This window comes from Dendrobates tinctorius, unplaced genomic scaffold, assembly GCF_039654945.1.
Source record: "Dendrobates tinctorius isolate UK_male_01 unplaced genomic scaffold, ASM3965494v1 ptg000120l, whole genome shotgun sequence".
Classification (NCBI taxonomy): Eukaryota; Metazoa; Chordata; class Amphibia; order Anura; family Dendrobatidae; genus Dendrobates; species Dendrobates tinctorius.
The window spans coordinates 27,794,124-28,037,916 of record NW_027361788.1 but is presented as its reverse complement, the minus strand read 5'-3'; the positions used below and the strand labels follow the sequence as shown (position 1 = coordinate 28,037,916).

Below are 243,793 nucleotides of genomic sequence, written 5' to 3'. Positions count from 1 at the left end.
AATGAGCACTCAGACTCCTGGGAAGAAGAGATATTTTCTCACATTTATTGATGATCATTTAAGATATACAGTTGTCCATCTGCTTCACAGCAAGAAAGAAGTTCCAGAGAAACTTGAAGTATATATAGCTGAGGTATATAATAAATTTGGGAGAATGCCAAAGATTCTACGTGCAGATAATGGGACTGAATACACAAGTAATAAGACACAGAGCATTTTAAAGAAAAATGGAATCCTATTTCAGACCACTGTACCGTACAATCCTGAGCAAAATGGTGTCGCGGAAAGAAGGAACCGAACGTGGAAGTGGAAGTGGAAGAAGTATGTTGTTTGATACAAATCTGCCCACAGCATATTGGGGTGAAGCAATCATGACAGCTTGCTATCTTCTGAACAGACTACCAGGTAAAGCTACAGAGAAAACTCCGTTTGAGCAATGGAACAGCAGAAAGCCAAAACTACATCATATAAGAATATTCGGAAGTAAAGCGCTTGTACATATTCCCAAAGAAAGGCGAACTAAGTGGGAATCTCATGCTAAGGAAGGGATCCTGGTAGGCTACAGTGAAACCCAGAAAGGTTATAGGATTCTACACCCAGAAACAAACAAGGTCACAATAAGTAGAGATGTAGTGATTGATGAGAACTTTGTGTCCCCCAAGTTTTGTGACATCACGCCAGTAGTCCAGCTGAAGTCACAATTACAAGACAATAACAAGGAGGATGTAGAGGTCTGGCTGGATTCTTCAACCACTGAAGGAACAACAGAAAAATCAGGTGAATCTAAAATCAGGAGATCTTCAAGATCAAACAGAGGCGTACCAGCTAAACGTCTATCCTACATAATCAAGACACTACCTGAATCAGAGCCGCAGTCATGGGATGAAATGCAAGAACTACCTGTCCATGAAAGAACAGTGGATCAATGGTGCTAATGAAATCAAATCGCTTCATCAACTTCAAACTTGGAAACTCACCAAGCTGCCACAGGGCAAAAAGGCAATCAAGTGCAAGTGGGTCTTCAAAACCAAATATGACTCTGAAGGTAAAGTCCACAGATTTAATGCAAGGTTGGTGGCAAAAGGATATTCTCAAAAGTATGGCGAAGATTACGATGCTACGTTTGCTCCAGTCGCTAAACAGACCACGTTCAGAGCTTTGTTAGCTGTAGCTGCTGTACAAAAGATGAATGTCAGACATTTGGATATAAAAACTGCCTTTTTAAATGGTGACATTGAGGAGGACTAAGGCCGGTTTCACACTAGCGCTTTTTCAGCGCGCGCACGGCCGGGGGTAGCTCCGCCCCCGATCCGGCTCTCTGCCCGGCGTGCCCGCCCCTTCCTTGTAGCGCCGCCTCCTAGCGGACAGCGGCGCCTGCGATCGGCGCACCCTATCTTTAGCATAGGGTGCGCCGATCGTGCGCAGGCCGTGCGCTAGTTGCGCTTTGACCTGCGCTGCGCACTTTTGACGGTGCGCCGTGCGCGCCAAAATCAAACTTTTCGGATTTTGGCGCGCACGGCGCACCGTCAAAAGTGCGCAGCGCAGGTCAAAGCGCAACTAGCGCACGGCCTGCGCACGATCGGCGCACCCTATGCTAAAGATAGGGTGCGCCGATCGCAGGCGCCGCTGTCCGCTAGGAGGCGGCGCTACAAGGAAGGGGCGGGCACGCCGGGCAGAGAGCCGGCTCGGGGGCGGAGCTACCCCCGGCCGTGCGCGCGCTGAAAAAGCGCTAGTGTGAAACCGGCCTTATACATGACTCAACCTGAAGGTTATGTAAAAGGGGGTGAAGAGAATCTTGTTTGCAAACTACAAAAATCCCTTTATGGTCTTAAGCAATCAGCAAGAGCATGAAATACCAAGATGAATAAGGTCTTGTTGGAAGAAGGTTTTAAAAGAGGTCAAGCGGATCCATGCTTATACACAAAATATACAGATGGAAAGTGGATGTATATTCTCTTATATGTGGACGATGTGATTGTAGTTCATCAGGAAGACGCAGAAATTGGAAAAATGGCTGAAATTCTGAACCAGCATTTTGAAACGAAAGACCTTGGAAATGTGACATTATGACAAAGCCATTGCCACGAGCCAGGTTCCAAGAATTGAGGACCACACTGGGACTAAGAGGATAAGTAATTGTTGAGTGGGGGGTGTTGGAATAATGCATATTGATCTGTATGTATTGCAACAACTACTACTGTACTGTTTTATATATTGTGCATATTGTGAGATTGTTAACAAAGTTCAGTGACAAAAAAAACCAAAAAAAAACCAGACAGGATTCCCCCTCCTTTTCCCTTCTTGTTGTTGTAATGCTCCCATGCTGCAAGCCACAGCAGATACCAGACTGATCACATTTCATGCTGTAAGCTGTTCAACCTGGATATGAATAAATCTACATTCTGTGTTGCTGACTCTGGATGTTACGCTGATTAATCTGCTGCTAACAATACAATATAATATGTATACAAAATTGAATGTATGTGTGTATCACCAACCAATCGCGAAGCATCTTTCATTTCTCCAGAGCTGTTTAAAAGAAGCTGATCTGTGATTGGTTGCGATGAGCAACAGTTTTCCCACTTGACAACACCTCAGCAGACACTGACATGGTTGGAGAAATCTAGCATCACCGGGAACATAAGCTCCCAGCCATTGTCTGTCCCCAGAAAGGAGCACAGAGCACATGACAGAAATAAGTCACCCCCTCACATACCCATATACACATCACACGTCTTCCATCCTATAGGCACATCTTCCCTCTTAAAGGGATATCCGGTATAGAAGTTAGGACCGTTCCACTCAGCTCTGTGGTTCTGACACCAGGCCTCTATTAAAGGCATCCCCTGTATGGAAGTTAGGATGTTCCACTCAGCTCTGTGGTTCTGACCACAGGGTCTCTTAAAGGGATCATTGGTATGGAAGTTAGGGCAATTCCACTAAGCGCTCTGGTTATGACCACAGGCCCCTCTTAAAGGGATCCCCGGTACGGAAGTGAGGGCAAATCCCTCAGCGCTCTGATTCTGACCCCAGGCTTCTATTAAAGGGATCTCTGGTATGGAAGTGAGGGCAAATCCATCCAGTGCTTTGGTTCTAACCCCAGGCCTCTCTTAAAGGGATCCCAAGTATGGAAGTTAGGGCAATTCCACTCAGTGTTCTGGTTATGACCCCCAGGCTCTCTTAAAGGGATCCCCAGTATAGAAGTCGGGGCAATTGCCTTCAAATGCTCTGGTACTGACCCCAGGCTCTCTTAAAGGGATCTCCTGTATGGAAGTTAGGGCAAATCCCTCAGCGCTCTGAATCTGACCCCAGGATTCTATTAAAAGGATCATTGGTATGAAAGTCAGGGCAAATCCATTCAGCGGCTCTGGTTCTGATCCCAGGCTCTCTTAAAGGGATCCCCAGTATGTAAGTTAGGGCTATTCCACTCAGCGCCCTGGTTCTGAGCCCAGGCCCCTCTTAAAGGGATCCCCGGTATGGAAGTGAGGGCAAATCCACTCTGCGCTTTGGTTCTGAGCCCAGGCCCCTCTTAAAGGGATCTCCGGTATGGAAGTTAGGGCCATTCCACTCAGCGCTCTGGTTCTGACCCCAGGCTGACGGGATGATGTGGGATATTAGGGGGAGTAGTCCGGTAGCTCTGGCTAACGGGATGATGTGGGATATTAGGGATAGTAGTCTGGCGGCTGTGACGGGATGATGTGGGATATTAGTGGTAGTTGTCTGATGGCTATGGCTGACGGGATGATGTGGGATATTAGGGGTAGTAGTCCGGTGGCTTTGATGGGATGATGTAGGATACTAGTAGTCCGGTGGCTCTGGCTGATGGGGCGATGTGGGATATTAGGGGTAGTAGTCCGGTAGCGCTGGCTGACAGGATGATTTAGGATATTATAGTGAATGTGGCTATGAGGGGTTGGGGGGGGCTCTACACTCAGCTTTATATATATATATATAATATATATATATATATATATATATAATCTTTATAATTTGTTGTATCTAACCGCAGTTAGTTACTATGCTCGGGCAGCGATATTAAAATGACCGCGACGTCATCAAAGGTCATTGCCACAATGCATCACTGGGAATGGGACCTGCCGTAGCATCGCGGAGGCCTGGGGATGCTGCAAGGGACGTTGAAAGGTGAGACGGGAATGTGAGTGGATGTTCAGACTACAGTCCCTTTTTCCGGATGGGATGAATGAATACATGTCATATGCCTGTTTTATATGATCAATTTCCTGGTTGGCGGAACGTGCTCTCTGGTGGGTGGGGGGTTCTATATGTCTGGTATATTGGAGTATGCCTGTATGGCATAGTCCACATTGTTTGGTGGAATTGATTTATTGTACAGTAATTTTATTACTGATTTATTCTTTTAGTTTCATTTGTGCCCAAAGTGCATGTTTGAAGCTGTGCCATAATATGATTCATTTCTCTCCAGGATGTGGGGGGGGTTTTAATATTTGGCCCGGTACCTATCCTGGAATTGGGGTACTTTTGCGGGACGTTATCATTAATACTAAGTGTGTTTGTCCTGCTAGCTTTTTTAATATCTTTGGGCAATCATAGTGGTAACAGATAGGTTGTTCATGTCATCAGAATGCGCCTGGTTTTGGCGCTTATATTGAGGACTTTTTAAGCGTCTTTATGCTCCTTGGTTACAGCTTAATGTGGATATGATGTCATGCGGCCAGGAGTGGTAGTTTATGCTATCCGAACGCGCCGTGTTTGGTGCGCGCATGGGTTACCCGGTAAGCGTCTTTATGCTCCATGGCTACAGCCTGATGCGGATGTGACATCACGCGACCGGAAGTTCCGGCGCCATTTTGGATGCACTCCATTGTGGAGCGCATGTTAATGGCTCCCCACTGCTTTGTCTATCTAATACAGTTCCGGATGATCGGGTACATGTCTACAGCCCGAGGCGGATGTGATATTACGCAACCGGATGTTCCGGCGCCATCTTGGATGCGCTCCATTGTGGAGTGCACGCTAACAACTCCTCGCCGCTTTATATATCTAACACAGCGGTGGAACTTCGGATGATCAGGTACACGTTTGTTTTGGATTGCACACCTGGGCTCTAATCGCCTATGCCTTTCCATTGATAGGGCCACCAGATAGTGGGTGGCGTTCGGTTCAATTAAGGTGGTTATTTAAATCCTCTCTCCTTGACCCCCTGGTGCCACCATCATCGTGGTATCAGGCATGAAGCACCAACAATATCAGTGAAAGCATCGGTTATACCTCCTGATGAACCGCCACAGCGGGGAAACGCGTTGAGGGTTCTCCATAGACACGATAAGTGACCATTCATTATCTATTCAGTGTATCTGACTGCTTCTATCCCCTCGAGTGGGATTAGCTGTTGATCTTGCCTTTTGAGGATATTTTAGGTTACACGATATCATGATATGGTTAATATGTATTTTTATCGTTATATTTTTGGTATTTGTGTCTGGTCTGCACTAGTCCTAGAGCATTCTGATTTTTTTCATCTCTGTACTATTTGAAAATTGTTTTCCCTTCTGTGATATCAGGGATTACTAGGAAAGCGAGGGATAGTCCTCGTTGAGTGGGGGCGCCAATATCGTACTATTAGGGTGCCAACCTCCACGGTCAGGAAGGTATCAGCTAGGCCTTAGCATAGAGCTGTGCAGCACTTTAGACTAGGTCTCTTTCTATTTTTGGCATTTGCCACTTTTTCACTGGGATGGTGTTTTTTAACAATTATTGTAATAAATTATATGTTTTTTTAAGGGGATTTGCATGTTCACACACACGAAAGGTGAGTATAACCCGATTTTTTTTTTATTTTTAACATTAGATCTTTTTACTGCTGATGCTGCATAGGCAGCCTCAATAGTAAAAAGTTGGTCACACTAGTTAAACACTATGTTTGACGAGTGTGACCAACCTGTCAATCAGTTCTCCAAGCGATGCTAGAGATCGCTTGGAAAACGCTAGCATTCTGCAAGCTAATTACTCTTGCAAATCGCTAGTTTTTCCGCGGGAAAATCGTGGGAATTTAAAATGCGATTTTCCCGCAAAATGGAATTACAGAATTCCCAAGTTAACTTCCGTGGGAATTCCGCAACGTGTGAACTTAGCCTCAATGTAATACAGTGATCACTGGTGACATTGTACACATTAGATGAAGGAATTGAGGGTAAACTGATTAAATTTGCTGATGACACAAAGCTAGGAGGGATAGCTAATACTAGAGAAGAGAGAGGATTCAAAAAGATTTAAATAAACTGGAGAAGTGGGCAGCAACTAACAGAATGGTTTTTAACAGGGAGAAATGCAAAGTACTACATCTGGGCAATAAAAATGAAAAAAGCATATACAGAATGGGAGGAATAGGGCTAAGCAACAGCACATGTGAAAAAGACGGGTATACTAATAGATCACAGACTGAATATGAGTCAACAGTGTGCTGCAGCAGTAAAAAAGGCAAATGCAATTCTAGGATGTATTAACAGAAGCATACAGTCTAGATCACGTGAAGTCATTATTTCCCTCTACTCCTCTTTGGTCAGACCTCATCTGGAATATTGTGTCCAGTTTTGGGCACCACATTTTAAAAAAGACATCAACCAACTGGAGCAAGTTCAGAAAAGAGCGACCAGAATGGTGACCGGTCTGCAAACCCTGTCTTATGAGGAAAGGTTGCAGGATTTGGGAATGTTTAGTTTGCAAAAGAGAAGACTGAGAGGAGACTTAATAGCTGTCTACAAATATCTAAAGGGCTGTCACATTGTAGAAGGATCAACTTTATTCTCATTTGCACAAGGAAAGACTAGAAGCAATGGGATGAAACTGAATGGGAGGAGACACAGATTAGATATTAGAAAAAACTTGTTGACAGTTAGAGTGATCAATGAGTGGAACAGGCTGCCACGAGAAGTGGTGAGTTCTCCTTCAATGGAAGTCTTCAAACAGAGGCTGGACAGACATCTGACTGGGATGATTTAGCGAATCCTGCTTTGAGCAGGGGGTTGGACCAGATGGCCCAGGAGGTCCCTTCCAACTCTACGATTCTATGATTCTATATAGTATACAGTGTATAGTATCAATGTATAGGTAACACACTAACTCACCAGTGATGTCTCTAGGTGAAGTCCTTCATCCTTGCTTTTCATCTTCATCCAGCACAGAACGCCATCACGTCTTCCAGCCAGGGCTCGTCTCTGCAGGAAATAACACAGTTATCTAGAGCTCCGCTTGCAGAACACATGACTTATTTTTTTCCTAACTTCTACACTACACCAAATGAAGAAAAAAAGGCAACATAGTATCACTCTACACAGTAACAGGACCGACCTCCCATTTAAGACAGCATACTCAAAAAATAAAATAAATACATCACTGCAGTAATAATATCCCTTAATTAGCCCCTATGGTAATAATATCCCCCATCCTGGCCCCCGTGTGTCTCATTCCTGGCTCCAGCCATATGTTCTCCCATCCTGCCCTCATGAGTATCCATTCTGCCCCATATGATCTCCCCATCCTCCCCAACATCCTGCCACAACTGTCCCATTATCCTGTCCCATCAGTCCCATGATCCTACCCCTTCTGTCCCATGATCCTGTCCCATGAACCTACCCCATCTGTCTCCATCCTGCCCCATCTGTCTCCATCCTGTCCCATATTCCTGCTCCATCTGTCTACATCCCGCACCATGTCTCCAATCATGCCCCCATATCTTTCATTCTGCCCCGTGTCTCCAATCCTGCCCCCATATCTTTCGTCCTGCCACCATGTCTCCAATCCTGCCCCCATATATTTCATTCTGCCACCCACCATGTCTCAAATCCTGCCCCCATATCTTTCATCCGACCCCCTGTGTCTCCAATCATGCCCACTGTGTATCCATTCATGCCCCTATATCTTTCGTCATGCCTCCTGTGTCTCCAATCATGCCCCCTGTCTCCATCCTGCCCCGTCTCTATTCTGCCCCTGGCAGGATGGACACTTGTCTCCATCCTGCCGGCTTGCCGCTTTCAATAAAAAAATTAAAACAAAAACCTTTCCTCTTACCTTGCTGCGCTACTGCGGCGAGTGATGTTCCCTCCATGCTGAAAGTGCGCAGTCGCCGGTGAATGACAATGACGTCAGACGCCGGCGACGTGCGCGCTGATGTCAGCTGCCAGCCTCCGATTGGCTGATGGCTTTAACTGTTGCCATGCTGCCCCTGAGGCCCGATCAGCAGAAGAGACAGGGCACGATGCAGGCCACCGGGGACAAGGGGGCATCCTCTACGTCTGGAGGAAAGAAGGTTTAAGCATACTCACAGACGCGGATTCTTTACTGTAAGAGCAGTGAGACTATGGAACTCTCTGCCATATGGTGTTGTAATGAGTGATTCACTACAAAAATTTAAGAAGGGACTGGATGCCTTTCTTGAAAAGTATAATATTACAGGGTATATACACCAGTTTCCTTAATATTGCGTTGATCCAGGGAGCTAGTCTAATTGCCGTATGTGGAGTCGGGAAGGAATTGTTTTCCCCAATGTGAAGCTTAATGTTGCCACATGGGTTTTTTTTGCCTTTTGACCACCCTTGGGGAGTTTTTTTTTTCTAATTAAGTACATGAATTTTGTTTAAAAAATCAGTTTGGTCATTCAGTTCAATTGAAAATGTATTGTTTGGCTTTTACAGTCTCTTTGTTTCACTGCACATTCAACTTTGATGTGATCATAAATCAGCTGAGAGGAGCGCACAAAAAAAAAGGATGATGAAAGAGTTATAAACTCTCCTGTCCAGCTGCCAGATTGAGCTCACTGGTGGATTTTCAGTGAACTCATACTGCAAAACGAGCAACATTTTGAATGAAACTCAATTGCCAAAAAAAAAAAAGATTTTTTTATTGTAAAAGTATTAAGAAATATTTACATGGAGCTGAGAAATAAATATTCAGGTATTCAGAAGTTTGCTATGGAGCCTTTATTTTTCTAGCTATCCTCAGGTCGTGCCTCAACATCTAACAAAAAGTTCTCAAAGTAAATTTTCGAGGTTATCAAAAAAGATTTAGACCATCTAAAATTTTAACCAATGTAGGCTAAAGAGAAATTGCAGCAAATTTACAATGTGTGAACAAGGCCATTTATTTAAAAGCGCTGCTCTAAAACTACATCTCCCGAGAGCACTTGCGGCAGCGTCACGTACGTGCGCGATAACTGGTCCTAACCCTCGCTCTGCAGCTAGGAGCGCGAAGGAGGCGAGTCGTGAGCGCGCCTGAAGCTGAGAGCGACCTCACTGGTACGCGCCTCACAGCCGCTCGGCTACAGAGATCTTCTCATTGTCTGTCCTATGACTGGGGGGGCCTCGGCGGGCGGAGGGAAAAAAAAGAAAATCCCAAACAAACCAAACAGTGAGGCAGCCCCGTGTGAGGCGCGGTGAGGAGCCGGGGCTGAGCGCTGCTCGTGCGCTCCATTGTGCGGGGCTCATTGTGCCGTGCTCTCCTCGCACACTGCTTTCCATCACGTAGTATTGTCGTTACTCCCCCTCCGAATTTTTTTTTTTCCTTGAGGTAAATGACGGGGGCGCGCAGGTGAGGGAGGCGCGCTCCGGCTCTGTCCGTGCTCGGTGTGTGATGAGCGTCGGTGGCGGCGGGGAGTCCCTCATGTAACCGGCGCCCCCCTCTCCACACCCCGTCCTGTATAACGCGGCCCCGTCAGGATCCTCCTCCCTCACAGAACAGCAGCCGCTGCCCAGGAGAGGGGGGCGGCCGGGAACCGTTATCAGCAGCCGGTGAGCCGGGAGGAGGGGGCGGGGGTCCGAGAGACATCTGTATACCTGGCCTCTATCTATGTGTGTGTACCTGGGCTATATGTATAATGTAGACCGGTGTGTGCTGTGCGTATATCATATGTTTCTATGCTGTTATAGGTGTGTGATATGTGTGCATACCTGCTCTAGCTGTGTATACCTGTGCTGTGTGTGTGTATAGAGCTGTCATGTCTACCTGTGGCATAGGTCTGTACTGTATATATGTGTAGTGTGTGATATGTATATATTAGGTGTGTAATGTGCAGAGCAGATTTGTATTGTATGTGTAAGTATTATAGGTGTGTAATGTATTAACAGGGTATATGTGTAATAACACGAGTGAAATAGTGTGCATTGCTTATACGTAGTGTGTGGAATGTATTCTATAAGTGTGACAGGTATACATGTGTATATTGTGTATATACTTGTGTGACGGGTATTATAGATGTGTGTAATTTATAAATGTGTGTTCTGAATACAGGTACTCTGGATGTATGTGTGCCCATAATGGCCTGCAGGTATTTGTATTAGATAAGTGGTTCACAGGTGTACATGTGTTTAATGTATATGGATGTGTGCTGAATACAGTTATTATAGTTGTAATATAAAATAATAGTAAAGACCTGGATCACACAAGTTGTGCCTATGTATATATATGTGTGTCTCTCTCTCTCGCGCTATATATATATATATATAATTCTCTATCAGTGTACGCTTATTATGTAGGTGTGTATTGTATGCATGCGGTGTGATGGGTACGTACACCGATAATACAGATGTATCATGTCTCTGGAGGAGTTGGGGCTCCTCAGTGATGGATGTAGTGATGATGATGATGGTACATATCCTGCCATTGGATACCAGTGGATTTACTGGTTGTATGATTTTGGTTGTGTCTAGTAAGGAGCTTGTAGTAGATAATGCATCTAGATGTATACACTACTGCCCATCATGTGTTTATCAACAAATATTTCCATCCATGTGTGTATATGTGCACATGTTCAATATAGTGTAATATTTCCACTCCCCTACATCTGTATATACATGTATAGATTTGCCGTGTGCATCTGTCTGATGCATGTATCAATTTTTGTCTTATTTATTGTCACAAGATATCCAGACATAAGCAACACACAGCCAAGGTAGCAAATATTGACATCTATTCATTTTAGCGCCCCCCCCCCCACAAAAAAAAGACACGTTATTCCCTATGCACAGAATAGGGATAATATGCTGTTTGTTGGGGGGCCAGCATCCTGGGAATTGGTTCTGCAGAGCTTTTGCTCTCATTGGGGTGGACGTACACATTGCTCGCTCTGTTCATTGTCAGTCATACTTTTTCTTTCCCCTGATATCCCTGAGGTCAGACTCTATAGCCAATTGGGGATAATAAAATCTTGGAAAACCGCCTTTTTAATGGATTTTTAAAATTTAGCAGGCAATGTGAGAAAAAAAAAATTAGTTAACTGTTCAATTCCTTGACATTGCCTCTGGTTACTTGCTTTGCACTGATGATGCCCTGTACATCCATGTGACCGCTGGAGCCAGTCACTGGCCTCACATGTTTTGTGTCAGACTTCTGAGGCCAGTGATTGGCTTCCGAGGTCACACGGATGTACAGGGCATCATCTCTGCGTGACTAATAAACAAAGATTGGACTGGACCAACAAAGTATCGGAGGATAGCAGTTAGTGATCACATTCCTTATGATTTTTGCAAGTTCCTTACAATCCCTTTTAATGTACAAGTGAAAAGATTCTGACCTTAGTGGTCTATACATGTATGAATACAGAATGCCAGAGAAGTCTCTATAGTAATCCATACAGGCACACAGCCAGCTGTAGAAATCTATGCATTGATCCTCGCACACTCGTCTGTAAACACAGACATATAATATGATTCCCAGGGGTCGGTTATAAGTGTTGTGCTGGGAACACATCCAGTACAGACGGTGACTTAGGAAACTTTTCATCCCTCCTTCTTTTGATATAGCTCTTATTACAGACTCTTATTTTTACACGTACAATGCCAGCACCACAAGTGTTAAGATCCCCCTGTCAGTGCTGCCCGCTGGTGAGTACCCTGTCAGTCTTGCTCCCCATTCTTTAGACAGCGTTGCATTGCAGGCGGGCCAGCTGGTTGGAGCGGCTTTGTTCTTTTGCTCCTTCGGCCGTGTTTTTTAATGCGTCCACCTTTTTAGTGGTGTATCAGCCTTGTAATGAATAAGTGATGTCATTTGCATTGATTGAGCTTGCCAGGTTTACGGTGTGATTAAATGTCATTGGAGTTTAGATGATAACTGGTTTCCGCCTTCTGCCTCTCTAATTCGCTTTGTGAACTGTTCTCTGGGTGCAGATAAGTGTTTTGCTTGTATGCCAGCTGACAAGCCCTGCCGCCACTGCTCTGAGCTGGAACAAAATTTTATTTTTTCTTTATTTTTCCTATACACGATCAATGAATGTTCGTTTTTTTTTTTTTTTTGGTCCTTGTCTAGTTTGTGTACAGGAGACGCTGATTACTGTGCTCATGTGATGTGCCAGCTGCTGTGCCTCCCCCACCTGGCAAACTTTTATTCTGGTTGGTAATTTCCTCGTGGCATTCTCTTGGGAAACATCCTGCTTTAGTTTTAATGAACACGTGTGCACTGCATCTGTAGCTTAAAGGATTTTTGTTTATTTTTTTCTCTTAAGAGATTCAGTAAGTTTTAAGGAAACACTAACCATAAAAGATATCATAAAATGATCTATATGCCCCCATTCGCTGGGCACAGGCCAATTTGTCTTTCTTTTGGTGGTATGTTAAAAGGGTTGTCCATCCATCCAAAATTGGGGCAAAGGGAGGTAATTGTGTTTGTTTTTTTTCGTATGTGTATGCAGGACTGCAGCAGTGACATTACAACTGACAATACATGACTGCTGAAGTCAGTCACTAGCCTCGGCGGTCTAGTGCTGTCTTAACTCCGCATAAGGCCATATTCAAACATTCGTGAGTTGCTGTCAGAGTATGGAATGGCTACGGTTGTCCTGACCCAAACTCTGTATGCTTTTGAGACCCGATTCCGGTCCGTGCATCACGTGGATGTGTGAATGTGGCCTTAATGCCGATGATGATCGGTGACCTCACAGCTGCAGCTGTGTCCTAGAGCAGTCCAGGGGCTTTAGCAGATAAGTAATGCTTATGTTGTCATTTATATACCATTGCCTGCTTTTGCCACAATTTTGTCTCATCTTGAACAACTCATTTTAACTACTTTTTATACCTATTGCTACACCCGGCATTTATTGTCGGGAGCTTGTTTTGGAGGCTGTTCTCAGCAGTATCATGATCTGGTGGCTTAGTAGCTGAAATCCTAAGGGAACCTGTTCTCTGATTCATGCTGCCCAAACTGCAGACAGCATGAATCAGAGCCTGGGTTCACAATTGCAGCCAGGTATATTGTTCTCTGAATCACCCTGGGGTTTGACAGAAAATATACTTTGAAGATTTGACTGCGGACAATAGCTTGACCAAAGACTAAACTAGTGCCATTCTTGATGACTCTTCCCAGCACCGCTGCAGGTGATTGATGGGTTTCTTCCTTGTGTGTGTATAGGGAGAAACCTGTCAATCACTTAGATCTCTGCTCTTCTCTGTGTTTAAGTAACATTCACATTTTTTTTTTTTTTTCACGGATTGAATTCGTACCCACCATAGTCTATGAGGGTGTTCTAATGTCCGTGTTTTTCTTTTTTTTGCAGGCCGACTGGGTGTTTGGGCGGCATCAATACTTGAGATATGACCGATTTTTATTCTGAGTTACAGATCAAGTTCTCCAATGTCAGTTTATGGGACCTAGTTGCGTCCAAGTGCTGTGTGATTTTCATGTTTGCTTCGTAGGAAATCCTTGAAAAAACATTCTCGTACGCTAAAGAAAAAAAATGGCGACACAGTGATGGAAATCTGATCCAAAATACTGATTTAAATCAGCTTGTTTCCTTTTTTTTTTTTTTTCTCTTTAGGCTATGTGCACACGTAGCGTTTTAAAACGCTTACTAAAAACCGGACTCCTTCCCAGAAATCGCGCAGTTTTTTCCGCGCGATTTCACCGCGATTTTACCGCGATTATGATCGCGATTTTGCCGCGATTTTCGCGTGCGATATTCAAGCACTTTCCAAGCGATTTGAAGCATCGCTTGGAAAGTGATTGACAGGTTGGTCACACTCGTCAAACATAGTGTTTGACGAGTGTGACCAGGTTTTTACTATTGAGGCCGCCTATGCGGCCTCAATAGTAAAAGATAGGATGTTAAAATGCTAATAAAAAAATCGGGGTATATTTACCTTCCGGCGTCCCGCGCTGCATTCCCGGGCCTCAGCGTTCCCAGTAATGCCTTGCGAGACCTGTGATGAGGTAGTCTCGCGTTGCTATAGCGATCTCGCGAGACCACGTCATCACAGGACCTTGCCGCAAGGCATTACTGGGAACGCTTAGGCCGGGAATGCATCGCGGGACGCCGGAAGGTAAATATACACCGATTTTTATTCTTTTTTTTTACAGGGGTATGGTACCCCAGGGCCTGGAGGACAGTCTCCTCTCCTCCACTCCGTGGGTACCAACCGCACATGAGATGCTTAACTTCCCGCATGGTGGGCATAGCCACATGCGGGAAGTAAGCGATTCTCATGCATTCCTATGGGTGCGGAATCGCGGCAATTCTTTGCGATTCCGCACAAAGAATGAGCATGCTGCGATTTTTTCCGCGATGCGATTCCGCCGCGGAAAAAAGCGCAGCATTAGCACAGCATGTGCGGAATGCCATAGGAATGCATGGGGGGCGTTCTGTACCCGATTTTTAAGCGTTTTCGCGCCGAAAATCGCGGCAAAAACGCTTAAAAATCGCTACGTGTGCACACAGCCTTAATTGTTGCATCAGAGATAAATCACTGACATTGGTATGAGGTATAGTCAGGTTACAGATAAAAAGAAAAGTACATGTAGAGGAAATAACTCCTGGTAAATTAGCTAGTGAAAACAGCAGCACTTTAGATACAAACAGACTTCATATCCAGCCTGTATTACTGGGAGAGAAACTCCCACAATAGAAACATTTTAAAACTTTGATCAGGCTGCAAACTGCATGATAGGAGGTCTGAACAAGAATGAAGGTCTGAAGATTGCAGGCCGAGGTTCAGTTCAATGTTTAGGATGTTTCACTACTTAAAGGAGTGTTCCCATCTCTTAGATTTGTCGTATCCTGACAACACGGGATCTGTCTCTATCTAGAAAGCGTTCCACATATACAAGGCTGCTTCCAATTTTTTCAATAAGAATGTTAAAAATTGCCTAGTGTGCACTTAGCAGACTTTTGTAGTATCTGTATGACAAATGTATCATAAAGTGTCTCTCTGCCAGACCCTTGTGATTACCTGTGGGGAAACCAGGTCGTACTTGTTTAGTTTTCATGCAGCGCCACAACAGGGGGGTTTACGTACCACACAGTGCTCATTACTTCAGTGTGTTTGTATAATGGAGGTCATAACTTTAGCAAAGAGATGATGAAGGGGAAACCACCCCTATATTCAGAATTTTCATAAAGGGTTTAATAAAATGGGGTTTTTACACAAAACAATCCCTTTTAAAAGGGAATTCCCTGCTGTCATGGCTTAGCAGGAGGTGATGTTGGTGCTGTTGATCAATGAGCTTGCCATCACTATGTTTGGATCCTCTATTGTAGATTGTGACTAGCTGTGATCTTGTCTGTAAAGGACACTTCCATAGGTCTCTGTGAATACATTTCGTCCATAGTGCACCATGTGAATACACAATCCTCTCTCTGAGATCAGCTGTCCAGGGTGCAAAGTTTAGCACATTGCATGGTGTGATCAGCCATGTGCTCCTTTATGCGAGCCCTATTTTTATCTGCACTAGTTGTTTTGTCACCTCTATATAATATCAATGGCACAGCCCTTAGAAATGCCATCCCTACTAAAATGGGACGGCATGGAGTGGCTCTTACTGATTGAGATCTTGTGAATGGCACGTCTGCTGCTACATTGTGCGAGTGTGCAGGGGAAATGCGGCTTCTGGTTTTCTATATTGTTTCTCTCACAATTGGTAATCGTTTCCTGACAGAATATGCATGCTTTCACAATTGTTTTATCTCTTCCTATTTGCATGAGCCATAACCTGTAGCTGAACTACATTTTTTTTTTTTTTTTTTTCCTCTTTTGGTCTGGAGGGCATCAGATGAGCTCATGCAGAATGAGAGAGAACTGGTCTAACTAGTATGTGAACCTCATTGCTTCCTGCGGGCTAGCTGCCTGAATAGTTGTGCTTTGCCTTCCGTGCTGATGTCCTCTCTCTTGCTGTAAAGATCTGTGCGTTTGTGTGATATGCCTAGGAGAGGGCTCAAAAGACTGTAGACATCCCCTTGAAGGTTAAATCCATCGTGGTATTTTTTCATGTCTGCAGCTGGCTTCTTCTGTAGTTTCGGGGCTTCCACATGAGGTTAAGTATTGGCGTTTTTCTTTCTGCTTTTATTTTTTAGTGATTGACGTGGTTAGAGAATCCATCTCTTTGGTTGTGTCCGATTTCTTTGTGTTCTTGTGTTGTACAGCAGTGGTCTGCAGCTTTGAAACTGCAATGACCAGCAAGCCCTGACAGCTGTAGTGTCAGAGCAGCTGCAAAGCCGCATTTCCTGGCATGCCCTAACAGCTGCACACTTGCAGGGAGTTGTGGCTCGCTGGCAGGGGGCACATGTTGCAGACCACTGTCCTATATTGTATGCTCTCTTCTATAAGATGGGTAGTGCCATGAGCCCCAGATTTAGAGAGGACGTTAGGTGATTCATAAAAATAGATTTGCGGTTGAATGAGCGGCGGTATCTTTAGTATCTGATGTTGTATTATTCTTATCACTGTTGGTTTTGGAACAGGATCGCAGTATCTTTGGGAACCTGCCCGCTAAGTCCAGCGTTAACTAATTAACTTAGCCCCATGCTTTATGCGTGTACAAGCCAATTTGCTGTTGATGTGGTTCTGGTTTCTGTGGATCATACTCAGGGAAAACTTATATTTTACGTAAATGTATACATTCATTTATGAGCAAAAATCTATTTTTTTTTAAACTGGGTTTCATTAAACATTTTTGGATCATTGAGTTCTACAGGCTCTATAGATTACAATACATAGCAGACTGTGTCTGGGATTTAAAGAGTGTCATCTTATTAAAGGGGTGTCCCTTGCTTTGGGAATAGAGCCCCCACTCCAATTCTGGTGTCTTCATAGTTTTAGTACTATGAAAGCCATTCATTGCGGTTTGTGCCTTACCTTACCAATATGGGCCGTTTGCCAGGAGCCAGTGGTTATCACATCCTCATTTAAAGTGTTGTCTCACTAATATGTAAGCCTCTCCTGGCAATTAGTTAGTTTTGCCTGTTGAAGTTGGCTGCTCATTTCTTCTACAGCACCCCTACTGGAGAAATGTAGTATTACACACACGTGTCCAAAGCGGGAGATGCTACAGCTCTGGCTCATGGAAAGGAACAGTGCTTCCTCTGAGCATTTTACTTGCCCCATGTACTAAATTGGCAAATCTTCAATGTCTTGAAATCCAGATTCAATATTCACAAAGTATTGTGTTTTAAGAATATATTTACCTCCAGGTTTTAATTGGTTTTACGCTTTTACTCTTACAGGTCTTGATTCTGGATTATTTACTGTATATTCTGTGAAAACTTGAACTGTAATCTGAGGAAAATGGCGACTGACTCTGGAGAATCGGCAAGCACGGATGAATCTGACAAACCAGCTGGGTTTTCTGCAGAAAAGAACCTGGTGCCGCAGGGCTCTTCGCTGGTCCGACATGTCAGCACAGAGGAGAACGACAAACCTCTGTCTGCTTCAGGAACCAGTGAAAGAAAGCGATTCTTCAGAAAGAGCGTAGACATCACTGAAGATGACAGAATACTGGAGCAACCCCTCAAAGAGGAGAAGGCTGCCGAGCACGAGGGCAAGCAGCAACTGGACAGCCATATGGCACATGCCACCGGTGTAGGCCAGGATGACAAAAATGAACCTAAAATAGTATCTGTTGCCGGTAAGGACTCCCTGAGGGAGAAAACGGAGAAGGAAATGGAGGAGGAGGCAGAAATGAAAGCCGTGGGAACGTCCCCCAGCGGCCGATTTTTAAAGTTTGACATTGAGTTGGGCCGTGGTGCTTTTAAGACGGTCTTTAAAGGACTGGATACTGAGACGTGGGTAGAAGTCGCTTGGTGTGAACTGCAGGTTAGTACACTTTTGCGAAATATCCCCTCTGGTTGCTGGACTGTGGCAACCGAAAAGTTCGATTTTGGCGCGCACGGCGCACCGTCAAAAGTGCGCAGCGCAGGTCAAAGCGCAACTAGCGCACGGCCTGCGCACGATCTGCGCACCCTATGCTAAAGATAGGGTGCGCCGATCGCAGGCGCCGCTGTCCGCTAGGAGGCGGCGCTACAAGCAAGGGGCGGGCACGCCGGGCAGAGAGCCGGCTCGGGGGCGGAGCTACCCCCGGCCGTGCGTGCGCTTAAAAAGCGCTAATGTGAAACCAGCCTTAATAATGTGAAAATCTGTGTACACTAAAGACTGATTATGTGTGAATTGAGAATTTTTATAAATGAAAAGTTAGTCTGGGGGAAAAGGAAGCTGATTTCTCTAATATATACATTACAAAGTTTCTTTCCCGTATACTGTATTTAGGTTGGAAAATTAAAAAAAAAAAAACGACGATTACTCAGTAAAGCTGTGTGAGTATGTAGTATTTTGGACTGGAACTGCTCCAAAGATGCCTGAAAAAATTGCTAAAAAAATGCTTGACAGTCTACCATTCATGTCTATTTAAAACCAACTTGCTGTTCATAAATCTTTTTGAGCATTTATTAGATGCTAAAAGAAGTGACTTGACTATTCTACAGGCATTTTTCAAAAGTGGTTTTTTTTCACCTCATAAAATGCTAGTATAACATTCAATTCTTTTAAGATTTAAAGAAAAACTCACAGAAAAACGTGTGAATCTCCCACGAAAGCAATTAAAAACTATTAAGTTACAAATCATTTAGAGAAAATGCTTCAGGGGAATGTTAAAACGTTTCAGGACAGAAAAACACCACATAGACAAAGCACTTCCTGAAGCACTTTCACCTTGGAAGACTTGTATTTAACAATTTGTTTTATTTGATTATTTTTATTAAATATTTTTCAAATAATTACAACCACAGGAAAGACTTGGTTTTCACTGCCTCCAAACAAAAAAAAAAATGGTGACCCAACATGTTAAGGGGGTTCCTCCCACATACATTCATTCGGAAAGGCTGGAAATGAATGGGACCAAAATGTCCACTCCATCCAATGAGAATTACCGAAGATTGCAAAAACTACAAAAGGCAGCAAATGCCATAAATAGGAAAATAATCATTATTTACCTGATAATTGCCCAGCTCCAGTGCTGCTGCTTCCTGATTATTTTTTTTTTCTTCAGTGGCCAACAATATGTTTACCTGTCACATGAACACTGCAGCCAATCTTTGACCTTAGCAGTCAGGTTACTGGTGGATTTAACATAATTGCTTTCGGTCCAGCAAAGATTAGAGGAATGGCAGTGCCAGAGGTGGAATATATATTATTTAATAAATTATTAATATAGTAAATATATATTCTTCCTAATGATCATTTTAAAATTATAGCAGAAAATCCCCTAGAATTTCCTTCAAAAGTTATCCTGCTTAGGATGGTTTACACTGAATCCGAGTAATGGGTGTCTGACAACTAGCTTCAGTTGGATCCACTGTAATCGCCTGGGTATAGCGTACACAGCTGTGGCATTATGGATCTGTATACTATATCCATCTGCCATTGGAGGTGAGAATAGCTGATCGGTGGGGACCTCACAAATCTGATGATGATGACCTATTGAAAGGATAACAGTAGTGTAATCTTACCCTTTTTATGAAGCATTCATTTTATTAGAGCAGATGGAAATCAACTTTCATTCAATATCTGCAAATTTATTACGTATACTAACCTATAGAAATGGATTATTAAGAAACTTTCCACAGGAATATATAATGTAATGAGTTAATGAAACGTAAACTTTTTTTTTTTATGTTCATTAATTACTCTGGACGAATTACTTCAGAGCAGCGTTGATTAGAAATGACACAATACGCTGCATTATTCACATTTGGCAGCATTTGTGTTGCCCTCAGGAAAGTTATTATATTTTATTAAATTATAACAGACGTCTTGGTGTAATATTGAGGTGGAGTTATTTTATTAGCGGATGTTATATGGCTTGCACTTACATAATCAAATGCCATTAATAAGGAAATCTGGCATGTATCTGGCAACCCAAGTCATTTCAAGTCAAGTGCATGTATGTTTGACCACTTGTGCTTCGGATTAGTCGGGTTGATTTATCAGGGGTCTGTCCGTCTTTGGGGGGCGTTAACAGCTGACTTAAAAGATAAAATCATCCATCAAGTGGTTTTGTTTGCGGAGATCGATTGGTCAGGATTGCCCACAGCCATGGGAACTCCACCCGAAACTGCAGCGGCTGATCACTGGATTGGGCTTTTAAACTGGAATGCCTTCCTTTTAATGCAGCTATTTCTATTTTCTTTATCTTAATAGTGGGCTGAGCCTTGGTTTTCTGCTTCATTGCTTCAGATCCTCAGTTTAAGGCGTCATTCCCTCGGACCGATTATTTTGAACAGACTTTCAGAAAGAGGGTGGTAGAAACATTTTTTTTCCCGCATACTAGGAAAACTGATGTTCAGATATCACTGTGATATCATCAGTGTGGTCCAGTTTTTTTTTTTTTTTTCTTCTTTCTTCATGGCCCAGTAGACTTGCATTGCCGATATCAATTCGATGCTCAGATTAAAATCTTACCTATGTTTTCTGCTTATCACTCTGAGGAAAAAATCAAGACGTGCACAGCCCCATAGAATATAATGGGTAAAAGTGATATCCGTGAAAACCACAGCTGGGACTCGTACGAGAAAATCGAACATGTAAATTAGGCCTAAGGAAACATGTCAGGAGTTCTACAGTCCCAAAGCTAATTCCAGTGGGTTGGCTAATAAAATATGAACTCACATTTTAACTTTCCCAGCTGCAAATTTTTGCATCACTGAGAACATAAACTTAAGAGTTATTTGCATCATTTAACGTTCTCAACTATCCTATGTGAAACCCCCGCTCCATTCCAGAGCACCGTTCTTAGTATCTGTTGATGTCCCAGCAGTTGGACTTCCACTAATCCTCAAGTTATTTAATATCCTTAGTAAATGTGATAACTTTAATTAATGGGAATAACCCTTGAAAGCTTAGGGTGCAAGTGCACCATGGACTGAGTACATCCATTCTTCCTTTTTATTCCCACCTAGCTGCGCAACGGATATCTGTTCAGCTGTAGCACATTGATGTCTGTTCAGCACTGATGATAAACAGTAATCAAAAAGATGAGTGAAGAAGTTAATAAGCCGTGTGGATGATGTGGAGCAGACAAGGACCTAAATTTGCAGACTGTAGTTTCTTCTTGAAAGAGAGAAGTGACCTCCTATATGAGACTTCTCCTATAGAAGATTTGGAAAGACATTCCCTGCAAGTAAAGTGCCCCATTATTGCACACAAATGGTTGTGGCAGCTGCAGTTTGGTGGATTGTGAAAGCGGAATTTCCAAGTGCTGACCTTAGTAGCAACTGGTGGACTAAAATAAGACAGAGCTGCTATAAGTGAGACATATGTATGGTTGCATTTCCTTGATGTCCCCTTAGCTTGTATATATTAATATGCTTACAAGAGCTACCCCCCCCCCCCGTGTGCTCTTATTATCCAAGGATCTGTTCTTTTCTATATATTGTTCATGTTTTTATCATTTCTATAATTTTTTTTTTTTCCCACTCCTGTGTGTTAGCATAGGAGCTAATGATAGATACCTTACTGTAGCAGTATGCAGAGGTGTATCTCGGTTTTCTGGCTTCCGGAGCAAGAATTAAATTTGGAGCCCCCCACCCCAAGCACATATGTGATTTACACTCTAAAGGGGGTTTTACACTAAGCGATATCGCTAGCAATATCGCTAAAACGTCACTGGTTTTGTGACATTATATCGATATTGCTAGCGATATCGCTATGTGTGATACTTACCAGCGACCGGCTCCCCCGCTGTCCATCGCTGATCGCGCGAGAATGTCCGGCTCCATTTCTCGTCGTCAGCCTCCTGCTGAGACTTCCTGCTGTGACGACGAGCGACGCGTGGAGGCGGGCGGGAGGACGTCTGGATCGCTGTGTGTGAATGGTAAGTATCGTGCGCTGCGTCGCTGCTGCATCGCTGTGAGATCTTTCTGTATGAAAGCTCACTAGCGATCATTTAGCGATGCACCAGCGATCCTGACCGGATCGGATCGCTGGTCGGATCGCTGGTGCATCGCTAAATGTAAAAGGGCCTTTAGTCATGTGCCGACCAGCTGCTCTCCCTAATTCTCTCAATGTTCAGTGAAAAACTGAGAGAAGCAGGAAAAGAATCTTGTTGTGACGTGACAGTAAGTATGAAAATCGCATATGAGTAAAGTGGCCATGTGATGACTGCTGGAAACAGCAAGCAGAGCTGAATCGTGACAGTGAGGATATTAATCCTGTTAGGATTGGCATGCTACAGGGCTTAATTTTATTAAAGGGCTTGTCCACGTTTGAGATGAAAGTCTGCAGTCACTCTGTGTCACTGCAGGCTTCTGAATTTTCACAAAGCATGCACTGCATAGTTTTAGGATTCTCCCTTGCCTGTGGCTGGAGTGGAAGGTCATGACAGCACTAGTATGCAATATACTTCTGGCCACATTCCAACTAGACTTGTTTGGCCTTGCTCAATTCATTTTCATTGAGGCTTTGCATGTCTAGTCGGCATGTGACCACATGTATGTAAATTTCCAGTACAAGAGAATTCTGACAGCATGTAGTGCGCACTGTGAGAACTTAGAAGTCTGCAGTCGCATAGACATATCACTAACTTGGGCAACTTTAGTGCTTCTTACGTAAAAACACGAGCATTAGTATCACAAATAAGAAATTTACAACCAGGTACCTTTATAGATGACATTGTCTCTGTAGTCGTTCTTTTTCCAGACGCCATGATGACTCTTCACAGCCACAGCCATCTCTGCAGACTTGCGTGTTCTCCTGTATTCTGCAGAAATTCCCCTCATGATGCCCTTTAAAAATAAGTGTCATTATAATGCTCTTGTATACAAATATCTGACCTATGCTGAGCCCCTGAATAAATAATTGCCCTTCACTATATTCTTTGCTCAAAGTATGACCCTCACACCACACTCTTATGGTACATGCCCTGCAATCTGTCCTCTCCATTCCATACTGGGCCCCATCTTAATACTGTCCTTTCAGACTGTGTCCCACCTATAGGATCCAGTCTCTAAACTGGGCTCTCTTTTCACAAACCCCCTCCTTAGCATACTGTCCCCTCCTGTCTGTGCCCTTACATTGTCCCCCCCATGCTACCCCCCAGATTACTCAGTCTTTTTGTGCCCACTCACACTTTTCTCCCCCTATACTGTCTCCTCGCACTATTCCCCTCCATAGTCTCCTCACACATTTCCCCCTCATACTATCTCCTCTCATGTCCCACCTTCTAACCGTACTGTCTCCTCACAAAGATTAAATGTCTCCCTCCACACACACACAGAATAAATCCCCCCACGCTGAATCTTTGGTGTATTCATAGCTCCACTAATGTGGAGCACTTGCCACCGAAGCTTTTCACTCTTTCTGCGCCGGTGAGTGACATCAGATGCGTGACCACATGACCTGATTGCGCTCCTGATGTAGTTGTGAACTGGCTGTTAGAGCTTCAGTTGTACTCGCGTATGAAGGCGCGAGTCCAATTGTTCACCATCATGTGACTGCATTTTGTGCCTATCGGTTTTGGGCATATTATAAAAGCCCCGACGTTAAAGTATAAATAATGGGCTTTAAAGGTAAAACAAAGATACTCCTCCTAATTAAACTTCCCTAAAATACAGTTACTAAATAGGGTCGATAGAGATGGAAAATACTGTTTGGACACTTCCTCTACTCTCAGCAATTTGGCATTACACTGATGGTTGGAGTAATCTGAGCCAGGCTGGTTGCTGGGTTTGTGCATCCCTAGTAACCAGACTGTCAGAAATGATTTCATGCTGGAAATTTGCTTTGCTGACAGCAAAAAAAATAGAATTAGACTTACCGGTAATTCGGTTTCTAGAAACCTTCCACGACAGCATAGGAGGATGTCTCCACGCCCTAATGGGGGGACAGGAAGCACGAGAGGTTAAAAGGTCCCTCCCACCTCCCTCTCACCAGTGACTTATAACTGATTACCATAGCACCGGTTACCTTAAGATTCTCAGAATTTGTCCAAGAATGCAGGGTGGGAAATAGTGGTGTCGTGGAAGGTTTCTAGAAACCGAATTACCGGTAAGTCTAATTCTATTTTCTCTAGCAACCTTCCACGACAGCATAGGAGGCATAACAACCTATACTGCACTAGGGGGGGGGGGGACAACGGCCTGAAGAACTTTTCGGCCAAAGACTAAATCCCTGTTGGACACAAGGTCTAATCTATAGTGTTTAGTGAAAGTATGTAAGGAGGACCAGGTTGCTGCCTTACAAATCTGCTCTGAAGATGCGCCTGCCCTCTCAGCCCATGAAGTAGAGGTAGATCGTGTTGAATGCGCTTTGATCCCTGTAGGGGGAGTGATGTTTTGCGCCAGGTATGCTTCAGAGATAGCCTTTTTAATCCAATTGGCAATGGTGTTTTTTGCCACCTTCTTTCCTCTGTTCGGACCAGAGGTATGGATAAATAGGGTCGATTCTATATGGTTTGGTGTACTCCAAGTAGTGGAGAATTATACGTCTTACGTCCAGCGTGTAAAACACCTCCTCTTTGGGGTTTGCTGGGTTTTGACAGAATGAAGGAAGAATTATATTCTGAGACCTAGGAAAGTCGGACACAACCTTTGGTAGAAAAGATGGATCAAGGGAGAGAACTATGGAATCGTCTCTAACTGTTAAGTAGGGTTCCTTGATTGAGAGAGCCTGGAGCTCTCCTACTCGCCTTGCTGAGGTTATTGCTATAAGGAAGGCTAATTTGTAGGTGAGGAGCTGAGAAGTACAGGATGACAGAGGCTCAAAGGGTGATTGAGTGAGTCCCGTAAGCACCACATTCAAGTCCCATGGTGGGACAGAGACTAGTTTTTTTGGATGTAGCCTAGCAGCCGATGTCATGAATCTTTTTATCCACCTGTGGTTAGGCAAGTCACAGTCAAACATAGAGCTTAATGCTGATACTTGTACTTTTAGTGTGCTAGGTTTTAGACCTAGTTCCAGCCCCCTCTGTAAGAAATCTAGGATCCAGGAAATGTTAGGGTTGTCTGGGTCTGGCAGACAGCATGAGAAGAATCTCTTCCATATTTTATTATATATGGCAATGGTGACCGGCTTCCGAGATTTCTGGAGGGTTTTAATTACCGCCTCTGATAGCCCCCTGGCCCTCAAGATCTGGGCTTCAGAAACCAGGCCGCTAACTTCATTCCCCTGAGGTTCGGGTGATGCAGAGGGCCCTGTAAGAGAAGGTCGTCTTTTATGGGTAAGATGAATGGCCTGTCTACCTGTAGTTCTGTTATTAAAGAGTACCAGCTCCGCATATTTCATAGCAGCTCAATTGCAGCATATTAGAGGGTGGAATGATCCGGGAGGTGGGGGGATACAAAAATTATTATTGCAGCAATTCCTGGAATTAGGGGACCTATATGGAGCTCTGGAGGCACGATTATTTGCATTAAGGGGGGAGAAAACACCAACACTATTGCTGTTGCATAAATTGTGGGGGAAGGTAAGACTTCTGCAGAATATACAAGGTATTTTGTGGTTTACTTTGATTTGGACTACTCCATGGCTCCCAAATTTACCTAGATTACAAGGATTCAGTATGTGGGAGAGAAGGGGAATTCGATGATTTGCTCAGAGAGGAGAACGGGGAGCTGAAGGAATTTGTACAGCTACAGAGTTCGATCTACCGAAGCAGGAGTTTTATAGATATTTACAACTACGACACGCATGGCGAGCAGAGGGTGGGCAGCTGGAGCAGGGGATCCCACAAAATAGGGTTATAGATAGAATATCCGGGGTTGAAGGGTCAGGGGGTCTGATTTCAATAATCTATTGTATGGTACTGGATTTTCTTGCTTTCAGAGTTTCCGTCGAAGTCCAAGGGAAAATGGGAGGGGGCAATAGGTCCTATTGAAGACGATCAGTGGTCGGAAATTTTGGAGAGGGTACCGGACTTGTCCCTGAGTGAATCCCATCGTTATTCACAGATAGTACTGTTACACCAAAAATACAGAACTCCAAAATTCTTGCATGATATTGGACTCAGAGACAACCCTATGTGCAATAGATGTAAGACTCAGTCGGCGGATCTTATTCCTATGATGTGGTCTTGCCCCAAGTTGGATCGTCTATGGGAAGAAGTAGTTGATATCATCAACAAAGTTTATTCGGGGGGGCTGGGCTGCTCACCTATGGTATGTGTATTGGGGTATGTTGAAGATCTAACGACAGATGAGTATGGCAAAATAGCGGTGGCTAGAATGCTATGTATGTTTAGAAAGTTGATAGCACAGCACTGGTTGGATGATCAGACACCCTCCATTCCGGAATATATTAGTAAGGTGAACTGGGTGATTAACATGGAAAAAGCAATTTACTTGAAGAGAGGCTGTATCGGAAAATTTGAAAAGATTTGGGCATCATGGATAGACAGCTCGGGCTTTGCATCCAGAGAGTTAGAGATTCCGATTAGGTCTCATTTGAGTGTACCTTTACTGAATTAAAGAGAAGTCTTGTCTATATGTAGCACATTTGGAGCCTCTTTTGTATCTCTACTTATTGTTATTCAAGGAGACGTGACATTGACGCTATATAATGTTTATTTTTGTTAAGATGGGGGACAATTCAGGGGGGAGGGGGGTGGGGTAAGGGGACTGCATTCCCCTGGGTTGTTATATCTGTTTTGTTGGAAAATGTTCAAATTAAAAATATCTGATTTAAAAAAAAAAAGAGTACCAGCTCCTCTTTGGCCATAGCGGAGCTACTAAAATTGTTGGGGTCTGATCCTCCCGGATTTTCCTCAGGGTTGCAGCAAGGATTGGAACTGGCAGGAAGGCATATGCCAGATGGAAACTCCACCTGTGGGCGAAGGCGTCCACTCCCAGGGATCTGTCCCTGGGGTTCAGGGAGAAGTAGTTTCTCACTTGAGCATTCTCTCCTGAGGTTAGTAGGTCCACCTCCGGGAGGCCCCACCTGCTGACTAGTGTTCGAAAGACTCTTCCATTCAGGGCCCACTCGCCGGGCTGGATGCTTTTTCTGCTCAGGAAATCTGCCTGAAGATTGTCCGTACCCCTCAGGTGGACTGCTGTCAGGGAATGAAGGTGTCTTTTGGCCCAGCAAAATATTCGGCCTGAGAGGCCCTCCAGGTTGCTGGATCTTGTGCCACCCTGGTGCCTGAGATGTGTCACTGTTATGTTGTCCGAGTAGACTATGATATGTTGGTCTTGGACCAGGTGTCTTGCTGCCAGGAGAGCTTCCTCCACTGCTTTCAGCTCCCTGAAGTTTGAGGATCTTGCACTCATTTTCTGGCTCCATAACCCTTGGAATGGCTGACGAGACACTACAGCTCCTCAGCCTTTTTTGCTGGCGTCTGTTACCGTAACCAGGGGGATCTGGGACCAGTTGATTCCCCTGCAGTTTTTTGCGGTCCATCCACCATGCTAGTGAAGCTTTCACTGTTCCCGGAGTCTGGACCCTTTTGTTCAGGCAGGTGTGATCCCTGTTCCAGTTTAAGATATGAGACTGGAGTGTTCTGGAGTGGGCCTGCACCCAAGGCACCGATTGGATACAGGAGGTCATTAACCCTAGTATGGACATGGCTGCCCTGAGGGTCTGGGATCTCTGTCCTCTGAAATCTGAGACTCTTGACATTATGGATGTCTGATGTTCCTCCGGGAGGAAGGACATTTGATTCTTTGAATCTAGTAGGATTCCTAAAAATTTTATCTCCTGAGAGGGTTGGATTTGCGACTTCTTTATATTCGGGATCCACCCCAATGATTGGAGAATGTCTAGAGTCTGGGCTACCTGGTCTTCCAGGGCCTGGTAGGAGGACCCTATTACCAGTAGGTCGTCCAGGTAAGGTACAATACATATTCCCCGGCTTCTGATGTAGGACACGGCCTCTGTCATAATTTTGGAAAACACTCGAGGGGCAAAGGATATTCCAAAGGGAAGCACATTGTATTGAAAGTGCTTGACTTCCGGACCCTGACGAATCGCAAACCTTAGATACTTCCTGTGGGAAGGATGTATGGGGATGTGGAAACTTTAAGCATCCTTCAGATCTATAGTTGCCATGAAGTAAGATGGCCCTATCAGAGGGATGGCGGTCTTTACTGACTCCATCTTGAATTTACGGTATGCAATGTGTCGGTTGAGGCCCTTCAGACTTATTATTATCCTTGCCTCCCCTGTGGGCTTTTTTACTAGGAACAATCTGGAATAATGCCCCCTTCCTTGCTCCTCCACAGGGACCCGAGAGATGGCATTTGAGTGTAGAAGAAGCCGAATGCCAGATTTTAGTGCTGGGGACTCCCGAGGTGGTAGGGAGGTAACTCTTCTACCCCGCGGGGGGGAGGATTCGCGCTCTAGCAGTAGGCCCTCTCTGATCACACTGAGGACCCAGGGGCTGTTGGAGATCAACTGCCAGGCAGGAAAAAACCTCGAAAGCCTTCCCCCGACCGGGGTCAAGTCATTGTTTTTCTTGTGGTTGCTGCTGCTGGACCAGGATATTCCTGCCTCTCCCTTTAGCGTAGCTCCATCTTCCCGTCTTTCCCTTTCCTCGCGGTTGGCATGACTGACTCTGGGGGGTTCGAAAAAGACGCTTTTCTGTGGTCCTCTGCTCTGGAAGCACCTTCTTTTTACCTGTGGCCTTTTCTAGAATTTCGTCTAAGGCAGGGCCGAAGACACATTCGCCTTTGAAGGGTAAAGAACAGAGTTTAACCTTGGATGTAACATCCCCGCTCCATGTTTTAAGCCAGAGGGCTCGCCTGACGGAATTTGACTGGACCATAGGCCTGGCAGAGGCACGGATCATCTCCATTGATGCATCTGCCAGGAAACCCGTAGCTCTCTGCAAGATAGGGAGGGAGTTAAGGAGGTCACTTCTTGAGGTACCACGAGAGATATGGCTCTCTAGCTCCTCAATCCATTGGAAGAGGGACCTAGAGACACAAGTGGACGTGATTCCTGACTTTAAAGTAAAGGCAGAGGTTTCCCAGGCCTTCCTTAGGAGGCTTTCTGCTTTACGGTCCATCGGATCTCTAAGCTGGGATGCATCATCAAACGGCAGAGCCGTGTTTTTTACCACTCTTGCCACCTGGCCGTCAACTTTCGGGATGTCCCATTTAAATTTCTCTTCCTCCAGGGGAAATCTGTCGGATTTTTGAGTGGTCCGAGTAGCGTTTTTCTGGATACTCCCATTCCTGGGAAATCATATCTGCTATACTCCTGTGGACTGGAAAGCCTGTTCGTTTAGGCCCCTCGTATCCACCAAACATGCGATCCTGTGCTGTCTGCGTGACGGGTTCGTCCTCTAGGCCCATAGTGGCACGTACTGCACTGACCAGCTCCTCCACATATTCTGTGGAGAGGAGGTACCTTCTAGTGTCGGCTGACCCAGAGGTTCCCGGTTGTTCCCAATTCTCGGATCCCGATTTGTATGATCCTTCTGATTCAGACTCCGAATCCTCTATTTGAATTTTCCGCTTTTTTGGGGGTGGTGAGCCCACAATCGGGGTGAGTGGAGGTGGTGGAGGGGGGGGGCAGGGCATCTAAAGAGGTTTGAACCTGATGGGTAACCAAGCTGCGGATCTCATCGATTAATGACGGGTGCTCAGCCCTTACCACCTTATCCGTGCAAGCTTGACATAGCTTTTTCTCCCAATCAGAGGGAAGTTTCGTGCTGCATATGGCACATTTAGCCGACTTGCTGGATGTATTGGTGCTCTTATGGGTAGACTTTTCTCCCTATGAAACAAGGGGGAGAAGTATTTTGAGGACCTATACCCAGAGACCGCACCACTAGGACCCATCCCCGGACACTTACTGTGGCTGGGGCAGCGCTGGGCTCTGCAGACGTAGGGCAGGAAGACCCGTCCATGCTAACAGGGGATTCTCCTCTTACCTGTTGGCGTCTTCCGGCGGTTTAATAGCAGATTAACCCCGCCCTCAGCGCAGTATTCGATTTTCCCCCTCCTCCTCCCTGGGTCCCGGAGCAGGCACAGCAAGCGCTGGCAAGCTCCACGCGCCGGCAACAGGATGGGGGCCGCCATGACAGCGCGTCCTCCACATACCCCGGAAGTGACCCGCGCGTGACGGCACTTCCGGGTATCGCACTGCACGCAGGGGGAGGAGGAGAGACCGGAGAGCTACAGGAGGCCTCCGGACAGGGATCACTGGCCGGCTTTAGTCCCCATGAGGGAGGGCCAGGAACGGTCCCGAATCCAGGAGGAGACGGGAGCAGATCGGAAGAGGGGAGGCAGCGCCACCGACCACCACTGCCCGGCTTTTTCTTTGGATCCTCAGGTATGCTGCAGCAGCCGGCCACACAGCACACCAGACCTCTCCATGCCCCATGGGGACAGGAAAGTCACTGGTGAGAGGGAGGTGGGAGGGACCTTTTAACCTCTCGTGCTTCCTGTCCCCCATTAGGGCGTGGAGACATCCTCCTATGCTGTCGTGGAAGGTTGCTAGAGAAAAGATAAAAGCAGATTTGGCAGCAGTCATTCCATTCTGTCATCTTCATCTTAGGCTGTAATGCAAGTCAGATTTTGTGAAAAAGGGGAAAGTGAGGAGTATCATTACTTTTAGATTCATATTCCTGATCATTAAAATATTTGGGGCATTTCCATCCGGGGTCATGGGCTCACTAGTGTGTATGGAGGACTTTGCTGGATTTAGATAGTCTTGTTACAGAATGTACTGTGTGAACACCTGCATACAATTTATTGTCAACTTTTTGCTTTGTGAAACGCTATCCACATTGTAAGAAGTGCTGCTCCTGAGCTGTCTGGGCTTTGGTAGGCTCTGTTTCATTGGAGAGGATTGGATTCTCACCTTATGTGTTCGTTAGTATATCTCAATTGTAACGCTGTTTTGTAAAAACAACCCTTATCCATAGCTGAGGTTTTCTAATATCAACTATTTTCCCATTAACTGGCATTATGAATGGTTTTCATGCATTGAGCAGTAAGTATGCCTGTCATCATGCCCCTAAGGTATTTGCTTAAACAGCAGTTTCCCAAAACAGACTAGAAGTAGCAGTTGGTAAGATACAGAATACCATTTGCAATACACTAAAGTTGTAAGGAGGCAATATAAAGTCCACACATCTCTGTTAAAATGCCTGGCTTTTGTCATGTACAAAAAAAATCATACCAAGAATGCTTTTAGAACTTTTTCCACCTTTTTAATGTAGTAATTTGTACAAATCCATTAAAAAACAAACTAAAATCATTCTTGAGGGGAGAAATAAGAATAACAATACTTAGTGTGGTTGCATGAGTGTGAACACCCTCATATAACCGGGGATATGGTTGTGTTCAGAATTAACTAATCACATTTTACACTCCTGGTAAATAGTAGTCCGTATACGGCTGCCATCATTTACAAGGATTTTGAATGACCCCACATTTTCTGTCCTTTTAGCATTTTACAACAAAAGCCATGTTCCATAAACGGCTGACAACACAACAAAGGGATCTTATTGTTGAAAGTAATCAGGCAGGAGAAAGGTACAACCTTTTTTTTTCTAAGGCGTTTAGATATACCATAAAACAAGTGTGAAGACGGTCATCATGAAGTGTCTTAAATTGGCAAACAGTGATATTGTCTAAAACCTAGATGTCCCTCAAAAATGTAACATAAATCAGAGCCCAGCTACACGATTGCTTCTAGGTTTAGTAATTTTTGAAATGTTCTGGACATTAGATTCAGGCATATGCCTTGAAGATATGGGAAAAGTGTTGAAATCTCCACAATCTGATCTTTGTGCCTGACACTGACCTCCAGCTAACTTTTTTAGCATTGTCTAAGTCTGTAGCTGTCCGTTCTGCCTTTATTGTTACATCATTGGCAGCTCACAAGCTGCTGAAGCCAAAGTAACCCTTCTGTTTCTTTAAAAAAAAAAAAAAAAAAAAAATTTGTACAGGATGTTGGCACCAATATGTGCCAGCTCGACATCAGCAAAGCTTCTGGTTGACAGCAGAGGTCTACAGTATAATACAGCAGTGTACCCAAGGTTATATAACCAGGACCAGCCATGCGAGGCATGAAAGTTTTCAATGAATCCTGAGATGATTAAACAAATGCCTGAAAGTATATGCTGACAAAATCATTCAGTCAGAAGACACTGCTATTAACCCTTTTAATGAGAGCACGAAGCCTGGAGTGCCACTAGCTACACGTTTATACCTCAGTAATGCAAATATCTAATCCGCCAATCACGTGCCGGCGACTCGCTGCATAAACACAGATGTGGTCGGCAGCTCGAGTTGTTGTTCAGACCTTGCAGCAGAAAAAAAGTGAAATTTGAACTGATTGTTGGTGCCTGAAGGGTTGGTATAAAGGCCCTGTCACACATAGCGATGTACCAGCGATCCCGACCAGCGATATGACGCGGTCAGGATCGCTGGTACATCGCTAAGTGGTCGCTAGTGAGCTGCCACATAGGCAGATCTCACTAGCGACATCGCTGGGGACGGGGGTCGCTACTTACCTGTCACACCAGACGATCCTGCGTCCTCCCGCCTGGCTCCACGCGTCGCTCGTCCTCACAGCAGGAAGCGCCACAGGAAGCTGACGACGAGAAACAGTCCTGAACGTTCTCGCGCGATCAGCGATAACCAGCGGGGGAGCCGGTCGTAGGTAAGTATCAGACACAGAGATATCGCTAGCAATATCGCTATAACGTCACTAGTTATAGCGATATTGCTAGCGATATCTCTTAGTGTGACATGCCCTTTAGAATCTCCAAAACTGCTGATCTCCTGGGATTTTCATGCCCAACGGTCTGGAAAGTTTACAGAGCACGGTGCACAAAAGGGTAGACATCCAAGTGGAGTAAAATAGCTTGTTAACTTGTGTTTTTTTTTTTTTTTTTTGTCACTTGCATTCTGTCATTGCTCTCACCCCTGGAGGTACAGTAGCATGAGGAGGTGTCTAGAACCCACAGAATTTGCTCAGGTAGTGCAGCTCATCCAGGATGGCACATCAATGCGAGTTGTGGCAAGGAGGTTAGCTGTGTATGTCAGTACAGTGTTCAGAGCAGGCAGCAAATACCAGAAGACGTGGAGGGGGTCGTAGGAGAGCAATAACCCAGCAGCTGGGCTGCTACCTCCTCCTTTGTGCAAGGAGGAACTGGAGGAGCAGTGCCAGAGCCCTGCAAAATGACCTCCAGCAGGCCACTAACATCCATGTGTATGATCAAACTGTCAGAAATTGACTCCATGTGTATGATCAAACTCTCAGAAATTGACTCCATGAGGGCCCGATGTCCACAAGTGAGTGATGTGCTCACAACCCAATACCGTGCAGGGCGATTGGCATTTGCCAGAAAACACCAAGATTGACAGAGACCTTGGCGCTCGGTGCTCTTCACGGATGAGAGCAGGCTCACACTTAGCACATATGACAGAGTCTGGAGACGACATGGAGAATGTTCTGCTGCCTCCAACGTCCTCCAGCATGACTGGTTTGGTAGTGGGTCAGTAATGGTGTGGACAGGGCATTTCTTTGGAGGGCTGCACAGCCCTCCATGTACTAGCCAGAGGTACCCTGACTGCTATTAGGTACTGGGATGAGATCCTCATACCGATTGTGAGACCATATGCAGGTGCACTGGGTTCCTTCTGATGAATGACAGTGTTAGGCCTCTTGTGGTTGAAGTGTGTCAGCAGTTCTTGCATGTTGAAGTCATGATGCTATGGACAGGCCTGCCCATTCTCCAGACCCTGAATCCAATCGAGCACATCTTGGACATCATGTCTCATTACATCCACCAACGCCACGTTGCACCACAGACTGTCCAGGAGTAGATTGATGATTTAATCCATTTCTGTGAGATTATTATTTATTTATATAGCACCATTGTTTCCATGGTGCTGTACATGAGAAGGGGTTACATACAAATTACAGATATCACTAACAGTAAACAAGCTAACAATGACAGACTGATACAAAGGGAAGAGGACCCTCCCCTTTCGGGCTTACATTCTACAGGATGGTGGGGAAGGAGACAGTAGGATGGTGGGTTGCAGCAGTTCTGGTGTTGAAGCGATAACTCCGGTAGTGGTGAGGAGGTAAGCGGGGTCATTGCAGGCTGTAAGCTTTCCCGAAGAGTTGGGTTTTCAGGTTCTGTCTGAAGGATCCGAATGTGGTTGATATTCGGCAGGGCTGTGGAGTTGGAGTCGTGGAGTCGGTGCTCATTTTGGTGGAGTTGGAGTCGGTATAAAATGGACAGACTCCTAAAATATATAATAAATTGGGTACAGTAGTTCAATGCAGAATATGCTCAATATTTTTTCATAGGAATTTGTGAAAGTTATGAAATGTCCTATAAATGACTGTTCTATTCCTGATCTAAGGCTACATTCACACACAGCGTTTTTCCTGCGTTTTTTGAGGATACGTTTTTCAATTGCAAAAGCAGATCAGCTTTTTAAAAAACCGCATCACCTGAAAGGTTTTTGAGCTCATAGATAATGTTTTCAATAGCAAAAGCAGATTAGAAATCTGCTCTATCCATTTATCCATATCTGTCTATCCATATGTTATCTGTACCAAAAAGTATGAAAGCCGGGTAGTACACAGACTAACACTCCTTTTTTTTTTTTTTTTTTTTTTAGCACCAGTCAGGTACACCTCATAGCTGCCCAAAAGGACGCCCAGGACAGGCATTGCTCGTCTTCAGTAACATCAACTGATAGTTTGAATAAATAGACTGCATTCATCACCACATCTTCTTAAGGTGCAGCAGGCTTTAGTTTCAAGTGTAGAGGTGTGAAGTATGAGGTTCTGCAGCAGCTGAGGTGTGCAGTATGAAATTCTGCGGAACAGTATGAGATTCTGCCCCCCCCCCCAGGTTTGATCCTGGCTACTCCCATAGTGTGAATGTAGCCTTCACACTATGTATGTATGTATGTATGTATGTATGTATACACACACACACACACACACACACACACACACACACACACACACACACACACACACACACACACACACACACACACACTACAGACCAAAAGTTTGGACACACCTTCTCAATCAAAGCGTTTTCTTTATTTTCATGACTATGAAAATTGTAGATTCACTCTGAAGGTATCAAAACTATGAATTAACACATGTGGAATTTTATAATTAACAAAAAAGTGTGAAACAACTGAAAATACTGTGTGTCTTATATTCTAGGTTCTTCAAAGTAGCCACCTTTTGCTTTGATTTCTGCTTTGCACACTCTTGGCATTCTCTTGATGAGCTTCAAGAGGTAGTCACCGGAAATGGTTTTCACTTCACAGGTGTTCCCTGTCAGGTTTAATAAGTGGGATTTCTTGCCTTATAAATGAGGTTGGGACCATCAGTTGTTTTGTGCAGAAGTCTGGTGGATACACAGGTGATAGTCCTACTGAATAGACTGTTAGAATTTGTATTATGGCAAGAAAAAATCAGCTGAGTAAAGAAAAACGAGTGGCCATCATTACTTTAAGAAATGAAGGTTAGTCAGTCTGAAAAATTGGGAAAACTTTGAAAGTGTCCCCAAGTGCATTGGCAAAAACCATCAAGAGCTACAAAGAAACTGGCTCACATGAGGACCGGCCCAGGAAAGGAAGACCTAGAGTCACCTCTGCTGCGGAGGATAAGTTCATCCGAGTCACCAGCCTCAGAAATCGCAGGTTAACAGCAACTCAGATTAGAGACCAGGTCAGTGCCACACAGAGTTCTAGCAGCAGACACATCTCTACAACAACTGTTAAGAGGAGACTTTGTGCAGCAGGCCTTCATGGTAAAATAGCTGCTAGGAAACCACTGCTAAGGACAGGCAACAAGCAGAAGAGACTTGTTTGGGCTAGAGAACACAAGGAATGGACATTAAACCAGTGGAAATCTGTGCTTTGGTCTGATGAGTCCAAATTTGAGATCTTTGGTTCCAACCACCATGTCTTTGTGCGACGCAGAAAAGGTGAACGGATGGACTCTACATGCCTGGTTCCCACCGTGAAGCATGGAGGAGGAGGTGTGATGGTGTGGGGGCGCTTTGCTGGTGACACTGTTGGGGATTTATTCAAAATTGAAGGCATACTGAACCAGCATGGCTACCACAGCATCTTGCAGCGGCATGCTATTCCATCCGGTTTGTGTTTAGTTGGACCATCATTTATTTTTCAACAGGACAATGGCCTCAAACACTCCAGGCTGTGTAAGGGCTATTTGACCAAGGAGGAGAGTGATGGGGTGCTACGCCAGATGACCTGGCCTCCACAGTCACCAGACCTGAACCCAATCGAGATGGTTTGGGGTGAGCTGGACCGCAGAGTGAAGACAAAAGGGCCAACAAGTGCTAAGCATCTCTGGGAACTCCTTCAAGACTGTTGGAAGACCATTTCTGGTGACTACCACTTGAAGCTCATCAAGAGAATGCCAAGAGTGTGCAAAGCAGTAATCAAAGCAAAAGGTGGCTACTTTGAAGAATCTAGAATATAAGACATATTTTCAGTTGTTTCACACTTTAATTATATAATTCCACGTGTGTTAATTCATTGTTTTGATGCCTTCAGAATGAATCTACAATTTTCATAGTCATGAAAATAAAGAAAACTCTTTGAATGAGAAGGTGTGTCCAAACTTTGGTCTGTACTGGATACATGTACATGTATACAGTGTATTACATATTTACAATTTATTACAGTTTTTTGTGTTCTAAAGTTGTATTCCAATAAATAGAGATTATGTTCTATCTAAATATCTTGATTATTGGATCATAGAAATGATTAAATGTCTGATGTTCACATTGTACTACAATAAATTTTTCACTTAAATATAAGCAATATATGTGGGAGTCGGAGTCGGAGTCGCAGGTTTGGCTTACCGTCTCCACAGCCCTGATATTCGGACATGTTGGGGCAAAGAATTCCAGGGAAGATCCCCAGGAGAACATTTGTTGCCTAATGAGGAGCATGCCCAGGCATTGTAGGAAGGTCATACAGGCACATGGAGGCCGCACACACTCCGGAGCATCATTTCCTTTTGTGGAAGCATTTCTGCTTAAGTTGGATCAGCCTGTAATTTGATTTTCCACTTTAATTTTGAGTATCATTCTAAATCCAGACCTCCATGGGAGCTTAATTTTGATTTATCTTGATCATTTTTACGTTTTATTGTTCTCAATGCATTCCATTATGTACTGAATAAAGATTTGCAACTGGAATATCTCGTTCAGTGATATCTACTGTAGGATGTGGGATTTTGGTGTTCCCTTTTATTTTTTTAATTATAGAAGGATAGGGAAAATGAAGGGAGGTCAGCTCACCAGTCTCGGTTGCGATCCATAATCCTCCTGCGCACGGAGTCACCTTGATCAGGGGTGTTGACTGAAGCAAAATAAAGGATAGAATCTCCAGCGCTGGACTTCAGTTAAAAATACATCATTTATTGTAAATTTTTAAAATCGAACAGAAAAAAATGTGGATAAGGACATACAGGCAGATGGGGTCTCTGGTGGTCTCCAACCAACGCGTTTCGACCTAGAGGGTCTTACTCATGGTTCACACTAGACCAATACTGACGACTACAAATAGTACAAAAACTAGTAAATCACAGGTGTTGGACAAAAGAATTAATGAAAATAGGGAGTATCCCTACCAGTTAACTCTTGCAAACACTCAGCCTAATGTGGAGCTGAAACAAAAACTAGTCGGAAAAACAGAAGAAGAAAAAAAAAAAAAAAAAACACTAATAGAAAAATATCATAAGAATATAATAACAATCACAAAAATTATCAGAATAACCAGAATTGAATAGGACTAAGTAGAATGTAAATATACAGAAGAAAATATCAATCTAATTGCAATATTAAATCAAGTCGTTTGTTCAGACCTGATGGTACTCTTGTATTTAATTTAAAAATCCAAAAGGATTCACGATTTAATAATTTTCTCCTGAAATCACCTCCCCTAGTAGATCTATAGACTTTCTCTATTGCTATAATTGAGACCATCAGTTTTACCTCCATGAACAGTTTTACAATGATAAGAAACTGCTGAAATATAATTACTACTAGTAGCTTCTGACAAGTGTTTCCTAATTCTCTTTTTAAGAGGTCCTATTGTACAGCCTACATATTGTAGGTTACAAAAAACGCATTCAATAACATATACTACTCCTTCTGAATTACAATTGATGTGAGACTGAATAGGGTATGATATGCCAGTAACACTGGAAGTGAATCTGCTGGTTTTGATCTGATCAGCTGACATGTTCTCCTAACAGCTGCGGTTGAAATCGCGATTCACCTGCAGCTGTAAACATGTTTAACATGTTAAATGCCGCTGTCAAACTCTGATAGCGGCATTTAACATGGACGTGCAGGAAGCGTGTTGCTTCCTGCTCCCATCGGCGCCCATATAACGTGACCGCGGGTCACCGTCGGGTTGGCATGACAACCCGGGGTCAGGAGAAGACCCCTGTGGTTGTCATTGCTGCATGGCTATGAGTGCCACATAGTGGTCGGCACTCATAACAAGTGAGCATTTCTGATACATAGAGCAGGGCTGTATGTAGCAGAGGCGGTTGGACAAATTCAGCTTCAAGTCTCCCATGGAGACTATTCAAGTAAGTAAAAAATTCAAAATAACACAATAAAAATCAAATATACACATATTTGGCTTCGCCGGGTTCAGAATCACCTAAACTATTAAAATATATAAAAAGAATTAATCAAATCGATAGACTGCATAGCGAGAAAAAAATCGAAACGCCTGAATTGTTTTTTTGGTTGCTGCAGCATTGTAATAAAATGCAATAACGGGCGATGAAAAGATCGTAACTGCACCAAAATGGTATCATTAAAACATCAGTTTGGCACACACAAAATCCTCACCCGGTCCCAAATCCTGAAAAATGGAGACGCTAGAGGTCTCGGAAAGGGGCAACTTTTTTTTTTTTTTTTTTTTGAATTTTGGAATTTTTTTTCACCACTTAGATAAAAAATAGAACCTAGGCATGTTTGATGTCTATGAACTTGTAATGACCTGGAGAATCATAATGGCAGGTCAGTTTTTTTGCATTTAGTGAACCTAGCAAAAAAGCCAAACCAAAAACAAGTGTGGGATTGCAATTTCACCGCACTTGGATTTTTTTCCCCGTTTTCTGTTGCACGACATGGTAAAACCAATGCTGTCGTTTCAATGTGCTGCCGAGAACGAGGATCATTTTTGTTCAAACAAAATCAGGAAAACCGATAATTATTCTGTCATCTGTTGCATCTTGCAATAAAGGTGCAGTGCTTTCACTAGAGTACGGTAGTTTTTTTTTTTTTTTTTTTTCTCTTCATATCTTGTTTTTTTTTTTTTTATCTACTATATATAGGAGTAGACATTTTTCTTTTAGAAAATATTTGATTTTCCTTAGTGAGTCCTCAAGTTTGATGCATTCTCTGTAACTACTTGTCTTTCAGACGACAGGTCTTTTTATTTGTGGTCTATACATTTACGCATAGACTTAAGTGTTCCAGGTCCGTCTTGGTCTGCATCTGCGGTTGTGAATGCAGACGGTCCAGACTCTAATCTCTGGAGATTACTCTGCAACCTGAGTAATCGACCTGTTTCCTAAACAAGTCCCACAGGCCCTTTCCTTATCGATCACTGGTGTGTGCGCCTCCTCTGCATGTACACTGTGCTTACAAGTAAATTACGATACATACTTTTTGTTCAGGATCTGTGGGGAATGGCTGAGAGTGGATGCTCATGACTACCTGGTTGTGGTTAACTCCTAGTGTAGAAGCACACAGGGCTGTGGAGTCGGAGTTAGTTTTGTTTGGAGTCGGTAGAAATGTACCGACTCCGACTCCAGCTTTAAAAAAAAATGTATTAATATTTATTCGGTCGTCCATGACAGCACCACCTGAGAGAGGGGATCCGCCCTTTAGGAACAGGAAACCTACAGATGCAAAAAGGGTGGCACCTCTCCCACGCATCAGTTGGTTTCCTGTTCCTAGAGGACAGGACTCTCTACAGATCGTCCGTCATGGAATCGTCATTGAATGCCCAGGCCGGCTGACCGACCCAGGTAGCGAGGGGGTCTCCTACCTCGGTCAGTGCGGGCTCCCTGGAAGCGCCACGGTGGGGCCGGGTAGGTCACCACGGCAGTGGTCGAAGCAGGTGGAGCAGGGGTCCGGTGGATGCCGTCTCCGAAGCGCCAGCACCTGGTATGTATGCCCTGGGTTTCCTGCGGCGCTCCCCCAAGCCCGGTCCTCCCGGTCGATACTGGCCCCTGGCAGCGGTCATGGCGGCGTGCGCGTGGGGCTAGGAGGCATTCCGTGCAGGGGCGCTGCGCGGCTCCTTCGCGCGCGCTCCCGCAGGGCTCTGGTGAGCGGCGGAAGGGGCGGAGCGAAAGCGCCGATACCGGGGGCCCAGTCTTCCATCCTCAGGTGGCTGGCCTATATCTGACGGCGTGGAGTTTGAACGGTCATTATTAGAAGAGAAGGGCTTCTCCTCAGACCTAATTAACACCCTACTCAAGAGTAGGAAAATCATTACCACAAAAATTTGTTAGAATTTGGAAAAAATTCCTCCAAAACTCAGGAGTAGTCGCTGGGGATTCAGCACCTATATTTCAGATATTAGAGTTCCTACAAAACGGTCTGGACATGGGGCTCTCTACCAGTACCCTTAAAGTACAAGTGTCATCCTTGGGGGCCCTTTTTAGCTGTAACATCGCTGGTAATTATTGGGTAAGCAGGTTCATTAAGGCGGCAGGTAGATCCAGGCCAATAATGAAGGATAGATTCATGCCGTGGGACTTGAACCTAGTCCTCACTGCTATGACAGAAACCCCATTCGAACCTATCTCGTCGGCTTCCCTAAAAAACCTGTCCCTCATAGTAGCCTTCCTGGTAGCTCTAACATCAGACCGCAGAATAAGCGATATCCAGGCTTTATCTAGGTGTCCTCCTTATTTACAGTTCAAAGAGGATAGGGTGATACTTAGACCTGATCCAGCGTACTTGCCGAAGGTAGTTTCTAGTTTCCATAGGACACAGGAAATAGTTTTCCCATCCTTCCTCCCTAATCCAACTAACGAGAAGGAAAAGAAACTACACACCCTGGATGTCAGGAGAGGCCTCATAGAATATCTGACAGTCACCGATCCCTGGAAGAAAGATAATGCCCTATTTATCTCTCACCAAGGCCCGAGGAAAGGTTGTAGGGCATCAAAAAATACACTAGCCAGATGGATTAGAGAGGCGATTTCAATAGCATACACCTCAAAGGGCAGGTCGCCACCCGGGAAGCTGAGGGCGCATTCCACCAGGGCCATGGCGGCCTCATGGGCTGAAAGATCAGAAGTCTCCATTGACCAGATATGTAAGGCGGCTACTTGGTCCTCTCCGAGCACCTTTTATAGGCTAGACCTGGGTGCTTCTACAGACCTCTCTTTTGGTATAAGGGTGCTGCAGGCTGTAGTCCCTCCCTAAAGCTGATATTACTCTCTGTAAATCTCTCAGGTGGTGCTGTCATGGACGACCGAATAAAGTCTTAGTTACTCACCGGTTAACGGTATTTTTCGGAGTCCATGACAGCACCCGTATATTCCCTCCCTTTAGTTTAATTTGGGTGTGCACGTCTCCTCTTGTATATGCTCACTGGTGATAAAAGTTTATAATTGTAAAGAATACTGTACATAAATCATGCATTAACCTTGGAAGTCCTCTTGTGCTCTGTAATCCAACTGATGCGTGGGAGAGGTGCCACCCTTTTTGTATCTGTAGGTTTCCTGTTCCTAAAGGGGGGATCCCCTCTCTCAGGTGGTGCTGTCATGGACTCCGAAAAATACCGTTAACCGGTGAGTAACTAAGACTTTCATAATTGAACTTTCATATGAATTTTATAAATGTTACTCAAATATATACACTCACTGGCCACTTTATTAGGTACACCTGTCCAACTGTGTGTTAAGACTTAATTTCTAATCAGCCAATCACATGGCGGCAACTCAGTGCATTTAGGCATGTAGACATGGTCAAGACAATCTCCTGCAGTTCAAACCGAGCATCAGTATGGGGAAGAAAGGTGATTTGAGTGCCTTTGAACGTGGCATGATTGTTGGTGCCAGAAGGGCTGGTCTGAGTATTTCAGAAACTGCTGATCTACTGGGATTTTCACGCACAACCATCTCTAGGGTTTACAGAGAATGGTCCGAAAAAGAAAAAAAATCCAGTGAGCGGCAGTTCTGTGGCCGGAAATGCCTTGTTGATGCCAGAGGTCAGAGGAGAATGGGCATACTGGTTCGAGCTGATAGAAAGGCAACAGTGACTCAAATTGCCACCCGTTACAACCAAGGTAGGCAGAAGAGCATCTCTGAACGCACAGTGCGTCGAACTTTGAGGCAGATGGGCTACAGCAGCAGAAGACCACACTGGGTACCACTCCTCTCAGCTAAGAACAGGCATCTGATGGCTACTTTCAGCAGGATAATGCGCCATGTCATAAAGCTCGAATCATCTCAGATTGGTTTCTTGAACATGACAATGAGTTCACTGTACTCAAATGGCCTCCTCAGTCACCAGATCTCAATCCAATAGAGCATCTTTGGGATGTGGTGGAACGGGAGATTCGCATCAGGGATGTGCAGCCGACAAATCTGCGCCAACTGTGTGATGCCATCATGTCAATATGGTCCAAAATCTCTGAGGAATGCTTCCAGCACCTTGTTGAATCTCTGCCACAAAGAATTGAGGCAGTTCTGAAGGCAAAAGGGGGTCCAACCTGTTACTAGCATGGTGTACCTAATAAAGTGGCCAGTGAGTGTATGTTCTATCAAACTATGAACAACAGTGATAAGCAGTTCTGCTGGAGATAGAGACATTTCTTACTTCTTGTGTGTTACTGTTCTCCACTGCCCTTATCTAATCTTATACTTGGTTAACCTCATGCTGCCCCAACCCCCCTACTTACAATGTATGAAACTGAAAGTGAAAATGTGTTGCAAATTCTTAGTAGTAAAGCTCCTCCTCTAGACTATATCATACTAGGTGTGTGTCTTCCAAGCATCTCACAGCTGCCTGCTACTCAGAAGAGGAAGACTGTAAGAAGTATTATCCTTTCAACAAACTTTGCATCAGTTAACTGTGAGTACATGAGGAATAATAACAGTATTACTGACCACTATATCAGTTGTACGACCTGGCAATAATTTTGTACAATTGTTTTTAGGAAAAACAATTGTCATTTGGATTGTGAATGCAGAATTAAAAACCTGAGAATGTCAAAGAAGCATCACATTAAATCAGCTGTATTTGAACATTTCACCATCACTCAAGATAGAAAACATTATGTCTGTCAGTGTATGACAAATGATCCAGACGAAAACAAATGCTGTGAAGCCAAGATGAGTGAATATTCAGGCAAAGATAAAAATGCTCCTACCAGAGTTCTAATGTAAAGAGACATTTACAGTGCTTTCATCCAGAAGTACTGAAAGCAGTGGATGAGAGACTGCATCCAAACCAATGAACCAGTGCCCAGCTCTTCCAGCCAAACAAAGGAGCAGAGAACTTTGCAGCCATCAGTTGCAAGATATTTTGTCAGTGACAAAGTTACTGTGACAATGACAGTAGATACATTTAAAATACAGATCATAGAGCTTGTTGTAAAGGATAGTGTGCCTATTTCATTATTTTCACGACCAGCTTTTATGTGTCTGAATGGGGAAATGGCCCGCAAGCTTGGTGTTTCTGGAGAGAGAGAGTATTATAAAATTAGTAATCGAAGAAGCTTTTAAACAAAAGGAAGAACTTAAAAAAAAAAAACTCTCAAGGGACGCTTTCTGTTTCTTAAAATGGATGCCTGCACACGTCACAGAGTGAACTATTTTGCCATCAATGTCTGATTTGTTTGTGACAAAAATGAAATAGTTACCAAGACATTGGCAGTAAAAGACACCAAAGCTCATCATACCAGTGAGATTCTCCAGGTCTTGGTGGAAAAGGTTCTGCAAGACTATGAACTTAAAAAAGAGCAAGTTCTTTCTGTCGTAACTGACAATGCTTCAAATATGATAAGTACTATTAAGCTAATGAATCAGAGTAATGATGGTGACCAGCAGCTAGAAGAACATTCTGGGTCCACAGACATAGAAATGTTTGAAATAGAGGAACACAGTATTGTAACTGAGGAGAAAACTGAAGTTGCTTCAGATGAACAGCAACATGATAGTTTAGATGATCTTGTTGAAACTGTGTCAATATGTTCTTTCATTCATCACATGCGCTGTGTTGTGCATACGCTACAGCTGGCTATAAGAGACAGTCTGCAAGAAGGACATGCTGCTGCACTGATTGGCAAGGTGAGAAAATTGGCTACTGTTGCCAGAACCCCTAAAGTTGGCTCAATTTTGAAGAGACGTGCTGGAAAAGGGGCAATTGTTGATCAAGCCACACGATGGGGCAGTACTTACTTAATGATTCAGCGCTTGGTTGAACTGAAAACCTTTCTTGTAGACATGGCTAACCCTCAACTGACGCTAAATGAAAGTCAGTGGAATCAGGTGACTGAGCTGGAAAAATTGCTAGAGCACCCATTTACAGTGACTAAAAAATTACAAGCAGAGGACTTAACTCCAGGTATTTTCTTAAAGGAGTGGAAGAACCTGATGTTTCGCCTGTCCCAAAGAGGAGGGTTAATTGCAAGTGGCATTGCTACATCAATGAAACGGAGAGATGAGCTACTATTACAAAATAACATTCTTTTGGCAGCTGTTTATGTAGACCCAATGCATCGGATTCTTCTAGATGATCAATAGCTAAGTAAAGGAAAAGAAGCTCTGTTTGAAATAGCAGTAAGGATGAAAGGGTTGCAGAACAGTCAGGAGGAACAAGAAGAATTTGGTCGTCCTGCCACATCTTCACCCTCATCATCAACTGATGAAGAATTTAATTTCGAAAAATATTTGGATCACAAGGACCGTGCAAAGCGTTCCCGCATAGAAGAAGAGTCATCCCCATCAAGGAACACAGCCAGTACATTTCAGCAGAATTTTTCATGTGCACTAAAAGAAATTGAGAAATTTGACCGTTCATCAAAAATAACAGTGCAACAAGCGATTCCTCTGTATCCTGACATTGTCAGAGATGTTCCCCGAGTGGTTACTGCTTTGCCACCAACACAAGTTAGTGTAGAGACTCTGCTCTCAAAATAATTAGATCAGATTTGAGGGCATCCATGAAGGAGGATCTGACAGAGGCAATACTTTTTCTGATGACAAATTTATAGATTTCTTCTTATTAACTGCATAAAAGTGTTTATTGCATATTTACTTACAGTTTATAAAAGTTTATAAAAGTTATTTGCTATATTCTAATTGTATTCTAATAAATGTAGTTTTTGCTCTAAGTGGTCTGATTACTTATATGATGGTGAGAAACTGAATAAGCACGATGTTTAATATTTTACAACAGTAAATTTGTTGTTATGAATTGGCCATTTATGAAGGAGTCGGAGCCTGATAAAATCCAGGAGTCTGAGTCGTAGTCGCAACTGTGGCTTACCGACTCCACAGCCCTGGAAGCACATCTACCGTGCAAAACATTATCTTTATATTTCCAATAACATACAGCTGACCTCATATATTAGAGAAAAATAACTGATAAAACTTCCACAATACCACCATACTTAATAATGTTTGTGGCCTCTGTTCCATTTCTACCCCGAGGCCGAGTGTTGCAGCAGATAATTTTAGGTCTGTTAGATTTATCTGTCAGCAGTGTACAGAGCGCTTCACTGTGGTTGCTCTTAATGGCTAATTTATTAATGCTCACATACCTCTCAGGCTGACTTTATCTGGATCCAGTCCCATAGGCCGACTAGCGTAATTCTGAAAGCATTCTTATTTCAGTAGGATTAAATATTGTTTTATGACTTGGTAATTGAAGAATTCTTTATTTAGTAGTATTAAATGTGGTTTTACGACTTGGTAATGTCTCCACATTCACAAAGATTTTCTTCCGTGGAACAGTCTTGTGCTTTTATAGGAATCAAATTTTCCTAATACATTAACACATAGATACTTGACCATTCACACTTTTTTGCTTCTTTAGTTTTTAAAGGTGGTGTTACATATTAGAATACGGTAATTGAGGCAGCTTTTGCTCTCATGGACTCGCTTGCTTGTTTACTCGCTGAGACTCTTTCTCACTTACTTGATCTCTTGGATTCTCCTTCTCTTGCTCGCTCTCCTGGACGCGCTCTGTCTTGATCGTTTGCTCTCTTGAACTCTCTTGTTCGTTTGCTCTCTTGGACTCTTGCTCTCGCGCTTGCTCTCTTAGGCTACATTCACACAGTCAGTAACTGCCAGCGCTTTGAACGCAGCACATGTCCGCTGCGTCCAAAGCGCTGCTGGCTTTTGAATGCAGGTGATTTCGCATGGGTTCATTGAACCATGTGGAATCACCGTGTCCTATACATTGCACTGGTGATATTTATCTTGCGGAGACTCGCATCTCCACAAGATAAATAGACATGCTGTTGTCTGGAAAGATGTGCCGCATGTGTGTCTGCAGGGAAGCCGGAGGCGGCCGTGCACGCATAGTTGTGCATGGGATTTCTTGAAATCCCATCCACTATGCTGTAGCATCTGGCCGCTGCGGGTTGGACGCTGTGGATGTACGCAGTATCCAGCCCGCACCATTTACTGACCTTGGGAACATACCCTTGGACTCTTGCTCTCGCGCTTGCTCTCTTGGACTCTTGCTCTCGCGCTTGCTCTCTTGGACTCTTGCTCTTGCGCTTGCTCTCTTGGACTCTTGCTCTTGCGCTTGCTCTCTTGGACTCTTGCTCTTGCGCTTGCTCTCTTGGACTCTTGCTCTCGCGCTTGCTCTCTTGGACTCTTGCTCTCGCGCTTGCTCTCTTGGACTCTTGCTCTCGCGCTTGCTCGCTTGGACTCTTGCTCTCGCGCTTGCTCGCTTGGACTCTTGCTCTCGCGCTTGGACTCTTGCTCTCGCGCTTGGACTCTTGCTCTCGCGCTTGGACTCTTGCTCTCGCGCTTGGACTCTTGCTCTCGCGCTTGGACTCTTGCTCTCGCGCTTGGACTCTTGCTCTCGCGCTTGGACTCTTGCTCTCGCGCTTGGACTCTTGCTCTCGCGCTTGGACTCTTGCTCTCGCGCTTGGACTCTTGCTCTCGCGCTTGGACTCTTGCTCTCGCGCTTGGACTCTTGCTCGCATTCTTTCCCGAAGATTGACAGTTCAGTCCAGTGGTCTGATCCCTCTAATGGCCAAACTGCTCTTTCCCATGCTGCTAGCAAAGGCAGCTGTGCTTCTGCAGCATTTGAGAAGCACAGTGAGATGAAAGCTGGTCAGATCCTGCGATTCAGTCAGCTTACAAGTTTAGCTTGTAGTGGGTAACGCATGGAGAATGTAAGCAGCGTTCTCCTTTCCTGTGTAGTCGGCCACTCTAAGGGTATGTGCACACTATCACGAATGATTCAGTATTTGCCTCAGGTGAAATCTGCACCAAATCTGCATCTAACGTCACTGGCAGGTCACCTGCATTTTTGATGCATTTTTTACATGCATTTTTGATGCGTTTTTTTCATTGCATGGTTTTTTTTTGTCACTTGAAATAAACCTAATTAAGGCTGTGTGCCCATGTTGCGTTTTTTAAGCGTTTCGGCAGCGCTTTTAGACGTGCGTTTCTGCCGCGGAAATGCTTAAGAAAAGCATCCCATGTTATAATTGAATCCGCACATGTTGTGCTAATGGTGCGTTTTTTTTCCGCTGCGGAAAAAACGCAGCATGTTCATAAATTTTGCGGAAACACGTGCGTTTCCACATACATACAGTTGTATTGCAAAAACGGATAGGAAAACAAAAGCATCAAAAGCGCTTCATAAAGCGCATGCGTTTTCCCAGGAAGAGGGTGTGCGTTTCCGCTCAGGAATATTCTGCTTCAAAAAAGCAACGTGGGCGCACAACCTGAAAGTTGGCTTCTTGGAAGGAAAAAGCGATTTCCTGTTTGCAGATATATTGGGATACGTTCCCACGGTCCGTAAACGCTGGACTGTTAGGCGCTGCGTACAGCTGTTATAGCACATTGGATGGGATTTCAAGAAATCCCATGCCCCCTTTGCGTGCACCGTTGCCTGCGGCTCACCCGCAGAGACAGACATGCGGTGCGTCTTTCCAGACCGCAGCATGTCAATTTACGTAAATTACCCATATACTTTCATTAAATGCAGTAAAACCGCATTAACTTTATAGTCACATGTGTATTAAGTGTGGGATCGCAGTTTACTACGCATTTGTACTAATTTAAATAATGGTGAATCTTGTGACACAGCCAAAAGTACAAGACTCAGAAAGTGGAGGAAAGCAGAGAGACAGTTCCCCTCCTTTTTAATAAATAAAAAAAATTGCCTGGGGGTCCCCCTATATTTGTTAGCCAGGCAGAGTAAAGCAGACTACTGGGACTGGTATTTTAGGCTGGTAAGGATCCAATATCCATTACCAGCCTGATCCAGGCTGCAGCAGTCTGCTTTCCTTGGATGGTTAGCAAAAATAGTGGGATCCCCTCAAAAAAAAAAGTGTGGGGTCCCCCTATTTTTGTTAACCAGCCAAGGAAAAAGACAGCTGCGGTCTGGTATTCTCAGGCTGGCAAGGCCCATGGATTTTGGCCCTCACCAGCCTAAAAATAGCAGCCCGCAGCCGCCCCCATATTGGCACATCCAAAGATGCGTCAATTGTGGCACTTTACCCGTCTCTTCCCACTTGCCCTGTATAGGTGGCAAGTGGGGTATTGTTTGTGGGGTTGATGTCACCTTTGTATTGTCCGTTTACATCAAGCCCACGGCTTAGTAAAGAAGCGTTTATAAGGTACCTCTCCATTACTAATCCTATAGTTGTATGGTAAATAAAGACAGTCAGAATAAAGTACATTATTTGAAATAATGACAGACTCCTTTTAATAGATCTTAATTAAACCAAGCTTACTGCATCGCCTATTTCCCTGATGCCCTTGTCTCCTGGAAGAGAATTAAAATAAAAAAGCAACCATATCCTTACCTGTCCACTTAGACGATATACATACTGTCCCACGACAAGTCCAGCTCTGCTACATCTGGATGCCTTTGGTGGAACAGTTGCATTATGCCACCATCCAGCCTAAGGCTTCTTTTACACTTCCCTTTTTTTTTGCGGGCCGTATCGCTACAATTTTCACAGTCTGCCGCAATAACGGGCTGCAAAAAGCTTACTGATCGCCGGTTTTCATTTTTCCAATACTATGGAAGAAGTATTGGGAAAAAAACGGCTTTCTGCAAAACCGGAAGTGACGGATCCCACTTTTCAAGGGGGCCGTGTCCGTAAGCCATGAAAAAGATCGAGCAGGCTCAATCTTTTTTTCATGGCCGCAAATACGGCCCTCACGACCATTCGGCGCACCATGGAATTTTTGCTAGCCGATTTTGCGGGACGCAAAAGCGGCCAGCAAAATCACGGTAAATGTAAAAGAACCCTAACAGCCACAATGCAGCGGAGCTTGAAGATCATGACTGAAGATGTCCCCGGCGGTCATGTGAGCTGCAGTTCTCATGGTTAGCTGATCGTGAGAACTTGGCTAGTGACCGGAGATAACTCCGTCCCCGGCGGTCACGTGCACGGCATTTCTTGCGATCAGCTCATCGCGAGAATTGCAGGGTATGCGAACTTCCTGCTGAAACAGGGTATACCTTTATTTAAATTAGTACACATGCGTAGTAAGCTGCATTCTCGCACTTAATATGCATGTGATTAGGAAGATAATGTGGTTTTTACCGCACCTAATGATAGTGAATGGGTAATTTACGCATCGGAGACGGAGTGTTTCCTCTACATAAATAGACATACTGCGGTCTGGAAAGATGCTGCGGTCTGGTAGTCTGGTTTACGTTGGCTGGTTAACAAATTTATAGTGGGACCACACACCATTTTTTTTTTTTTTTTTTTTTTTTTTTTTTTTTTATTTGCCCCTTTCTGATATTGGACATACTATCCTGTCCATGTGCCCTGGGACTTAATGCCCATGGACGAGATAGTACGTCATAGCGATCAGCGCCGCTAACGGGGGGAGCGCCGCTTATCGCGGACGGGTGTCAGCTGATTATCACAGATGACATCCGACACTGTGTCGGGCGGTCAAGGACCGCCCCCGGCACGTTAACCCCTGGCACACTGCGATCAAACACGATCACAGTGTACCGGAGGTTTAGAGAAGCATAGTCAGGGAGGGGGCTCCCTCCGTGCTTCCCTGCGACCTCGAGCGCAGCGTGATGTGCTGCGGTGCTTTGGGGGCCTCCTTCCCTGCAGGTCCCGGATCCAATATGGCCTTTGGGGGCCTGTAGGGAGGCGGCATCCTCAGTGCCTGCAGAGCGCAGGCATGAGGAAGCCTTGTGCAGCACCTGTCAGATCGCTGATCTTTCACAGCGCTGTGTGACGTGTCAGTTCAGCGATCTGACACATGACAGTGATGTTCCCCCTTGGGACAATGTAAAAAAAAAAAGTAAAAATTTCTAAAAAATCGCTAAAAATCCCTAATTCATTTTTTGGAAATAAAAAAACAAGCAATAAAAGTACACATTTAGTATCGCCGCGTCCATAACGACCCGCCTTATAAAACTGTCCCATTAGTTAACAAAGCAAAAAACAACGCTTTATTACCATAACACGCGATCAAAAAGATGGATGTAGATAACCAAAACGAGCCGCCGTACAGCGTCATCAGTGAAAAAATAAGTTATAGCTCGCAGAATAAAGCGACGTAAGAATAATTACCGTATATACTCGAATATAAGTCAAGATTTTCAGCCCAAAAAATTGGGCTGAAAGTCCCCCACTCGTCTTATATTCGAGTCATATACAAAGGGGGTCGGAGGGGGAGGATGTGTCAGGTCATACTTACCTGTCCTGACGCTGTGTCTTGAGCCCCCAGCTTCTCCCCGTGCGCTCTCTTCCTGCCTTCAGCGGTCACGTGGTGCCGCTCATTAAAACTCATGAATATGTGCATATTCATGAGTTTTAATGAGCGGCACCACGTGACCGCTGCAGGCAGGAAGAGAGAGCGCGGAGAAGCTGGGGGCTCAAGACACAGCGTCAGGACGGGTAAGTATAGCGATACTCACCTGTCCTGCGTCCATGGCTGCTTGCTGCTGTCTGTCATCGGTCAGTGACTTCAGACAGCAGAGGGTGCGGTGACGTGGTTAGTGCGCGCCGCGCCCCCTGCAGTCTGAACGTCACTGACTGATGACGTGGCAGATAGCGGTGAGCAGCCATGGACGCAGGACACGTGAGAATCTGACACCCAGCGACGGAGAGGTGAGTATGTCATTTTTTTTATTTTTACATGCAGCAGCAGCATGGGGGCAGCATATGGGGGAACAATCTATGGAGCTTCTTATGGGGGCAGCATATGGGGGAACAATCTATGGAGCTTCTTGTGGGGGCAGCATATGGGGGAATAATCTATGGAGCTTCTTCTGAGGACACCATATGGGGGAATAATCTATGGAGCATTTCCCACCCTAGACTTATACTCGAGTCAATAAGTTCTCCCAGTTTTTTGTGGCAAAATTAGGGGGGTCGACTTATACTCGGGTCGACTTATACTCGAGTATATACGGTATTTTTTATATAAAATTGTTTTCATTGCATAAAAGCTCCAAAACATAAAAAAATGACATATGAGTTATCGTTGTAAAAGTACTGACCCGAAGAATAAAACCGTTTTATCAATTTTACCACACGCGGAACGGTATAAACGCACCCCCCAAAAGAAATTCATGAAATGCTGTTTTTTGTTCATTCTGCGTCCCAAAACTTGGAATAAAAAGCGATCAGAAAATGTCACGTGCCTGAAAATGGTACCAATAAAAACGTCAACTCGTCCCGCAAAAAATAAGATCTCACATGACAGTGGGTCAAAATATGGAAAAATTATAGCTCTCAAAATGCGGTGATGCATAAAGTATTTTTACAATAAAAAGCGTCTTTTAGCGTATGACAGCTGCCAAACATAAAAACCCGCTATAAATAGTAAATCAAACCCCCCTTTATCACCCCCTTAGTTAGTGAAAAATAATAAAATTAAAAAAATCTATTTACCGTGTATATACTCAAGTATAAGCCGATCCCCCTGCCACCCCCCCCTAATTTTGCCACAAAAAACTGGGAAAACTTATTGACTCGAGTATAAGCCTAGGGTGGAAAATGCAGCAGCTACTGGTAAATTTAAAAAATAAAAATAGATACGAATAAAAGTAAAATTAATTGACATTCTTAGGTTAAATGTTTTTGAATATCCATATTGAATCAGGAGCCCCATATAATGCTCCATACAGTTCATGATGGCCCCATAAGATGCTCCATACAAAATACACCCCATATAATGCTGCGCAAAGGTTAATAATGGCCCCATAAGATGCTCCCTAGAATAATATGCCCCATATGCTGCTCCATAAAGGTTATGGCCCCATAAGATGCTCCATAGAATAGGCCCCATATGCTGCCCCCATAAGGTGCTCCATAGATTATGCCCCCATAAGATGATCCATAGACTATGCCCCAATATGCTGCCCCCATAAGATTCTCCATAGATTATGCCCCTATATGCTGCCTCTATAAGATGCTCCATATATTATTCTCCCATATGCTGCCCCCATAAGATGCTCCATAGATTATTCCCCCATATGCTGCCCCCATAAGATGCTCCATAGATTATGCCCCAATATGCTGCCCCTTTAAGATGCTCCATAGATTATGCCCCTCTATGCTGCCCCCATAAGATGCTCCATGCATTATGCCCCCATATGCTGCCCCCATAAGATGCTCCATGCATTATGCCCCCACGTGCTGCTGCTGCATTTAAAAATAAAAGACATACTCACCTCTCCGTTGCTGGGGCCTGGTGCCGCTGCTTGCTGCTGTCTGGCACGTCATCTGTGAGTGACGTTCAGACTGCAGGGGGCGCGGCGCGCACTAACGTCACTGCGCCCTCTGCTGTCTGAACGTCACTGACAGATGACATGCCAGACAGCAGCAAGCAGCGATGGACCCAGACAGGTGAGTATCGCTATACTTACGGTCCTGACACGGTCTCTGCAGCCCCCAGCTTCTCCGCGATCTCCCTTCCTGCCTTCAGCGGTCACGTGGTACCGCTCATTACACCTCATGAATATGCGCATATTCATGAGTGTAATGAGCGGTACCATGTGACCGCTGAAGGAAGGAAGGGAGATCGTGGTGAAGCTGGGGCTGCAGAGACCGTGCCAGGACCAGTAAGTATGACCTGACACCCCCGCCCCCTCCCCCTCTGACCCCCTGGTGTATATGACTCGAATATAAGCCGAGAGGGGGGACTTTCAGCCGAAAAAAATGGGCTGAAAATCTCAGCTTATATTCGAGTATATATGGTATTTCCATTTTCCCATTAGGGTTAGGGTTAGAATTGTTTTTTTTTTCACTGTTTAGGCACATAAGGTGCTCTACAAACGCGACATGGCGTCTGATCTCAATTCCAGCCAATTCTGCGTTGAAAAAGTCAAACGTGCTCCTTCCCTTCCAAGCTCTGCCATGCGCCCAAACAGTGTTTTACCCCCACATATCAGCCTACTCAGGACAAATTGCAAAACAACTTTTGGGGTCCAATTTCTCCTGTTACCCTTTGGAAAATAAGAAATTAGGGGCAAAAGTATAATTTTTGTGGAAAAAAAATGATTTTCTCTAGTCACCTTCCACGATGGTATACGGAGGTTGCCTCTTTGCCCTGATGGGGGACAGGGAACACAGAGGTTAAAAGGCCCTCCCACATCCCAGTGTCTTTCCTGTTCCCCATGGGAGAGGGAGAGGTCCGCATACTGTGGTGGCCGGCGGCTGCAGTAGCATAGTACAGGGGTTACCGGTCAAAATGCCGGGCAGCGGTGGTCGCTTCATGCCTCCTCCTAAGCTGCTCCCGTCGTCCCCGCTCGTGGTGACCTCGGGACCTGCTCTGGCCTTCCCGTGCCCCCGTGAGGGCAAAGCAGGCCAGGCATCCCCGGCCGGGGGCCTCCCGGAGCTCCCTGGTCCTCTCCCCCCTCCAGTACGGCGCCCGGGCTTCCCGGAAGTGACGTCGGGGGACCGCTCGCGTCACTTCCGTTATTGGCGCTCCATTTGGACGTTGACTTCCGTCTAATGGCCGCCCCCATACCGCACATGGTGCCGGCTCCCAACGACCCAGGAGGGGGGGAAAACCTCAACGCTGGAGGGCAGGTGCTGGCTCCGAGCATAAAAACCCTGCCGAAGGCTGCACGAGGTAAGACAGATTCCCTCAGTATGGATAGCACTTCATGCCCTGCATCTGCAGAGCCCAGCGCTGCCCCTGCAACGGTCATGTACCGACAAAGTAGTTAGAGCGGAGCAGCCGTCCCTGCTGGACGAGATTCGCTCCCTGTTCAAACAGGAGGTGCAGTCTTCCCTAGCGACTTTATCTCCTCCTCCGCCACCACCATCCCATTCTCCAGCAAAGAAGAGGAAAATACAGGTCGAAGACTCTGATTCTGAGTCCGACCTGTCTCATACATCGTCCTCTGTGAGATGGGAGGAGCCCGTATCACCCAGGGCTGCTGAGATTAGAAAATACCTCTTCTCCTCTGACTATATGGCGGAGCTGGTATCCGTAGTACACAGCACCATGGGGTTAGAAGACGAACCAGAGTCTCAGTCCATTCAAGATCAAATGTTTGGTGAGCTTAAAACAGAAAAACGCATAGGGTTCCCAGTGCATGCCAACATATTTGACATGATTTTGCAGGAGTGGGAACTGCCGGAAAAACGCCTCAGCACTCCCTCAGAAAAGAAACATAGGTTTTCCTTCGAAGGCGATTCTATAAAATGGGACATCCCCAAAGTCGACTTCCAGGTGGCGAGAGTCGCAAAAAGAACCGCGCTCCCATTTGAGGATTCTTCACAATTGAAGGACCCAATGGACAGAAAAATAGAGAGTCTCCTAAAGAAATCTTGGGAGACATCTGCATCCACGTTAAAGGCTAACATCGCCTCCACCTGCGTGGCTAGGGCTTTGTTTCGTTGGCTTGAGGAACTGGAAACCCACATGTCATAAGGTACCTCCAGGGGCGAGTTATTAGACTCCCTACCCATTCTGCATAAAGCTATGGGGTTTTTAGCAGATGCTTCCATGGAATCTGTTGGGGTGGCCGCTAGATCTATGGTACAGTCCAATTCAGCCAGGAGAGTGCTCTGGCTCAAGATGTGGAGCGGTGACATCACCTCCAAAGCCAAATTATGTGGCTTACCCTTTAAAGGTGAATACGTCTTTGGGCCAGCCCTAGACGAAATACTGGAGAAAGCCACCGACAAGAAAAAAGCCCTCCCGAAACAAAAACCTTTCAAAAAACGGCCCTTTCGTGCCCCTCATGCTCAAACCTCCCAAGCAAAAGGCAAAACAGGGAGATGGAGCTACGAGAAGGGTAGGGGGAAAAAACCATTCTCGTCCCACAGCAGCAGCAGGCCCAACCGGAGAAGCAATGACGACCCGGTTGGGGGGAGACTCTCAAAATACATATATCAGTGGGAAAACATCACCAGTTCTCGCTGGGTCCTCAACGTCATCAGGGAGGGCCTATTGATAGAGTTCATCTCCTCCCCGCCACAGGGCCTAAAAGTCACTTGCCTTCCGACCCCAAAAGACCAGACAACACTGCGACTAGGTCTCAGAGACCTTATGGCATCAAATGCAATCTCCCCGGTCCCAGAATCAGATTGGGGTCAGGGCCATTACTCTCGATTATTTCTGGTAACCAAACCATCAGGTGAGGCCCGTATTATCATAAATTTGAAGTGACTGAACCGGCATGTAAAATACCGAAAGTTCAAGATGGAATCCGTAAAGTCAGCCATCCCCCTGATAGGGCCGCACTTCCTTATGTCATCCATCGACTTAAAGGATACCTATTTTCATATTCCAATCCACCCGAGACACAAGAAGTGTCTGAGGTTTGCGATACAGGGGCTTCGTCAGGTGGAGCACTATCAGTTCAACGTCCTTCCATTTGGCATCTCCTCAGCGCCAAGAGTTTTCTCCAAGGTAATGACAGAAGCAGTGTCATTTATCAGGAGTCAGGGCGTCTGTATAGTGCCTTACCTGGACAACCTACTGATAGTAGCTTCCACCAAGGCAACTCTGGAAGCCCAAGTGTCAAAAACCCTGGATACGTTAAGGTCTCTGGGATGGATCCCCAATTTGAAAAAATCTCAGCTGCAGCCCTCCAAGACCAGGAAGTTCCTGGGGGTTCTGTTGGACTCCGCAAAACAAATGTCCTTCCTTCCGGACGACCACTGTCTAACTTTAATATCAAAGGTCAGGAAATTCAGGGACATGAGGTCTCCTACACTCCGGAAAGGCATGTCAGTCTTGGGCTCTATGACAGCGTCTATACAGTCAGTAGCCTGGGCTCAAGCTCACTCCAGAACCCTTCAGACTCATATCTTGGAAAACTGGAACGGTCATCCCGGTACTCTGAACAAGAAAGTGTACACGCCGGGTCGAGTAAGAGCCTCCCTAGCATGGTGGATGAACACCGGAAACCTCGGCAGAGGCGTAAAGTGGAACCAGATCCCGTTGACTACAGTCATGGCGGATGCCAGCAGAAGGGGCTGGGGGGCGATGGTAAATCATACTCTGTTTCAAGGACTCTGGGATCAGACAACGAGCGGGAAATCGTCCAATTTCAGGGAACTGAAAGCTGTGGAAGAAGCACTCCTGGCGGCTGGTCACCAGATTTCGGGACATCAAAATCGAATATATTCAGATAACATGACCACAGTTGCTCACATCAAGCACCAGGGCAGTACAAAATTCAGCAACCTAAAAAGGATTTCCACTCGAATATTTTGTTGGGCTGAAAAACACCTGTTATCCTTGACGGCGGTCCATCTAAAAGGTACCTCCAATATACAGGCAGATTTTTTAAGTTGCCAGGACATCCATCCGGGAAAATGGAGTCTAAACAGCAAAAGCTTCAGATTGCGGTGGGGCATACCGGAAATCGACCTTTTCGCCTCTCACCAGAACTCGCAGGTGGAAGCCTTTTTTTCCCTAGACCCCAGGGACAATTCCAGGGGAGTGGATGCCCTTGCCCAGGATTGGGACTTCCACCTGGCCTATGCCTTCCCACCAATTCCAATCCTGGCGAAAGTTCTGAGGAAGATACGAGAACACTGGACCCCGACTATTTTGGTAGCTCCATTCTGGCCAAAGGGAAGTTGGTTCAACTTGATCACCGAGATGCAGGTGGACTGGCCTTTTCTCTTACCACTAGAACACGACCTACTCTCGCAGGGGCCGATTCTTCATGCAAATCCTCAGAAGTGGAATCTAGCGGCATGGTTACTGAGGCCCAGGTACTGAGATCAAAGGGTTTGTCAGACCCGGTAATTGCCACCCTACAAAAATCCAGGAAGCCAGTAACAAACACCATCTACAATAAAATCTGGAAAAAGTTTTCATCTTTTTGTTTACCTGACTTACCGTATCCGCTCAGGCCAAATATGTCACAAATTTTGGGGGCTTAGAGATCGGCCTTAGATCTAGCACCCTGAAGGTCCAGGTCTCGGCTCTCAGCTCTGTTTTTGACCAGGATCTGGCAGGTCATCGCTGGATCAGAAGATTCATGGTTTCGGCCACCAGAATGAATCCCAAAAAACAAACAATAGTCCCTCCATGGGATCTGAACTTGGTGTTCCAGGGGCTCACAGGTTCACCCTTTGAACCTTTATCTTCCTGCTCTCCTCAAAACCTGGCATACAAAGCAGTGTTCTTGGTAGCCATAACCACAGCCAGGAGAGTAAGCGAATTACAAGCCCTATCGATAAGGGAGCCTTATTTGCTTGTTAGAGACGACTCAATAGTCCTTCGTCTCGGCCCTTCCTTCCTTCCGAAGGTAGTCTGAGTTCCACCAGTCCCAAGAAATTGTCCTACCATCATTTTTCCAAAACCCAGCAAATGTTAAAGAGGAAACGTTTCATACCCTGGACGTCAAACGCATTGTTCTGCATTACTTGGAACAAACCTGTCTTTACAGAGTCGACCAGAATCTGTTTGTCCATTCCTCAGGCCAAAACAAGGGGAAAAAAGTGGCAAAGAGCGCTATAGCCAGTTGGATAAAAAAAGCTATAACGGAAGCATATATCACTCAAAATATGCCTCCCCCAGTGGGGATCAAGGCCCATTCAACCAGATCCACTTCAGTATCCTGGGCAGAAAAAGCAGGTGCATCCCCAGAGCAGATCTGCAGGGCAGCAACATGGTCTTCACTCCATACCTTCTCTAAACATTATAGATTGGACGTAACATCCAGTAGGGATCTAGTCTTCGGCCGAAAAGTTCTCCAGGCCGTTGTCCCTCCCTAGTGCCAAATTAGTTGGTGTTCCTCCGTGTACCGTCGTGGAAGGTGAATAGAGAAAATAGAATTAGACTTACGGGTAATTTCGTTTCTAGGAACCTTCCATGACGGCACTAATTCCCACCCTATACTCCTGGATAAAAATCTGGGAATTGAAAGGTAAAACCAGTGCTATGATCTCAGTTGTAAGTAACTGGCAGGTGGGAGGGCTTTTTAACCTCTGTGTTTCCTGTCCCCCATCAGGGCAAAGAGGCAACCTCTGTATACCGTTGTGGAAGATTCCTAGAAACTGAATTACCGGTAAGTCTAATTCTATTTTTTTATTTTCACGCCCGGGCGTTAAACATTCTGTGAAGCACTTTGGGGTTCAAAGTGCTCACCACACATCTAGATAAGTTCCTTGGGGGGGTCTAGTTTCCAAAATGGGGTCACTTGTGGGGAGTTTTAACAGTTTAGGCACATCAGAGGCTCTCCAAACGCGACATGACACCCGCAGACCATTCCATCAAAATCTGCATTCCAAAACCTCACTACTTCTCTACCGAGCCCTGACGTGTGCTCATACAGTAGTTTTCTCCCACATATGGGGTATCAGCGTACTCAGGACAAATTGGACAAAAACTTTTGGGGTCCAATTTCTCCTGTTACCCTTTGCAAAATAAAAAAATTGGGGACTAAAAGATCATGTTTGTGGAAAAAATATGATTTTTTTAATTTTACGGCTGTACGTTATAAACTTCTGTGAAGCCCTGTGAGGTTCTCATCACACATCCAGATAAGTTCCTTGGGGGGTCTAGTTTCCAAAATTGTCATTTGTGGGTGGTTTCCACTGTTTTGGTACATCAGGGGCTTTCCAAGCGCGACATGGCATCCGATCTCAATTCCAGCCATAAAATTCAAATGGCGCTACTTCCCTTCCGAGCTCTGCCATGCGTGCAAATAGTGGTTTACCCCCACATATGGGGTATCAGCGTACTCAGGACAAATTGCGGGTGAAAAGATCTTTTTTGTGGAAAAAAAATATTCTTTAATTGTACGTCTGTATGTGATAAACTTCTGTGAAGCCCTTGGGGGTTAAAAGTTCTCAAAACATATCTAGATAAGTTCCTTGGGGGGTTTAGTTTCCAAACTGGGGTCACTTGTGGGGGTTTCCACTGTTTAGGCACGTCAGGGGCTCTCCAAACGTGACATGGCGTCCAATCTCCATTCCAGCCAATTTTGCATTGAAAAAGTCAAACAGCGTTCCTTCCCTTTTGAGCTCTGCCATGCGCCGAAACAGTGGTTCCCCCCCCCCCCCCCCCACATATCAGGTATCGGCGTACTCAGGACAATTTGCACAATAACTTTTGCAGTCCAATTTCTCCTGTTACCCTTGGTAAAATTGAACCTGAAGTAATTTTTTTGTGAAATAAACTTAAATGTTCATTTTTTTTTTTTTTTAAATATTCAAAAAATTCCTGTGAGGCACCTGAAGGGTTAATAAACTTCTTGAATGTGGTTTTGAGCACCTTGAGGGGTGCAGTTTTTAGAAAATACCCAAACGTGATACCATTCTATCATATAGACCCCTCAAAGTGACTTCAAATGTGATGTGGTCCATAAAAAATAAAATGGTGATGCAAAAATGAGAAATCGCTGGTCAACTTTTAACCCTTTAACTTCCTAACAAAAAAAATATTTTTTCCAAAATTGTGCTGATGTAAACATATGGGAAATGTTATTTATTAAGTTTTTTGTGTGCCGTATCTCTGTGATTTAAGGGCATAAAAATTCAAAGTTGTAAAATTTTTGCCAAATTCCATTTTTTTCACAAACGCAAGTTATATGAATAAAATTTTACCACTAACATGAAGTACAATATGTCATGAGAAAACAATGTCAGAATCACTGGGATCCATGGAAGCATTCCAGAGGTATTGCCTCATAAAGGGACAGTGGTCAGAATTGTAGAAATTGGCCCGGTCGTGAACGTGCAAACCACCCCTGGGGGTAAAGGGTTAAAAAGGAGTGGACCTCTCTGCTTTCCTCCACTTTCTGTGTTGTGTACTTCTGGCTGTGTCACAAGATTTACCATTATTTAAATTAGTACACATGCATAGTGAGCTACGTTCCCGCACTTAATACCAGGGCTGTGTAGTCGGAGTCGTGGAGTCGGAGTCGGTGCTCATTTTGGTGGAGTCGGAGTTGGAGTCGGTATAAAATGGACCGACTCCGACTCCTAAAATATATAATAAATTGGGTACAGTAATTCAATGCAGGATGTGCTGAATATTTTTTCATAGGAATTTGGGAAAGTTATGAAATGTCCTATAAATGGCTGTTCTATTCCTGATCTAAGGCTACATTCACACACAGCGTTTTTCCTGTGTTTTTTGAGGATACGTTTTTCAGCTGCAAAAGCTGATCATCTTTTTAAAAAACCGCATCACCTGAAAGGCTTTTGAGCTCATAGATAATGTTTTCAATAGCAAAAGCAGATTAGAAATCTGCTCTATCTATCCATTTATCCATATCTGTCTATCCATATCGTATCTGTACCAAAAAGAATGAAAACCGGGTAGTACACCAATATATATTCTGTTCTATCTAAATATCTTGATTATGGGATCATAAAAATGATTAAATGTCTGAGGTTCACATTGTACTACAATAAATTTTTCACTTAAATATAAGCAATATGTGTGGGAGTCGGAGTCGGAGTTTGAGTCGGAGTCGGTGTAAGAGAAATTGAGGAGTCGGAGTTGCAGGTTTGGCTTACCGACTCCACAGCCCTGCTTAATACGCATGTGACTAGGAAGATATTGCGGTTTTACCGCATCTAATGAAAGTTTATGGGTAATTTACTCAGTGGAGACTGTCTCCGCTACATAAATTGACATGCTGCGGTCTGGAAAGACACACCGCATGTCCGTCTCCGGGGGTGAGCCACGGGCATCGGTGCATGCATAGTGGGCATGGGATTTCTTGAAATCACATCCACTATGCTGTAACATCTGGCCACTGCGGGTTTGATGCTGTGTAGGTATGCAGCGTCCAACCCATAGCGTTTACTGACTGTGGGAACATACCCTAAGGCCGGGGTCACACTTGCGAGTGTGATACGAGAAATTTGAGCATCAATACCCAGCACTGCTGCCGGCACTTTGGACCGGAGTCTGCAGCTGCATGTATTTCTATACAGCCACACACTCTGGTCCGAGTGCCGGGTATTGATGCGAGAGACTCGAGCTAGTTTCTCGCATCACACTTGCAAGTGTGACCCTGGAGACTGCAATGTGGTTGCTAACCTAGGCAATGAGCTGTAAACTATAAAATTAAAAGTCCCTCCCTTTTTGAGAGAGGATTTTTACTAGGCAGTAAATTGTAAAAATTTTTTTTATTTTTACATGTACTTTGCAATTTTAACCATTTTAACCTCTTCGCGACCGCCCACAGTAGATAAACGTTGGCGCTTGCTGGGCTTTGTGCAGCGCCGACGTTTATCTACTGTCGGCGGTTTTGTGCCCCCCGGGACCCCCTCATACCTTATAACGCGGGGATCCCGGTGCACAATGCATGCTGGGACCCCCGACGTGATCGAGACCTGATTGGTTCAGGTCCTGATGACGTCGCGTCACAGCAGCCAATGAGAGAGCTCGCTGGGAAAGCTGCTTGTTTCCCGGCGATCTCCCTCATTATAACACGACTTCTCCTCTGAGCTCATGCTGACAGATGAGCAGAGGTGAAGCAGCGTTACAGTGTGACTAGATCGCTGCCTGGCACAGCTGATCGCTGCCTGGCACAGCTGTGTCAGGCAGCGATCTTGTCACACAGTAACGCTGCTTCACCTCTGCTCATCTGTCAGTGTGAGATCAGAGGAGAAGTGGCGTTACTATGTGCCGGGCAGCGATCTTGTCACATAGTAACGCTGCTTCTCTTCTGATCATCTGCCAGTGTGAGATCAGAGGAGAAGTGGCGTTACTATGAGTCAAAAATACAAAAAATAAAAAACACAAAAATAAAAAAAAAGTAAAGAAAAAAAAAAGCAGGTAGGCAGGCTTAGGGTTAGGTCTAGGGTTAGGTCTAGGGTTAGGTCTAGGGTTAGGGTTAGGGTTAGGGCTAGGGCTAGGGCTAGGGCTAGGGCTAGGGCTAGGGTTAGGGCTAGGGTTAGGGCTAGGGTTAGGGTTAGGGTTGGAATTCGAATTGGGGGTTTCCACTGTTTAGGTACATCAGGGGCTCTGTAAATGCAATATGACGCCCGCAGACCATTCCATCAAAGTCTGCATTCCAGAACGTCACTACTTCCCTTCCGAGCCCCACCGTGTGCCCAAACAGTGGTCCCCCCCCACATGTGGGGTACCAGCGTACTCAGGACAAATTGGAAAACAACTCTTAGGGTCCAATTTCTCCTGTTACCCTTGTGAAAATAAAAATTGGGAGCTAAAAGATCATTTTTGTGGAAAAAAAATGATTTTTTTATTTTCACGGCTCTACATTATAAACTTTAGTGAAACACTTGGGGGTTCAAAGTGCTCACCACACATCTAGATAAGTTCCTTGGGGGGGGTCTAGTTTCCAAAAAGGGGTCACTTGTGGAGGATTTCCACTGTTTAGGCACATCAGGGGCTCTGCAAACGCGACATGACACCCGCAGACCATTCCATCAAAGTCTGCATTCCAAAACGTCACTACTTCCCTTCCGATCCCCACCGTGTGCCCAAACAGTAGTTTTCTTCCACATATGGGGTACCAGTGTACTCAGGACAAATTGGACAATAACTTTTGGGGTCCAATTTCTCCTGTTACCCTTGTGAAAATAAAAAATTGGGGGCTAAAAGATCATGTTTGTGGAACAAAAATGATTTTTTATTTTCATGGCTCTACGTTATAAACTTCTGTGAAGCACTTGGGGGTTCAAAGTGCTCACGACACATCTAGATAAGTTCTTTAAGGGATCTAGTTTCCAAAATGGGGTCACTTGTGGGGGTTTCCACTGTTTAGGCACATTAGGGGCTCTCCAAATGCGACATGGCGTCCTATCTCAATTCCAGCCAATTCTGCATTGAAAAAGTCAAACGGCACTCCTTCCTTTCTGAGCTCTGCCGTGTGCTCAAACAGTGGTTTAGCCCCACATACGGGGTATCGGCGTATTTGGAAGAAATTGCACAAAAAATTTTGTGGTTCATTTTCTGTTTTTACTCTTGTGAAAATAAAAAAAATGGTTCTGAAGTAAAATGTTTGTGAAAAAAAGTTAAATGTTTATTTTTTCCTTCCACATTCCATTCATTCATGTGAAGCACCTGAAGGGTTAATAAACTTCTTGAATGTGGTTTTGAGTACATTGAGAGGTGCAGTTTTTAGAATGGTGTCACTTTTGGGTATTTTCTGTCATATTGACCCCCCAAACTCACTTCAAATGTGAGGTGGTCCCTAAAAAAAATGGTGTTGTAAATTTTGTTGTAAAAATGAGAAATCGCTGGTCAACTTTTAACCCTTATAACTTCCTAAAAAAAAAAAAATTATGTTTCCAAAATTGTGCAGATGTAAAGTAGACATGTGGGAAATGTTATTTATTAACTATTTTGTGCGATATCACTCTCTGATTTAAGGGCATAAAAATTAAAAGTTTGAAAATTGCAAAATTTTCAAAATTTTTGCCAAATTTCGATTTTTTTTTTTTTTTTTTTTTTTTTTTTTTTTTTTTTAAAACATATAAGCGCAGTTCATATCTAAGAAATTTTACCACTATTCTGAAGTACAATATGTCATGAGAAAACAATGTCAGAATCAGCAGGATCCGTTGAAGCGTTCTAGAGTTATGGCCTCATAAAGTGACACTGGTCAGAATTGAAAAAATTGGCCTGGTCACGAAGGCAAAAACAGGCTCAGGCGCGAAAGGGTTAAGAAAGAGACAGTAAATATCATTTTATTTTACTGGGAAGACTTTGCTTCTCTTTGCCTTTTTAATGTGGTAACCTATAGCTTCTGGCTAATGATTAAGCTGTTCCAGGAAGGTGTCTGAAGACTCTGACCATAATTTTTTCAGTATGCTGAAGACTGTCATTCCTCTGCTATCATTAACACCCTCTCTCCATTTCTGAAAGGAATTCTATAGTAGAGTTCTTAGAGAAGGCGTCGTCTGTACTATGGACTTGAAATTTGTACATATTTTACTGAAGCTGATTTTTTTTTTTTCCCTTCAGTAATTTCAGAATATATATCTATTAATTGAATGTTTGTTTGTTTTTTTCTTGTTACAAATGGGGCACTTCTGATAATAAAGGAGAGCAGCGGAAGGAAATCGGATTCCTTGCAGCTGCCAACATTCATTATTCTATTTGCGCCTTTTTAAGTTAATTCTGTATGCACTTGCATTAGCAGTCATTGTATAGTCAGTAATGGGGCATAATCTTTCAGGCAATTGCGAAACCTCCAGCAGACAGCTTAAAAAAATGAAAGCAGCACTCTAAGGCTATGTGCACACGGTGCGTATTCTGCTTTGGAGTTTTCAGCACAGAATTTACTAAATCTGCAGGTCAAATGACCTACATTTTTCCTGCGGATTAATGCATTTTTTGTGCGGTTTTATTTCATGTTTTGTGCGGATTTCTAGAATGGAGCAGGTGGAAAACTGCAGCAAAACCGCACAAAAGTGACATTTTTCATTCCGCACCAAATCTGCGCGGAAAAAACGCAGCATGTGCACAGCGGATTTTGTTTTACATAACCTTTAATGCTACTGTACATCACATGCAGTTCTGCTGCATATCCGCAGGGCCAAATCCGCTGCGGATCCGCAGCAGAATCCGCACCGTGTGCACATAGCCTAAGAGAGTTTTTGAAAAACTGTGATTTAAAAGCTCATTGGGTCTCGGCAACATTTTAGTTCTGTTGCGAACCTTTTTCTATATATAATTTGTGGTGTGTGTATATATAAAATATATATTTATATTTTTGTGGCAGAGTTTATCGATTCCAGATGTTTTAGCGGGATTCATCAATTGTGACTTTCTCCCCAATTTTTTTTTTTTAACGCAAATTGCATGCCATTTTTGCACAACGCGTGACAAAAGGCGCAAAATTCATGACAGAAAAAGACCAGTTTTTATTTCGAGCATGCCTTATTTTAGAGAGTTAGATGCAATTTTTTTTGCACCAAATACCACAAGACAAAAAAGGAAAGTGACGTAAAAATAAAAAATCCAAAACACAAACGTTGAGTCGGGCCTAAATTGTCATTGATTTAAATCAATATCCTCCGTTATAACCGCAGGATGGATCCGTAGGCTTCACCTCTTATTTCTCTAGGTGTAGAGGAGCTGTACCAATGACACATTGTTTGCACATACACTTGCTGATCGCATCCGCTTGTAGGCTGGTATGAGTAGTTGTGAAGTGAGGAAATTGGTGTCACTGGACAAACCATTTATGGCTATGTAGTGGCATTTGGTCACCCACCAATTGCTGTAACATTGCAAAATTACCACAAAGCCAGTTCCGTATGTCTGATGGCACTTGTTGTCATGGGGGTCCCCAACTTTATTTTCCGTGGGTAAAAAGCTTAGTTCCACGTTACATATCTGATACTGTTGAAAAAAGATAAAGGTCTATAAAGTCCAACTTCTAATGCTACATGGCTTGTCCTATTGAGAGGCCCCGTATGTGATTCTTTAGGATACGTGTACATTGAGCAGGTACATTGCAGATTTTCAGGATGGAAAGCTTTCTGTGGCCACCTACACTCGCGGTTAGGGAAGGAGCCCGTGTGCCACATTTTTGTAGTCTGTTTAGCTGAACATTTTTGGCCTTAATTACATCTCCAGAAGAGTAAACTTAATGCATATCAGTCTGTGCGGCATCAGCACAGCGGTCCCCTAAAGAAGCGTATTAATAAATTATGACTTAATAAGTATGTTCAGCGCTCAGATCCAGAACTAAAAATGTGTCCGACTCCTGTGGTAATAAAGGTTATTCATTAGCCGGCTCTCTGCGTTTTATAGCCTTTCCCTGCTTCCTCATTCAGTAGATCAGAAAGACTTTATGATAATGTTACCCGTGTCGGGATATGGGGGGGCAGGCGCACTGGGTGTGAATGCAGATTTTTATTTTTATTGCCAGCCTGGGGGCATTGTTTGTTCTTGAGATTGTCACATTGAGCACTGAAACCAGTAACCTGACCTAATGGGCACATTAGTATGAAGCTTGTTGATTATCCCTGACTTTTTTTTATACCCTCACTAATTGAATTTGTCAAGTTGCTATCACTAGTTCTGTGTTTTTTTTTTTTTTTTGTTTTTTTTACTTTGTTATGAATTAATTAATTGTGACAATAAAAATACTTTGCACAAAAAGGCTATTCCAAAATTAAGTCATCCCCTATCAATACGATAGGAATTAACTTATTGATCACTGCGGCGGGGTGTCAATCACTGAACATACTGCAGCTCCACTCATTTCATTGCCTATGTGACTGCCAATAATGGTAGATCATTGTACTCTGCCTTCTCCTACAGTCCCATAGACAAAGGATAGAGTGGAGGTCACGTACGCACACGACCAGTGCTGTGGAATCAGTGTCCATTCGGAGTTTGAGTTGGTATAAACTCCTAAAATATATAATAATGTGGAGTTGAAAGTCATGGAAATTGAGGAGTCTGTGGTTTGGCTTACCGACTCAGACTCCTCAATTTCCCTGACTTCCAACTCCACAGCACTGCCTCGGGTCCTGAGCATGTACATAAAGTGCAGAACAGATTATCTCAACTAAAAGCCGAGATCTTTAGATCAGGAAAAGACATTTATAGGACAGTTCATAACTTTCCCAAATTCTTATCAAAACATTTACAGCACATCCTGCACTGAACTACTGAACCCAATTTATTATATATTTTAGGAGTCTGAGTCGGTGGTTTGGCTTACCGACTGCACAGTCCTATTATTTCTGCTGCATTCAAGGCAGGGCTGCAGAACGTGGTTCATAGGATCGGCGACCCTTTTTTAGGGACCATTGGGAGAAGGACCCAGTCCGTGGTCATCAATCAGTAAGCCCATCCCCAATCTAACGAAGAGTAGAAAGTTTTTGGAAGCAATTCTTTTATAATGTAGTGTATTTTACCCTCAATTACAGTGGGTGAAATATACAGTGAAAATCCATTACGGAAAGTAAAATGTTGCAGATTTTAAGACCCACACGGCAGGTAAATTTTCATTTTACATTGCCGTTGGCATACATACAAAACAGCTGTACAGGTATAAACTGAATAAAAGGGAAAAATATCAATATTTACCTGGTAACCAGTCAGGTTCTCCATGACCCAGTGCCTTTCTTCTCCCTGGCATTACAGCTTAAGGGCAGTTTCACACGTCAGTGGCTCTGGTACGTGTAGTGACGGTTTTCTCACGTACCGGAGACACTGACACCTGTCAGCGTGTTTTCACGGACCATGTGTTCGTGTGCAAAACACGTTGACATGTCCGTTTTTGTGCAACAGCACGGATCACACGGACCCATACAAGTCAGTGGGTCCGTGTAAACACGTACCGCACACGGATGCTGTCCGTGTGCGTTTTGAAGTCAAAGGGTTAACATTAAAAATAATTTTTCAAAAACACGGACAGCACACGGACGGCACACACGGATGTCACACGGATGACCTCCGTATGCACACGGGCACGGATAGCTCCGGTATCGGGTTTTCCGGTACCGGAATTATCTGGACGTGTGAAACTGCCCTAAGAAAGTCTGAAGATGGTGGTGAACTACTTCACTGCTTGTTGCTCCGTAGAGGAGATTGCTAAGCTCTATTTCCCCTCCCACCTTCTCCATGCACATTATAAATATCAGCCGAATGTGCAGATATCATCAGGTTCAGTCCACAGTTTAATTTGTATGGGTCCCTCGACAGATCATTGTCAGAGGAGATAAGGATCCGGCATGTCAAATTTCACATATCCTATTCAAATTCAGTTAGGCTTTATTAGCGGGACCAAAATACAATTAGTGTTGCAAAAGCAAGAAAAAAATAAGGTTGACCAGGTAGAGGATTAGGGTTATGGGGATGGGATGTTGGGGGGAGGGGGGGGCACAGTTTGGGTAGTAATAGTCCAGTCAGAGGTTCTATGCTCCTCTCAGCTTATGACATTTGGTGACATATCGGGCAGCGATCTCCACCGTTGAGCCTCTTCCACCAGTAGAAAGTGGTGTGTTCCCTTTCCCCCCCCCCTTCCTCTAAGAGATAAGCCTCCAGTGATGCTCACCTATAGAACACAGAAGTGCTCTGCCCAGCAAGTGCTCTAGTGTAGGTAGAGCTGTCCAACGGACATCTAAGGTATAGAGGGAGAGTGGAGCTGAAAGGTGGGGGTCTCTCATAGTGTTTGTCACATTTCCAAGGTCTGACTTGTAAGAAGCCATTCCTTAAAAGTGTCAAGCCCTTTTGGCGTATCATTAGAAGTTAATTGTAATTTCTTTATTTGCTTGTTGTAAATGGCTGCTTGGTTTCTGCAAAACCGTGCAGTCTTTTACAATAGACCTCTTAGCAGTCGCACCTCGGTCTTGTGCTATCCATGTGCCTAATGCTGCCCTTAAATATGGTGACTGCGCAGTCTGTATAGCAGATTTCAGACTATTGCTCCCTCCTGTCCCCTAGGATGTAGCCATAATGGGTGCTGCTACCATATTTACAGAAAAGCCACTTCTTTGCTTCAGCCCTGATAAAAAGCCTAAAAATGTCTCTGCTCATTTACAAACTTTCCTTTAGATCATGTTCACATTCTTTGGATTGGCATACTGCAGATTCGACAGGTATATCCTGTAGTAAATGTCTCCGATGTCTGAAAAAAATCATTGCAGAAATTCAGCGGCATTTCACATATTTCCCCAATTTGTTTTTTAGTTGTGTTTGTTATCTTAGAGTTTTGGCTTCACAACGTGAGTCGGGAATGTGTACAAATAAAGAAGGAAAGAATTAATGAATCGGAAATTATGTATTTTAAACACGCTCATGGATATTTTTCCCTCCTTGAAAAGTTTGTGAAAATTATCATCTACCTATGGCCTTAAAGGGGTTGATTCTTAAAAATGTATCGATTTTCTATGATAAGATGTGTATGCTAATGAAGCTCCCAGAAACTTCTGTTTACCTCTAAGAATTTCCTACAGCGGCCATGGACACAGATTAGTCCTGCTGATACAAATACTACAACAGTCACCTGGGCGAAATGGTCTTTCAGTCCTCTCCATTTGATTAGCTGCTGCTTGCACTATAAAGTTGGAGGGACAATCTACAGATTTTCAGAGCCTGTAAAGTAATAGGATCTCACTTAAAGAATATGTAAACTAGAGCAAGGGGAGAGTGGACAGAGACATTTTTCAGCTGTGATGTAAGATCCAGATATTCTACAATGCTGAGAAATGTACCGTTACAAGGAAGATTATGTGAGTCAGAGAAGTGATGTAGTAAGCGAGAAGGAATGTGAGCGATGTCTGCTAGGATCATCAAGAGAATGCCAAGAGTGTGCAAAGCAGTAATCAAAGCAAAAGGTGGCTACTTTGAAGAACCTAGAATATAAGGCTATATGCACACGCTGCGGATCCGCAGCGGATTTGGCCTCTGCGGATCCGCAGCAGTTCTGCAGACAGTGTACAGTACCATGTAAGTCTATGGGATTTACAATCCACAGTGCACATGCTGCGGTTTTTACATTGCGGACAAGCAGGGCTGTGGAGTCGGAGCTCATTTTGGTTGAGTCGGTATAAAATGGTCTGACTCCGACTCCTAAAATATATACTAAATTGGGTACAGTAGTTCACTGCAGAATGTGCTGAATATTTTTTCATAGGAATTTGGGAAAGTTATGAAATGTCCTATAAATGGCTGTTCTATTCCTGATCTAAGGCTACATTCACACACAGTGTTTTTGCTGCGTTTTTTGAGGATATGTTTTTCAGCTGCAAAAGCAGAACAGCTTTTTAAAAAACCGCATCACCTGAAAGGTTTTTGAGCTCATAGATAATGTTTTCAATAGCAAAAGCAGATTAGAAATCTGCTCTCTTCATTTATCCATATCTGTCTATCCATATCTTATCTGTACCAAAAAGAATGAAAGCCGGGTAGCACACAGACTAACACTCCTCCCTTTTTTTTTTTTTTTTTTTTTTTTCTTAACCACCAGTCAGGTACACCTCATAGCTGCCCAAAAGGACGCCCAGGACAGGCATTGCTCGTCTTGAGTAACACATCAACATCAATTAATAGTTGGAATAAATAGACTGCATTCACCACATCTTAAGGTGCAGGCTTTATTTTCAAGTGTAGGGGTAGTATAAGGTTCTGTAGCAGCTGAGGTGTGCAGTATGAGATTCTGCGGAACAGTATGAGGTTCTGCCCCCCCCTAGTTTTGATCCTGGCTAAAACCGTTTATTATAGATATGGCAAACCCTCGGGTAACCCTAAATGAAGGTCAATGGACACAGGTGGCCGAATTGAAGGAATTGCTTAATCACCTATTTACCGTGACTAAAAAATTACAAGCTGAGGATTTAACTCCTGGCATTTTCATAAGGGAGTGGAAGAACTTGCTATTTTGCCTGTCCCAAAGAGGAGATTTAATCGAAGATGGCATTTCTGCTTCAATGAAATGGAGACACAGCTATTAGAAAATAAAATTTTTCTGGCAGCTGTTTATGTGGACTCAAGTCATCGTATATTGCTTGATGATCAACAGCTTACTAAAGGAAAAGAAGCTCTGACTGAGGTAGCAGTTAGAGTGGCCTACAGGACGACTGCCAGGCACAAGAGGACTTGGGTCCTGACAGTGCTACTGCTGCCATATCTTCATCCTTATCAGATGAGGAGTTTGGCTTTGACAAGTATTTGGATGACATGGAGCATGCAAAGCGTTGCCGCAAGGAAAAAGATTTCACTCCGTATCCTATAGCAAGCAGATTGACCATATTTCAGCAAAATGTTTCACTTGCTCTCAAAGAAAAAAAAGTCAACCGTTCACCAAAACTGACTGTGCATGAGGCAATTCCTTTATACTTGGAAATTGTTAGAGATGTTGCCCATGTGGTTACGGCTTTGCCTCCAACCCAAGTTAGTGTAGAGAGGTTGTTCTCTGGCCTTAAAATTATTAGGTCAGATTTTAGGTCATCTATGAAGGAGGATCTGATGGAGGCAATTCTATTTCTTAGAACAAATTCATAGACTGCACAAATGTTATTTAGTAGTTTTTGTTGAAAACTGTTTTTTGCCACTTGCATAGTTTATTATATATATATATATATATATATATATATATATATATATATATATATATATATATATGTGTAATCGATATTACATGGTGTATTACATATTTACAATTTATTAGTTTTTTGTGTTCTAGTATTCCATTACATAGATATTATGTTCTATCTAAATGTCTTGCTTATTGTATCATAAAAATGATTAAATGTCTGATGTTCACATTGTACTACAATAAATTTTTCACTTAAATATAAGCAATATTTGTTGGAGTCGGTGGAAGGGAAATTGAGGAGTCGGAGTCGCAGGTTTGGCTTACTGACTCCACAGCCCTGCGGAAAAGCTGCAGTTTTGAATCCGCAGAATTAAATGACATGTCAATTCTTTCTGCGGATTCCGCTGTGGTTTGCCATCTCCTCCATTGTAGAGGTGATAAACCGCAGGGGAAAACCGCAGGTCACTTTACCTGCGGATCCACACGGAAAAATCCGCTGGTGAATCCGCAGCGTGTGCACGCAGCCTAAGACCTGTTTTCAGTTGTTTCACACTTTTTTGTTAATTATATAATTCCACGTGTTAATTAATAGTTTTGATGCCTTCAGAGTGAATCTACAATTTTCATAGTCATGAAAATAAAGAAAACTCTTTGAATGAGATGTGTGTCCAAACTTTTGGTCTGTACTGTGTGTGTGTGTGCGTGCGTGTGTGTGTGTGTCTATATTGTAGGGATTCGACTCGCTCAGGAGCCACGGGAGTCAATCAGGAGGCATGTTCCTTTAAAAGTTCATAGGGTTTATTGCTCCATAACCCATAAACCAGCACATAACATAATGAATATCCTTTAGCTCAGGCAAAAGCAAGCATAAGTGTCCATGATTTCAGGCTCAGTCCTGGAGCCTCAGCAAACACAGGAGGCTTATCCCTCCTCACATACAGCTGATATACATAGGCCTCACCGGGTCAGCAGCCTCAGCACGTGGTCTTTAGGAAGGTAGCAAGCCTTCCTCCACATAGGCCTGCCTGGACCTTCCACACGGCCCAATCAGATCCATGCGCTCTCTCTCATGTGACCAGACCTCAGGTACCTTATATGGTCCATAACCACACCCACAGGTGATCACATGGCTATGACCTCACTAAAGGTCCTATTACACACAGCCACACATATACTTTATTATGACACTCTTAAACACACCCCTGGGTGGGTTTGTAGGTAACCAGGCTCACCCATCTCTCTAGTTACCTGGAGACTTCTCCCTTATACATTGAAGCAACACCTCAGCAATATCATTGCTGAACAACACATAAGTCTCCATCCCAAAGCCACCCACTCTGGGATACATAACGGCCATTCCGTATTCTACCATTCATCCTTTCTCCTGGGACATCCACACAGCGCACCCTAGCGGACTCAGTGGTTACTACACCACAATAAAAAGTGAGAGCAATTTGAGTATTGGGTTGACCTCTGGTCTTTAGACGTATATCACCAGCACTGCCGGGACCAGTCTGATCACAAGGCATAGCAAATTCCCCCCCCCCCCCCCGCTGGTAAAATGGGGAACAGTCGTTCATATGGTACATTCGGTAATTGTAGCCTAATCCAATGTTGCCGTACTGGGATCAATGAGTTGTTTGGTTTATTTTTTGCCAGTCCACAGTTTCAGTTTAATTAAAATAAAGATGCCAAGCTTCTATGTGAAATACTGCTGACTTATACAGTGTTTCTCCTAATTAGGTTCCCGCACCCCTACAGTGGGTGCAATGGGAACATTACAGAGGCTTTTTATTTTTCTTTAAGTTAGTGTCATCATTTTGAGTGTCAGAAAATATTCTGATACAATCTCAATTTTTTTTTTTTTTGCAAGATCACATCTTGCTATTAATGAATGGAAGCATTTTTGGTTACATTCAGAGACTGAATCCTGCCATGTTCTGCTCTAGGGCAAGAGTTTCGCGCCCACCAGAGTAAGGGCTTGCTCATAATAGCGTATAACATGGTCGTGTGCTATCCGATGTTTTTTCGTCTAGCACTTAGCCCAATGTTATACTATGGGGTAGTGCGATCTGCGCTTTGGTTTTCATGATAATTCACAGCAACATTATCGAATGCATCCAAATCTGATCACATGCACCCAATCAAGTCTAATGGGTGCATGGGAAACATCGGACTGTACGTGGATGTCACCTGTGATGCAGTTCTCTCATGCGAGAGACTCTGATCACACTAAGGTAACACACCAACCTCTGAGAGAGTTTGATCTGAGTGACATTAGCTTCATCGGCCTGATTCTTTCACATGAGAAAATATACGCCAGTGTGAACAAGCCCTAATAGTGACATCGCTAGGATGGGTGAAAGATTCATATCCATAAAGTTCTCCTGAGTCTACATGAAAGTTTCATAGAACAAAATACTAAAGAGAGACCGTAAAATGAAATCTAATGAATCACAAGGCTGTAACTAGCTGTGAATTGATGGTTGAGCTAATTAAAGGCACTGACAACAAGCAGACATTTTGAAAACTGTTGAACTTGAGCCACATCATATGTTCGTCATGGTTTTCTGTGATTCTAAAGTGTGAAATGGGTACAGAATGTTCTAAAAGGATATAACCATTATTTGCTCCTTGAATCCCTCACCGGTCTTGTTGTCCGTGCTGGTTAAGCAATGATGACGTCAAGTAAATCTTTTAATGGTGGTGATTGCATGTTATGTGACTGATGGGCAAGATGTCATTACTTCCAGTGCCAATGGGGGCAATTGTAACTAGATTAAAAGGGGGGGAAGTAATGGTTGTATATAATTTTATAAGCACTAAATAATCTTTTAAACTGTTATTCCCAAAATTAAAGACTAACTTACTGATCACTGGGGTGGTCTGCTGTGATATCTCGAGAACAGAACTCTGGAACCTGGCTCTGCAGAGTGCCATTATACATGTAGTGGACCTCCACCTCTGTTCATTTGCCTATGGGACTACCGGAGAAATCGGAGTGCAGCGCTGTGTCAATCATGCACACATCGCTTCATTTAAGGCCATGTTCACACTTGCGTTTGGCTGGTCTAGGGCTGCGTACCTCTTCCCTTAAGCTCCGCCTATTTCTGCATGTGTACCTATCTTTAACATTCTGTACTCAGGGACATGCGTTTTATGCGGATGCGTCCGCATGTGTCGTTTTGGCGTGCCCGCTGAACGCAAAAAAATCCAACAAAGATGGGGCTTTGTAGAGTTCTTTCTCCAGGTTCCAAAGCATCGTTCTTGAGATCACTGGATATCGCAGCAATCAGTAAGTCCTATGTATGGGGAGTTACCTAATTATTTGGGGAAAACCCATTAACTGTTTATGGACCACCCATAGACTGTAATTGTCTAGGCAGTCTGCGTTCTATTCTGCAGTGACAGTCTAATTCCGCAGGCTAATCTGCAACGTGTGCACATGCCCTTAAACATCACTATTCAGTAGAATAGCTGCTTGCGATTGTGCGGAAGCTCCTCATATAGAAGGCAGGGACAGTTTGTTACTGTCTCTGCGTTCCCAATTCTATATATAGCGCTGAATATTTCTATAGCACTGTGTGAATAGTGATAGAAAGCGCTAAAGGCGTTTCCTGCTTCTAACCCAGCAGTCATGTGATTGTGGTGTATAGGGAGGGAGCTGGAACTGCGGAGTCCCAGATGACCCAATCAGCTCTGCTGTACAACCAAGGGGGCATAAAAAGAAAAAATAGTATTAAAGTGCATCTGTGAAATCCCCCAGAAAACGTCCTAGGTAACGAAGGTGGGGATGGGAGGGGGCGGTTGTAGCCTAGTTGAGAATAAATGTTACAATCTCGAGTAATATAGTAATATAACATCCTATACGGTTACCCTTTAATACAGAAAAAGATAAAGTACCGTAAGTGAGTTGCTCATAATAACTGGTTTCCTGCTCAATCTTATCACCTGTGGGGACGTTTTTTCATGTACTCTACTTTTCAATACACTCTCCCCACATTATACCTCATTATAAGTATATTAGGCCATGCACTGAATGTTCTACATTTAACCGTTTCAGTATTGATCACCGATCTGATTACTTTCTGTCCCTCTCCGGCCGCCGTCCTTCTAGTCCTCAGAGTTCGTGCTTCTCTGCTCCTTTCTGAGCGCTGCACGGTTTCTTCCTTGACGAGCCGCTCTTTTTCATCAGTGGTTTCTCTTGTTTTTCACATCCTATATATCAAACTAAATCTTACCGCTAATCATTCATTTTGGCATTGCCAAGTCAAGGTGTTTGTTGTTCTTGCCTAGGCAGGATCTCAACATTGCTGGGCCTTTGCCTCAATGAGCTTGGCATTTTTCACCTCCAAAATCCAGGCAAATACATTTGCATCCATCCTTGTGTAGTGGAATTTGGCATTTTCCCGTTTCCATATTTTTATTTATTTTTTTGTGAATACAATCGTGTTTGCGTGAAAATTGCTCACTAGCTGCTTTCCTATTGACATAAGTTGGACCGATATTGGGGCACGAGAAGCCAATGCACCTTAATTGGGAATTATTCTCTGATCATATGCACTGGTCTAACTGGCTTCAGAAGTCCACTATGGTTTTTCTATTCCTGCTGTATGACACGGTAAGTGTGAAGACTGTTGAACCTAAAAGCAGGTTTTACACGACTTTTGGCATTAAATGATTGCCTATTTGTAGTCATATAGTTTAGTAGTACCCTGTTTAGATAGGTCAATCGCACTTTCACTGTGCATGGAATGATTAGTCTGTCATTTTTCTCAATAGCACCTGCCTATGCGGGATGTTTTGCTGCCAAACATGATGGTTTTTAAGGCCTCTTAAAAATTATTTCACCCTCTGAACAAGCGTTTTGCTCATTTGTCGGGTGATGGCGTTCCTAGCCATGCTCATTGCTGTAATTGGCCAGTTTAAGTACTTCCTTGCATCCTGCCAATTTTGTCATGATGCGATGTAATCTGGTATAATCTCTTTGCATTGAAGAGCTTCTTACTCTGGGTGATAATTTGCTGAAATGTTCATTCCTGACCATTGCCCAGTGTAAACCTGTCCAATCAGGAACAGTAAAGGCCCTCTTACATTTAGCGATGCACCAGCGATCCCGACAACGATACGACCCGGTCAGGATCGCTGGTGCATCGCTAAATGGTCGCTAGTGAGCTGCCACACAGGCAGATCTCACAGTCTCACAGCGATGCAGCAGCGATACAGCGGTCGTTACTTACCTTTCAGACGTGGCAATGAAGTCGTCCACGCGTTGCTCGTCCTTTTAGTCATTGATTGCACCTTTTAAGATGACCTAAAAATTATGGCTCCTTGCCAGCACATCCCCTCTTGTGAATGTTCTGCCAGCTATGATTTAAACTGTACGAGTGGGGAAATACAGAACCAGGGAACTCCTTGTGCTCTGCGCACCACATGGCCCATAAAAGATACAGGATGGATGAAAGACATTCTCCTGCAGCCAGGATTCACTGCAATGCATGGGCCAAATCTACTCGTCTCAGATTATCTCTAGGACACAAATTTTTATGGGTCGCTTCACTCCACAATCCAAATGTTACAGTAAAGATTTATCCGACAGATATGGGTCGATGCTGACACTTGAGCAGAGCGCTGTGTGACAGGAATATTGTGTAGCGTGATGATACAAATGTGGCTTAATCAGATAATACCAGGTTGTTATTCCTGCACTAAATGATATGTCCATCCTGTGACTGACCCAGCATACTTAGAGTTGTGGTCCCCCAAAAAATCTGTAAAGTCAAGAGGTTGCAGAGCTCAGCTAGAAAAAATAAAAGGCAGAAGCAGTTTTCATTAGCTTTTACATTAGATAATCTTTTTGATTTTTGCTTTTTTAGGACCGAAAACTAACCAAAGCAGAGCAGCAACGATTCAAAGAAGAAGCCGAGATGTTAAAGGGTCTCCAGCATCCGAACATCGTGCGTTTTTACGATTCCTGGGAATCTTCACTGAAGGGAAAGAAGTGCATTGTCCTAGTGACAGAACTAATGACGTCTGGCACATTAAAAACGTAAATGATACACTTCACCGTCCACAGATGTTTTCATAGTGATTTATAGAGTTTGACACGCCGTCTACATCTGAACCGCAGAGTTGTGATTGTGCTGCTGCATCACCACCAGGCTTCTCTAAAGATGGCAGCAGCTTTCTGACCATTTGAAGACACCTGAATGCTCGGAGTCTGAAGAGAACTATCAGCTAAACCAAGCGTTCATCTGACAATTGGCTCGCGTGTGTTGCCAGATTTAGCGTAGCCTGACTACATCTATGTTCACACAATGCGTTTTTGCTGCATTTTTATGCAAATTTTCAGCTGTGCTTCACAGTGCCAGCGTTTTTCAACCATGGAAAACAAAAATGCAAGTATGAGGTTGTGTTTTTGGTGCCTAAACCTAATTACGGTACGTTGAGTGAGATTTTTTTCTATTTTTTTTAAACACTGAACTTTATCAGCATGCACAGGTGACTAATGTACTCTGACAAAAAAGCAGCAAAACCTAAACCAAAAACACACCAAAAAGCGAAGCAAAATCTTCTTTTGGCTGCTTACAAAAAGCAGGTGTTGCTTAGTTTTTGGTGTGTTTTTTTTGTTTAGGCTTTGGTGCGGGTTTTTTTTTTTTTTTTTTTTTTACTGCATTTTGTCAGGGTACATTGGTCTGTTGTGCATTCTGATAGTCAAGTGCTTTTTTTTTTTAAAACAAAGCAAAAAATCTCATTCAGCTTCATTAGGTTTTGGTACTAAAAACGCAGAAAAACCTGATACCTGTGGTTTTGCAGCCTTTTTCTGCACTACCCATTGCTTTCAAAGGCTGCAAAAACGCTGAAATAAGTGACATGCTGCATTTTGCAAAGACCAAGTCAGGAAAAAAAAACAAGCTATGTGCATGAGATTTCTGAAATCTCATAGACTTTGCTGGTACTGTGAAACGCAGCATAAAATTTGCATAAAAAATGCATTGTTTGAACATATCATTTTGTAAGCAGCTTAAACACTACTTAAACATGGCATAAAAAAGCGCAATGTGTGAATATAGCCTTATGGTGTCTCTTCCTTTATATTTAACTGATCATTGGTTTTCATTTCAATAATTGACAGCGCTGTTAGGGGAGCCCCGTGCTTTTTCGTTTCTTCATTTGCTGCTTTTCACTGACAAGGAAGATGCAGAGTCGAGTTTCCTGATTAAGGAAAGCTGTTCCATATACTTCATGCTTCCACTCTAGGTTTTCAGTTTAGTTCACAGACCAAAACCTGACAAAAAGGGAAGTGCGGTGTGCAATAATTTCCAGCAACTTATTCCTTACCCCTGGTGCCATAAATGTGCAGAAATCCATTTCATAACTCCAATGTACATAGCCAGGAATTGTTTCATCCTTCTTAATGAGCAGATCCGGCACTGGACAATGTTCTTTTTGGGCTACTTACTGTTTGGCTGGAAAAAGCAACATATTGCTTCACACGTACAGGCAAAATATGTGTATACGTTACAGTACAAGCAGTTCCCTCTAATATCATTGTTAATGGAAATGCATCCTTAGCCTGCCCATGCATTACAGAACTACAGCTATCCTAGCTTGTTCTGTAAGCTGCAGGTTCTTGGTGTATGGTTGGAGAATTCGGCTCTACCTTCTCTTGACACCAGCCCACCAAGAGGACGAGTCTTAGAGTAATGTATAGGGGTAATAGCCAATAATTCCATTCCCTAATATATGTAGTATATATTATATGATCTTTTTTCCCACAATCTGCAGTTGCCCTTTAAAAAGTAACTGCACTTTCAGAAAACTTTTTATAATTCTTTTATAGCTGGTAGCTGAGACCACCCCCCCATCGCGAAGATAAAAGGGGCCTGAGCTCTGCTCTACAATGAGTCTGCAGATGAACTTAGCCATCATCTTTTTGTTTTGTTTTCAGCGGTGGTATACCTGAAAATTAGAAACATTGTAATGTATCTTATTAGATTCAGATATATTTTTCTCCTTCTGGAATGATCCTCCATGCTCAAAATTCTCAAATAAAATCGGTCTTCTGTGAATCCCACAGATTTTCCCATTAATTAGATTATATTCTTTAGAGGATTGTAACTGATCTTCCCCTCCTGCATAGAATTTTAGAAGTACCAAATGTCATCTCCTATTTTAGTAACGAGAAAAGTTGTCTTCACTGTGTACAGATTTTACCCCTGATTTGAGAGTGAAAGATCAGTCCAGGAGGAGAAAAAAGTGGATTTTTCTAATAAGAAATATTACAAAGTTGTTTATTTTCATGTGTACAATTTGATGTCAGAAATTAAAATTAAAATGATAGTTACGATTTACAGAGTTTCGGTCCGTCTTCAGCTTTGGAGGAGAGCAGTACTTAGCTGAGTGCATTTGCACCTTCGTTTTTGTGACCTGTATGTGTCTCAGCACCTTGATCGGTACTTACCCAGAACTTCTTTCCTTTTAAACGTTTTCTAAAAGTGCAGTTACATATTAAGGAGCACCTTTAAGTGTTGGGATCAATAGTATCTAATATTTCTCTTTTGTAGCATTTGGTAACATGTAGAGAAAGCTGTATTATGTATTATAAGGGTACTAGACACTATAAAAGCTCTATATACCTGCACCTTTCCTGGGCTCTGACTGCTGAAATTAAGTGTTTTTGCTTTTTTATATTCAGTTACTTGAAACGATTTAAAGTAATGAAGCCCAAAGTGTTAAGAAGTTGGTGCAGACAGATCTTGAAAGGCCTGCAATTCCTCCACACCCGGACTCCTCCTATAATCCACCGCGATCTTAAATGTGACAACATCTTTATTACGGGGCCCACCGGATCTGTGAAGATCGGAGACCTCGGGCTGGCCACATTGATGCGGACGTCCTTCGCAAAGAGTGTGATTGGTGAGCTAGTGTCATGTATGACCCAGATAGATGTGATCATGTCGTGCCAAGGAGGACCCCCGACCATGGCTACAAGCTCTGAGCTGCTGTCTCCCTCCTTTCCCTTGAAAAATGATTTAATGCTGACTAATCTGTAAATGTCTAGCAGTCTCTTTGATCTGGCATACTGCACTGCAGAGCTATAGGCCCTGGATGCCTTCTCAGGAAAGCGGGTGCTTTTCTGCATTATTTAGGGAAAACTATTTAATATTTCTCGTTCGCCTTATTGGGGGACACAGAGACCATGGGTGTATGCTGCTGCCACTAGGAGGCTGACACTATGCACAAAAAAAGTTAGCTCCTCCTCCGCAGTGTACACCCCACCGACCGGCAGGAAGTTCCTCAGTTTAGCTTAGTGTCAGTAGGAGGTGGACACGGGTCTTTCATTAGACCCATATCTACCTCGATGTGCGTCGTTCCTTTTCAGGTTCCAGGAGGGATACAGTGTGAAGAGTCACAACTGTACTCCCACAAAGAGGCTATGAGTACGGCGTGTACTGCCACCCCGTATCCTCTTAGTTCTCCGGGCGGACCACAGGCTGAGCACAGGTGTCGTGCCAGCGAAAACAGATGGTCCTTGCCCCCCGCCTCCCACCCACTCGCCCACCAGAGCCTGTCGGTTGGACGAGGCGCGAATATGTAGAAGATGAGCAGACAACGTGGGATACAGAAGGTACCTTTATTGGAGCACCGGAACATAAAGCCACAAGATGACCCGGGAGCGGCGCCAAAGTAGCGCCGCAGATTCTCGCACTGCTCGCGCCGTCCGACGGTCGTCGCATCCCTTTTTGGCCCCGGCGGCGGTGCGGGCCTTCTTCACCCCACCGCCGGTATTCTTGTGAGGGTTGCGTCTGGGAGCAGGGCTATGGCGGCGTCTCCTTTAGGGGCGGACGCGGCTGCGTCGCAATTCTTCCGCGCCGCCCTGTGCTGACAGGCGGCCGCCGTTTCAAATTTAGTCCCCGGCTTCAGTTTGGGCCTTTGCGCCCGTCGCGGCCACGCCCCCCGTTCATTATCATAGGCCGGCTGCGCTCCCGCCCGTTCCTAAGCCCTCCCACCGCCTCTCTAGTCTTGTGGCTGGGAAGGGGGAGGAGGCGGTTCTTCCCTCTGGTGCAGGCGGCTAGCTCCGCCTTTCTTCTTACACAGAGACCGCGCTTTTTGATTCCTCACATCAGGCTGCCGCCATCTTTGCAGCCTGACAGCCGGAGACTACAGCAGATGCCATCTTTCGGGGACACCGGACCGTGAGTAGTTCTGCAACTGCAGACTGACACCCTACCCTGCCTTGCTGTCCCCCAACCCTCCAGCACTTCCGCAGATTTTTTTCGCATGCTCCTCTTGCAATCGCAAATTCCCCTCTGCCGGGACTGCAGCAATCCCGTTCAGCAGGATGCTGTCCAGGAGCCATCTACTGCGCCACGTGAAATCGAACCCCCCATTCCTGGCTGGGCCTGTCCCTTTCACAATCTGTGGCAGACCTCACCAGGGTGTCTCAGTCCCTAGTTGGCCGTTCTTGATAAGTTGCCCCTGGACACTTCTGCAGGGTCCAGCAGGTCGCAAGACGTTCCATCTGAGCCAGCTAGCAGATGCCGCGAAAGGCCCAGGCAGGATCCACGGCTGGAATCCTCTCCTGGTCTCTCATCGGCACCTAGTCCTTCCCAGCAGTCGCCCTCCCGTGCCTCCTCACCCGAGTCAGGTGAAGCGTTCTCGGATATGTCCTCTGAAGGGATTTTAGAGCTGGATTCTGACCAGGACGCGGACATGAAGGTTACGGTACAGAACCTCATTGCTGCGATTAACCACACCTTCGAAATATCTGACTCCCCTGCGAAATCCTCAGATCAGGAGGTTTCGTTCAGACGGGCACAAACACCATCCAGGGTATTCGCCTTCCACTCTGAGTTTGGCAAGATCCTTGCCAGGGAAAGAGAAAATCCGTCCAGGCGATTTCAAAGAGGGAAGCGTCTCGGCGTGCTGTATCCGTTGGCTAAAGAGCTCTCTGACAACTGGTCTGCTTCCCTGTCGGTGGACGCACCCGTGTCCAGACTCTCTAATAACACGGTTCTCCCGCTTTCAGGTGTAGCGTCACTAAAGGATTCTAATGATAGAATTATAGAATCCTTGGCAAAGGCAGCATTCGCGGCGGCTGCAGCGGCGCTATGTCCAGTCTTTGCCTCATCTTGGGTGGCAAAGGCCATAGCCACTTGGGCAGAGGATCTCCGTAAGGGCATCCTAGATAAGGCCCAACCAGAGCAATTGACCGATCTGGCCAACCAGATTTCCCATGCAGGGGATTATCTGCTTTCTGCTTCCTTGGATGCCGCGTCTCGCGCTGTTCAGGCGTCAAGCAACGTTGTGGCAATCCGACTTAAAATTTTGCTCAAGGCTTGGCAGGCGGACTTGTCTTCTAAAAAGTCTCTTACCAATCTGCCTATTCATGGAGCGCGTCTCTTTGGGTCCCAGCTGGACCAGATTATTAAGGACGCCACTGGAGGCACGAGTTCTCTCCTCCCTCAGTCCAAACCTCGCAGACCCCCGCCAAGGCATCAGTTTCGGCCCTTTCGGGCTTACCGCCGCTTCAATACGGCAGAGAACTTCTCTAACCAACAAAGACCACAGGTACGCCAGGATAGAAAGACTGTGTCCTTCAGACCCACTCCCTCCTGGCGATCTCACTCCTCCCAGGGCAGACCCTCCAGGTCCAGATCTGGACGGTCCACGTCAGCATGACTGTCAACGAACTCCCGAGGGTCCCTCCCAATTGGGAGGTCGACTCCGTTTCTTCAGGGATACCTGGCTGGCCTCAGTAGAGGACGCTTGGGTCAGGGAGCTTGTATCTTCAGGGTACAAGATAGAGTTCATTTCTCGTCCACGGGATCGCTTCTTCGAGTCCCGTCCTCCAAAAGATCCAGCCTTAGTTCCGGGGTTCTTGCATCCATCGCCTCTCTCCTCAGTTCCGGGGTGATTGTGCCCGTTCCCGAATCAGAACGTTTCACAGGGTTTTCTTCAAACCTGTTCGTGGTGCTGAACAAAGGCGGGACAGTTCGCCCCATCTTGGACCTCAAATTACTCAACAGGAGAGCCCGACTGCGTCATTTCCGAATGGAGTTTCTTCGGTTAATCGCTTCCATGGAGACGCAGGAGTTCATGTGTTCAATAGACATTCAAGATGCCTATCTACATGTTCCCATTTTCTCCGGGCATCAGAAATTCCTGCGATTCGCCAGGAACATTATCAATTTTGTGCACTGCCGTTCGGTCTTGCCACCGCACCCAGAGCATTTACAGAGATCATGGCGGCGTTGATGGCCTGGTGGAGAATCAGAGGTCTCGTTCTTTTTCCGTACCTCGACGACATTCTGATCAAAGCTCCATCCTTTCGTCAAGCTCGCCAAAGTCTTACCTGACCAATTTCGGGTGGCTCATCAACGAAAAGAAGTCCTGTCTTGTCCCGACACAACGTCTTGTGTTTCTGGGTCTATTGTTCGACACTCGTCGATCGAGGGTTTTTCTCCCTCAAGAGAAAATTGGCTCCCTGCAACGGGATGTACAATCGCGGCCGCTCATGAGACTTCCATCTCTCCGGACGACCATCAAAGTCCTGGGAAAGATGGTGGCGGCAACAGAGGCGGTCCCCTTTGCCCAATTTCACTCCAGACCTCTCCAACTTGCCATCCTATCCCGGTGGAACAGGTCTGTCCTTTCCCTGGATCGCCCATTTCGTCTTTCAAACCATGTCAAGCAGTCCCTCAATTGGTGGCTGACGTCTCCTCTCATCTCCCTAGGACGGTCATTCCTCCCCTTTCACTGGCAGATTGTGACAACGGATGCCACCCTCCTCGGCTGGGGGGCAGTGTTCCGCAATCACACTGTTCAGGGTCGTTGGTCAACTCAGGAGTCAGCCCTGCCATTCAACGTCCTCGAGATACAAGCGATTTATCGGTCTCTCGTTCACTGGGAGAGACTTCTCAGGGGACTGCCTATCCGGATTCAGACAGACAATGCCATGGTGGTGGCATATGTCACACGCCAGGGAGGGACGCGGAGTGTCTCAGCCCTGGCAGAAATGTCCAAGATTCTTCATTGGGCGGAGGCTTCAGTCCCGGCAATATCCGCGGTACACATTCCCGGCGTGGACAATTGGGCCGCCGATTTCTCAGCCGCAAGGATCTCGCGACGGGAGAGTGGTCCCTACATCCGGAAGTATTTCTTCAACTTGCCGTCGTGGGGAACCCCGGACGTAGATCTGCTAGCTTCTCGCCTCAACAGAAAAGTTCCACAGTTTGTATCCAGGGCTCGAGATCCTCTCGCGGTGGGCGCCAATGCTCTGGCCATTCCTTGGTCACAGTTCGAGCTCCCCTACCGGTTTCCTCCCCTGCCTCTTCTTCCCAGGCGGCTGAAGAAAATCAAGGCGGAAGGAATTTCAGTCCTCCTCTTCGTCCCGAATTGGCCCAGTAGGGATTGGTTCGCGGACATCGCCAACCTTCTCGCGGACGCCCTCTGGAAGCTTCCAGACTGAGCAGATCTGCTGTCTCAAGGTCCGATTTGCCACCCCAATTCTCGGCCGCTCAGTTTAACGGCGTGGCTGTTGAGGCCGAGGTTTTGCAACGATCAGGATTTTCCGATCGAGTTATTCATACCATGATCTGAGCCAGGAAGCCATCGTCTTCCAAGATTTATTGCCGTTCTTGGAAGAACTATTTCACTTGGTGCGAGATCAATGACATTCCGCCCATGTGTTTTTTCGCTCCCTTCTGTCCTGGCGTTCCTTCAAGCGGGGCTGGATACGGGTCTTGCCCTCAGCTCTTTAAAGGGTCAAGTGTCGGCGCTGTCCATTTTATTTCGGAAGACTGCTCCCGTCCTCAGGTAAAACCTTCCGTCAAGGTGTGGCTCACATGGTTCCTCCGTACCGAGCGCCCGTAGATCCATGGGATCTTAATCTGGTTCTCGAGGTTCTGCAAGGTCCTTCCTTTAAACCTCTCTGGGATGTTTCCCTTTCTCTCCTTTCGTGGAAAGTAGGCTTTCTGGCAGCCATCACCTCCATCCGGCGCGTGTCGGAATTGGCGGCCCTCTCTTGCCGCTCTCTTGGTACTCTACCAGGACAAGGTAGTTCTGCGGCCTCCGCCCTCTTTTCTTCCTAAGATTGTGTCCACTTTCCACCTGAATGAGGACATTGTTCTCCCGTCCTTTTGTCCGGGTCCAGCTCACCCTCGGGAGCGGTCCTTGAACAAGCTGGACTTGGTCAGGGCGAGGAATGTCTACCTAACTAGGATGACTTCTTGCGGAAGACAGATTCATTCTTCATCATTCCAGATGGGGCGCGGAAAGGTCACCCGGCCTCCAAAGCTACTATTGCTCGCTGGATCAGATCGGCAATTTTGGAGGCCTACCGGGTCAAACAACGAGTGGTCCCTCCGGGAATTAGAGCGCACTCTACCCGGGCAGTGGGTGCCTCCTAGGTGGTACGTCACAGAGCTTCCGCGCTGCAGCTTTACGAAGCTGCAACCTGGTCATCGGTTCACACGTTTGTAAAATTCTACAAGGTCCATACCTACGCTTCAGCAGATGCCAGCCTAGGTAGAAGGATCCTGCAGGCTGCGGTAGTGAGTCCGCTGGCCTGATGGAAGTTTGTTTTTCCCACCCCAGGGACTGCTTTGGGACGTCCCATGGTCTCTGTGTCCCCCAATAAGGCGAACGAGAAAACAGGATTTTTGGGTTGCTTACCGTAAAATCTGTTTCTCGGAGCCTTCATTGGGGGACACAGCACCCTCCCATGTTCTACAACTCTTGTTATTATGTTGGTTGGTTTGAGTTGTCTGTTCTGTTTTCAATCTATTCTGTTACTTCTCCTACTGCTTTCTCACTAACTGAGGAACTTCCTGCCGGTCGGTGGGGTGTACACTGCGGAGGAGGAGCTAACCTTTTTTTGTGCATAGTGTCAGCCTCCTAGTGGCAGCAGCATACACCCATGGTCTCTGTGTCCCCCAATGAAGGCTCCGAGAAACAGATTTTACGGTAAGCAACCCAAAAATCCTGTTTTCACATACCCTCATTGCCTAAATATTATCCCCTCTCTTATTAGTGTATTTAAATAGGTATATATTTGTCATCTGCTGCTCTTTAGATACCTAAATTTTAGAAATATTTATTTTTTTGTAATGTTTTTTCACCTATTTTGCCTCCTGAAGCGTTGACTCACTTTTCTGTCTTCTGCATGAAATATCGCAAAGTGTTTTTTTTTTTTTTTCTAAATTTCTTTTCAAAAGGTCTTTGATCATTTTCTCTTCAGGAACCCCAGAATTCATGGCCCCAGAAATGTATGAGGAGCATTATGACGAATCTGTGGATGTCTATGCATTTGGCATGTGCATGCTGGAAATGGCTACCTCAGAATATCCGTACTCTGAATGCCAGAACGCAGCTCAGATCTACCGCAAAGTAACCAGTGTACGTCCGCCTCTTAACTCAGTTGTGCTAGATTATTCCTTTTATAAATCAGTAGGATCCTATCTGCTACCCTTACCTCTTCTTTTGGCTGTAGCATATTATAACGTGAAATGTGCTGCTTTTCGCTTGTAACTTATTCTGTTTTGCTTTCTAAGCCCCCAGTTCCACATTTATTTCCTTTCCCATCTTTTGCAATTTGGGTATACCGACCCACCCGTGCAGTAATTCTCTTCTTAATCTCATCATCTTTTTATGCTCCTGTTTTTTAGTTGTTTTTTTTTCTCTTTTCGTCGATTACTCTATAAAGCTGCAGATAATGGGTAAGTTGTTAAATACGTCTGCACTGCTAATTATCTTTTCTGACACCACACAGGGTATTAAACCTGCCAGCTTTAATAAAGTGTCTGACCCCGAAGTAAAGGAGATCATAGAGAGCTGCATACGGCAGAACAAGACTGAAAGGTAAGAAAATATGGGGGATGGTCCATATTTTTCAGCTCCCAGACCACAATACTGCTAAAATAAGAAAAGATGCACTCGCCCATTATTCCAGTGATGTACCCACAGCCCGTATAATCTCCATGTGACTACTGCAGCCAATCGGGGACCTCAGCAGTCCTGTCCTGTAGTGATCACATGGGTTATACCAACGGTGATGTCTGCAGCCAATGTAAATAACGACCAGCGGTGAGAATCAGGAATGCAGCACTGGAAAGCTGATGACGAAATGGGTGAGTATATATTATTTTAGCAGTATTGTTGCCCGCAGCTGACTTTTAATTCACTTTCAGGCAATCCCTTTAAATAGCCAGCATTTAATGTATCATTCATGCTCACTGCAAGGATGTTTTCTCAATTTTTACAGATGTAGCCCTGTATAATACAAATATGAATTCAGCCTAACATGCAGCAGTATACTAACAGTCAGCTGTATACTATAGCTGATTCCCTGTTGCATTAACCATGATTGCCGCCGGCTCCAATCCTTGCCGTTTAACCCCAAAATGCTTCTGGCAATAGCAACAGCAGCATCTAGGTTGTTAATGAGGGGGAAACTTTATTTTTTTTTAATTCCCATCAGCGCCCTCAGATCATGATTGTTTCCCCAATAGTTGCCTTGGAAATCCAAGGTCTTCCAGCTATAGTGTCCTATTAAGATATTAGCATCATTTTAATGGAAAATAATTTAATTTTTTTCTTTTGATTTATTCCTCTTTTTTAACCCTTTCTGCCATATGACATACTATCCCATCCATGTGCCCTGGGAATTAATTCCCAGTGACAGTGTAGTACGTCATAGCGATCAGCGGCGCTCACAGCTGACCCCCGACACATTAACCCCTGGCACACTGCGATCAAACACGATCGCAGTGTACCGGGGGTTTAGGGAAGCATCGGCAGAGAGGGGGCTCCCTCCGTGCTTCCCTGAGCCCCCCGGAGCAGCGCGATGTGCTGCGCTGCTCCAGGGGCCTCCTTCCCCGCATGTCCCCGGATTCAATATGGTGGCGGGGACCTTCAGGGGCCTGCAAAGGAGGAAGCCTGTGAAGTGCCTGTGTCAGATCGCTGATCTGTCACAGCGATCTGTGATGTCTCAGATCAGCGATCTCACACATGACAGTAATGTCCCCCCCTGGGACAATGTAATAAAGTTAAAAAAGAAAGTGTAAAAATAATTTATAAAAAATCGCTACATTAAAAAAAAAAAAAAAAAAATTCCCTAATTCATTTTTTGGAAAAAAAATAAACAATAAAAGTATACATATTTGGTATCGCCGCGTCCGTAACGACCCGCCCTATAAAACTGTCCCATTAGTTAACCCCTTTAGTGAACCCCTTAAAAAAACAAATGTAAAAAACAAAGAAAAAAATAATGCTTTATTATCATGCCGCCGAACAAAAAGTGCAATAACGCGCGATAAAAAAAAAAGATATAAATAACCATGGTACCGCTAAAAACGTCATCTTATCCCGCAAAAAACGAGCTGCCACACAGCATCATCAGCGGAAAAATAAAAGTTATAGCTCGCAGAATAAAGCGATGCAAAAATAATTTATTTATATAATTGTTTTCACTGCATAAAACCGCCAAAACATAAAAAAAACTACATAAATGAGGTATCGCTGTAATCGTACTGACCCGAAGAATAAAACCGGTTTATCAATTTTACCGCACGTAGAACGGTGTAAACTCACCCCCCCCAAAAGAAATTCATGAATTGCTGGTTTTTGTTCATTCTGCGTCCCAAAAATCGGAATAAAAAAGCGATAAAATGTCACGTGCCTGAAAATGGTACCAATAACAATTCGTCCTGCAAAAAATAAGACATGACTTTGTCGGTTCAAAATATGGATAAATTATAGCTCTCAAAATGTGGTGATGCAAAAACAATTTTTACAATAAAAAACGTCTTTTAGCGTATGACAGCTGCCAAAAATAAAAACCCGCTATAAATAGTAAATCAAACCCCCCGTTATCACCCCCTTAGTTAGGGAAAAATAATAAAGTTAAAAAAAAAAATGTATTTATTTCCATTTTCCCATTAGGGTTAGGGGTGTGTTGGGGTTAGGGTTGGAGTTAGAATTGGGGGGTTTCCACTGTTTGGGCACATCAGGTGCTCTCCAAATGCAACATGGCGTCTGATCTCAATTCCTGCCAATTCTGCATTGAAAAAGTCAAATGGTGCGCCTTCCCTTCCAAGCTCTGCCATGCGCCCAGTGTTTTACCCCCACATATGGGGTATCCGCCTACTCAGGACAAATTGCAAAACAACTTTTGGGGTCCAATTTCTCATGTTACCCTTGTGAAAATAAAAAAATTGGGGACTAAAAGATCATGTTTGTGGGAAAAAAATATGATTTTTTTTATTTTCACGCCCAGGCGTTATAAACCACTGTGAAGCACTGGGGGGTTCAAAGTGCTCACCACACATCTAGATAAGTTCCTTGGGGGGGTCTAGTTTCCAAAATGGTGTCATTTGTGGGAGGTTTCCACTGTTTGGGCACATCAGGGGCGTCCAATCCCTATTCCAGCCAAAAAAGTCGAATGGCGCTGCTTCCCTTCCAAGCTCTGCCATGCGCCCAAATAGTTGTTTACACCCACATATGGGGTATCGGCGTACTCGGGACAAATTGCACAATAACTTTTGCAGTCCAATTTCTCCTGTTACCCTTGGTAAAATAAAGAGAATTAAACCTGAAGTAATTTTTTTGTGGAAAAAAAGTTAAATGTTCATTTTTTTTTTTTATTTTTTTTTTAACATTCAAAAAATTCCTGTGAAGCACCTGAAGGGTTAATTAACTTCTTGAATCTGGTTTTGAGCACCTTGAGGGGTGCAGTTTTTAGAATGGTGTCACTTTTGGGTATTTTCTATCATATAGACCCCTCAAAGTGACTTCAAATGTGATGTGAGCCCTAAAAATAAAATGGTGATGCAAAAATTGAGAAATTGCTGGTCAACTTTTAACCCTTAACTTCCTAACAAAAAAAAATTTTGGTTCCAAAATTGTGCTGATGTAAAGTAAACATGTGGGAAATGTTATTAAGTTTTTTGTGTGCCATATCTCTGTGATTTAAGGGCATAAAAATTCAAAGTTGAAAAATTGCGAAATTTTCACCAAACTTCCATTTTTTCACAAATAAACGCAAGTTATATTAATGAAATTTTACCACTAACATGAAGTACAATATGTCATGAGAAAACAATGTCAGAATCACCGGGATCCATGGAAGCATTCCAGATTTATTACCTCATAAAGGGACAGTGGTCAGAATTGTAAAAATTGGCCCGGTCATGAACGTGCAAACCACCCTTGGGGGGATAAGGGGTTAAGCTGAAGACTTAGCAAACTTCCCGACCAGCATATTTCGAGGGGTGGTATTTTTAAAGTTGTATCCATTTTGAGAGTCGTCCATTGAATATATACCTCCAAAGTTACTTTAAAACCGAGTAGGTCTCTTAAAAACAATATTTATAGCAGAATTTTTTCTAATCTATCATTTTAATAAAATATCAGGATATTTGAAAAATGATGCTTGACATTAAGTACACACATGAGAAATGTTTGTTCCCTTTTTTTTAAGTAGTAGAACTGCAAGGGGATTCTTGGTACCCCAAATCCTCACTGACCTACTTTGCGTCAAAGTGGGTGCAAAATTCTAGTTTAGGCCTGTTTCACACTTCAGTTTTCTGGCGTCAGTCAAAATCCATCGTTAGCAGAAAAAAACTGATCCGACGGATCTCTCACGTTTGCGCCCTCTGTCGCGCGCGCCCTCTCTCGCTCTTTTTCTCCTTTCCAGAGTTCTGGTCCTATAAATTTCATACACTGGCTGCTGCAACGGATCCTTCAAAAAAACTGATACAGTGCATCAGTTTTTTGCAATCTGCACTGGATCTGATTTTTCACACTTTGACTGATTGTGACGGGAGCAAAAAGACTGAAGTGTGAAACAGGCCTAAAGCCCCCGTTACACACTGCGATATCGCTAGCAATATCACTGTAAAGTCACCAATTTTGTGACGTTGCAGCGATATTGCTAGCGATATCGCTACATGTGATACTTGCCTCCGACCGGCTTCCCCGCTGGTTATCGCTGATCGCGCGAGAAGGTCCTGGATCATTTCTCGTCGGCCACTTCCTGCGGCGCTTCCTGCTGTGACGACGAGCGACGCGTGGAGCCGGGCGGGAGGACGCAGGATCGCCTGGTGTGACAGGTAAGTAGCGACCCCCGACCCCAGCTATGTCGCTGGTGAGATCTGCCTGTGTGACAGCTCACTAACGACCACCTAGCGATGCACCAGCGATCCTGACCGCGTCATATCGCTGGTCGGGATCGCTGGTGCATCGCTAGGTGTAACGGTACCCTTAGTTCCACTTTAATTATGTTTGATTGTCGAGACCTGTGTAGGTTTCCTTATCTGAAAAATGTAGACTTTAGTACTTACTAGAGTAAATGTGCAGGGAAACTTGCCGGTCAGTATAGTACTTTGCACAGTAATGTAAATACAGCTCAGAGTTCATCACCTAGTAACCTATCTGCAGCAAAGGAAAGCCGTAGGTTACTGTAATGCCTGGTGTTAAATCAGTCGTAATTGCTTCATCCAGAAACATGACAGCGATGTCCATTATAAAAACAACTATTAGTGGCAAAAGGAGATCTTCAATAATTTAATTGTCTGTGTATTCCTATTGCTCAGTAACGTGCCATAGTAAACCACTGGGAGTAGGGATGTGCGGTATTACATAGCCACCTTTCTCTGTGACAGGGGGCCTTTCAATTTGTGAGTTCTGGAACTCATCACTTAGAGGGAAACTTATGCGCCCTCTGGTTTGTAAACCCTGCAGTGTAAATTTACGTTATAAAAATATAGATGAATATAAATTGTTTCTTTTTATTCCCCAGGTTATCCATTAAGGACCTTTTGAATCATGCATTCTTTGCTGAAGATACTGGGCTACGAGTCGAATTAGCAGAGGATGATGATGGTGTTAACGCCTCTCTAGCTTTAAGACTTTGGGTAGAAGATCCCAAAAAGCTCAAAGGAAAACACAAAGACAATGAAGCTATAGAATTCAGCTTTAACTTGGATTTGGACAATCCTGAAGAAGTTGCTTATGAAATGGTGACTGTTTTATCTATCCTCATCTATGCTGCCATCTGTGTGTCTGACTTTGTGTGTTTCTCTTTCTGTCTTTCTCTGTCTGTGTCTCTCTCTCGCGCGCTCTCTCTCTTGCGCGCTCTCTGCCTGTGTGTCTTTGCATGTGTTTTTGTGCCTGCATCAGTTAATTCTCACTAAATAATACAATCTTTGCTAGCAGTTGTTAACTTTTTTTGTACAGGTAAAATCCGGGTTTTTCCATGAAAGTGACAGCAAGGCGGTGGCGAAGTCTATACGTGATAGAGTGTGCCTAATCAAAAAGACGAGAGAACGTAAGATGCAGACCGATCACATAGAGGAGCGGCGGGATTCCCACAGCAGAGCTGTTGGGGCTCCAGTACAACAGACTAGCGCCCCTGTTCCTATGGGGGCTTCACAGGCAGGAGTGAACGAGAGCGAGGAGACTGAGGTGGATCAGCATGTGCGCCAGCAACTCCAGCAGCAGCAGTATCAGCAGTGCTCATCTGTTACAGGTCTGTACACCACACAGAATGTTTCCTTGCAGTTGCTACATTTAGTCACAGTTTAACCCAATTATCTTTTCACTGAACATTTATATGCACATCTCTGGTGATATACGGACCACAACCCAAGCGCACCTCTCTAAAACACCCCGTATGAGCTTTGTATTATTGATCACTATTGCTTTTAAGTTTATTTTGCTTACGTAGTGTAATGTGAATGTCTTGTGGCAGTCAGCAGTTTTCGTGCATCCTCTAGAACAAATAAGTGATTGCAGTTCCCCAACCAGAGATCCGTCAAATGCTGTGGTCCCTTTGAACCAGTTTAGTGCCCCCAAAAAACTAACAGCATGAGATATTTCCAATACACTAAGGATGGGGTAATTGTCGGGAATTCTCCCCTGGTATAACACCTTGGGAATTGCTGTATATATTCATGTCAGTTTAATACTACTGCAACCATATACATTTGTATTCTACAATGTTTTTTCTCTCCCTAATTTAGTTTATTATTTCTTCTCTAGCTGATGGCTTGTCTGATCTAGGAGGAGGCTCCATTACGCTGTCAGATGCTTCGAGTCAGCACAGCGCCGTGTATGCTACATCCCATGATGCAGTCACTGTACATCACATCCCGGGCATGCCTCAGCAGACGGAACCCAGTCACATGGGGCAGTTCTACCCTCAGCAGCACGTCATGGGACACTATCAGCCGACGCACGCCGTGAGTGCATGCTCCTGCTATAAAAGGAATAGTCTTCTTCAAACCACCAGCGATGTTGTCGTAGAGAGCTGGGAAATATGCAGCGGTGCTGCTCTTGTAATCTAACACTTGTCTAATGGAAATGCTTGTCATGGAGGCCCGTCTCTTTAAATAATGCTTCACATATGCCACAGCTACCCAAATTAGAATCTGTAGGCAGACCCCTTTACAGACCGGCTGGAAACTTTTCACATGATGCTTCTAGTTATGAACATTCAGCTGTTGTAAATATATTTGTTTCTTAAGGGATTGTCCCTTCACAGGCAATTCTGGCTTATATCCACAGGATATGGCGTAAATATCTGATAGGTGCAGGTACTACCTCTGGGATCCTCACTAATCTCAACAGCTGAGAGGGAATATGTCCTGAAAGTATGTCCAGCTCTTAAAGTGGTTTATTTTACGAAGATTGTTTTTCCACGTGACTTTCATGGAAGACGGGTCAATCAGTACTTTTTCTATTAGCCACAATGGAGGATAGTGGTCCGCTCTGTCATAACAGCGGATTGGTGGGTTGCTGGGTGTTGAGGCGAGCACAAATCTGATACTGCTGACCTTAAGAACAGGTCTTCAAAATCTGGATAGTGTAAAACCACTTAGAAGAAGAAGAAAAAAAAGTGATGTCCCCGACTTGTCAACATAAATGCCTTATTTTCCCAGCATGGGTTCGTTGATATCAGTGACTGTCTTCTTAAAACATCGACCTAGTTCCTCTCTTACCCAACTCCACACTTCCAGTTCTTAAAGGGGCTTGATTGACTAAGAAAACCCCTTCCATAGGTTTTATTTAGGCGCATAAACATAATGAGGAGGGGGGTCTGCTTTCCATTAGTGAAATGCATCTGGTGTAATTGGGTACAAGCTAAACTAATTTTACCAACATGTCTTATTAACATTCATCTTTTTCTTTCATTCAGATGCCCATCCCGCAGATGTTATCCATGCAGTGCATGGCTCAGCCTGGCTCCCCATATCAACAGCTGCCAATGATGGACGGACAACTCAATGTTCAGGTAATAGAGAACGTTTGGGTTAGTAACTGTATTGTTAACATTTTTTGTTCATAAATTAAACTTTTTTTTCCTCCTTTATTTTCAGTCTATGGACGCCCAAATGGCATTTTCAACAGAAGGGAAAGCTCCTCCTCAATCGAACACCTTAGACACATCAATGATACCAGTATTGCAGCCCACAGTGTCTGCATTGTCCCCCCAAATAATGTCCTCGTCAATGACAATGCAGCAAACCAAGGCTGGCGCTCATATAGATGCTTGCGGCCTGACAGGTGTACAAGTTCTTGGTGCGACAGCCGCCGATAATCACGTTCCAGCGCTCCTTCCCGTATGTCATCCGAGCAGGTTAAATCAGTATGGCATGCAGACTGTGGTGCACCAGACCCAAAATGTAATGACGGGCCAGGGTAACGTTCAGCAACAAGTGACTGCAATTCCTTTCCAGGACCATATGGTGTATTCTTCAAACTTGCAAGGACAGAACTTCCAAATGCAGCCTCAATTGGAGCAGCTACAGAGCTCAAACCCTCAGACGTCGTCTTACCAAAGTCCATTGATGCAACAGACTATTGAACATGCCCCTAAAGTCATGCATTCTGCTGCCGCTGCACAGGAGACAGTTTTGCAGCAAGTGCGTACCGATCATCCCCATGAGATGGAACATTTGCCGTTCACTGCTCCTGTTTCCGCTGTCCCTGAAGGTTCCGGACTCGCACAGCAAGTTTTGACATCTGCGCACGAGCAGCTTGCAAACACGCAGCACTCATTGTCACAAATCTCTGTCCAGCAGGCACTGCACATGGCCAGACCTGCAGCGGAGCAGCTCATGATTTCTCAGCACGCTGGAGTGGCTTCAGAGCATTTTTCTAATGCCGTGCAAAATCCTGCGGAGCAGCCTCTTTACATCCAGATTCCTCCAATGGAAGTGTATGGACAGCAACATGTTGTTCCCACCGATCAGACGCAAAAAACAGTTGCACAATCTGATCAGACTTCGTTTGTGCATCAAACAGGAGTCTTGCCTGAACAACTGATTTACAACCAGCAAATTCTGCAATCTGCTGATCCGATGCATTATATACAGCAAAATCTGCCTTTACCAGACCAGTACACTCATGCCCAACCGCCAGTTAATCCACCACAGTCTTTGGTACCTGAAAAAGCTGCATATTACCAGCAAGCTACATCCACTGAACAGATTATGTATGTACAGCAAACCACATCTGGGGACAATCCAATATATTTTCAGCAGATGTCAGCAGAGCAGCCGGCATACTCTCAGCCATCGGTGCAGTCATCTGACCTGAATATGTACACCCAGCAGACTCTACTTGCAGCTGAAAAGCTTGGGTATGTCCATCAAGTGGTTCATTCAGCTGACCAACCTGTGCGCACACAGCAAAATGTACCTCCGCCAGAGTTCAACATGTATTCTCAGAAAATCATCTTGCCGACTGAGAAACCATTGTATGCCCAACAGACTGTGCCCTCAGCTATGCAGCAACCTTTATATGCCCAGCAAAGCTTGCCACGAAATGTTGAACATAAGTCAGTTTGTTCCCAGCAAAGTGTGCCCCAACCTGAATTGCAAACTGCATTTACCCAGCAAGGTGTAGCCTCGACCCTGGAGCATCAGCAGCCTGTATATCCCCAGCAAACCATACCACCAGCTGAAAAACAGCCGGTTTATGTGCAGCATGCTGCACCACCAACTGAACAACCAGTGTTTGCACAGCATTTAATGCCGACAGCTGACCAACCTGTCTATGCTCAGCCTGCGTGTACACAACACATGGCACCACCAATAGAGCAGCCCCTACATGGTCAGCATCCAGGACCACCACCTGAGCACTCTATTCACGCCCAGCATGTGGTCCCATCATCAGAGCAGTCTGTTCCTGTCAGGCATGTGATACCACAACCTGAGCAGCCTGTATATATTCAGCATGCTGTGGCACCTTCTGAGCAGCCTGTGTATGTGCAGCATGCGGCGGCACCATCGGAGAAGCCTGTGTATGTGCAGCATGCGGCCGTACCGTCTGAGCAACCAGTGTATGTCCAACATGTGGTGGCACCGTCTGAGCAGCCTGTATATGTGCAGCATGCGGCGGCACCACCGACTGAGCAACCTGTGTATGTGCAGCATGCGGCACCGTCTGAGCAGCCTGTGTATGTCCAGCATGCAGCGCAGCCGTCTGAGCAGCCTGTGTATGTGCAGCATGCGGCGGTGCTGCCGTGTGAGCAGCCTGTGTATGTGCAGCATGCTCCACAAGATTTATATGTGGACCAATCACTCCTCGCACAGCAACCTCCCAAGGATCAGCTGCTATATAAATCGGAAACTCCTTTAATTAATCAGCAGGGCTATGCTCAGCCGCCTCTTCAACCTACACATAATAAACACACAATCCCAGCCACAGACCAGCTTGCGTATACCCAACATGCAGCATCCGGGGTCGAGCAGCATATGCATAGACCAGTGTCTCCAGCTGCCCCAGTCTATGCTTCCCAACAAGTCACGTTGGTCGACCCGTTATATGTACAGCAGACGGCTACTGCCGATCAGCAGCAGTATACCCAGCAGACAGTGGGTCAGTCTAATCCAGTCATGTACAGCTCTCAGCCCATGCAGCCCTCTCACCAGCCGGTGTATACAATGCAGCACGCCCCTCCTGTTTCCGAAAATGCAGTTTTCTACAGCCACACAACCCCTCCAGTGCATGGACATTTGCCGCCTTCTGATCTTCCAACAAACCTTCAGCTGCAGAAAACTCTGACCCCACCACAAGACCACAGACCTGAAGGGCAGGCCGAAAATGCTTTGTATTCACAGCAGTTTGTACTGTCTCCAGATAGCGGTCAACCCTTAATGGTCCAACCTCAGCAGAACAGCCATCAAAATAACATGCATGTAAATGCTTCCTTGCCCACCCAAGAGTCTTATCTGCAGTCCCAACATCCACCTGCACATGCCTATGAGCCACAGGCGATGGAGAATCTGCAGGTGATGCCTGGATTGCTCACTGCATCTCACAAGGATGCTGTGAAACAGGTCTCTGTACATAATCAAGTTCATTCTGCTTCAGAGCAGCCAGCACCACTTCTACATCAGCAGCTTCCTCTCATCCAGCCTGACAACCATGAATCATCACAGCAGCCTGGATACCTTAATCCGATTTCTCAGCCATCCTCCTCAACTCCTGCCGCAACGGACAGTGTTGCTCCTCAGGATGCGTACCAGTTTCCCGCTCAGCCCCATCAGCCAGATCCAAAATTCCAGCAGGTACGACCTTGTCCCCATCCCGTGGCACATCGCAAAGTTTTCTTTGTGTGTCTCAATAAATGTTGCCCATCTATGACTGTTGCTCATGGTTTTGGGTTATCGGCACCACAGTGTACGTTAGATGCATATATCAGGAGAGTTTCCCTGGGTATACGTCCGAAAGGACGCTACCGTATAGGCAGCCATGTTCCGTGGTCAGCGAAAGAAAGTCTGCAGTGTGTGAGCTCAGTCTATTTATGTGATCATCATCTTGTCAGTCGGTAAATTGTTAGTAAAAGATCTCCTTAGAAATATCCATTCATTGCCAGAAAAGTATGGAAATGTTTCTGGAATTTTTCCTTACTTAGGCATCTGAGACTTTTAAATAGATTTCTTGCTTTCTTATAATGTGGAGGAACTGTTTCACACTCTGTATGATAACAGAGAGCAATAGGTTATCCCCACCTTCATCGCATATGTGGATGTTGGGAATAACCATGGCACGTTCCGATCATCACTCCGATAGTTAATGATACTTTTGCATTTTCAGGCGCATCCGGCAGAACTGTCTGGTGTTCAGAAAGTTGACCCGTTTCAAAGGTAAATTATTAAGCGTTATTCCCCACTACTGTGTTTGTGTGTGTGTTACACGTGTGTTCATCTATAAAAGTGTTACAGTCCACTGGTCGGCTGTGCTCTGTATATTTTCATGTATAAGAAAATCGCCCTATAGTAAATTTACTGAGCTGCTGTAAATCCACTTGCATGAATGACAGCGCAGCATCGTGCGTATGTGTTGCTGTCAGATCCAGACGCCCCAGAGATTTCTCTATTTCTGATCTTTGTAAAAATAGATCTTGGTGAAGATTGAAGATACTCTTTTACCTTTTATGTAAGGAAGCGGTAGTCTAACGTCCAATGTTTTAGTGTTTTAATCCCTGAACCCAGTCATGAAACACGTTACGCTTACATGAAAGCCATGTGTGTACAGTATGGTGATGCTGTATCTGTGCAATCGACGTGAGAGATCGGGCTGATTCTGCTCTTTTACCCCTTAAAATAGCCCTGTACTAACAGAGTAAATATGCCTATCTGTATTGTTTCCTAAATTTTTGGCAATTAAATATTGCATTACAGCACGCAGACTGAGTGCGCCAGAGACGGCAGCAGCATGTCTGATGGGCCCCTTGGAAATGGAAAGCATGAAAAGATGAAGCAACGTAGAGCGTCTTGCCCCAGACCAGATAAAATGACTCGATTCAACCTGTCCTTCCTCGGGGTAGGTGTCTCTGTATAGAGTTTGTATCCTAGCACACGGTAATATAAGTAAAAACTCCTGACCTGTTCAACCTTCCCGTCCCTGCAGGTTTCAAGCTTTGGCGATAACATGGTGGAGTGCCAACTGGAGACCCATAACAATAAGATGGTCACCTTTAAGTTTGATGCAGATGGCGACGCTCCAGAGGACATTGCCCTTTATATGGTTAGTTTAAGTTTCATCTTTTCAGGTGATTTTGTTTGCCTTCTCAGAGCTGCAGTGATTGCACCAATAACACTGTGCAACAAATTTCAGGGAAGTTCTTGTCCCCTGAGAAAATTTTATTGTATCTTTTATAGATTTTTATATGCTAAACACAAAAGTGTGCTCCTAAAGTCTGTATCACTTCAGGTTTTTAACTCCTTCATGACCGGAGTTTTTTTTTTGATCTTTCGTTTTCCGCTCCCCTTCTTTCCAGATCCATAACTTTTTATTTTTCCATCAGTATGGCCGTGTGAAGGCTTATTTTTTTGTGGGCCGAATTGTACTTTTGAACGACACCATTGGTTTTACCATGTCGTGTACTCGAAAGCGGGAATAAAATACCTAGTGCGATGAAATAGCAAAAAAAAGTGCAATCCCACACTTGTTTTTTGTTTGGCTTCTTTTGCTAGGTTCACTAAATGCTAAAACTGACCTGCCATTATGATTCTCCAGGTCATTACGAGTTCATAGACACCAAACATGTCTAGGTTCTCTTTTATCTTTTAGTGGTGAAAAAAAAATTCCAAAATTTGCTAAAAACAAAAAAAATTGAGCAATTTTCCGAGACCCGTAGCGTCTCCATTTTTCGTGGTCTCGGGTTGGGTGCGAGCTAATTTTTTGCGTGCAGAGCTGACGTTTTTAGGCTATGTACCCACGTTGCTTTTTTGAAGCAGAATATTCCTGAGCGGAAACGCATACCCTCTTCCCGGGAAAACGCATGCGTTTTATGAAGCTCTTTTGTAAGCGTTTTTGACACTTTTGTTAAGCCTTTTAGCATGCGCTATCCTATGCGTTTTTGCAATACAGTTGTATATATGCGGAAACACACGCGTTTTCGCAAAATTAACGAACATGCTGTGTTTTCCGCTAAGCGTTTCCGCAGCGGAAAAAAATGCACCATTAGCACAACATGTGCGGATTAAATTATGATCACATGGGATGCTTTTCTTAAGCGTTTCCGCGGCAGAAACGCGCTTCTAAAAGCGCCGCGGATACTCTTAAAAAACGCAACGTGGGCACACAGCCTAAATGATAACACTTTTGTACATAGTAACAGTTATTAAGGTTGAAGGGAGACTTTAAGTCCATCTAGTTCAACTCGTATCCTATGCTAACTTGCCCTAACATGTTGATCCAGAGGAAGGCAAAAAAAAACCCATGGGGAAAAAAATTCCTTCCCGACTCCACATTCGGCAATCAGACTAGCTCCCTGGATTAACGCAATATTAAGGAAACTAGTGTATATACCCTGTAATATTATACTTTTCAAGAAAGGCATCCAGTCCCTTCTTAAATTTTAGTAGGGAATCACTCATTACAATATCATATGGCAGAGAGTTCCATAGTCTCACTGCTCTTACAGTAAAGAATCCGCGTCTGTGAGTATGCTTAAACCTTCTTACTCTGTCGCCTTATTGGGGGACACAGAACCGTGGGTGTTATGCTGCTGTCCACTAGGAGGCGACACTATGCATAATCTGAAAAAGATTAACTTTGGCTCCTCCTCTGCAGTATACACCCCTGGACGGCGTCAGCCTTCTCCAGTTTTTGCTTAGTGTCGCAAGGAGGCACACCTAAGATTTCTCTCTTCCGTTTTTTTCCTTAATTTTTTTTTCAACGGATTACAGATGAAGAAAAGTGGGTCTCCAGTGAGACTCCCGGCATGGCTCCCTCCTCGGTTCCCTATTAAGGGGTACCCGGTGGAGGTCGAGATGGCTTTTCCCCATGTCGCTCCTTCCCCAGTCCCTCGGGTACTGGTTCGAAGTCGAAGCCCCCCCCCTCCTTCCCCAGTTCCTTGGGCTCTGGGTTGAGGTCGAGGGTAGGACGAAGCCCCCTGACGGTGACAGCAGCACCCTCCCTAATCCCCCTCTGGGGGTATTAGGTCGAGACACCGCAGTTAGGGCCTGTACCAGGCACCATTCGGCCACTTACATGTCCAGGGACCCCAGCCCATCTGCGGGCTCCTGTTTGGACCGGGGGAGGTGCAGGCAGGCATGGCACTTATAATGTGGAGGAACTGTTTCACACTCTGTATGATAACAGAGAGCAGTAGGTTATCCCCACCTTCATCGCATATGTGGATGTTGGGAATAACCATGGCACGTTCCGATCATCACTCCGATAGTTAATGATACTTTTGCATTTTCAGGCACCCCTGTCTCTGTGGCAGCACCAGCTGCATAGCGCCTCAAAGGGACTCCCCACAGGGCCCAGGTGGCGCTCCTGTCCCCACCGCTAGCCTACCGTTCAATCCGGGGGGTCTGGTTGGAATCCGACCCTCCCCCGGACAACCGCGCCGTCCTGGAGCCCTTCTGGGCATCAGCTATCAAATTTAGGCCGCGGCTTCGGCCTAGCCGAAGTCGCCGCCTTATTCCCGCCCCCCGGATGACGAAAAATGACACTACAGTGTCATAGAAGGGGCGGATCGAGACAGGAAGGGCGCGCTTTTACATAGCTCCGCGCGCCCTTTTCAGCTCTCCGCCCCCTTCCCCCTCCACCTCAGAATCCGGTGGCCATCTTGCTGCACCTAAAGAAACTGAAGGCAGCACAGCAGTCTCTGGGGGGGTACAAGACGTGGGATTTATCAGCGCTGGACCTAGGGGGAGCACCGGTGGGGTAAGATCACAGCTGGGTTCTTTGTACTCAGCTGTGAGTTCCTGTAACCTATAACGCTCCCCTACTCCTCCTTTCCTCTGTGTAGATACCCCTGTAGGCCCTCTGCGAATAGGTACTATGTCGGGCTCAAAAAAGGATCAGGCAAGACTGCTTTTACGCAGTCTGCACAGCCTGCAAGGCCACTCTCCCCAGCGGCAGCACGTACCCGCACTGCCGGGACTGTACCCAAAGAACAGCAACGCTTCTGCGGCCGCTACTTTGCCGGAATGGGCGACTCAGATGTCGCAGTCTATGACAAAGTCTATAGATAACCTGACCATCCACACTACTGCAGGCTCTGCAGGGTCATGTCTCGGCTATGAACGTTACCCAGCAAAGGGACGTCCGGTATCAGCAACAGGCCGCTTACGACAGTTCGAGACGTAAGCGGACCCACAGGTCGCGTTCATCTGCGTCCTCACATAGCACTACGTCGTCCCCCTCCAGGGAGAGGCACAGTGGCTACAGGTCACCGAGACCGTCCCCTGATAGAGAGAGACAATGTTGATCTCCACAACAATCCCAGACCACAGAACAGCCCTAGTTCGCCCGCTAGGGAGCTCCTTAGGCTGGTTTCACATTAGCGCTTTTTAAGCGCACGCACGGCCAGGGGTAGCTCCGCCCCCGAGCCGGCTCTCTGCCCGGCGTGCCCGCCCCTTGCTTGTAGCGCCGCCTCCTAGCGCACAGCGGCGCCTGTGATCGGCGCACCCTATCTTTAGCATAGGGTGCGCAGATCGTGCGCAGGCCGTGCGCTAGTTGCGCTTTGACCTGCGCTGCGCACTTTTGACGGTGCGCTGAGCACGCCGAAATCCGAAAAGTTTGATTTTGGCGCGCACGGCGCACCGTCAAAAGTGCGCAGCGCAGGTCAAAGCGCAACTAGCGCACGGCCTGCGCACCCTATGCTAAAGATGGGGTGCGCCGATCGCAGGCGCCGCTGTGCGCTAGGAGGCGGCGCTACAAGCAAGGGGCGGGCACGCCAGGCAGAGAGCCGGCTCGGGGGTGGAGCTACCCCCGGCCGTGCGTGCGCTTAAAAAGCGCTAATGTGAAACCAGCCTTAGCGATGCGCAAGACTCAGAGGGCATATGTGACTCCAACTCATAACGAAACAAGGAACGCTCTGCTCCCTTGTCCTCCTAGCAATACTGCGCTAGTTGAGCATATAGTCTCTTCCATCCTTCGGGTGCTAGACTTTTCTGATCCAACCCCTGAAGTACCAGAACACAAGATTTCCTTTGAAAGTGTTCAGAAACCATCTGAGGTCTTTCCTGATCACCCGGAATTTCAAAAAAAAAAAAAAAACTTTCTAAGCATTTTTCGCAGCCTGAGAAAAAATTCGCCAATCGCAAATACTTGAAAGCAAGGTACCCCTTCCCACAGAAGGACACTAAGGATTGGACAGATCCGCCTAAAGTGGATCCTCCAGTCTCTAGGCTGGCAGCACAAACGCTTCTCTCGCTGCCGGACAGCTCAACCCTCAAGGACGCAGCAGACAGGTAGAACGCATGGCTCGTTCAATCTTTGAGGCGACAGGTGCCTCTTTGGCTCCTGCATTTGTTCAGTTTGGGCAGCCAAGGCCATTATGGCCTGGGCTGATCTATTACAACAGGGCCTCCAAGCTTCAAATCCTCAGCTGGCGGACCAGGTGGTGCAAATTGCAGTAGTGGCAGATTACATGGTCCATGCAGCCTTGGATTCTGCAAGAGGGGTAGCGGAAATAGCATCAAACGCCATCACAATCCGGCGTATTCTCTGGCTAAGAGAATGGAAGGCGGATGCGGCCTTAAAGTCCCTAACAAATCTCCCGTACTTCAGGGGCCGTCCTTTCGGTGAAAAGCTGGATACAATGATATCCAATGCTACCGGGGGTAAAAGTACTTCCCTCCCTCAGCTAAAACCAAAACGCACGTTTAAAAGACGTAATCAATCTCGTTTTCGATCCTTTCAGAATTCTTCAGGCTAGTCCGTCTCGCGCCCGGCACAAAATCATAAAAGTTCCCCTCGCAGGGACAACACACGGGCGGCACAGAGGCCAGACAGAAACTGGCAGTCAAAGGCAAGCCAGGCAAAATCCAAGGGAGGGAAAGCTCAGATTTTTCATTCATCATTACTCATCCCCTCCGGAAAACACCCCACTTGTAGGCGGATGACTGCTACTCTTTCAGCAGGTCTGGCTGCCTATTACAGAAGACAGGTGGGTCAAGGAAATAGTGTCTTCAGGATACAAGATCGAGTTACTACCAGCCCACCGCAAAGGTTTTTTGTCTCTGTCCCTCCAAAACCTCCACTCAAAGCTCGAGCCTTCCATCAAGCGGTTTCATGCCTCCTGCAAGCAGGAGTCATAATACCGGTTCCAGCAGACGAGCGCTTACGAGGGTTCTACTCCAACCTGTTCGTGGTGCCCAAAAAGGGAGGCAGCGTCCGACCCATACTAGACCTCAAACAACTCAATAAGTATGTCCGAGTTCGTCATCTTCGCATGGAATCCCTCCGGTCAATCATGGGCGTCCATGGAGGAAGGAGATTATCTCGCCTCCATAGACATACAGAACGCATACCTGCATATACCGATTGCTCCGCCCATCAGAGATTTCTCAAACTCGCAATCAACCAAGACCATTACCAGTTTGTGGCCCTCCCGTTTTGGTCTCGCCACGGCTCCCAGAACATTTACAAAGGACATGGCAGCTACCATGGACGTTCTGCACTCCAGAGGCATAGTAGTCGTTCAATACCTGGATGACCTTCTCATCAAGGCCCCCACCTTCAAGGTCTGCGAGGTCAACGTCTCAATCACGATCGACACTCTGAGTCGCCTGGGATGGTTAGTCAATTTACAGAAGTCCTCGACTACCCTGAGTCAGTCTCTGACCTTCCTGAGGATGCTATTCGACACCTCCAGGGGTCTGGTGATCCTCCCCAGGGATAAGGCACTGGCCCTCCGTTTGGGAGTTCACACTCTCCTCCGCGGCTTTCCCCGATCTCTCCGGTATGCCACGAGCGGACTGGGCAGGATGGCAGCGGCAATGGAGGCGGTACCATTTGCCCAGTTTCACCTCAGACCCCATCCTCAAGTCCTGGGACAGGAATCTGTTCTCCCTCAGCAGAGAGTTCCTGTTATCAGCGAAAACCAGGAGGTCCCTGCACTGGTGGCTCCAGCCAACCTCGCTTGCAATGGGAAAATCCTTTCTCTCCGGTCACTGAAAGGTTTTTGACCAACGGTGCAAGCCTTACGGGTTGGGGCGCAGTACACCTACATCACAGAGCGCAAGGCAAGTGGTCACCAATGGAAGTGACCATGCCCATCAACATCCTGGAAATTCGGGCCATCTTCCTGGCATTGAAAGCCTTCCATCACTTGCTAGCAGACTCTCATATCAGAGTGCAGTCGGACAATGCCACGGCGGTGGCATACGTGAACCATCAAGGCGGCACCCGCAGCATCCAGGCGATGAACGAAGTAACACGTATCCTACACTGGGCGGAGGATGCGAGGTCGGTACTCTTTGCGGTCCACATTCCGGGTGTGGACAACTGGGAAGCCGACTATCTCAGCCGTCAAGGAATGGACTCGGGGGGAGTGGTCTCTCCATCCCGAAGTTTTCCATCAGATCTGCCATCGTTGGGGGACCCCGGACGTGGTTCTGATGGCATTCCATCTCAATGCCAAAGTTCCCAATTTCATGGCCAGGACGCGTGATCCGCAGTCGCTCGGAGCAGATGCCCTGGTTCAGGACTGGACCCAGTTCCAGCTTCTGTACATTTTCCACCCCTTCCCCTGATTTCCAGAGTCCTGAGGAAGATCAAACAAGAGGGTGTTCCCACCATCCTATTCGCTCCAGACTGGCCCAGGTGTACACGGTACGCCGACGTAGTGCAACTCACAGCAGACGCTCCCTGGCGTCTCCCCACACGTCCCGACCTTCTGTCACAAGGCCCGTTCTTCCACCAGAAATCAGGGGCTCTCAATTTGACGGCGTGGCCATTGAAACCTGGTTTTTGACCCAAGCAGGTTTTTCATCGGACGTTGTTAAAACCATGATCAGGGCTCGAAAGCCAACTTAAGCCAAGATTTACTATCATACCTGGAAGGCTTTCTTCACATGGTGCGAATCTCTTGGGCACATCCCACTCCCCTATTCTCTTCCAAAGGTCCTTGGTTTCCGTCAGTCAGGCCTGGACGCCGGGCTATCCCTGGGCTCGCTTAAGAGCTAAGTGTCAGCGCTTTCAGTGCTCTTTCAGAGGCATATTGCTAACAAGCCGCAAGTGAAGACTTTTTTTCTCCAAGGGGTTTCTCGATTGGTTCCCCCCTACAAACATCCGTCGGAGACGTGGGACCTCAACCTGGTCTTGACAGCACTACAGACACCTCCTTTTGAACCCCTAAAGGAGGTCTCACTCCGCCTTCTATCACAGAAAGTGGTTTTTCCTGGTGGCAATCACCTCGCTACGCAGGGTGTCCGAACTTTCAGCTCTTTCCTGCAGGCAACCCTTGCTTTTTTTTTGTTCATCAGGACAAGGTGGTTCTCCGTACAGTGCCATCCTTCCTTCCGAAGGTTGTGTCCACCTTCCACCTCAATGAGAAAATCTCACTACCATCTCTTTGCCCGGTTCCCGTTCATAGAGTGGAGAAGGCTCTGCATACGCTTGACCTTGTCAGGGCATTGCGTATTTACGTGTCTAGGACTGCTCCCTTCCGGAAGTCTGATTCACTTTTCCTTCTTCCAGAAGGCGTTCGCAAGGGCCTACCGGCTTCCAAAGCCACCCTTGCTAGGTGGATCAAGTCCACCATTCAAGAAGCTTACCGCCTTAACAATTCTCTTCCAGCTGGTATCACGGCTCACTCTACGCGGGCGGTAGGGGCCTCTTGGGCCATTCAGCATCAAGCCTCGGCACATCAAGTGTGTAAGGCAGCCACTTGGACTAGCCTGCACACATTTACAAAACACTACAGAGTGCATACCCAGTCCTCAGCGTATGCGAGCCTGGGTAGACGGGTCCTGCAGGCGGCAGTACCCCAAATTTAGGGAACTGTCAGTACAATATTCGTCCACTGCTTCCCACCCAGGGACTGGTTTGGGACGTCCCACGGTTCTGTGTCCCCCAATAAGGCGACAGAGTAAAGGATATTTTTGTGTATTCACCGTAAAATCTTTCTCTTAGCCTTTAATTGGGGGACACAGCTCCCACCCTGTTGCCCTTGCGGGCCGTTGTTACGGTTGGGTTCTCATATTGTTTGAGCTGGGTTCTCATATTGTTTGAGCTCGTTTATAGTAGCCTTCTTACAGGCATGGTTATGTTTCTGGTATATTCCTCCTAATGCTTTTGCACAAAACTGGAGAAGGCTGACGCCGTCCAGGGGTGTATACTGCAGAGGAGGAGCCAAAGTTAATCTTTTTCAGATTATGCATAGTGTCGCCTCCTAGTGGACAGCAGCATAACACCCACGGTTCTGTGTCCCCCAATTAAAGGCTAAGAAAGAGATTTTACGGTGAGTACACAAAAATCTCCTTTTCCTCCAGACGTAGAGGATGCTCCCTTGTCCCCGTCACAGGTCTAAGAGTAAAAAGATCATTAGAAAGATCTTGGTATTGTCCCTGCATATATTTATACATTGTAATAAGATCACCCCTAAGCCTTCGATTCTCCAAACTAAATAACCCCAAGTGTAATAACCTGTCTTGGTATTGCAGACCCCCTAGTTCCCTAATAACCTTGGTCGCTCTTCTCTGCACCCACTCCAGTTCAGCTATGTCTTTCTTATACACCGGAGACCAGAACTGTACACAGTATTCTAAGTGTGGTCGCACTAGTGACTTATATAGAGGTAAAATTATGTTCTTTTCATGATCATCTATGCCTCTTTTAATGCATGCCATTATTTTATTTGCCTTTGCAGCAGCTGCCTGACACTGGCCACTAAATGTGAGTTTGTCGTCCACCCATACACCCAGGTCTTTTTCAGTGACACTTTTGCCCAGTGTTTTACAATTAAGCACATAATTATACATCTTGATCATTCTACCCAAGTGCATGACCTTACATTTATCCCCATTAAACATTTGCCATTTATCAGCCCAAGCTTCTAGTTTACATAAATCCTCCTGTAATATAAAATTGTCCTCCTCTGTATTGATTACCCTGCAGAGTTTAGTGTCATCTGCAAATATTGAAATTCTACTCTCTATGCCCCCTACAAGGTCATTAAAAGATACGTTCTTTTGTTTGTCTGTTTTTGCATTTTAATGCAATGTCACTGCAACCAAAAAAACTTAATTCTGGGGTTTTTTTTTGTTTTTTTTAATCGCTACGCTGTTTAGCGATCAGGTTAATTGTTTGTTTTTTTTTTTAATTGATCGGGAGATTCTGAACTCTGCGATACCAAATATGTGTAGGTTTGATTTCTCCTATGCCTCATTGGGGGACACAGACAGTGGGTGTTATGCTGCTTGCCACTAGGAGGACACTAAGTAAACACAGAAAAAAGGTAACTCTTCCCCTGCAGTATACACCCTCTTGCTAGATGGGAATTCCCCAGCTCTTACTTAGTGTCTGTAGGAGGCACTTGGGTCTGGCTTCAGACCCCACCGTTTTTATTTTATTTTTGAATTTTCTGTAAATTTTTATTTTTTAATTAACGGAGTGAAGGGGGGCGACGGTTCCTTTCTACGGCCCGCTCTCCCCCGAACCAACAAGCAAGCACGCGGAGTATACCTCCCCGTACACTTTCCTGCGACGACTGGGGCTGATTCTTCTGGCGATGGTTCCTTTTACTGTCCCGGTACCCCTCACGGATACGAGGGCGGGCACACTGAACTCACGGAGAAGATTTGACCAGCGCTTTCGGATGCCCTGAATCAGCCCCATAGCTCTCCGACCCCCTGCCCATAGGGTGGATCGATTTGAGCAATACCCCTGTAACAACCTCTCCCGCTCTGCTAAATCGCCCGGATCACCTCAGGATCTGAGATGGGATGAAACCTGCAGGCTCCTAGACAGCACAGACGGAGCAAGCACCGGATTGGAGGTATGGGGTCGGGTCCTGGTCCCTGGGAGAAGCGCTGACCGAGTCTCAGCGGCGGCATACAGGCGCTCCGTCGCGGCCCCCCCCCTTTCACCCGGCGCTCTCCGCGAGTAGGCCCAAAAATTTAGTCCCCCGCTTTTCGGCCTAGTAGCCTGCAATTTACATAGCGCCGCCCACTGTTAGCGCCGCCGCCCACGTCTTTGGCTCCTCTCGCTCTGTACAAGAGTCGCCCTTCTAGTCTCGGGGGCCCGGTCCTTAACCCCTTCTCTGCACCTCGGGCTCTGTGACGGCTGCGGGGGTGCGCGCACAGATGGACAGCACCTGGTGACGCTACAGGGCCACGGATATTCCGACCGCGGGTAAGCTGCATCTGCTCTCAGAGAAAAGCTTAACCCCTTTGCTGCACATTCCCTGCAGCTGCAGCCCAGGCTCTGCTTGTTACCCTTTCACAGGCACTATGTCTCAGTCTAAGGAAGCAACAAAAAAGGGGGCTAATAAGAAGCGCACTGCGCTCTTTGCCGCTGGTACCTATTGCAAGACTGCCTTGCCCAGTACCCAGACTAATCCGCTATGCAAGGATTGCAACCCGGCTTGTGCTAAAATGCCATCCGCTGCAAGGTGCTCCCTGCGTTTAGTCCCCCTGAGTGGGCTGCGTACTTGTCACGGTCTGTGGCGTCACTGACCAAGGCTATAGACTCCTCCGGGAACCCTCTTTAAGTGAGAACGCGTCTTTACCACCCGAGGAGGGCTTTGACAGCCGTGAACCGTCCGCCAGCAGGGGCCATGTTCGTTCAAGGGATCCTCAGGTCTCTAGAAAGTGGACCCATGACGCGTCCCCTAATCACGCTCGCGATTCAGCATCTGCAAGTTTTGTCTCGCGCTCTCCCTCTCCTAATGTTCGCAGAGAACATGTCTCTGAATTCGAGTCTGACATGTCAGTCCCTCAGAATTCCCCAAATGTCCATGAATCGCTTGATTCTCTGACAGTCAGTCAACAAGTTTCTGACGTTGGACGAGGAGAATATTCCCGCTCCGGAACACGTTATCTCCTTTAAGAAGACTAAACGTGTACGCAGGGTATTTGCCAGCCATCCAGAGTTGAAGGACATTGTCTAGAAACGTATGAACCGACCACATAAGCAGTTCACAGGGCAAAAGCCTATCAAGGCTAAATACCCCTTTACTCCAGATCTAATGAAGGTTTGGTTACAGTCCCCCTCGGTGGATCCTCCTAAAACGCTTCTATCCGTTTCTGAGGGCTTTTCAGTCAGAAACCCCTCCGATTGTCAAACTGGCTACCTTGCCAGTTCAGTTTTTGGAGCTTCAGGAGCGGCTTTTTTACAATCTTTCGCGGCAACTTGAGTGACTAAGGATGGCCACTTGGGCAGAAGTCTTAATTACTGCCTTCCAAGGTAGAAATCCTCCTCCGGAGACCACCAGTGTCGCCAAGCAGATAATTCATACAGGGGATTTTACAGTAGATGCCTCTTTAAATGCTGCTAAGGCAAACGCTAATGCAGTCTCCATCAGAAGAGCCCTATGGCTACGTGACTGGCTGGCAGATTCCACCTCCAGAGACTTCTCTGCCGTATCAAACTGGTCGCCTGTTTGGACAAGAAACTAGACCAGCTCAATTCTGACACTTCCGGGGGGAAGAGTAGGTTTCTTCCCCAACAAGGGGCTGCCCGTCCGTTTTCGGAATCAACAGCCGACTCGTTTTTTTGACCTTTTTTGCAACAGCTCCAGCTGGTCCTCCACAACCTTCTTTTCTGGATCAGGTCGGTCCCCCCGTGGAGACATAGGTTCCCAGGTCTCTCACAGACCTAACCGCTCTTGGAAACCCAGGCCGACAGCATCTGGATCTAAGGAAGCAGATCCCTCAGATCCTTTTCTCAATGACTTGTTGTGTATCCTGCAGACACCGACAAAGTAGGCGGCCGTCTGCTGTCATTCAGTCACAGCCTTCCTTCAGGCCGTTCATGCGCCGCAAAGGGAAAGAGTCATCCTTCCGGTCCCTCAAGACGAATGGTTCAGCGTTTTTTTTTTTTTTTTTTTTTTAATTATTCAAACCTTTCTTTGTGGTTCCAAAGAAGGAAGGAATGATGCGGTCCATACTGGACCTCAAGCTGTTAAATCAGTTTGTCAAAGTACGGCGATTCCGAATGGAATTCCTCCGATCGGTGTCGCCTCCATGTAAAAGGGAGAGTCCCTATCATCCAGCAGTTCCTGCGTTTTGCAATTTGAGAAGAACACTTCTAGTTTGTTGCCTTGCCCTTCGGTCTCGCCACCGCCCCCAGGGTCTATACCAAGGCCATGGCGGCTGTCATGACCATTCTACACGCTCGGGGAGTGGTGGTACTGCCGTATCTGGATGACCTGCTAATCAAGGGTCCATCCCTTCCAGCCTGCGAGAAATCCGTGGATATCACAGTAATTACACTTTCTCGCCTGGGTCGGAATATAAACTTCGAAAAGTCTTCCCCAACACTGGTCCAGCAGATTTCCTTTTTGGAATTGATCTTGGACTCTTCCCGCGGGTTGGTCATTCTCACTCCAGAAAAGGCCTAAGACTTACAAAAGGCAGCGCGGAATCTTTCCCGACCAGTTTCTCACTCCATACTTTTTCAGCATAATAGTTCTCGGAAACATGGTAGCAGCGATGGGAGCGATCCCATTTGCACAGTTCCATTTCCGCTCCTTTACAACATGCGTTGCTGTTAACTTGGGACAAGAACCCATTCTCCCTGGACCGCCAGTTCCTTCTGTCCCTGCGGGTCAGACGAGCCCCCAAGTGGGGGACACTGAAATCCTCCCTCAGTTAAGGGAAGTTCGTTCTCCCAATACGATGGTCGGTGGTGACCATCGATGCCAGTCTCTTAGGCTGGTGTGCGTTTTTTTTCTTCGTCACCACACGGCGTCGTTGGTTAATTCGAGAGTCACATCTCCCCATCAACATCTTGGACATTCGAGCGATCAAATTAGCTCTACTGAGTTTCCACCATCTCCTCGCAGGTCACCTCATCAGGATCCAATCCGACAACACCACGGCTGTGGCGTATATCAACAGTCGGGGGTACTCGGAGCAGGATGGACATGCACGAAGTGAGTCACATCCTCCATTGGGCCGAGACCAACCATTCGCCCATCTCAGCAATCCACACCCCGGGTGTGGACATTTGGGTGGTGGTTTTTCGCTCAGTCGCCAAGGCCTTGCTTCAGGAGAGTGGTCTCTTCATCCGGAATTTTTTTTCATCAGATCTGCCATCGCTGGGGGACTTTGGATGTGGATCATATGGCCTAAAGACTATACAGGGTTCCTCGATTCATTACCCGATCGCGCGATCCATGCGCCGTCCGAGCGGACACCCTAGTTCTGCCGTGGCACCGGTTCCGGCTCCCCTGCATTCTTCCCTTGCTCCCGAGCGTCAAAAAGAAAATTAGAGCAGAGGGAATACCAGTGATCCTAGTCGCGCCAAATTGGTCGCTCCGGCCATGGTATGCAGAACTAGTACAACTAGTTGCCGGCGTTCCCTGGCGGCTTCCAGATCGCATGGATCTACTCTCACAGGGCCCGATTTACCACCAGAACTCCGGGGCCCTGTCCTTGACGGCATGGCCGTTGAATTCTGGTTTCTAGCACAGGCTGTTTTTTCTCCCAATGTGATCTCCACCATGATTAATGTTTGGAAGCCCGTGTCCATGCGCAATTATCACTGCACCTGGAGAACCTTCTTCTCGTGATGCAAGGACCATGGTCGATCCCCACTGGTGTTTTCTACTCTTTCCATATCGGGATTCCTACAATCCGAATTAACCTCAGGTCTCGCGCTTAGCTCGCTCAAGGGCCAGATTTCAGCCTTCTCAGTGCTATTCCAATGCTAAATTGCCACCGGACTTCAGATGAAGACATTCATTCAGAGAGTCTCCCAGGTGGCGACTCTATATTTTAAGGGCCATTGGAATCTTGGGACTTTAACTTGGTTCTCGGAGCCTTACAGGAGGCTCTATTCGAACCACTGCAGGACGTACCACTAGTTATTCTCTCTTGGAAGGTGGTCTGTCTAGCGGCAATTACGTGAATTACACAAGATTCTGAATTGGCAGCCCTGTTCTGCCGTCCTCGTTCATGAATTTTCATCAGGACGCGGCAGCTCTCAGGACGTCCCCGTCTTTCCTGCCCAAAGTCGGGTCTTCTTTACATCTCAATGAAGAAATTGTATGGCCTTCCTTCTGTCCGGCTCAAGTCCATTGCATTGAGAGGGCCTTCCACACCCTCGATCTGGTCAGGGCTCTGAGACAGTACATCTCGCGGACCGCTCCCTTCCATAAGTCAGAGATGCCCTGTTCGTACTTCCACAGGGGCATAGGAAGGGTCCAGCCGCTTCAAAAACCACGCTAGCCAGGTGGATTTGCTTGGCTATTCAGGAATCCTACCGTGTCCGGGACACACTAGTCCCAGCAGGGATTCAGGCTGTATTTATATCCCTGTGTATGTGTTGTTGTTATATCTTATCCTTAGGCTTTTGGGGGATTTATGAGCATAATATGGTGACCATTGTATAAATATAATTAATTGCTCATCAATCTCTCTGTATATATTTTTTTTGGTCCATTTGACCATATTAGTACACATCGGATTATAATCAGGTACATTGTGTTTCCAGCCGTTCAGGGGGATTATAACATCAGATGGGGGCTTTGTGTCCTTGTTTTTAATTGTTTTTATTAACTTGTGGTGTGTGTTTTCTGTGATCAACTGAATAAAAACAGCTGAGATGTCGCGGCTTTGAGGTGGGCTCACCGCCGGAGCTCACCTCAAAGCGGGGGATAGTGGCAGCTGATGTACTATTCCGTCAGCTGGCAGTAAGGGGTTAAGAAACAACAGTTTATGGTTTACATTATGTCGTCAGCGACACTACATACATGTGCATCAATGTCAGTAGCAAAAGCAATTGTTCAAAAGTGTTTTGCAGACGACTTTCGTTTATAATCCGTGTCAGATGCTTCTCGAATAAGATTCCAGCAATAGTCAGCCAGCAATGTCTTGGTGAAATCTTTCACCGTGTTCATCGCTAACGGCACCAAGATTGGCTGGAAAAAAGTCCAATTGAGAATGTAGAAAATGCATTTTTAGTGACAGTGACATATTGCATTTCATCAAATGATATGCTGTGAGCATGTTGTCCACGAGATGTTCAAAGTTCGGTGCCCTGCGTTTCTAAGGAAGTTGAAGGTCACATCTTAAGGCTCTCCATGCCACTTGTTCAGTACCCTGCAAAAGACCATCAAAGCTACGGTCATTCATTATATCTCTGATCTGTGGGCCAATAAAAATACCTTCTTTAACCCCTTAATCCCATATGACGTACTATTCCGTCCATGTGCCCTGGGACTTAATTCCCAGGGATGAAATTGTACGTCATAGCGATCAGTGGCGCCCACGTGGTGAGCGCCGCTGATCGCGGGCGGGTATCAGCTGATTATCACAGACACGATCGCTGTGTACCGGGGGTTAAAGGGAAGCATCGGCAGGGAGGGGGCTCTTTCCCTACAGGCCCCCGGATCCAAGATGGCGACAGGGACCTTCAGGGCGCAGGCATGAGGAAGTCTGCGTCAATGCCTGTGACAGATCGCTGATCTCTCACAGTGATCTGTGATGTGACAGATCAGCGATCTGTCACAGGACAGTGATGTCCCAACTCTGGGACAATGTAATAAAGTTTAAAAAAAAAGTGCAAAAATAATTTTAAAAAAATCGCCAAATAAATTAGTTAAAAAAAAATATATTCCCCAATAAATTCATTTTTTGAAAATAAAAAAAAAAACAATAAAAGTACACATTTGGTATCGCCGCGTCCGTAACGACCCGCCCTATAAAACTGTCCCATTAGTTAACCCCTTTAGCGAACCCCTTAAAAAATAAAAAACGAAGCAAAAAATAATTTATCATACCACTGAACAAAAAGTGCAATAACGCACGATCAAAAGACGCATATAAATATCCATGGTACCGCTGAAAACGTCATTTTGTCCCGCAAAAAACGAGCCGCCATACAGCGTCATCCGCAAAAAAATAAAAAAGTTATAGCTCGCAGAATAAAGCGATGCAAAAATAATTATTTTTTATATAAAATAGTTTTCATTGCATAAAACCGCCAAAACATAAAAAAAACATAAATGAGGTATCGCTGTAATCGTACTGACCCGAAGAATAAAACCGCTTTATCAATTTTACCGCACGCGGAACGGTGTAAACGCACCCCCCCCAAAAGAAATTCATGAAACTCTGGTTTTTGTTCATTCTGCGTCCCAAAAATCGGAATAAATAGCGATCAAAAAATGTCACGTGCCCGAAAATGGTACCAATAAAAACGTCAACTCGTCCCGCAAAGAATAAGACCTCACATGACTCGGTGGGTCAAAATACGGAAAAATTATAGCTCTCAATATGTGGTGATGCAAAAACTATTTTTACAATAAAAAGCGTCTTTTAGCGTGTGACAGCTGGCAAACCTAAAAACCGTCATAAATAGTAAATCAAACCCCCCCCCCCGTTATCACCCCCTTAGTTAGGGAAAAATAATAAAATAAAAAAAAGTATTTATTTCCATTTTCCCGTTAGGGCTAGGGTTAGGGCTGAGATTAGGGTTAGGGGTGTGTTGGAGTTAGGGTTCGAGTTATAATTGGGGGGTTTCCACTGTTTGGGCACATCAGGGGCTCTCCAAATGCAACATGGCGTCTGATCTCAATTCCAGCCAATTCTGCGTTGAAAAAGTCAAATGGTGCTCCTTCCCTTCCAAGCTCTGCCATGCACCCAAACAGTATTTTACCCCCACATATAGGGTATCAGCCTACTCAGGACAAATTGTAAAACAACTTTTGGGGTCCAATTTCTCCTGTTACCCTTAGGAAAATAAAAAATTGGGGGCAAAAATAACATTTTTGTGGAAAAAAATGATTTTTTTATTTTCTCGCCCAGGCGCTATAAACGTCTGTGAAGCACTTGGGGGTTCAAAGTGCTCACCACACATCTAGATAAGTTCCGTGGGGGGTCTAGTTTCCAAAATGGTGTCACTTGTGGGGAGTTTCAATATTTTAGGTACATCAGGGGCCCTCCAAACGCACATGACACCCGCAGACCAATCCATCAAAGTCTGCATTCCAAAACGTCACTACTTCCCTTCTGAGCCCCGACGTGTGCCCATACAGTAGTTTTCTCCCACATATGAGGTATCAGGGTACTCAGGACAAATTGGACAACAACTTTTGGGGTCCAATTTCTCCTGTTACCCTTGGGAAAATAAAAAAATTGGAGACTAATTGATCATGTTTGTGGGAAAAAATGCGATTTTTTTTTTTTTTTTTTTTTTTTTTTTTTTATTTTCATGCCTGGGCATTATAAACTTCTGTGAAGCCCTTGGGGGTTCAAAGTGCTCACCACACATCTAGATAAGTTCCTTAGGGGGTGTAGTTTCCAAAATGGTGTCATTTGTGGGGGGTTTCTACTGTTTTGGTACATCAGAGGCTTTCCAAACGCGACATGGTGTCCGATCTCAATTCCAGACAAAAACGTCAAATGGCGCTGCTTCCCTTCCGAGCTCTGCCATGCGCCCAAATAGTGGTTTACACCCACATATGGAGTATCAGCGTACTCAGGACAAATTGCACAATAACTTTTAGGGTCCTGTTACCCTTGGAAAAATAAGAATCGAGGGTGAAAAGATCATTTTTGTGGAAAAAATATGATTTTTTAATTGTACGCCTGTATGTTATAAACTTCTGTGAAGCCCTTGGGGGTTCAAAGTTCTCACCACATATCTAGATAAGTTCCTTGGGGGGTCTAGTTTCCAAAATGGGGTCACTTGTGGGGGGTTTCCACTGTTTAGGTACATCAGGGGCTCTCCAAACGTGACATGGCGTCCGATCTGAATTCCAGCCAATTTTGCATTGAAAAAGTCAAACGGCGCTCCTTCCCTTCTGAGGTCTGCCATGCGCCGAAACAGTGGTTCCCCCCCCCCCCCCACATATCAGGTATCAGTGTACTCAGGATAAACTGCACAATAACTTTTGCAGCCCAATTTCTCCCGTTACCCTTGCTAAAATAAAAAAAATTGAACCTGAAGTATTTTTGTTGTGAAAAAAAGTGAAACGTTCATTATTTTTTTTTTTTTTTTATAAATATTCAAAAAATTCCTGTGATGCACCTAAAGGGTTAATAAACTTCTTGAATGTGGTTTTGAGCACCTTAAGGGGTGCAGTTTTTAGAATGGTATCACTTTTGGGTATTTTCTATCATATAGACCCCTCAAAGTGGCTTCAAATGTGATGTAGTCCGTAAAAATAAAATAGTGTGTTGCAATAATGAGAAATCGCTGGTCAATTTTTAACCCTCATAGCTTCCTAACAAAAAAAAAAATTTGGTTCCAAAATTGTGCTGATGTTTTAAAGTAAACATGTGGGAAATGTTATTTATTAAGTTTTTGTGTGCCGTATCTCTGTGATTTAAGGGCATAAAAATTCAAATTTGGAAAATAGCGAAATTTTCAAAATTTTCGCCAAATTTCCGTTTTTTTCACAAATAAACGCAAGTTATATGAATGAAATTTTACCACTAACATGAAGTACAATATGTCATGAGAAAACAGTGTCAGAATCAGCGGGACAGTGGTCAGAATTGTAAAAATTGGCCCGGTCATGAACGTGCAAACCACCCTTGGGGCTTAAGGTGTTAATCTTTGTGTCACTTATTCTTGGAAATTTCTGTTGCAAGTAAGAAAAGGCTTCCGATTCTTCATTGCTTTGACAAAATTCTTCATAAGCCCAAGTTTAATATGCAAAGGAGGGGAAAAAAATCTTTGCTGGATCAACGAGAGGATTGTTTAACATTCTTCTGTCCAGCAACCAGATTTTCGCGGCGTGGCCAGTCCTTTCTGAAATAGTGCATTTCTCGTGCACGACTGTCGCACTCACAAATAAAACAATACTTGGTACATCCAAGCTGCAGTCCAAGAAGAAGTGCAACAACTTTTAGATCACCACATACTGTATGTTCTAGTTATAATTTCTTTAATTAATGTGGGTCAACAGTAAGTCCATATTCTCATACATTTCTTTCATGTGTACGGCATGTCCAATAGGTATAGATGGATAGACACTTCCGTTGTGTAGTAAAACAGTCTTCAGACTTAAAACTGACAAGTCAATGAACAGTCGCCTTTCCTTCTGGTCATGTTCGCATCCAAGAGCACCAAACAACCCCAAAACGTCATTGCAAAAGGTTAAACTGTCGACATGGTTGAAAACGTGTTTAAGTTCTTCTTGACTACTGCAAAAAAACAGAAACTCTTGTTCCTGCTAATAAGAGATTCCGTTCTTGTAGCCTTGATCCCAATAATTCTGCCTGCCTCTTTGATAATTTCAAATCTCTGACCAAGTCACTCAGATCAGCTTGACTGAACAGATGTGGATTAGATGTAGAAGGCTCAAAGTCTGGGTCTGCAGCAGTTTCATTTTCCACTGACATTGTTAGTTCATCTCCATTGCCCATACTTTGGGCGGCTTTGGAACACGAAGACTTTGAGTGGCACTAGTCTTATGGCTAAAGGAAGATTAGGACATTCTATTGATTTCTTGTTCTTTGTTGAATATCCTGTTACATTTGTAAGGCAGAAGTAGCAATCTGTTACATTATCTCTCTGCTCTCTCCATATCATTGGAACAGCGAACGACATTGAAGGTTGTGATCCATTCAGCCATTCCCTAAGTATGTCAGTATTGTCTTTTGAATCCTCCCCTGCCCAGGAGATGTAGAATGCTCCGTACACGGTCAGCCAAATGATTCACTGTGCGGAATTTGCATAAGTGCTTGCATATGTGTATATCAGCTATTTGTTATTTTAGTGGAAAATTCAGAATATACGGTTTCAGAAAAAGTTCATGAGTTTTTAGAATTATAACAGAATAGTATAATGTTTTGTATCATTTCTCAAAAACCTTACGTGATAGGAAAAATCTGAAGTCATTTCTGAAATCAGCATGAAATGAATCTCAGGAACACTCAAGTGTCCGAGGGACAAAACCTTGGTAACAGTGTAATCTGATCTTTTACCGTCTACATTATGGCAAATGGCTGGTATTTCTCTGTATGGCTAGCTTTGCTTTGGACAGTAACCGCCAGGTTGTAACTCCAGATCTGTCCAAGGTAAATCATTTATTTACAGAATTACTCATCACTGGATGTTCATTATGTCTGAACGTAAACCTGTAAGATGGTGTCCAAAGGTGAACATGCCTTTTAAACCAAACCATTAGCTCTTTTATAATGACGTGACCTTTGTAAGGTGCCATAAATATAATTTACCTTGCAGCTCCAGTGCCAATGCAAACAGCAGTCACCAAGCATATTAAAGGGACCTGGTGCAGGTGCACGCAGTGCTATTATGTACCGTGGTCTGGGCTGCCCAAGGGGTTCTCTATTTGCAGCCATTTCACAATGCATATATGGAATAACAATTTGCAAAATCTGGGCTTTTGTTTTGCTTTGATTACCCAGCTCTGGTAATAGACTTCTAATTATTTATTTAGCAAGTGTTTTTGCAACAGTAAATCGCTCTGAAAATAAGCTTTCTCTATCGCTTCATTGGGGAACACTGGAAACCATGGGTGTATGCTGCTGCCACTACGAACCTGACACTAGGCTATAACAAAAAGCTATTGTTCTTCTAAATCTTTAGGTTGAAGACGACTTTGTCCTGGAGGCTGAAAAAGAGAAGTTTGTAGAGGAGCTGAAGCTGATTGTGACCCAAGCGCAGGAAATACTGCGCACTATTCCAGCGGAAGAGCGCGCAGAACTTGCCCCATCAGAGTGTAGTAGCCATGTGAGTGAATATAATGGTGATTTGTTAAAACAGCCACATCTTAGTTTCTTATCATCCGTCTTACAATTGTAAATTCCTCTTAGATGGGATCTTCTGAGCTTGTGCAAGCGGCAGCCCCGACATCTGCCCCAGTTGGAGGTGAGTGGTAGTAAATAGCAATCAAACTAAATGAGGGTGCTGGAGACCTTCTGCACTGGGAGTTTTATTACTTCCTAAGGCTTCCGAAGAAACTTAACTTTTATTTAGAGCGGTTTTCTGAGATATGGATAAATTTTGTACGTTGCAGAACATCAGAAAAATCGGAAGTATGGTTCTGCTCAGGCTTGCAAGTGACTCTTTCCAGTACTGCAACCTGCTCCCTTAACCGCTGCCGGGTTTCTGTGCAGTACAGTCAACGAACATTAAGATGTCATTTATTTTTTGTTTTGTTAGCTGGGAGTGACTTTTCAAGTAATTTTATTTTTTTTTATCAGCATCTATTATTTCCAATTAAATCACTTTGTAATTTTGACTTGATTTACGAAGCTGTGTTCTCTTTCTAGGGGAAGCGGTGCCGCAGTCGTCACCTGTGGGTCGATGGAGGTTTTTTATCAACCAGACAATTAGAAACCGTGAAGCCCAATCATTTGTCACCCAAACCTCAGTCACTAAAGTTCCTCAGCAAGCGACAGGTCAGGAAATTGAAGTTGTAATGGATGATACACAAGAATAAGTCTCTGTTCACATCACTAATCTATGTTCCTCAAGTGCATGGGGACGTGCACCTGATATATGTCAGTGTGCTTATAGACTTAGTAGCTAAAACTAAACTACATGGACAAATATTGATCTCCACTTCCTAATCATTGAATTCAGGTTTTTCATTCAGTCCCTTTGCCCCCAGTGTTTAACATCTCGCACTTCACCCCAATGAGTATAATATCCCTCGCGCAGTCTGCACCCTGGTATAACAAGTCCGTTCATGACATCTTTCCTCCAAAATTTTCCCCATCAAACGTGAGTGATATTATTTAGAAGTGGAAGGAACCGCAACCACACGGCCACAAACTGGAGACCCTGTAACGTTACAGAACGGGGTCACCAAGTGCTGAGGAGCAGAGGGCAGAAAAGTCACCATTGCTCTACTGCCTCTATTACTGCAGAGTCCAGATCTTCTCTGGTATAACATCAGCACAAACACTGCACCCCCACCGGGAGTTTCATGGCTGAGCAGCTGTAGCTTCCATCTTTGTGAGAATAGATTAGGGAACACCGTTTTCTGGCCCACACAGACATGATCTGATGTGGAAGATCATGACTGGACCTCAACCCAATCTAACACCTTTGGGATGAACGAGAACAGAGATTGAAAGTCCGGCCTCCCCCCCCCCCCAACATCCGGGTCTGACATCACAAATGATCTCCTGGATGAAGGAGAAAAAAATCCCACAGACTCCTCCTCCAAAATATAGTAGAAATCTTTCCCAGAAGAGTGGGAGCCGTTATATCAGCATAGGGGCGGCTCCATATTATGTCTATGGATGTAGAATGGGAGGTCAGAACATCTTAGATGGGATGTGTAGTGCCCCCTATATACCTTTGTCCATATAGTCTAAGACGACTATTTTTTTTGTTTGTAAATAAATGTTTGTGATGTTCATCCATTCAGGTGTATCCACAAAATAGGATCACTACAGGATCTATAAAGACGCCCTCATTCTTACACTTGGACCATGTGGTGATAACACATCCCCTTGGTGCTGACAGAACACAAGGGAATATGCTCGTGACGCAGGAAAAATATGCAAAGAAACGGAGTGTCTTTCATTTTCCCTGGATCCTAGACTGGTGGATCTCTCCCTATTATGTCGTCTAATAATGGCCTGGCATTAATAACTTTTATATAGCGCCAACATATTCCGCAGCACTTTTCAATTAAGCTGGGACATGTACAGACAATAAATTCAATACGAGTTAAGTCAATTTAAACAGTGATGTTAGGAGTGGGGTCCCTGCTCGCACGCTTACAATCTACAAGGAAATGGGGGAGGGGGGAGATACAGTAGGTGAAAAGTGCTTGTTATTTCAGGTCTGGCAATTATAATAAATAGGGATTTTCATAGAAAGCTGCATGATCTGGTCATCAGCCCGTGTGTTTAAGTGCAGTAGTCAAGTATCAAGTGCAGTTCTTGTGTGCATGGAGGGTGTGGAGACAGATGAATAGTAGTGTGCAGATTCAGAATAATATTTGGGAGGAGGGAACAGGGCAAAGCTAGTTTGCTGAGTAGTTGATGTGGTAGGCTTGTTTGAAGAGATGGGTTTTCAAAGCGTCCTTGAATAGGTCGGGGCTAGGTATCAGTCTGATCGTCTGGGGAAGTGCATTCCAGAGAGCTGGAGCAGCACGAGAGAAGTCTTGGAGACGGAGGTGCGAGGTTTGGATTACGGGGGATGTTAGTCTTAGATGATTTGTAGAACGGAGGGCACTTGTAGGGCGGTAGACAGAAATGAGAGAGGAGATATAAGGCGGTGCAGAACTGTGGAGAGCTTTGTGGGTGAGAGAGATGAGTTTATACTGGACCCTGTAGCGAAAAGGTAGCCAGTGTAAAGACTGGCACAAGATGGAGGCATCAGGGAAGCGGCTGGACAGAAATATGACCCTGGCTGCCGCATTCAAGATGGACTGGAGAGGAGAAAGTTTGGTAAGTGGGAGACTGATCAGAAGAGAGTTGCAGTAGTCCAGACGAGAATCAATAAGAGCGACAGTAAGAGTCTTAGCAGTTTCAAAGGTGAGAAAAGGTCGGATTCTGGAGATGTTTTTAAGATGCAGGTGACAAGAGCGAGTGAGTGATTGGATATAGGGAGTAAAGGAAAGTTCGGTGTCGAATATGACCCAAAGACAGCTGACATGCTGCCTGGGAGTTATGGTTGAACGCTCCAGGGTTATTTGGATGTTAGCTAGAGTGAGGTTAGTAGAGGGGAGAAGCACACGAAGTTCAGTTTTGGAGAGATTTAGTTTCAGATAGAGGGAGGACATGATGTTAGAGACCGCAGACAGACAATCCTTGGTGTTTTGAATTGGGGTAGGGGTGATGTCAGGGGAAGAAGTGTATAATTGGGTGTTATCAGCATAGAGATGATACTGGAACCCAAATCTGCTGATTGTTTGTCCAGTAGGGGCAGTGTATAGAGAGAAGAGGAGGGGGCCTAGGACTGAGCCCTGCGGGACCCCGATAGTAAGGGGACAAGGAGAGGAAGAGGAGCCGGCAAAACATACAGTGAAGGAGCGGTCAGAGAGGTAGGAGGAGAACCAGGAGAGGGCTGTGTCCTTGGAGCCTATAGAGCGGAGCATAGTGAGGAGGAGCTGGTAATCCACATTGTCAAATGCGGCAGAGAGATCCAGGAGAATTAGCATGGAGTAATGAACATTAGATTTAGCTGTTAGTAGATCATTAGAGACTTTATTGAGGGCAGTTTCAGTGGAGTGTAAATAGCGGAAACCAGGTTGTAAGGGGTCAAGAGAGGCATTGCATCAGCTTGTCATTCACTCCTAGTGTCACTTGTAACCTCTTGAGGCCTGTGTAATGACATTATCACCTCACAATAACCTGTCGTGACAGTGTGGAGCTGGCAGGCCAAGGGTCTCATCTCCATGTGCAAAGTCGTATTGCAGCAGTGAAAGGGAAGATGCAACTGAATTTATCTTTTAATGATTAATCTGGTTGCAGATTTTTATTTTTTGTAATGCAACGGCTGAGATCCTGACTCCAGTGATGTGTCACACACTGCTCTGCTTTCTGTAATCGTGATACAATCCCTGTTTTCTCTAGTCTTCATTGGGGGACACAGAACCATGGGGTAGTCTGCTGCCATCTGGAGGCTGACACTGTTACTGCATTTAAATAAAATTACTTATTTCACAGTAGACTATACCTCGCCTTCTGGAGTCATGCCTTCTCGGTTTTTTGTTGTCAAATGGAGGCAAGGTCTGTCTCAGGCCTGTCTTGGGTTAGGTGTTACCCATTTTTATTTTTTTGTGTTTATGTGGGATGTCTCAGGGTAACAATGTAATTGTGCACTCTGTTACATCCACGTAGCGACGGAAACTACAGGCTGTAATTTCTCAGTCTGTATCTTCTCACATCGGTGTGGCTGGATCAACGTACATTTACACATTCTGTAGTAAGGTACTGGGGTTGTGGTCTGTAAGCCAACTAGCTCTTGCCTGCTTCCCCACATTGCACGCGTGTTGCATGCAGCAGGGTTCTAGATCTTCAGGAATGGTAAGTATAGCGCTGTTGTGATCCCTTCCCACACCTTCCTCCTCCGTCTATCCATATTCCCTGGGAGTTTGCTTCCGGAGAGTGCAAAGCTCCAAAAGATAGAGTGGAGTGATCCTTGGTGTAGAGGCCAGGTGCTACTGCTGGCTGCTACTGCTGGCTGTTTTTGCTAACCCATAAGATCTCTCCTTGGCCTGAATGTGTGTGGGTTGAACAGGTCAGTGGTCTGGAGAGCTACCTGGCCGTGCAGCTACTGGTGTGTTTGCTGCCGTCTCTGGAGGCTGGGCACTGTTTCTGCGGGTCGGATATCAGCATGCAGGATGATATGTAGCCGTAGGAGCAGTCGGCCAATCGGCAGGTAGATTGTTTCCAGCCGATCGGTAGATAGGATGTTTGAACCAATTGGTGGCTTTGTTGCTCCCGGCCTATCTGCATGGCTTCTTTTTCAACCTGTCATAGGTGGCATCTCCTCCCCTTCCTCTTCTGGGCTATGGCGCGGTACTATTAAATGGTATTGGGCACATTGGCATATTCCTCATCGTGGGACAGCAGGCTCATCAGGGGAACTGACTTCTGCAGTGTGGATCAGGTTTGCTGGAGGCTCCTGGGGGCTGATACTACAGACGCTCTAGTTGGGTTTTTTCACTGATTAGTGTAGTCTTCTATTTTATTTCTGTATTTCCTCTTATCACTCAATGTCAGAGTCTAGAGAGGACTGTGCACTCTTAGTAGAGCAGCCTGAACTTGTCACTTATTACAAGTCACACAAGCATAATAATAAGTTGTCCACCTGCCATTCTATGGCCTAGATTGCCGATGATCACTGCCGCCCCAGGAGCTCCGACCGCTGCTGCAGGTGGGTCAGACCATTCAGCCACATCGCACCAACATGGGCTGTTATGAAGGAGATCCAAATGACATTGAGTCATCTCCTTATCCCAGAGGTGCCCACATTCCTTTTCCCCTCCGCAGGGAATTCTCTCACCTCTGTGCTCAGAAGCTAAGTCTGGTTCTGAGGCCTTTCTAGACCCGTATCAGATGGGAAGGCTGAGGGAGATGGTTGATAGTTTAGTTTTCTGCTGTAGACACCTCTCTGGGAGTAACAGGTGTGCCACCCGCTTCCTTAACCGAATCAGGTTATTTTTTTAGGAGGGGCAAGCGCATGGCCAGGTTCTTTTTTTTTTTTTTTTTTTTTTTTTTTTTTTTTTTGTAACCATGAGGAATTTATAGAAGTATTGCAGCTCAAGTACAACTAGAGAGACACTTCCAGAAGTGTAGTCGTAATTGAGGTGTTATATCCATTTCCAGCAGAGCTGGTGACCTTTTGGTCTACTCTACCTGTGATAGACACTCGATGTGTCACTTATCGAAGATGACTACTCTAATGGATGGAGAAAGAAAAATGTTGTGAAGAAGAAACGGAGAGTTGTGGTCATGGGGGATTCCCTGTTGAAAGGAACAGAGGCCGCTATAACCTCAAGAGAAATGTGCTGTCTTTCAGGTGCAAAAACTAAATATGTGTCTGTCAGGATATCAGGACTTTTCAGACTTACAGATGACTACCCATTCCTGCTAATACATGTGGGGACAAATGACACCACAAGAAAGGACCTGGAAACCATCTGCAGTTACTTTGAAAACTTAGGTAAGAAAGTGAAAGAACTGGGAGCGCAGGTGGTCTTCTCTTCCATCCTCCCAGCGGATGGCCATGGAACAAGGAGGTGGAGTAAGATACTGCAGCTGAACAACTGGCTACGTTGATGGTGCTGTCAGCAAAGATTTGGATTTCTGGATCACAGAGTGAATTACCTGTACGATGGACTGGCTTGCTAGAGATGGGGTGCACCTTACAAATACTGAAAAGCATGTATTTGGAATTTGCCTTGCTACACTCGTCAAGAGCGCTTTAAAATAGAACAATGTGGGAAGGGAAGCAAAAGGCCAGAAAAAGCCATACATCTGAAAAGTACTATTGAGAATTCTGCTTTTAGAAGTGGAAAGGAAGAACAAAGACAAAAAATCTAAATAATAAAAATATTGGAGGAACACAAACCTATCACAAACTAAAATGTTTCTATACAAATGCACAAAGCATGGGCAACAAACAAGGAGAGTTGGAACTACTAACACAGGAGAAGAAATGTGTCTTTTGAGTCACTGAAACTTGGTGGGACTATACACATGATTGGAATACAAGGCTAGAAGGATACCACTTATTTGCAAGAAACGGACTTCATAATCGAGGAGGAGGTGTTGCATTGTATGTTAGAAAAGAGTATATCTGCACAGGGATCCAAGCTTCAGAGACCGGGAGTTCTGTGGAAACTGTTTGGATAAGTATACAAGGCGAGAACAATGGAAAGGACACCATTGGAGGCATTTTCTACAGGCCGCCTGTGCAAGCTGAAGATATGGATGAACTCTTTATGCATCAAATTGCCAAGTTCTCCAGAAATATGACATAGTGGTCATGGGAGATTTCAACTATCCAGACATTTGTTGAGAATCTCTCTCTCAGGCAAAACTAACAGGTCTGCGCAGGCGCCGCCTCCGGCGGCCATTTTCCTGAAGCTGAATTCAGCATTACAACAATGTAATGCTGAATTAAGCTTCAGGAAAATGGCCGCCGGAGGCGGCGCGTGCGCTTAGTGAGATCTCAGGAGACGAGATCTCGTCTCCCTAGATCTCGCTATGCGCGGCCATTTTAAATTCAGCATTACAACAATGGAAGTGCTGGGGCTCCGACCTTTAACAAAACGCCGGCGGAGCCCCTGCACCGCTGATCACCTGCAAAAGTGCCGCACCAGTCCAGGATGGATGTGCGGGGGCTCCAGGATTTCCACCAGTGCCGGCGGAGCCCCCGCACCACCGATCATCTGCCAAATCGCCGCCCATCAGCCTCGGATGGTGTCTCCTGTAAGTGCATCTGGACCATAAGACGCACCCCCATTTTCCCCCAAATTTTGGGGGAAAAAAGTGCGTCTTATGGTCCGAAAAATACAGTAGCTAACATAAATGAATTCAAGTCTCCAGGTCCAGATAAATTACACCCCAGAGTACTGAAGGAGAGAGCAGAAGACATTTTTTAACCACTCTCCATAATCTGGAGACTGGAGAAGAGCAAATGTGCCTAACCTCAAAAAGGGGAAGGTGGTGTACCCAGGGAACTATAGGCCGGTGAGTCTGACTTCTATACCAGGAAAGATCTTTGAACAAATTATTAAACAACATGTATGTATGTAAGTACCTGGATAAGAATGAAGTGATTAACCAGAGTCAGCATGTTTTGTAACTAATAAGTCATGTCAGGCTAACTTAATTTCCTTCTATGACAGAATCACTGACTGGGTGGATCAGGGAAATGCTGTAGATATAGTATATCTTGACTTCAGCAAAGCATTTGACAAAGTATCTCAAACCATCCTTATTGAAAAAATGAAAGTATGAAATGGACAAGGCAACTGTTAGGTGGATTCATAACTGGCTTAGTGATCAGACCCAAAGAGTGGTCGTAAATGGCTGCACATCCAGTTGGAGGAATGTCTCAAGTAGGGTACCACAGGGCTATGTTCCGGACCCTGTATTGTTCAACATCTTTATCACTGATTTAGATGATGGAATTGAGGGTACACTGATTAAATTTGCTGATGACACACAGCTAGGAGGGATCGCTAATGCTAGAGAAGAGAGAGAGGATTCAAAAATATATAAATAAACTGGAGCAGTGGGCAGCAACTAACAGAATGATTTTTAACAGGGAAAAATGCAAAGTACTACATTTGGGCAACAAAAATGACAAAAGCATATACATAATGGGAGGAATAGGGCTTAGCAACAGCACATGTGAAAACGACTTGGGTATACTAATAGATCATAAACTAAACATGAGTCAACAGTGTTGATGCAGGAGCAAAAAAAAAAGGCAAATACAGCTATCGCCCAATATCGCTGCTCCCAGTCGCTAACAAACTCCTGGAGCAGCACGTCCACGCTGAACTTTCCTCCCATCTAACCTGCTCTTTGACAATCTACAATCTGGTTTCCGCCCCCATCACTCTACTGAGACAGCCCTGACCAAAATTACTAACGACCTACTTACAGCCAAAGCGAACGGACAATACTCTATACTTCTATACTTCTCTTTCTAGATCTGTCCTCTGCCTTCGACACAGTTGACCACTGCCTCCTACTACAGATCCTCTCTTCCTTTGGCATCAAAGACCTTGCCCTATCCTGGATCTCCTCATACCTCTCCAACCGCACATTCAGCGTCTCCCACTCCCATACTACCTCCTCATCCCACCCTCTGCTCTGTTGGAGTCCCCCAAGGCTCTGTTTTAGGACCCCTACTCTTCTCAATCTATACACTTGGCCTGGGGCAACTCATAAAGTCCCACAGATTCCAGTACCACCTTTTTGCGATGATACTCAGATCTACCTCTCTGGCCCAGACGTCACCTCTCTGCTGTCCAAAATCCTGGAGTGTCTATCAGCCATATCCTCCTCCTGCCGCTTCCGCAAACTGAATGTGGACAAATCTGAACTGATCATCTTTCCCCCATTTCACAGATCTTCCTTACCCGACCTATCTATAACAATTGACGACATCACGCTTTCCCCCATACCGGAGGTCCACTGCCTCGGAGTAACCCTTGACTCTGCCCTGTCCTTCAAACCGCACATCCAAGCTCTCTCCACTTCCTGCCGCCTCCAGCTCAAAAATATTTCCCGAATCCGTCCCTTCTTCAACCCTCACTCTACTAAAATGCTTGTGCATGCCCTCATCATCTCCTGTCTCGACTACTGCAACATCCTTTTCTGTGGCCTCCCTGCTAACACCCTCACACCTCTCCAGTCCATCCTTAACTCTGCTTCCCGACTAATTCAGCTCTCTCCTCGCTACTCCTCCGCTTCTCCCCTCTGCAAATCTCTTCACTGGCTCCCACTCCCTCAGCGTATCCAATTCAAATTACTAATACTGACCTACAAGGCCATCTATAACCTGTCTCCTCCATATATCTCTGAATTTCCCGATATCTTCCCTCACGTAATCGCCGATCCTCCCAAGACCTCCTCTCCTCCACACTTATTCGCTCCTTACCCAACCGCTTCCAAGACTTCTCCCGAATAGCTCCCATCCTCTGGAATTCTTTGCCCCAACACATCCGCCTATCAACCACACTCGGATCCTTCAGACGGAACCTGAAAACCCATCTCTTCAGGAAAGCCTACAGCCTGCAATGATCCCTGCTGCCCCCTCACCACTACTGGAGCCACCCCCTCACCATCACTGGAGCTGCTGCAACCACCTAACGTACTGTCTCCTTCCCCACCATCCTGTAGAATGTAAGCCTGAAAGGGCAGGGTCCTCTCTCCCCTCTATATCAGTCTGTGATTGTTAGTTTGTTTATTGTAAGTGATATCTGTAATTTGTATGTAACCCCTTCTCATATGCAGCACCATGGAATCAATGGCGCTATATAATAAAATTAATAATAATTACAATTCTGGGATGTATTAACAGAAGCATACAGTCTAGATCACGTGAAGTCATTACCCCCCTCTACTCCTCTTTGGTCAGATCTCATCTGGAATACTGTGTCCAATTTTGGGCACCACATTAAAAAAAAAAGACATCAACTAACTGGAGCAAGTTCAGAGAAGAGCAACCAAAATGGTGACCGGTCTGCAAACCCTGTCCTATGAGGAACGGTTACAGGATTTGGGAATGTTTAGCTTGCAAAAAAGACTGAGAGGAGACTTAATAACTGTCTACAAATATCTCAAGGGCTGTCACATTGCTGAAGGATCATCTTTATTCTCATTTGCACAAGGAAAGACTAGAAGCAATGGGATGAAACTGAATGGAAGGAGACACAGATTAGATTTTAGAAAAAAATTAACAGGGTGATCAATGAGTGGATCAGGCTGCCACGAGAGGTGGTGAGTTCTCCTTCCATGGAAGTTTTCAAACAGAGGCTGGACAGACATCTGTCTGGGATGATTTAGTGACTCCTGCTTTGAGCAGGGGGTTGGACCAGATGACCCAGGAGGTCCCTTCCAACTCTACCATTCTATGATTCTACCTCTTGTGGAGCTTTCGGCACTTAAGGACCCCACAGATAGGTGTATAGAATCTGTGGTGAAGTCCGCTTTTGAAGCGGCAGGTTTTGCTCTTTGCCGTCTTTTTCTGCCACATGGGTCTCCAAGGAAGTGACGGCATGGGCTAATCGTTTGCATCAAAGTTTTTGTTTTTTTCCCATGATTTGGAATTGGTTGAGATTGCAGATCAGATTGTGTTCGCCATCCTTAGATGCGGAAGAGTGCTCTGCCCAGGTGGCAAGTAATTGTGTGGCAAGCCGCCACATGATCTGAGTCAACGTATGGAGGGCAGACCTGGCTTCAAAGATATTGCTGACAAAACTGCCATTCCAGGGATCTCACTAGTTAGGCTCCAAGCTTGATAATTCTTGAGGCAACAATCAGCAGAAGCACCCTGCTTCCTCTGTACAGGTCTAGACATCCTTTTCGGAGACATGGTCCTTGCAGGTCTATCTCTTTCGTCAATTTCCAGAGCCAGAAGAGTCAGGTCAGCAGGTTAGACCCAAGGTCTCCCAGAAGCCTAATAGAGCTCATTTTATACTAATGCCCGCCTCATGCCTTTGAATCAGGAGCTATGCCCTTCGGGTCCAGAGGCAACAGAAGAGTTAATGCTTGATGTGTGGCCCCCACTTGGCGATCTTTCTGCCTTTTCCAGGAGGCATGGCTGGGGTCAATCAGCGATCTTTGGGTCAGAGAGGTTGTCTCTTTGGGTTACAGAATAGACTTCCCTGCTCTACCTCAGGATAGTTTCTTTTGCTCCTGCCCTCAAAACTCCCCCAGCATGATTTTTTTTTTTTTTTTACAAGGCGATAACTTCAGGCAGGAGTGATTGCAAGTGTTCCCAGTTCAGAGCGCTTAAGGGGGTTCTATTCAAACCTATTCATCATTCTCAAGAAAGACTGCTTGGTGCATTCTATTTTACGTTTATGGCCCCTGAACAAATGGGTTCGGCTTCTTGTTTTCAAGATGGAGTCACTTACTGTCAATCAAGATCACTTTCGGTTCAGGGCTCTCCAATTAAGGCTGGCCACAGCACCCGGAGTGTTCACAAAGATTCTGGCCCCAGTCATATTGCTTCTGTGGACCAGGAGGGTAATTGTTCTCCACTATCTGGACGATATTTTTGTTCAAGCACCATCCTTTAGCCAGAATCTAGAGAGCCTGCGGATTGTTCTACAGGCTTTGGAGTGAATTGGATGGGTTGTCAATAGGACAAGTCTGTTTTGGTTCCGATGCAAACGCTACGGTTTATGGGAATGGTGTTCGATAATGTTCAAGCATCGGTATTCCTTCCCGAAGAAGAAGAGATTAACGCTTCAGTCCTCTGTATGAGAATCCTGGGAAAGATGATGGCAATTTTCGAAGCAGTGCCTTTTGTTCAAGGCCATACAGAACATGCTCCTAGCCTTTTGGGACAACTCAATAGAGTCCCTGAATTGGCCTATTGGTCTCCCCCTTCACTATCTCTCGGGTAGTGCCGAAATGCTGAGCCCAGTGAAACCCTGCCCACACCACTGATTGGCAGCATTCTGTACATTGACAGAAAGCTGCCAATCAGCGGTGGGGGCTAGGTTATACAGAGCAGCAGGACTAGCAGACACAAGACAACGTGTCCTGTAGTGATGATAATTTCCTGCTGATAAAACACTGATTGTTTTGAAACACACAGCCTAGTAACACAGCCAGTGACACATCGCTGTAATCTGGGTCTCTTTCCCTACATTATGCTGCTCTCAGCAATTATCTGCTAACACATTCCCTTTAAAGGGATTTCGTAGGGTTTGATATTGGATTGGTAATCTATCCAGTATCAGATTAGAGTGACCTGACCTCCCCCGCTGATCAGGCCTATCCCCTACAAACTGTACAAACCTGTGCCAGTTAAACTGTGGCCACAGCGCTTCTTTAGTCAGCTGATCACCCGGTGCTTGGTGGTGGACACCCGACTATTTGACTGCATATCCTAAGAATACGCAATCCATTTTCAATCCCTGAGAATTCCTTTAATAGAGCGAGTTATAGCCTTGTGTGTGGCCAGTCTTGGTATGATATTAATATTTTTCCCTTTTTTTTTTTTTTTTTTTTCTTCTCTCCCCAGGACCCCATAATGAGACACGGCGTAGTCTTCCTGATGACCTTTCTAGTGCTAAGCAAAGCTGCTCATTTCAGACAGGACACCCTCTACTTTCCACATCCTCCGATGGCCATGTTTCTTCCAAGGAAACTGATCCTTTAGTGGTGACCACCCGTGTGGTAAATGGTAATCAGATTCTGTCCTCCACTGTCAATAACAATAACTCGTCCGCTGTGCCGATGCAGAAAGAGTCCGAGGTGTATAGCAACAATATAGCGGTGGTGACAGAAGCTCAGCATCCCGCCGTTCATGTTGGTAGTGATCAGGAGGCGCATATGGCAAATGGTGGCATTTACACAGCAGAGTCTGTTGTTCAACCCTCATCTGGACAAAACACTACAGCCATGTCTCTTGGTCTTACAAAGTCAGACAGTATGGGACCTTCAGAAGCCCCTTACTATCCCCAGACCCCCGTCTCTGAAGCGTCCCTTGTGCATTCTGCTTCAGTCCAGGAGTCTGACAACGAAGGTCCCCCCAAAATAGAATACTCTGATAACTGCATCAAAACTCTTGATGAAAAATTGAGAAACCTGCTATACCAAGACAGCTCTGCCAGCTCATATGCCGACAGCCAAAAGGAGACCCAGAGTACAGAATCCCCGCTTTCATCTTCTGCTGAGGATACCCTGTCCTGTCCCGCCCCTGAAGCCGCGAATCCCGCCAGTACTCAAGCCACTCCGGACCAGACAGACCCTATCGATCCCCTGGAAGTCCAAGCTGCTGAAGCCGTCATTGCATTTCCCGGTGAATTAACACCATCTGTAAGTAATTCATGTCTCCAAGTCATTTATCAGAAGTGCAAGCTTGAAGGTGTCGTTTAGTCTCTTATACCTTTTTATTTGACTTGATACAGTTGTCAATTTCCTTAGTCCAGTTTTTACTTTCTGGACAGCTTTTCCTCCCTTCTGCAAAAAAAACATGCTGCAGCCATCACTAGGGGGAGCTGTAAAGCTTACTGTACGCAATTAGCACCACAGCTCCCTCTAGTGGCGGCTGCAGGCAACCAGCATGTTATCTTTCAACTGGTCCTGGATACTTTAAGTCTTCAGAACCAGACACGGATAGGATTTTTGCTGTAAATTTTTATTTTATTGGCGGGGGGTTGTCCTTTTTATAGACAATCTTTTTTTTTTTTTTTTTTTTTTTTTTTTTTTTTTAATCATATGATCATGCCCCATTTTTCAGTTCATTTAGCTTGGTAAAATGGTGTTATTTGAAACTTCAACTTATCCCTCAAAAAACACTTTCTCGTAGGGCTATCTAGGCATTAAAATAATAACGTTATGGCTCTTGGAAGAAGGGGGGTAGGAAAGCGAATTTGCAAAAATGAAAATAGTCTGTAGCGAAAAGGGGGTTATAGGTCAAAGAAGACCATTGACCACTGTGTATGTTGAGAGCACGCACTTTTTCTCCAGGGTCACTGCAACCTTTACCTGCGGGACAGCTGGTCGAACCATGTGCTGTAAATATACGTATGTGTGTGTGACAGCTGGTGGAAACGTGTGTACAATTAAGTTTTTAAGGTCTTTTCTATATTTTCAGTATTACTCATATTTTTGTCTTTTCTTTTCCATTTTTTAATGTTGTCCTCTCCAGGAAAGCTCTGAAGATGCCTGGCACCCTGCAAGTTCTTCTCATGCCTGCACAAAACGCTCTATAGGCCCTGGAGCTGCACATCTACAGACAGGAGGTGGATATTTTGGCCTAAGCTTTACTTGTCCTAGTCTCAAAAACCCCATTAGCAAGAAACCGTGGGCTCGCAAATTAAAAAGCTGGGCATGCAGGTTGCGGCATTCCAACAGCTTATTCAAGAGGTCAAGAGTCCGCCAAGGTAGTGTTGCTTACAGTTAGGCCCGTACCATAGGAACATCCCTTTTGGTTATTTCCGTACGTATATATTTCTTTTTAGTGAGTTACATTTTTTCATTTATTTTTTTTTCATCCTCAGAATTGTTCCCTCACGTTTCTTGCACCTTCACTTTTTTTTCTTTTTGTGTTTGTCTAGCTGTGTCTGTACTGACACACATTGTAAGAGCATCGGACTATCATCGCTTTATGTCTTTCATGTGAACCACTGGTATTTTGCCTGAGCATGGCAATATGTATTTTAGCTGGAGCCCGCACGTGTACTGTTGTATTCCTTTTTACCCCACTCCTTCACTTTGGTAGTAGGATATCCGGCCTTATCACCTTGTTAATTTGGCAGAATCTTCTGAAGTTTGTTGTTTTCTTTTCTTTTTCTTTTTCTTTTTTTTTTTTTGTTTTTTCTTTTTTTCTTTCCTATTTTAGCTGATGATGATGGTGTGAGACGAGAAGTATCGAATGCTACGCAAAGGGTAGTGGAAGCACTGGCTGAATGTGCCTTGTCTGAGGGACCCTCAACTGGAACCAGTGCCTTCAAACGTGGACGTTTTCAGGTGCGTGTGTCAAATTTAGAGATTTGTATGGGTTGTTTAAAGAAAAAAAATAAAATGATATACATATTTAGGTATTATACATACATGTTTATACTATATGGGAAAATATATTTCTCTCTCACCCATGACAGCACCACGGAGAGAGGGGGTCCGCCCATCAAGGACAGGAACCTACAGATAAAAAGGCAGCACCTCTCCTCCGCCCCCAGTTGGGTTCCTGTCCTTGACGGGTGACCCGTGGAACCAAGCAGCGGCAGCTTACCAGACAAGAAGAGGAAGTCCAGGGCCGTCCCGTTTGCAGGCTGATAGCGGGGAGGCTCCTGTCGCGGCGGGGTCGGTACCTGAAGCCACCACCGCTGTAGCCGAGGGGCTGTACAGGGTGAGCGGGCGGGAGAGGACCGAGCCGCCGCTCCGGATAGGAGAATGGGGCTGGGGGACGCCGGTATACACGCGGGCAGCGCCGTGGTACTAAGGTGTACCAAGATGGCGCTGCCCCGGAAATGAACCAACAACTTCCGGGTCCCCGCGGTCGGCGCATGCGTGCAGGCTGGGAGGAGGAGGTGACGTCACGGCCGGGAAATTCAAAGAGAGACGCCTGGAGCTGCTCCATGCTGGAAGCGTCCTGTGAGCATGGAGGACAGCGACCAGCACGAGGAGCAGCCAATGCAGCAGCACAGGCAACACCACCATCGCCGACAAAAAGACAAGGACGGACACGAGGGCCGGTCCAGCAGCAAATCGACTGCGAGGAGCAAGTCACCTTCCTTGGATCAACCCGCGAGGGATCTGAATCTGCCTCCCGAACCGGTACCTGCAACCGCGCATACGGGGTAAGTGAGCTACGTGAATGTTCCCCATTGTAATAGACTTCTTTCTCTTATTAGGGAAAGAAGAAAGAAAAAACAAAGAACAGGGAATGCCCCACCTGTAAAAACCCGCTACCAGCTTCCTGGGATAAAAAACTCTGCGACTCCTGCATACAGGAGGTTCTCTGTGAGGAAACCCCGGATTACGCTTCAGATCTAAGAGCAGTAATCCGTTCGGAGTTTCAGAGTGCCCTTTCATCCCTAAAACAAAAAGGGAGGGGGAAAAAGAGGGACACAGTAGTAGGCTCCCAGTCAGAGGCCTCAACGTCAGGGGAAATTACCTCCCATACTTCAGACACCGACTCGTCATCCTCGGATGAAGAGACAGAGAGTCGTCATTGTTTCCCCCTGGATGAGGTAGATATGTTTAGTAAAGGCAGTAAGATCTACCATGGGGGTAGCAGACCCTCGGCCCGACAGATCAGTCCAGGACATAATGTTCGGGGGACTGGGCCAGAAGAGACGGAGAGTATTCCCATTAAACGAGAACGTACAGGGCCTGATAAAAAAAAGAATGGGAGAGACCAGATAGGGGAAAAACTCCACGGTTCCCTCTCTTAAAAGGAAATACCCATTTGACGAGGAAGCATCCACGTCCTAGCCTCGAAGAAATTTGCACTCCCCTTTGAGGATATAGGTACTCTAAAGGACCCGTTAGATAAAAAAGCTGACACCTTCCTCAAAGGCACTTGGGAGTCAGCAGGAGGAAACCTTAGGCCAGCAATAGCGGCAGCTTATATCTCCAGAACCCTCATGGTATGGGTGGACCGATTAGAGAGTCAAATAAGGGAAGGTACACCCAGGGAGAAGATCCTGGAATCCATTCCAGTCATAAGAGGAGTGGCGGCTTTCTTAGCCGACTCATCAGCTGACTCAGTTAGGTTGTCCTCCAAAGCGGCAGCCCTGTCATACGCAGCCCGTAGATCGTTGTGGCTTAAATGCTGGCCAGGGGACTTGTACAGGCTAAGATGAAGCTATGCGCCATCCCTTGTGAAGGAAAATTCCTATTCGGTGAAACATTGGATGACATCCTCCAAAAGGCAGGGGATAAAAATAAGGGATTCCCAAACGTGGGCCCTACAGGCTTTAAGAGGTCCTTTCGAAACAAAAAGTTTTTTCAGAGGAGACCCCCGAGAGAGCAAAAATGGGACAACAGGAGAAGGGACAGGGGGTTCTTCTTCGGTAACCTGTCCTGAGACAAAAAAAATCCCCAAGTGACTGTTTGCCCAGGGTGGGAGGGAGACTAAGTTTTTTTTCTACCAGCCTGGAGGAGAATATCGAACAACCCCTCGTTATTAAATCTGATAGGATCAGGGCTAAGGATAGACTTTCTCTCTCTCCCCCTTTAAAAATACGTGGTAACCCCACTAAGATCATCGATAACAGATAAGAAGCCCTTGAAAAAGAGGTCTTAAGTCTATTGAACAAGAGAGTCCTCCAGGAGGTTCCCCCACGGGAGAAAGGCAGAGGGTTCTACTCGCCTCTCTAGTAACCAAACCGGACGGTACCTTCCGGACAATAATAAATCTAAAGAGACTGAACGATTATGTCAAAAACGAAAAATTCAAAATGGAGTCGATCAAGTCAACCATCAAAATTCTCTCCCCACATTGCTTCATGATAGTATTAGACCTCAGCGATGCGTATTATCATATCCCCATCCGCAAGGACTCCTGGAAATACCTCAGACTTGCTGTCTCCATAGGAGGCGAAGTAAGAGAGTTCCAATACAGGGCCCTGCCATTTGGAATTTCTGTAGCCCCGCGAGTTTTCACGAAGCTAGTGGCAGAGATGATGGCGCACCTGCAAGAACAAGATATTCTAATAGTCCCATATCTGGACGACTTTTTAATTGCGAGCAACTCGGCCCAAAGATGCCGGGAACAGAGGGACAGAGTGATAGACACTTCAAAATCTGGGCTGGCTTCTAAACCTAAAAAAATCAAGGCTGGAGCCCAAACAAGTTCAGGAGTTCCTAGGCCTGACACTGGACTCAAACACCCAGGAGTGTTACCTCCCAGACCACAAAATAGAAAAGATTGTTCAGGTGGTAGCAAGAGCAATGCAGAACCCATCCATGACATTAAGGAAAGCAATGTCCCTGTTAGGGTCCCTCTCCGCCTGTCTGCCAGTGGTCCAGTGGGCACAGATACATACAAGAGATCTCCAATGGGATGTATTGGCCAACCAGTCGGCATTAGGAGGTCACTTGGAGGGTCACGTCACACTAGACTCCAAAACTATTCATTCCCTAGGTTGGTGGGGGAACAGAGACAACCTATCCAAAGGGGCTCCCTGGGTGATAAAAATCACACACGTAATCACCACGGATGCGAGTCCCAAGGGATAGGGAGCACATATGAGCAACAGAGTGGCTCAGGGGGAATGGGGAGCTCAGGAACTAGAAGCCTCCTCGAACCAAAAAGAACTATTAGCAGTACACTATGCCATAACACACTTCCTGCCGGTACTACGGGCCATCATGTCCGGATATTTTCGGACAATCGGGTGACGGTGGCCTATGTAAACCATCAGGGGGGAACCAGGTCCCGAACACTAATGAATACATCCTCCAAAATATTCACGTTAGCCGAGGAAAACCTACTATCCCTCTCTGCACTACACATACGAGGGGCAGAAAACCAGAGAGCGGACTTCCTGAGTCGCACCCAGCTACATCAAGGGGAGTGGGTTATAAAACAGTCCATTTTTCTACAGATGGTAAAAATGAGGGGAACCCCGGACATGGATCTGTTTGCTAACTACAGAAACAAAGTAAAAGCTTTCTGTTCCTTAAACCCCAGTGGAAACCCCCGGGCCATGGATGCATTTATGCTCCCGTGGACACAGGGCCTAATGTATGCCTTTCCACCGCCCATTCTCATCCCGGCGGTCATAAGGAAAGTCAGAGAAGACAGGGCAAGAATGATACTAATAGCCCCGTTCTGGCCAAAAAGAACCTGGTTCTCCTGGCTGAGAATACTATCAATAACCGACCCCTGGGTTCTACCAGATCTCCCCGACCTTCTCTTCCAAGGTCCCGTGCTACACCCTCGAGCAGTGAACTTCCATTTAACAGCATGGAATTTGAAAGGACACTGCTAAGGGGGAGGGGGTTCTCAGAAAACCTGATCTCCACTCTACAAAAAAGTAGGAAGCCAATAACAACCAGGGCGTACGGGAGAACTTGGAGGGAAATTTCTGTCCAGCTTCGGGGCAAGGGTTCAGGATGGAGTTCAGGTTGAAAAAATTCGAGTTTCTGCAAAAGGGGCTAGAACAGAGGTTGGCGACCAGTATGTTGAAGGTACAGATAGCGGCTCTAGGTGCCCTTTATAACCAAGATGTGGCAGGCAACCCTTGGGTAGCACGGTTCATGAGAGCCGCAGCCAGGTCTAGACCAATAATCACCCAGAAATTACCATCATGGGATCTAAACCTAGTGTTATCTGCACTAACGGGGGCCCCATTTGAACCCATCCAGTCGGTACCCCTAAAAATCCTATCATTAAAGACGGTACTTCTAGTGGCCCTAACATCTGCTCGCAGAGTGAGCGATATTCAGGCTTTGTCAGCAATACCCCCGTTCAATAAAATCCTAGATGATAGTCATACTGAAACCTGACCTGGCGTACCTGCCCAAGGTGGCGACACCTTTTCATAGGTCCCAAGAGGTAGTCCTTCCTTCCTTCTGCCCAAACCCTAAGAATAGGGGAGAAGAGTGATTTCACACCCTAGATGTGAAGAGGTGCCTAGTTCGATACTTAGAGGCCATGAAGGAATATAGGAAGGAAGGGTCTCTGTGTTTCCAGGGGCCTCGGAAGAGACTCAAAGCGTCCAAGAGTTCCTTAGCAAGGTGGATAAGGGATGCGATTGCCCTGGCGTGCTCATCCACTGGGAATACCATCCCGGAGGGTTTAAAAGCTCACTCTACAAGGGCAATGGCGACCTCATGGGCAGAAAAATCAGATAGAACAGATCTGTAAGGCGGCCACTTGGTCATCACCTTCGACCTTTTTCAGGCACTATCGACTAGATCTAGCCTCTGCGTCTGACTTAACCTTCGGGAGAAGGGTCCTTCAGGCGGTGGTCCCTCCCTAAGCTACCAATCTCTGAAATTCTGTCTGTGGTGCTGTCATGGGTGAGAGAGAATAGCTTACTCACCGATAACGGTGTTTCTCGGAACCCATGACAGCACCCGCTTATTCCCCCCCCTTCACGTGTGCGGTGAGCATGGTTTAATGTGTGTAGAGTGTTTTTTGTTAGACACGGGGTTTCTCCATAATATGCAATATTATAATGTTATGTATATACTTTTGTTAACTAACCGGGAGACCCTCTGATGCTCTGTAACCAACTGGGGGCGGAGGAGAGGTGCCGCCTTTTTATCTGTAGGTTCCTGTCCTTGATGGGCGGACCCCCTCTCTCCGTGGTGCTGTCATGGGTTCCGAGAAACACCGTTATCAGTGAGTAACTAAGCTATTTTTTCGATATCTAATAAATATATGTAGAAAAAGTGTGCATATGTGTGTGCATATGTATGTGTGTGTGTATGTGTGTGTATGTATGTGTATACACACACACACACACACACACACTCTCACTCACTTGTGGCCAAAAGTATTGACACCCCTGCAATTCTGTCAGATAATACTCAGTTTCTTCCTGAAAATGATTGCAAACACAAATTCTTTGGTATTATCTTCATTTAACCCTTTCGCGCCTGAGCCTGTTTTTGCCTTCGTGACCAGGCCAATTTTTTCAATTCTGACCAGTGTCACTTTATGAGGCCATAACTCTAGAACGCTTCAACGGATCCTGCTGATTCTGACATTGTTTTCTCATGACATATTGTACTTCGGGATAGTGGTAAAATTTCTTAGATATGAACTGCGCTTATATGTTAAAAAAATCGAAATTTGGCAAAAATTTTGAAAATTTTGCAATTTTCAAACTCTTAATTTTTATGCCCTTAAATCAGAGTGATATCGCACAAAATAGTTAATAAATAACATTTCCCACATGTCTACTTTACATCTGCACAATTTTGGAAACATAATTTTTTTTTTTTTTGGAAGTTATAAGGGTTAAAAGTTGACCAGCGATTTCTCATTTTTACAACAAAATTTACAACACCATTTTTTTTTAGGGACCACCTCACATTTGAAGTGAGTTTGGGGGGTCAATATGACAGAAAATACCCAAAAGTGACACCATTCTAAAAACTGCACCTCTCAATGTACTCAAAACCACATTCAAGAAGTTTATTAACCCTTCAGGTGCTTCACATGAATGAATGGAATGTGGAAGGAAAAAATAAACATTTAACTTTTTTTCACAAACATTTTACTTCAGAACCATTTTTTTTATTTTCACAAGAGTAAAAACAGAAAATGAACCACAAAATTTTTTGTGCAATTTCTCCCAAATACGCCGATGCCCCATATGTGGGGCTAAACCACTGTTTGAGCACACGGCAGAGCTCAGAAAGGAAGGAGTGCCGTTTGACTTTTTCAATGCAGAATTGGCTGGAATTGAGATAGGACGCCATGTCGCATTTGGAGAGCCCCTAATGTGCCTAAACAGTGGAAACCCCCACAAGTGACCCCATTTTGGAAACTAGACCCCTTAAAGAACTTATCTAGATGTGTCGTGAGCACTTTGAACCCCCAAGTGCTTCACAGAAGTTTATAACGTAGAGCCATGAAAATAAAAAATCATTTTTGTTCCACAAACATGATCTTTTAGCCCCCAATTTTTTATTTTCACAAGGGTAACAGGAGAAATTGGACCCCAAAAGTTGTTGTCCAATTTGTCCTGAGTACACTGGTACCCCATATGTGGAAGAAAACTACTGTTTGGGCACACGGTGGGGATCGGAAGGGAAGTAGTGACGTTTTGGAATGCAGACTTTGATGGAATGGTCTGCGGGTGTCATGTCGCGTTTGCAGAGCCCCTGATGTGCCTAAACAGTGGAAATCCTCCACAAGTGACCCCTTTTTGGAAACTAGACCCCCCCCCAAGGAACTTATCTAGATGTGTGGTGAGCACTTTGAACCCCCAAGTGTTTCACTAAAGTTTATAATGTAGAGCCGTGAAAATAAAAAAATCATTTTTTTTTCCACAAAAATGATCTTTTAGCTCCCAATTTTTATTTTCACAAGGGTAACAGGAGAAATTGGACCCTAAGAGTTGTTTTCCAATTTGTCCTGAGTACGCTGGTACCCCACATGTGGGGGGGGACCACTGTTTGGTCACACGGTGGGGCTCGGAAGGGAAGTAGTGAAGTTCTGGAATGCAGACTTTGATGGAATGGTCTGCGGGCGTCATATTGCATTTACAGAGCCCCTGATGTACCTAAACAGTGGAAACCCCCAATTCGAATTCCAGCCCTAGCCCTAACCCTAGCCCTAACCCTAACCCTAACCCTAACCCTAGCCCTAACCCTAGCCCTAACCCTAGCCCTAACCCTAGCCCTAGCCCTAGCCCTAACCCTAGCCCTAACCCTAGCCCTAACCCTAGCCCTAACCCTAGCCTGCCTACCTGCTTTTTTTTTCTTTCCTTTTTTTTTTATTTTTGTGTTTTTGACTCATAGTAACGCCACTTCTCCTCTGATCTCACACTGGCAGATGATCAGAGGAGAAGCAGCGTTACTATGTGACAAGATCGCTGCCCGGCACATAGTAACACCACTTCTCTCCTGATCTCACACTGACAGATGATCAGAGGAGAAGCAGCGTTACTGTGTGAGAAGATCGCTGAATGACACAGCTGTGCCAGGCAGCGATCAGCTGTGCCAGGCAGCGATCTAGTCACACTGTAACGCTGCTTCACCTCTGCTCATCTGTCAGCATGAGCTCAGAGGAGAAGTCGCGTTATAATGAGGGAGATCGCCGGGAAACAAGCAGCTTTCCCAGCGAGCTCTCTCATCGGCTGCTGTGACGCGACGTCATCAGGACCTGAACCAATCAGGTCTCGATGACGTCGGGGGTCCCAGCATGCATTGTGCACCGGGATCCCCGCGTTATAAGGTATGAGGGGGTCCCGGGGGGCACAAAACCGCCGACAGTAGATAAACGTCGGCGCTGCACAAAGCCCAGCAAGCGCCAACGTTTATCTACTGTGGGCGGTCGCGAAGAGGTTAATTTGTCTTAAATGAAAAAACACAAAGAATTGTCCTGAAGCCAAATTGGATATAATTCCACACCAAACATAAAAGAGGGTGGACAAAAGTATTGACACTGTTCGAAAAATCATGTGATGCTTCTCTAATTTGTGTAATTAACAGCACCTGTAACTTACCTGTGGCACCTAACAGGTGTTGGCAATAACTAAATCACACTTGCAGCCAGTTGACATGGATTAAAGTTGACTCAACCTCTGTCCTGTGTCCTTGTGTGTACCACATTGAGCATGGAGAAAAGAAAGAAGACCAAAGAACTGTCTGAGGACTTGAGAAACCAAATTGTGAGGAAGCATGAGCAATCTCAAGGCTACAAGTCCATCCTTCAAAGACCTGAATGTTCCTGTGTCTACCGTGCGCAGTGTGATTCAAGAAGTTTAAAGCCCATGGCACTGTGGCTAAACTCCCTAGATGTGGACGGAAAAGAAAAATTGACAAGAGATTTCAACGCAAGATTGTGTGGATGTTGGATAAAGAACCTCGACTAACATCCAAACAAGTTCAAGCTGCCCTGCAGTCCGAGGGTACGTCAGTGTCAACCCGTACTATCTGTCGGCGTCTGAATGAAAAGGGACTGTATGGTAGGAGACCCAGGAAGACCCCACTTCTTACCCCGAGACATAAAAAAGCCAGGCTGGAGTTTGCCAAAACTTACCCGAAGAAGCCTAAAACATTTTGGAAGAATGTTCTCTGGTCAGATGAGACAAAAGTAGAGCTTTTTGGGCAAAGGCAACAACATTAGAGTTTACAGGAGAAAAAAGAGGCATTCAAAGAAAAGAACACGGTCCCTACAGTCAAACATGGCGGAGGTTCCCTGATGTTTTGGGGTTGCTTTGCTGCCTCTGGCACTGGACTGCTTGACCGTGTGCATGGCATTATGAAGTCTGAAGACTACCAACAAATTTTGCAGCATAATGTAGGGCCCAGTGTGAGAAAGCTGGGTCTCCCTCAGAGGTCATGGGTCTTCCAGCAGGACAATGACCCAAAACACACTTCAAAAAGCACTAGAAAATGGTTTGAGAGAAAGCACTGGAGACTTCTAAGGTGGCCAGCAATGAGTCCAGACCTGAATCCCATAGAACACCTGTGGAGAGATCTAAAAATGGCAGTTTGGAGAAGGCACCCTTCTAATATCATGGACCTGGAGCAGTTTGCCAAAGAAGAATGGTCTAAAATTCCAGCAGAGCATTGTAAGAAACTCATTGATAGTTACCGGAAGCAGTTGGTCGCAGTTACTTTGGCTAAAGGTTGTGCAACCAAGTATTAGGCTGAGGGCGCCAATACTTTTGTCTGGCCCATTTTTGGAGTTTTGTGTGAAATGATCAATGTTTTGCTTCATTCTCTTTTGTGTTTTTTCATTTAAGACAAATTAAATAAAGATAATACCAAAGAATTTGTGTTTGCAATCATTTTCAGGAAGAAACTGCGTATTATCTGACAGAATTGCAGGGGTGTCAATACTTTTGGCCACAACTGTGTGTGTGTATATGTATGTATGTATGTATATATGTATGTGTATATACATACATACATACATACATACATACATACATTTACACAAACATACAAAAAAAATTTCTTTCCATGTATGTTTGGCTGCTTCCAGTCTTCTTTTACCTTGGGACTTTATCCTTTTCTTGTCTGCAGGTGGTCACAGTTCCACAACAAGAGCAATCCATCACTGCCGAATCTCCCAGTATTCCTTCCACCTCCCTGCAGTCTGAGAAAACCATCTCCGCAGAAGAGATAGAGTCTGCCGCCACTCGAGCCGAGGAAACTCCGCAGTCTGCCAGCACAGCTTGTGAGACAGACGCCTCTTCTCTCACCCCTGATCGGGAACTGGAAGAAACCTCCGCCACAGGCAGTAGCGCCCCTTCGGGTTCTGCACCTTGGATAAAAGATGTCAAAAAGCAAAGCAGCTTTACAAAGCAGCCTAGTAGTGACTCTGAAATGTCTGCAGCCCCTGGTAAAGACAAAGATTTCAAAGCTTGGGAGTCTGGACACAGCTGTGTAGGAGAAAAAGCCTTCACCCAAAAGCAGAACTCCCTTCTTTACTCTCTGTCTTCACCCATGAGCAGCGATGACGAGTCTGAACTAGAGGACGAGGACTTAAAGGTGGAACTGCAGAAACTTCGGGAAAAGTAAGTGTATTCTAATGTTCTCCGCATTCAGCTTTTAACTTTTGTTCAAGATTACAGTTTTTTTATGTAGTTACACTTAGAATTGTACAATTTTTTTTCTTGTTACCATAGAATATTAAATGCCTTGTAATTTTGTTGCATAGGCACATTCAGGAGGTGGTGAGCTTACAGGCCCAGCAGAACCGAGAGCTACAAGACGTATATGCCCGCTTGCGCTCTTTGAGGGAGAGCAAAATGCAGTCTTCTGACACCTCTTCCCAACAAATGTCCCCACGTCGTCCCAGATCTCTGAAAAGTAAGCAGCGTAGCAGACCACAGTCTCTGAGCCACATGGATAACGGGATCGGACATTCAGGTAAAATATCATTCATTGGATGACTCTCTGGATACTACCCAAAGTTTTAAAGCTTTGTAATTTCTCTTAGCACCCACTAGTGAACATGGCTGCCCTGTATTCATATACTGCATATATACATTTTAGGCCTTTGATCTTAGTACAGCTGGGTAATGAGATACAGTTCATGATACGTCTTCTCAGCTAATGTATTTTTACGTTTTTTTGTGTTTTTTTAAATCCAGATCATCAATGCAGTGAAAGTAACTCAGACGCCTGCCAGCATTCAGTCTCTGAGAAGAAGAGCCTGTTCACTGATGATCTGCATAAACTGGTGGATGACTGGGCAAAGGAGAACGCAGGCAGCTTACATCAGAAACCCAGCCTGAATCAGATCAAACTGAACCAGAACCGCCCAGAGACAGACTGTTGGAATCGGGTTCATGAGGTGAGAGGACAAAATCTGTAAACTATGATTTTAAGGCTTTGCACCTAGTAAATTAAAGCTGTGCTAGTATGGAAACATTGAAGATATGAAATTGGAATTGGGTTACTGCTCTAGAAAATAACTTAAAAAAATCAAGATACTTAGTGCACAAATTGGCCAATTAATCTCTGAACCAATCAGCCATCGACAAGGTGTACCCCCTCTGTTGGGACCCTGACCTAACTTTATATCTCTCCCGAGCTAAAAGCCTAAAATTATCTAGGAAGGAACGATCAAGCTCTGTTTAAAAGAGGTATCATATTGGGTCAGCGTCCCAACAGAGGGGGGGTACACCTTGTCGGTTGGTCAATTCATGTGAGCCCATTAGCAATTTATACACTAAGTACCTTCATTTTTTAACTTATTTTCTTCAGCAGTAATTCACTTCCAATTTCATTTATTCAATGTTTACATATTATAGTGTTTAAATGCAGCTTTAGGCTGTGTGCCCACGTAGCGTTTTTTTAAGCATTTCTGCAGCGCTTTTAGACAAGCGATTCTGCTGCAGAAACGCTTAAGAAAAGCATCCAATTGATTTTTAATGAAAAACGCACATGTTGTGCCAATGATGCATTTTGAAACGCTTAGCAATTAAAAACGCAGCATGTTCATTAATTTTGCAGAATCAAATGCGATTCCGCATACCATCAATTATATGGGCAAAAACGCTTAGGAAAACGCTTACAAAAGGGCGTCAAAACGCATGCGTTTTACCGGGAGCAGCGTGTGCGATTCTACTCAGGTTTATTCTGCTTCAGAATCGCTACGTGGGCACATAGCCTTAGTTTGCTAGTTACATGTAGAGTGGCTCTCTTAGCTTTCACCTGTTCACATTTGTCTGTTTTGATATTAAGGCTTTGTTCACTTCATTTATTATTTTTCCATGGAAAGTTAGGCTTTTCTGATAATCAGGACCGGATGTATACCTGTGATAGAAGGTTACGACTACATGTACATACAGCAGCAAATTTCACCCATAGGCATCAATTTTTTATTTCAAAGCTCCAATGCGTTCACGGCAGATATGTAGTGCGCTCAGGAGGCTCCAATCACTGCTATTTAACCACTTTATTTCTGCTGTCAATCTCGACAGCAGCATTTAACATGCATGTACTCTTATGAAGCCCAGCCTGTGGCTGGACATGCCGGTAAAACGGGATAAAAATGCAAAAAAAAAATCAACCCACCACCTGCTTTTTTTTCTACAATACAAAAATAGAAGACATATAAAAAATAGTCTGATCTATCAAAATTATAACATTTTTAGCCTGTGGGGTAAACGCTGTAAAGCAAGGGTCCCGAACTGACAGCCAGATCTGAATGGGGCAAGGTGGAAAACCCTGGAGCTTGGCTTCCTTCCTGCTTTGGTGGAAAATCTTTGGCTGTTGTCATGCTGGTAATGGAGCCTCTAGTGGAGGGAGAGCAAAAGCTGGATGTGGCACGCGACCCTCTTTCATAGCTGAATGTGACTCTCCTGTAGAGAAAAAAAATACATAATATTGAAACTCCAGAATTTCTATTTTCAAGTCACCTCATCTCACCCTTACCCCCTAAAAAACAGTGATCTAGAAAGAGAAAACTTTGTACCCCATGCACTAAAACCTGAAAACCTTGCATGACTGAAAAAAAAAGTTTCTCTTTCGTCTCATTGGGGGGACACAGGAACTGTGGGTGTGTGCTGCTGTCACTAAGAGGTTGACACTATGCATGAAAAAAATGTTAACTCCGCCTCCGCAGTATACACCCCTCCGACCGGCTGTAGGACAATCAGTTTTGCTTAGTGTCAGCAGGAGGTGGACAGAGGTTTCTCGCAGACCCATGCCTACCTCAATGTGCGTTGTTTCTTTTCAGGTAACCATGGAGGGATACAGAGTAGATATGCTACATCTGTATTCCCACACCGGGATTATGAGTACGGTGTGTACTGCCACTCTGTATCCTCATGAATCCCGCGGGCAGGACCCTGTCCCCTAACACAGGACTCGTGTTCAGGTGGCAGCTCCTGGTCCCGACCTTCGTCTCCCATCACTCGCCCACCAGAGCCTGATGATCGAGAGAGACGCCCTGCAGAAAAGGTTTGGGACAGCAATCTTTTCATGCAGGTAAACCGACCCCTGTTACGGGGTGAACTGGAGGTAAGAGGCTGCAGCGTTGTATGATCTGCTCACCAGCCGCTCTGGCTGAATGTGACCGCTGTAATCAGCACTCGGGCTTGCAGCCCATGGCTCTATACTTAGTTTAAGAGCTAACACTTACTTTCAAGCACGCGGTGCAGCACGGTTCCAGCCTCCTCCCGTGGCAGCGTTATGACCCTGGGCTCCAGTAGGAGCCCAGCACGGCCGACGCCAGATTCCGGCTCCCGGCAGGCTCCGCCCCCTGGCTTCCTCTTCCGTACCAGCGCCATCTTCGTGCTCCAGGAGGCCAGAGCAGGGCCCCGCCCACCACTTTCGGGCGTGGATTTCATAAGGCTTCTAGGCAGCGGCAGGGCTGTTAACCTCGCTCTCTCATCAGCCTCCGGGCGGCAGCTGTGTCGGGGACACATGTTGTGGGTATGAGTACTGCACTACAGGTTGCTCCCTCACTCCGCAATCTACCCCCGACGGTCGGCACCAGGTAAAACCGGTCAGTATACCCAAGGGAGAGCAGTCCCGCTCCTCCTCCTCAACCGCTTCAGTGACCTTGGTCAAATATTTTGGATGTATCAAATGTAATGTCAGGCTTCCTTCAGGTCAGTCCTCGCCACTCTGCTCTGATTGCAGCAGACCTACGGTGTCACCTACACTAGAGAGCAGATGCAGCCCCCCTGCTTTGCCAGTCAGAGCTCCCACATTACCCCTGGAGCAGGAGGAAGCCACTTTGCCGCCCAGGGGCCATCTATCGCCACGGGAGACAGAGTGTCCAGGATGGGCCTCTTCCTTATCTAAGTCCATGGCCAACCTTACCAAGGTATCACAGACCTTGGTAACGGTGCTTAACAGATTGCCACTTCAGACTCCAGTGGACACAGGAGCACCAAAGGAGCCTCCTTTTGGGCCTTCTAGAGGCCGTAAAGGGTTTAGACAGGACCACCAACCCAGGTCCCCTTCTCACTCCATTTCACCGCCAGAATTCCTTTGGCCGTCTGCCTCCTTTCAGTCCTCATCCCCGGAATCAGGCGAAGCATTATCAGAGACACACTCAGAGGAGGGTTCGGAGTACAGACCAGAACAGTCCCAGGTCAAGGAAATGGTTCAGGGCCTCATTGCCGCAGTCAATGAGACTTTTAACATTGGGGACACCACATCAAAACCTAATGATCAGGTTTTTTCATTTAAGCGTCATAAGTCCCCCTCTAGGGTCTTCGCCTCCCACAAGGATTTTGAGGAAGTGTTGGCCAGGGAAAGGGAAAACCCAACCAGGCGGTTTCAGAGAGGGAATCGTTTTGGGATTCTATATCCCTTCCTTCCAGATCTCACCGCCAACTGGAGCGCCTCCCCTTCGGTGGACCCACCAGTGTCCAGACTCGCTACAAATACAGTCCTCCCACTCGCCAGTGGGGCAGCCCTAAAAGATCCCAATAATAGGAGGATAGAATCCCTGGCAAAATCCACTTTTGAGGCAGCAGCCGCTGCATTGTGTCCAGCCTTCGCCTCAGCCTAATAGCTAAGTCTGTTACAGAATGGGCCAAACAGCTTAGACAGGGCATATTGGCCAGGGCCCCACCAGCAGAACTGGCGGAGTTTGCAGATCAAATATCTCATGCCGGGAGGTATATGGTATCAGCAGCCCTGGATGCTGCGTCTTGCGCAGCTCAAGCATCCAGTAACATGGTAGCCGTCCGGACGGTCTGGCTAAAGGCTTAGCAGGCTGATTTGTCATCAAAGAAATCACTGACCAATCTGCCGTTTCAGGGCACTCAGCTCTTTGGGTCAATGTTAGATCAAATCATTAAGGGTGCAACGGGGGGTACAAGCTCCCGTCTCCCTCAGGCCAAACCTCGTCGATATGTTTTCAAACGTAGGGCTCAGCCCTTTCGCCGTACCCCAGTGACAGGCACTTATGCTCAGGGCCCGCAGATATCGCAAGCACCGAGAGATAGGAGGAAGGTATCATTTCGGGCCAGACCGTCATGGCATTTCCGCAGTTCCAACAGCAGAGCTACCAGGTCAGGGCTGGGCAGAGCCACTTCAGCCTGACGCCAGCAGGGAGTCCAACTCCCTTCCCAGTACCTCTCCCAGACTAGGAGGCCGCCTTTTCCTCTTCAGAGATGTCTGGCAGATTTCAGTAGAGGATATCTGGGTAAAGGAGGCAGTATCAACAGGATGTAAGATAGACTTCAACGCGCTTCCGTGAGATCGCTTCTTTCTATCGCAGCCACCAAAAGACGCTGCTATGGCTCTAGATTTTTTTGCGGCAATCAACTCTCTCCTCAATGCAGGAGTAATCGTCCCCGTTCCCGAGCATGAACATTTTCCCGGCTTTTACGCAAACTTGTTTGAGATACCAAAAAAGGATGGCTCAGTTCGTCCCATACTAGACCTCAAAAGGCTAAACAGATGGGTCCGCCTACGCCATTTCAGGATGGAATCGATTCGGTCGGTAATTAAGTCTATGGAGGATCAGGAATTCCTATGTTCCATAGATATCCGGGACGCCTACCTACACGTCCCCATTTTTCAGGGACATCAGCGGTTTCTGCGTTTTGCTGTCCAAAAGCAGCATTTCCAGTTTGTGGCCCTGCCATTTGGGCTGGCAACAGCCCCCAGAATTTTTACAAAGATTATGGCAGCGATGGTTGCTATATTAAGGGTCAGAGGCATAATATTGGTACCATATCTCGACGATATTCTCGTCAAGGCGCCCTCCTTCGCTCAGGCCCAGGAAAATCTAGCGGTAGTTTTAAACACGCTCTCCCGGTTTGGTTGGATCATAAACAGGGAGAAATCCCACCTAACGCCAACACAACCCCTAGAATTCTTAGGAATGGTATTCGATACCCGCCGCTCAATGGTCTTTCTCCCAGAAAAAAAGGGGATTACACTCCAGCAGGGAATTCGCTCTGTTGAAATTCCGGCTTCTATCCTTTCGCACTGCCATGAGTCCTGGGAAGAATGGTGGCAGCTCCAGAGGCAATACCCTTTGCCCTGTTCCGTTCCAGGATACTGCAGAGGAACATCCTCCTTCAGTGGGACAGGTCCATCTCTTCCTTGGATCGCCCCTTCCTCCCCTCCATTCAGACCAGGGAGTCCCTCAAGTAGTGGCTGACCTCCCCCTTGTTCATCTGGGATGGCCTTTTCCCCCTGTCCACTGGCAGGTAGTAACTACAGATGTCAGTCTCCTGGGCTGGGGTGCGGTATTCCGCCACCTGACTGTCCAGGGGATGATGGTCGAGGCAAGAATCCTCACTATCAATCAACATTGTAGAACTGAGGGCGGTGTTTCTAGCACTTCTACATTGGGAAAGATACCTCAACAACCAGCCAGTCCGGATTCAAACCGACAACGCCACGGCGGTGGCATACATCAATCACCAAGGGGGAACCAGAAGTCCCCGGGCACTGGCCGAGGTATCCAGAATCTTCAACTGGCCAGAAACCGCAATTTCGGCAGTTTACATTCCCGGCACAGACAACACGGCCGCCGACTTCCTCAGAAGTGTTCCGTCAGATATGCCCGCTATGGGGGACTCCAGATGTGGACCTCCTGGCATCGCGACAGAACAGAAGGGTCCAGCAGTTTGTCTCAAGATACCGCGATCTTCTAGCAATAGGGGTCGACGCGCTGGTCATTCCCTGGACACAGTTCAGACTCCCTTACCTGTTGCCTCCCCTTCCTCTCCTGCCGAGGCTGCTAAAGAAGATCAAGGCGGAAGGGGTGCCGGTCATATTGGTCGCCCTGTACTGGTCCTGGAGGGCCTCGTTCGCAGAAATTATCAATCTTCTCACAGGCACCCCCTGGAGACTCCCAGACAGACCAGATATCCTGGCTCAGGGGCCGTTTTACCACCCGAATTCTCGGTTGCCCAATTTGACGGCATGGCCGTTGAAACCACAATACAGAGAGCAGCAGGTTTTTCGGACCGATTCATTAATACAATGATCCAGGCTAGGAAGCCTTCCTGATCCAGGCTAGGAAGCCTTCCTCTTCCAGGTTCTATTATCAAGCCTGGAAGGCCTATTTTGGCTGGTGTGAGTCTAATCACGTCGCACCTATGCCTTGTTCCCTGCCATCTGTCCTAGCTTTTCTCCAGGCAGGGTTAGATGGCGGTCTGGCCCTAAGTTCCTTGAAAGGCCAGGTATCTGCTCTCTCTATTCTTTTTCAAAAGAATTTGGCCTCCCGCTTACAGGTTAAGACCTTTCTGCAAGGAGTGGCACATGCGGCCCCTCCTTACAGATCCCCTGTGGCTCCATGGGATCTTAACTTTGTCTTGGAAGCCTTGACAGGTTCACCCTTTGAACTCCTACAGGAAGCTCCCATGTCTTTGTTGTCCTGGAAGGTGGTATTTTCCCTTCACCCATGACAGCACCACATGAGAGAGGGATCCGCCCCGCCAGGACAGGAACCTACTGAAACATAAGGGGCGGCACCTCTCCCCCGCTTCAGTTGGGTTCCTGTCCTGGAAAGGAATCCCTCTGACAGCGGCGGTGCCTGTCAGGATGAAAAGACCCAGGGCCGTCCCGGCGTGTAAAAATGCAGGGCTGGCTTACCTGCGACGCTGGCCGTCGGCAGCTGGTAGCGCAGTCCCCGGGGTTTTCCTCATACGGGCCCCGGGTTCGTGCGGGCACGTTCCGATGTCCTCCCTTCAGAGATTCCTCCCTGTGCCGCCCTCCCCCTGCGCGCGCCCGTTCCTTCCCCTGCATGCAGGGGAAGCCGGGGGCAGAGACCGGCGTCTGACGTGGGAGCGCGACCGCTGACGTCATCAAGACGCGACGGTCATGGCGCCGGGCGCGACGCCGGCCAGGAGAAGCGGCTGGCGGTCGCGGGGGGGAGGGGTAATGAGGGGCTCACTCACCGCATAAAAGGAGCAGAAGCGGCTGCAGGGGCGACAATGGCGTCTCAGGAGGATCGCTCACCGTCCCCATTGTCTCTGCCCCCATCGCAAGCTTCTGGTCGCAAGAGCCGCTCGAGCGGCAAAAGCAGCAGCCGTTCGAGTCACCGATCGAGGGATTCCTCGAGATCAAAAGAGCGCAGAGCGCACGCTCCTTCGCAGCCCCAGAGCCCGGTATCCGTCTTTCCTGGGTGGTGAGTGATCTCCGTGAAAGTTAGACAATTTTTTTTTTAGGGAGGCAAAAAAGCTATAAGCAAAAAGAAAAATAGAGAATGTGCCATATGCCACAGCCCTTTAGCAAAAGACTACCAAAAGGACTTGTCAGCTGTATCCAGCGGACTATGGCTGAAGAGGTGCCGAGCCTGGCAACAAACCTCAGATCGATGATAAAATCTGAGGTACAGGGCTCACTTAAAAAATTATTAAAAAAGAAGAGTAAGAGTAGGAAAGCCTCCCCGAGTTCCTCGTCAGGCTCCTCCTCTTCGGAGTATCAAGTTGAGCACGGGTCATCTTCATCCTCAGACAGTGATACGGGGGGCAGACCTTGCTTTCCCGTAGAAGATACGGACGCTCTCCTTAAAGCCATCAGGTCCACTATGGGCCTGCAAGAGGAGAAGGTAGAGAGATCACTGGAGGATGTAATGTTTGGCGGCCTGCAAGAAAGGAAAAAGCGTACCTTTCCGGTCAATGACAAGGTTCAGGCCCTAATCGAAAGAGAATGGAAGAAACCGGAGAAGTCAGGTAGCCTTCCCTCCTCTTCAAAGCGAAGATACCCCTTTGAGGCTAAAGACACGGACGTCTGGGACAAGGTCCCAAAAATTGACGCAGCAGTGTCTAGGTCTTCCAAGAAGTCGGCCCTGCCCCTGGAGGATTCAGGGGTTTTGAGAGATCCATTGGATAAAAAAGCGGACTCATACCTAAGGCACACTTGGGAGGCAGCGGCAGGGGGTCTGAAACCGGCAATAGCTGGCACCTGCACAGCCCGGTCATTAATGATCTGGTTGCAACAACTTGAAGAAAAATTAGTCTCCAAGGTACCAAGAGAGAAAATATTAGGAGAAATGTACTTGCTACACGGAGCTGCCGCTTTCTTGGCTGACACCTCCGCCGACTCGATGAGGTTAACGGCAAGAGCAGCGGGGCTATCAAACGCCGCAAGACGGGCGTTATGGCTCAAAGGCTGCCCTGGGGACATTCAATCTAAGGCGAAATTATGCTCGTTACCATGTGATGGGCAGTTCCTGTTTGGGAAAAACCTGGATGACATCTTGGAGAAGGCCGGGGATAAAAAGAAGGGCTTCCCCAGATTCATGGGTGATCAAAGGAGACCGCCTTTCGGAGGGGAAGTTCAATCGGGGCCGTCCCCCGGGAGAGCGGAAAAGGTGGGACGACAAGAGGAAAAAAGAACCAGGGTTCATGTTTGGGGGAACTACCTCAACCGCCAAAAAATCCCCGCAATGACGCCAGCCCTCCGGTGGGGGGAAGATTGAAGCTCTTTTCTCAAGAATGGGAGAAAATATCGGCCAACAATTGGATTCTGAGCATTATAAAGAATGGCCTAAAAATCCCTTTTTTCCAGCATCCAAGAGCTTCATTCGTGGTGACCCCCGTCAGAAAGGAACCAGGGGAGCAATCAGCCATAGAAACAGAAATTTTAGGACTGTTGGAGAAACAAGTTCTAATAGAGGTCCCAAAAGATCAAGAGAGAAGGGGGTTCTATTCTCCCCTCTTCCTAATAAGAAAACCAGACCTCTCCTTCAGAACGATAATAAATCTCAGGCGCCTCAATCAATGGATCATGAACCAAACATTCAAAATGGAATCAGTGTCTTCGGCCATAAAGCTGTTACACCACATCTGCTTCATGGCCGTAGTAGATTTGAAGGATGCCTATTACCACATCCCGATGCACCCAGAATACCAGAAATACCTGAGGGTAGCCCTATACATCCAGGGCGACCTCAGGCACTTTCAATTTACAGCTCTTCCGTTTGGCATCTCCATAGCGCCAAGGATTTTTACGAAAGTAATAGCGGAAATGACAGCTTTCCTTCGAATCCACAATGTGATTATGGTGCCTTACTTGGACGATTTTTTGGTCATTGGCAATTCAGAACGTCACTGCGCACATCAAGTAGAGAAAATAACAGAAACCCTGCAAAGACTGGGTTGGATGGTAAACTTAAAGAAATCAAAACTTCAACCCCTAAGGAAACAAACATTTCTAGGTTTCGTCTTGGACTCCGACCGTCAAGTTTGTATCTTGCCAGAGAAAAAACTAGAGAAAGTGAGAGAAATGACCCTCACAGCAATACAACAACCGCTCATGACCCTAAGAAGGGCAATGTCCCTGTTGGGCACGCTAACAGCCTGTATCCCTGCGGTCAACTGGGCACAGTTTCATACCCGACAACTGCAGGCGGAAATCTTGTCAGCCCAGAAACGATTGAAAGGGCGTTTAGAAGGGAAGCTGGAACTTTCCGAAAAGGGGAAAAACGCTCTCACTTGGTGGCTAGACAGCACAAATTTAGCAGGGGGAACTTTGTGGCACAGGCCCGTGTCCGATGTAATATTGACGGACGCAAGCTCCTTGGGATGGGGGGCACACCTGAGAGAACAAATAGCCCAAGGGTCCTGGGGTCACCTAGAGCAGAAGGCTTCCTCCAACTTAAGAGAGTTAAGAGCGGTAAACAGAGCCTTGGGGGCATTCATTCCCAGGCTACAGGGTCCGAATTATGTCAGACAACAGGGTGGCAGTGGCGTATGTCAACCACCAGGGAGGGACAAGGTCAAACTCCCTAATGGACGAAGCCAAAAGAATCTTTCTCAAAGCAGAACAACATCTACCCTCCCTGACGGCCCTACACATCAAAGGGACAGAAAATGTTCAAGCCGACTTTCTAAGCCGCAACAAGTTAAAACAGGGAGAGTGGGCCTTAAATCGTGTAATATTCCAGAAGATAGTACAGTTATGGGGGCAGCCAGTGATCGACCTCTTTGCCACCAGAAACAACCGGCAGGTGAGGAGGTTCTGCTCATTAAACCCAGGGGAAAACCCGTGGGCAGTAGACGCTCTGCAAATCCCGTGGCTGTTCAAACTGAGCTATGCCTTTCCCCCAGTAGCGTTAATCCCGGCAGTGGTAAAAAAGATAAGAGACGAGCAAGCCAGAGTAATCCTCATAGCCCCGTTCTGGCCAAAAAGACCGTGGTTTTCACTACTGCAAATGATGTCTCTCTCGGACCCGTGGGTACTGCCAGAAATTCCAGATTTATTAGCTCAGGGGCCGATATTCCACAAACAAGTCAAGGGGTTCCATCTGACGGCGTGGAATTTGAGAGGGCACTTTTGAGAGATAAAGGTTTTTCCCTGGGGTTGGTGACTACTCTAATGAAAAGTAGAAAACCAATAACAACCAACATATATGGCAGGACGTGGAAGAAATTTCTACAATTCCTGGGAAAACCGTTAGGTCAAGAACCCCCAATCGAGTCCATCTTGGAGTTCTTGCAGACAGGTCTACAGCTAGGCCTGGCGGTTAATACCCTCAAGGTACAGGTTTCAGCGCTGGGTGCATTATACAATTGCAATATAGCGGCAAACATATGGGTAGCCAGGTTCATAAAATCTTGCCACAGATCTAGGCCAGTTTCCTTACCAAAAATAGCTCCATGGGATCTAAATCTGGTGCTGGAAGCCCTTACGAAGGAGCCGTTTGAACCCATACAGCAGATTTAAACTAAAAACCTCACCCTAAAAACCATCATTTTGGTAGCTCTAACGTCGGCACGTAGAGTTAGTGACTTGCAGGCCCTCTCAGTCAACCCACCATATACCCAGATATACCAGGATAGGGTGGTTATGAGAACAGACCCTGTTTACTTGCCGAAAGTAGTAACTAGCTTTCACCGAAACCAAGAAATTGTCCTCCCTTCCTTCTGTGAGAATCCGAAAAACCCAGGGGAGGAGAAATTTCATAGCCTAGATGTTAAAAGAACCCTAGTAGAGTATATGTCTATAACCAGCCAGTGGAGGAGGTCCCAGTCCCTATTCGTAGCCTTCCAGGGGGCTAGGAAAGGTTATGGAGTGTCAAAGGGGACTATTGCCCGATGGATTAGGGAGGCCATTAGTGTAGCCTATTCAGCTAGTGGCGTCCCGGTTCCTGACGGCATCAAGGCTCATTCCACCAGAGCCGTGGCGACCTCCTGGGCTGAGAAAGCAGAGGTATCAATAGAGCAAATTTGTAAGGCCGCTACCTGGGCCTCACCCTCAACTTTCTTTAGACACTATAGACTAAATCTATCCTCCTCTGCTGACTTGACCTTTGGTAGAAGGGTGCTCCAAGCGGTGGTCCCTCCCTAAGGTGTTCGAAGTCTCCAGAATCTCTCATGTGGTGCTGTCATGGGTGAAGGGAAAACCACCATGGTTACTTACCGGTAGCCGGTTTTTCCGGAACCCATGACAGCACCCGTATATTTCCCCCCCTTTTTCACCGTTTGGGTGTGCACAATAGTCGGGTGTATTTGTGTTATGTGGTGTTGGATAAATATGTAACTAACCGGGAAGTCCTCTCAAATGCTCTGTAATCCAACTGAAGCGGGGGAGAGGTGCCGCCCCTTATGTTTCAGTAGGTTCCTGTCCTGGCGGGGCGGATCCCTCTCTCATGTGGTGCTGTCATGGGTTCCGGAAAAACCGGCTACCGGTAAGTAACCATGGTGGTTTCTCGTAGCCATCACCTCTATTAGGAGTGTTTCAGAATTAGCGGCATTGTCCTGTCGTCCTCCATTCCTAATTATGCACCAGGACAAGGTTGTTTTGCGGCCTCCTCCTAACTTTCTTCCCAAGGTGGTATCGGCCTTCCACCTGAACGAGGCTATAATCCTTCCATCATTTTGTCCCGCTCCAACCCATCCTCTGGAGCGTTCTTTGAATAAGCTAGACCTGGTCAGGGCGATAAGGATCTGTCTTGCCAGGACCGCTCCTTTCAGGAAGGTGGACTCGCTCTGTTATCCCCAATGGTGTGAGAAGAGGCCTGACGGCCTCTAAGGCAACAATTGCCCGCTGGATCAGAATGGCAATTCTGGAAGCATACCGGGTAAAGGACAGGGTGTCCCCTGCTGGGGTCATGGCCCATTCAACCCCGGGTGGTGGGCGCCTCCTGGGCGGTACACAACAGGGCATCAGCCATGCAGTTGTGCAAGGCTGCCACTTGGTCGTTCGTGCATACTTTTTCAAGGTTCTTTAAGGTCCATACCTATGCTTCAGCGGACGCCAGCCTAGGCAGAAGAATCTTGCAGGCGGCAGTGGTGAGTTCTCCGACCTGAAGGAAGTTTGTCTTTTCCCACCCCAGGGACTGCTTTTGGACGTCCCACGGTTCCTGTGTCCCCCAATGAGGCGAAAGAGAAAACAGGATTTTGGTTGCTTACCGTAAAATCTGTTTCTCAGAGTCTTCATTGGGGGACACAGCGCCCTCCCATGATTTTATTACATGTGATGAATATGATGACTTACATGATGTCTCCTCCTACTGCTTTTTCACTAACTCATTGTCCTACAGCCGGTCGGAGGGGTGTATACTGCGGAGGCGGAGTTAACATTTTTTTTCATGCATAGTGTCAACATCCTAGTGATAGCAGCACACAACCACGGTTCCTGTGTCCCTAATGAAGACTCTCAGAAACAGATTTTTCGGTAAGCAACCAAAATCCTGTTCTAGTCACACATATTAGGAAATGGTGACTTAAACACAATTATTTTTTTTATTTTTTATGTTTTTTTCACTTAGTCAGTGCGATCATGGCAATCTATATAACTGGGTGAATAATGTTTCCAGGTCATTCACCTAATGCCATAAAGGTAAAACAAAAAAAACATTTGTACTTTTTCACCAGTTCATGTAGAATTTTTTTCTTTCTTTTTTATCTTTTCTTCAGTACATTATATGCTAAAATGAAAGGTGTCTTGTAAAGCTACAACTCTTCTCGCAATAAAACAAGCCCTCGTGTGTTTTTTTCCAAAAGTCGTAACATTTTATTTTTTCCATTTGAGGAGAGAAAACTAAATAAAATTGTAAAATTGGTCCTGCTGGGCAAAGGTTAATTGGGGTTGTACCAAGTTTGGAAGCTATTCCCTGTCCATGGGTAACATCCCAATTTTTGGGGGTGTCTGACCAGTGAGACCCCGAGTGATCCTGAGAGAACCGTGACTCTGAAGAGCTCCATGAATAGAAGCGGTGGTCGATCATGCACGCCTCCGTTCTATTCATTCTTAATGAGAGTGCTGATAATCAGCCGAACTCTGCGTTCAGCTATCACTGGTGGCTCCATAGAAAATGGAGCCCATGTGTACCTATTCCACCACCGGCTCCATTCATGGAGGTCGGGACTGGTGAGCGTACCTGTGGTCAGACCTCCAGCAATCGTGAGGTTATCCTCTCTTCACTGGAGAAACTTGGTTACAACCCTTTTAAGAAATGCATGGGTATTGGCAAGTGACAGGAGCCATGTCTCACTGATGACTGTATGCCTTGACGACTAGAAGTCATTCATTTTCTTTTTGTTTCTCTTTCAGCCGTTGCCGGTCACATCAAGCTTCCCATCTTCCTGGGTCCCGACTTTGACTCAGATTCATGGGACTGTTCCAGCTGCTATCTCTCAATCACTTGTACTCCCAAATTTTGCACCCGGAGGCATTCCATCATACCCAATACCACACGCCTGCCAGCTCAATGCAATGGGTAGTCCTGGCTACCCTGTACAGTGGTCTAATCAGACGCCGGGCATCCCCGCACCGCACCTTGCAACCTACCAGCCTGGAATTGGAATGCAAGCATTTCCCTCCGCTCCAGCTCAGAAAGCTGCTACAATCCCATCCTCCCCCAAATGATCCCTTTAAATGACTCCTTAAGACTTCTCTGGGATTTCCCTGCCTTCCCGCACAGACTACATCAGACGCCCGCTCTCCGTTTCTTTGGTTGTTTTACCTCTTTGGTTATAGTTGTGATACAAAGGGTGTTCTGTTATCTCTTCCCCAGTTACTGGGGATTTTTTTTTCTTTGTTTTCCTACGTGCTGTGTCATGTGAATTGGGGTAGAATGTACCCTCGTTGCTACACATAGTCATTCTGCAATGTGATTTCACTTTTTTTTTTTTTTTACCTTGGAGAATCAAACAACTGTCCTGGTGCCATACAGGTGAATGAATGTGTCCCAGCCTTCACAAGTAACTGCAGCCGAGCAAAGTACTGAGCGAGAGGTAAGGGGAATATTTTCCACCACCTCCCGAGCCTTTGTACAGGGTTACACAGCACAACAATGTCTCCTTTTTTTTTTTTTTTTTGTGGCTTCTTCACCTTCCCCTAATGTTTGGAGGGTGATGAAACACCTCTCACAAATCTTGTATTTTTCATTACTGTAGTTACAATCCAGTGATCCCACTTCAGAATATCCTAAAGCAGAAGCTCCTTACACCAGCGCTAAAAAAATGTGAATTTATATGCTGTTGTGCAAAGCATTACCATATTTTATTTTATTTCTTTTGGATGCTTTCTACCCAAGCTTTATTGGGTTGCTTGTTTTTAGTGCCCACTTCTTGTTTTTTGTCCCACTCCTGGGGGTCAATGTTTATATGGTGTCACCACCTACATGCATTTACCCTTCCCCTGCACCTTCTTCTAACATAGAGGCCTTCTAGCTTCTGTCTTTCGCACAACTGCTGCTTCTGCTTTGCCTGCAGACTCTTGCTGTGCCTTGGGGGATATCGTACGTTCTGACATCTGTGAATCTGACAACTTGCCATTTTTGACAATTTTGCTGTACTTAGACCATAACGTGTTGGCTGAAGGTTTTTATTTCAGTCGAGCTTGTTGTAGACGTAAGTTTTTATACTGCATTTTTTCCCCCTTTCTTCCATTTCTTTTATTTAAATGAGATTTGACAGTGCTGCAGAAATATAGTGTATGGATCCAGCTTTTGACACTGGACCCTTTTTTTTTTTGTTGTTGTTAGCGTGCCCCTTAAAGTGCACACACCCTGCTGAACATGCCCCTTATAACTTACAGTAAGGCTTTACTGCTCTGAGCAAACATTGTAAGGAAGGGGGATATCAACACTTATTCCTGCACTACTCCTAATCCTCTGTTTTTTCCCAAAAATATATCAACACATTCGTGCAATGTAAAATATTTTCTTGAAGTTTTGGACAGTCGGTCCCCACATCCTTGAGGACGCTGCTCTCTGTTAGTTTTTGTACAATGTTATCTGGTCCGATGCTCGGTGTGGATGATCACGGCTTGGTAGAATGTATCATTTCAACTACATTTTGCTTTTATTTTTTTTTTTTTTTTTTTTTAACTACCTCATTTTGTAGTGCCCATCCCAAGGAAGTGCACATTGCTGGTTTATCAGAGAGGGTCTTCCCTTATCTCTTGCCTTCTCTCTGTTCTTCCCCCCCGATTTGGTAAATTGAACTCGAAGAACACAAAGTCTCGACCGGAAAACGAATCCCTGTAGATTACGGAGATGGCTCTTTTATACACGGTATTTCCTTTCACAAGTTTTTTTTAACAGACTGCTTTGTGAATGGAGCCTTGCCTTTGATAACCCGATTTTAGTGTTGACAGGTGAGAATTATTTTTTTTTCGTTGTTTGTACTTTCGACGTTTAATGTTTGCATTCACACAAATAGGGCTATATACCGTATACTGGAATTTGGGTGGGAGGGTGGGGGTCCATCACATTCACGTGGCATGGTTCTGTCTCCCTAGGCATCATGGGATATGTCTTGAAAATGTAACCCTTTTTAAAAACTTGAAGACAATATATATATATATATATATATATATATATATATATATATATATATATATATATATATATAATAAAATCTCGACCTTTGCCTATCTGTAGTTAGACAACTGCGGTCCAAAGAAAAAGTAAAAGCACTTGGCTGTGAATATAGATTTAATTTTGTATTTTTTTTTTTTTGTTAATGGTTTCTCACAAAAAGTTTTTGCCTCCACGCTTTTTTTTTTCGGTGTTGCAGTTTAATCCTGTTAAAGTGGCTAGGACTTTTTACTGGATACCACTCATGGACAAGAATGAAGCAGTTTTGGGGGAAAGAATTTAGGACTTTTTTTTTTTTTTTTTTTCTACTTCTACGACTTGTCTCAGGGCCATCATCTTCTACCCAATAAGGGAGTGTGTCAATATAAGTAGAGCATTCATTAGGTAGGATGCATCCTGGAAGACCAGGTAGAAGAAGGATGACCCCCCAGCAGTTTGCAGTGTCACGATTGCCCTCAATCCCATTGCGTTGTCATGGTGGGCACTAATGGTTACTTTTAGCTACGTTGTACTGTACATATTTTTTTGTTTTGGTTTGAGGTCACCATCTGAAATCCTGTGTTCATCTTAAAAATCTTCCTTTTGGACGCACCGTGATATTGATATATGGGAACTCTTGTTAATGTGTGAATGTGCCATAATACTCCCATCACTGGCTTATGCGTGTGATTTGTACATGTGTTATCAACATCTGAACTGGTTATTGATGGACCCTGGAGCAAGAGAGTCCAAAATAGGGTGCTAAATACGAGAAGGTGTGGGGAGACGGTGATAACTTCCTGGACTTTCGGAAAGTTCCTTGTGCCCCTTTTAAAGTGTGTGTTGCATGTGAGATGGTGTAGAACTGCATCTCCCAGCATATCTCGACACTCGGACATTTTAGGAGAGCCACTGGTTAGCAATTGCTGACGTAGAACAAGTCACAATATCATATGATTGCACCTGCATCTACAGTCATGCAGGGCGTGATCATGGTGACGCCAAAATACTTCCCCTGTGATCTGACATTACTTTTCCTCCCTCGATATAATTGGCATGGAGGTAAGCACCTTGCAGGTCTGACTTAACAGACAGTGGATTTGGCTATACAGTGTAGTATCATCCTAATATGCAAAAAGGTAAAACTTCAACTTTTGTGTCATTGTTAGATTCCAAACTCTGTGCTGAATACTTTCTCAAAATATCTCTACATCCATCAGAACTTGGATATAGTGTTCTAAATCCTCTACAGACACTTGATTAGATGCTTTGCCTGCTACCTCAACTAGAGGTAGCATTGCTAAGTTCAGTGGATGATGGTAAGCTCCCTCTAGTGGTGGCTACAGGCGCTAATATTTAGAGCATTGCATGCTAAATCCCTGCAGCCACCACCAGAGGGAGCATACAGTCATCCACTAAACTCAACAATGCTCCCTCTAGTGGTGGCTGCAGGTGCTAATATTTAGAGCATTGCATGCTAAATCCCTGCAGCCACCGAGGAAGCATACTGTCATCCACTGAACTCAACAATGCTCCCTGTGGAGAGGATTTAGAGCTCTGTATTGAAAAACCTGCTCTCTGACCAGTATAAAGACACATTAATTATTTTGCACAGAATTTTGAACATATTTAGATTGAAAATGGTTAATTGCATTACAGCTAAGAGGTACAACCAGATTGGAACCCGGATTGTAATTGACTACATGTCAAATACGGCAGGTTTGGCAAGTTGTAAAGCTGAGGTTTTGGTGTAAGTTTCTTTCCAGTCGTTAGGTTCTCCATAGTCAGAGGTCTGGTGGGATGTGATCCAGGTGATTACTGGACTGGAGAGTGGTAGCAATTACTAAACTGTGAATAGGATTTAATGCACAGGATATGATGGAGAGAAAGTAACGCTTTTCACTACTGCGTGCAGTGTCCTGCCACCCCGGTCCTCTGTACTGTGACACATTAGTGTGCAGGTAGCAGCGACACAAGGGAGGACTTACTGTTACACAGCCGGTAGTGTCCCGTTAAAATGTCTGCGTTTCTTATACTCAGCCATTGGTTTGTCTTAAGGTGAATGTATCTTTATGGAATGTAATCCCAATCTCCATGTGTGAGCAGACAGCACTGCTGGCATCTTCTCCGTACCACACAAATACATAGCCGACCTCAGTAGTGGGGACTTGTGACCGGAGAACATCAATGCTTTGTGGGTGTTTGCTCTTCTTCCCCTGTGAACTGTAGGATGTGGTAGATACGTTTTGAGGCTGGTAACTCAAAAGCCCATCAATCACTAGTAAATACGTATCCTTGCAACGTGCTGTATGCACACATCCGCCTTTTTTTTTTTTTTTTTTTTTTTTGCTCCTACACGACAGGCGTATGAATACGGTAGTAAGATAGCGGGGCCGAGTGATAAACCCCACGGCCACCTCTACAGCGTCACTCATATACATGGAGTCATAATGCTGGAGCATCTGCTCTTAGGACTCCTGCCATTACCCTGTTGTTCTTCTTGGAAATGTATGACTAACGAGAGGAATATCAACGGTCTGAGTCATGAATATGGTCCTCACTGATTGGCCGGGATAAGAAAATGTAGGGACATTACTCCCATCGTCCAGGTTTCAAGTCAGGTTCGCACATTTCCAGCAGGCTTAGTAGAGGAATGACAAAATGCATGGTTCATGATGGAGATCTGGAAACCGAACTGACCGGTCCACAGTGACACTTTAGTAACTGTAGTGTGAGATGTGTCAGTGAGAATTCGAGAAGTGTAACGTCGGCCTGCACCCGCACAAAAGCTTTATTTTACTATTCAGGAGAAATACAGTTTCCGTTCCTATAAGACGCGCCACTTTACACCACGATTGTCATCTTCTTGTTCCCTTTCATGCGTCGATTTGGCCTCTGACTCCTAAGAGAAGCCAGATAATGAAGCCTCACACTTCTCAATTTAACCTATTGAACTTGGAACACCTTTCACTTACACAATTTGTTTTTTTCCCTTCGACATTTCTAAGCTGTGAATATTTTAATTTTTTTTTTCTTTCGGTCACCCCAGGGATTTGTTCAGAATGTGTGTCCCTTTAAAGCTCTCCCCTCCTTTCCTTTTTACTGCTGGACACCAAATAGCAGTGAACATTGCAACGATGTAAAGAGCCGAAGCTAAAAACAAACAAAAACACAGCGCTTCAGTTCTGTCGAAGCGGCCGCTGCGGCTCTGCCTCTTGTCTCACACTCGCTTTTGGCCTTTTTTGCATTATTTCTTACGAGTCTGAACAGATCCCTGCTTTAATCTACCGGTGGTTTGTGTTTTATACATAATATATATATATTCTTATTACAAGTACTGTGTTTATTTTTGAAAGTTGGTCTTTTACTGCAATATACTTAAGTTTAGAAACGCAGCATGCACTTTTTTGGGGGTAATTTAGAATACTAACATTCCATCACTGGAATTGTAATTGTTTAACTACAGGAGGGTCTTGTAAAGTTTGCATAAAAAAATCATTAAACTGTCATTATTAAATGTTTCTATGTTTTATTTCTTGCGCATACGCTCACTCGCGTACAGAAACTTTTTTTCATATTGTCAGGTTGTTTTCTAAAGGTTATCTGACCACACTGATTCAGCTGCATATCCACAAACCCCTCTCAATCGATATGGCTGCACAGACCCCTCTATACACAGTGGCTATGCAAGTCCCTCTTGATCCACGGCTGTTGCGCATGCACGGACCTCTCCTCGATCCACGGTGGCTGTGCATGGGCGAGCCCCATCTCAATTCACGGCGGCTGTGCATGGGTGAGTCCCTATCGAACCCCAGTGGCTGCGCATATATGAATCGCTCTCAATCTACAGTGGCTGCAAATGGGCGAGCCCCTCTCGCTCCACAGTGGTTGCGCATGCGTGAATCCCTCTCAAACCATGATGGCTGCATATGGGCGAGTCCCCCTCAATCCATGTTGGCTGCGTATGGGTGAGCCCCTATTGAACCTCAGTGGCTGCTCATACGCGAATCCCTCTCAATCTACAGTGGCTGCACATGTGTGAATTCCTCTTGATTCACGTTGGCTACACTTGCGCAAGCCTCTATCCACTTTCTAGTCGAGCACTCTTGTGCCCCTTGGTTCTCGCTGTGGAATTTCGTCACCCCACCTACCAGCGTTGTTTCACCATCATCCCATAAGGCTTAGATCAGTGTCCAGGCTGTGACTGCTATGAGGGTGGGAGGAAAGTATGAAGATGTGATTGCTATTGCTGTTAGAGGGATAGATGCTATAAAGTATGCTGGGACTTGTAGTTTGGAGAGGCTCTGTAACAGTATCAAAATACTGTTGAGAGTTACAACTAGTAATATAAAAAATTGCAGGTAAAACATGACAGGGGGGATAAGAATTGCGCTCCATCCATCCATGGGAGTGATGGCGAAAGAGTCATAGGACCACCATTCTTCTGGTCAGTGAGACCCCTCCCCCTAGCAATCAAATTTATCTCTCCTATAGAACAACCCCCAATCACTTAGTATCATGGTGCCTATAGAGGGGATAGGGCCTTTTTAGGATATATTCACATGGTGCAGATTTCTAAATGGTGGTTGTACAAATCCATTCAGGTGCTGCCAACTTTTTTTTGCCACCTGTGACTGTGATTATGCCGTTTACCAGAGATGAAGATGACCCTTGGCAGGTGGTACTTCGGTGTTCCTATGGTGCACAACATTGAAAACGCACAGAACGGTACATGACAACTACTATGGTGGTTGCTGCTCCTAGTACAGGAGATTGTAATAGAGTAGCAAGGGACTTGTGAGATAAAATATCTCAACCGCTGCTGCCAGTGACAGCGCTGGTGATCCAGGTCGCGCCGTCTGTCGTTGTGTGTGGGAACAATGATTTGGCAAAAAAACGAGGCAGCTGGCATCGCGTGAAGCTTCATGGGAATGTGATATCGTCTTGGCTGGCACTGCCAACGATCACATTTACAGAAATAGCATTAACATTCATATGTCAAGCACCTCATAGCGTGAATATAGCAGCTATGGCTCTGCAATCACATCCTTAAAGGGATTGTCCACTTACAGGGGATATTTACATGAGGCAGACTGACTGCAGAAGGTTTTGCACCCGGTAATCTGTTCCATTGATTTCACTGGGTTTTTATCTGCAGCATGTGCATGGATTTCTGCAAGTTCCTCAGGACTTTACATAAGTTGATAAAAGACCTAATTCCACCAAGTTCAACTTTTCTCCACCACCATACATTTTGTCACTAAGTTATCAATAACCTGCCATGTTATGTGTACTGAGGAAATCATCCAGCCCTTGTATAAAAGCTGTTAGTGTCTGCCATTACTACCGCTTGTGGTCAGCATTCCACAGTCTGACTGCTCTAACTGTAAAGAACCCTTTCCTATTAGCTGTTGGAATCTCCTTTCTTCTACCCGTAATGAGTGCCCCCTGGTCCTCAGCATGGTCCTTGGAAGGAATAAGTATGATTTATAAAGGGGTAACAATACATTGGGATAGCGGGATTTTATTTATTTATTTTTTTTAATACCTCCTAAAAATCCTGTTTGCTTTTGTGGCTTCTGCCTGACATTGACTGCTGCTCAGCTTTCCTGTAACCACAATCCCCTCGTCCTTCTCCTGTTCTGTAGTCCCGAGTATTCTCCCATCTAATGTATTTGCAGCAATAGGATTACTCCGTCCTAAGTGCATTACTTTACATTTATCTACATTAAACCTCAGTTGCCAACTGTTTGCCCATAAGACGTTGTATCCAGATCGTTTTGCAATATTTTAATGTCAAGGTCAAATTTTAATATCCTACATAGTTTGGTGTCATCAGCAAAGACTAACACTTTACTCTCAGTCTCATCCACAAGGTCATTAAGGAGGTTAAAAAGAATCAGTCCTAGCACAGGTCCCTGCTGTCCCCACAGCTCCCGGTACAGGTCCCTGCGGCACCCACTGCTGACTATATCCTATTTAGAGAGTGTACCATTTAGGCTGTGTGCCCGCGTTGCGTTTTTGTCACTTTTTTCCGCAGCGGAAACACTTAAAAAACGCTAACAAAACACATCCTATGGGATTCCGCAGTTGCTGTGTCCATGCTGCGGATTTTACCGCTGCGGAATTGCATAGCGGTAAAATCCGCAGCTTGTTCATTCTTTGTGCGGAATTGCGGCGATTCCGCAGCCATAAGATTGCATTGAAGCACTTACTTTACGCATGTGCCTATGCCCACCATGAGTAAAGTGAGCGCTTCATGTGTGGATGATACCCAGGGTCTGGAGGAGAGTAGACTCTCCTCCCTGCCCTGAGTACCATATCCCTGTAAAAAATAGAATTAAAATAAAAAATGGTGATATACTCGCCTTCTGATGGCCCTCGGAGCTCTCCTGCCTCTCAGCCACGCTGCCGGCATCTTCCGGTCCCAGGGATGCATTGCGTGAATCACCTGAGATGACATCGTGGTCTCATGAGCGTGAAGTCACAAAGGTCCTTCGCGCAAAGCATCCCTGGGAACAGAACGTACCAGGAGCGCCACTGAGGAGATCGGGGACCGTCAGAAGGTGAGAATACCTATAATTTTTTTCTTAACATCCTATCTTTTACTATTGATGCCGCATAGGCAGCATAAATGGTAAAAAGTTGGTCACGCTTGTCAAGCACTATGCTTGACAAGTGTGACCAACCTGTCAATCACTTTTCCAAGCGATGCTTCAAATCGCTTGGAAAGCACAAGCATTCTGCTATCTAAAAACGCTTGCAAAACACTTGTGTTTTGCGGAAAAACGCATGCGAATTCCACATGCGTCTTACCCACGGCAGGGACTTGCGGAAATGCGGACATTTCCGCAGCATTTCTGCAACGTGGGCACATAGCCTTATGGTGACTTTGTTTCCTGTCCTTTAGCCAATTTCTTACCAATCTGCATCTAGTTTCCCCCAGTCCCTGCTTTTTGTAGCTTCAGTATAAAATGCCTTTGCAGAGTCCAGATAAATCACATTAGCTGCATTACCAACATTCAGAATTGCACTTAACTCCTCATAGAAACCTGACATGTTAGTTAAGACATGACCTATCTTTCATGAATCTGTGCTGGCTGTCAAGTTATTATATTATTCTCTACAATATATTTCTGCTGGTCATCTCTTATAATGCCCTCAAAAACTTTGCACGCAACTAATGTCAAGCTTACTGGACGCTGGTTGCCTTGATCCACCTTCTTATCTATCTTAAATATTGGTACCAGGTGAGCCATCCTACATTCCTGTGGCACCACCACTGTTACAAGAGAGTCTAAGAATATAAGCTACAGCGGTCTGTCAATTACTGTTCTCAATTCCTTCAATATCCATGGATGAATGCAGTCATGTGTTCTACTGATGCAATAAATGCCCCAATACATGATAAAGTACCTTTGACCAATTAAAATAGAATTTTTTTTTTCAAGCACCTGACCTGCCTTTCTGGAAAGTGGGGCCTAGACTTCTGGCTGACTAGATACAGTGGCATGTAAAAGTTTGGACACCCCAGGTCAAAATTACTGTTGTTGTGAACAGTTAAGCAAAGTTGAAGATGAAATGATCTATAAAAGGCCTACAGTTAAAGATGACTGTGACAAAGTCACTGGTAGGGTAGTAGAGGGAAGGAATGTGTCACTGTGCTTAATGGCATCAGTGATATGAAACCAGAGTATTTTCTTCCAACACACTACGTGTTAGGGTTAAGTTAAATTTACATAATGGGCTGGTTTCATGTGGAACCTTCATAGAGCGGGTGGGAGGAGGTCCACATTATCCCCACTTGCAGACCTGCCAAGACCTGTGATGTCATGATCATGTGGTCAGTCACATGATGGAAAGAGTCACATGGTCTGGGGTTTAAATAAATGGGCTCTACAGGCAGTCTGGTTTGAGCAACATTGGAGAGAGGAGTCTCCAGTGGTTTGGTGCCTTGTGTGGAAGAAAGACTGACCCTGTATTGCTCCAGAGCGGGGTGCCACCCGCAACATATGGACTGTGTTGCAGCGTTTTGTTTTCTTTGTTGTTTTCCTGTTTTAACCGGAAAGGCTGAGTTTGTTCCCTTGGTGTTGGTTTATGCTGCCTTATAATAAACCAATGAGGATTTAAAGATAGTGTTCCCATTTTTTTCTACCTCCGTATACTACCACATGACACATTTCCTTTGTATTTTAGGCAAAGGAAAAATATATTGTCATCTTTTACATTTTAAAAATTACAAAAGTTTGGGCACCCTTGGAGATTTGCGTGCTCTGATAACTGTGACCAAGGTTTCAGCCTGTTAGGGTTATGTCTATTTCACAATTGTCATTGGAAAAGGCCAGGTGATGCAAATTTCCCAGCTTAATAAAACCCAGCCACCTCTAAGCTTGTGATGAAAAGACAGCAGCCTTGGTTCTTCTAAGAAGCAGCCTAGTATTCTGAAAATGGTGGAGGCCCACAAAGGATAAGATAGCAAAATGTTTTCATGTTGCCATTTCCTCAGTTGAAAATGCAATTGGTGAATGGCAGTTGTCAGGAATAATGGAGGTAAAGATAAGGTTTGGAAGACCAAGCAAAATTTCAGTGAGATCTGCTCTTAGGATTGCTAGAGAGGCAAATCAGAACCCCCGCTTGACTGCAAAAGACCTTCAGTAAGATTTAGCAGACTCTGGAGTTGTGGTGCATTGTCCTACTGTGCAGAGACACCTGCCCAAATATGGCCTTATTGGAGAAGAAAACCTCTCCTGTGTACTCACCATAAAATTCAGCATCAGAAGTATGCTAAAGAACATCTAAATAAGCTGAATTAATTTTCGAAATAAGTCCTGTAGACTGATGAGGTAATAATAGAACTCTTTGCCGGCAATGATCAAAGTTATCTGAGGAGAAAAAAGGGCACAGAATTTCAGGAAAAGAACATCTCACCAACCATTAAGAATGGGGGTGGATCAATCATGCTTTGGTGTTGTGTTGCAGCCAATGGCACAGGGAACATTTCATGGGTAGAGGGAAGAATTGATTGTGAAATTTCAACTACCGTATATACTCGAGTATAAGCCGATCCGAGTATAAGCCGACCCCCCTATTTTTGCCACAAAAAACTGGGAAAACTTATTGACTCGTGTATAAGCCGATGGTGGACAGTGAGTGGCCTCAGTTATGATGCACAGTGAGTGGCCCCAGCTTTGCTGCACAGTGAGTGGCCCCAGCTTTGCTGCACAGTGAGTGGCCCCAGCTTTGCTGCACAGTGAGTGGCCCCTGTTATGTTGCTGCTGCCGCTGCCTCCCTTACAAAAAAAACCAAAAACCTGCATACTCACCTCAGTCGCTGCCCCCTGCTCATCAGCGTTGCGCTCTGCAGTGACTGTGCAGGCAGAGAGCGATAGCGCCCTCTGACCTGAATGTCACTGCAGAGGACGCAAGACAGCAGAGCGCAGGAACAGGTGAATATGCCTCCCCCCCCCCCCCCCGTTCATACTCACCGGGTCCTGGCGCTTGTCTCTGCAGCTCCCCTGCTTGTTGTTCCATGTTGTCGGCGCTGCTCTCTTCCTGGTTCAGCGGTCACGTGGTACCCGCTCATTAAATATGCGCATATTTAATGAGCGGGTACCATTTGACAGCTGAAGCAAGAAGAGAGCAGCGCCGACAACATAGAACAAGCAGGGGAGCTGCAGAGAAGGGTGAGTATGATCTGACACCACCGCTCCCCCTCCCCTGCCGATCCCCCCCGGTATATGACTCGTGTATAAGCCGAGAGGGGGACTTTCAGCCCCAAAAAATGGGCTGAAAATCTCGGCTTATACACGAGTATATACGGTAATTCTTGGTGCAAACATATAACACGATCTGTACAAAAGTTGAAGTAGAAAAGAGGATGGCTTCTACAAATGGATAATGATCCTAAACACATGTCAAAATCCACAATAGGCGACCTCAAAAGGCACAAGCTGAAGGTTTTACAATGGCCCTCACAGTCCCCTGGTCTGAACTTCATTGATTATCTGTGACTAGACCTCAAAATAGCAGCGGATGCAAGACAATTCACTAATCTCACAGAACGGGAAGACTTCTCCAACAAAGTATGGATGACAATCCCTCAAACAAGAATTGAAAGACTCTTGTCTGGCAACAAAAAGTGTTTACAAGATGTGATACTTTCAAAAGTGGGTGCTACAAGGTACTAACAATGCAAGGTGCCCAAACTTTTGCATCTACCCATTTTACTTTTTTAAATTTTTAAAATGTAAAATATATATTTTTTCCCTAAAGTATAAAGTTAATGTGTCATCTTTAACGTTAGGCCTTTTAAAGACAATTTCATCTTCAACTTGCTTAACTGTTCAACTTGCTCAACAGTGATTTTTACCAGGGATGCCCAAACTTTTATATGCCACTGTATTAATTGTCAGACGAGCAGTAATGCCGTGTTGGTGAGTATGGGCACAATACCAACTACTATTGTATTTAGACCACAATGGAAGGGATGCCGGCAGTGATGGATATTAAAATAATAAGTGCCTGTTCTGTTGATGAGAATTTATAGGGGTTATTTGCAACCACTCATATCTGCTTCAAAAGAGAGCGGTATTGATGATACCACTGCCCAAGACACGTGGATGATTGGCAGGTATCATACACATGTCCTATTCATTAGAATATGTGCCGATTGCAACATAATTATTGCTCACTTCCAATGAAAAAACACCTGGCAACCCCTTTAAGAAATTATCAATTCACCCGCGCTGTGGATTTTCACTCTTTGTAAAGGCTCATTCACACGTCAGTATTTTGCATCAGTGTTTGTATGCCAAAGCCAGGAATGGAACTTACAGTACCAAGAAAAAATATAATTGCAAGACTGATGTCTGTTCTTTGTTTTGGAGACACTCCTGGTTTTGGCATACAAATACTGATGAAATACTGATCAAAAATACTGATGTGTGAAAGAGGCCTAATACACAGAGGGAAAATCTGCAGTAAATTCGCAATCTTTATGGCTATCAAATCCTTATTGGCAGCCATGAATATCCCACAAATATTTTTGATGGTCACAGATTAAACCCAGAGATACTACCCAAATAAAGAGCTTTTCCTTCTTTCTACCTAGCTAAAAAAAAACATGCCATAAACGATACTTGGCCATTTTTCCAGTTTTCTGGTACGGTTTATTGTCAGGTTTTGTATCAATCAATGACGCAGAATGGCAAATCCAGAGGAAGAAACAGAAAAATATGCACCAAATTGTGCCAATTTGTGGATTAGTCTAAAATTAAAAAGGCCAAATGCTACTAAAGCCGAATGTACATGAGATGTCCAATGTTCAGTTGGCAGACGGCTATTACTCCTCACTGTTAGGCTGGTTTTACACTTGCCGTATTTTTTGCGGCCCGTTTCTTCGGGCCTTTTTTGCATTTTTTGCAATACGGTGCACTGCACAAACAAGCTACCGTTATTTTTGCGGTACCATTGAAATGTATTGCGGCTGTGTCCTTAAGCCGTGAAAAATATCGAGTAAGCTCGATATTTTTTCACGGCCATACGGAGCACGGCCCTCCTACTAATATTTGCAGGCCGATTTTGCTATCCCATAGATATCTATTGGGGCCACAAAAACGGCCAGCAAAAACACGGTAAGTGTAAAAGCAGCCTTATCAGCAGCAATTCCAGCACTTGTACCCTTAACCCCCTCCCCCCCAAATATATAAGACTAATGTTGGCTGACCCCGCCAATATCGACAGGTTGGACCAACAGTCTGTGATTGTCTGGGGAGTTAAGATATGCTGGATCCTTATTTCCAATCATTTTGTTCTCCTGCAGATCAACCTCCGCCAGAGATGTCTGCTGGCAGCTTTCATAAAGAACAGAGTAGTGCTGAGCCTCCTGTGTATGGGAGGGACAGCCGAGAGCTGGCGGACAAACCATCGTTGGGTGGACAGCTATTTAAGGCTACTTTCACACTTGCATTGCTTGGAGCTGTGTCGGGCAGCGCTTGGCTGCTGCTAAGCTCCGCCCACGGCTGCGCCTCCGATCAGCTCCGCCTATGGGCGCATGACGCTGCATATGACCTGCGTACCCTATCTTTAGCATTGGGTACGCAGGCCGTGCGCAGGTATGCGTATGCCGGCGCATGCGTTCTTTTGACGGTGTGCCGAGCGCATCAAAATGCAACACAGTGCATTTGACGCACGTCGGCGCACCGTCAAAAGAACGCATGCACCGTCAAAAGAACGCATGCGCCGGCAAACGCATACCTACGCACGGCCTGCGTACCCAATGCTAAAGATAGGGTACGCAGGTCGCATGCAATGTCATGCGCCCATAGGCGGAGCTGACTGGAGGAGGTGTGGGCGGAGCTTATTGGTGGTCGTGCACTACCTGACGCAGCTCCAAGCAATGCAAGTGTGAACGTAGCCGAAGATGTCTGTCAGGGTTTCTCTTGCACAAATAACTCAAAATAAAAGGAACACTTAAACATCACAACGTAACTCCAGTCCATCACAGTTCTGTGAAATCAACTTGTCCAATTATGAAGCAACACCCATTGTGAATCAATTTTTTCTGCTGTTGTGCAAATGACATATACAACAGGTAGAAATGACAGCAATTAGCAAGACAACCCCTATAAAGCAGTGGTTCTGTAGGGGGCAACCACAGACTATTTCTCTGTTCTCATCCTTTTTGACTGTTAGTTTGGTCATTTTTGCATTTGGTCATTGCTCTCACCGCTAGATGTACTGTACAGTAGCATGAGGCGGTGTCTACAACCCACAGAAGTTGCTCAAGTAGTGCACCTCATTTAGGATGGCACATCAATGCGAGCTGTGACAAGGAGGGTAGTTGTATCTGTCAGCACAGTGGCCAGAGCATGGAGAAGAATCCAGGAACCAGGCCAGTTCACCAGGAGACATGGAGCGGACCATAGGAGGACAACAACCCAGCAACAGGACCGCTATCTCTTCCTTTCTGCATGGAGGAACCAGAGGAGCAGTGTCAGAGCCCTGTAAAATGACCTCCAGCAGGCCAAAATGTGTCTGGTCAAACTGTCAGAAACTGACACCATGAGGGTGGTATGAGGCCCTGACATCCACAATTGGGTGTTGAGCATAAAGCCCAACACTGTGCATCGCAATTAGCATTTGCCAGAGAACACCAAGATTGACAGATTTGATATTTGTACCCTGTGGTCTTCATAGATGAGAGCAGGCTCACACTAAGCACATGCGACAGACGTAACAGTCTGGAGACGCCGTAGAGAACGTTCTGCTGCCTGCAACATCCTCCTGCATATCCGGATTGGCAGTGGGATCAGTAAAGGTGTTGGGAAGCATTTCTTTGGAGGGCCACACAACCATCCATGTGCTCGCCAGAGGTACCAACACTGCCATTGGGTATCGGGATGAGATCCTCAGATCCATTGTGAGATCATATGGTGCAGTGGGCCCTGGGTTCCTTCTAATGCATGACCATGCTAGGCCTCGTGGCTGAAGTGTGGCAGCAGTTCCTGCATGATGAATACATTAATGTTATGGACTAGCCCACCCGTTCCCCAGACATGAATCCAGTTGAGCACATTTGGGACATCATGTCTCGTTCCATCCACCAACACCACATTGCACCACAGACTGTCCAGGAGTTCACTGTTGCTTTAAAATCCAGGTCTGGGAGATGAGATCCCTCAGGAGCACACCTACCAACTAAGCAGGAGCATACCCAGGCATTGTAGGATGGTCATACAGGCACGTGGAGGCCACACACGCTACTGAGCATCATTTCCTTGTCTTGAGGTATTTCCACTGGATCAGCCTGTAATTTGATTTTTCACTTTGATTTTGAGTATCATTCTAAATCCAGACCTCCATGGGATATTCATTTTGTTTTTCATTGATCGTTTTTATGTTTTATTGTTCTCCATGCATTCCACTATTGTAATGAATAAAGATCTGCAACTGGAATATTTCATTCAGTGATATCTAGGATGTGGGATTTTAGTGTTCCCTTTATTTTTTTGAGCAGTGTGTGTTAATGTTGTGATTCAACTGTAGAAAGAAAAACCAGACGTGTGCCATGTGATTCAACAGTCAATTAAATTGATGTCACTTGTAACCTACAGACAAAAATCTGACATGGTGGCCAACGTGACTCAATTGTCAATCATTAGATGCGACATCATAATCATCACAGAGTCCTCGTGTAGCCCAGAAAAAAACCCTGGTGTTGAGCGGCCACATAACCCCTGGGCCTTGTTCACCAGTCCACAAAAATAAACTGTTTATCCATATTGGATCTGAGTGTTTGTCACTCGTTTTCCTTGTATGCAAAAAAAATTGTAGGCAATTTCGACCAGTTAGTGAAAAATATACGGCATGTGGGTGCTTTCCATTATTTTATTTTTTTTTCAATTCACTTGAATGGGCAGGTTTAGTCCAAAAATACAACAAAAATTAAAAAAGAGAGTCCTCTTTTTTTTCTACTGTAAATTATTCTGCAAAAAATAACAAGAAAGAATTTGTGAACGAAGCCTCAGGCAAAGTTGAGTTTAACTATTGGGCCCCACTACAAATGCTGTAAGGCCATGGGCACACTGAGTATTTGGTGAATTTATTGCCTCTGCTACAAATACTGCACAAGGACTAAGAGTGCCACCTAATGGCAAGGCATGGGATACCAATGCCTGGGACAAAGCATCTATTGACCCCCTTAATAGTTTCGCTGATTGCCACACTCCAAATGGCCGCAATCCAGTGCTCTTGGCTGCTGAGCATATTCCTTATCTGGGCAGCAAATGCCATTACTCATATCACTAATCAGCAATCACTGGTTCATAGCAGTGGCTCAGGCAACACAATGAGTACTTTCTGACTGTCACTGTGGTTGGCACTATGGATGCTGTGCCCGATACTGTTGGCGCTGTGGCTGTCACTATAGGCACCGAGCCCAGCACTATTGGCACTGTGCCCCATACTGTTGGCGCTGTGGCTGGCACTATTGGCTCTGTGCCCCATAGTGTTGGCCCTGGGGCTGGCACTATTGGCTCTGTGCCACATACTGTTGGCGCTGTGGCTGGCACTGTGCCCCGTACTGTTGGCGCTGTGGCTGACACTATTGGCACTGTGCCCCATACTGTTGGCGCTGTGGCTGGCAATATTGGCTCTGTGCCCCATAGTGTTGGCCCTGGGGCTGGCACTATTGGCTCTGTGCCACATACTGTTGGCGCTGTGGCTGGCACTGTGCCCCATACTGTTGGCGCTGTGGCTGACACTATTGGCACTGTGCCCCATACTGTTAGCGCTGTGGCTGGCACTATTGGCTCTGTGCCACATACTGTTGGTGCTGTGACTGACACTGTGTCCCATACTGTTGTCACTGGCTAGCACTATTGGCTATGTGCCACATACTGTTGGTGCTGTGGCTGGCACTATTGGCACTGTGCCCCATACTGTTGGCACTGTGGCTGGCACTATTGGCTCTGTTCCCCATACTGTTGGTGCTGTGGCTGACACCGTGTCCCATACTGTTGTCACTGTGGCTGGCACTATTGGCTCTGTGCCACATACTGTTGGCACTGTGGCTGGCACTATTGGCTCTGTGCCACATACTGTTGGCGCTGTGGCTGGCACTATTGGCACTGTGCCCCATACTGTTGGTGCTGTGGCTGGCACTATTGGCTCTGCGCCCCATACTGTTGGCGCTGTGGCTGGCACTATTGGCTCTGTGCCACATACTGTTGGCGCTGTGGCTGGCACTATTGGCTCTGTGCCCCATACTGTTGGTGCTATGGCTGACACTGTGTCCCATACTGTTGTCACTGTGGCTGGCACTATTGGCTCTGTGCCACATACTGTTGTCACTGTGGCTGGCACTATTGGCTCTGTGCCACATACTGGTGGCGCTGTGGCTGACACTGTGTCCCATACTGTTGTCACTGTGGCTGGCACTATTGGCTCTGTGCCCCATACTGTTGGCGCTGTGGCTGGCACTATTGGCTCTGTGCCCCATACTGTTGGTGCTGTGGCTCACACTGTGTCCCATACTGTTGTCACTGTGGCTGGCACTATTGGCGCTGTGGCTGGCACTGTTGGCACTGTGCCCCATACTGTTGGCGCTGTGGCTGCCACTATTGGCTCTGTGCCCCATACTGTTGGCGCTGTGGCTGGCACTGTGCCCCATACTGTTGGCGCTGTGGCTGGCACTATTCGCTCTGTGCCCCATACTGTTGGCGCTGTGGCTGGCACTATTGGCGCTGTGCCACATACTGTTGGTGCTGTGACTGACACTGTGTCCCATACTGTTGTCACTGGCTAGCACTATTGGCTATGTGCCACATACTGTTGGTGCTGTGGCTGGCACTATTGGCACTGTGCCCCATACTGTTGGCACTGTGGCTGGCACTATTGGCTCTGTTCCCCATACTGTTGGTGCTGTGGCTGACACCGTGTCCCATACTGTTGTCACTGTGGCTGGCACTATTGGCTCTGTGCCACATACTGTTGGCACTGTGGCTGGCACTATTGGCTCTGTGCCACATACTGTTGGCGCTGTGGCTGGCACTATTGGCACTGTGCCCCATACTGTTGGTGCTGTGGCTGGCACTATTGGCTCTGTGCCCCATACTGTTGGCGCTGTGGCTGGCACTATTGGCTCTGTGCCACATACTGTTGGCGCTGTGGCTGGCACTATTGGCTCTGTGCCCCATACTGTTGGTGCTATGGCTGACACTGTGTCCCATACTGTTGTCACTGTGGCTGGCACTATTGGCTCTGTGCCACATACTGTTGTCACTGTGGCTGGCACTATTGGCTCTGTGCCACATACTGGTGGCGCTGTGGCTGACACTGTGTCCCATACTGTTGTCACTGTGGCTGGCACTATTGGCTCTGTGCCCCATACTGTTGGCGCTGTGGCTGGCACTATTGGCTCTGTGCCCCATACTGTTGGTGCTGTGGCTCACACTGTGTCCCATACTGTTGTCACTGTGGCTGGCACTATTGGCGCTGTGGCTGGCACTGTGCCCCATACTTTTGGCGCTGTGGCTGCCACTATTGGCTCTGTGCCCCATACTGTTGGCGCTGTGGCTGGCACTGTGCCCCATACTGTTGGCGCTGTGGCTGGCACTGTGCCCCATACTGTTGGCGCTGTGGCTGGCACTGTGCCCCATACTGTTGGCGCTGTGGCTGGCACTGTGCCCCATACTGTTGGCGCTGTGGCTGGCACTGTGCCCCATACTGTTGGCGCTGTGGCTGGCACTGTGCCCCATACTGTTGGCGCTGTGGCTGGCACTGTGCCCCATACTGTTGGCGCTGTGGCTGGCACTATTGGCTCTGTGCCCCATAGTGTTGGCCCTGGGGCTGGCACTATTGGCTCTGTGCCACATACTGTTGGCGCTGTGGCTGGCTCTATTGGCTCTGTGCCACATACTGTTGGTGCTGTGGCTGGCACTATTGGCTCTGTGCCTGGCACTATTGGCTCTGTGCCCCATACTGTTGGCGCTGTGGCTGGCACTATTAGCTCTGTGCCACATACTGTTGGTGCTGTGCCTGACACTGTCCCATACTGTTGTCACTGTGGCTGGCACTGTTGGCACTGTGCCCCATACTGTTGGCGCTGTGGCTGGCACTATTGGCTCTGTGCCACATACTGTTGGTGCTGTGCCTGACACTGTCCCATACTGTTGTCACTGTGGCTGGCACTATTGGCTCTGTGCCACATACTGTTGGCGCTGTGGCTGGCACTATTGGCTCTGTGCCACATACTGTTGGCGCTGTGGCTGGCACTGTGCCCCATACTGTTGGCGCTGTGGCTGGCACTATTGGCTCTGTGCCACATACTGTTGGCGCTGTGGCTGGCACTGTGCCCCATACTGTTGGCGCTGTGGCTGGCACTATTGGCTCTGTGCCCCATAGTGTTGGCCCTGGGGCTGGCACTATTGGCTCTGTGCCACATACTGTTGGCGCTGTGGCTGGCTCTATGCCACATACTGTTGGTGCTGTGGCTGGCACTATTGGCTCTGTGCCTGGCACTATTGGCTCTGTGCCCCATACTGTTGGCGCTGTGGCTGGCACTATTAGCTCTGTGCCACATACTGTTGGTGCTGTGCCTGACACTGTCCCATACTGTTGTCACTGTGGCTGGCACTGTTGGCACTGTGCCCCATACTGTTGGCGCTGTGGCTGGCACTATTGGCTCTGTGCCACATACTGTTGGTGCTGTGCCTGACACTGTCCCATACTGTTGTCACTGTGGCTGGCACTATTGGCTCTGTGCCACATACTGTTGGCGCTGTGGCTGGCACTATTGGCTCTGTGCCACATACTGTTGGCGCTGTGGCTGGCTCTGTGCCACATACTGTTGGTGCTGTGGCTGGCACTATTGGCTCTGTGCCTGGCACTATTGGCTCTGTGCCCCATACTGTTAGCGCTGTGGCTGGCACTATTGGCTCTGTGCCACATACTGTTGGTGCTGTGCCTGACACTGTCCCATACTGTTGGCGCTGTGGCTGGCACTATTGGTTCTGTGCCACATACTGTTGGTGCTGTGCCTGACACTGTCCCATACTGTTGGCGCTGTGGCTGGCACTATTGGCTCTGTGCCACATACTGTTGGTGCTGTGCCTGACACTGTCCCATACTGTTGTCACTGTGGCTGGCACTATTGGCTCTGTGCCACATACTGTTGGCGCTGTGGCTGGCACTATTGGCTCTGTGCCATATACTGTTGGTGCTGTGCCTGACACTGTCCCATACTGTTGTCACTGTGGCTGGCACTATTGGCTCTGTGCCACATACTGTTGGCGCTGTGGCTGGCTCTATTGGCGCTGTGGCTGGCTCTATTGGCTCTGTGCCACATACTGTTGGTGCTGTGGCTGGCACTATTGGCTCTGTGCCTGGCACTATTGGCTCTGTGCCCCATACTGTTGGCGCTGTGGCTGGCACTATTGGCTCTGTGCCACATACTGTTGGTGCTGTGCCTGACACTTTCCCATACTTTTGGCGCTGTGGCTGGCACTATTGGCTCTGTGCCACATACTGTTGGTGCTGTGCCTGACACTGTCCCATACTGTTGGCGCTGTGGCTGGCACTATTGGCTCTGTGCCACATACTGTTGGCGCTGTGCCTGACACTGTCCCATACTGTTGGCGCTGTGCCAAATACTGTTGGTGCTGTGCCTGACACTGTTGTCACTGTGGCTGGCACTATTGGCTCTGTGCCGCATACTGTTGGCGCTGTGGCTGGCACTATTGGCTCTGTGCCCCATACTGTTGGTGCTGTGGCTGGCACTGTGCCCCATACTGTTGTCACTGTGGCTGGCACTATTGGCTCTGTGCCACATGCTGTTGTCACTGTGGCTGGCACTATTGGCTCTGTGCCACATACTGGTGGCGCTGTGGCTGACACTGTGTCCCATACTGTTGTCACTGTGGCTGGCACTATTGGCTCTGTGCCCCATACTGTTGGCGCTGTGGCTGGCACTATTGGCTCTGTGCCCCATACTGTTGGTGCTGTGGCTCACACTGTGTCCCATACTGTTGTCACTGTGGCTGGCACTATTGGCGCTGTGGCTGGCACTGTTGGCACTGTGCCCCATACTTTTGGCGCTGTGGCTGCCACTATTGGCTCTGTGCCCCATACTGTTGGCGCTGTGGCTGGCACTGTGCCCCATACTGTTGGCGCTGTGGCTGGCACTATTCGCTCTGTGCCCCATACTGTTGGCGCTGTGGCTGGCACTATTGGCTCTGTGCCACATACTGTTGGCGCTGTGGCTGGCACTGTGCCCCATACTGTTGGCGCTGTGGCTGGCACTATTGGCTCTGTGCCCCATAGTGTTGGCCCTGGGGCTGGCACTATTGGCTCTGTGCCACATACTGTTGGCGCTGTGGCTGGCTCTATTGGCTCTGTGCCACATACTGTTGGTGCTGTGGCTGGCACTATTGGCTCTGTGCCTGGCACTATTGGCTCTGTGCCCCATACTGTTGGCGCTGTGGCTGGAACTATTAGCTCTGTGCCACATACTGTTGGTGCTGTGCCTGACACTGTCCCATACTGTTGTCACTGTGGTTGGCACTGTTGGCACTGTGCCCCATACTGTTGGCGCTGTGGCTGGCACTATTGGCTCTGTGCCACATACTCTTGGTGCTGTGCCTGACACTGTCCCATACTGTTGTCACTGTGGCTGGCACTATTGGCTCTGTGCCACATACTGTTGGCGCTGTGGCTGGCACTATTGGCTCTGTGCCCCATACTGTTGGCGCTGTGGCTGGCACTGTGCCCCATACTGTTGGCGCTGTGGCTGGCACTATTCGCTCTGTGCCCCATACTGTTGGCGCTGTGGCTGGCACTATTGGCTCTGTGCCACATACTGTTGGCGCTGTGGCTGGCACTGTGCCCCATACTGTTGGCGCTGTGGCTGGCACTATTGGCTCTGTGCCCCATAGTGTTGGCCCTGGGGCTGGCACTATTGGCTCTGTGCCACATACTGTTGGCGCTGTGGCTGGCACTATTGGCTCTGTGCCACATACTGTTGGTGCTGTGCCTGACACTGTCCCATACTGTTGTCACTGTGGCTGGCACTATTGGCTCTGTGCCACATACTGTTGGCGCTGTGGCTGGCACTATTGGCTCTGTGCCACATACTGTTGGCGCTGTGGCTGGCTCTGTTGGCTCTGTGCCACATACTGTTGGTGCTGTGGCTGGCACTATTGGCTCTGTGCCCCATACTGTTAGCGCTGTGGCTGGCACTATTGGCTCTGTGCCACATACTGTTGGTGCTGTGCCTGACACTGTCCCATACTGTTGGCGCTGTGGCTGGCACTATTGGTTCTGTGCCACATACTGTTGGTGCTGTGCCTGACACTGTCCCATACTGTTGGCGCTGTGGCTGGCACTATTGGCTCTGTGCCACATACTGTTGGTGCTGTGCCTGACACTGTCCCATACTGTTGTCACTGTGGCTGGCACTATTGGCTCTGTGCCACATACTGTTGGCGCTGTGGCTGGCACTATTGGCTCTGTGCCACATACTGTTGGTGCTGTGGCTGGCTCTGTTGGCTCTGTGCCACATACTGTTGGTGCTGTGCCTGGCACTATTGGCTCTGTGCCTGGCACTATTGGCTCTGTGCCCCATACTGTTAGCGCTGTGGCTGGCACTATTGGCTCTGTGCCACATACTGTTGGTGCTGTGCCTGACACTGTCCCATACTGTTGGCGCTGTGGCTGGCACTATTGGTTCTGTGCCACATACTGTTGGTGCTGTGCCTGACACTGTCCCATACTGTTGGCGCTGTGGCTGGCACTATTGGCTCTGTGCCACATACTGTTGGTGCTGTGCCTGACACTGTCCCATACTGTTGTCACTGTGGCTGGCACTATTGGCTCTGTGCCACATACTGTTGGCGCTGTGGCTGGCACTATTGGCTCTGTGCCACATACTGTTGGTGCTGTGCCTGACACTGTCCCATACTGTTGTCACTGTGGCTGGCACTATTGGCTCTGTGCCACATACTGTTGGCGCTGTGGCTGGCTCTATTGGTGCTGTGGCTGGCTCTATTGGCTCTGTGCCACATACTGTTGGTGCTGTGGCTGGCACTATTGGCTCTGTGCCTGGCACTATTGGCTCTGTGCCCCATACTGTTGGCGCTGTGGCTGGCACTATTGGCTCTGTGCCACATACTGTTGGTGCTGTGCCTGACACTGTCCCATACTGTTGGCGCTGTGGCTGGCACTATTGGCTCTGTGCCACATACTGTTGGCGCTGTGCCTGACACTGTCCCATACTGTTGGCGCTGTGCCTGACACTGTTGTCACTGTGGCTGGCACTATTGGCTCTGTGCCGCATACTGTTGGCGCTGTGGCTGGCACTATTGGCTCTGTGCCCCATACTGTTGGTGCTGTGGCTGACACTGTGCCCCATACTGTTGTCACTGTGGCTGGCACTATTGGCTCTGTGCCCCATACTGTTGGTGCTGTGGCTGACACTGTGCCCCATACTGTTGTCACTGTGGCTGGCACTATTGGCTCTGTGCCCCATACTGTTGGTGCTGTGGCTGGCACTGTTACCTTTGAGGTCAGTTTTAAACTTAGACCATACTGACTATGAAATGAATTCCGTGCCAGGAAGGAGCTTCACCCTGTCCCTTTTTACGACATGAGGGATTATGATCACATAAAACCCTTTTAAGTGCAAACTTTATTTTTTTTCCCCCCTCTCTGAACAGATCTCCAGAATGGCAGAATCCAATTGTAAGTGCTGTCGGGAAATGTAGTCTTAGGATTTTATCAGCGCCTGCCGAAATACTTGGCCTCAGCCACGTACAAACTACATTTCCCAGAAAGCCTCGAGGTCCCCTACAAAGCTATTTAGGTTTCTATTCTTCTCCTCAATAAGCAGAGAGTAATAACTTTCTCTCGGTAGGGGCGGACACTTTGTCTCTTACTGGAAATATCTAAACGTTTTTGTCTAAAAGCTTATTAGCAAAAAAGATCGGTGTGGCCGTGGAGGCCCTCGGGTAGTGTAGTTCGCTTGTTTAATTCAGCTATCGTTGATAACGAGTCAAGGACTACATTTCCCATACACGAAAGCCAAAGGCGCCTCCCGTAGTGGCTGACGGGATTTGTAGTTGGCTGTCTATTAGACGTCAATTACAAATAACGAGGCGTGGAACTACATGTCCCAGATAGCACCGCTAGGTGGCTGGAGGGAAAGTGGGGCGTAGTGGTAAGAGCTGCCGAAGAAGAAGGCGATTAAGATGGCGGCGTGTGCCGCGCAGGGACTGTGCCCCCGCACCCAGCTCCTGTGAGGCTGCACCGGACTCCGCTCTCGGTCTCTTCTCGTCCTTCGTGTTCTCGCTCTTCGTTTAATCCGGGTTTCCTTCCCGTGGTCCGGCACTATGGGGGTGCAGGGCTTCCAGGAGTTCCTGGAGAAGCGCTGCCCGGGGGCGGTGGTGCCCGTCGACCTGCTGAAGTTAGCGCGGACGGTGGCCCGGCAGCAGCACCGTGCGGGCCTGTCCCCCGGGGGTTACCCGCCTCCTCCGCCCGCACAGGCTCCGTCCCCGGCGGCGCCGCCTCCTCCGCCGCCTCCCTGCCGGGTCCTGGTGGATGCGGACTCCGCTCTTCAGCGCCTCTATGGCGGCTACCAGACAGACTGGGTGTGCGGGGGCCAGTGGAACGCCATGCTGGGCTACCTGGCGGCGCTGTCTCAGGCCTGTCTGTACCAGGGCGGCCTGGAGCTGGTGGCCATGTTCAACGGCACGCTGGCCAAGGAGCGGCTGCCCGAGTGGGCCCGGCGGGCACAGGGCGAGCGGCAGACGGCGCAGCTCATTGTCAGCCACGTTGGAAACAAGGGCACCCCGCCCCCCCGGGCCTGGTTCCTGCCGCCCGCCTGCCTGGCACACTGCATCCGCCTGGCCATGATCCGCTTCAGAGTGAAGGTAACAGGACTGTGCCCACCAGGACCCCCATGTACGAGCCCTAATGCATGCCCTCCTCATGGGCCACACTAGGTGGCCAAGTGGCATCCTGGCCAGATCAGTTGGTATGACGACAGTTTTGCCCATTATGCCACACAAGAGCGGTGGCGACATCCTAAAAATCCTGACTGCTCACATGCCCAGTCCAAAGGTCGCGAGCCAATGGTTCCGTTTTTAAAGGGTAATCGATGGCTTAAATTTTTCTTCCCCCATAGTGGACATGAAAATGAGCAATTTTGTAATCGGATCTTTCATTGGACGGATCGTTAGTGAGATAGGAGATGGCAGGTGGTGATTTTTTTTTAAGTTCCATAATGGGAAGAGCTAGAGGAACTGACATTCCGCCAGTTCCCAGACCACAGTTTGAATGGATACATTTAAAAATTCCGTCTGGTTTCCGCTGGTAACAGATCTTAGAATCTCTGATCCCCTCTAGTGTTCTGGGCATGTGCAGCGCTTAAAAAAAAAAGAAAGAAAGAGACCCAATCAGCAGCTGGGGTGGCCGGCCTTTATGATTCGTTTCCCATTGATTTCAGTGTTAGAGAGGAAAAAAAATGAAGTGATATGGGATTTAAAAAAAAAAAAAAAATTCCTGATAACTTTTTATTCTGTTCAAAAAGTCACCATTTGTAGGAAACCTAAAAACTCATTGAGATAAAAGTATTTCCTCTTATGTTCCCCAAACTGATCCTTCAAAAAAAAAACAAACAAAAAAAAAACGACTCCCAAATAGAGCCTTAGAGAGAATGCTCCTTTATAAAAAATGTCAGGGTTTTTACAGGATTTTTTTTGTTTTTATAAAATATGGTCTGAATCAGTCAACAGATTTTTGCTACCTAATCTGAGAGCAGCATGATGTAGAGGCAGAGATCCTGATTCCAACGATGTGTCACTTGGTTTACTAGGTGCAGCAGTTGTGCTATCCTTGCTTTTTCTGCTGCAGAGCTGAGAATGCTGAGCTGTGTAATCCCGCCCACACCACTGATTGGCAGCTTTGTGTACCCTGTGCGTCGCCAGCTGCCAATCTGTGGTGGGGATGTGGCTGGACCAGGAGGCACCACACCTAGTCCTCGTAGTGATGATCTCTTGATGATAAAACACTGATTTTATTGAAACTGCAACACCCAGCCTATTAATTGACACATCCCTGGAATCAGAGTCCCTGCCATTACACTATGCTGCTCTCACATTACATAGAAATAAACTGCTGACAGGTTAATGAAATAAGTATTCCGTATCTCTTGAATATAAGTAAGTGACATGACCACTGCATCCAATTGAGAGCCACAGCACTAATGTGACGTAATGGCGAAATCATCACTTCTGGCACAGGTGGCTAGAACTGAGCATTAAGTGAAAAAAAGGAAAATCCCAAAAATGGAGAGCTTTTTCTTCTTAAGGACTTTTGGAATAATAATAAAAATAGGCAGTGTATATGTTATAAAGTGAATACGCATTACTTTCCCCTTGAGTCCCAGTACTGAAAGTGATGATGTATTGTCCATCATCCAGGTGGCTGCTGCAGCCATCACTAGCTTCAGTAACGTACATGCTGTAGCCACTTCTGAGTCCCATGATTGGCTACAGTGGTCATATGACTGATGCATAGGAAGTAAACACTAAGCCAACCTGAGCATGTCTGTCCCAGCGGCGTGCCATTGTGTAGCACGTCATCTGCCAACAACGACCTAACAGATGTATTACGGCTGCAAGACCTGGACCCCCGCACTTGTAGTGAGCAGCACTTGAACCACCAAAAGGGTCTCCGGCTATCTTATGTTGTATTAGCTTGAACTGTAAGGGGGGTCCTGCTCTGACAGCTGTCACAATGACTGAAGCCATTAGGGGAGATTTCTCCACTGCTGCTAGATGAATATGAAGCAAAATGAGAACTGTAATTTATGGGCCATCCTGCCTCCTTGATAAATCTCCTCCCGCCCAGTGTCCTGACATGAATGGGCAGTGTTGGTGCCCCTGATTATGTTGTGCCTGCTCCAGGAGCAAAAATAATGCACCATACAGATGTGAGCCACTCACAAATACTAAGCTTATCAAATGATAACCAGGTATGTTATATGGGTTACCTCATGAACAAGATATGTAATATATATGGCCTCAGGGATCCCAGCTGATAACGGGTCCTATAAAGGGAGCAGTGGTGTGTATGCTTGATCACGGTCTACGTACTGCTCCCAGAGACGTCAGTGGTGTAGTTATTGAGCATACCCACTTCTGTTCACGTAGAAGTGAGTGGCGCAGTTATCAAGCATGCCCACTACCGCTCTCATAGAAGTGAATGTTTGATCGTACTCACAACTGCTCCCATAGAAGTGAATGGTCGGTCATGCCCACTGCTGCTCCCGTAGAAGTGAATGGTCTGTCATGCTCACTGCTGCTCCCGTAGAAGTGAATGGTCGGTCATGCCCACTGCTGCTCCCGTAGAAGTGAATGGTCGGTCATGCCCACTGCTGCTCCCGTAGAAGTGAATGGTCGGTCATGCCCACTGCTGCTCCCGTAGAAGTGAATGGTCGGTCATGCCCACTGCTGCTCCCGTAGAAGTGAATGGTCGGTCATGCCCACTGCTGCTCCCGTAGAAGTGAATGGTCGGTCATGCCCACTGCTGCTCCCGTAGAAGTGAATGGTCGGTCATGCCCACTGCTGCTCCCGTAGAAGTGAATGGCCGGTCATGCCCACTGCTGCGCCCGTAGAAGTGAATGGTCGATCATGCCCACTGCTGCTCCCGTAGAAGTGAATGTTCGGTCATGCCCACTGCTGTGCCCGTAGAAGTGAATAAATAGAGCTTTTGTCCAGCATGCCCACTATTGCTCCCCTGTTGTCGTTGGTGGGGTCCTAAAGATTATACATTTATCACCAATCTTGTATATAACTCTTAAACTGATATTTTTACTTTTGGCAACTTATCACATTACAAGTGAGTTCCAAAATGGACGAGGCGCCATGGTTAGGGTGGGCGATATTAGGTCAATAGGATGCAGTAAACATACAAGTTTCTTCCAGATAAAGTACCATGTCCCGAAAACGTAGCCCCACAAACAATGAAGCGTGAAAAACATGAACCATGCTAGAAATAACCTATTCCAGGATGGCTCCAGCCACGATGGGTAATCATCTGGGGGCCGTCCGGCTGGGTAGTTTCTAGCATGTTGTCACTGTGCATTGTAATGTTGCCCCTTTGGCGTCACTGTACGCAGTTCTGCACTGTGTGGCACAGTTACGGTGTCCTGATGTGCCCCCCTCACCCTACCAATGCCACCTTGTTCTGTGTGGCACTTGCAGGTAATATGCAATAATGGTTTTGTATGAGAGTAGAAAATCCTGGAAATCGAGCAGATGGAGCAGAGCTGCTGTACCGGGTCCAGCCCCTGGACAAGAGTGGCGCTGTTTCTGTCAGAGCAGCCATGGTTTTTCTACTTCACTTAAAACCTTTTTAATTGTGTGACCAATTCTGGGCGACTTCTGACGAAACTGTGTGGTAATAACCAGCGGATGGACTTTAGTACGTGCCTGTGTAAACCTGCCTGATCTGTGACTGAATACACCTCTGACCTACGAGGCCACCAGTCCGGCCTGCTAGGTAACTGTGAAAGTGTTGTCACAGGGAAGTACATAAAACGGTTCAGTCCCATATCATAATAATAATTTTATTTCTATAGCGCCGACATATTCCGCAGCACTTTACATTTTAGAGGCGACTTGTACAGACGATAGACATTACAGTAATCACATAGGTCATAACAGATGCCAAGATGAATGAGTCCCATATAAATAAACCCTGAAAGAGTTAATTTGTGGGGTCCAACACTGTTAAGGTATACAGGTGTGATAGGTAGAGTTCCCCCATTTGGGACCCTCTCTGAGCTCAATGGGGATGGATCGATTTTGTTAACGGGCACTGAGTGACAGTATTTAGCTGGCGGCGGAGCCAAGGTGGCATTTAGAGGGCATTTATTTGTAGCAACACTTGATAAGGTGGCGAGCAGGCAGTGGTTAATTCCTGATCAGTACTGGACTACAAAACAGGAGAGCGGAGGGTCAGAAAAAATTGGCATAAACAGAATGCACGCTACGTGGGATACCAACAACCATCCTGGCGGCCGCAGCAGAAAGAGGCTAGAACACGTCATCCGAGAAATCCCGCATTATCTTACAGACCAGTGGATGCTAGCAGCAGCTCGTCGGCTCTAGCGACACTACAACTCTCAGCATGCTATGGCAGCCACAGGCTGAGGAGTCTGGAGTAGCGATTATTCTAGCAGCCCTATGCGGCCTCAGGAGGCGCGGCACTAATTATTTTAGCTTGGTCAACAGCTCACCTTGTATTAGGTTGGTTTTGCACTCTAGCAGCGGTGAGCTGTAAAATGTAATGTTTTGTTTTTTTTCAGTGCCAAGAGGAAGAAGGCTTCAATCCTACCTGGGTATGAAGTCCTATGAATACATAATGGGGAGTAGTCAGTGAAACTTTACTTTTACAGCTTTTATTAAAGAAAATCTGTCAGCAGGTTTCTGCTACTTAATCTGAGAGCAGCAGGACTAAGAGCAAGTGAGCCTGATTCCAGCTATGTGTCCCTTACTAGGCTGTGTTACAGTTTCAATACAGTCAGTGTGCTGTCAGCAGGAGATTCACTGCCGGACTAGGTCCCACATGTACAGCAGTCCCGCTATTCTGTGTAACCCCACCTCCACCAGTGATTGGCAGCTTCCTGCGTACACTGTCAGCTAGCTGCCAATCAGTGGTGTGGGTGGGGTTATACACAGAACAGTGTTCTGACCATGGCTACAACAGAGAAAACAGGAATTCTATCAAAACTACAGTAAACAGCCCAGTAAGCGACATCGCTGGAATCAGGGTCTCTGCCTCTATATCATGCAACACTCAGATTACATAGCAAAGACCTGCCGACGGATTCCTTTTACTACATATATACGTATAACCCACCCTGTTTGGCACTGCTGGGATCCTGGTTGATAAAAGGACAGAGATGGAAGTTTTTTTTATCTTTACATTAGATGGCTGACAGCTGTTCCTCCTGACACCCTCATTTGCATGCATGCTGGGTTTGGCTAAGTGTGCATGTACTCTTGATATACCGTGGACAGCAAGAAACCTCTGTCTCCTTTGACAACAGAAGGATCGGGCATGCTGAAATCCAACATGCCCAATCATGCTTAGGAAATGCCAACATTGGGTCAGGGGGGTGACAATGTTAAATTAACCTGCACTAAACTCCCATGACACGATTCTAGTAGGAGTATTTGTTTTTCTCTTAAATGTCCTAATTTTTTTTTCTTCCTTAATAAAGTTTTTTCTTTAAACTGCTAATAGTTTTGCTTGGGAAATTGTAATTATTTTTGTATTGAATATTTCTGTCTGTGTTTCGCATTCGCTATCTCCCTCTCCTTGCTTGCGGGTGTCGTCTCTGCAGTGTCCTCTGTCCTGTCATTCGGCTTTTCCTGCCCCCTTCTATCCATTGCTTTGGCTGCTGAATGTGATGTGACAAGAGCAATAATCACCCACACGGTGACCCTTCCTGCATTTCAGGTGTTTCAGAGTTTGGAGGATCATCACCTGGAAGTGGTATCCTTCTTTCGGGAGAACGGATTTCACGGCCTCATTGCCCATGACTCTGAATACGCCTTGTGTAACATCCCTTCTTACTACAGTTCTCACGCCCTGAAGCTCAGCTGGAATGGGAAGAATCTCACTACCAACCAGTTTCTAATGCAAGAGGTAGCCAAACAGCTGGGCCTCAAGATGAGCAACTTCCCCATCTTCGCTGCCCTTTTGGGTAAGGCGGCAACCAAAGAGCCCAAATCCTGCAGATATAAAGGGCACAGTCATACGGCTGCATTTAATGTCCATGTTCGGTTTTGTGCACCATACGGTTTCCTCTATATCAGGGGGCAGCAACCTGCAGGGAGATGTAGTGTCACTACAGGTGGAGTGCTGCCCCCTGCTGCATATAGTGGTAACGCCCGTCATTGCAGAGAAATACACTCCATATAGAGCTGTCATTCCTGCAAAAAAGCTTGAGTCTTGTACATTTCTGGTGAGAAAAGGAAGCAAAGTGTAGCTGTGTGCATGCGACCATATAACAATCCAGATTAAAGGAAGTCTGGCAGCAGAACCAAGCACAGATTCTCCGTGTACTTGCATCTCCCAACCTACTTGTTTTCTATCTATCTCTGCCCCCCTCTGGATTGACAGCTCTGGCTTTATAAAGATCCAGGGCAGTGATGGACAAAAAACAAGTAGGTGAGACGATGTGCCTGTGCTTGGTTTGAACATTCGTTTTGAGCTGAAAAACACCCTTTGAATGACTGCTCAACCCAGTCACGGACACTGCGCGCCCTTGTACAAACAGTTCAGTGCACCTACTTGTTTTCCCTCAACCTTTGCCCTTCTCCGGCTCTATAAAGCCAGAGCTGTCAATCAAAATAGAAGAGGGCGTAGATGGAGGAATAACAAGTAGGTGGAAAGGTGCAACCTGGCCATGTCAAGAGTGCGCAGAGCGCCTCTGCTTAGTTTGTGCAGACTTCCTTTAAGATGAGAACGATATTTTTATTGTTCCAATGCATCCAAAACCAAATATTGGTGATTAGCAAGAAAAAACCTGTTGTCTAGGGTCTAAGGCTCCTAATCAGACCTGTGTGTTTCCATAGTAACAGACTTCAAACAAACCCTGTGTAGTCAGATGCATCGATCACCTGTTTTTTGTTTTTTTTCCACTTCCCACCAATTGGGCTGGTTAGCCAAAACTAAGGGGGTGCATGGCTATAAGGGTATATGCACACGTTGCGAATTTGTCCCTGTGCATCCGCAGCAGTTTTCCATGCGAGGTACAGTACCATGTTAGCTTATGGAAAACCAAATCCACTGTGCATATGCTTCGGAAAATTCAGCGCAGATATGCAGCTGTTTATTTTCCGCAGCACGTCAATTCTTTGTGCGGAATCCGCAGCGTTTTTACACCTCCATTATAGAAAACGCAGGGTAAATACGCAGGTCATTTTACCTGCGGATTTAGCAAAATCCTCGCGGAAAATCCACACTGGAATCCGCAACGTGTGCACACACACTAAGGCCTGTTTCACACTTCCGTTTTTTCAAATCCGTCAAAATCCGTTGGTTTCCGTAAAAAAACGGATCCGCCATTTTTTTGCAGGATCCATTTTTTTGTCCCATAGACTTCCATTAGTGGTTACCGCGGATCCGTCAAAAAAACGGATCCGTTTGCATCAGTTTCCGTCAAAAAAACGGAAACGGATCCGTTTGGCGGACACAGAAACGGAAGTGTGAAACAGGCCTAAGGGGTCTTTAAGGGTTTGCAGTTGCACCGTAGATCCAAAGCAATTTTCTTATAAAGACTTATCAAAATTGATAGCTCCTTAATGATATGCAAAGTTAATTTAAATTTTTTTTTGTTTAGGTGAAACGATAAAAAATGGTGAATGTGTACACAACCTTTAAAAACACATGCCACTCTTGTACGTTTTGGCATATGATTTGTGCGTTTTGACCACCTATTTCCACTCTCGGAACACGATAGAGCCTCTTGGTGGGATCTGCTTCATGCAGATTTACCATTAATATATGAGAAGGAAATACTCTTCTGTTATGGAAAGTCAAGAGGGAAGCGGGGATCCTATTAAACCTGAAAGGAACACAATCCCATAATAAACATTCAGGGTGCAGATTTAAAGGCTTTTATCCTGCAAACATCAGGATAGATGAAAACAAAGCAATTTGTAAAATAACAGTAATTTTAGAAAATGTCTGTTACCAGATTGTGGTGCCCTGTGCTTTGGTTATGGGGTGTTGTTTTAGTGTTGATAGGTTAGGGTCTTAGTTTTAAGTACTTTTCTATGTAAATGGAGCAGCAATGCACACGTAACCACTTTCACGACATGCACAGCGACTTCGGCCATAATACAGGTGACAAAACGAAAAGGCAAAGTGAATCAGGACCACTGTGCCCTCCAGGTGCCTGGTCAGACCAATAAATCTCACACAAATTGAGTGCTTTATCGCCCCAAAAGGAATGGGTGCTCAGGCCAGAAAAAAAGCATACAATGTCCAGCTGTGTAGAAAAGGAATGGCACTCACCGTTCTTAAAAATCCAAACTTTATTGCGACATGAAAGTCTTCAGTAGGGGAGCAATGTGAACAAAGAACGGACCGTGGCTCCCCTGTCGAAGACTTTCATGTCGCAATAAAGTTTGGATTTTTAAGAATGGTGAGTGCCATTCCTTTTCTACACAGCTGGACTTAATACAAGTGATGTGGCCAGAGATCCCTGGTGGGCTGCGTTATGCTGCAATGTAACAGCAGCACAGAGGAATAGTAGGCGTCTGCTGATGTTGAAAAGTCCTTCCAAACAATTGTCAAGTATACGATTCACATCGTCCGGGCCCTGACACCTGCTCCTCACTGTCTTAATAGGAATTTGCACAGATTGTAAGTAAGTGCACACAAAATTCAATGGCTGTTAGCCACAGGCTAGGTGATAACATGTATGATCGCTCAGAGTCCGATTGCTGGGACCCCCAATAATCCTGAGAATAGGAGTCCCAAAGTCTCTTATATGAATGCAGGACTACTACTCCATTCACTTCTATAGAACGGTCGTCTGTAAGTCCCATAGAAGTGAACTGAGAAGTCACTGTTCACACTGAGATCTTTGCTTCTCAGTAGGGGAGATTAGTGCTCTAGTATCCAGTTCCGAGGGAGTCATACATTATCACCTATATCTTTTTGGCAGGTTAAAAAAAAACAAAACTGCAGGAGATGGGGTTTCTGATAGCGGAAACCCCCTTGAATGCATTGTTGGACGACAACCCCCTCCTCACTGCCCAGAATGAGGGTCTTCACGACAAGCATTTTCCAAAGAGTAATATGGCAAACGCACAGTATGGTATTCTAGCTACTTAGGATGACAATTTGGCCAAATTTAGAACTCTCTGACCATGAGACTCCGTCTTTGTCCACGCTTAGCGGAAATGTTGCTGATTTTCAGCAGATCCCAGTTGCAGGAATGTGGATGACTCCTTCACGTGGCACAAAAAAAAAAAACCTGCTGTGTGGGTTTGAAATAAATCCGCAGCGAGTCATTTATTTCTCAGTGTGGATTGACTCTTGGTAATGCACCGTTGTATGAGGGGGGGGGGGGATTCGCAGAATTTGCATCGAAATACGCAATTGCTTTATGTCCGTTCTGCGTAGATGATCCCGTATAGTCATGAGATGCCCTTGTGGCTGCCTTCTATATACTTGGTGCTCTGCATTATATTCTTACCTATTTTAGAGACTTCCATGTAGTATTAACACACATGCAATGCGGTCCCTGATAACCACATGTCTTGGCGTCTACTACTTGTGGCTCGGCTGTAGTGCCCCCTAACATTACATGTGATGAATATTAGATAATGCTGTCAGTACACGCTGTAAGTCTTCGGTTAATCCGCCCGTGTCTTTTTATCGATGTAGGTAATCATATTCTTCCCGATGAGGACTTGGCCGCATTTCATTGGAGTCTGCTGGGACCAGATCATCCTCTCGCTTCACTCAAGGTGATTTAGATGCTGCTTTCCATACTTTATACTAATTGGCAGCCTGTAGTTCCCCTTTTCCCAGTCAGGATCCCTTAAAGGGGTTTTACCAGGATATTAAATCCTTCCTATGTAAACGATTTTGGAAACATTAAAACTTTTTTCCAATCAAATTCATTTTTTTTTAAATATATGTCAGGCTCCCATATCTGTCCTGATCACTGGTCTTCCTATTTGCTTCTAACCACATTTATCACATTAGGGGGACACAGCAGCCGTGGCGGATCTCTCGGAAATTGATATTCCTGGTAGCGATACCATTCATCAGAGGAGTCTCTGAAGTGGCGGCAAATAACCCATTGCATAGGACCAGGCAAACCATGGTTGTCTCACAGCATGGGCCGAGCATGCTCAGTGTACAGTTTTGAGAAGCAGTATGACGCCACGATGAGCCAACTGAGGAAGGCAGACCGCATCGTTCTAAGCAGAGGTCTGACTGCTCTATAAATGGTTCAATTGGCACATCGCGGCGTCATGATCGCACACTGTGTGTGTGCTCTGCCCACGCCGTGAGACCACCACAGTCTGCCTGGACCCATGTACGGGGTTACGTGAGGTCTCTGCTAAACTACCAATACTATTTGAGCATGAATGGTCGCAGCAGACGAAGTCTGGGGGTGGTTGAAATAGGTTCGAAACAGAGGAAAGGAAGACCAGTTGTCAAGATATATAAAAAGTAGCCATTTTTGGAAATTATTTTGAAAAAAAAAATTTCTTTTGCATTATCTTTTACTTAGGAAGGATTTATTATCCTGGGAAAACCCCTTTAAGGCTAAGCCTTTATGGCAGTGGCCGCTAATTGCCAAGCCAGCATCTGGAAAGACCATATTAAAGGGAACCTGTCAGCAGGATTGTGCACAGTAACCTACACACAGTGTCAGGTCGGCGCCATTATAGTGATTACAATGATACCTGATGATGAAATCCGTGTTATGGTTGTTTTTTAATCCTTATTTTCAGTTTTGTGTTAATGATATGCCCGTGTCCTAATGTGGAGATAGGGTATGTGCTGCTCTGATTAGATATTCATAATGCAGACTGCTGACAGGTCACTGATCCCTAGCTTTTACAGGCAGGTGCCGGCCGTGGCCCCGCGCTGCAGCATAATCTCATGGTTACTGTGCACTTAATCCCTTTTACAGATTTACTTGAAGGAAAAAAAATGTGCGCAGTAGCAGGTCTCGGAGAGAGCCAACAGCTGCTATTGCACATGCGCAGGCGGTGCCATCTTGGTGGAGGACATTTTTTCCTTCTCCAGCAAGGTGCCGGCGCCTGCACAACAGCAGCTATCGGATCTCTATGCAAACTGATAGCTGCTACTGCGTAGGCACCCCGGGGCATCATTTTCAAAATGACTTTTTTTTTTCCTCAAGTAAATCTGCAAAAGGGATTAAGTGCACAGTAACCATGCGATTATGCTGCAGCGCAGGTGCCACGGCCAGCACCTGCATGCAGAAGCGTTTTTTTTAAATTCAGTATGTGATGGTATTCATTATGTAAACTAGGGGGCAGGTCAGTGAGGGATCAGTGACCTGTCAGCAGTCTGCATTATGAATAGCTAAGCAGAGCACCACATACCCCGACCCCGCCTTAGCACACGAGAATCTCACTAACAGAAAACTGAAAATAAAGATTAAGAAACAGCCACAAGACGGATTTCATCACCAGGTATCATTTTATTCAGTATAAAGTTGCCAACCTGACACTGTCTGTAGGTTACCGTGCACAATCCTGCTGACAAGCTCCCTTTAAGTCTGTGCTCCTTGTATGATCTAATGTGGTGCTACTTGCAGGTCCGCGCTCACCAGCTTGTCCTGCCACCTTGTGATGTGGTTATAAAAGCGGTCTCCGAGTATGTGGCAACTATTAAAGACGCCTCTAATCTCGACGCTGTGGGGAAGGAGATATTCAGGCATTCGCAGGTGAGTAGGAAATCAGATGGCAAATGATATCATGTCCTTTTATCAGAAATATTAGGAAATTCCATTTGCAAACATGAAGTTAACTCACCCACAATTTTCTAGCTGTGGAATTTATTGTGTCTGCTCAGTTGTAGCCGTATATTTTGCCCCTTTATTATAAGCACTTGTGTCGTATGATTCCCAGTGTGACCACCTGTCCAGTACATGTTCTGTGTAGCCTGAAGGTCAGTCTCAAACTGCTCCCCACCAGCTCCACCCTCCATGTTTCTGTAGATGTTTCCCACGCAGATGAGATGAAGTTATAATTTATGCTTTATATAAGACATACGGTACTTGCCAACTGTTACGGGATTGGATGTCTATGTGTGGCCACAAATCCTGCCCCAGCCCACCCAAGAATAGTTAAGTTTGGGTGGAGGATGCATAAACCCTGTCGCCTTTTAGGCCATAAATCCCAAGATAGTTGGCAAGTATGATGAGAGAGGAGTGATATAATAGGTCTGTTCATACAGTGGTAAGCTACGGTTATAAATCTCCACTGACTTACACAGATTGTTGTCTATTTTATGAGGATTATTTTATGTGTTGCAATCTCTCCTGATTGCAAGAGCGGAAAGCAAAAAAAATCACAAACAGGAGAGTCACCAGCCATAGCTGCATTTCATAGGATACACTGAGACTGATGTATACACCACATAAGACAAACTGAGATTACTGTATATACATCACGTAGCACACACTGACCCTGCTGTATATACATCACATATGATGCACTGGGACCACTGTACATACATAACATAGAAGAGATTGAGACTGATACACAGTTGTGGCCAAAAGTATTGACACCCCTGCTATACTGTCAGATAATACTCAGTTTCTTCCTGAAAATGATTGCAAACACAAATTCTTTGGTATTATTATCTTCATTTAATTTGTCTTACATTAAAAAACACAAAAAGAATTGTCCTAAAGCCAAATTGGATATAATTCCACACCAAACATAAAAAAGAGGGTGGACAAAAGTATTGGCACTGTTCGAAAAATCATGTGATGCTTCTCTAATTTGTGTAATTAACAGCACCTGTATCTTACCTGTGGCACCTAACAGGTGTTGCCAATAACTAAATCACACTTCCAGCCTGTTGACATGGATTAAAGTTGACTCGACCTCTGTCCTGTGTCCTTGTGTGTACCACATTGAGCATGGAGAAAAGAAAGAAGACCAAAGAACTGTCTGAGGACTTGAGAAACCAAATTGTGACGAAGCATGAGCAATGTCAAGGCTACAAGTCCATCTCCAAAGACCTGAATGTTCCTGTGTCTACCGTGCGCAGTGTCATCAAGAAGTTTAAAGCCCATGGCACTGTGGCTAACCTCCCTAGATGTGGCCGGAAAAGAAAAATTGACAAGAGATTTCAACGCAAGATTGTGCGGATGTTGGATAAAGAACCTCGACTAACATCCAAACAAGTTCAAGCTGTCCTGCAGTCCGAGGGTACAACAGTGTCAACCCGTACTATCCGTCAGCGTCTGAATGAAAAGGGACTGTATGGTAGGAGACCCAGGAAGACCCCACTTCTTACACCGAGACATAAAAAAGCCAGGCTGGAGTTTGCCAAAACTTACCTGAAAAAGCCTAAACGTTTTGGACGAATGTTCTCTGGTCAGATGAGACAAAAGTAGAGCTTTTTGGGCAAAGGCATCAACATAGAGTTTACAGGAGAAAAAAAGAGGCATTCAAAGAAAAGAACACGGTCCCTACAGTCAAACATGGCAGAGGTTCCCTGATGTTTTGGGGTTGCTTTGCTGCCTCTGGCACTGGACTGCTTGACCGTGTGCATGGCATTATGAAGTCTGAAGACTACCAACAAATTTTGCAGCATAATGTAGGGCCCAGTGTGAGAAAGCTGGGTCTCCCTCAGAGGTCATGGGTCTTCCAGCAGGACAATGACCCAAAACACACTTCAAACAGCACTAGAAAATGGTTTGAGAGAAAGGACTGGAGACTTCCAAGGTGGCCAGCAATGAGTCCAGACCTGAATCCCGTAGAACACCTGTGGAGAGATCTAAAAATGGCAGTTTGGAGAAGGCACCCTTCTAATATCAGGGACCTGGAGCAGTTTGCCAAAGAAGAATGGTCTAAAATTCCAGCAGAGCATTGTAAGAAACTCATTGATGGTTACCGGAAGAGGTTGGTCACAGTTATTTTGGCTAAAGGTTGTGCAACCAAGTATTAGGCTGAGGGTGCCAATACTTTTGTCTGGCCCATTTTTGGAGTTTTGTGTGAAATGATCAATTTTTTGCTTCATTCTCTTTTGTGTTTTTCATTTAAGACAAATTAAATGAAGATAATAATACCAAAGAATTTGTGTTTGCAATCATTTTCAGGAAGAAACTGAGTATTATCTGACAGAATTGCAGGGGTGTCAATACTTTTGGCCACAACTGTATACACATCGCAAGATATACTGCTGTATATACAAAATGTAGGATACTCTGAGACTGCTGTATATACATTACATAGGCTACACTGAGGCTGCATTACATATATAACATAGGATACAGTGACACTGCTATATATATATATATATATATATCACCTAGGATACACTGAGGCTGCAGTATATATATAACATTGGATACAGTGACACTACTATATATAAATCACATAGGATACACAGACTGCTGTATATACATCACGTAGGATACACTGAGACTGCAATATATACATCACGTAGTACTCAGATTGCTGTATATACATCACTTAAGACACACGGAGACTGCTTTATAGACATTACGTAAGACACACTGAGACTGCTGTATATACATCACATAATATGCACTGAGACTGCATTATATACATCACATAGGATATACTGAGACTTCTATATGCATGACATAAGATACACGGAGACTGCTGTATGTACAGTGGGGCAAAAAAGTATTTAGTCAGTCAGCAATAGTGCAAGTTCCACCACTTAAAAAGATGAGAGGCGTCTGTAATTTACATCATAGGTAGACCTCAGCTATGGGAGACAAACTGAGAAAAAAAAATCCAGAAAATCACTTTGTCTGTTTTTTTTCATTTTATTTGCATATTATGGTGGAAAATAAGTATTTGGTCAGAAACAAAATTTCATCTCAATACTTTGTGATATATCCTTTGTTGGCAATGACAGAGGTCAAACGTTTTCTGTAAGTCTTCACAAGGTTGCCACACACTGTTGTTGGTATGTTGGCCCATTCCTCCATGCAGATCTCCTCTAGAGCAGTGATGTTTTTGGCTTTTCGCTTGGCAACACGGACTTTCAACTCCCTCCAAAGGTTTTCTATAGGGTTGAGATCTGGAGACTGGCTAGGCCACTCCAGGACCTTGAAATGCTTCTTACGAAGCCACTCCTTCGTTGCCCTGGCGGTGTGCTTTGGATCATTGTCATGTTGAAAGACCCAGCCACGTTTCATCTGCAATGCCCTTGCTGATGGAAGGAGGTTTGCACTCAAAATCTCACGATACATGGCCCCATTCATTCTTTCATGTACCCGGATCAGTCGTCCTGGCCCCTTTGCAGAGAAACAGCCCCAAAGCATGATGTTTCCACCACCATGCTTTACAGTAGGTATGGTGTTTGATGGATGCAACTCAGTATTCTTTTTCCTTCAAACACGACAAGTTGTGTTTCTACCAAACAGTTCCAGTTTGGTTTCATCAGACCATAGGACATTCTCCCAAAACTCCTCTGGATCATCCAAATGCTCTCTAGCAAACTTCAGACGAGCCCGGACATGTACAGGCTTAAGTAGTGGGACACGTCTGGCACTGCAGGATCTGAGTCCATGGTGGCGTAGTGTGTTACTTATGGTAGGCCTTGTTACATTGGTCCCAGCTCTCTGCAGTTCATTCACTAGGTCCCCCCGCGTGGTTCTGGGATTTTTGCTCACCGTTCTTGTGATCATTCTGACCCCACGGGGTGGGATTTTGCGTGGAGCACCAGATCGAGGGAGATTATCAGTGGTCTTGTATGTCTTCCATTTTCTAATTATTGCTCCCACAGTTGATTTCTTCACTCCAAGCTGGTTGGCTATTGCAGATTCAGTCTTCCCAGCCTGGTGCAGGGCTACAATTTTGTTTCTGGTGTCCTTTGACAGCTCTTTGGTCTTCACCATAGTGGAGTTTGGAGTCAGACTGTTTGAGGGTGTGCACAGGTGTCTTTTTATACTGATAACAAGTTTAAACAGGTGCCATTACTACAGGTAATGAGTGGAGGAAAGAGGAGACTCTTAAAGAAGAAGTTACAGGTCTGTGAGAGCCAGAAATCTTGTTTGCTTGTTTCTGACCAAATACTTATTTTCCACCATAATATGCAAATAAAATGAAAAAAAAACAGACAATGTGATTTTCTGGATTTTTTTTTCTCAGTTTGTCTCCCATAGTTGAGGTCTACCTATGATGTAAATTACAGACGCCTCTCATCTTTTTAAGTGGTGGAACTTGCACTATTGCTGACTGACTAAATACTTTTTTGCCCCACTGTATATATTTACATCACATAAGATACACTGAGACTGCTGTATACATCACATGCGATATGATAGGATACAGTGGCAATTCTATATATACATCACATAGGATATTATTATTTATATAGCACCATTGATTCCATGGTGCTGTACATGAGAGGATACACTGAGATTGCTGTATATACATCACATAGGTTACGCTGAGACTGCTGTATGTGTATATATATCTGCATCACATAGGATACACTGAGACTGCTGTTAATAAATCACATAGGATTCTCTGAGACTGCTATATACATCAAATAAAATACCCTGAGACTGCTGTATATACACCATATAGGATACCCTGAGACTTCTATATATAAATCGCATAGGATACTCTGAAATGTGGTATATACATCAAGTAGGATACACTGTGACTGTTGTATATTCATAACATAGGATACACTGAGGCTGCTTTGTATATTATAAAAACTTAATTCCAGCTCACCCAGTTGCTCTATGCTCATCCACCTGGGGCTCAGACACCTGCCTCGCCCTGGCCTCACAACTAGGATAATAAAAAAATTTGGAGTCCAGCTCAACAGGACTGGATTTTCCTTTTTTTTTTTTTTTTTTTTTTTCAAAAGAAATCATAGTGCATAATTTTCATGGTCGACGTGACCCAGTCAATGCGTTTCAACTGCACTAAGCAGTCTTACTCATGACTAATGGTCAAATAACATGCAGTCATTTATATATTATTTTACAAGGTATAACACAGATGTTCTTAATTCACTTAACAATTAGGTGTTACATATTAGAAGCGATATAGCAAATAATAGAATGACATTACAAAACTGCAAATTATTGTTGTCCATGAATTTTCTTTTGTATGCACTATAATTTCTTTTGAAAAAGAAAAGTAAAATCCAGTCTTGTTGAGCCGGACTCCAATTTTTTTTTATTATCACTGCTTTATTTTTTTTTTTCTCGTTCGCCTTATTGGGGGACACAGAGACCATGGGTGTATGCTGCTGCCACTAGGAGGCTGACACTATGCAAAAAAAGGTTAGCTCCTCCTCCGCAGTGTACACCCCACCGACCGGCAGGGAATTTCCTCAGTTTAGCTTAGTGTCAGTAGGAGGTGGACACGGGTCCTTCATTGGACCCATATCTACCTCGATGTGCGTCGTTCCCTTTCAGGTCTTAGGCGGGATACAGTGTGAACGGTCACAACTGTACTCCCACAAGAGACTATGAGTACGGCGTGTACTGTCACCCCGTATCCTCATAGTTCTCCGGGCGGACCACGGGCTCAGCACAGGACGTGCCAGCGAAGACGGATGGTCCTTGCCCCCTGCCTCCCACCCACTCGCCCACCAGAGCCTGTCGGTTGGATGAGGCGCGAAGACTGAATGGACAGACAGCGTGGGATATGGAAGGTACCTTTATTGGACCAGAAGAAGACACCACCGCTCCCAGAGTCTCCATAAGGACGCCGGGTGGCGGCGCCAAAGTAGCGCCGCAGGTTATCAGCGGCCGGCGCTTCCCAGTCGCCGCATCCCTTATGGCCCCAGCTGCGGTGCGGGCTTTCTTCACCCCAACGCCGGTATTTTTGCGTAGGGTGGCGTCTGGGAGCAGGGCTAGGGCGGCATTCTTCTTAGGGGCGGGCGCGGCTGCGCCGCAGTTCTTCCGCGCCGCCCCGTGCTGACAGGCGGCCGCCATGTCTAATTTAGCCCCCGGCTTCAATTTGGGCCTTCGCGGCCACGCCCCGTCCGCTCTCATAGGCCGTTGCCTTTCTAAGCCCTCCCACCGCCTCTTCAGGCTTGTGGCTGGGAAGGGGGGGTGGGTTTTCCCTCTGGTGGAGGCGACTAGCTCCGCCCTTCTTCTTGCACAGAAACCGCGCTTTTACTTCCTCACGTCGGGCTGTCGCCATCTTTGCAGCCTGACAGCCGGAGACCAAAGCAGAGACCAGCGCTTCCTGTCGGTCCCTGGCCAGTTGCAGGAGCCTAATTCATCTCTTTCGGGGTCACCAGACCGTGAGTACTTCTGCATCTGCAGACTGACACCCTACTCTGCCTTTCTGTCCCCCAACCTTCCGGCAGTTCCGCAGGTTTTCATCTTCTCTTCCTTCACCATGTCTACTTCTAAGCCTGATCGTGGCCGTCCGCCAGTCCCCACGGGCACCCTAGTCCAGTTCTTCGCATGCTCCTCTTGCAATCGCAAACTTCCCTCAGGTCAGCCTACTCCCATCTGCCTGGATTGCAGCAATCCCGTTCAGCATGACCCCTTCCAGGAACCACCTATTGCGCCACAGGAAAGCGAACCACCCATTCCTGGCTGGGCCTCGTCTCTTTCACAATCTGTGGCCGACCTCACCAGGGTGTCTCAGTCCCTAGTGGCCGTTCTTGACAAGTTGCCCCTGGACACTTCTGCAGGGTCCAGCAGGTCACAAGACGCTCCATCTGAGCCAGCTAGCAGAAGCTGCAAAAGGCCCAGGCAGGATCTCCGGACGGAATCCTCTCCTGGCCCCTCATCTGCACCTAGTCCTTCCCAGCAGTTGCCCTCCCGTGCCTCCTCACCCGAGTGAGGTGTAGCGTTCTCGGATATGTCTTCTGAAGGGATTGTAAAGCTGGAATCTGGCCAGGACGCGGACATGAAGGTTACAGTACAGAACCTTATCGCGGCAATTAACCACACCTTCGAAATCTCTGACTCCCCTGCGAAATCCTCAGATCAGGAGGTTTCGTTCAGACGGGAGGAAACACCCTCCAGGGTATTTCCTTTTCATTCCGAGTTTGGAAAGATTTTTACAAGAGAAAGGGAAGATCCGACCAGACGCTTTCAAAGAGGAACGCGTCTCGGCGTACTGTACCCGTTTGCTAAAGAGCTCACGGATAACTCGTCTGCCTCTCCCTTCGACGGCGGTATGCCCAATCTTTGCTTCATCTTGGGCAGCAAAGGCCATAGCTACTTGGGCAGAGGATCTTCGTCAGGGCATCCTAGAGAAAGCACAACCAGATCGATTGGCCGATCTCGCCAATCAGATTTCCCATGCAGGGGATTATCTGCTTTCTGCTTCTTTGGATGCCGCATCCTGCACAGTTCAGGCGTCAAGCAACGTCGTGGCAATCCGACGTACAATTTGGCTCAAAGCCTGGCAGGCGGACTTGTCGTCTAAAAAGTCTCTTACAAATCTGCCTTTTCAGTGAGTATGCCTCTTTGGATCCCAATTGGACCAGATTATTAAGGACGCCACCGGAGACACGAGTTCCCTCCTCCCTCAGTCCAAGCCTCGCAGACCTCCACTAAGGCGTCAGTTTCGACCCTTTCGGGCTTTCCGCCGTTTCAATACGGCGGAGACATCCTCCAACCAACAAAGGCCGCAGGCACGCCAAGATAGGAAGAAAGTTTCATTCAGACCCACTCCCTCCTGGCGATCCCACTCTTCACAGGGCAGACCATCCAGATCCAGATCTGGACGGTCCACTTCAGCATGACTATCCTCTGACTCCCGAGGGTCCCTTCCAATTGGGAGGTCGACTCTTGTTCTTCAAGGAAGTCTGGCTGGCCTCAGTAGAGGACGCCTAGGTCAGGGAGGTCGTATCGTCAGGATACAAGATAGAGTTCGTCTCTCTTCCACGGGATCGTTTTTTCAAATCCCGTCCTCCAAAAGATCCAGCCTTGATCCCGGGGTTCTTTACGGCCATCGCCTCTCTCTCCTCAGTTCCGGGGTGATTGTGCCCGTTCCTGAATCAGAGCGGTTCACAGGGTTTTATTCAAACCTATTCGTGGTGCCGAAAAAAGACGGGGCGGTTCGACCCATCTTGGATCTCAAGCGGCTCAACAAGAGAGTCCGTCTTCGCCGCTTCCGGATGGAGTCGGTTCGTTCTGTAATCGCTTCCATGGAGGAGCAGGAATTCATGTGTTCAATAGACATCCAAGATGCCTATCTACATGTTCCCATATTCTCCGGACATCAGAAGTTCCTGCGTTTTGCGGTTCGCCAGGAACATTACCAGTTCGTTGCGCTGCCCTTCGGTCTCGCCACCGCTCCCAGAGTCTTCACGAAGATCATGGCTGCGCTGATGGCCTTGTTGAGGATCAGAGGTCTCGTTCTTTTTCCGTACCTCGACGATATTCTGATCAAAGCTCCCTCTTTTCACCAGGCGCGCCTAAGTTTGAAGATCGTCCTAGACACTCTTTCCAATTTCGGGTGGATCGTCAACAGGAAAAAGTCCTGTCTGGTTCAACGCCTTGTGTTTCTGGGCCTACTGTTCGACACTCGTCGGTCAAGGGTCTTTCTCACACGACAGAAGATTCTCTCCCTGCAGCAGGATGTACGATCGCTGCAGACCACACGATTCCCGTCCCTCCGAACAACCATGAGGGTCCTGGGAAAGATGGTGGCGGCGATAGAGGCAGTTCCCTTTGCCCAATTTCATGCCAGACCTCTCCAACACGCCATTCTGTCGAGGTGGAACAGGTCTGCTCTGTCCCTGGATCGCCCTGTTCGTCTTTCATGCCGGATCAAGCGGTCTTTCAACTGGTGGTTGACGTCACCTCTCATCCTCTTGGGGCGGTCTTTTCTTCCCGTTCACTGGCAGATTGTAACAACGGATGCCAGCCTCCTCGGATGGGGGGCAGTGTTCCGCAATCACACTGTTCAGGGTCGTTGGTCGACTCGGGAATCAGCCCTGCCGATCAACGTCCTAGAGATACGAGCGATTTATCTGGCTCTCGTCCACTGGGAGAGGCTCCTCGGGCCTGCCTATCCGAATTCAGACAGACAATGTCACAGCGGTGGCATATGTCAACCACAAAGGAGGGACACGGAGTGCCTCAGCCCGGGCAGAAGTGTCCAAGATCCTTCAGTGGGCAGAGATTTCGGTACCGACAATCTCCGCGGTACACATTCCCGGCGTGGAGAACTGGGCCGCCGATTTTCTCAGCCGCGAGGGTCTCGCGGCAGGAGAGTGGTCCCTACATCCGGAGGTGTTTCTTCAGCTTTGCCGTCGTTGGGGGACCCCGGATGTAGATCTGCTAGCCTCTCGCCTCAACAGGAAAGTCCCACAGTTTGTATCCAGGGCTCGAGATCCTCTCGCAGTGGGCGCCGACGCTCTGGCCATTCCTTGATCGCAGTTCGAGCTCCCCTACCTGTTCCCTCCCCTGCCCCTTCTTCCCAAGCTGTTGAAGAAGATCAAAGCAGAAGGAATTCCAGTCATTCTCATCGCCCCGAATTGGCCCAGAATTGGTCTTGGTTCGCGGACATTGTCAACCTTCTCGCGGACGCCCCCTGGAAGCTTCCAGACAGGGCAGATCTGCTGTCTCAAGGCCCGATTTGCCACCCCAATTCTCGGCCGCTCAATTTAACGGCGTGGCTGTTGAGACCGAGGTTTTGAAACGAGCAGGGTTCTCCGGTCGAGTAATTCATACCATGATCCGAGCCAGGAAGCCATCGTCTTCCAAGATTTACTACCGTACTTGGAAGGCCTATTTCACTTGGTGTGAGGCCAATAACATCGCACCCATGTGCTTTTCGCTCCCTTCCGTTCTGGCGTTTCTTCAGGCAGGGCTGGATGCGGGGCTTGCCCTCAGTTCCTTGAAGGGTCAAGTTTCCACGCTGTCCATTTTATTTCAGAAGACGTTGGCCTCCCGCCCTCAGGTCAAAACCTTTCTTCAGGGCGTGGCTCACACGGCTCCTCCGTACCGAGCGCCCGTGGATCCATGGGATCTTAATTTGGTTCTTGAGGTTCTGCAAGGTTCTCCTTTTGAACCTCTCAGGGATGTTTCCCTTTCTCTCCTTTTTTGGAAGGTAGCTTTTCTGGTGGCCATCACTTCCATCCGGCGCGTGTCGGAATTAGCGGCTCTTTCTTGCCGCTCTCCTTTCTTGGTACTTCACCAGGACAAGGTAGTTCTGCGGCCTCTGCCCTCTTTTCTTCCGAAGGTGGTGTCCTCCTTTCACCTCAATGAGGATATTGTTCTGCCGTCCTTCTGTCCGAGTCCTACTCACCCTTGGGAGCGGTCCCTGAACAAGCTGGATCTGGTCAGGGCGATGAGAATCTGTCTAGGACGACTTCCTTGCGGAAGACAGACTCTCTTTTCATCATTCCAGATGGGGCGCGGAAAGGTTACCCCTACTATTGCTCGCTGGATCAGATCGGCAATTTTGGAGGCCAACCGGGTTAAGCATCGAGTGGCCCCTCCGGGGATCAGAGCGCACTCTACCCGGGCAGTGGGTGCTTCCTGGGCGGTACGCCACAGAGCCTCCGCGCTGCAGCTTTGCAAAGCTGCAACCTGGTCATCGGTTCACACGTTTGTGAAATTCTACAAGGTCCACACCTACGCTTCGGCGGATGCCAGCCTAGGTAGGAGGATTCTGCAGGCAGCGGTGGTGAGTCCACTGGCCTGATGGAAGTTTGTTTCCCACCCCAGGGTCTGCTTTGGGACGTCCCATGGTCTCTGTGTCCCCCAATAAGGCGAACGAGAAAACAGGATTTTTGGGTTGCTTACCGTAAAATCTGTTTCTCGGAGCCTTCATTGGGGGACACAGCACCCTCCCATGTTCTACAACTCCTGTTCTTACTTTGGTTGATTGGTTACAGTTGAGTTGTTTGTTCTGTTCTCAATCTATTATGTTACTTCTCCTACTGCTTTCTCACTAACTGAGGAAATTCCCTGCCGGTCGGTGGGGTGTACACTGCGGATGAGGAGCTAACCTTTTTTTGCATAGTGTCAGCCTCCTAGTGTCAGCAGCATACACCCATGGTCTCTGTGTCCCCCAATGAAGGCTCCGAGAAACAGATTTTACGGTAAGCAACCCAAAAATCCTGTATTTTTTTATATCAACTAGATTTTTATTAATAAGAATTCAAAATACAGAATATACAGTAAATCTTCCACAAACAATAGATTTACAAATTGAACAACCCTATTCCCCCCCCTCTCATCCCCCCATGTAGACAGCATATATAACTCTTTTCTCCATAAGATTCCTCTTACACCGTAATTTACCATTAGTCATCCTCTTTACCCATATTGTCAATCAAATCATGCAAAACAGAAATGTTCCTATGTTCGGGTATTATTATCACTGCTTTATATACATCACATAGGACACACTGAGACTGCTGTATATACTTCACATAGGACACACTGAGACTACTGTATATTAGTGTAATGACAAAAAAAAATTTTTTATGAAACCATGTGCAATGGAGGAACTTTTATGGGTTATTTAAGAATAAGTATTGCTTTTTTTTTTTTTTTTTTAAAGTTACCCCTTTCATTCAAATGAAATAAGGCAAAAATTGTTTTTTCCCCCCAAAAAAGGACATGCAATTTTGCATTATTGAAACGATAATAGTAATAACTAAGCAACTTTTATTATTCGTTTTTTAACAAATACGGTATAAAACAGTTAATTATAAGTACAATATGTACAAAAGAAGTGTTTAAAAATTATTTTTTCCTATGAATTTTAGATTCAAAAATTCAATTTGTTTCGATTTCGCATGTAGTTCCTCCATCAGTTTTACAGCACGTTCAGCATTTTGGTTAGATCTGGGAATGTCAATTAATGACTCCTCGACCAACCAGTGCGCCTTCAAACACTTAATTGCCTTCTTCTTCTGCCTTCGCCGTTTCTCGCTGTTGAACAGAAAACTGAAGTTTCCAAGAATTTGGCAGTTCGTTGGCATCCGCGTGAGATTGGAGAGCTTTTCAACATATGGAATACTTGGATCCCTTTTATGTTGAGAATAGGAGGGCAGATTCCTCGTCCAGATAGACCTGTTTGCCTTTACACTGTTGCTGGAATTTCTAGAAGACATTTTCTGAATGACCTGTCCTGCACTTCTTGATCGTAAAACTTGAAGCTTTGCACTGAAAATGAAAAGATAATACTAAATTACAAAATATTTTAAAAGGAGATTTTTGTGTACTCACCGTAAAATCTCTTTCTCTTAGCCTCTAATTGGGGGACACAGAACCGTGGGTGTTATGCTGCTGTCCACTAGGAGGCGACACTATGCATAATCTGAAAAAGATTAACTTTGGCTCCTCCTCTGCAGTATACACCCCTGGACGGCGTCAGCCTTCTCCAGTTTTGTGCAAAAGCATTAGGAGGAATACACCAGAAACATAACCATGCCTGTAAAAAAAGGCTACTATAAACAGGCTCAAACAACTATATGAGAACCCAACCGTAACAACGGCCCGCAAGGGCAACAGGGTGGGAGCTGTGTCCCCCAATTAGAGGCTAAGAGAAAGAGATTTTACGGTGAGTACACAAAAATCTCCTTTACTCTGTCGCCTTATTGGGGGACACAGAACCGTGGGACGTCCCAAAGCAGTCCCTGGGTGGGAAGCAGTGGACGAATATTGTGCTGACAGTCCTCTAGACTTGGGGTACTGCCGCCTGCAGGACCCGTCTACCCAGGCTCGCATCCGCTGAGGACTGGGTATGCACTCTGTAGTGTTTTGTAAATGTGTGCAGGCTAGTCCAAGTGGCTGCCTTACACACTTGATGTGCTGAGGCTTGATGCCGAATGGCCCAAGAGGCCCCTACCGCCCGCGTAGAGTGTGCCGTGATACCGGCCGGAAGGGGAGAATTGTTGAGGCGGTAAGCCTCTTGAATGGTGGACTTGATCCACCTAGCAAGGGTGGCTTTGGAAGCCGGTAGGCCCTTGCGAACGCCTTCTGGAAGAAGGAAAAGTGAATCAGACTTCCGGAAGGGTGCAGTCCTAGACACGTAAATACGCAATGCCCTGACAAGGTCAAGCGTATGCAGAGCCTTCTCTACCCTATGAACGGGAGCCGGGCAAAGAGACGGTAGTGATATTTCCTCATTGAGGTGGAAGCTGGACACGACCTTCGGAAGGAAGGATGGTACTGTACGGAGAACCACCTTGTCCTGATGAAAAACCAGGAAGGGTTGTCTGCAGGAAAGAGCTGAAAGTTCAGACACCCTGCGTAGCGAGGTGATTGCCACCAGGAAAACCACTTTCTGTGATAGAAAGCGGAGTGAGACCACCCTAAGGGGTTCAAAAGGAGGTGACTGTAGTGCAGTCAAGACCAGGTTGAGGTCCCACGTCTCCAACGGACGTTTGTAGGGGGGAACCAATCGGGAAACCCCTTGGAGAAAAGTCTTCACTTGCGGCTTGTTAGCAATACGCCTCTGAAAGAGCACTGAGAGCGCTGACACCTGGCTCTTCAGGGAGCCCAGGGATAGCCCGGCATCCAGGCCTGACTGAAGGAAACCGAGGACCTTTGGAAGAGAATAGGGAAGTGGAATCTGCCCACGAGAGTCGCACCATGTGAAGAAAATCTTCCAGGTACGATAGTAAATCCTGGCTGAAGTTGGCTTTCGAGCCCTGATCATGGTTTTAACAACGTCCGGTGAAAAACCTGCTTGGGTCAAAACCCAGGTCTCAATGGCCACGCCGTCAAATTGAGAGCCCCTGAGTTCTGGTGGAAGAACGGGCCTTGTGACAGGAGGTCGGGACGTGTGGGGAGACGCCAGGGAGCGTCTGCTGTGAGTTGCACGACGTCGGTGTACCATGTACGCCTGGGCCAGTCTGGAGCGATCAGAATGGTGGGAACACCCTCTTGTTTGATCTTCCTCAGGACTCTGGAGATCAGGGGGAGGGGTGGAAAAATGTACAGAAGCTGGAACTGGGTCCAGTCCTGAACCAGGGCATCTGCTCCGAGCAACCGCGGATCGTGCGTCCTGGCCATGAAATTGGGAACCTTGGCATTGAGATGGGATGCCATGAGATCCACGTCCGGGGTCCCCCAACGATGACAGATCTGACAGAAGACTTCGGGATGGAGAGACCATTCCCCCGAGTCCATTCCTTGTCGGCTGAGATAGTCGGCTTCCCAGTTGTCCACACCCAGAATGTGGACCGCGGAGAGTACCGACCTTGCAGCCTCCACCCATTGTAGGATACGCGTTACTTCGGTCATTGCCTGGATGCTGCGGGTGCCGCCTTGATGGTTCACGTATGCCACTGCCGTGCCATTGTCCGACTGTACTCTGATATGAGAGTCTGCCAGCAAGTGATGGAAGGCTTTCAACGCCAGGAAGATGGCCTGAATTTCCAGGATGTTGATGGGCATGTCGATTCCCTTGGTGACCACCTGCCTTGCGCTCTGTGATGTAGGTGCACCGCGCCCCAACCCATAAGGCTTGCGTCGGTGGTCAAAACCTTCCATTGACCGGAGAGAAAGGATTTTCCCCTTGCAAGCGAGGTTGGCTCGAGCCACCAGTGCAGGGACCTCCTGGTGTTTGCTGATAAGCGGAACTCCCTGTCGAGGGAGAACGGATTCCTGTCCCAGGACTTGAGGATGGCCAGTTGAAGGGGTCTGAGGTGAAACTGGGCAAATGGTACCGCCTCCATTGCTGCTGCCATCCTGCCAAGTACTCTCATGGCATACTGGAGAGATCTGGGGGACTTGCGGAGGAGTGTGTGAACTCCCAGACGGAGAGCCAGTGCCTTGTCCCTGGGGGAGGATCACCAGACCCTTGGAGGTGTCGAATAGCATCCCCAGGAAGGACAGAGACTGACTCGGGGTAGTCGAGGACTTCTGTAAATTGACTAACCATCCCAGGCGCGTCAGAGTGTCGATCGTGATCGAGACGTTGACCTCGCTGATGAGAAGGTCATCCAGGTATGGAACGACTACTATGCCTCTGGAGTGCAGAACGTCCATGGTAGCTGCCATGACCTTTGTAAATGTTCTGGGAGCTGTGGCGAGACAGAACGGGAGGGCCACAAACTGGTAATGGTCTTGGTTGATTGCGAATCTGAGAAACCTCTGATGGGCGGGAGCAATCGGTATATGCTGGTATGCGTCCTGTATGTCTATGGAGGCAAGATATTCTCCTTTTTCCATAGACGCAACGATTGACCAGAGGGATTCCATGCGGAAGTGACAAACTCGAACCTACTTGTTGAGTTGCTTGAGGTCTAGTATGGGTCGGACGCTGCCTCCCTTCTTGGGCACCACGAACAGGTTGGAGTAGAACCCTCAGAAGCGCTCTTCTGCTGGGACTGGCACTATGACTCCTGCTCTCAGGAGGGAAGAAACCGCTTGATGGAAGGCCTGAGCTTTGAGCGGGGATTTTGGAGGGACAGAGGGAAAAAAACCTGTGCGGTGGGCTGGTAGTAAACTCGATTTTGTATCCTGAAGACACTATTTCCTCTTGACCCACTTGTCTTCTGTAATAGGCAGCCAGACCTGCTGAAAGAGTAGCAGTCGTCCGCCTACAAGTGGCGTGTCTTACAGAGGGCATGAGTCAGGATGAGGAAAAAGTCTGAGGTTTTCCTCCTTTAGGTTTTGCCTGGCTTGCCTTTGATTGCCAGTTCCTGTCCGGCCTCTGTGCCGCACGTGTGTTGTCCCTGCGGGGGGAACGATTACGGTTTTGTGCTGGGCGTGAGACGGACCAGCCTGAAGAATTCCGAAAGGATCGGAAACGAGATCGATTACGCCTTTTAAACGTGCGTTTTGGTCTTAGTTGAGGAAGGGAAGTACTTTTGCCCCCGGTAGCATTGGATATCATTGTATCCAGCTTTTCACCGAAAAGACGGCCACTGAAGTACGGGAGATTTGTTAGGGACTTTTTTGAGGCCGCATCCGCTTTCCATTCTCTTAGCCAGAGAATTCGCCGGATTGTGATGGCGTTTGATGCTATTCCCGCTATTCCTCTTGCAGAGTCCAACGCTGCATGGACCATGTAATCTGCCACCACTGCAATTTGCACCGCCTGGTCCGCCAGCTGAGGATTTGAAGCTTGAAGGCCCTTTTGCAATAGATCAGCCCAAGCCATGATGGCCTTGGCTGCCCAAACTGAAGCAAATGCGAGAGCCAAAGAGGCACCTGCCGCTTCAAAGATTGAACGAGCCATGCGTTCGACTTGTCTGTCTGCTGTGTGCTTGAGGGTTGAACTGTCCGGCAGCGAGAGAAGCGTTTGTGCTGCCAGCCTAGAGACTGGAGGGTCCACTTCAGGCGGATCTGTCCAATCCTTGGTGTCTTTCTGTGGAAAGGTGTATTTTGCTTCCGAATACTTGCGATTGGCAAATTTTTTCTCAGGCTGCGAAAAATGCTTAGAAAGGATTTTTTGAAATTCCGGGTGATTAGGGAAGACCTTCGATGGTTTCTGAACACTTTCAAAGGAAATCTTTTGTTCTGGTGCTTCTGGGGTTGGATCTGAAATGTCCAGCACCCGAAGGATGGAAGAGACGATATCCTCAACTATCGCAGTATTGCTAGGTGGACAAGGGAGCAAAGCGTTCTCTGTTTCGTTATCTGAATTGGAGTCACATATGCCCTCTGAGTCCTGCGCATCGCTAAGGAGCTCCCTAGCGGGAGAACTAGAGCGGAGGTTTCCCGTGTCTGGGATCGTTGTGGATATCGGCATTGTCCTTCTCTATCAGGGGACGGCCTCGGTGACCTCAGGCCACTGTGTCTTTCACTGGAGGGGGAAGACCTATTGCTATGTGAGGACACAGATTAACGCGACCTGTGGGTCCGCTTACGCCTCGAACTCTCGGAAGCGCCCTGATCATGAGACCGGACGTCCCTTTGCTGGATAACGTTCATAGCCGAGACATGACCCTGCAGAGCCTGCAGTAATGTGGAGGTCAGGTTATCTATAGACTGTGTCATAGACTGCGACATCTGAGTCGCCCATTCCGGCGCAGTAGCGGTCGCAGAAGCGTTGGTAGGGACTTCTTGGGGTTCTGCTCCGCTGGGGAGAGTGGCCTTGCAGGCTGTGCAGACTGCATAAAAGCAGTCTTGCCTGGTTCTTTTCCTTGAGCCCAACATAGTACCTAGGCTGATTAGTGGAGGCCCTACAGGGGTATCTACGCAGAGGAAAGGAGTAGGAGAGTGCTATATGGTATAGGAATTCACAGCTGAGTACCAAGGACCCAGCTGTGATCTTACCCCACCGGTGCTCCCCCTTAGGTCCAGCGCTGATAAGTCCCACATCCTGTGCCCCCCGGAGACTGCTGTGCTGCTTTCTTCCAGGTGCAGCAAGATGGCCACCGGATTCTGAGGTGGAGGAGGAGGGGGGCGGAGAGCTGGATAAAGGGCGCGCTGGGCCATGTAAAAGCGCGCCCTTCCTGCCTCGATCCACCCCTTCTATGACACTACAGTGTCATTTTTGTCATCCGGGGGGCGGGAATGGGGCGGCAACTTCGGCTAGGCCGAAGCCGCGGCCTAAATTTGAGGTCTCCTGCCCAGCAGGGCTCCAGGACGGCGCGGTCGTCCGCGGGGGGGGGGGGGCGGATTTAAACCAGACCCCCCCAGAATGAAAGGAGGGCTGGCGGTGGGGCCATATATGTGACTGGGGCCCTGTGGAGGGTCCCTTGGGGCGCCATTGCTGCAGAGACCGGGGCGCAGGGAGCCCGGTCTCTGATAAGTGCCGTGCCTCGCTGCACCTCCCCCGGTCCCAAAAGGAGCCCACAGGTGGACTGGGGTGCCTGGTACAGGCCCTACCTGCGGTGTCTCAACCTAATACCCCCAGAGGGGGATTAGGGAGGGTGCTGCTGTCACCGTCAGGGGGCTTCATCGTCGCCTCGACCTCGACCCAGAGCCGGACGGAACTGAGGAAGGAGGGGGGTCTCGACCTCGAACCAGTACCCGAGGGACTGGTGAGGGAGCGACATGGGGAATAGCCACCTCGACCTCAACCGGGTACCCCTAATAGGGGACCGAGGAGGGAGCCATGCCGGGAGTCTCGCTGGAGACCCTCTTTTCTTCATCTGTAGTCCTTTGGAAAAAAAATCCAGGTAAAAAGACGGACTAAGAAAAAAAAATCTTAGGTGTGCCTCCTGCGACACTAAGCAAAAACTGGAGAAGGCTGACGCCGTCCAGGGGTGTATACTGCAGAGGAGGAGCCAAAGTTAATCTTTTTCAGATTATGCATAGTGTCGCCTCCTAGTGGACAGCAGCATAACACCCACGGTTCTGTGTCCCCCAATAAGGCGACAGAGTAAATATTCCAGAATGTTCTAGATGTGAATAAAATACCACTTTTTGTTACAACTTAGAAAGATATTTTCTTTATAGATTTAAATTAAAACACGAAAAATCTTTTTTTTTGAAAATTTTGAAATGAAAAAGAGGGGGAACTTTTTTAAATATTTTACAAATTTGATGATACTAATGTCATTTGTATGGAATTGTTCCACCATTGTAAGAGGTTTCATTTTCGTTTTGCAAAATTTTTAAAATAGTCATCACCCTACTGTATATACATCACATAGGACACAATGACACTTCTGTATATACATTACGTAAGACACACAGATTGCTGTATATACATCACATAGGATACACTGAGACTGTTGTATATACATCATGTAAGATACAGTACACTGACACTATTTTGTACACAACACATAGGATACACTGAGACTTGTGAATACATCATATAGGATACTCTGAGAATTCTATATACATCAGTTAAGATACACTGAGACTGCTGTATATATATATATATATATATATATATATATATATATATATATATATTTACCTCACATAGGCTACTCTGATACTGCTGTATACATCACTGACACAGCTGTTTATAAATCACATAGGATACACTGAGACTTCTATACAGATCACATAAGATACATTGAGACTGTTATATACACATCACATAGAATACATTGAAACTGCTGTATATATTACACAGGTGTTGCTAAGACTGTTTATACATCACATAGGATACACTAAGACTTCTGCATATATATCACATAGGATACAATGAGACTGTTGTATAATCACATAGGATACAGAGACTTCTGTATATTCATCTCATAGGATACCCTGAGACTGCTTTATATACATCACATAGGACACACTGAGACTGCTGTATATACATCACATAGGACACACTGAGATTGTTGTGTATACATTACATCGGACACACTGACTGCTGTATATACATTACGTAAGACACAGACTGCTGTATATACTTCACATAGGATACAGAGACTTCTGTGTATTCATCTCATAGGATACACCTGAGACTGCTGGGTATACATCACATAGGATTCACTGAGACTTCTATATACATCACATAAGATACACTGACACTGCTGTTTATCAATCACATAAGATACACTGACACTGCTGTATATACATCACGTAATATACAGAGACTATTGTGTATACATTACATAGGATACACTGAGACTTGTGTATACGTCATATAAGATACACTGAGACTATCGTGTATACATCACATAGAATACACTGAGATTTCTATTTACATCACATAAGATACACTGAGACTGCTGTATACATCACATGCGATACACTGACACTGCTGTTTATAAATTAAATAGGATACACTGAGACTTCTATATGGAACACATAAGATACACTGAGACTACTATATACACATCACATAGGATACATTGAAACTGCTGTATATATTACACAGGAGACACTAAGATTGTTGTTTATACATCACATAGGATACACTAATACTTCTGCATATACATCATATAGGAGACACTGAGACCGCTGTATAAACATCACATAAGCGACACTGAGCCTGCAAAGACATCATAGGAAATGTAGTATTTATTAGAGGGGAACAAGCAATGAACATGTCACACAACCCAGAAATGTTAGCTGTGCTCTTGGACAGATATTTATTTTGCCTTTTAGTCCCGGACAGAAGATAAGATTGAACGATTTAAAAAAGCCGTGGAATATTATTCAGTCGCCACCAAGCAGCGCCCCCCTCAGCTCAGTTCTTCTCCTTTCATTGGTGAGTATGTTGGGAGTGAAGGGTGTGTGCAGTACTTACCGCAGGGTCAGACTGCTGAGCTCCTGCTTTCCTTAGTTGCAGGATATGGACCTAATCAGTTTGGCGTTCCTCCTCTGCAACACAACCAAATGGGCGGAGTACATATGGGCAAACCTATGGTGAGCATTCCTCCCTGCATGTCATCTGCTTGTGTTTTATATAACGTACTGTGATTTGTTGTTAAAGGGGTTGTCTATTATTTGAGAAGGCGCTCTTTACTGTATGCCGAATCCCCCTCATTACTTGTGGATATTTGTGAAAAATATCATTAATAATTGATTTCTGCCAACCTGAAGAATCATTCTTTATTGACCATATCAGGACCAGGCCATTTTTTTGTTTTCCTACTTGCAGTTATAAAAGCTCTAAACATAATTTTTATTCAGATACTCAAATAATTTTTGGCTTTTTTTCTTTAGATACCCGGGGAAAATATATGGAAAACATGTGTCTGTTTTTCACAGTAGTAAAAATGTCTTTTAAATTGTGTTCCCCTTTACCTAACAATTATTTTATTATTTATTGGACATGTTTTTTTGTTTGTTTTTTTCTCTTTTTTTATTTTTTCATAAAAAAAGACCTTTAAGTTGGCATTTTAAAATTTAGATCAATTTATTTTTATCACTGTTATCCCCTGTAACTGGTATATATTCCCAGTTCCACGCCAAATTCAGCCTCCTGCTTGAACATCAGAGCCGATGTGGTTCTGCTAGGAACTTGCAGTTCCTGCTTTCTCTCGGCACCCGACAATCACATGATCGCTGGGTCTGGAGGAGGAAGCACTTTCAGCCCTTGTAAAATGTATTTGTTTAGCACTGAGTGTAAAGCGATCAGTAAAGGTACTGTCACACTAAGCGATATTGCTAGCAATATCGCTATAACTTGTGACATTATAGCGATATTGCTAGCGACATCGCTGTGTCTGATACTTACCTACGACCGCTCCCCCACTGCTTATCGCTGATCGCGCGAGAACGTCCTGGACTGTTTCTCGTCGTCAGCTTCCTGCGGCGCTTCCTGTGGAGAGACGAGCGTGGACGCGGGCGGGAGGACGCAGGATCGCCTCGTCTGACAGGTAAGTAGCGACCCCCGACCCCTGCGATGTCGCTGGTGAGATCTGCCTGTGTGGCAGCTCACTAGCGACCACTTAGCGATGCACCAGCGATCCTGACCGCGTCATATCGCTGGTCGGGATCGCTGGTACATCGCTAAGTGTGACAGTACCTTTAGACAGACATGGTAATAAACCATCTCTGTCTTCTCTATGGGGAGTCTGGCTGTGCCTTGACAACTGTTCTTGCAGCTGTTTACTCTGCAGTGACATTTTGGAACGTCACTGCTGAGTAAAATGTGGACCATCAGTCTAAGGACTGTTTAAGTAGTTAAGATAATAACTAAAACTTGTCTTCTTTTGTAGTTTGGACACCACCAGATGCACCCAAAGCTGCAGTATCAGCACCATCCATTTCCTCCAGGCCCCAATTCTGGGTTTGTGTTCCCTCCTCACCACATGGGCGACTTGTCTCACTTCCACGATGACAACCTGCTAAAAAGTGGCCCGTTCTCTGGCTGGTCCCTGCCGTACGACACAACCACTTCCAAGTTCCCCAATTCCTTATCTTTGAAGCCTTGCACTTCCTCAGGCCAAGAATCATCACCCTCCTCTTCTTCTGATGAAGACCAAAACGGGGCCGCATCCAAGTAAGTCCCCACTGTCAGGGGACGTGTATCATTCATGGTCAACCTCACGTATGGGAATTTTGTGGTAAGCTTTTTATTTCCTTTGCGCAGTCATGTGACAGATACTCGTCAGCATAAGACAAACTGGGAGGAAAGCTCCGGTGACAAGCTCTCACAAAACTGGGGCCATCAGGCAGGAGGTGGAGAGACTGGCCAGAACATGGGGCACCATGAGATTCCATCATTGCTGTCCATGGCTACAAGAAATCACATGGACATCACCACTCCACCTCTACCTCCAGTGGCCCCCGAAGTCTTACGGGTGGCCGAACATAGACATCGCCGTGGTCTTATGTATCCATACATTTACCATGTGCTTACCAAGGTAAGACATACAAAAGGGGTGTTCTCACACTCGTCCGTACCTACACCCCGTCATCCCCCACAACGTTGTTGTGGGTTGCAGCTGGGGACCTAATAAAACCCCCATCGCTGCCATATTTATGTTTAGCTTGTGATTTACTGAAATATTACAATATATAGTATAAGTGATAAAACAATTATAGGCTCAAGCCCCCTAAGAGGACTAAAACGCTTTTTCAGGGGATCTCTTTCATCTGATGCCTTTTATTCCCCCACCCACATAGGGCGAGATTAAACTGCCTGTTTGCATAGAGGACGAGTGCAATCCTGACCTTCCACCTGCGGCCATCCTCTTCCGCCCAGCTCGCCAGTATGTGTACGGAGTTCTTTTCAGCCTCGCTGAGACCCAGAGGCGCCTGGAGCGACTCGCCATGCGCCGTCGCCTGCCTGTGGACGGTGAGCCATTAACCTGCCTATTTTTTATGGCCATTTTCTCATCTGTGCTCTGGCTTTGTGTCCTGACGTCCATGGAGTAGCTCCACTTTTGCCAACATTTAATAGGCTAATGAAATGATAGTTCAGAGAATAAACCAGTGGTGCCGTATGACACTTGTTTACTTCTGGTCTCTGATCATTTTCCGTTTGCTCTACACAAATCCTTTGTTCTGCTAAGCTGCCTTATCTAATCTTCCTAAGGATATTTCTGCCTGCTGTTTGTGCGTTTGCTGTCCACCCTTCACTGGATATTCATTCAGGGGTGACTGTAGTTTATAGGATTGTGATGATCATAAAAGCATCCGGGCCTCTGTGGTGAAAGGTCAGGTTTGAAGCAGATTTTTTTTTGTCCTAATGCTTCAGCATTTCGGGTCATCTCATCGTCATCCTAGCTCAAAAATCAAAAGCAGAAGTTGACCCCTGCTGCAGATTTAGACTGGGAGTTTCACCTTTTGCAATGCAGTCTGCAGCTGATTAGTCCTATGTGGCAGTATAAGGGGCTTCAGTGACAGTATAAGGTCCCCAGCATATTTAGGATCTATAGGTGCAGCCTACATGAGGTGTTTGTTTTTTATTTTTACTCACATTGAGTTATTATAAAAGTCTGTAGTGTATGCCATAGTTATAAAAGTAGAAATACTTACATAGTATGCTGATAAGAATGTCTAAAGACAGTATGGTGCTGGTGCCCCATTGTGCATTTCACCCTCGTTTCATCAGGACACGCCACACACCCCCTGATGAAGTGAGGGGTGAAACACGTGTTGGGGCACCAGCACCATACTGTCTTTAGACATTATTATCAGCATAGTATGTAAGTATTTCTACTTTCATAACTATGGCATATAATACAGACTTTTACAGGGCTGTGGAATCGGTAAGTCAAACCTCTGACTCTGACTTCACGACTCCGACTCCCTCATAAAAGGGCTGTGGAGTCAGTAAGCCAAATCTCCGGCTCCTCAGTTTCCATGACTCTGACTTTGACTCTGGCACTTTACAAACCTTCGTAAACTTTATTGTATAACCTCATAGTATTACTTGATGTATGCATGGTCCTCCAGTGCATTTCTCTGCTTTTTAGATCCATATATATATATATATATATATATTTGGATTCAATAATAAAGGAATTGTTTTAGTTGAGACATTGATGCACCTTTTTATTTTTTGTGGTATTGTTCTTTAAATGTTAACAATTTTCTTTTGGTGACTTCTTGTTGCCTAGGAGACCGAAAACTGCTGCCAGACAGCAGAAGGTGCGCCGTGCTTTCAAGCTCTTTTCTATTGAGCTTGTAAGCAGTGTTTTGACGTTGGAGTGTGATATTACCTCCTAATCCCGTGCAGTGCTTTACAAGATAGCAATGGTGGCCGGTTTCCTAGACAACGAGCTGTAAACAACAGAAAAGTGTTAATATCTCAAGAACGGCTGCATATTTTAATAAGTAGTAAATTGCAAAAATGCTTGTATTTACATGCACTATCCAGCAATATATTTATCTATGAAGGTGGAAATAACCCTTTATGTGCAGAACTGCAAAACAAACAGTAACGCCACAACACAGGACCTTCAAACCAAGGCTGTGGAGTCGGTAAGCCAAACCTGCGACTCCGACTCCTCAATTTCCCTTACATCGACTCCGACTCCCACATATGTTGCTTATATTTAAGTGAAAAATTTATTGTAGTACAATGTGAACATCAGACATTTAATCATTTCTATGATCCAATAATCAAGATATTTAGATAGAACATAATATCTATTTATTGGAATACAACTTTAGAACACAAAAAACTGTAGTAAATTGTAAATATGTAATACACTGTATAATATCGATTACATATATACAGTACAGACCAAAAGTTTGGACACTCCTCATTCAAAGAGTTTTCTTTGTTTTCATGACAATGAAAATTGTAGATTCACTCTGAAGGCATCAAAACTATGAATTTACACATGTGGAATTGTATAATTAACAAAAAAATGTGAAACAACTAAAAAAACTGTATGTCTTATATTCTAGGTTTTTTAAAGTAGCCACCTTTTGCTTTGGTTACTGCTTTGCATACTCTTGGCATTCTCTTGATGAGCTTCAAGAGGTAGTCACCGGAAATGGTCTTCCAACAGTCTTGAAGGAGTTCCCAGAGATGCTTAGCACTTGTTGGCCCTTATGCCTTCACTCTGCGGTCCAGCTCACCCCCAAACCATCTCGATTGGGTTCAGGTCTGGTGACTGTGGAGGCCAGGTCATCTGGCGTAGAACCCCATCACTCTCCTTCTTGGTCAAATAGCCCTTACACAGCCTGGAGGTGTATTTGGGGTCATTGTCCTGTTGAAAAATATATGATGGTCCAACTAAACGCAAACCGGATGGAATAGCATGCCGCTGCAAGATGCTATGGTCGCCATGCTTGTTCAGTATGCCTTCAATTTTGAAAAAATCCCCAACAGTGTCACCAGCAAAGCACCCCCACACCATCACATCTCCTCCTCCATGCTTCACGGTGGGAACCAGGCATGTAGAGTCCATCCGTTCACCTTTTCTGCGTCACACAAAGACATGGTGCTTGGAACCAAAGATCTCAAATTTGGACTCATCAGACCAAAGCACAGATTTCCACAGGTCTAATGTCTATTCCTTGTGTTCTTTAGCCCAAACAAGTCTCTTCTGCTTGTTGCCTGTCCTTAGCAGTGGTTTCCTAGCAGCTATTTTACCATGAAGGCCTGCTGCACTAAGTCTCCTCTTAACAGTTGTTGTAAAGATGTGTCTGCTGCTAGAACTCTGTGTGGCATTGACCTGGTCTCTAATCTGAGCTGCTGTTAACCTGCGATTTCTGAGGCTGGTGACTCAGATGAACTTATCCTCAGCAGCAGAGGTGACTCTTGGTCTTCCTTTCCTGGGGCGATCCTCATGTGAGCCAGTTTCTTTGTAGCGCTTGATGGTATATGCCACTGCACTTGGGGACACTTTCAAAGTTGTCCCAATATTTCGGATTGACTGACCTTCATTTCCTAAAGTAATGATGGCCACTCGTTTTTCTTTACTTAGAATTTGTATTATGGCAAGAAAAAAGCAGCTAACAGTCTATTCAGTAGGACTATCAGCTGTGTATCCACCAGACTTCTGCACAACACAACTGATGGTCCAAACCCCATTTATAAGGCAAGAAATCCCACTTATTAAACCTGACAGGGCACACCTGTGAAGTGAAAACCATTTCCGGTGACTACCTCTTGAAGCTCATCAAGAGAATGCCAAGAGTGTGCAAAGTGCAAAGCAGTAATCAAAGCAAAAGGTGGCTACTTTGAAGAACCTAGAATATAAGACATACAGTATTTTCAGTTGTTTCACGCTTTTTTGTTAATTATATAATTCCACATGTGTTAATTCATAGTTTTGATGCCTTCAGAGTGAATCTACAATTTTCATAGTCATGAAAATAAAGAAAACTCTTTGAATGAGAAGGTGTGTCCAAACTTTTGGCCTGTACTGTGTATATATATATATATATATATATATATAACACTATGACTTATCTCAGCTAAGACAAAGCCTAGATCCTCATGCTACATTCACACCATGGGCGTAGCCAGGATCAAACCTAGGGGGGCAGAACCTCATACTGTTCCGCAGAACCTCATACTGCACACCTCAGCTGCTGCAGAACCTCATACTGCACACCCCTACATTTGAAAATAACGCCTGCACCATAAGAAGATGTGGTGAATGCAGTCTATTTATTCCAACTATCAATTGATGTTGATGTGTTACTGAAGACGAGCAATGCCTGTCCTGGGCGTCCTTTTGGGCAGCTATGAGGTGTACCTGACTGGTGCTAAAAAAAAAAGGAGTGTAGTCTGTGTGCTACCCGGCTTTCATTCTTTTTGGTACAGATAAGATATGGATAGACAGATATGGATAAATGGATAGAGCAGATTTCTAATCTGCTTTTGCTATTGAAAACATTATCTATGAGCTCAAAAACCTTTCAGGTGATGCGGTTTTTTAAAAATCTGATCTGCTTTTGCAGCTGAAAAACGTATCCTCAAAAAACACAGGAAACGCTGTGTGTGAATGTAGCCTTAGATCAGGAATAGAACAGCCATTTATAGGACCTTTCATAACTTTCCCAAATTCCTATGAAAACATATTCAGCACATTCTGCATTGAACTACTGTACCCAATTTATTATATATTTTAGGAGTCGGTCCATTTTATACTGACTCCAACTCCACCAAAATGAGCACCGACTCCGACTCCACAGCCCTGCTTCAAACGGTGCAACTCAACCAGACCCCTGGATTGTGTGCTGCATTTTGAAGCTATTAGCTATGTGATAGGACCCTGTATGCTGTGAAAGCGAGTCTTCCACATGAGTGAAGGGTTGATATAAAGGCAGAAAATGGCAGGATGCATGTACATGCTGTGAATTATTTGCTGTTTTTGGTGTTTTTTTCCCCTAGTTCCCCCAGTGATCATCAAGGAATGGTCCGCTTATAAAGGAAAGTCTCCTCAAACACCAGAGCTGGTGTCAGCTTTGACCTTTAGAGAATGGACGTGTCCTAATTTGAAGAAATTATGGCTGGGCAAAGCTGTAGAAGACAAGAACCGCAGGATGAGAGCTTTCTTGGCGTGCATGAAGTCGGATACCCCCAGCATGCTAAATCCAGCCAACGTACCCACCCATCTCCTCCTGATGTGCTGCATCCTGCGGTGAGGAGCGGGGGGCTTCTGGTTGCCCAGTGTTGGAGTAGTCGGTGGGCTGCTGGACATGCAGGAGTCACAGCCTCTTTTTGCTCACAGATACATGATGCAGTGGCCTGGAGGACGGATATTACTGAGGCATGAGCTTGACGCCTTTTTAGCCCAAGCCGTATCCTCTCAGCTCTATGAACCTGACCAACTCCAAGAGCTGAAGGTAAGAGATGGATGGAAAATCCTAATAAAAGTGCACGTCTTTAGGTTAAGAAATAATTATCTGGTGTTGATTCACTGAGCAGATTGAAAAGCTGGATGCCCGTGGAGTGCAGCTGGCAGCTCTTTTCATGAGTGGAGTGGACACTGCACTTTTTGCCAATGACGCCTGCGGCCAGCCCGTACCCTGGGAGCATTGCTGCCCTTGGATTTACTTTGACGGGAAGCTTTTCCAGAGCAAGCTAATCCGAGCCGGCCGTGAGAAAGTCGCGTTGATCGAACTGTGCGATGGCCAGGTAAGTAGTCGGATTTCCTTAGGTCTCGGATTGGCACATTCAGGTAGAGTCATCATGGCGGTGATTTAATAATTGCCTTCTGTAGGCAGAGCAGGCAGCCAAAGTGGAGAAGATGAGACAGAGCATCTTGGAGGGGATCAATCTTAACCGCCAACCTCCTCCACCACTTCTTCCACCGCCACCATTCATGCCGCCTATGATGCCACCGTTTTACCCTGTGCCGCTGTATCCCAGAGCCATGGGTTCCATGCCACCACCTCCACCTGGAAGAAATAGAGGCTTTTCAGGTGAGTAGTCGATATCTTTCAGCACAAGGTCCCCTGTATTTTTTTTGTTCGTAACTTTTTTTTTCTCCAATGCAGGAGTTCATCCTATTCCACCACAAGGAGGCAAGCTGGAAATTGCGGGCATGGTGGTAGGTCAGTGGGCTGGCAGCAAACCCTCCCGAGGACGGGGAGCTTTTGGCATGCAAGTGGTCTCTGTTGGATGTCCAGGAAAAGGGTGAGGGTACAATCACTTTCTCGCTTGTGATAATCTATAGTTTCCACTGTCATAGTCACTTTGTTTTTTTTGTGTCTGTTTTCAGACGTGGAAGAGATAACAACTCTGTTAATAAAGTCACAAAAAACAACAAAAAAGTGAACAAACAGGTAAGAATTGAGAGGACGTGTATCTATCGCTATATCTTATCAGCTGTGGGGTGTACCTGCAGTGCAGGACAGAAACTTGCAGAAATAATCAGAATATTCTTCAGCGGTAAAGGAGTTTTCCCGTTTTGGAAAACCCCTCTTTCCCTGGCTGCAGTCTGTTTAACGCTTTAGTCCCCCTCCCTGGGTCCACTGCTGATTTTTTTCCTGCCGGTGTCTCATCGTTTTCAGCACTGACTTCACTGCAGTCAATCACTAAGCTCAACGGCTCTGCCAAAAAGCCTCTCAGAGCCACTGATTGGCTGCACATGGTGACAGGCACTGTTAGAAGCAGCAAAGTTTTGGACCCAGGGAGAGGGAGTAAAGAACACTTTGTTTGGCAGCTGGGGATGGGTTTTTTTAAACCAGAAAACGCCTTTAATATTCTTTTTTGGCCAAATTAATAGTATTCTCAGATCTCCACTTAATTTGAAGAAGTATAGACGCCATGGAATAGATGATGAGCGGCTTCCCTCGCTGTTAACGACTTCTCTTTGGGGGGGGGTCGGGGTCTCGGCATCCCAGGAGGTCAGCCCATCATCATAAAGCTATTGTATGTTATGATGAATGCCAGTGAGCACAGAGATCCCGTTATATTCATGTTCGAGGAGCAAACTTCTCTTCCTGCCTTTAGGGTCACTCTGTTTTTATTTTACCCTAGGGATCGACCGACAGCCGTAGCCCGTCCCACGTGAATGGGACCAGCGGAAACACAGTCCCCGAGGAAGAATCCAGCCCTCAAACCGTAGCATGTGCCTTACCCCGGGAATGCAGCGAGCCTTGCAGCAATGGCAACACCTCTCACTACACAGGAATGAGCAGCGAAGGCGGCGACAACTGCCGCGACGAAAAGTTGGGTCCAACAGCCCTTCAGAAGGAGGAGTGAGCAGTGCAGGAAAATACAGGGCAACCCTGGAGGAGGAGAGTGTCTTAGGGAGGTACAGAGACACCAACACCCCAAAAAAAAATGCTGCAACATATTTGCAAGTGATCCCTCTGCACACATTGTTAACCAAAATCTTCTATGGTGCTCTGATTGTCATGTGCTGCCCACATCCATTATCCTCACAACTCTGAAGTATGCCGAATCCATGCCATCCCGGTTCCTGACACAAGTAATCGGACTTAAAAAAAAAAAAAAAAATTAGTTGTGGTCTGACGGATATTGCAATGCTGCTAGATGTTCCTGGCCATAGAAGGAATAAGTTGCAATATAGAAATTTAAATAAAAAATAATTGAGGTGTTACGGGAGACAGAAATGGCACAGATTACTACTCTGATGAAACAGAGCTGAGTTTCCAGAAAAAAAAAAAATCTGTACTGACCGATTCTTAATATTAAGCATGGAAGTCCGGGAGCTGCACCTCCCTCCGGACACTCACCTCCTCCCGAATCCTCCTGCCAGACGACCCAATCCTGTAGATAATGTGGGACTTTTTGTCAGAATTTTATTAATATTATTTTTTATATGTACATATATATATAAAAATATATATATAAATATGGCCTTTGTACAAAGGGGACATTCAGGAACGAGGACTGTCATGGGCAGATTTTTCCTGCCTTCTAATAAGGTCAAGCCTGTGTTTTCTGCTGGAGTTGGTTTCCTTGCGCCGCCTCCTCCTTCCATTTCTTTCGTACGTTCGGAGCGATATCAGGGGTCCGCTTCTCCGCCAGAGCTGTTTCGGTTTGTCGTTAGCAGCTCGACTATTCACTGTCATTTGTTAGCCGGCCCTATAGAGAAACGCTCCGAAAGCGCCGGCGTATTCTGCGCTCCAACGTTAGAAGGGAAACGGGGTAGAGGTGGCCACTGAGTGACACTCTCAATTTACTGGTGGCAATCGGTATAACCCCCGGCCAGCAGGGACGCTCGCACACATCGCTTGACATCACACACAAAAAAAAAAGGTTAAACCTCAAGTTTTTTGGTGAAGATGTACTGTGAATGATTGTATGTGCATAACGTGGTCCGCGTGCCGCGGGTCTGCGCCGAGTACGCATCCAGGACTTGTCTGACAAGGCTTACTGTGTATATTGTGAATATGCAGACATTTGTGCACAGACTTTATGTACAGAGAGAGGCAGAGACAGATCTATTTATGTAACCTATAAATATATATTTAGTTAAAAAAAATGCCACATTTGCATCCTAAGCAGACCCAGTATTCCTCGAGAAGCTGCCGCTGCTGGGGGGAAGGTTTGTGGCCATTCTGACCTGTACTCCGGACGTGTAACTCACAAGATCGGGAGAGGGCTGATCTCGCCCCCGTGTCCAGCGTCGGCGCCCACCTCTCCAAAACTTAACGAAAAATGAGATTATTATTTTTTCCTTTTACAAAAGAAATGCCCTAAACTCCTTTTTTTTTTCTCCTGTTTGAGGGGGGATTGCAGCCTGTTGCTCTGCACCCTGAAATGTAGGAAACAAACCCAATTTTTTTTTTTTTTTTTTTAAACTCTTTCTTCCCATGTTTTCAGTTGTCTCTGTGGTTTCTCTTGAGCCCAGACTACGGGGTGCATCCATGACGAGAGGACTGTCCGATGCGAATGCAGTCCACTTTCTAGAGAGATTTGGTTTTCTTTCTCCCTCTTCCCCACCCCACTTCCAATGTAATTTGGTTTTCATGTATCTATCCATTTTCTGAGGGCTGTGGTCGAATAAGCCTCTGCTCCATCCTTCGGGATTGGATGTTTAGCGCTCTATTACTTCTTAAAATCCTTGGCCAGCTTTTACTTTAACCCCCCCCCAACCTATTACATATGGAGGGGTACCACCTAGTTTTTTTTTGCCGAATTGATTAATTTCATTGACGTCCTACCTCTTACCTGTGTGTCGGAGAGAGGTAGTGATTTTACACTTTGCTACAATACCATACTTCTATCCACAGAATTTAGGGACATTTCCTTTTAAAGGTCTATGTACCCAATTGCACCCATAAAGCAACTTCTCAAAGAAGCCAAAGGGGGGGCTTCATTAGCCTCAACCTTGATTAATCAGCAATGAGAAACTTTTAATGAAGACAGGCTCGGAAATTGAAATTTCGACCTTAATCATCCCGACAGGTGATATCCGAAGGCCTCAAAACACATTCAATGGTTGGCCTGATCCCACCCAAATCTTTAGATTCAGTGTAACTATCATTTTATAAATCTGTGGACTCGTTTGTAGCGGTCTGAGTGCTGAGACCAAAGCAAAAACGAGAGGGGGAATTGATGTATCCTTCCACCGCACCCTCGGCTCTCCAAGGAGCACAGCGACCAGCTGACCTATCGTTCTAGCGCTCAATAGGGATCTCGGCACTCAGATCTCCATCAACAGAAAGTTTTTAACATGTCAAAAGTTTTCTAAAACTTTTACGTACTCTTTTCAAAGAATTTGTTACTGTCAAGTGGATGCTTAACTGTGGCCGTATAATGATCCCAGTTATGAGCATCTAATTACCTGCCCCAATTGCCACTTCCAAGGGGGCTGAAGTTGTGGGTGGCGTTTGCTTCACCTTTTAAGCCATCGTGGACCACTGTACAAATATCTCACTAGAATCTGTCCTGAGGATAAGTGATGAAATGATCTGTATTTTATGACCCTCTGTAAAGCAAAGCATTGTATTCACCCACCCAGAATAGCTAGTGATTGGCAGAGTGACACCAGTGGTTACGATACTGGTACCAGTCCATGCCCCCTATACAATAGTACTTTTTTTTCCCTTCCATCCATCGTCGACTAGAAGGGATTTCCGCATGTACTCGGCTGAGCTGAGCCGATTTATCCACTGTACAGCTGGTAGAAAGGTTTTGCAGTGTTGCGGTGCTTTAACCGGCCCTTCACATTGCATGTGTTTGTGGTTTTTATTTTTTTTTTTTATTTTCTAAACGCCAAACTTTTGACAAAAGAAGGGAGGTAACGTTACAATGGTCTCTTGAAACGTTAAAAAAACAAATACCATGCGGCGGCATAAACTTCTCATTCTGCACCTTGCTGATGATAATAACGGGAGTCGTGCCAGGCCGCTCTCTGACGTTGGCGTCCACCAATGCCCTGCTGCTCGGATCTCTTGTATTATTTTAGGCATTGTTATGAAATACATTGTCCTGGGAGCGTTCAGCCCAGGAGTCGTGACGAATACTCTCCTCTGAGTACTTCCTATGGCCGTCTCGATGACCACAGCGTACCAGAGGTCAAAAAAAAGTTTTGTTCATAGAGGGGGGAACCTATCCTGATTTTTCACAGGGAAGGGGAAAAAAAAAGAACAGATAGTTTCCCACACAGAAGTGTCAACTTGTGAATTTTCTTTTTTTTTTCAGCCGTTAAACTTTTTTTTTTTTTTGTTCATATATTTCTTTTTACCGCATTTCACATTGTAAAACTAATTTTAATCACACGTAAACATCCACTATTAATTTGCCACACTTGATTTTTGTCAATTTTTTTTTTTTTTTTATCATGTGGTGTACGCACATAATGTAGCCGGTGAGCGGCAATTTAAACTGTTTTTTTTCCCCCCTTCTCACCGGGAGTTTAGTTGAAATGTTTCTCACTAACCATAATCTCTCTTGATGTTGAATTAAAGTAACCGCTAATCTCGTTTTATTAGATCACAAAAAATTGTTTAAAGCTGCACTTTTCCTGATACCTTTCTGATGGTAAACTCATGTGTTCCACCATTGGCGTTTTTTGTCCTTCCTCTCACGTTCTGCCTGCATCCAGGACGTGCGCAAGGACAACTCGGCATATATGGAAGATTTTTTGAATTATTTTTTTTTTTTATAATTTTATTTTACTTACTATTTTTTTATTTTATTTTACTTTAATTATTTTTTTTTATTTTCTTTCTTTTTTTTTTTTCCCCTTTTTTGTGCCGTTTGACTTCAGAAAGGTCATTTTGAGCAATTGCTGGCTTCAACCAATTAAGCGCACTTAATGTAGAAGGGGTTAGTAGCAGATATTCATTCTGTTTTGCAATGTTCGGTTACCCGGCTAGGATATATATATATGTTTTTTTGTTTGTTTTTTTGGTGTTAAACGGGGTAGGGTGGGTGGGCAGTTATTGTTGATGTAACACTGTTCTTTATTATAGACATATTGCTCGAATTGACTTATGGTAGAAACCCCTCTGTAATCTGTATGAATGGGTGACGGCTTTTGAGCCTGAGCCCACCAAACTGGTAGGACGTTTTGGGAATGGTAGCTGTGAGTGTATCATGCACAGTCTGACATGGAAAAAACAAGGCACATTCATGATACTTTATCTAACGCTACACAGTAGTGTGGTACTTTGACGTATATATATATTAACCGAAAAACCACTCCCAGTATTCTGGGACCTTCCCCACTTTTACATCACAACACGCCATAAATGAAGACTACGCTTTTTTTTGTCACTGCAGCACTTAACGTAAACCCTTGCGGTAGTTTTTTTTTTCATCCAAAGGTTTCAATCGTGTTGCGTGGGGGAAAGACTGCGGAGTGCGATTTAACCCTGCACTGATAACTTTTTTTTTTTTTTTTTTACATCCTGGTCATTTCCATTGTTGAGAGTCTCAAGAAGGGGCAGCCGGTAAAACCCATTCATCTTTTATTTACTCACATATTTCTGATATATATATATTTTATGGCTCTATCACACCTACCGCTGAATTAATGGTGTCTTTTTCAGGAGTTTTTAATTTTTAGATGTTCTTGAAACAAAAACAAAAAAACAACCTACAAGCAAACTAATAATGTCTTCTTGAGACTTGTAAGACGTTGACAATTAAGAAAAAGAAAAAAAAATACAAAAAAAATAATATATCGTCCTCGCACCCGATTCCTTTTGGGTGTAGACTTTTGACCCATCTGTATCTGCCGCACATGTATTTGTGATAGTACGCTTCTTTTTAAATTCCTGGTTTAGTGGTAACTTAATTGCGAATTTAATTTTCTTTTTTTCAAGAAGAAACAGAACCTTTTGAAAGCAAATCTTGCTGACTTTCAAAGTGTAAGTATATCTATTTTGTAAGCCCCGCTCCCTGTTAAACCCGATTTTAATATAAACTTCCCGCTTTTCTCTTCAGTTTTATTGTTTTTTTTTGTTTTTTTTGGAGGTTTTTATTTTTTAGCTAGGTGAAAATTTCACTGCAATGAATCTTTGTTAGTAATTTCATGTTTTAACTGAATACTGTCTGTGTTTTAATTACAGTCATACACAAAAAAAAATATCTAAAAAAGCAAAAAAAAAACATGGCTTCTGGATTATATTTTCTCCCCCCCACCTGTTAATAAACGCCCCACCCCCTCTTTTATGCTAGTCACCTGTTTAGTGGATGGGTAATGTGTAACTATCTCCCACCTCCCAAAAATCTTCCTGTCCTGTAATCCCTCGCCCCCCAGCATCTCCATAGTTTATCAATGTAAGTTAGAGCGGCAAAACTCTTGAGAATGTCTGCTGTTGTTGAGAAGGTGGTGAACTTATGATGCAGAATGTTTAGGAACGCTTCATGGAGGAGCTTGGTTTCCAGTTAGAAAGACTTACAATGCTTAATAAAGTCTATTCTTTTAGTAAAAAATCTGTGTCTCGCTTTTTCTTTTTTTATTGCGCCAAAAAGAGGGGGGGTTTTTGCAGCTTTCTCCTATGCCCATTTGTCAACAATTGCCCTGAGCACACTATATATTTCTGAAATGGTTTCATCCACCCGATTGACCTCCAATGTAAGCGACGCTGGAAAAAAACAACTATTTTAGGTACTCAATGTAAAATCTCTTACTTGTTGCGCGGCCTGGCTATGGAGGAGTAAGGTCGCACACTCCACAGCTCCCTTCCCTGGACAGGCTCCAGAGCCTTCCTAGCCCTTAGGCTGGAGTCACAAATAACGTATGAAAATCGGTCCTTTTTTTACGGCCGAGAATCACATCAATGTTTCATGAACAGTAATCCGTTTTTAATGGGAGGATGCGATTTCCTCGCATCAAAACATCCGTATGGCATCCGTACGGTGAGATTTTCTCACCGGCTAGTATATATACACATGTCATTGAGACACACATATATATATATATATATATATATATATATATATATATATATATATATATAGTTCATAGAGTTCTACATAGCATAATAGCCGCTAAATTGCCGGCTTCTTTTAAAATCATTGCAGAACCCGACATGATATGACATACGGTTTACATATAGTAAACCATGGCATATCAAAACGATTTATATATGTCAGTGTTTAATAAATTTATTAGTTTGTGTTAAGAAAAATTTGGAACTCTAGGGGTTAAATTTAAGGCTATAATCGCGGAGAAAATTGCGTGGGCTACAACTCAATTTTCTCCGCCAGAGAGGGAAAGCCAGTGAGTGAGGGCAGATATTAATAGCCAAGAGAGGGACCATGGTTATTGCCCCACCCCCCGGCTACAAACATCTGTCCACAGCAACCTCAGAAATGGCGCTTCTGTAAGATGCGCTTATTCCGGCACTTAGCCTCTCTATTCCCATTGCCTTTAGCGGTGGCTCATAGGTTAATAAGGGGTTAATGTCACCTTGCTATTGAAAGGTGACATTAAGCCAGGTTAATAATGGAGCGATGTCAATAAGACACCTATCCATTATTAATCCAATAGTAAGTAGTAAAGGGTTAAAAAAAGGCACATTAATTAAAAATTTTAATGAAATAATGACACACAGTTTTTGACCAAATTTATTATGCTGCCAATCCAACTGAAGCCATCGTTCTCCTGTAATAAAAATTTAAAATAAAAAAACAACAATATCCATACCTTTCCACAGTTCAGTCAGGTCCCCCGCTGCAATCCATCACAAGGGGTTAACTAGTTTACAACCGGGACCTGTGCTAATGCTACCGGCCCGCTGTAATCCACTTTAGAATGAATGAAATAATTTCTGCGCAGGCGCCCTGGCTGACCGGGGATGAACTGATTCGCGAGGGAAAGTTTCTGAACTTTTTCTCACGCTCTTGAGTTCACCTCAGGTCAGCCGGGGACTCCACGCAGCCTCAGTGTCTACCGCTGATGTCACTGAGGCTGCACAGAGTCCCCGGCTGACCTGAGGTGAACTATACTATATGCCTATACTATGTGTATACATGTATTCTATCTATTCTTTATTAACATGTCGTGGGATTTTCCAGTATTGCACACTGAATTGTCGGCTTTTCTAAAGGACACCGGTGCGTATTTCTCGTAAGTCACATGTATGGTCCGTGTGTAATCCGTTTTTTTCTCGTCCCCATAGACTTGCATTGGCGAGTCTCGTTTGTAATACGGTGCAAATCGCAGCATGCTGTAATTTCCTCCGCACGTATAATACGGGCGAGAAAAAATCGGATGATGGGAGCTGCCCCATAGATTAACATTGGTCCAAGTGCTATGCAATTTTTTTTCGCATAGCACTCGTCCGTATTTCTCGCTAGTGTGACTCCGGCCTAAGTTTGCTTTTCAAAGTACCGCTAATGCCGGCAAAGAAGAACACTCAACCAGACAATACTTAGCTCCGTCCAGTGAGAATTACTTCTCAGGAGCACGGCCTCACTGTCCTTGCCGGAAGCTTGCAAAATGACGTCGGCTCAGCCTTCACACTCTCCATCACCAGATAAGGAACTCACCGTCTCCCTACTTGCATGCTGAAAGGATGCTCTCCTCGCTGGTGGATTCACGAGGGCCCTTCATTACGCAAGAACTCTCACCATGATAACTTGCAATCTCTCAAGATGGCAACCGGAGGACTTGCAGCTATCACACATCAGGATAGCCCTCGGCCCCCTATTCTCTTGGCCTAGGTGTCTTACTTCCTCTCTGTTCTTGATAAGTATGGAATTTGCCCATTCTTATTTACGGTTATAATGGTGGGGGGCTCTCCTCTGCATTTCTGTGCCCTTACTCTGTCGCCTAATTGGGGGACACAGAACCGTGGGTGTTATGCTGCTGTCCACTATGAGGCGACACTATGCATAATCTGAAAAAGATTAACTTTGGCTCCTCCTCTGCAGTATACACTCCTGGACGGCGTCGGCCTTCTCCAGTTTTTGCTTAGTGTCGCAAGGAGGCACACCTAAGATTTTTTTAATCCGTTTTTTCCTTGATTTTTTTTCAACGGACTACAGATGAAGAAAAGCAGGTCTCCAGCGAGACTCCCGGCATGGCTGTCTCCTCGGTCCCCTATTAAGGGGTACCCGGTTGAGGTCAAGATGGCTCTTCCCCATGTCGCTCCTTCCCCAGTCCCTCGGGTACTGGTTCGAAGTCGAGACCCCCCCTCCTTCCCCAGTTCCCTTGGGCTCTGGGTTGAGGTCGAGGATAGGATGAACTCCCCTGACGGTGACAGCAGCACCCTCCCTAATTCCCCTTTGGGAGCATTAGGTTGAGACACCGCAGGTAGGGCCTGTACCAGGCACCATTCGGCCACTTATAAGTCCAGGGACCCCAGCTCAGCTGCGGGCTCCTGATGGGACTGGGGGAGGTGCAGGCAGGCATGGCACTTGTCAGAGACAGGGCTCCCTGCGCCCCTGTCTCTGCGGCAGCACCAGCTGCATAGCGCCTCAAAGGGACCCCCCACAGGGCCCAGGTTGCACTCATGACCCCACCGCTAGCCTACCGTTCAATCCGGGGGGGTCTGGTTTGAATCCGACCCCCCCGGACAACCGCGCCGTCCTGGAGCCCTTCTGAGCATGAGGTATCAAATTTAGGCCGCGGCTTCGGCCTAGCCGAAGTCGCCACCTTATTCCCGCCCCCGGCCCGCCCCCCGGATGACGAAATGACACTGCAGTGTCATAGAAGGGGCTGATCTAGACAGGAAGGGCGTGCTTTTACATAGCTCCGCGCGCCCTTTTCAGCTCTCCGCCCCCTTCCCCCTCCACCTCAGAATTCCGGTGGCCATCTTGCTGCACCTGAAGACATAGCTGAAGGCAGCACAGCGGTCTCTGGGGGGCACAGGACTGGGATTTATCGGCGCTGGACCTAGGGGGCGCATCGGTGGGGTAAGATCACAGCTGGGTTCTTTGTACTCAGCTGTGTGTTCATATAACTTATAACGCTCCCCTACTCCTTTTCCTCTGTGTAGATACCCCTGTAGGGCCTCTGCTAATCAGCCTCTAGGCACTATGTCGGGCTCAAGGAAAAGGACCAGGCAAGACTGTTTATGCAGTCTGCACAGCCTGCAATGCCACTCTCCCCAGCGGCAGCACGTACCCGCACTGCCGGGACTGTACCCAAAACACAGGATCACAACCCCAAGAAGTCCCTACCAACGCTTCTGTGACCGCTACTGCACCGGAATGGGCGACTCAGATGTTGCAGTCTATGACACAGTCTATAGATAACCTGACCTCCACACTACTGCAGGCTCTGCAGGGTCATGTCTCGGCTATGAACGTTACCCAGCAAAGGGACATCCGGTCTCTGGGACAGGCCGCTTCCGAGAGTTTGAGACGTAAGCGGACCCACAGGTCGCGTTCATCTGCGTCCTCACATAGCACTAGGTCGTCCCCCTCCAGGGAGAGACACAGTGGCTCCAGGTCACCGAGACCGTCCCCTGATAGAGAAAGACAATGCGGATCTCCACAACGATCCCAGACCACAGAACACCTCCGCCCTAGTTCGCCCGCTAGGGAGCTCCTTAGCAATATGCAAGACACAGAGGGCATATGTGACTAACTCAGCTAATGAAACAGAGAACACTCTGGTCCCTTGTCCCCCTAGCAATACGGTGCTAGTTGAGGATATAATCTCTTCTATCCTTCGGGTGCTGGACATTTCTGATCCAACCCCGGAAGCACCAGAACACAAGATTTCCTTCGAAAGAGTTCAGAAACCATCTCAGGTCTTCCCTAATCACCCGGAATTTCAAAAAATACTTTCTGAGCATTTTTCGCAGCCTGAGAAAAAATTTGCCAATCGCAAATACTTGGAAGCAAAGTACCCCTTCCCACAGAAGGACACTAAGGATTGGACAGATCCGCCTGAAGTGGACCCCCCAGTCTCTAGGCTGGCAGCACAAACACTTCTCTCACTGCCGGACAGCTCAACCCTCAAGGACGCAGCAGACAGGTAGAACGCATGGCTCGTTCAATGTTTGAAGCGGCAGGTGCCTCTCTGGCTCCCGCATTAACTTCAGTTTGGGCAGCCAAGGCCATTATGGCCTGGGCTAATCTTTTGCAACAGGGCCTCCAAGCTTCAAACCCTCAGCTGGCGGACCAGGCGGTGCAAATTGCAGTAGTGGCAGATTACATGGTCCATGCAGCGTTGGATTCTGCAAGAGGGGTAGCGGGAATAGCATCAAACGCCATCACAATCCGGCGTATTCTCTGGCTGATCGAATGGAAGGTGGATGCGGTCTCAAAAAAGTCCCTAACAAATCTCCCGTACTTCAGTGGACGTCTTTTCGGTGAAAAGCTGGATACAATGATATCCAATGCTACCGGGGGTAAACCAAAACGTACATTTAAAAGACGTAATCAATATCGTTTCCGATCCTTTCGGAATTCTTCAGGCTGGTCCGTCTCGCGCCCAGCACAAAATCGTAACCGCTCCCCCCCGCAGAGACATCACACGGGCGGCACAGAGGCCAGACGGGAACTGGCAGTCAAAAGCAAGCCAGGCAAAATCCAAAGGAGGAAAAGCTCAGACTTTCCTCTCATCATGACTCATGCCCTCCGGAAAACACCCCACTTGTAGGCGGACGACTGCTACTCTTTCAGCAGGTCTGGCTGCCTGTTACAGAAGTGGGTCAAGGAAATAGTGTCTTCAGGATACAAGATCGAGTTTACTACCAGCCCACCGCACAGGTTCTTTCTCTCCGTTCCCCGAAAACCTCCACTCAAAGCTTGGGCCTTCCATCAAGCGGTTTCTTCCCTCCTGCAAGCAGGAGTCATAGTACCGGTTCCAGCAGACGAGCGCTTCCAAGGGTTCTACTCCAATCTGTTCATGGTGCCCAAGAAGGGAGGCAGCGTCCGACCCATACTAGACCTCAAGCAACTCAACAAGTATGTTCGAGTTCGTCACTTTCGCGTGGAATCCCTCCGGTCAATCGTTGCATCTATGGACAAAGGAGAATATCTCGCCTCCATAGACATACAGGACGCATACCTGCATATACCGATTGCTCCCGCCCATCAGAGATTTCTCAGATTCGCAATCAACCAAGACCATTACCAGTTTGTGGCCCTCCCGTTCGGTCTTGCCACGGCTCCCAGAACATTTACAAAGGTCATGGCAGCTACCATGGACGTTCTACACTCCAGAGGTATAGTAGTCGTTCCATACATGGACGACCTTCTCATGAAGGCCCCCACCCTCAAGGACTGCGAGGTCAACGTCTCAATCACAATCGACACTGAGTCGCCTGGGATGGTTAGTCAATTTACAGAAGTCCTCGGCTATCCCGAGTCAGTCTCTGGCCTTCCTGGGGATGCTATTCGACTCCTCCAGGGGTCTGGTGATCCTCCCCAGGGACAAGGCACTGGCCCTCCGTTTGGGAGTTCGCACTCTCCTTCGCAAGTCCCTCGATCTCTCCGGTATGCCATGAGAGTAGTTGGCGGGATGGCAGCAGCAATGGAGGCTGTACCATTTGCCCAGTTTCACCTCAGACCCCTTCACCTGGCTATCCTCAAGTCCTGGGACAGGAATCCATTCTCCCTCGACAGGGAGTTCCGGTTATCGAAAACCAGGAGGTCCCTGCACTGGTGGCTCAAGCCAACCTCGTTTGCAAGGGGAAAATCCCTTCTCTCCGGTCAATGGAAAGTTTTGACCACCGACGCAAGCCTTACGGGTTGGGGCGCGGTGCACCTACATCACAGAGCGCAAGGCAAGTGGTCACCAATGGAAGCGACCATGCCCATCAACATCCTGGAAATCCGGGCCATCTTCCTGGCATTGAAAGCCTTTCATCACTTGCTAGCAGACTCTCATCAGAGTACAGTCGGACAATGCCACGGCGGTGGCATACGTGAACCATCAAGGCGGGACCCGCAGCATCCAGGCGATGAACGAAGTAACATGTATCCTACACTGGGCGGAGGATGCGAGGTCGGTACTCTGCGGTCCACATTCTGGATGTGGACAACTGGGAAGCCGACTATCTCAGCAGACAAGGAATGGACTCGGGGGAGTGGTCTCTCCATCCCGAAGTTTTTCGGCAGATCTGCCATCGCTGAGGGACCCCCCGGACGTGGATCTGATGGCATCCCATCTCAATGCCAAGGTTCCCAATTTCATGGCCAGGACGCACGATCCACGGTCGCTCGGAGCAGATGCCCTGGTTCAGGACTGGACCCAGTTCCAGCTTCTGTACATTTTTCCACCCCTCTCCCTGATCTCCAGAGTCCTGAGGAAGATCAAACAAGAGGGAGTTCCCACCATCCTGATCGCTCCAGTCTGGCCCAGGCGTACATGGTATGCCGACGTCGTGCAACTCACAGCAGACGCTCCCTGGCGTCTCCCCACAGTCCCGACCTTCTGTCACAAGGCCCGTTCTTCCACCAGAACTCAGGGGCTCTCAATTTGACGGCGTGGCCATTGAGACCTGGGTTTTGACCCAAGCAGGTTTTTCACCGGACGTCGTTAAAACCATGATCAGGGCTCAAAAGCCAGCTTCAGCCAGGATTTACTATCGTACCTGGAAGGCTTTCTTCACATGGTGCGAATCTCGTGGACAGATCCCACTCCCCTACTCTCTTCCAAAGGTCCTCGGTTTCCTTCAGTCAGGCCTGGACGCCAGGCTATCCCTGGGCTCGCTTAAGAGCCAGGAGTCAGCGCTTTCAGTGCTCTTTCAGAGGCGTATTGCTAACAAGCTGCAAGTGAGGACTTTTCTCCAAGGGGTTTCCCGATTGGTTCCCCCCTACAAACATCCATTGGAGACGTGGGACCTCAACCTGTTCTTGACAGCATTGCAGACACCTCCTTTCGAACCCCTTAAGGAGGTCTCACTCCGCCTTCTATCACAGAAGGTGGTTTTTCTGGTGGCAATCACCTCGCTACGCATGGTGTCCGAACTTTCAGCACTTTCCTGCAGGCAACCCTTCCTGGTTGTGATGCTCAGGGCGGACTACGTCCGAGAGTGGACCTTCTGGGTTGCGGATCTGGAGCCCCTGGTTCGAGCGCGCCAGGTGATGACCAACCCCTATACAGGGATCGTTAGGGGCAAGACCACAGAGGACAGAACCGCGACAGCCGGTACCAAGAGGGACAGCTCGTAGGACAAGCAAGGCAAGAGGTAGGACCGGAAAAGCGGACAGAGACCAGGTTCCCTACCCAAAGACCAACTAAGAGGAGAGGAACCAGGCAGTTATATACGTAGAGGCAGCAGGAGAATGCACCGAGGGCGAGAGAGCAGATGAGAGCCCCAGGGAGAAATATATATATATATACAGGCCGGTAATGACAGGGAAACCATGAGGGGAATGACCAGTAGGAAGTATGGCAGGCGACAGGCCGGGGGAGCCCGGGAGACAAGGAGAAATGGGAACAGACCAGGAAAGCGGCAAGAGCCCAAGAACTGGGAGACAACAGGTAGCGCAGCAGGGTAGAATACAGGCCAAAGTAGTGCGTGAATTCCACACAATCACCAGGCGTCTTCCTCATAGGGAATACGCCTGAAATACCTTACTACCCGGAAGTGTGCCCCAGACCCTGCCCCTAGCGACGCCCTCCGTTGGATGAAGAGGACGGGCGGGCGCGCGCCCGTGACCTAAGACCGGCACGAATAGTTGCAGCAGGAAGGAAGACAGAGCGGGTGTGCGGACGGACGGAGGCATGCAGGGGAGGGGAGGCTGCGGCGGGTGCCACCGCAGATGGGACGTCGGCGGCCACGGCCGCCAATGTCACAGTACCCCCCTCTTTATGCCCTCCCCTTCTGAGATTGGCAAGAAATTTTTTCAGGATAAGAGGGGCATTAACGTTCTCTCGAGGCTCCCAGGACCTCTCTTCGGGACCAAAACCCCTCCAGTCAATAAGAAAAAGTCTTTCCCTTGACCCTTTTCATGGCCAAAATGTCCTTTACATCAAAGTCATCGTCCGAGCCAATTGGTGAAGGAGGGGAAATGGAAGTTGGTTGGAACCGATTCAGAACCACAGGTTTAAGTAGCGAGACATGAAAGGCGTTAGGGACTCGAAGTGATGCCGGCAACCTCAATTTATAAGCCACCTCATTAATGCGCCCAAGTACTTCAAAAGGCCCGATGTATCGAGGACTTAATTTGTAAGAAGGGACTTTTAGATGGATATGTTTGGTCGAAAGCCAGACTGTCAGCTGGATGGTACGGGGGTAGATCCCTCCGTCTCTTGTCTGCGTGTTTCTTAATTCGGATACCAGCCTCCTCGAGCGCCTCCCTGGTCTCCCTCCAGACCTGCGAAAATTCCTTGGCGAGAGTATCTGCTGCAGGAACTCCAGACGATGTGGAAAAGGGCAGCGGCACACCAGGATTTTGACCTGTTACCACAAGGAACGGCGACTTGGCGGTTGATTCGCTGGGATGATTATTATGAGCAAATTTTGCCCAAGGTAGGAGAGAGACCCAATTGTCCTGATGGGCGTTGGAAAAGTGACGTAAGTAGGTTGTCAAAATTTGATTAATCCGCTCCACTTGACCATTGGTTTGCGGATGATATGCCGAGGAGAAGTCGAGAGACGTGCCCAAAAGCCGACAGAGAGCCCTCCAGAATCGGGAGGTAAACTGGACCCCCCGATCAGACACAATTCGTTGAGGGAGACCATGCAGTCTGAAGATCTGATGGATGAAGATCTCGGCCAACCTTGGAGCTAATGGCAGTCCGGGCAAGGGAATGAAATGGGCCATCTTGGAGAAGCGGTCTGCTATGACTAGGATGGTAGTACATCCAGCAGAGCGAGGCAGATCAGTCACGAAATCCATTGCGATTTGTTGCCAAGGAGCCTCCGGAACAGGTAACGGATGATGGAGACCGGGGGGCAGAGTCCTCAAAACCTTGTTCTGAGCACAGGTCGTGCAGGAGGCTACAAAGTCCATTACGTCTTGGCGAAGGGAGGGCCACCAGTAATAACGGGAGAGAAGCAAATGGGTCTTTTTAATCCCAATGTGCCCAGCAACCTTGGAGGAATGCCCCCAGCGCAGCACCTCCAAACGCTTGTTCTGAGGAACGAAGGTTTTGCCTGGCGGAGGAGTAGAGAAACTCACAGGAGCCACGGAGATAACTTTAGCAGGCTCGATAATATACGATGGATCCTCTACCCTCTCAGGCGACTGCAAGGACCTGGAAAGTGCAACTGCTTTGATGTTTTTACTGCCTGGTCGGAAGTGGAGCTTAAAATCAAAACGGGAAAAATACAGGGCCCATCTGGCTTGTCTGGAATTGAGTCTTTGGGCGGACTGCAGGTAGGCCAAATTTTTGTGGTCCGTGAAGATAGTAAATGGGTGCACTGTCCCTTCGAGCAGGTACCGCCACTCCTCCAGCGCCATCTTAATGGCTAGCAATTCCCGGTCTCCAATGGAGTAGTTGCACTCCGCAGGGGAAAAGGATTTAGAGAAGAACCCACAGGGAACCAGACGTCCGGATGGAGCCTGTTGGGAAAGAACAGCTCCGGTGGAGGAGGCATCCACTTCTAGGACAAAGGGCCTACTGGCCACTGGGCGATGTAAGATCGGAGCTGAGGCAAAAGAGCGTTTCAGAGCAAGGAAGGCATCCTCGGCTTCGGAAGACCAGCTGTTAGACTTAGTCCCTTTATGCGTCAGGGCCGTGATGGGCTTGGTAACTGTAGAAAAATGAGGCACAAACTGTCGATAATAATTAGCGAACCCGAGGAAGCGCTGGATGGCTTTTACGCCAACGGGACGAGGCCACTGGAGTACCGCAGAAAGCTTCTCTGGATCCATCTTTAGGCCGGAATCTGTGATGATATATCCCAAGAAAGGTAACGGCGTTTGCTCAAAGAGGCATTTCTCAATCTTGGCGTAGAGATGATTCTCTCGAAGGCGATGCAGGACCATGCGTACGCTTCTCCGATGGGTGGACAGATCGGACGAGAAGATGAGAATATCATCTAAGTATACCACCACGCAGGAATAGAGTAGGTCCTGGAACTCCTCGTTTATGAATTCCTGAAACACAGCCGGAGCATTGCAGAGACCGAACGGCATGACTAAGTACTCATAATGACCATCACGGGTATTGAAGGCAGTCTTCCACTCGTCCCCCAGACGGATCCGGATTAGGTTGTAAGCTCCCCGCAGATCCAACTTCGTGAAGATCCTGGCCCCCCTCAGCCAGTCGAAGAGTTCTGGAATCAGCGGAAGCGGATACCGGTTCTTGACGGTGATGTTGTTCAGGCCCCGATAGTCTATACACGGTTGCAGGGATCCGTCTTTCTTCCGAACAAAGAAAAAACCCGCGCCAGCAGGGGACGAGGATTTCCGTATGAACCCCTTGGCCAGGTTCTCCTGTATGTATTCCGTCATAGCCGCGGTCTCTGCTGTGGATAGAGGATACGTTCTCTCTCTGGGAGGGGTGGCTCCGGGGATCAGGTCAATAGGGCAGTCATAGGAGCGATGCGGTGGCAGAGAGTCCGCTTCCTTGCTGAATACATCAGCGTACGCGTGATACGGTGCGGGAAGACCCGGAAGATCAACTGGCCTAGGCAAAGGACGAGGAAGAATGAGAGCTCGCAGACAGCGCTCCTGGCAGGAGTGCCCCCAACGCAGAATCTCCCCAGAGCGCCAGTCGACAACCGGCTCATGCAGCCTGAGCCAGGGTAATCCAAGAAGAACAGCATGGGACAATTGCGGCAGGACATAAAAGGCTATTTTCTCAAGGTGGAGTGCTCCGATTTGAAGATCTAC

At 46.1% G+C, this 243,793-nt stretch overlaps 2 protein-coding genes across 5 annotated transcripts; both read left to right on the top strand.

Annotated features, from left to right (window-relative positions):
- Nucleotides 1-9,159: 9,159 nt before the first annotated feature.
- WNK3 (WNK lysine deficient protein kinase 3) lies at nucleotides 9,160-165,734 on the top strand. 3 transcript variants are annotated; one of them, XM_073540969.1, is made up of 24 exons: nucleotides 9,160-9,272; nucleotides 17,459-18,047; nucleotides 77,694-77,866; nucleotides 80,516-80,736; nucleotides 87,062-87,219; nucleotides 87,593-87,681; nucleotides 92,621-92,840; nucleotides 93,058-93,349; nucleotides 93,862-94,061; nucleotides 95,018-95,113; nucleotides 95,199-98,396; nucleotides 98,926-98,975; nucleotides 99,513-99,654; nucleotides 99,742-99,858; nucleotides 120,307-120,450; nucleotides 120,534-120,588; nucleotides 120,993-121,121; nucleotides 132,907-133,703; nucleotides 134,539-134,632; nucleotides 135,232-135,359; nucleotides 145,053-145,546; nucleotides 145,690-145,901; nucleotides 146,126-146,328; nucleotides 159,963-165,734. In XM_073540969.1, exons 2-24 carry the CDS (start codon nucleotides 17,520-17,522, stop codon nucleotides 160,275-160,277), a joined length of 8,055 nt encoding a protein of 2,684 aa, XP_073397070.1. In that variant the 5' UTR covers nucleotides 9,160-9,272; nucleotides 17,459-17,519; the 3' UTR covers nucleotides 160,278-165,734. The 3 variants fall into 3 exon arrangements, with proteins under 3 accessions (XP_073397070.1, XP_073397067.1, XP_073397069.1); XM_073540966.1 differs by having other exon boundaries at nucleotides 134,539-134,773; XM_073540968.1 differs by lacking the exon at nucleotides 9,160-9,272 and adding an exon at nucleotides 9,330-9,764 and having other exon boundaries at nucleotides 134,539-134,773.
- Nucleotides 165,735-184,890: 19,156 nt separating this feature from the next.
- On the top strand, nucleotides 184,891-232,534 carry FAM120C (family with sequence similarity 120 member C). Of its 2 annotated transcripts, none has more exons than XM_073540965.1 (16): nucleotides 184,891-185,635; nucleotides 191,235-191,481; nucleotides 195,180-195,262; nucleotides 197,095-197,223; nucleotides 217,417-217,519; nucleotides 217,595-217,677; nucleotides 218,976-219,259; nucleotides 219,350-219,623; nucleotides 219,886-220,057; nucleotides 224,561-224,810; nucleotides 224,901-225,015; nucleotides 225,098-225,307; nucleotides 225,393-225,594; nucleotides 225,694-225,808; nucleotides 225,894-225,957; nucleotides 226,655-232,534. In XM_073540965.1, the coding sequence occupies exons 1-16, from the start codon at nucleotides 185,096-185,098 to the stop codon at nucleotides 226,877-226,879; spliced, it is 3,096 nt and encodes a 1,031-aa protein (XP_073397066.1). In that variant the 5' UTR covers nucleotides 184,891-185,095; the 3' UTR covers nucleotides 226,880-232,534. The 2 variants fall into 2 exon arrangements, with proteins under 2 accessions (XP_073397066.1, XP_073397065.1); XM_073540964.1 differs by having other exon boundaries at nucleotides 225,670-225,808.
- The last annotated feature ends 11,259 nt before the right edge of the window (nucleotides 232,535-243,793 follow it).

Excerpts from the sequence above, each read along its gene's own strand:
- WNK3 (XM_073540966.1), top strand. The coding sequence starts at position 17,520 with ATGGCGACTGACTCTGGAGAATCGGCAAGCACGGATGAATCTGACAAA. Across the intron at positions 18,048-77,693 it reads TCGCTTGGTGTGAACTGCAG|GACCGAAAACTAACCAAAGC; the intron begins GTTAGTACACTT and ends TTGCTTTTTTAG. Across the intron at positions 146,329-159,962 it reads GTTGGAATCGGGTTCATGAG|CCGTTGCCGGTCACATCAAG; the intron begins GTGAGAGGACAA and ends TTTCTCTTTCAG.
- FAM120C (XM_073540964.1), top strand. The coding sequence starts at position 185,096 with ATGGGGGTGCAGGGCTTCCAGGAGTTCCTGGAGAAGCGCTGCCCGGGG. Across the intron at positions 225,016-225,097 it reads ACCAACTCCAAGAGCTGAAG|ATTGAAAAGCTGGATGCCCG; the intron begins GTAAGAGATGGA and ends TTCACTGAGCAG. Across the intron at positions 225,958-226,654 it reads ACAAAAAAGTGAACAAACAG|GGATCGACCGACAGCCGTAG; the intron begins GTAAGAATTGAG and ends ATTTTACCCTAG.